Source organism: Budorcas taxicolor, chromosome 10 (genome assembly GCF_023091745.1).
Source record: "Budorcas taxicolor isolate Tak-1 chromosome 10, Takin1.1, whole genome shotgun sequence".
Lineage (NCBI taxonomy): Eukaryota > Metazoa > Chordata > Mammalia > Artiodactyla > Bovidae > Budorcas > Budorcas taxicolor.
Genome location: NC_068919.1, coordinates 10,457,505 through 10,745,862, shown reverse-complemented (window position 1 = coordinate 10,745,862; position 288,358 = coordinate 10,457,505). Strand labels below are relative to the sequence as shown.

The following is a 288,358-nucleotide window of genomic DNA, read 5'->3' as shown; positions in this document are numbered from 1 at the left end:
GGTATCCTATCATTTTGCCTTTTCATACTGTTCATGGGGTTCTCAAGGCAAGAATACTGAAGTGGCTTGCCATTCCCCTCTCCAGTGGACCACATTCTGTCAGACCTCTCCACCATGACCCGCCCACCTTGGGTTACCCTGCAGGCATGGCTTGGTTTCATTGAGTTAGACAAGGCTGTGGTCCTAGTGTGATTAGATTGACTAGTGTTCTGTGAGTATGGTTTCAGTGTGTCTGCCCTCTGATGCCCTCTTGCAACACCTACCATCTTACTTGGGTTTCTCTTACCTTGGGCGTGGGGTATCTCTTCACGGCTGCTCCAGCAAAGCACAGCCACTGCTCCTTACCTTGGACGAGGGGTATCTCCTTACCGCCGCCATTCCTGACCTTCAACGTGGGATAGCTCTTCTAGGCCCTCCTGTGCCTGCGCAGCCACCACTCCTGGATTGCTCCTCCCAGCCACCGGCCCTGGCCTTGGGCTGGGGTGGCTCCTCAGGGTCACCGCCCCTGGCCTTGGGCGAGAGGTGGCTTCTCCCGGCCGCCCCTGAAGCTGGTTTTAGAAAAGGCAGAGGAACCAGAGATCAAATTGCCAACATCTGCTGGATCATGGAAAAAGCAAGAGAGTTCCAGAAAAACATCTATTTCTGCTTTATTGACTATGCCAAAGCCTTTGGCTGTGTGGATCACAATAAACTGTGGAGAATTCTGAAAGAGAGGGGAATACCAGACCACCTAACCTGCCTCTTGAGAAATCTGTATGCAGGTCAGGAAGCAACAGTTAGAACTGGACATGGAACAACAGACTGGTTCCAAATAGGAAAAGGTGTACGTCAAGGCTGTATATTGTCACCCTGCTTATTTAACTTATATGCAGAGTACATCATGAAAAATGCTGGACTGGAAGAAACACAAGCTGGAATCAAGATTGCCGGGAGAAATACCAATAACCTCAGATATGCAGATAACACCACCCTTATGGCAGAAAGTGAAGAGGAACTAAGAAGCCTCTTGATGAAAGTGAAAGAGGAGAGTGAAAAAGTTGGCTTAAAGCTCAACATTCAGAAAACGAAGATCACGGCATCTGGTCCCATCACTTCATGGGAAATAGATGGGGAAACATTGGAAACAGTGTCAGACTTTATTTTTGGGGGCTCCAAAATCACTGCAGATGGTGACTGCAGCCATGAAATTAAAAGACGCTTACTCCTTGGAAGAAAAGTTATGACCAACCTAGATAGCATATTCAAAAGCAGGGACATTACTTTGCCGACTGAGGTCCGCGAGGTTAAGGCTATGGTTTTTCCTGTGGTCATGTATGGATGGGAGAGTTGGACTGTGAAGAAGGCTGAGCGCCGAAGAATTGATGCTTTTGAACTGTGGTGTTGGAGAAGACTCTTGAGAGTCCCTTGGACTGCAAGGAGATCCAACCAGTCCATTCTGAAGGAGATCAGCCCTGGGATTTCTTTGGAGGGAATGATGCTGAATCTGAAACTCCAGTACTTTTGCCACCTCATGGGGAGAGTTGACTCATTGGAAAAGACTCTGATGCTGGGAGGGATTGGGGGCAGTAGGAGAAGGGGACGACAGAGGATGAGATGGCTGGATGGCATCACGGACTTGATGGACATGAGTCTGAGTGAACTCCAGGAGATGGTGATGGACAGGGAGGCCTGGCTTGCTGCGATTCATGGGGTTGCAAAGAGTCGGACACGACTGAGCGACTGAACTGAACTGAACTGAACTATGTACCAGGGTCAAGTTGGAAACATTTACTTGAGATTTCCTCTGAAATTTCTTCCCTCCCTATCCTACATAATGGCCCTTAGTTCTGATCCTTCAGTTTATTATTAATAGTTTACAAGCCAGTATTATCCCAAGAATAAGGCCCCTGCCAGCCCACAATGTGCTTTTATGCTAGTTGGAAAAACATACCCAATCACATGACAGGGCTGTACACAGCCAGCACTGCGCGGTAGTTGGTGAGCAGAGCTCAGCCTGTATTTTAGTCCTCACTGCCTCAGCAGACACTTCTTTGCAGGGACAACCTGTTCAACTGTACAGAGCAGCCCTGCCGCAGAGAGCGAGCTGATAGATGCAAATTTCTCTTGAACTCTCTCTGAACCTGGTTATACTCAAAGATGCTCTTGCTTCACCTCTGTTATTCTCTCCTTTATCTGTTGCACTAAACAGACTGTAGAAGTCCATACTATCTGCCATGAAGAAAAGTGGCACCAATTCTTTTAAGTTCTGTGGCTCAAATTCATGCTTTGTCAGTAAAGCCAACCCAGACACCCAAGCCTTAATGATTTGGCTTGGCTTGAATGGAGAACTGGTGTACGAGCCAGAAATGACCTCTGTCGGGTAGCAATGAAAGATACGAGGTGCCTCTGATGTGGCTTCTTCACCCAACTGCCGTCTACTGGCCCAGTTTCTGTGGATGCTAAGTGACAAAAGAGAAGCCAATCAAATTGTCTCTTTGAGACCTACACATGATAGATGAGTAAAGGACAAATTACTCCACTTTAATGAGCCCAAGTAATAGTGAGAAATTTTTGATTTTTAGTGATACTCAGAGTTGCACTTGGTCCCAAGTAGGGAAATCTGGGGCCTGAGGCAACTTCCCTTGTATACAACGTCCAATGGAGAATGAAATCCGTGTGACTCTTCCTTATCCTAATTGGTCATTTCCTCTACTTTTAAGTATAAACTGTCTCCCGTCATTTTCTAAGTTCTGCTTTATCTCTCTAACCAGATGCTAACTTCCTCAAGATCACTTCCTTGTGAGTTGTTTAACCCCTGGCAGAGTGCTGAACCCACACATAGCAAGGATTCAGTAAAATTTGAGAGGTTGAATAACTTCTTAAAAACTGTTAATAATTCAACCTAAAACATTTAAATATAAAGGAACACATAACCATCATAAAAATGTAAACAATATAAGTTGGAATTCATGTGCTTTTTCCTCCCACACTCTTAACTACCTCTGCTGAAGGATTATAATTGTTAACACTTTTTTTGTGTGTTCTCAGACCTCTTACTTGCACAGACATATTCATCTATAAGGTTTTTTCCTTATATAAAAGTGAATCATATATGGCTAATTCATGCTGCTGTATGGCAGAAACCAACACAATATTGTATAGTAATTATCCTCCAATTAAAAACAAATTTAAAAGTTAAATAATTTTTAAAATGAATCATATATTGTTCTGCAACGTGCTTTTTTCAAACAATTTTTTGGTCTGTTTTTCACATCACTGTGTGTGGCATGTACCTCATTGTTTTAGATGGCTGCTTCCATATTGTCCCTTCCATAGGATGAATATGTTAATTTTTTAAAATAACCATCTATAGTTGAATATTTAGATAGTCTCCTCCAAGTCTTCACTGTTGTAAATAATGCTACAATGAAAACCCTGGTACATATATTCTTGCACACCTTGGTGATATTTTTAAAGGTTATGGACCCAGGTGTAGAATTACTGTGGAACTTACAGTGATGTTTTGAAAAGGACATTCAGTTAGGAAAGTCAAAATACTAGGCTTGACTCTGCCACTTCTTATCTATAATACTCTGAGCAAGTCACTTTGACTCCATGAGATTATTTTATTTCATGTGTAAGAGAAGGAAAAATCTCAGTGTGTTTCATAGGATTATTATGAAAATCAAATGGCAAAACTAAAGCATCACAATTGCTTGATATTAGGTTTCAGTTTAGTTTTAGCAGAATAGGAGTATTTCTTCAGCCTTTTTGTGATTTGCTGAATCTCATTGGATGACTTCCAATTTTCAGTAGTTGACTGAAATGTTCCTCTTTTGAACATAGTATAGGGAACCAAGTAGAAGAGTATTATTGAAATCAAATAGACAAATCATTTCATCCTGTGGAAATAAGACTTATTCTTTGAAAAGATGAATTCAGGTCCCAGTTTTGATTATCTCTAGAAAAGCATGAAAGTGACCCATAATAAACTTCAAAACCAGAAATACAAAGAAAATATCTGCTCTAGAATCCTATAAGGTCATAGGCAAAGAAGTCCATAAGACCTTTGTAATCAAAAGATTCCATTATAAAATATCTTTAACAATTAAAAAAGTACTTGTGCCCCTCATTCTGTTGTCAAAAGATCTGAGCTTCAATTCGGCTTTACCACTTGGTCTGTGAGTAAAAACCTACATTTTCCTCATTTGCAAAAGAAAGGGACTGAATTAGATCATCTTTAAGTTCCCTTTTAATCAAACAATAGTCAAAATTATAATAGCTACATGTGTAACATGTACACTGTGTTAGAACAGGCACTGTTCTAATTGTTTTAGGTATGTTGATTCACATTTCATCTTCACAGCAAACCTATGAGGCTTGCACTACTATTATTTCAAAGCTTTATTGACATAAATTTATTTGGAGGTGCATTTTCCTTTTTTGAGAAAAAATTTTAAAATGGAAACTTTTATTAGTTGTTCTACCGCTACATAACAAATTACCCCCAAATTTTTCAGCTTAAACAATAAACATTTGTTATCTCATGTTATTTCTGCTTAGCTGTGTGGTTCTGGGTCAGGGTCTCTCATGAACTCGGAGTCAGGTCGTGGGCAAGGGCTGCAGGCATGTGAAGGGGCTGACAGTCGGCTTCCATGTTCATGCGTGGCTGTTGGTAAGAGAGTTCAGTTTCTCCCCACGCGGAGAGAAACTGAACATCAGACTGTTCATAAAACTTGGTAGCTGGTTGCTTAGAATGGGAAATCTGAGAAAGAGACAGAGAACCCAAGATGGAAGCTGAAGTTTTCTGTCTCAACCACTCTCCTAATCTTGGAGGTGACTTTCCATCACTTCTACCATAAATGGCCCCCTCCTTTGTCCACCTTTTAATTGCTCCCCCTACCCTCACCTCATTGTTCTTCTCAGTACATGGCAGGCTGAAGCCCTCCCTTCCCAAATATGGCCTTCCTTTGAGTCCTTGCTTCTCTGTCTGACTTAATCTTTTCTATCCTTAGGGCACAAACATCACTTCTTCAGAGAAGCGTTTCCTTTCATCCATAGCACCTATTCATTTCCTTCATAACATTTACCTAAGTACATAGTTCTTAATTATTTGTGGGTCGGCCTCCGCTACTATGTGGTCAGCTCCAAGAGATCAGGGACCTAGGACCTAACATAAAACAGGCACTTGGGACATATTTATTGACTGAATCAATGATTTCTAGCCTACAGCCTCACTCTCCATGCCTACACCTGATGAGTATTTCTAAGTGAAAAGCCTGTCACCCTCTTCTCCAGATTGAAAAATGCCTTTGGCTCCTCTGCCTGTGAAATAAAGTCCACTCTTCTTAGCAGAGCATTAAAAGGTTCTGTGAAAATAACTCTCCCCTACCCTTAAAGCAAAACAAACACCATGTCTAATAGAGGAAGCAGAAGAAGAAAAACACAAATCAGTTGATACTAATTATTCACTGACAGCCTGAGCAGAAGTCATGGAGAAAGAGTTTAGAAGTCATACATAAAAGAGGTTATGTCATTATTTATAGATTTCATCCGTATTTTTGCTTTTTCTTCATGCTGTTTTTCTTTCATAAGAAAACTTTTACCTATTGTTTAAAGGGAAGGGACACTAACATTTCATCAAGCATTTGCAATATGCCAGGCATTCAGCTAAATGCTACCTCTACTTTATCCATTTAATATAATTTTCCTCAAAACCTAGAGTAGGTATCACCTGCTCTTTCAAAAATAAAATGACTGAGGTCAAAATTATCAAATATACCAAGGAAAATAATGGGCTTCCCTGGTGGCTCAGAGGTTAAAGTGTCTGCCTCCAATGCGCGAGACCTGGGTTCGATCCCTGGGTCAGGAAGATCTCCTGGAGAAGGAAATGGCAACCCACTCCAGTATTCTTGCCTGGAGAAACCCATGGACGGAGGAGCCTGGTAGGCTATAGTCCACGGGGTTGCAAAGAGTCGGACATGACTGAGCGACTTCACCACCACCACCACCACCAAGGAAAATAAAATGTTCTGGTGATTTCTATGTTACAAGGAAGTATAAAAGGCTGGTATAACATGCATGCCTCTTCTTACTTAACACGAGGTCATGGGTCATCCCTAGTCACACATCTCACATCTGATACTCTTAACGTGCCAGTCTTCCTCCGAAACTCCTTTCCCATCTCTCTTCATTCCCTCTCTTGCTCTTCTCTTTCTCTGGACTTGCCTCTCTTTTCCTCGCTCTCCCTTAATCTCATTTCTTTCTGTTTTTTCATTTTTCTCTCTGCCTGCCTCTTAAGCCCATCAATAGCTTCATTGTCACCTGCTAGGCCAAAAAAGTTACTGATGGCATGTCTAAACTGAAGTGAAAGTAAGCAGAAAGACTTCCTTTAGTTCCTGAGCTAGAATTATGACCAAGTGTGTGTGTGTGTACTTAGTTGCTCAGTTGTGTCTGACTTTTTGTGACCCCATCATCTGCAGCACTCCAGGCTCCTCTGTCTATGGAATTCTCCAGGCAAGAATACTGGAGTGGGTAGCCATTCCCTTCTCTAGGGCATCTTCCCAACCCAGGGACTGAACCCAGGTCTCCTGCATTGCAGGCAGATTCTTTACTAACTGAGCCACAACAAAGTATAATGTGACTCAAAGAGATAAAGTCATATACTCTTTCCAGGCTTTGAGCTTCCAATATGTTGGACATAGTGGCCACTGAGCACTTGATGAGGTTCTAGTCATTACTGGTAATACTAATGTTCTCACGTTCCCATTTTGAGAAAAAAACCAAAAGGACCCATAACCAAGAGATGTTAGCCTTTTATCAATGTGCAGAAGTGTAGAGGGAAGTTTCCCTGAGACTTGAAAATTCAGAGTAGAAGCAGAAGAAAGATTTTCTTGAAAGAACAGAAATAGGATGTGGAAATCTGAAAGGACCATAATGTGGAAAATTCAAGATGAGACTGGTGGTCCTAAAACTCTGCCCATTCATTAGGTCCTCAGAATGCAGAGGATGCTTTGGAAAACCAGATTACTAATAATGCAGGAGGTTTTATACTCGGAGTATTTAAATCAAGGTCATCCTCCATTCTGATGCTTTCTAATATTCCACTTTTAGGCAAACGAGAAGAAACCAAAAGGTTAAATCATTCCTTTGGCTTAATCTCAGGAAAAAGATAATCATTTATTTGCAAAACTTTTCAAGTGCTTTCTGAATACCAGACTCCATATTTAAACAAACCAAATCTTGGAGATCAAGCAGATGCTATAAATCATCAAAACAGCTCCCTATTCCCCCACCTCCCGGGCAAACAAATAGGCATTAAAAGAAAATTAGTATTGAAGAACAGAGCTGGTGGGTAGGTGGTTTATAGCTTGTGGGTTGATGATCTGACAACATTTAGCAGAGAACTTTGCTGACTGGCAAAAAGCAGTGAGTTGCTAAACACTGAGAAATTGTTATGAACACTTAAGGGGGAAGGTATTATTTCCTGGAAAAGGGGGCAGTGTTTGAAGGCTGTAGCCCTAAAACTTTCAGGATCTGCATCTCATAAGCAGGTATCTTTCCTTGATTAAAACAAAAATTAGATTCCAGCCAGGAACCACCCCTTCCTTTTCAACAGACTCTTACCACCCTGAATTAATCACACACCTTGTTTGCTCATGAAGTCTCAGTGTCATTTTGATGCATATATTATTACAACAATACATACAAAGCTACAATATTCAATCTGCTTAAAGGATGTTAAGGCTATCCTTCGGAGAAGAAAAACTGAATCATCCAATTGATTCAGGAAATGAGTTCACTGGCCTGTTACACAGTCGTTGGAAGAATGAAAGGGAGAGTGAACCCCCTGGGGCTTAAATCTGAAGGGAACTCTTAGCTTCCCACTGTACTTTCAGGAATAAAATAGTGATGGTAGGCATAAGAGAGTCTTATAAATGGCATGCCCAAAATTTCTGTCTTTTTTTGGCGGGGGACGCGTAACTGCATGTTACTGGATAAGTGAATGAGCTGGACTCAGTCAGGGGCAAAGGAAAGTCACTTTGTTCATTTTCTCCACTGCTCTTTCAAACCTCCTCGGTCAAATTATCCTTCTCCAATGTTGGGTGAGATCTGAGGCAGAGATTCGGGTTTTTCTGGTCATTTCGTCTATTTAAAAGCTCAGTACCATTTAATATTAAAACGTTATGGTCTCACTGGATTCAAAGTTTCACTTTATGTCCCTATCCACCCTTGCCGCCTCCATCCTCAGGCCTGAACCAAGCTTACAAGCCCTGAATGGGAAATGGCTTGGTGGGTTTGTGTGAAATGGGGCAGGGTTGGGTGAGGGAGGAGGTTCTTCCTAGATCCACTGAATTTTACACTTTCTATCTGCTCTTTGCGGCTCTTCTATGGTCTGATTAATGGAGGAGGTGGATTCCAGACAAAGGCAGTGTTCTTTGCCTGGTGCAGTTGACTTTGTGAGTTCTTACCAGGGAGGGCCTCCAATCTCCAATTTCCTTTCACAGAAAATTATTTCAGATTGATGACCAGGTTTTTCACCACCTCCCACTCCAACCACCGCATCTCAGCTTGAGGCTTTAGATGGCTCACGACCCCGCCTTTAGAAAGACTGTTTTGGTGGAATCTCTTTTAAGATGACCCAAATCCAGTTCTTTTTGATGTAACCTACACGCTGCTTCCCTGGTGGCTCAGCTGGTTCGATACCTGGGTCGGGAAGATCCCCTGGAGAAGGTAATGGCAACCCACTCGAGTATTCTTGAGTGGGAGATCCCACGGACAGGAACCTGGTGGTCCATGGGGTCACAAGAGTCGGACATGACTGAGCGACTAAACTATAACCGCACTACACGCAACCTCTTTATTACTCCCCTCAAACTCTTCTTTCTTTTTCTTTCAAAGTGAGTTTTTCTTTTAAGCACCTCACCAGACACAAGATCTGCTGGTACATTTTAAAAAGATGATTATTATTATATTTTGGCCACAGTTGCACTGCAAGCAGAATCTTCATTCCCGAACCAGTGGAATCATGGAGTCTTAACAACTAGACTGCCAGGGAAGTCCTCAGACCCTTATTTCTAATCGAATTAATCAGAGTTCTCCAAACAAACAGAAGCAGTATGAGAGAGAGATAAAGATAAATGTAGCTATATACAGAAATTTTTTTTCACATTTTTAAAAACTTTATTATAGACATTTAAAAACATATATGAAAGACAAGGAAATAATTTAAAATGAACTGATGTATACAATTTCCACAATCATCAACACTCATCTATGTCCATAGCCACCAGCATCCCTGTCCTTCTACCCCAGAACTATTTTGAGCAAATCCTAGGTATCATATCACTTTTCTGTAAATCACTTTTTTTGATTATAGATCAAAAAGACAGATTTTTTAAATAAAAAACACAATCAAAATTACTACAGATAAAAATCAACAAAAGAATTCTTAATACCATGCAATGCCCAGTCAGTATTTACCTTTTCCTAATTTTCCTATATTTTTTAAGGTTTATTTGAATGGGGAGCCACAAAAGGTCATACACTGTGATTACTTGATATTTCTTATGTCTTTTCAAATATAATGTTCCCTTTGAAAACATGTTACTCAAACTGGGACTTGAACCCACATGCCAGGACTCAAATCTAGCCAAAACCCAGACTGCAACTTGAACCTGTGGTCTTTTAACTGAGATCACGCCTGGTCTCGGGATTTAAAGAAGTTCTTGATGTCTCATCAGAGAAAGAACGCAGTGAGATACAAGGTGATAGGTAAGAAGTGGACTTCTTTAGAGAGAAACACTCTCTCTAAATATGGGGGGGTCCGGAGCTATGGCTCAGTTGGTGAATCATCTGCCTGCAATGCAGGAGACCTGGGCTTGATTCCTGGGTCGGGAAGATCCCCTGACGGAGGAAATGGCAGCCCCCTTTGGTATTCTTGCCTGGAGAATTCCATGGACAGAGGAGCCTGACGGGCTACAGACCATGGGGTCTCGAGAGTTGGACAGGACCTAGCGACTAAACCACCACACCCCATCAGTTTTCCCAGGTGGTGCTAGTGGTAAAGAACCCGCCTGCCAGTGCAGAGGACCCAAAAGATGCAGGTTTGATCCCCGGGTCAGGAAGATCCCCTGGAGAAGTGAGTGTCTATACACTCTAATATTCTCTGGAGAATTCCGTGGACAGGGGAACCTGGCAGGCTACGGGCCATGGGGTCCTAAAGAGTCGGATATGACTGAGTGACTAACACTTTCACCTGGAACTGTCATAGCACCCACGGGTGTGTTGTTTTGCTTATGTGTTACAATGAGTGTATACCAAAGCTTAAGGCCTACTAGAAGTCGAATCTTTCACCATCTTGGATCTAGTTAATTCTAAAAAGTTTTGTCATTATTTTAAAGATTGTGTCCTACCCCCTTCCCTCCTGTTTCACCTCCACTGTTGGTTTTTTGGACTCCCATGGAGCTATTTAACACAAGACGTTTATTATAAGGAATTGACTTAAATAATTATGAAAGCTGATGAATCCCAGACTTACATTCAACAGGTTGCGATGTGAGAACTTCTGATCATGTCTTCTCTTGGGGAGCACAGGCTTTAGGGCGCTTGGGCTGCAGCAGGTGTGGCCTATGGACTTGGTTGCTCTGCAGGATGTGGGATCTTCCCAGATCAGGAATTGAGTCTAGAAAGAGAAAGAGAGTTCTGTCTCTCTGGCCTATTACCCCAAACCTAGAGCCTGCTCCTTCAGTTCCCATCTCCTGTCTGAGGTCCTATGTCTTCCTCTAGCAACTCACATAGAGAATTGATTCACTCTTCAGCCAAGAGGTCTTGACTTTACTTTTGCAGAGCTTAGGGATATAACTAGATATCAATATAATATAAGAATCTACGACAGTAGACACACACATGGTAATAGAAAACAATTTCCTTTTAAAGTTGCTAAGATACACACATATATAGTTGTTGCTTATTTTAAGGCCATGTTAATTTCAGCAAGAACAAATTTCAGTTATCCAAATGGCTGAAGAAGTATTAAATTGGATAATATATTGTCTCTGCTGCTCTCTTTGACAACTTCAGCTTTTATAATATCACATGTAAAACAAGAGGAAAATATTATTAAGTCGATTTGGTTTTTCAGAGTAACACTCACTAGATATGATGTCGTATTTCCTGAAACATCAATGGAAAGAGAAAGTTTGGTTTTTCAAATGGGTTGACGCAATATAAATACAGCTATTTCCAACATCAGACCTAGCCATTTTTCAGTCTTCCCACCCTTACTAAAAGTGTATTTCTTAAAACATGGTTTTTATTGCAATATTTTATACTATGTTTAATTCTCAATATGTTCTGAGATTTAAGTTAACAGCAAGTTTTCAGTTCAGTTCAGTCTCTCAGTCGTGTCTGACTCATTGTGATCTCATAAACAGCAGCACGCCAGGCCTCCCTTTCCATCACCAACTCCTGGAGTCCACCCAAACCCATGTCCATCAAGTCGATGATGCCATCCAACCATCTCATCCTCTGTCATCCCCTTCTCTTCCTGCCCTCAATCTTTCCCAGCATCAGGGTCTTTTCCAATGAGTCAGCTCTTCGCAAAGTATTGGAGTTTCAGCCTCAACATCAGTCCTTCCAATGAACACCCAGGACTGATCTCCTTCAGGATGGACTGGTTGGATTTCCTTGCAGTCCAAGGGACTCTCAAGAGTCTTCTCCAACACCACAGTTCAAAAGCATCAATTCTTCGGCACTCAGTTTTCTTTATAGTCCAACTTTCACATCCATACATGACTACTGGAAAAATCATAGCCTTGACTAGACGGACCTTTGTTGGCAAAGTAATGTCTCTGCTTTTTAATATGCTGTCTAGGTTGGTTATAACTTTCCTTCCAAGGAGTAAGAGTCTTTTAATTTCATTGCTGCAATTGCCATCTACAGTGATTTTGGAGCCCAGAAAAATAAAGTCAGCCACTGTTTCCCCTGTTTCCCCATGTAGCTGCCATGAAGTGATGGGACCGGATGCCATGATCTTAGTTTTCTGAATGTTAGCTTTAATTCTAAATAAAAAAGAAAACAGTTTTTAAGATATATCTTTGTAACTGCAATATAGAATATCCAAATTATTTTTAAAAATTTAGCTTCTTAGTGTTTAAACTTTCTTAGTGTAAAATATACCATATCTCCACAATAGTGTGTATATGTATATGTGCTATTCAGAGAAGAAGAATAAATGAGTAGCTATGTATCTACCATCCATCTTAAGAAATAGAACATAACCAATGCCTAGAAGTTTCCTTTCTACCTCTCCCTGGTGATGCCCCTTTCCCTGTTCACCACAAGCAACCATATTTTGAAACTTGGTTAATTATTCTATTATTTGCTTTATCATATATGTGTATCCCTAAACAATATACCGTCTAATTTTGCCTTCTTTTCCAATTGATGTAAAAAAAAATCTAACATATATAGTTGTGTATGATTTGCTTTTCTGTTTGAAATTTACCATACACTGATACACAAAGCTGCAATTCACTCAGTTTTGCTACTCTGCAGTATTCCTTTGTATGAGTAGACCACAATCTAGTTATTCATTGTACTGCTGCTGCTGCTGCTAAGTCACTTCAGTCGTGTCTGACTCTGTGCGACCCCATAGATGGAAGCCCACCAGGCTCCGCCATCCCTGGGATTCTCCAGGCAAGAACACTGGAGTGGGCTGCCATTTCCTTCTCCAATGCATGAAAGTGAAAAGTGAAAGTGAAGTGGCTCAGTTGTGTCCAACTCTTAGCGACCCCATGGACTGCAGCCCACCAGGCTCCTCTCTCCATAGGATTTTCCAGGCAAGAGGACTGGGGTGGGGTGCCATTGCCTTCTCCATTCTACTACTGATGGGTATTTGGACTGTTTTCCATTTTTGTGTTTTTGTCTTTTTATGAGCAATGCTGCTCTGGGATTTTAAGATTCACATCTCCTGTGTACATGTGCATAAGATTCTCTAGAGTATAAACTTAGAAGTGAAGAGTTTTAGTATTTATCAAAATAAAAAATAGATGAAGAAATCAAAGCAATGTCAAACCACAGTATTCACAGAACATACGTTCAATGACAATGGTTTACCTGCTGAATAATGACAAACTTTGCTAACTAGTTCTAGCTTCAGTCCTTAATGTCATTGATCTCACAGAAAGAAGTTTCAAGAAACTCAGCACAAGTCCCCAGGTTTTCCCAGATAGGAGACAAGAGCTAAGAGGATGGAAGGCTTAATTAAGGGATTTATCAGTTGATGGTAAATGTTTGCCAAATATTGATAGAAGAACTGATTGCTATGGGGAAGAAGTATGGGCTGGATAGGAATAAGAAAGCTTGACTTCTAAGCTGCTTCTATCTATAGATGTCTATGTGGTTTTGAGAAAATTAGGTTTTATCACCGATTCTCCATTTTAATGTCCATAAAATATGAAGTTTGGATTCAATGACCTTTGGGTCACTTCCTGCTCTTATTCTGGTTCAGTGAGTTTAAGTTCTTTGGGAAACGACAGCTTTGCTCGCCCCCTAGTGGTGTCTTCTGGCCTTGCAACTGGAGAAACCGATTTAAAATGGGTGATCGCCTCTGAAAAACATCCCTGTACAGTATATTTTAGGCATTATAATTAAAAGGCATGAAAATGAAAGGAAGCTTTTTGTGAAGTTATAAAATTTTTTGAAACACAAATAAAAAAGGTTTTTTTCATTGACAAGAATTAATATTTTTTATTAATAATATCCTTGAGTTATAAATTTTAAATTTTTGCATTAATTTTAATAACTTTAAATACAAAATGAGAAAAAAGTTCTGCTTTCATTCCCCCAAGATGTAAAAAGAAATCAATTACTGCATCTCTCTTGTACTAAATTAACGCCATTAATTTTTATTTAAGTAGATAAAAGACCAGAAAGTTACTGAAGATTAAAGAAAATAACTTACATAGTACCCTGCCCATAGCAGGCATTCAGTACAGGTTAAATGGGTGTGAATCTTCAACTGAGAAAAAACAATAACACATTTTTTCTTTCCAGCTAGAACCTGAGTTGTGCACTGGATTGAAAGTAAAAGAGAATGGCATTGATCTATTTTGTAAAACAAGAGAGTTCCAGAAAAACATCTACTTCTGCTTTATTGGCTATGCCAAAGCCTTTGACTGTGTGGATCACAACAAGCTGTGGAAAATTCTTCAAAAGATGGGAATATCAGACCACCTTACCTGCCTCCTGAGAAATCTGTATGCAGGTCAGGAAGCAACAGTTAGAACTGGACATGGAACAATGGACTGGTTCCAAATAGGGAAAGGAGTACGTCAAAGCTGTATATTGTCACCCTGCTTATTTAATTTATATGCAGGGTATATCATTTGAAATGCTGGGCTGGATGAAGCACAAGCTGGAATCAAGGTTGCCAGGAGAAATATCAATAAACCTCAGATGTGCAGGTGACACCAACCTTATGGCAGAAAGCGAAGAAGAACTAAAGAGCCTCTTGATGAGGGTATAAGAGAAGAGTGAAAAAGCCGGCTTAAAACCCTACATTCAAAAAACTAAGATCATGGTATCCGGTCCCATTACTTCATGGCAAATAGGTGGGGAAACAATGGAAATAGTGACAAACTTTATTTTCTTGGGCTCCAAAATCACTGCAGATGGTGACTGCAGCCATGAAATTAAAAGACGCTTGCTCCTTGGAAGAAAAGCTATGACCAACCTGCTGTTGCTGCTGCTAAGTCGCTTCAGTCGTGTCCAACTCTGTGTGACCCCAGAGACGGCCGCCCACCAGGCTCCCCGTCCCTGGGATTCTCCAGGCAAGAACACTGGAGTGGGTTGCCATTTCCTTCTCCAATGCATGAAAGTGAAAAGTGAAAGTGAAGTTGCTCAGTCATGTCCCACTCCTAGCGATCCCATGGACTGCAGACTACCAGGCTCCTCCATCCATGGGATTTGCCAGGCAAGAGTACTGGAGTGGGTTGCCATTGCCTTCTCCATGACCAAGCTAGATAGCATATTAAAAAGCAGAGACGTTATTTTGACAACAAAGATCCCTCTTGTTAAAGCTATGGTTTTTCCAGTAGTCATGTATGGATGTGAGAGTTGGACCATAAAGAAAGCTGAGTGCCAAAGAATTGATGCTTTTGAACTGTAGTGTTGGAGAAGACCCTAGAGAGTCCCTTGGACTGCAAGGAGATCCAACAAGTCCATCCTAAATGAAATCAGTCCCGAATATTCATTGAAAGGACTGATGCTGCAGATTAAGCCACAATACTTTAGCCATCTGATTCGAAGAGCCGACTCATTAGAAAAGACCCTGATGCTGGGAAAGATTGAAGGCGGGAAGAGAAGGGGATGACAAAGGATGAGATTGTTGGATGGCATCACCAACGCAATGGACATGAGTTTGAGCAAGCTTCGGGGGATGGTGAAGGACAGGGGAAGCCTGGTTTGCTGCAGTCCATGGAGTTGCAAAGAGTTGGACATGCGTGAGTGACTGAACTCCACTGAACTGATTTTGTAAAACTCTTGGGAACAGACTTAACCACTTTTAACACTAAATTTATTTGCAAGGAGGGAATAAAATTCCTGATGCTTGTTGAAATGACAGGGACATCATAAAAATTAGTAAATATAATGTTATTAAAGAATATCATATTCCTTATAGAGCAGTGTTATGTAAAGACTCAGGTCAGTAACATCAGAAACTGGCTACAAGGGCACTACAAAATGCATTACCTGTCATTTTTGAAATAGAGTATAAAATCCCAACAAGAAAAATAGCCCTGCTCACAAAACTAGAAAATGTAATTTTTCTTCAGAGAGAGGAGAATTAGAAAAACAAAGACTCTTACCTTTGAATTTAAACATAAAATCAATATATAAAAGAAAAGAATCAGGTTCTGAGCCCTGAATGTTTTTGCCCTTTCAACATTGTAATGAATAAATGGAAAATACGTTTCATTATATAAAGATACTTAGAAGTGTAATTTTTTTTTGTTTTTCTGTTGCTGTCTTTTCAACAGTAGAGCTGCCTGAAGAAATCTTTGTCTGTGCTCTCTCTAATCTGCTCACCTGACTCTCACAGAGATGGCCCCATTGAGGGGGAAAGAATGAGCTTCAAATCAAAGAAGCTACACTGCAGCTCTGGCTCCACCTCTTAAAACAGAAGTGACCTTGGGCGAGCCCCTTGAGCTGTCTGGGACTCACTCTTCTCTATTTTCTATAAAATAGAGCTTTGATAACAGCAGTAGCTCCCCCACAGTGCTGTTCTGATAAGTAATTAAGAGTGCATAAATTCTCTTTAGTGACTGCTAAGTTATTTCCAATGTTAATGATTTTTTCATAGCTTTATTTGTTATTATTTGTCTACACAACTTACCCCTCTTGTCTTTATCAAGTCTTGATGATTTTACCCTCACTCTGCTCTTCCCCTATACTGCCACCACTTCTGCCTTGGATTCCACCAGGAACCTTCTACTCATGGCCCCACGTCTCCCTAAAGCCCACCCCTCTCCCCCAGCTCCAGTGAAACCACTCCACCAACAGGGCAACATTTCTCCGGGGAAAATGTGGTCACACCTTTCCAGTGCTTCTCAGGCAAGAATACTGGAGTGGCTGTCATTTCCTTCTCCGGGGGATCTTCCCTATCCAGAGTTCAAACCATCATCTCCTGCACTGGCAGGCGGATTCTTCACCACTTGAGCCACCTGGGAAGCTCCATCCCTGGGGAATAAAGTCTCCATTCCTCCAAACCCAGCCCTGCCTACCTGCTGCACTGTATCTCCTGCTGGTCCCTTTTGGCACTTCGCAGGCTCATAATTCCATAATTGTCTCTTTTTTTCTGCCTCCATACATTTGCACATGTATTTCTCCTGCCAAACAGGCCCTCCTCCTCCTCCTCCTGGTGACTCTAGTACAATTATTTTCCTGCAGAATCTTCTCCCCAACTGCTGGCAACATTCTACTTATTCTTCTCATCTGATTTCAAACACTCTCCCTTTCACATGCTCCCTTTGCACTGTGTTGAGGTTTTCCGAGTTTTTACTGTACTTCTCCTCTTTCAGAATGTGGATCCCTAAAGAGGGTGGATCACCTCTTTTCATGTTACCCAATGCCTGAACCTGTTAAATAAAATTTAACATTTTATTGTTGTTGCTTGAATGACTACTTTCTAGCATACTTAGCTCCAGACTGACTTCACTTTATACATCTTACTAATTACAACAAGCGTATCTTGGGACAGCATTGTTGTATCAAATACAGCATTGCTCTTTAAGCTAGGGTTTTTATAATTAGAAGGAACAGAGGATTACTCAAGCTAAGGCAAGGGAATGGGTGGGGTTGGGGTTGTTTTTCAGACTCTGCAGGGATAGTGTGGGGATCCCAGAGGAAGCCTCAAGAGAAATAGGGCAGTCTCTCGTCTCGTCTTCACATCATCCCATACGTTTTCTGTAGTCCTTTTTTCCCAGCTCCATCTGTTTTCAGTTTCCTGATAACTTGTCTCTGAATCCTGGCTACAATTCAAATCCCCGACATCCTTTCGCCCTTTGCCCTGACCACTTTCTGTCTTTTCTCAAATTTCGGATCCACATGAGAGGACTCTTAATTGAAATAGCTCATCTCCTTGGGCCAAGCCACATTCATTCAGTTGTTAAATACTTATGGAACACCTAATATATGATAGGCACTCTTCTAGGTGTTGGGGTAAAAGCAGTGGAAGAGACAGATAAAAATTCTCTGCTGCCACAGAGATCACTTGCAGTTGGTGACAGGCAAGTAAGTCCCTGGGCCGGCTGTCCTTAGACCGGATGCCAGGTTTCAGCACCGTCCTCTGTGGCTGGCTGTGGGAGGCAGGGTCATGAGGAAAATGGCCACCTGGTCACCAAAAATTGAGCATCGCAGAGTCCCTAAAAGGAGGGATGTGCAGGCGCCGAGACTTTGGTGCGATTTTAGTTTGACTCTCCTTTTTCCTACTCATATTCCCTTATTTCCTTCACATCTTAAATATCTCATATGTGGTTTTAATCATATTCTTTTGATCTGATCTTCTTTGATCCATTCAAGGCCACCATGATGTCTGAATGCATTCTTAAATCTTCAATTCTTAAGTATGTGTAATCTTGAAAGGGTCTAGGGTCTGTAATGATTTTTCATGCCTGAGTAGTGTAACCCAAGGGAGGATGGATAACTTTCTACTCTTGATTTAATGTGGACCAGCTCACGCTGCAATTACTAGATGCTGTGATTCCCATTGATATCTATAGCTGGGGGTGGGGGAGAAATGACTTCAGAAGCCCCAAATCCATCTTCCTTTGTGAGTCTCCCTTTCTCTCTGAGATCAGTATGTGCATGTGCACAGGTGTGGAAGTGTGTGCACAAAAGTCTCTGTGGCGCGGGGGCTTCTTCAGCGGCCCAGCGGTTAAGACTGGGCTTCCAGTGCAGGGGCCCAGGCGTGATTTCTGGTTGTGGAAGTTCTGCAGGTCTCAGGGTATGGCGAAAAAAAAGAAGTCTGTATGACACAGTGTTCTTGTTTCCCCTCGAGAGCGCTGTCTCCTTCTGTCTGCGGCCCTCCCTCTCTCTCCCCTGCCTCTTTATCTTGTTCTTCCTCCTCTTCCCACAGCCCCTGAGCCTGTTGTCTCTCTCGTTTAGGTGAGACACAGAACTAAAGTCAATGCTTTATGCTGGTGCCGCCGCTTCCTGAGTGGGTGTGCAGACGAACACCTCCAGGCTGGATTCCCACGTGGTAGGGGGCCTACAACTCAGTCATCCGCCAGCGGGTGAGACGCAAAGGCCTGCCAAAGGTCCAGATGGGAAGACGTTTCACAGGAAAGAGTAACTGCCACCAGGTAGTACCTTTCCACCCAAAACTTCGTTACGGAAATGCATTATGTGAAATTCATGATGATGGGCAAGCATTTCTTTTTTAGAAAGAGAGGCCAACGTGTAACAACGTCAAGGAATTCTAACATCTTTCTATAGGTAAGACACTTTCTCATTAACCATTTAACATCGATAGAACTAAGCACCCTGCTCTGCGGGCTTCCCAGGTGGCACGATGGCAAAGGACCCACCTGCCAATGCAGGAGACCTAAGAGATGCAGGTTTGATATCTGGGTCGGGAAGAGAGAGATGACCAGCAGACAGAAGGAGACCACGCTGTCAAGGGGAAACAAGAATACTATGTCATACACTTGGTTTTTTTTCGGCCAACTCACATCTCCCGCATCTCCTGCGTTGCAGGTGGATTCTTCACCACTGAACCACCGGGCTTCCCAGATCTATAAGTTTTGCTTACAACTTATAGAAAGAAAACAATCAGTTAATTTCTCTTACTCTCCGTGTTTCTGACCTCATCTTTTGGGCCTCTCAGTGAGAGAGAGAGAGAGAGAAAGACAACGTTTAGCATAATCTAGGTGGCGCTAGTGGTAAAGAACCCGAAATGCAGGGGACATAACCACAGGGTTGCAAAGAGTCCCCCACAAATGAGGTCTAGCGTACACACACACACACCTGAAAATAAATCCTAGTATGATTCTTTCTCAGTCAACAGGTCATTCTATAACTATTGACTAATATCATCCAATTTCTCCCAGCCTCATAATTCATTTCATACCTTCAACTGCCATGTACATATTATTAACTCGTTTCAAACGGTTTTCGTAGAATTTCAAAATCTCTTTTTAACTTGCTTCTTAAAGAAACTCATTCTTAAAGTAATATCAGACACTTCTCTCTCTTGTTCTAAAAACATTTTCAATATGTTTAGATAACTGACTTTTTAAACAATTCGTGTGATTTAAAATTTTTATTTATTTATGGCTGTGCTGGGTCTCCATTGCTGCAGGCGGGTTTCTCTGTTTGCCTGGAGCGGGAGCTCCTCTCTGCGTTGCGAGAACTTCTCATTGAGTCTTCTCTTGGGGAGCACGGGCTTTAGGGCACTTGTGTTGCAGAAGGTGTGGCCTATGGACTTGGTTGCTTTGCAGCATGTGGGATCTTCCCGGATCAGGAATTAAGCTCCTGTCTCCTGCATTGGCAGCAGACTCTACCACTGAGTTACCTGGGAAGCCAGTCATTTGATTTTTTTAAACAAACATTTATTGAGCCCCTGCTAGGGCCGAAAGTGAAAGTGAATGTCGCTTAGCCATGTCCAACTCTTTGCGACCCCCTGGACTGTGGACTATACAGGCCAGAATACTGGAGTGGGTAGCCTTTCCCTTCTCCAGGGGATCTTCCCAACCCAGGGATCGAACCCAGGTCTCCCGCATTGCAGCCGGATTCTTTACCAGCTGAGCCACAAGGGAAGCCCTGATGGGGCTGGTTACTAGGAATACAGCTGAATAAAACAGACAACAACAACAATCCTTGCCCTCATGGAGAGTAAATCCTCCTGAGGATTGAAGGGACAATATACAAAGTAAGTAACAAGTATGTACTATGTTAAAAGATGAAGTGCTGTGGAAAAAATAAAGGCAGGCTGGTAGAGAGTGGGAATATTAAGTAAAGTGACCAGGTAGGTGGAGTTCTTTGAAACACATGTTTTCTATTCTTAACTTTAAAAGCAAAGAAATGTCCATTTATAATTCTCCCTCTATAAAAAGGTGAAATACTATTTTTAACTTTTGTTGAATTTATGCACCACTGATTAATTATTTTTGTGCAGTTCTATGTTCTGCCAGAAAAAAAAAAATCCTAAACCAGAGTTGATAATTTGCTGATTGCAGCTACATTAATTGATCGCTTTATAGCAACATTCCACTTTCTGAAGTAAATAGCAATCACGGGCATCAGAAGACCTGTCTCTCAGAGTCGATGATCCCACAAAAAGAGAACACGTACTCTAGAATATCTGGGCCCAAAAGCAACCTGGTGAAGCCACCTGATTTTAGCTATTTCAGGAAATGTAGAAAAAACTTACATGCATATATGTCAAACAACGGTACTAATTATCTATAAATATTTGGGTATTAGTATGGCATGTGGATAAAGCATCTGCCTGCAATGCAGGAGACCTGGGTTTGATCCCTGGGTTAGGAAGATCCCCTGGAGAAGGAAATGGCAACCCACTCCAGTACTCTTGCCTGGAAAATCCCATGGACAGAGAAGCCCGGTAGACTACAGTCCATGGGATCACAAAGAGTTGGACAGGACTGAGCGACTTCACTTTTCACCTGTGGCATGTAATGGGCTTTCCTGGTGACTCAGCAGTAAACAATCTGCTTGCAATGCGAGAGACATGAGAGATGCGGTTTCGATCCCTGCGTGGGGAAGATCCCCTGGAGAAGGAAATGGCAAACCACTTCAGTACTCTTGCCTGGAAAGTCCCATGAACAGAGGAACTTGGCAGGCTATAGTCCATAGGGTCACAAAGAGTCAGACATGACTGTGTAGCTGAGCACATACACAGATAGCAAGTAATTGTCATTGTTTTCCCACAAATGAAAATAGGTTTCAGTTCTCAGTCTTGCTTTGCCTAGATTCTCTTGAGCATCATTCTTACCAACCAAATGGTCACAGGGCCTCAGTTCAGCTTCCAGTCAGCCAACCCAGTGGCGTTTAACCCTGGCTGTGACTGGATCATTTTTTAAAATTCCTAATGCATGGGCCCCTGATCCAATTAAATCAGAATCTCTGGGGATGGGGCCCAGGCATCAGTGTATATGTATATATAGATAAATATGTGTATTTACATAGCTATGTGTGTGTGTGTGTGTGTGTGTGTGTGTGTGTGTGTATACAAATTCCAATTACACAAGAGGTTCTAATGCATAGTCTGGGTCAAGAACCTCTGCACTAACCTATCAGCCCCTAGTAACCTCCTCCTCAGCACCTCGGAGGGTCTGCTAAGGTCCTTAGCTATTTATTATCTCCACAGACTCAGCTCTCACCTCACTTGCTCTTCTTTCAACTACTCTCCTTCCTTTCCTTTCCTTCTGGTTCCCTTCATTTCGGCTTCAACCCCAGGCCAGCCAGCAGTACCTGGTGAGGTTGTTTGGCCCTGCTGAGAGCCAGCACTGAGCTAGGTTTTCAGCTCCCTGATGCAAAACACACTGATCTCATTACCTGCAGACTGTCCACTCATCACTTCTGCAGCTGCTTCTGTGGTTCCGTCTCCACCCCCGCCAGCCTGGCTGCCCTCCACGGCTGGTGCTCCAACAGAGCTGGCCCCCAAGGTGGAAAGCTTTGGCCCTCAGAATTCCTGTGGAATATGTACTGTCATAGCGTCTTCGGATGCTCTCAGGAGTGTTCATCATCTGGCCCCTGGTCTCTTCCCCACCTCACTTGCCTTGACCACCACAATACCTCTCGTTACCCCCATACACACACACACACACACACACTCTTCCCCTTACATTTTCACATCTCCCTAGATATGCCTGTTTGTTTCTTTAAATCAGAAAGTTCCTCTCTCATTCTTCAGGCCCCTAACTCAGTTGTTGCTCCTAAGAAGCCTTCTCTAACCGCCTTGATTACAGTGATGTGCTCACTGTATCCGATGGCTTATGTGTTTATGCTCCTGACTCTCCTCTAGGCTAGAGGCAGAGTCTGGATCTTTATCTTCCACACAGAATAGCTTCTCAAGAAATGTTGGGTGGGAGGAAGACGGAATCGACTCAGAGACTGTGGATGGGAAACTAGCAAATTTGTGGACCACATCTGGCCCATTGTTTTTTTAACAGCAATTTTACTGAAACACAGCCACATTTTTTGGTGTACGGATTGTATAAATCACCCATTTGTGTGTATGTGTAAAGTTTTATTGAAACGTAGCCAAGCTTACATGTATTGTCTTGTGGTTGCTTTAGTGCTGCTAAGGTGGACTTGAGCAGTTGCAAAAGAAACCATATAGTCCCAGAGCCTCACGTGTTTACTATTTGGCCTTTCGCAAACAACAACAGAAAAGCCGTCCTGATTCCTGATCTAAAAACCGCCTGAGAGATCTCCTATTGTAGTGTGCCCAGTAGAAAGATAAAGGAAACCACATAGGTAATTTTAAATTTCTTAGTAACCTACATTTTAAACAGGAAAAGAAACAGACAAAAATAATTTTAGTAATACATCTCATTTAATCCCAAATATTAAAAATATTAGTATTCAACATGTAATTAATGTAAAAGTGATATTATGAGATATTTTACATTTTATAGTACTAAGTCTTTGAAATTATACAGATATTTTATACTTACAGATAATTTTAATTTGAACTTGTGCTCAGTAACCACATCTGTAAGTAATGACTATCTTACTGGACCAAATCCATCAGTTTATAGTTGAAGAAATTGGTCCAGAGAAGTTACTAGTTTAAAGTCACGTAGTGGAAGAATCAGCTAACCCCCAGCTCTCCTTGTTCCTAGGCAGGTGGTCCTTCTGCACCATAGTGCTTTCAGTCTTGTGTGTTTACTAGAAGAGCTATGATAAGATGATCTCGTTCCTAATTTGGTACAAGCTTTAATAAGTCGTGTGACTATGGGATAGTTCTTAACTTCCCAGGGTTTTCATTTCCTCATCTTTAAAAGCCTTGGACTGAGTGATCTTTTAAGCTCTAATTTTACGTGATCGTCAAACATGTGGGTTTGAAAATCGGAATACACTGCAGTCATTTTGCCCAAGAATTCTGTTTCTAAGAAGCTGTACGCAGATATGAACTCAAGACCATGTAGGCTGTCACTGTAACTTAAAGTCTTTAGAGGCCAGGATTTTAGATAATTCATCCATACAAATTTACCTGTCAGTAACCAGAAACAAGCCTAAAGCCTGATACACTTGACACAGAGTCCCTCACAACAATGTTATATTCTCAGGAAATTTTGGAGATGAGCCAAGAAGGCTGTTGCTGAGCAGTGAAAAAGCGAAGAAGGGACTGGTGTTAGGGCCCATCTGGGGCAGCAGGAAGATTTCCTTTCTCTGCTAACCAGCACCAGAGTCTGTCACCAGTGACAGGAGGGAAGGGCAGTAAGGAATCTGGTATAAAACATACGGGAAATCAGAGACTTGTGATCATGATTAGAAAATCAAATATTGTTTTGCAATACCAAATTTTATAACAGAATCAACAGTATTAAATTTGCACACCAAATCAGAAAAGAAACAAAACAGTGTAGGAGAAAGCTTTAGAAATGGAAGCAGACAGGAACCAGAGAGAAATAGATCTTTTTTTATACGTTTGCCTAAAACCAGTGGTGTTTGCTTTTAAACTTACTCACATCTTGTCCTTCCCTCACAACAGAAAAATCTTTCTTTCCTTCCAGAGATTGGAGAAGATTGTAGTAGAGGGCAAAAGGTATGTGTGTCCTTTCGGGTTACACAGACCATGGTATGAGCCCCAGATCCTCCATTCAAAAATGATGGGACCTTAAAAATTATATGGCCTTGGCAACAAGTTTGCGCCTTAATTTCCTCCTCTGTAAAATAGGTGTAATAATGGTGCTTACTACGTGGGACTGAAGATTAAATGAGGCAATACGGAGAAAGGTTTTAGCAAAATGTGTATCATATATTAAGCGCTCAGTTAATCTTAGCTACTATTCTCATTCTGACAATAGCATTCAAGAAGCAGAAAGGAGCTACCAGTGTGCTATACTACGCCTGCAAGTGGCTGTTGGTGACTCCTGGCTGCTCTGCCACGTTTCTCTCACACACACACGTATAGGCTGCACCGGGTATTCGTTGCTACGTGTGGCTTCCTCTAGTTGCAGTGAGTAGGGGCTACTCTTCGTCTTGCTGTGGAGTAAGGACTCTAGAGGGTGCAGGGTCAGTAGCTGCAGGACACCGGCTTCTCTAACTGCCTCAAGCGGGCTTAGTTGCCCCATGGCTTGTGGGATCTTAGTTCCCCAACCAGGGATCGAACTTTGTCCCCTGCATCAGAAGGCAGATTCTTAACTATTAGACCACTGAGCAAGTCCCTTAGTGGTCCGTATTAAATTGTGTGCAGAGAAAATGATGTAGTCTGGCAGTCCCACTGAGGTCTGTGTTATTAATGTGTCAAGGTCAGTGACAGGGCAGGACACAGTGCCCGGAAATCTCACTGGGCGTTTTGCTTTCGTTACCTGCTAGGTACTCTTGCCTGGAAACTCCCATGGTTGGGGGGAGTCTGCTGGGCTGCAGTCCATGGGGTTGCACAGAGTCAGACACGACTGAGCGACTTCATTTTCACTTTTCACTTTCATGCATTGGAGAAGGAAATGGCGACCCACTCCAGTGTTCTTGGCTGGAGAATCCCAGGGACGGGGGAGGGCTGCCGTCTATGGGATCGCACAGAGTCGAACACGACTGAAGCGACTTAGCAGCAGCAGCAGCAGCAGCAGGTAAGTTTGTCAGAATTCTAATGCTGAGTTTTGCTTCTTTATGGCAGAGTTTCATTTTGATATGCTTGTGCTTTATTAGCTGACTTTAGAATGGTTTGGTTAATCTTCCTTCTCTCTGGTGGGAGGAAAATATATATATGGTGTGTGTGTGTGAGAGTTTAAGTGGCTTCAGGCTTACTTCCCATGTTGGGAAACTTGCCCTCAGTACCAAGAGAGTCTATAAAGCAGTCCTTCAGCATTTGTGCAGCAAGCAGAAAAGAGGTGGATTCCCTTCCCAGCTGACTCATTGATCATGGTTTCTGCTGAATGGATTCAACTCAACAAATTTGGAATCATTGGTCAGAGACCAAGGTGAAAGCCCTGGGTGTTCTTTCCTGGGACTTTTATCAAGGAAAATTCAGCCCCTTAGATAGAATAGCAGGTTGGTTTTGAACCAGTCATCAGCTACAGTAATTATCATCCCTGTTTTACTAAACTGAGGGGTCATGAGGTTAAGTAACTTCCCACACACACGTTACTCACACAGCAAGTAAAAGGCAGAGCCTGAGATCAACCTTTGGTAGTCTGGCACCTGAGTCTGTGCCTTTATTTCCCTCTTCCACCTGTCTACAAGTTAGGAGGTGCCTTTTTATTTTGACCAACTTTTTCGATAGAACTTTCAAATATGCAGATTTAAAAGTCTCTTTTGTTGAATCAAAATGACTTACGATAATTGATTTTAATGCTAAGGTGATTTGTACTCTTAAAAATTTTTTGATTTATTATTAGTTCCTTCAAAATTATTATAGAATTATAATATATTTTATTTCGTGACTGAACAACAAGACAGATGGTAGGAGGTACCCTTTTCCGCCCCTTATCTTCACGTTGTGCTCCTAGTCATCCCTAAAAACCCAGGCGTTCACTACTTCCTCTGCTGCTTCTGCAACAATACATGCATTTATAACTGAACTCATCACTCTGCGTCGCGATTATTTGAGTATCTCATTTATGACCCCTGCTCAGCAGGACGGGATCTATATTTTTCTTCATGTGTGCACTTGTGTAATAAAGTCAACAAAGAACAAATGTTCATTGAATTGTATTTGAGGAAAACATTTAAATAGATTTCTTTCATGTGGAATGCCTTTTTTTGGCTGCTCAGGAAGAATTTCTAGAGTTACATGAACACAAATTTTCTTATAAAATTTCTTTTGTTTGAAATACCGAGTGTGAAAAAATATAGAGTAACTTACCTGCGTTTATTCTAAAGAACTGTAGTCTTTGCATCATGGCATATTTGTAACCCATTCTTCTAACACTAATAACCTTGTGGCTATTCATGTTTATTTACTGTTCACTCTAAAATCTTTTTGACTCAAAGTTTTTAAGAGTTGCATGAAATCAACTCGAAATCAACAAATGTATCCCTGCTTTTTTATTTTGCTTTCTACACACTGTCATCCCTCATTATAATTCTATGAAGTGAATGTCACTGTACACAGTATGAAACGTTTTGCATATATGTAAACACCAGAACCTAGGAGTGCTGTGTCGTAGCACAATTATACAAGCAGAAGCAAATACATTTATGCAACATAATGTAAACACTTCACTGTTTTTTTGCAAGAATAAAAGCAAAATAATTATGTTGAATAGTTTTTAATTAAAATTAGTTGAAAACAAGTCCAGCTCTATCATATTATGTTGTAACTCACCTAGCAGTCAGTTTCTTCAGCTTTTCAAATCCACCAATGTATGTAATTTTAGCTGTTAAAAGTGTTACTTATTTAGCTTGAATTAAAGCAAAACTTAAGCTTATGCTATCTATTGACTGGTTTCTTAAGTAACTATTTTAAATTAAAGTTTGAAGTTTATTTATGCCATTCTCAGATGATTAGATGTGATTTAAATTATAAACACATTGGTGTTTACAATATTTTCTATTATAAGCAGTATGGATCCTAGATCTCAGATTTCCTGGGAGGCTTCTAGGAACTTGTGGTAAATACTCATTAGAGGATATGAGCTTTCATTTTCTATTTTAATCTTTATTCTTTTAGAAAGAGATATTATTTAATTCCCCTATATTTACATTTTCATATGATAATGCAGAAGAGACAGTGAATTTATGGAACCTAACTTCCAAATTCCAAAAGACATTTTATATTGTGAATCTTTGCCTATAATGAAAGTCTATTGAACCAGCTGAAGCAGTCACAGGATACCGAAAGAACAATTTCCTCTCTTATACTACATTTATAACTAGTTTTGAAGATTTCAAAGAGTCAATCTAGAACCAAACTATTTTTGCAAATAGTCTTGAAGAAATTTTTCTCTCATGTGCATGCTTTCATGTATAAAAGGAAACCATAACTTTTGTGAAATCATCTTGCTTTTCAAAAGTATGTTTGTGTTTAAGGGTGTGGCTTGCCCAGTTTAAAAACCACAATGGGAACATTATTTAATGGCGTGCAACCACACAGACTTCACAGACTGAGATTTTATTGTTTTGTGTGTCTGCATGAGATTTGTTTTGCATACTGCTAAATATCCAGAAAAATTTTAATAGCAATCATGGTTTTCTCTATATTGAGCCATCAACCAGGCATTTTAACAGGTGTGGGAATAGACAAATGAAGGAAATGTAATCTTTCATCTCTGAAGTGACTGAATCTTTCAAACGCCTCCCCTAGAAAGCAGTTCACACTCTTGGTGCTTTGCTCCAGCAAATAGCAAAGCTAACTTTGGTCACTACCAGCGCTTCCTTTTGTGCAAGTCCAAGTTGACCCTGTTCAATTTATGTCCAAGCCATTTGTGCTGGTTTCTCTCTGGGGCTTAGAGTGCATTCAACAGACATGCCGGCCTTTGATTTATTGGTCACAAACAAAACCTAAAACTCTTCCAAGAGGATAAAACTCATCTTTGTTTCAGCTTATGTTAGCAGGAAAAGATGTTTTAGACTGATGGAGACTTTGGAGCTTATTTTGAACTTACTGCCTGGTGCCTTCAAGCAGTGGGATCAATATTTTGAGACTTTTTTTTTCAAAGCCCCATAATTCCGAATTGGTCTCAACAAGCGGAATTAAACTCTGTTTGGCGTTAGCAATTCAAACCTTCAATATTTCTTTCAATATATGATTCAAAGTCAATCATACCTGCTCATCAATGTATTTAGGTTTTGTTTGACGCACAGCTGTTTCATTCATTTGTAAAAGCCTTGACTGCTTATGCTCATGAAAAGAGAGTAAGCTCATTATAAAAAGAAGTCCAAACGTTATGAAATTGTTTGTAGAAAGTCAAGCTCTTGGACTATGGAGAGCCGTTATTAACAGAGGAGTAGCAGGTATTCCACCAGAATGGTTTCCTGTTTACTAGCATGTATTATGGTACAGAGACTTTTTCCCCGGTAATCCCTTGACAATTATATAGCTCTTGAAACATACTAAGCATACAGTACACACTGCTTTGCACATTATGTTTATTATTAATAGCTCCTGGATATCTTTCCATGTTAGTACTTACAAAGTCTACTTCATTCTTTTCTTCGGCATTCCACGATACGAATGTCCGGTAACTCACTCAAACGAATCCATAATGATGGACACAGGGGTTGTTTCCAGCTTGGTTTTGTTTGTTTGGTTATTTTGCCACACCAGTGTCGCAGTGAATATCCTTTTAAACATATCTGTATACATTCAGAACACAGTATTTTAAGGCATTACAAAGAGATAAATAATTTTATTTTCATGCATGTATTTCATTCTGGTGGGCACTTCAGATTACTGTTATCAGTATACCAAACTTGTAATAAATAACATTTCAAAAATGTAATTCAGTATACTTAGTTCCAAAGAATAAGCATATTTTCTAAAATTTGAAAATATTGACCTATGAGTGACCTTCCAATACATTCTTTTATGATTCATTGAATTATCATTCAATAATAATAATAATAATGTTCAATAATAATAATGTTTTCTTGAGCATTTTATAACTTCATTACAAACCACCTTCACATAATTATCTCATCTGATTTCACATCAATGTGATGTGTGCAGCGCAGGTTTATAGGAGGAAATGGTGCAGACCTGGAATTTTTCACTGCCTGAAATAGTCATATAGTGTCAGTCCTTTGTTCTGGTAGCTCAAGGAATCAAGGCCACTGTCATATAAGTGTTATAGCATAGTGTTAGTCACTCAGTCATGTCTGACTCTTTGCAGTCCCACGGACTGCAATCCCCCCAGGCTCCTCTGTCCACGGGACTCTCCAGGCAAGAATACTGGAGTGGGTTGCCAAGATCCAGGGGATCTTCCTGACCCAAGGAAGGAACACAGGTGTCCTGCATTGCGGGCAGATTCTTTACCATCTGAGCCACCAGGAAATACTGTTACCTTAATGTGAAAAAATACTTACGTATCACTTCAATAACTGGTGTTGCTAATTTACCATCCAGTGTTCAGTCATTTTTATTTAATTGTCTGATATTCAGAGATTAGACTCACCAGGCGTTGATTAGCGAAGTGCTCCAATAATTGCTACTCCAAAACCAAGAATTTAAAAGACATTTATGCAGCCGTTGTTAAAGATGGATGGGTCTCAGTGCTGCTGTACCTCATTTGAAATTGGGAGAGCTGAGAGTAAAGGGAGAGAAGGAAAGTCTGCAGAATGCAGCAGCAATCAGACAGTGTTACTGAAACTTGGAAATTCTATTCTCCACTGATTCTCACTTCTGTATGTTTACGACCCTTCCTTTATCCAGTATCTATCAGGATGGGCTGGCAGTAAATGGTGGCACTTTTCTGGTTTCCCACACTCCTCGTGGGAGCAGGCCCCTCTGCAGGGAAAGGAAGTCATTGCTATGTTGCCTCCAGCTTTGGGAAAGGAAGCAATCTTGAATGGCTATTGTTGCAGTAGCTACAAATGTATGTGGCCTCATTAGTGGATCTATCCCCACCCTTAACACAGCTGAGAATGTGCTTCTGAACTTCCTCTCTCCCTACATCTACTGTAACGCGCACAGGACCTCAAAAGCGGCTTCCAGGTCTGCAGTCTCAGGAGATCATGTCCCCTCCAACCCCTCATTGTTGAAAATGATAGCATTTCTAACCAACTATGATTCTATAGACTGGCTGCTGGGATGAGCAGGTACACACTACTATACGGAGAATAGATAATCGTACATCTGGGTGTAGCGCAGGGAACTCTACCCAATACTCTGTAACCTATATGAGAAAAGAATCTGAAAGAGAATAGATATGTGTATAACAATCATTTCACTGTACAGCAGAAACTAACACACTGTTGCAAATCAACTATATTTCAATAAAGATTTTTTTAAAAATCACACTGCTGATAATGCTTTGAAATTCTACTGCTCTGTTCTCATCAGCACGATTTTAGGAAGTTGACCTGCCTCTATTTCATGTCCAGCATTACTTTGTACTTCTCGAAGTATACTTGACTGTCAAGTCAGGACGGTTTTTTGTTCATTGTCCCGTGTGTAATACCTAGTTCATTTCCACTGTTCTGCCCAACCTTATGTTTTTCTCTTCTCTCCTACAAGTCTTTCTCTTCTCTTGCCTAACCGAATTCTAACTGAAGTTGAAAACAAGCCCCTACGTTCTGATAAATCCTTTCCTGCTATGATAAGAGAACCCACTGATGTCTGTACACAGAGAAACTCAACACCTATCTGCACATTCTGTCTTTCCTTTCCCAACCTGTGGTTGAAAAATCAAGTTTGTACTTTGACACTCAAGCTCTTAAAATAGGAACCTGTTTATTGGATTGCAATAATCATATTAGATACCAAAGTACAGTGTATACCTTCCCATTCCCCCACCTCTGGGGCCTTCTCTCTGAACCAACTCAGGAGACATACCAATGAGCAAAGCTGGGTTTTGGTATAGACCTCTGGACCTGCCAGAGGAGTCCCACAGAGAGTCAGAGTCAGCTACAGTTGATCCGTTTCTTACTCAATTAGTGTATGGGAATAGGGGAGAGTTTCAAATTGATCAGTGGCAAATACCCTACCGTTTTCTTACTTGACTAACAAATTCCTCCTGTGTACACAAGAATGACCTCGTGGCCCTCATGGTGTTTATACAGCAGGTACCTCTGAACACATTTCACCTACTCAGGATATTTCATGCATAAATATTCCATGGCTAGTTAAAATTCCACTAATACTTTCTCATTCAGAATAATATCTTTTATCAGTCTAATAAAATGTCCTAATGAGGTGGATGAATCTAGAGCCTATTGTACAAAGTGAAATAAGTCAGAAAGAAGAAGACAAATGTTGTACATTAATGCAGGTATGGAATCTAGAAAGACAGTGCTGATGAACCTGTTTTCAAGGCAGCAGTGGAGACGCAGACGGAGGGCACAGACTTGTGGACACGCCAGGGGAAGGAGAGGGTGGGGCGAATTGAGAGAGCAAGGAAACATGTCCATTACCATGGGTAAAAGAGATAGCCAGTGGGCATCCGCTGTGTGACACGGGAGCTCAACCCATTGCTCTGTGACAACCTAAAGGGGTGGGCTAGGGTGGGCCTTGGGAGGGAGGAGCGAGAGTGAGGGAACACATGTATACCTGTATTCATGGTGACGCGATAGCATGGTGATAGCAGAAACCAGCACAATATTGCAAATCCATTATCCTCTGATAAAAATTTTTTTAATGTTTTCAAAGCAGAAAATTAAAAAGTACAAGAAGTATGGAATATCGGGAGGGTGAGCATATCCTGTGATAATTTTATCTTGTATCTCCAGACTAGATTACGAACTACCTAATTTAAAATTTAAAGTCCTGTGTTACAAGTTAATTGCTTAATATATTGACCACAAATATTCTAACTAGATTAAAAACTTCTCAAGGGCAAGAATCATATCACCAATGACTCTGGTACCCCTCACAGCACTTAATATAATCCTGAGCATATTGAGATGTCCAATACATGTTCACTGAAGTCAATGTCATCTTTAGATTGGAGTGCTTCAATTCCAAATCAATGGGTATTAGGTGAGAGATGGTGAATCAGTTGGGGTCCTAGGGAAAAAATAAAATCACACTAGGTAGTTCAAATGAAGAGACTTTAATGAAAAGACTACTCAAAGATATACAGGCAAGGATGGAATTCTCTGCTGGTTAAGAATCTATACTCCCAATGCAATGGGTACAGGTTTGACCCCTGGTCAGGGAACTAAGATCCCACATGGCATGGCCTAAAAATAAAGACTTGAAAATTAAAAACAAACCAACAACAACAAAAAAACCAATTATATATAGGCAAGGATAAGAAAAGAAATAAAGTATGGTGAGGCACCTGCAGTCAGCTACAGAGAATGAGCCGTTTTCTCCCTGGGATGAAGAAGCAAAGAAAGGAAGCAGAGTTAGCAGGACCTAGTGAGAAGCGGAGCTGGGGAAAAAGAGACCAGTCTGGCAGAAAATGTGATTGAGGAGTGATGAGCAAGAGGTGGGAAAAATACAGCAGGAGGCAGGGAAAAATACCCCACTTTCCTCCTTCAAATCTCCTATGTGTTCCAGTTCCCAAGGAGTCATGGAAATAATAGTCAGCAAATCTCAATTTGCTGGGCAGGGCAGAGAACAGTGGAGAAAGATTTGTGTGGCAAAGACTCTGGCAGGATTGGGAGGGCGTGGTTAGGAGGGCAGTCATGCTAAATAATCCCCATAGAAAGTTCTCATTATACGTGGAAATAGGAAAAAGTTTGAGTTATATGTAAAGAATAAGGGAAGCTGAGAAATCTAAAAATTACTTAGGGAAAAACTAAGTTCTGCTGTTAATTTTCTTCACTGGATCACTCTGAATACAATCTAAATAAGAGAATAAACACTCTGTTACATTCAAACTTTCAATTATAGCGGTTTCAAGTCAAGCAATGAATGCATATATCCATCACTCAGAGCAATGAATAAAATTCATTTGCCTAAATAACTGCCATCACACTCAAAAGTGGGGGATGTACTTAACGAGCGCCTCTGGGATTTTTAGGGAGGTAGCTGTGAAGTAAAATAATAGAACACAAATGATCCTCCTGTGTGGACGGATTATTATGAATAATATTCAACTGTTCTCCTTAAATTTATGAGTCACATTTTATCATTTTTTCCTTTTGTTTGGTGCCTACCCATGACCACATAGGGTTAATGAATATTTGCATAAATAGAATGATAGAACATTAAAGGTCTTGTAATCTGCAAACACTTAAACAGGCTCCCACAAGTCACCTGCCCTTGACCAAATAGTTGGTTGCAACAGAACCAGCCTGGAATGCAGATTGTCAACATTCTAATCTGGCCGTAGTTCTAGAAACGCTTGATTTGTAGGAAAGTGAAAGTGGAAAGTGAAGTCGCTCTGTCGTGTCCGACTCTTTGCTACCCTGTGGACTGTAGCCCGCCAGGCTCCTCTGTCCATGGGATTTTCTAGGCAAGAATACTGGAGTGGGTTGCCATTTCCTTCTCCAGGGGATCTTCCCAATCCAGGGGTCGAGCCCAGGTCTCCCACATTGCAGGCAGATCCTTTAACCTCTGAGCCACTAAGAAATGCTTGATTTAGCTCCAATTAAATGGCAAAAGGAAATAACAGTTAAGAGCAAAGGTTTGGAATTGGGTAGATTTGTGTTTAAATCCAGTCATACTGTAGGCAAATAACAAATAAATTCCTGCTTAACTGCTGTTCCTTCTTCTATAAAGGTGGGGTGAATATCCACCCCATCAGAGTTGTGGGTGGACTAAAAAAATATAAAATGTTCAGTACAATGCCTGGCATTAGTACCTATCCAATAAATAAAAGCTACTATACAGTAGCTTTCTTTGAAAATCCGTTGATAATTATTTATAGATGATGATCAATAAGAATTGGAGTACTGTTCAGGAAACTCTAAACCAAGAAAAGAAACTAAGTCAATCAGGAGAAGTAAAGTGGAAAATAAGGGAAATTTCTTAATTGGAATGGAAATGAATTCAACAGACAGTACTATGAGTAAATGAATTGGTTTTCTTTTTTTTCCTTCATCTTTACTAAGGAAACATGCCCAAGACTCCCACTTAAAATTTTTTTTATTAATAGGCTTTATTTTTTAGAGTCGTTTATTTTGGATTCACAGAGATTACTACTACTGGACTGACTGAAAAGTTGAAAATAATTGAAAAGCATAAAGCCCTGCACAGATACAAGGTGGTATTCTTATGAATAAATATTGAGGTGTCCGAGACCCTAGTTAACACACCAAAAATAAATGAATCCACAGAATTTGATCTACTTAGTTTTTAAAGAACATCAAGGGTTAAATGGTGCAGCTGCTGGCAGAATTGTGTACCCTGCTATGGCAAACTTTTCCAAGGACTGATGGATTTCCTATCTGAATTCTATCTAAATGAAGAATTGCAGGCATAGCTGTGGAAACTTATAGATACTATCACACCGTACTGGATAAACCAGTTGAAATTGTAATTAAATGATAGGACCAATGAAAAATGTGTTAACAATCTTCTGTGGAAAAGCCACCATAACTTGTAAGGGAAATTCACAAAGAAATAGTATGAGGTCTTGAGTGAAGTAAAGACTATTGTGCCAAAGAGAAAACTAGTGGGAATGATTTATAATTATAAGGTTTCCCTCAAATCCTTAAATGCAAAGACATTTCCTACTATCTAAGAAGAAATTTTGATGAGGTCAACATTGCATTGGCACTACTTTAAAAATAAAATAAGGATAGGGACCTGGTCTAAAATGAGTAAACAGTATATGAATCAGTAAACATGTCCTAAGGTGGAAAAGCATAAACTGCAGGGTTTCAGAGATGCCTCTGTGCTGAGGAAAACCTGTTTGAAATTTGTCTAAGCAATCTGGAAGACAGAATATCAGGTTCATAGATGATACTAAGTTCCTTCAAGTAGAAAATATAATAACTATGGGAGAAATGAGAGGAAAAACCTAAGAGTTTGAGTAAGTAGGCAGAAAGGAAGAAACTCATTCTATACACTTCACACCCAGGAGTGTTGACCCCCTTTTTAGAGGGGTAGGTCTCAGGCAGATGCTGATAGTTAAGGAAACGTCATGGACTAGAGGAATGCTCCATACAGCTACAGTCCCAGAGTTCACCCTGAAGTAGATACTGGGTGAAGGGTAGAGGTGGGCCACTTTCTCTCTGGCTCCAAACTGGGATGTTCTGTCCTTCCAGAGAAGTCTTCTTGAATGAGAAGTGCAGAAGAACCATGAAGAGAGACTTTCCCCTAAGGAAAAATGTTTTGTGGAAGTTAAGCTAAAAACTGTAATACATACCCCATGTGCGTGTGCTCACTCAGTCGTGTCCGACTCTTTGCGACCCCATGGACTGTAGCCCTCCAGGCTCCTCTGTCCATGGGATTCTCCAGGGAAGAACACTGGAGTGGGTTGCTGTTCCCTTCATCTTCCTGATCCAGGCATCAAACCCACGTCCCTTGTGTCTCCTGCATAGGCAGACAGATTCTTTACCACTAGCACCCCCTGGGAAGCCCAATGTGCTTTTAAGGCCTCAGTTAACTCATGCAGCAAACTTTGAGGTCAATTTTGAGATCTTCAAAACCCAGCCTTTGTGCAAGAAAAGGCTTTCTTTAAATGCTAGGAGTTTACTCTGGCACCTATGTGATAAATCCACAGGTCAGTGATGAGCTGCAGACCAGTTTAAGGATGGAAAAGACTGCAATGTAGCAGTTCAGAAGGATTTGGAGATCACTGGGCAAAGGAGAAAACATTTTGTATGTGTATATTAGATTCTCTGTTTTTGCTTTCCTTTTACATTTGATAAGATCACAGAGTTGGCCTAGTATGCCTCTGTGTAAAACTCTCAAAGGTCTTGGATGCTTTAAAGGAAAGGAATGCATTATAGAAACAACTTTGAAGTCAGTTTCTCTAATTCTTACATAGTCTAATGTTGCTTTTCCATTTATAAAGTTCCTCTTATGCAGCTGATTATAAAAGGAGTAGGAAGAATGCAATTAATTTTCATGCCAGTAAAAGAAGCAAAAAACTGACAGTTGTCTTTCATACCAAAAAAAAATTGAATTTACTAAGCATTTGCAAGGTACCAGTGTTTTATACTTCATTTAATTATTACAGCAAGCTCTTAAGGGTATTATTATTATTCACATTTTAGAAACTAGAAAATTGAGGCTCAGAGATCTTTAGTAACTTATCTAGGCTATCTGGCAGGGCCAAGAAGACTCAAAGTCTGTTTGATTCTAAAGTCCATATTCTTAGTATCCATATATATAAATGCTGATATTCTTCAAGTCCATATAGGATTGCAATTTGTATTAACACAGTAGAAGGAAGTTTAAAATACTTTCTCATCTCTAATCTTTAATATCTTTAATCTCTATCTTCAAAATCTTTTCATTTTATTCTATATTGCAGCTTACACTGTTGGTAAAGTATCCACCATTAGAGATTATAAAAACTATTTTTCAACAAGGGACATGCCACTGAATGTCATGACTATTCATGTGCTGGTTCTAGTGCTTTCAAACAAATTTGTTTTGTGGTGCCCTCTCTATTGCATTTTTGAGTAGGCTGTAAATCTTTTTAAAACCAATAAAAATATAATTTCAGAATGTTTTAAAAGCAATCTCTCATGTCACTGAATTCTCAAGTGATTTCTGTTTCTGCTTTCTTCTACATATAATGAAAAGAGGATTCTGATGAAAATAATTTAATAGTTAAGTATAATTTTTTTCTAATTACAAAAAGTAATATATGATGACTTAACTGAATTTAGACTATGTATAAAGGTATAAGGGCTTCCCAGATGGTGCTAGTGGTAAAGAATCCATCTGCCAATGCGGTAGAGATATGTTCAATCCCTGGGTCAGGAAGATCCCCTGGAGTAGGAAATGTCAACACGCTCCAGAATTCTTGCCTGGAAAATTCCCTGGACAGGGGAGCCTGGTGGGCTACAGTCCATAGGGTTACAAAGAGCTGGACACAACTGAGTGACTTAGCACACACACAAATAAAGGTATAAAGAAAAAAGTATCCAGAATTCCACAGATAAAACATGATAAGCATCTAATGTTCTTCCTGAAGCGACTTAGCAGCAGCAGCAGCAGCAGCATTTTGTATCCATATATATTCATCTAAGATAGCCATTGAAATTTTCAAATACTTTCTCTAAAGTTAATTCCATTTCTCTATATGGTGACTACGAGATGTTATGACTTTAAACAAAAATTTGGCCAGTTTGTCTAGGTGAGAATTGAAAACACATTAATGTGATTTTTACACAGTAGAAAATTTGAATTTTTGCATGTTTTAATTTTATTTTTTCTATTTACAAAGATAACATATATGTAAATGTACAGTATAATGTGTAATATATAATATATATAGTATGTAATATGTAGTAAATACAAACCAAATGACACATAAAGAGATTAAAAATAGCTAATATTTGTTGAGTGCTTTCTATATGCAGGGCACTATTCTAAGGGTTTTGTTTATATTAACTCATTTAATCCTCACAATCATGCTATAAAGTAGGGACTGTTATTTACTGCCTTTATTTTACAAATGAGAATCTTGGGCATCAAGAGGCTAAATAATTTGCTTGAAGTCTTGGTTTACTAGGAAAACAATCACAGCAAACGGCATGGTTTTAATTTGTTCACTGAGTTTTCTCATGAGAAAACAAAGCTGATGAATTAGAGCCTTGCCATGCATATATTATAACTTTGCTTTAGGAAAGAAAATGATCAAGTTCCACATGACGCTCTTTAGATGAAGAAGGTAAAGGGAGGGTGGATGCACACCTAGGAGAAGGTGGATCTGAACCTTGGGACTTAGGAAAGGTAGTGGGTCCCTAGGACGTGCAGCTGCTAAACAACAGAGCTGCGATTCAAACTCAGGCAGGGTATTCCCAGAGTCCACACTGAACCATTCCCTAAATTGCCTCTACAGAGTATAAAGAAGAAAGCTATTAAGAAGAAAGCCAGGATTAATTAACTCATTGACCGAATAATTGGATCAATCTCAAGTCCCTCTCTCCTCCCCAGAGATTGGGGATGATATCACCTGGCTCAAAGCCCCAGCCCTCTAATTATAAGGTTGGATTTTCCGGCATGACAAGTTCCTGTCCCAAGTCATTACATTAGCAAAAAACTCAGGTATAGTCCAAAATATCCACCATGAATATCAAAGACACTTCTATGCCTTGGGAAATTCCAAGGATTTAGAGTTTACCTCCTAGAAACCAGAAATAAAAATGTCAGCCAAAATCCTTTATTATATAATACCACCCCTCTTAGCATATCACTGCAGGCTGTCAAACTGCTTAGCTGCAGCATGGAATCAGCTCCTCAGCAATAGGGTGTCCCACAGCTCATGGCTCGGCCCTTTTAGTTTCTGTGTTGTCCTGTGGGACGAGGGACATGAGGAGCTGACAGCTTTGCATTGACAATGAGTGACATCAGAGCAGACGAAAAGCTTTCTGAAGGAGGAGTGTAGAGAAGCTAATGGTGGAGGATGACTTCGGCGTGAGCTCAGACTTGAGTAGTCATAAAATCGTTGAATAAAAAATTACTTTGAGTCTTACATCCACACTCCTTCCTGATATTTAATATAAGCATCATCCCCACTTGGTCAAATAGCCAGGCTGCACTGTAACAGACATGGCGAGGAAGGGTAAGCCAATTATTCTTGGGCCAACCAATTCTACTGATATAAATCTGATTGTTTTTAAACTATTTCTCATAGTGAGCCAACATTTACCTTTTAAGAAATCTTTCCATTGATTTTTTTACTACCTCATGTAACAGTTTTGGCTAGGCTGCGTAGCATGTGGGATCCTCCTTCCAAGATCAGGGATGGGACCCATACCCCTTAAGTGGGAGACCATAGTCCCAGCCACTGGACAGCCAAGGAATTCCATCCTATGGAACACACATTCACACAGCCATCACCTATTGTTTGGGACAGACATGCTATGAAGTCAGCCCTCATGTCTCTCCTTGCTTTTGTCTTCTGCAAATTAAACATCTGCCTACACCCACACCTCACAGGGCCATGTCTTTAATATCTTGCTATTCCATCAGCATCCTTCCCAAAATAGAATATCCAGATATTGTTGCCTTAATGAAGAGGATAACAAAATCACTATTGCCAATAAAACAATTCAATTTCTCCTCTTTCTATAAATATGTTTTTGAATATACAGTCTTTTTCAAAAAAGTATATGAAGGAAATAGGAAAATAAAATGTATATTAATATCTTATTCTGTCCTCCTGTTATGTTGTAACATATTTGTGTGTTTTAAATAATACTTTAAAATAACTTTTTTCTGTTTTATATTATGAAAATAATATGTATTAGTGGTAAAAATTCAAACAATACTAAAAGTAACAGGGAAAAATTTTTTTTAATTCCTCTTACTCTCAAACTTTTAATCCCACTTCTTAAAGCACAGGTTAGTTTACTGTATTCATCCAGAATGTTCTTATATTGGGCATCTTTCCTTACCAACATCCTGGATCTATCTTATTCTTTTTAATAGCTGCATAGTATTTTATTACATGGTTATACCATCTTTTATTTACCAGTCCCCTTTGATGGACATAGATGTTGTTTCCTCTCCTTTTTAAACTTTATAGCAATACAATAAATTTTGTGTTTCTTTGAACACATGAGAAAGCACATCTATAGGATAATTTCTTTGAAGTAGACCTGCTATGTCAAAATTTATGTGTCTTCAAGGGTACACCAATTTACACTCCTGCTTATAGTGTGTGGTAGTACAGTGGACTCCTGAACAATGGGGGTTTGAGATGCACAGTCCACTTACACGCGAGCTTTTATAGTACTATGTGATTGGTGGTTGGTTGAGTGGGAGGGGCAGGGGTGGTGACTGTTAAAGTTATTTTCAGATTTTCCACTGGGTGGAGGTCTGGTGCCCATAACCTTCTTATTGCTCAAAGATCAACTGTACTTGTTTTTCCATATGCCAAACTTTAAAATAACTGTTAATCTAAAAGCTGACAAATGGACTACGATTTGGGCTGGATACCTTCTGTTTGCCCCTCCAGATGCACCTTGTACTCTTCTCCCAGGTCTTTGCTGTAAACAGATACTGTACAGACTACATCACTGGATTCCTGCACCCTCTTGCTTCCTCGATGTCAGATTTAGAAAGAGGGGCATCAGTTGAAGATGGGGTACAGATGGGGAAGAGGTATTTATTGATGAAGTTAACATATTTATTTCCTGGGCTCTCTCCTTATGGGGTCTCTGCAGACTGGCTGTGACCCTTAAGTGCCGGGAGCCAGCGTGAGGAACTCTGCCCATGGCCAAGGTCATAAGGAAGGAGGCTTCGGCATATGCAAAGGTGGGATCAAGCCTCAGGAAACCCCCTGTTCCCAAGCATCTACCCCCAAAACCAGAGTCTGTTTTATGCTCTCACCTATACCTCTGACTTTACGGGGGGCTGTTCCCCCACCACCTCTCTCGGAGAAGGAGTTAACTTGCAGCTCCAGTTAATAAAAATTCCTGGGCGTGACAAGAGTGTTTCAACTTACAAACTCCTCTGAAGGTTCTCTAGCCTGCCTGAGCAGGTTCATCCGGCCACATATGATTGTTTACAGCCTCCCAAGCATGAAAGGCACGAGATGCTTTAAACTTTCTATATACAGATTCTTTTGAGAAGTTACAAAATTATTAGTATAGTATTAGTGGGTTGATTAGAAATTATATTGGTGAAGGGTTTTTTATTTGTTGAGCCAATATTTGTTGCTAAATCTCCATATTCCCTGCCTTTATAATGAATATAACTATCATATAGGAGAAATAAGTATTAACCTTTAAGATTAATCATGTTAAGCCTTAGGCGAAGTAAATTCCTTTTCTTGATTGTAACCCACTACACCCTCACCCTATAGGAATGCAACTTTATTTGGAGGGTGGCGCCTGGTTTAAGAAAAAATCACCCCTGGAAAAAATAAGTTTTCTGGTTGACTGACCATTATCAGAAAGGGCCATAAAATGTAAGCAGGCCTCATGGCCAGAAGATGATGTAAAACCCCTAAAACCTTTGTATAATTTTATATGAAGCACCTGATTTTGACAAGGGTCAGGTCTGCTGACCCTGCGTGACTCTGTATTCATCCCTATGTATAACAAAAAGTATATAAGCAAACCTGAAAATAAAGAAAACGGATCAGTTTCTAGAAAGACTGATTCCCTCGTGCCGTTCTTTCTTTCTCCTTCTGGCTGAATTCCCATCTGGAGTGTGGGTACTCACCAAGCCTGCTAATTTTGCCTGGGCTTCTAAGATCTGACCGGGGAGGCCTCAGTGCCTCCTCTCCTTCGGGAGAATGGAAAGACGCCTGTGGCCTACGTAGGTGGTGCAAATTCCTTGTCTTGGAGTTTTATTGGTATTCCACGTAAACCAAGTTATTCAGCCTCTTTTTCTCCACTAATATTTCCTACTACACTATCCTTTGCTAATCTCTCTTTATATCTGTAAATAAGTTTTTTCCTAGGATGCCAATTCCGTCTCCCCTTTGAATTACCCTGGATCCACCGGGGCTGGACCCCGGCACTTAAGGTCAAGGACACAGCTTCTGTCCACACAAATCTGTCTCCATTTTCTTGTCCTTCCAGGCATAGAAGGCTGGTCTGCCCTGGTTTTCCTATATCCTGCCCTACCTTTGTAAGTGGTGGTTTGGTGGTTTAGTCGTTAAGTCGTGTCCGACTCTTCCGACCCCATGGACTATAGCCCGCCAGGCTCCTCTATCCATGGGATTTTCCAGGCAAGAATACTGGAGTGGATTGTCATTTCCTTCTCCAGGGGATCTTCCTAACCCAGGAATCAAACCTGGGTCTCCTGCATTGCAGGCAGATTCTTTACCGACTGAGCTATGAGGGAAGCCCCAAAGCATGCTTTGAAGCACCTCATTTGAATGTTCTGTTTCCTGCCAGCTCTTGTTCCTGAAAGCTTGACCTAGAGAGATTCCCTAGGGTGTTTATGAGGTATCTTGTAAGAGAGGCAATTTGAACATAGACCTGAATGATGAGAAGGAGTATGAAGATCTTAGGCTTACGTGTTCCAGGTGGAAAAGGTCCTGCTTTTGGAACAAGCTTGTCATAGCTGAAGAGCGGCAGGAACACCAGAGTGGCTTTGGGTCATCAGGCAAGTATATGGTTTGTTTGTCTGAGAGTCATTGCCTCTTCTTTCTTTCTGAGAGAGCTCTAATTTTGTTCAGACATCATGGGAAGATTCAAGGGATGAACCACCATTTGTCTAAGTGAATCATGAAAATTCTGTCCCAAAGTGTCTGATTGATTTAGGAATTGGCCTGTAACCCAGTCAGAGAAGGCAATGGCACCCCACTCCAGTACTCTTGCCTGGAAAATCCCATGGACGGAGGAGCCTGGTGGGCTGCAGTCCATGGGGTCTCGAAGAGTCAGACAGGACTGAGGGACATCACTTTCACTTTTCACTTTCATGCATTGGAGAAGGAAATGGCAACCCACTCCAGTGTTCTTGCCTGGAGAATCCCAGGGACGGGGGAGCCTGGTGGGCTGCTGTCTATGGGGTCGCACAGAGTTGGACACGACTGAAATGACTTAGCAGCAAGAGCAGAAGCAGCTGTAACCCAGTTCTGGCCAATGAGACATGGGAGGGAGTTTTCTAGGGCCCTCTTGAGAATCTTTCTCCCCAGTAAAAAAGCAGACATAAAGGAGAAAATTCCTACCTCTTTCTCCCCTTTTCTGCTTTGGATGCTTCTTGTGAGAATATGATGCCTGGAAATGTATAGTCTTTTGACAACCATGAGACAAAGGGCCAGGATCAAAAACAACATATGAAAGTAGAAGAGTGAAACGTTTTAAATGAACCTGGACCCTAATGACATATTGGACCTTCCAAGCCAACTGTAGGATCACCTCCCTTCAGACTCCCTGTGAAGTAAATAAACTAGTGAAAATCAGTCTGAGCTTGAGTCACCATTAGGTGGAGTTTCTGTTCCTTACAGGTGACGCACCAACTCACAGAGTAGCAAGGGAGAGGGTGACGAAAGGTAACCGATGTAAGAGAGGTGGGCAGGGGTCCACCACAGTGTCGCTTAGGCCAAGGCATGGAATTTGGATTTTATTCCAAAGGCAAGAGATTTCTGCCAATGACTCAGTGCATGCTGCTGCTGCTGCTAAGTCGCTTCAGTCGTGTCCGACTCTGTGTGACCCCATAGATGGCAGCCCACCAGGCTCCGCCATCCATGGGATTTTCCAAGCAAGAGTACTGGAGTGGGGTGCCATTGCTTTCTCTGGACTCAGTGCATACAGGCATATAATAAAGATTTATCTAGCTATCTATCCATATCATCATACATATTTATCATGTATATGATAAGAATATTATTTAGTATTAAAATAATAGGTATTGGCTAAAAATATATTTTCCATTTTAATTTTTATAGAAATTACTATTTAGAACCGGATAAAAAGAAATAAAAAGTCTCATGAGTAACTTATGAACTATCTTGACTGAAATTCCCAAATGTTGAGAAATTATTAACGTCTGATCTTTTATGCTTGGGAGAAATTTCAACACAGTTTCTAGGTATTGCTTCGGTCTGCTTTAGCCACATCAGGGTCTTTACCAATTATGTTCTTCTTCAGAGAGTTTGCAACTGCCAGCTCAAACCCTTATCTCTCTTTGAAAGAGCCCCCAGTTTTTTCCTTTGTTTTGTCTCTTTGAAAAGAAGGCAACTTCATTTAAGCACGGCTGTCCTAAGTGCCATGGATGGTGTTTTTCTCCTAGTTGGCACCAAAAACATCACAGAATAAGGTAGATCATTTAAAACATTTTCCCCATGGTCGTCCTGTTCCTCCATTCAGCAGGAAGAGTATTGGTTACCATGGCAATAGCTTCCGCAGCATTCCATTCCAAGGAACTGCACAGGTAAAGCACAAGTTTCACGTTCGTTCTTTGCCCTAGCTCTCTGCAGATCTGCATATTTTTGCAAGCTTGTACTCTGTGACTGCTGTTTAGCACAATCAATCAGCTGACCAAACAAACAACCTAGAGTTAAGCCAGATAATTTTTTCAAAGGCACCATATCCCCTTCTCTTCGGGGTATTTTACAAATTTACATAAACCGTTGTACAATGATTTTTATAACAGCACCAATTAAAAACTTTCTGGCATGTTCTTTCACCTGTCTGGCATTTTAGTTGTACCACTTTAACCATGTTTAGAAAATAATGAATTTACAGTAAAAATTACAGCAGGAGATAGTTCTATGAGATCATTTCCCATGGGCTTAACATCATGTCTTTCCTACAGATAATTCTCTGACTTTCCTTCCTTCAGCACTCCCAAAGCCTCTTATAAATTAGTGCTGATGCTCAGAAGAGTAAAAACTGTCCTCAAGCCACTGCCTTTGAGATACCAAACACTTAGATTTCCCCCCCTAAGACTGTTAAGTTTCTATTCAGAACCTTATTGATAATAGTAAAGAAAGAAAAGAAAGTAAGAAAGTGAAGTCGCTCAGTGGTGTCTGACTCTTTGCGACCCCATGGACTGCAGCCCACCAGGCTCCTCCATCCATGGGATTCTCCAGGCATGAATACTGGAGTGGGTTGCCATTTCCTTCTCCAGGGGATCTTCCTGACCTAGGGATCAAACCCAGGTCTCCCACATTGCAGGCAGACGCTTTAACCTCTGAGCCACCAGGGTTTTAAACAGTTCAAACAAATTACTGGCACACAGCACCTGTGACGTTACAGAGGTGATGGAATAACTTTAGAGCATCAACTGGATAAATTCTATTTCCCTACAACTGTAAAAAATTCTTTTCTTATTATTACTTTTAGTCTTTGCTGATTACTTAGTTTCTTTATAACCATGTGGCATAAATGAGGAATCTAGAGATTTCTCTAGTATGTAGAGATATCTTTTAATCTATTATTTCTACCTATAACTTTGAAACAATAGTGGTATTTTGGTAACAAAAAAGTGGGAACATCGAAGAGGAGTTGCTATTATCTGATGTTAAGCAATTAAAAATAAAATTTGGTTTCAACCCTCTTTCAGGGAAGGATTTTGTATCTCCTAGATGTCTTTTCATTGAGAAAGACATATCTCCTGACCTATCTATGAACACCCCACTGAATATCACCATCTCCTATTAAGGGCATGGAAGTAAACTCTGTAACTAAAACAGATGCCTCCGCCCACAGCTTCTAAAATCAGTGGGTATTCATAAACCTCACCACAAATTTTCAGAGCATAGTGGGGAAAGGGAACTGTTAAAAATTTGAAACTCTATTAAAGTGCTTTCTGACTCTTCCGGTAAAAGAAAATATATTACTTTCTAGGAAGTTCATTACTTTAAAAAACAAAGCAATCAGGATTGGAAATTCATGGCTAGCATTTGGGTTACATCACTCAGTTTTAGGAGAGAAGACATTTACTTTTAGATAGAACGCCATATAGAATGGGTCTCAGATTTCTCTCAAAATTGCATTGGAATTGTTTCAAGGGATAAGAAAGACAGCATTATTTTCTAAGCCATTTTCTGTCTAAACTAAATCACTTTTCTCTTTTGTGCTCTTGCCATCTATGTTAAAGCTTTCACTTCACCATTTTCAAACACTCATTCCACTCTTTTATTATGACTTTATGATACTATGAAGCATACCTTCAAGCATACCATGATAAAATGTTACAAAGTTTTATTTATTCCTTTACATGATGGCTTCCCACCAGGCACAGTGCTAAAGAATCTGCCTGCCAAAGCAGGAGATGTAAGAGATGTGGGTTCGATCCCTGGGTTGGGAAGATCCCCTGGAGTAGGAAATGGCAACCCACTCCAGTATTCTTGCCTGGAAAATTCCATGGACAGAGGAACCTGGTTTCTCTGGTTACCATCCATGAGGTCCCAAAGAGTCAGACATGACTCAGTTACTGAGCACCACTGGGTACATGAACACATATATGACCTTATATGCTAATCCCACATAAACTAGGAAGAAAAATCAACCCACTATTGGTAGAATTTTCCAGATTAAGTACAGAGGTTAAAATAATCACACAAACTTTGGGAGTAATTATATTGCACTGCACGGTGAGATTTATATAGAAAAAGAGTTGCACTCAATTTTCAGTTGACAAAAGAGCAGTTGTGAAGACTATGTAGCTCTGAAAAGCAGAAACGCTAATGAAGGGTCAGCATTGTATAAGCATGAGGCAGCTAACATGCTGTTTTGACAGCTGAGTAAAGATGAGGGGAAAAGACTGTAAATCAGAAGAAGTCATAATACAAGGATGGAATGACGTGCTTGAAAATGGTGAAGGGAGAGCTTTAATTAATATCGGTGGAAAGAGCACAAAAGACAAAAGTGATTTAGTTTAGATGGGAAATGGCTTGTAGAGAAAGTTAAGGAGAGTAATAATTTGTATTTTAATTTGCAAGGGCCAATGGATATTATTTGAAGAATGATAGTTTTAATGTTTTAATATTTTATACACTTAAGTTCCATTTATCTGAAACATAAATTAGTACAAGTTTCTATTACTCTTACTGTGTATATTAGACAAACTGGCAAAGCAGGGGTTTGCTTTTGATCAACCTTTGTTATAACCTTAATTAAAACTACTTTCAATATTTCAATTTAAAAGCAAGATCATGATTTTATAATGTGAAGATAACAAAAAGCCTGATTTAGTTACAACTTGGTGGGAATTCTTTGGGCTAGTATCCTTCAGTTCTGGGTTCCTAACATGATCAAGAAAATGTACATACAGAAAGAAGTAAAACCCACTGTTCCTTAATTAGAAATCATGTGAGTTGTTTAATATTAAAAACATTTTAAAAATACACATGGTACAAATTCTATAGCGTTTTAGCTTCTTTTATTTAAACTGCATCAATATTTACAGCTCTCCTAACAACCACAATCCTCTGTCCTGGATTTTCCAGGTCACTTCAGATTCCAAATATTTTATCTATTGTTAAACTATGTGTTTGGATTTGGGTTTGGAAAATATGGTCACTGAACTTATAGACTAACTCTGAAATAGCAATAGCCTTTGGCATTATGTAGTGATTCTATTCCTGGGCCATGATTATCATGTTAAATCAGATTAAATCAATGTTCATTATTTGAGTCAACCTAATAATAAACTATGAAATAATGGGGACATTTAAAAAACTCTGTAGTCATTTGCCATTTGAAGAGCATTCATAGCATGATTAGAGACACAAACACAGATAATAGCAGTAAACCTACAGACACGTGGCTCCTCATCCTTCCCACCTACTGTGTGCTAAGCCACTCAGTCGTGTCCGACTCTGTGCAACCCCGTGGACTGTAGCCTGCCAGGCTCCTCGGTCCATGTAATTCTCCAGGCAAGAAAACTGGAGTGGGTTGCCATTTCCTCCTCCAGGGGATCTTCCCAACCCAGGGATCGAACTGGGTTACGCCTAACCTGCATTGGCAGGCGGGTTCTTTACCACCTGGGAAACCCATTGTCATATAGGAAATGAAAACAAGAGATAATAAGAGATGTGTTATATGTTACAGGGTCAAAACTAAGGAAGACAAAAATAGTCTAAATGTACCTGTGCGAATACTTAAATAAAAAGCACTTGGTGATATTTTCCATTTCCATAGGGTTAAACTCATATTCTTGATAAATCAGAACTGAAAAGGTACACTGGGATTTGCTATGTCCACGACGATAATTACGAGGGAATGAAGTCAAGACTGACTCACTATCCTATGCCAAAACACTGCTGCTTCTCGATGAAAACGTTTACATCATTTGATGCCCCCTACATTACTAGCGTTCTTATCATTATAATACTGTTCATGACACCGCTCTTTATTCTTTCGTGATTTGGGGTACCCACTAAGAAAGAAAAAAGTTTTAAAGACTACTAAGTCCAGAATAGCAGTTGATAACTCTTTTGAAAATTAAGGTTATTTTCCCCAAGTCTTGCTGGAAACACATCTACCACTGTGCTCAGGCTCTCCTCCCACATTTCCGCGCTGGTGGGGACTTGAGAAGCCCGGGAAGGCTGCTGCACCAGGGGTGGGAGTGGGAGATAGGATATCACCCGCTTGACACTTCGGCACTGTTGCTATGAATGATTCACTCGTGTTTGGCACATTTGTGGCAAGGAAATCTCCTCCTCCCGGCGCTCCTCTCGGCTATCTCCTGCGCTTTGGCCTTTAAGGAGAAGCGAGAGCAGGTGGGCACAGAAGAGCTCGCTGAGTCCTCCTCCCCCTGCTCCGTCCCTAATTTAGCAGTACTTCCGGCCGCGTGACATCATCCCCCGCACCCCGGTGACGTGAGCGGCGGGTGACGTGGGTGCGCAGAGGAGCGCGCTGACGTCGCTATTTAAAGGTCCTCCTGCGGGGAGGATGGAGACACAGCGCGAGCACCTGGCGTGGGGCGCAGAGGAACCGGTGGAGGCCCGGAGCCGGGCCGGGAGCCAGCAGAGAAGCGAAGCGCCCGCCGCCGGCCCCTAGGGGAGGAGGGAAAGAAGGGAAGGACGGACCGCTGGGCCTGCGGACCGGCCTGGCTCCCCACGAGGGCCGGTTCGGCCCCCGACTACCGGGCTCCAGGCGCGCTCGCAGCCGCCGTCTCCTCTCGCTCCCTGCAGGGCCCCACCGGCTCCTCGGGACCGGTCCGCGCCCCAGCTCCCGGCCGTTCCCCGCGGCGGCCGCCGCTTCCCGCCCCCGCCCGCGAGCAGGGGGAGGGGCCGCGCTGCTTCCCGTTCTCCCCGCCCCTCCCCGCCCCCCGCAGCCCGCTCCACTGCCGCGCTCGCCTCTCGCGGGCGGCGCTGACCCGGGAAGCGGCGGCTGGAGGCGGAGGCGGCGGCGGGCTGCGGGCCGCCGGGCTAGCGCTGCTCCGCCGAGCGGGAGCTGGAGTCCGGCGGAGGCGGGTGGTGATGGGAGTGTGAGGAGGCAGCGGCGGGGCCCGGGCACTGTGAGGCGGCGTGTGGCAGCGGCGCGGAGAGGAGCAGGGGTGGGGCGCTGGAGCCGCGGCTCTTCCGCGGCGTCGAGCCCCGGTCCCCCGACCCCGGCGCGGGACCAGCCTCCCGCCTCGGCTCGGGCGGGCGCCGGTCGACCCGTCAGCCCCGTGCTCCGCGGCTGCTCGGCCCGCCCGCGAGCTGGGGGAACAGCGTGCCGGGAGCAGCGTGGGGCTTGGCTTCTCTGATTCACTCATTCGCCGCCGCCAGAGCTTGGACCTGCAGCGCTCCGAGGAACGGAGGGACGAGGGACAGCCGCGAATGAAGGGCCGGGTGGGAGCCAGGCTCCATTGTGCTCGGCGGCGGGGGGCGGGCAGGGGCTGAGGGGGGTGGGATCGGGCCCCCTCCCGCTGCTCCCCGGGTGCGCTGCGCCCCCAGCCTGCTGCCAGCCTGGAAATGGCTCCGTGTGTTCTCCTCGGGAGAGTGAATCGATCCTGCCCAGCCTTTTCTTCCTCCTCCCCGCCTCCTCTCTGCTCCCAGTCTTAGGAAGGGGAAAAAAATTAAAGACAGATTCCAATGTGGAGTGCCGAGCGCGTCCCGAGCTGCCGGGTTTGCACGTCGAAGAGGTTTTTCTACATAGCTTTTTTCTAATGTCTGCGCAGGGAAGCAGTGGCATTGCTGCTTTTAGGATTATTTTCTCGTAGGGATCTCTCAAGTGCACGTCGCATTGGGTTGCACGCTCCACCCCCAGGAACCTGGTGTGGTGGAGAAATTTGAACCCGCAGCCTTAGTAGCACCGAAAAGGCCGAGTTACCTGGGCTCTCCCTGAGTGTGGAGGAGGACATGAGCGAAATGACCACCAAGCTCATGTTTTACAGGACTCCGTGAAGCTGGATTCTGCGTTTTCCGACACGTAGATTCGTTTTGTGGAATAAAGTTCACCGCCGTTTCCTCCGCGCAGCATTTTAACTCTAATAAGCAAATGCCACCTCTGTTCGAACGTTTTGGTATTTCCCAGAGAGAAATAATTTTACCTAAGGGAACTAACTGAATTTTCAGCTACATTGAAATACCTCCAGAAAAGGATCTCGGGGGTGGAAAAGCAACTGCGAAACAACAGACGGAGAAATTCATTTGGAAGTTATTCCGTAGCATAAGAGCAGGAACTTACAAGCAAGTTTTCATTGGGCAAAATGGGGTAAGGATTTTTGTGCTTAACCCCCTTGGAGTCTGTTTATGTTTGTGTGTTATTGAGCGGTGGTGGTGAATTGTCTTTGTTTTAGCTTTTCAAACATACTTGCCACCTTGCTAAGCTAGTTTTAGTTTAAAAATATAGGTATGTTAGCCTTTTAAGAAGTTGTTTTTGTAGAGTGACACCAGAGGCCGTGATTAAGGAACATACGTCTATTACTGTAACCAGAATATAGTTTTATTACTGATATTTAAGAAGACCAGACGTTCTGCGCTTTCCTGGTCGAAGTGCTGCAGCAGTTTGTAATCAAAAGTCGTGTCGTCTTAGATTTTATTGCCGGTATCTTTAAAGAGAAGCCCTGAATGCTCTCAGTACTTTGAGAATGATCAGGTGCACAAAGGACAATTATAAAGTAGTGGGTAGGTTAGAGTCCAGTCCTTGAAAAGGATCCAGGGTAAATTGTTCTCACTGTGCCCTCTGTTTTGCCCTTGAGTAGCCAAAGCAAAAATCTATAGAATTGACTTACTGGGGGCATTAAAAAACGAAAATCTGAAAGTCTTAGAAGGACTCCACAGTGCCCTGCACTTGGACATCAGAGCCTGAATAGGAAACAGCTTTTTGCTGAAAGAACTTGTTCACTTTCTCTGTTTTTTGGCTTTTAGGATCAGCTCTTCAGTTTGTGTTAAGTGCCAGGTCTACACCTTCTTTCAGATCCAGAGTCAAGAAAGAGTGCATTTTTCAACCTTTTATTCACTCTTTACACAATAACTTGATAAAATGCTTGTGATTTTTCCTAATTTAAGCCAGATATCTGTAATATATTAATAGAGTAATGATCTGGTTTGTTTCATTGATAGATTTTTTTTTTTTTGCAATGCTTTTTGTCAAAGAGGAACTTCCAGAATTTTCTTTCTTTTTTATTATGGTTGAATAAAGACATCTGAAGTGTAGTTAAAGGACAGAGATTGAAAAGATAGACATGGAAGTTCACAGTTTAGGGGTGTGCATATCTAAACTTTCGTTCTTAAAATGTTCAGAGGAAAGTTCTTAATAGTACTGCCCTTTTTGTTGGAGTTAAAACTTGAAGTTTATTAACTTGAATAAGTTTGAAAATGTTAAGAATGTGTGGTAGGAATCCTTCATCAGGAATTGATGAGAAAGAGCAATACTTGTTTGTAAAACTTCAATGACAAAGTGATGAGAATACATATAACCTGCATGATTTGGGATACTAAGAGCAATTAAAATGCCTCATTCTATTTCTAGTGTTGCTATTAGTAGCTTGGTGATCTGAGGCAGATTGCTTGACCTTTGTGGACTCTTGTTTTCTAATCTGTAAAATGAAAGCCTTAGGTGAGTTTTACATTTTTTTTTTCCAGTCTGTAAAAATGAATTATTTCTTTCTCCTCTATTTTTGTAATTGCTGGTTTGTTTCTTGAAGCAAATCTCTCAGATGGAGAGATTGCTTTTTCTAAGCAGTTGTTAAGCATGTAAGCTGGAAAATAATGGCATTTGAAAAATGTTTTGGATGAATTGTACCAATTTTAATAAGAGAAAATACTGAAAAATAACTACTGTTCAGAATCTTTGAAATATGGCTTCCCTTGAGAGTCTGCAGCCCTTCTGTTTAAAACGTGTCAGAGAAGAAAAATGAAGTGGCAGTTTTTCATGCTGAAGGCTGAGTTCTCTGTAGGCTGTGGAGTGGTAGCATCGTGAAAAAAAATCAGTTTTCCACAACCTTTAAGCTGCATGAATGTCCATGGTTTTACTAAGGGAAGCTTGAGAGGAACTTAATACAAAGAACACTGGTCTTTAAAGCATGAAAATAAGTCCCACACATTTAACATACTAAAGTGTAATAAAATATATTTATAAACTAGCATATTTGTCCTTAATAAATTCTTAAAAGTTGACTGGAGAGGCAAAGGAACAAATATTTATGGCATAATTTTTCTGCAAGTCTGTATTTGGGGCTATGACTCTTTCTCATTAACAGTGACCTGTTTCATCTGAGTTGTTGAGAGAAGGCATTTGTGGAAGTTTCCACACTTGGTCCGTGTTTGTACCTAATAACTATGGAATAAGCATAGCCTCCTGCACCTACTTAAACCAAAAGGAAACAGAGCTTTAAATGGCCTTCAAAGTTTTTACCTAGACAATCCTAAAGTACTTACTCTGACTGGTATCTAAGACTTTAATACTGTGGATGAAGAGTTTCACGTTTTATGAGTATATTTTTTGACTAATGTTAGGTCATAATAGAAGTTTACCTTTGCTTTAATTTTGGATATAATTGCAAGTCTAGGGGCAAAATTGAAACAAAAGGAACGATTTTTACAAGAAAATGAGTGGTTAGTTCAGGCAGAAAAACAAATCTAAGGCTCTTGTAATAGGAGTTTATGAACTATGGGGGAAATGGAAAAGAACAGCTGGAACTGACAGTTGGCAGAATCTGTCAAAGTGTCTTGGATGCTGCCTGAACTGTCTTAATTACAGTGAAGACAGTTGAAGGATTGGTTTGTGAAAGGTGTATCAGAACCCCTAAAAATGAGAGCATGTATGTTAGGTAAAGTCTTGGAAAAGCTTCCAAGCCCCAGCGAGGAGTCCCTGTTAGGTATGACCGCCAGTCCTCCATGTAGTATCTCCTAAAGAGAGCAGTGAGTCAGGAGCTATTTTGGAATGATTAGAGTAGGCAACAGAGATCATAAAATTTCGATGAGGTATTTCATGCTACCTTTTGTTTTGCTTAGCTCATATTGCCAGCTTTTTGACCTCAACAAGGGAGAATCCCCTCCCCTCTCTTATTAAGAGTGAGTTATTTTTAAAGTGTGATTTTTCCCTGCCAATAAGGTTGATAACACTGTTTCTGACTTAACTCACCTGTGGGTGGACGCCTGGAGAAACCTTCTGCTCTGCCTTCCCCAGATAACTTCCTGAAACATGGAAGTGGGTGCTGCCACATTGCAATCTGAACCTTCTTTTCTGGGAGCCAAGCAGACATCTCTTTCTGTCTTAGGCTACTGGGTGCTGCTCTCCGGGAACTGTAGCTAAGATGCAGAAGTCTCGATCCAGCACTGCAGTCTGAATGGGCATGGTTGCAAGGGCAACCACTCACATTTCTAACATCAGAGAAGTTAGATGGAAGTTTTAATTATTTGTTCATTTTACCTCTTTTGAACCTCTATCATGTGCCATATGGAGCAGCTCAGTGCTGCTGATACATAGACTAGTAAAATGTGCTCCTTCCTTTAGGGAGTTTATTGTTTAGAAGTTGGGTCAACAGTCAAGCCTAAAATTAATAAGTACAGTGGAACGCCTAAGGGACTGAATCGTAGGTATCATAGAGATACAAAGTAAGTGTGCATATGGCATTAACTGCTGAGGGAAGCATAAAACTTTTGTGGAGGAGGTAATCCATATTAAATAATGAGAACTGGGCACAGGTGAGCCTTGTAGACAAGTAGCCTTCAAGGCAGAGGAAACGGTGTGGTTGACAGCATTAACACAGTTCAGTTCACTCACTCAGTCGTGTCCGACTCTGTAAGCCTGTGGACTGCAGCATGCCAGGCTTCCCTGTCCATCACCAACTCCCGGAGCTTACTCAAACTCATGTCCATCAAGTCAGTGATGCCATCCAGCCATCTCATCCTCTGTTGTCCCCTTCTCCTACCACCCTCAATCTTTCCCAGCATCAGCGTCTTTTCCAGTGAGTCAGTTCTTCGCATCAGGTGGCCAAAGGATTGGAATTTCAGCTTTAGCAGTAGTAAATATTCCAATGAATATTCAGGACTGATTTCCTTTAGGATTGACTGGTTGAATCTCCTTGCTGTCCAAGGTGCTCTCAAAAGTCTTCTCCAACACCACAGTTCAAAAGCATCAATTCTTTGGCGATCAGCTTTCTTTAGAGTCCAACTCTCACATCCATACATGACTTTTGGAAAAACCATAGCTTTGACTAGACGGGCCTTTGTTGGCAACCTAATGTCTCTGCTTTTTAATATGCTGTCTAGTTTGGTCATAGCTTTTCTTCCAAGAAGCAAGCATCTTTGAATTTCATGGCTCAAACAGACTTTCAAGAGTCAAACAGACTCTTGCAGGTCACAAATAAAACCTTGTGCACACCAGGACCCAGGAGAAGGGAGCAGTGACCCCACACGGGACTGACCTTAGACTTGCCTCTGGGTGTCCAGGAATTAAGACAAGGAACTGCAAAATAATTTGACTTGGTGAACTTGGCTTTATGGGGTACAGCAAGAGACAGGCCCAGAGTCTTACACAGGGCTCAGGTTAGAAGGCCTTGTGGAACAAATAAAAGTTGGTCTGTTTCAGGCTTTTTTGAACAGTGACCCGTTATAGTAAGATAATACATTTTTACCTTACAACCTAGTGCACACATATGTAAATGATAAAATATGAAAAAACACCCTTTGCGTGATGCACTCTAGTATTTTCTATTCTAAGAAAGAGCAATGGTTGAAATGCAATAAACTGAGTTAACATCCCAGGACTAGCAATGGTATTTTGAAAAACACTGCTCTTAGCTCTGGGAACCACTGGCGTGTTTTAAGAAAAATAGTTACTTGAAAGGTCAGGGAAGTAGGTTGAGAAAACAGTTTTAAATATTTAAATTTTGGCTTTGTACATTGCATTCTGTGAAAACACAAAACTTGGACAATGAAGCATGACTTGATAGGGGAAGTGGATAGCCAGCCAGGCCTGGAAAATTCCAGGGTGTTAGGAGAGGAGGGATGGTGTTGGGTTGTGTGTGGTTGTCCGAGTAGGACTTTTTTTTTTTAAGGACCAGTGAATTTTATGTGCAGAGGTCAAAATGCAGGAAGCAGCATGGTATGTTCCTAGCAGAGCCACACACTCAGAAGGGCCGTGAAATAGTGAATTTGGGAGTTTAAAGAGGACATTCTTGCTGGCATACAAATTGCATGGAGATAGAATGTTTTGGAATTCCCCAAGAAGTTAAGTTAAAGGGTACATGGAGTTGCTGGTAAGATTTGCCTTGTATGCTAAAAAGTTATTTGACTTGTGATTAAACAGAATTGTAATTTTATATATATCAATCTACTGGGAGGCCATCCACTGTAAGAAGCATAGAAGAGTTTGCATGTTTTGAGAATGGGTTCCCCCCCCCCCCCGTTTTATTGCAATATAATTGACAAGTAACATTGTATTATCGTAAGATGTACAGCATAACAGTGAGCATGTGGGAGCCTGTGTCTGTGTTGTGAAATGACCACAGGTCCAGCTAACATCCATCCCCTCATCTTGTTAAAGCCTGTTTTTCTTGTAATGAGAACTTTCATGAGAATAGGTTTTTCTTTTAAGATATTAATGGAGTAATTGAGCCCTCACTCTTAATTGAAATTTGAAAGAACTCCTTTTCTGTTTTCGGGGTTTTTCCAGGTAGCGTGTTACACATGAACGAGATCACTCTTGCTGTTTCTTTTACCCTAATCTCTAACCTCCTGTTCCACATAGTAAGGGCTTTTAACCAGCTCCTTTTTGTTCTTATTTCCTTTTATTCTTGCTGCTCCATCCCCCTTTCCCTTGGCCTAATGATGCAGGCACAGATAATAGCCGTGGACCCTCAGGGCTTTCCTCCAGGGCTTACAGACATTTACTCACTTCCAGGCAGTGGAAAAAATGTCAGTCTGTTACACCTCCAATTCTACCATCTCCTTAACTTTGCTTCTGCAATTTCCTTTCTGCTTCCCAGCTTCTCTTTCCTTCAGTATTGGAGTTGATGATGCTTATCTGAGCACCGCCCTCCCCCCCCCCAACCCGCCCTGCGATTTGAAGGAGGGGAGAAATTTTCTTTTCCAGTTTTGTGGTGATGGGCTTGTTAGGACATCCACTCTCAGCTGACAGGTAACAGGACCTCTGTATGGCATAGCAAATTGTGTTATCATGCCAAAATGTAGATTATTACTTAAACTTAGAAATAAGATATATAAGGTCTTGTCAAAAACTAGATCCTAGAGTTTTAAAATGAAAAAAACTTTTTGAATAGTTACATTTTCAGCAGAGTACAAAACTGAATTAGAGTAGGAGTATCAAGATTAATGTACTTGAGTACTTGCACGAAGCTGTTAGTAAGAGGGTATCAACAAGTGCCAGGCTTGGTTACTTTATATATATATGGAAATTGACTTTTGAGGGGAGCAAATGTTAGAGCTGGGATCATTTAGGAGGCAGAATGGATGTTGAAGATGATGTATTTGGTGGTTCTTTTTTGAGGAATTTCCTGGTGGCTCAGATGGTAAAGAGTCTGCCTGCAATGCGGGAGAGCCTGGAGGGGGAGATGGCAACCCACTCCAATATTCTTGTCTGGAGAATCCCGTGGACAGAGGAGCCTGGCAGGCTACAGCCCATGGGATCATAAAGAGTCAAACACTAGTGAGAGACTATTGACTGGGTGGCATGTTAGGATGTGATTATGTAATTAATAAACAACAGGGACCCTGCCTTCCCTCCTCAAGCCCGTCGAAGGGGCACATTGAATGGAAAGTCTTCCTTTGACTTCCTTGGTCTTTACCCTTTGGACGCTTACAGCCACGTGTCTTGGTAGCACATCCATCCGCTAGGTAGGGTTTGTCTCATGTTTCTCTGTACATCTGAAACCAACAAAACACTGGAAATCAACTGTGCTTCAGTTAAAAAACAAGGAATCACAAACATCACCCCCTCTCCCAAAAAAAGCCCAACAAGGCGTCTCATTTTTGATTAGTTACATTATATAGACATTAATCCTTTTAGAAAATATCCTTATTGAACCTCTGTTTATGTCTTTCACTTGTAATTTTCTTTTATTTTTCTTGGCTCTAGAATAGAATTACTAAACTTTCACAGCCAACTTGCAAACCTATCATGGACAAGTAAGTGTATACACTAAAAAATCCTTTTCAAAATATACATGTATAAAGAGTGTGTTTGGGGGAATCTCTTAATTTTGGTTCGGATGTGTTTAATAATTTTGAAGTGAAGGCACAGTATAAATCTGACCAGTGTGACTTTTCTTTTTAGGGTTTTGGAGAATCATGAAAGCGCATTTAGGATAATTACCTTGTTGTTCATGGCAGTTAAGGGGTTGACAAAAGTGTCTTTATACATAGTTGTAAACTGAGTTTAGTTTTAAGTGGTTAAATGTTTCAGATGAAAAGGTGGTTGAGTCTCAAAAGGTCCAACATTGCTACTGCCGTGTGTCCGTTTTTCCAAACTTATGATGTTTAGTTGAAATATTTTTTTGTAGTTAATCCATGGTTTTGTTTTGTCATTTTTGATTAATCAGATGCACTGGATGGAAGAGTAGGGAAAGTGAGTTTCAAATATTTAAGTGTTTGCTGATATAATTTTTAAATGACTGAATATAAGACATTTTAGATAGCTTTATTTCTCAGGCTCTGTTTAGTTGAGTGAAATGTGCAGTTTCTACTTGTGTTGCATATTTGTAATGACCCATGGCTTACACAGTAAAGTGACCCTGTAGTACACAAGATTCATTATGTTTGTGGGATGATTGAGATTTTCCTAGAAATCAAAAGTACTTCTCTGTTAAGGTTTGAAAAGTTGAGTACTTTTTAAGATGGTATAAGGTTTCATGCTCATTAAGTACCTTCATTTCAAAGGAATCCATGTGGTAAGGCAGTATTTATATTCATTTTAGCCCATCTATGAGAATTGAGATGAAGTTTCTGAATCTTCCTTAATGGGCATTTCAAGTGTAGGTAAAAGTTTTTAAAGGCTAATCATTCGGTGGTCTTTAACGTGTAAATACAATCATATAGAACTGAATCTTTGAGGTTAAAATGTTAATTTTTATAACATCTCTCTATATATACTATAAAATTAGGACATCCATTATCACTCTGTTAAAAGAAACATTTATCAGTGAACTTGTGCTCTTAATTACAGTTTGATTTTCCTTTCTTCATTGTAAGTCTAACACTATTGGTCATTTCTGTGCTCCCTAATGTCTGATAAAAAAGATGAAATTGATGAGAATCGGTGCTGCTTGTTTTAAGCAGTATTCTTTAGGGAAGAGATTGAAATTAATCACATGTATGTGTTCTATTTTATTGTGTGGTTTGTCATTACCCTCCACTTGTATTTTTTATTGATTTCTTTTTTTTTCTTTTTAAAGGTTTTAAAAAATTTCATTTCCCTGGTAGGTATAATTTAGAATTAATTTTACAGGGACAAGTATAATTAAGAATTACTTTTACAGGCACAAAACTGAACTTGCTTTTTCATGACCTTGCAAAGAGAAAAAACCAAAGTATTCTTTCTTGTGAGGTTTCTTCCCCCCACAGTGACGAATTGTGAGCCCAATATGGCTTTGGTGTAGCTAAAAACCTTTCAAATATGTAAAACAAACATTTGACTGAGGATCTGGATTTCATTTACACATAACTCTCTTTTCTCTTTAATGGTAAGCTACTGGCAGATGGCAAAGTCGGTTTTCTTTTTTGTATCAGAAAATAAAATTCTAAAATCCAGAAAATTAGCAGTCTACTCAATACTTTCTCTTCGTAGTGCAGTTCACTTTTGCACTTTCTCTCACTTTTGAAAAATCACTTTAATCCTTTAACACAATATTAGCTTTAAAAAAATTGCTTTGCTTTTTGGACATTTTTTTTTAATGTTCTTTCATAAAACATGAAGCTCTTCCATGTTACCTTTGAAAGAGTTGACACCAGTTCCTCAAGGCAGAGCAGTTTTAAGAACCGAGGACTTTTTATAAAGTTACTGAACAAGAGTTCGACAGAAATTAAACACCTATCAAAGCAGCTTTTGCTCCTTCGTGAGGTTGTTTTAAATCATGTGTGTTATGTCGCGTCTGATGCACATGGTCACGTGCCGCAGGGTTCAGAGGGCTGAGAAGAGAATGCTCTTGACTGCCACCCCGTCTGCAGAAGGACTTGCTCCTCATTTGTCCCTGTCTTTAGTAGGAGGGCAGTTCTCCTGGGTTCCCTTACCCTACTGCTCTCCACCCGGGTGCCCTTTCCCAGTAAAATCTCTTGCTTTGTCAGCACATGTGTCTCCTGGGACGATTCATTTCCGAGTGTTAGACAAGAGCCCAGTTTCGGGCCCTGGAAGGGGTCCCTCTTCCTGCAACAAATGGTGACTCTGCCGGGGACTCCTCTTCGCCGAGACTGACATCCTGACCACTCGGGGTACTCAGGGGCCAGCTTGCCTGCCAATGGACCAGACCCAGCGGCCGCAACTGGGACCCTTTTGTCCCTGGTCTCCTCCTGACGCGGACAACTGGCCAGAGTGCCCCGACTGGTAAGGAACAAGAGTCTTTATTGACCTCTCGGCCCTTCCCTCTCTTTCCTCTCCTTAACCCTTCCTATCCTTCCCTGGTTTTCTAGTCCCCTGGTCCTGGACGCAGGAATCTGGTCGAAGGGCCCTCAGCCTGAGCTAAGGATTGGAGACTGATCACCTCCTCTTGGCAGAGAACTCAAATTCTGGTTCTGGTAGGGCCGAGTTCCAGTCCTCCCTTCTCTGGAAGCCCAGGGAAAAGTCCCATAACGCCTGGGTATCTGTAGGTGGCAGGAGACGTCTGTAAGGCCACCCCTTTCGCCCCCCTCTCCCGCCTCCTCCTCCTCCTCCTTTCAACCTGGCTTCCTTTCCTCCCTTGAAATCTTTGATGTTAGTACTTGGATCTGAAGTTCTGTGGCTCTATAGGAGGTTTTCTGAGAGACTGTATTCTTGTATTTAAGGGCTTCCTTAATGGTGGAGCCGAGGTTAAAGCGTCTGCCTGCAATGTGGGAGACCTGGGTTTGATCCCTGGGTTGAGAAGATCCCCTGGAGAAGGAAATGGCAACCCACTCCAGTATTCTTGCCTGGAGAATCCCATGGACGGAGTAGGTTGGTGGGCTACAGTCCATGGATCACAAAGAGTCGGACACGACTTCACTTTCACTTTCACTTTAGTAGGAGGGTGGTGATAGCCATAGCCCAAGTTCATGTCTCTCTGGGTACTGCGTGTTGCATTTCCTAACCACCTGTTGCTGCTAAGTTGCTTCAGTCGTGTCCGACTCTCTGCGACCCCACAGGTGACAGCCCACCAGGCTCTGCTGTCCCTGGGATTCTCCAGGCAAGAACATTGGAGTGGGTTGCCATTTCCTTCTCCAGTGTATGAAAGTGAAAAGTGAAAGTGAAGTCGCTCAGTCGTTTCTGACTCTTAGCGACCCCATGGACTGCAGCCCACCAGGCTCCTCTGTCCATGGGATTTTCCAGGCAAGAGTACTGGAGTGGGGTGCCACTGCCTTCTCCATCCTAACCACCTAGATCATAGCGAAGCACACATGTACAGTGTAAGTTGAGAGGTTTTGGGGAATTAGACCCCACTTTTAGTGTACAGAAAATCCTGATTCCTAGCAGGTGGGTAAAAGCTGGATGTACCAGTTATTTTTCTAATAAACTTCCGTGGTAAATTGTTGGATCCTTTCATCTTTACATTTAAGCATGCCTCAGTCTTAAGTTGTGTTTCCTCCTTTCTGTTTCATTTAAGAAATCTAAAACGGTTATTCTGAATAAGGCTTTTTTGTGAGTTGGAATTTTTTGCTCTAGTTGCTTTCAGTTTCCCTCATTAGGCTCTTAATAACAGTCTCTAGGAAGTTATCGTAAGTGGATTTGACTATCAAAGAGCTTAAAGTACTCACATTAGAAAATTTCTGTCCGTGTTCCTTCGTGGAAGGTAAGTCTATACATGACTAAGCTTAGGGCTATTAATTTGAAGCAACTGTATAATAATATGCAAGTGGGCGTAGCCTACCCTCTTGGGCTTCCCTAGTGGCTCAGACAGTAAAGAATCTGCCTGCAAAGCAGGAGACCCAAGTTTGATCCCTGGGTTGGGAAGATCCCCTGGAGTAGGACATGGCAACCCACTCCAGTATTCTTGCCTGGAGAATTCCATGGACAGAGGAGCCTGGCGGGCTACAGTCCACGGGGTCATAAAGAGTCGGACACGACTGAGCGACTAACACTTAGCCTATCCCTTTACCTTTCTGTGCTTCCGTTTTGCTTATCTTTTAAAACTGCCATTTTCTGTCTTACTCTGTAGGTATGAAACTCTGTCGTGTGGGTTTCAACATTAAAATTCATGTGTTTTGCTTTGCTTAATCACCCTGCCAGCTCCTTTGATGTTTACAGAACGAGAATTCCACCTACTTTTGTTTACTAAGTATTGCCAGGGATCTGTATACATTCAGCTGAATGGGAAGACTCCCAAATCACTCCCAATCAGGTTCTGTTGATTAAAAAAAAATGGTTCTAGATTTCATGGGCTGTCTTTTTCCTTACTCAACTGATAACATGTGGGACTTCAGTTGTCTGGTTTCACTGTTGCTTTCATTTAGTATTTTATTAATGCTGAATTGATATGTATTGCTACGCCTGTGTTACTGTGAGGGAAGTAAGACATTAATGGTAATATTGCTACTTAGGTTTACTTGGTGGCATATTAGGTGTTTATATTGGGGTGTTTAGTGTATGATCTGTGGGGTAAACTATACGCTAATCATGTGGTAGGAAGCTAGCCTGAGAAGTGTTTTCAAAGATGGTGCAGTGGTTACTTAGAAACCAAGATGCAAAATTATATATTCACAACTACACAAAATACATACTGTATGTATAACAAGATTTGAAAGAAAGTCATTAAAATGTTACCATGTTTATTTCCTGGATACAACAATTCTGAAATTTTGTTTTTGAGTCTTTCCAAATCTTTTTTAAGTTTCTTTGTGATTAAGTTCTAGAACTTATCTTGGGTTTTAAGAGTGAGAGTATTAAAAATTACTAATGTCTACCATACAAAGTTATCAGGGGGTCTGTCACTGTTCCTACATATGCATAAATACTTAGGTGTTTGTATCAACTTTAACTTACCTCAAATTTTGTTTTTCTTTTCAAAACTGGCTAAAGTAATTACTCCAGTGGTAGCAAATATTGTTTCTTGTTTAAGTAAGGAGTAGTTCTGGTGTTGGTTATCAGAATGTTAGTACTAATCTTCACTTTTATGGTTAAGGAGCCAGAATTCAAAGGGAAGATGTGCCTGGGGGCAGTTATACCTGGCAGAGCGTGTGCTCCGTCCTCTGATTCCTAGGGACTCTTATCATTAGCTCTGCTGCTGCTGCTAAGTCGCTTCAGTCATGTCCAACTCTGTGCAACGCCATAGATGGTATCCCACCAGGCTCCCCCGTCCCCGGGATTCTCCAGGCAAGAACACTGGAGTGGGTTGCCATTTCCTTCTCCAATGCAGGAAAGTAAAAAGTGAAAGTGAAGTCCCTCAGTCATATCCGACTCTTAGTGACCCCATGGACTGCAGCCCACCAGGCTCCTCCACGCATGGGATTTTCCAGGCAAGAGTACTGGAGTGGGGTGCCATTGCCTTCTCCGTATCATTAGCTCAGGGGACCCTGAGACTCATTTTTTGTTGATTAGTCACTAAGTTGTGTTCAACTCTTTGTGACCCCAAGGGCTGTAGCCACTAGGCTCCTCTGTCCATTGGATTTCCCAGGCAAGAATACTGGAGTGGGTTGCCATTTCCTTCTCCAAGGGATCTTCCCAACCCAGGGATCAAACCCATGTGTCTTGCACTGGCAGAAGGATTCTTTACCATTGAGCCACCAGGAAAGCCCAAGACTCGTTTAGACTGGGGTTTCTAACCCCTCATAGTTTAAAAAAAAAAAAAGGAAAAGAGTCTAATGTAAGCTTAGTGTCTTAATTGACAGTGAGTTTTAATTAAACACATCTTGTTTTCCTTTTAGATGGTACTGAAAGAAACTGCATTCTGATTTTAGTGTACTCAAATCTCTGCTCAATGCATTTTGTTTTGAATACACTGACGTCTTTCTCATGAATGAACTGAAATGTTATTACATATGTTTTGTATGATTTCCGAAGTTGATTCTAAAGTGTAAATTCCATCAGTCAGAGCCCTGTTAACTGCCTTTGTAGTTACTGGACACGTGAGCCTCAAGAACACGTGAGTCGGCAGGGTCTACTTCTCTGAGAAGCTCAGTCTGGAATAAGAGTGCTTGGGATGTTATCTTAAAGCGTGTTTCCTAGAACTTCATGTTGGACCATGAGACTTGGAAGTGGAGGGGTCACTTACAGGCTGTAGTACAATTTCTGAATCGTGAGACAGCTGTAAGTTGTTTACCTCCCTAGAATTCATAAGAGTCCGTTGGGCCATATCATATCCAGTTTTAAAATTGTTATTTTTAAATTCCCCCCCCCCCCCCCCATCCCGAGGTCCCAAACTCTAATGTTATCATTGGCTGAGCAGAAAATGTATAAGGTAGAAGTCAGTAAGGACTGGTGGAGACCGTGGCAAAGTGAAGAGAGCACGTCCTGCCTGAAGGCATTCATACCCAGAGTTCTCACAACCCTGTGCTGAAAACTCTTGACTCAAGCAGGAAGACCAGAGAGCATGGCAGGGCATGGGCAGAAATGAACACTAGAATAGTGGTTCTCAATCTGAACTTGCATTCGAATCACCTAGAGGGCTTGTTAAAGACAGACTGCTAGACTTCAGCCTGAGTTTTTGATTCAGTAGGTCTGTAAGTGGGGCCCACGAATTTGCTGCTCTACTAAATTCTTAGGTGATGCTGATACTGCTGGTCCAAGGACCTTACTTAGCGTCATTTGAAAAATGAAGCATACACATTTTTGAATGAAGCCCATTCAAAAGCTTCAATGATTCTTGAAACCTTTTTGTTCTTCGCTTGCAAGCTGTAAAAAATTTCGAACTAAAGGGAGAAACTCTGGTTGGACTTTTTAATCTTTTTTTTTTTTTAAATAAGCTAAAAGGTCCACTTGAAACTAATCTCTGTCTCTTTAAACCTGATTACTTCTGGCAGTGCTTACCAGCTACCCCCGTGCAGAGTGACTTCTGCTTTCTGGCATTTCTGAATGTATTATTTTTCAAACCACCTGGCAGTGCTTTGACTCCTGAACTGTTTATGCTTTTGGAGGAAGTGTAATTTCTGTCTTAAGTTGTTTATCCTGCTTAGATAGCCTTAAGTTTGTCCACGTGCTATAGTGTTAGTTTTCTATTGCTGTGTGACAATCACCACAATTTTGGTGGCTGTAAAACAACACCCATTTACCTTAGTTTTTGTGAGTCAGGAGTCCAGGGACCTTCATGGGAGCTTCTGCTCAGGGTCTCACGAGGCAGCAGTCAAGGTGGTAGCTGGGGCTAGAGTCTTACCTGTGGACCAGCATCTCCCTGAACGCTCATATGGTTGTTGGCTGCTTGCCTTACCTTGCAGCTAAGGAGCATGGCAGGCTACAGTACATGGGGTCGCAAGAGAGTTGGGCCAACTTATCGATTAAACAGCAACAGCAACAAATAGAACTCATGACAATGTCTTCAAGGCCAGCAGGATCCCCTCTCAGTTCTTTATCATCTTCTAAAGGACTCACCTAAATAAGTTAGGACCACTCGGGGTAACCTTCCTTTTGATTAGTTGAAAGTCAACTAATTAGTGACCTAATTACCCATGTGACATCCCATCCTACGCAACCCTTCTCCACAGGTGGAGAGTTTTATGCAGAAAGTGTCCACCAGGAGGCAGTATTCCTGGAGCCATCTTAGAATTCTGCCTGCTATACCCCATCAAATACCTATGGATGTTTTCCCGATGCCCAAATATCAGTATGCCCACTCCAGTTTTTTTTTTTTTTTTTGAGTTTTAAAAATCTGTAGCCTTCTGCATTCCTGCTCCAATATGGACTGATTACTCTTAAGGCATATTATATAGGCCTCATATTAGACTTTCCCTAAATTTTGGGGGGTGGGAAATCTGGGCAGGCATCATATCTTGTGTCCTGGCCCCTATGCTTGCTTGCTCCATTTATTCTTTTATTTTACTGAAGCTCCTTTTCTTGTAGTTACCTGAAAATGACTAGGTAGGAGATAACTTGAGACATACGTGAAAGTGCCCTCCCCCTCAATTGAGTCTAGACCTCTAGACAGGAAGTAGTTTTCTGTCATTCCTGTGACGGCACAGACCTGTTCTGGTTTCCGGGTGTTCCCGTTCAAGCCTGCTTGTTCCTGATTCCTTTCTTTGCCTTCATGTGTTACTCTTCCCCCACTTTGTAGCATTTTAGGATTTTTTCCTGTGTGGTTGGAAAATTTCACAATGATGTGGGGTGGGGCTTTTTGTTTGCCTTTTTTTTTTTTTTTTAATTGTTCTTTTGGTCATTGGTGGACCATTTTGGTCTGTAAATTTCCATAAGTTTGGGAAATTTCCTTCTATTAAAAAAAAATCATCTTCTGTTTTTCTCTTTATGAACTGTTAGTTGGATAGTAACCTTTTTGTCTAACCTACCAGTTTTTTTTTTCTTTTGCCTTCAAAGGAAATTACCTTGACTTCATCTTCTAACAGTCATTGAATTTTAAATTTTCACTGAATTTTAAATTTCCAAGTCTTCTATCTCAATGTGTCATCAGTTTGAGATTCTTTTGTTTTCTATTCCCTAAGCTTTCTTTGGGGTTCCTTTTTTGTTTGTTTGGCTTCTTCTTTCATGATTCTAGGCCTGCCCAGAGTATCTGGTGATCCCCATCTGTGTGTTTATGAGTAAGATGCTAGAAAGCTGGTTAGAAGTTTTCTGTGACCCAGTGAGTCCTGTCACCAATGGGCTTCATGTTAGGCATTTAGCTGGTGGACAGGCCAGCTTCTTAGGTGGTTTCCAGGTGTCAGTAAGTAGAAATCTATTCTCTGAGACTGTAGGGCTTTTCTTTAAGACCGTTCAATTTCTCTAAAAGACAGTCTTCCAATACATATACCTTTTGGCATTCTGAGAGCAAAGTACACCATTATATATCTTGGAGGCATATGCTGCTGCTGCTAAGTCACTTCAGTCGTGTCTGACTCTCTGCAACCCCATAGCCAGCAGCCCAACAGGCTCCCCCATCCCTGGGATTCTCCAGGCAAGAACACTGGAGTGGGTTGCCATTTGCTTCTCCAATGCAGAAAAGTGAAAGTGAAGTCCCTCAGTCATGTCCAACTCGTAGTGACCCCATGGACTGCAGCCCACCAGGCTCCTCCATCCATGGGATTTTCCAGGCAAGCGTACTGAAGTGGGGTGCCATTGCCTTCTCTGAGGAGGCATATACCCGCTGTAAACTGAAAACCATGAAGGGGGCGTTTGCAGCATCTTTCTTAATGCTCCAGCCTTGTTTTCTGCTACTGGGGAAAGTAATTGATTCTGGTGGTGGGAAGGGGGAAGGGAACTCTCATTGCTCTGTTGCTTAAACTTTTCAATCAGTTCCCTAATTTCAGATCCGTACTTCACACTCTCTCCTGCAGCTCCTTTGTCTCTCCTTTGTCTTGCCAGCCAGCAAGTTGTTCACCCATTATTTTCCTTTTTGCAGGCACTGTGCACTTAGTTTCCTTGGCTTTGCCACGTCACATACTCTTCTTTCTTCCAAATTACTTCTTTGAAAATGGTATTAAAATTACTTACCCACTGGTGTCACTTCTATGTGGTTATGGGTTTATACCTTCTTTTTCCCCTTTTCATTTTAGTGTAGTTTCAGAAAAGGAAGATAAATACGTGCAATTAATTTGCCATGTTTGACCAGAATCACTGAGCCTTAGCTTTTGAATTTATATAAGGCATTTTTCAGAATGTGTTGACACTGTTGACAATTGATTAGAATTTGGTGGGTGATGAAGTATTGGCTTTCTAAAAATCTCTCCCTGTTAACCAACACTGGAAAACTCAGTGCTTAATGTAAGTAAGCACATCTTAAAATTTAACAGTTAAAGTTGATCCTCAGCCTAAATAAACCTCAGCAGAGCGGAGCACTTAACTCTTTCAACTGTGTCAGGTAGGGTAGGTGTTGCTACAGTTTATCCCCCATCACAGTGCCTCTTGAGCACTTGTAACAAATATTAAATAATTTCATTTGTTTCGTGAGTCACACCAGGCACTGGCAATACACAGATAGGTGGACAGCCACACAAACAAGTGCCATTACTGTGACTTAAGTGCTGTGATAGAGATGTATGTTGTGTTTGTGAGCACAGAGAAGGGGGTGCCACACTTGAATGCTGACTTTCAAACCAGCTTCTTCATTGTCCTCGTTCATCTGCATCAAGAGCGCTTTAGTTCCTCTTCACTTTCTGCTTTAGAGTGTTATCATCTGCATATCTGGTGTTTGATATTTCTCCTGGCAATCTTGATTCCAGTTTGTGATTCATCCAGCCTGGCACTTGGCATGATGTACTCTATATATAAATTAAGCAGGGTGACAATATAGAGCCTTGATGCTCTCCTTTCCCAATTTGGAACCAGTCAGTCGTTCCACGTCCTCCAGTTCTAACTTGTTTTTTTGACCCACATACAGGTTTCTTGGAAGACAGATTGCTAAGTCACTTCAGTCGTGTCCGACTCTGTGCGACCCCAGAGACGGCAGCCCCACCAGGCTCCTCTGTCTGTGGGGTTTTCCAAGCAAGAGTACTTGAGTGGGGTGCCATTGCCTTCTCCGGGAAGACAGATTAAGTGGTCTGGTATTCCTGTCTCTAAGAATTTTCCACAGTTTGTTGTGATCCACACGGTCAAAGGCTTTAGCGTAGTCCATGAAGCAGAAGTAGATGTTTTTCTGGAACTCAACATAGACATATAAAGCACAAAAACAAATGAAAGAGGAGCAAATAATTAATTCCTGTCGCCCCCCCCCCCTTTAGAAGTCACTGCTTTACATAATGGTTAGCAGAGGAACAACGTTAAGTTTGTAGAGTTAATACCACGCTTGTGTTTTACATGAACGAATCAGGTCTCAATATGGAGGAAGTTTTAGACTTGGGGAGATATGCGTGAGAGAGAAATGGGTGCGGGTCTTGGAGATCCTCAGATTTCATTGTGTCGTAAGTTAATTGCAGCAGCTTGGTCAAGAATAATGGCTTGAATTAAGGTAGAGTAGGACATGGGGGGCAGGATTCTAAAGAGATTTAAGTAGTGCTATCTGTAGGAGTTGACAGTGAACTCTGTCGATATAGAGGGGTAGGAAGATTGGCTTGGTCAGCCGTTAGTTGAGGTAGAGAACCAGGAGAAAAGCAAGTTTGCAGTGAGGTGAGATGATCAACTGCATAAAAACTGCTGTATTTATTGCCATCTACGTAGGAATGTTTTGTAGTCAAATATCCAGGTCTGGTAGTCAGGAAAAGAGAACTAGGCTTTGGGGAATCATTAGGATATATAAGCATTGGTTGAAACTTTGAATGTGGATGAGCTCATTCAGGGTATTTATAGAAAAGAGCAGATTAGGCCTCTCTGGGGGAACAGTCATTTAAGGGGCAGCAAAGCAGCTGAGAGAGCAATCAAGCTACAACAGTGAGGGAACAGTGTCAAAAACAAGAAAGGGAGTTTCCAGAAATGAGTAGCCAGGATCAAATGTAGTGGAAACTTCAAATGAGGCAAACAATATCTATCAGATTGGCTAAGTGGTGGTCCTTTAAAAAGGACCTTACCTTGAGAAGTTTGAGCAGCCTGGGATGGATTGCCAGCGGGTGGTGATGCTAATGAAGGGTAAGGAAGCAGAGGCTAGGAGGGTAGGCTTCTCCTTTAAGACTAAGCTTCTCTGAAATAGAGTAGAGCTTCAGCAAGCTGTAGGGTTCAGGAAATTGTGGTGGTTTTGTTTTCAAAATGGGACTAAACATTCTTTTTAGACCCTGAGAAAGGAGTCCATAGCTAAGGGTATTTGAAAATTAGAGTACGGAGGGACAACGACTGAGGAGAGTCATGGCAGAGGATGCCATCTGAAGCACAGGAGGAGTCAGCCCTAAATAGGAGGCCTGCCTTCCTCGTAGGCTGGAGGGACGGACATGTGGCAGGTTAGGATTGGGTTAAGTCTGTAGGTTAAAGGGCAGGAGACTGGAAGGGAGCTCCTTAGCTGGGGGACTCCATCTCATCAACTCATTCCCTGGTTCATGAATAAACAAACACTTATTCTAAGTAGCTTCAATGAATCAGGCACAGTTGTAAGTGTAAGAGATACATCTGTGAACAAAGAGCCTGCCTTTATGGGCGTGCATTCTAGAAAATAACGAAAGGCCATCTGTAGAGGCTGAAGGTTGCTCAGAGCCTTGGAAAGAGAGGTGAGCAATGGGAGAGATGACCGACCGTGAAGAGTGAGGAGGTGGGAGGGCCCGTATCGGGGTATAGCCACAGGTTTTGGTGTTCCTGTTTAAACAGTCTAAATCCAGGGTGCTGCTGTTCCTCAGGAGCAGAGAGCCGTGTGTTAGAAGGGCTCTCCTGGCCTCCATGCGGTTAAAACGGAAGCACAAAAGAGGTGTGTCCAATTTTAATAGTGTTCTGTTCAGAGGGTTTTCATATGCTGCCTTTCCCCATCCTAAATGGCCCTTTTCCTTCTGTAGAGAACATGCTTATCTTAGGAAACCAACCTAGTAAGTATTAAGTTGCCAGAATGCCACCAGTTTATTGATATTTGAAGTCTTTCCTCTGGGAAGCATCCTAGTCCTGTGAAAAGTCCTGGAGCGCTCCTGAGTTCTGGGACTCCATGTAATATTTATCTTCTCAGCCCCCACTTGTGCTGTGTACGCGTGCCATACACAACACGCAATACGCAGCCCAATGCCTTCATGGTAAGCTAGAGTGTAGAAGGGTCCTTGAGTGGATAATCTTTTCTTCTGTCATACCAGGAAGGTCACAGAGGTTAACGTGCTGTCATGACCACTTGAAGGTTACTCTGAGTCCTACTGAGAACTCAGTCCATAACATTACCGTTTCAGAAGCGGCTTTGCAACGCCCACTTACCTTATTTTTCTTACCCTTGATAAGTGTAAATATTCCTTTCGTCCTTTTGAATAGGTGGGCTTTGTTTTCTTTCTAGTCACTCAAAGTACCTGCACTCCTTGACTAATTGTAATTTTACTATCATCACAGCTTGGATCGCAGTTTATTTTTTATGGAAACTTTCATGCTGGAGGAATATGTCTCCAGAAGCAGACAATTGAGCAGCAAATTTAAGTAGCAAATTGAATAGCATTTTTCTTTTTGTGGAGTAGTAAGAATCGGTTATGAAACAGAGACTTTGAAATGAAATTTTACTTCATCTTTTGTTCTGTAAAATGTAATTTCATCATCAAGCTCTAAATTGATGGGACTTACACCATTTTTCAAGTTTTTTTTTTTTTTTTTGACCTTGAGAGATGGATTTAGGCTGCAGAAGCTCGAGCTATGATACAGAGTAGCATGGCACAATCCAGGCGGAGCAGTTTAGAAATCAAGCAGGGTCTCTTGAACCAGCGAGTGGCTGCATTTAAATTATCGATCCTCTTAGCTCTGTGATCTTGGGCAAGTTGCTTAAGTTTCTCAGTTTCCTCATCTGTAACATAGGAATAAAAGTGTGGATGTTAAAGGATCAAATACAAGCAAGTTGTTAACACATTCAGGCACATAGGAACTACTTAAACCACAGCTTATTACTGTAGTTTTATACAGTTAACTTTCTGGTAGTAAACTCAATTTGGGGATTTTTTTTTGGCTTATAAATAAAGAACATGAGAAAAAATTTTAACCTTTGGTACTACTGAAAGGCTTCCCTGGTGGCTCAGCCAGTAAAGAATCTGCCTGCAATGCAGGAGACCCGGATTCAAGCTCTGGGTCAGGAAGGTCCCCTGGAGAAGGAAATGGACAACCCACTTCAGTATTCTGGCCTGGAAAATCCCACGGACAAATGAGCCTGGCAGTCTACAGCCCAAGGGGTCGAAAGAGCTGGACATGACTTAGCAACCACAAGCCACTGCCACCACTACTGAAAGTCAGAGATAAGTTTGTGTGCTTTATTCTGTCCTGATAAAATATCCATTGAATCCCTCTTCCTCTTGTATTTTATATCCAAAAAACTTAATTTGTTTAATGTTCTGATTTCATTGACTATCTTGAAATATCTTGATTTGAGGAGCCCTTGATGGAACCATGAAGATACTAATTCTCAGTAAAGAGGCTGATGTTTAAATATTATATATGACAGGAAAATCACCTATTCTTCTATAACTAACTCTAAAAGATATAAAACTCTTAATGAAAATTCTTCCGTATAGTTAAGCCATCTTATTGGTCATCTTTATTAGGTCTACAGAAGAATATTTAAATATCTGATTGGGTCTTTTTTATTAGATATGCTCACGAATTATGAGAAGCTTTAAAGCCAGATATTACTAAATTACTCAGAGTTTAATATTGGAAAAGTTAAGTAAAAAAAAAAACACAAAAAAGTACTCATTACCTAAAAATATGTTTCTAAATTCTTACAATAGCATTGGTTTAGACCATAAGTGTCAGGAAGGCAGGGGCTGCCTTGTCTATTAATTCATCTAAGAAATGTTTCTTGAGCATCTACCATGCGCCAGCATCCTTCCAAGTGCTGCCAATATTGCAATGAACATAATAGACAAAAATTCCAGTCCTCATGAGATTATATTTTAATGTAAACTGTGTTCAAGAAGTTTCCACTACACCGTTTAGCTGTCCCAGAGACTCAGTGTAAAGGTGCAAATAGTCCCCTTCCGTCGCCAGTTACTGTTAGGGGCTACAAGTCAAGTTATGCTAAGGGGCTTCATATGTCCCCTCCATGGATGAGGCTGCAGAGATTATGGGTCCCTGAAGGATTTTAAGCAATAGAGTGAAATTTCAGTTCACAGAAAAGTGTCACATTTATGCACTAGAAATGAGGGCCCATTTTTCATCTTTTAGTAACTTAGAATGTTGGGTTTAACTTGAATGTAAGTTAAAGTATTAACTTCTTCCAAGTAGAGTTCTCATGTACATAGAGTAAAGAGCCTTAGAATTTTTTGCCTTTTTTTTTTAAAATTAATGTTTTATTTCCATTTGTTTTCAGATGCAGAAGTAACCTTGTCAGTCAGTCCATGTGTTCTTTTTAAGTGAAGCAGCCGAGGCCTGCTAGGTGGTGGTAAAGCTAGCCTGCTATTGGTTGGCTTGTGTTCTTTTCTCTAGAAAGACATATAAAAAAAAAAAAAGAAAGAAAGACATATAAACCACTCAGTACACCATCCCGTAGGATAAGCCAACCTAAAACTTGTCTGTTTGGCGAGTCTGTATACATTTGTCATATTTTGAAATCTCTCTTCTGAATCCTCTTAGCACTTTTTATACGGCATTCGTCACTATCCACTCTTACATAATTGTCTATTATTAGAAACAAAAATTTTTTTCTAGTTGAAACCCCTCTGAGAATAGGATGTATATGTAGTTCCTCTTTGTATATTCCCCATAGCTCTTAACAGAATGCCTGGCATTCACTCGGTACTCAAATTATTAAATATGTGCTCAGTTCATTCAGATGTTCATTTGTGTCCTACTCCTTGCAACCCCATGGACTGCAGCACACCAGGCTTCTCTGTCCATCACCAACTCCTGGATGCCATCCAACCATCTTACCCTTTGTCGTCCCCTTCTCCTCCCGCCTTTAATCTTTCCCAGCATCAGGGTCTTTCCCAGTGAGTCAGTTCTTCACATCAGGTGGCCAAAGTATAAGAGCTTCAGCATCAGTCTTTCCAGTGAATATTCAGGACTGATTTCCTTTAGAAGTGACTGGTTGGATCTCCTTGCAGTGCAAGAGACTCTCAAGAGTCTTCTCAAACACCACGGTTCAAAGGCATCAGTTCTTCGGCAATCAGCTTTCTTTAGAGTCCAACTCACATCCATACATGACTATTGGAAAAACCATAGCCTTGACTAGACGGACCTTTGTTGGCAAAGTAATGTCTCTGCTTTTCAATATGCTGTCTAGTTTGGTCATAACTTTTCTTCCAAGGAGCAAGTGTCTTTTAATTTCATGGCTGCAATCACCATCTGCAGTGATTTTGGAGCCCCCCAAAATAAAGTCTGACACTGTTTCCACTCTTTCCCCATCTATTTGCCATGAAGTGATGGGACTGGATACCATGATCTTAGTTTTCTGAATGTTGAGTTTTAAGCCAACTTTTTCACTCTCCTTTTTCACTTTCATCAAGCGGCTCTTTAGTTCTTCACTTTCTACCTTAAGGTTGGTGTCATCTGCATATCTGAGGTGATTGATATTTCTCCCAGCAATCTTGATTCCCGCTTGTGCTTCATCCAGCCTGGCATTTCACATGATGTACTCTGCATATAAGTTAAATAAGCAGGGTGACAATACACAGCCTTGATGTACTCCTTTCCTGATTTGCAACCAGTCTGTTGTTCCATGTCCAGTTCTAACTGTTGCTTCCTGACCTGCATACAGATTTCTGAGGAGGCAGGTCAGGTGGTCTGGTATTCCCATCTCTTGAAGAATTTTCCACAGTTTCTTGTGATCCACACAGTCAAAGGCTTTGGCATAGTCAATAAAGCAGAAATAGATGCTTTTCTGGAACTCTCTTGCTTTTTCGATGATCCAGCAGATGTTGGCAATTTAATCTCTGGTTCCTCTGCCTTTTCTAAAACCAGCTTGAACATCTGGAAGTTCACGGTTCACATACTGTTGAAGCCTCACTTGGAGAATTTTGAGCACTACTTTGCTAGCGGGTGAGATGAGTGCAATTGTGTGGTAGTTTGAGCATTCTTTGGCATTGCCTTTCTTTGGGATTGGAATGAAAACTGACCTTTTCCAGTCCTGTGGCCACTGCTGAATTTTCCAAATTTGCTGGCATGTTGAGTGCAGCACTTTACAGCAGCATCTTTTAGGATTTAAAATAGCTCAACTGGAATTCCATCACCTCCACTAGCCTTTTTTGTAGTGATGCTTCCTAAGGCCCACTTGACTTCGTATTCCAGGATGTCTGGCTCTAGGTGAGTCATCACACCATCGTGGTTATCTGGGTCATGAAGATCTTTTTTGTATAGGTCTTCTGTGTATTCGGGGGCTTCCCTAGTGGCTCAGACGGTAAAGTGTCTGTCTGCAATGCAGGAGACCCGGGTTCGATCCCTGGGTTGGGAAGATTCCCTGGAGAAGCAAATGGCAGTCCACTCCAGTATTCTTGCCTGGAAAATCCCATGGACCGCGGAGCCTGGTAGGTTACCGTCCATGGGGTCGCAAAGAGTCGGACACGACTGAGTGAGTTCACTTCACTTCTGTGTATTCTTGCCACTCTTCTTCTTATCTTCTGCTTCTGTTAGGTCCATACCATTTCTGTCCTTTATTGAGCCCGTCTTTGCATGAAATGTTCCCTTGGCATCTCTAATTTTCTTGAAGAGATCTCTAGTCTTTCCCATTCTGTTGTTTTCCTCTGTTTCTGTGCACTGATCACTGAGGAACACTTTCTAAAATCTCTTTGCTATCTTTGGAACTCGCATTCAAATGAGGATATCTTTCCTTTTCTTCTTTGCCTTTAGCTTCTCTTCTTTTCCCAGCTATGTGTACGGCCTCCTCAGACAACCATTTGCCTTTTTGCATTTCTTTTTCTTGGGGATGGTCTTGATTACTGCCTCCTGTACACTGTCACGAACCTCCATCCATAGTTCTTCAGACACTCTATCGGATCTAATTCCTTGTGTTTATCACTTCCACTGTATAATCGTAAAGGATTTTGATTTAGGTCACACCTGAATGATCTAGTGGTTTTCCCTACTTTCTTTAAGTCTGAATTTGGCAATACGGAGTTCATGATCTGAGCCCCAGTCAGTTCCTCTCTTGTTTTTGCTGACTGTATAGAGCTTCTCCAATCTTTGGCTGCAAAGAATATAATCAGTCTGATTTTGCTGTTGACCATCTGGTGATGTCCACGTGTAGAGTCTTCTGTTGTGTTGTTGGAAGCGGGTGTTTGCTATGACTAGTGTGATCTCTTGGCAAAACTCTGTTAGCCTTTTGACCTTCTTCATTTTCTACTCCAAGGCCAATTTTCCTGTTACTCCAGGTATCTCTTGACTTCCTACTTTTGCATTCTAGTCCGCTATCATGAAAAGGACATCATTTTGGGGTGTTAGTTCTAGAAGGTCTTGTAGGTCTTCATAGAACTGTTCAGCTTCTTCAGCATTACTGGTTGGGGTGTATGTTTGGATTACTGTAATGTTGAATGGTTTGCCTTGGAGATGAGCAGAGATCATTCTGTTGTTTTTGAGTTTGCATCCAAGTACTGCATTTAGGACTCTTGTTGACCATGAGGGCTACTCCATTTCTTCTAAGGGATCTTGCCCACAGTAGTAGATATAATGGTCATCTGAGTTAAATTTGCCCATTCCAGTCCATTCTAGTTCACTGATTCCTAAAATGTCCATGTTCACTCTTGCCATCTCCTGTTTGACCACTTCCAATTTGCCTTGATTCATGGACCTAACATTCCTAGTTCCTATTCAGTATTGCTCTTTACAGCTTCGGACTTGACTTCCATCACCAGTCACATCCACAGCTGGATACTGTTTTTGCTTTGGCTCTGACTCCTCATTCTTTCTGGAGTTATTTCTCCACTGATCCCCAGTAGCATATTGGGCACCTACCGACCTGGGGAGTTCCTCTTTCAGTGTTCGTTTTGCCTTTTCGTGCTGTTCATGGGGTTATGGGGTTCTCAAGGCAAGAATACTGACGTGGTTTGCCATTCCCTTCTCCAGTGGACCATGTTTTGTCGAACTGTCTACCATGACTTGTCCATCTTGGGTGGCCCTACACGGCATGGCTCATAGTTGCATTGAGTTAGACAAGGCTGTTGTCCCTGTGATCAGTTTGGTTAGTCTTCTGTGATTGTACTTACAGAGATTATATTTTGGAGTTGATAACCATGGAAAACCCACAAGAATCTGTTTCGTCTACAACAATCTTAGAGGCTCTTTGGCTTAGCCTCATATCTAGGTTTGAATTCTGGCTCCATCCTCATCTTGGCTGTGGGATTTTAAATACATCACTTCTGTCCTTTTTCTCATCTCAGAATGGAAAGTAGGATGTGCCCCATCCAGAGTTAAAGTATATACAGAAGATCTGGTGAAAGTATACAAAGGATCTCAGGCCTGATGTACTAATAGCCACTCAATAAGTGGTAACTCTTATGTTTAAAATTTACTTTCTATCATTGTAAATGTGTATGTTTTAGTAACAGTTCTATTACTATATGAAGGATTTATAATAACCTAGAGAAAGTTCTGTGATGAAAAATTGACAATATTTTGTTGTGATTATCAGATTGTAATGGCTTACTAGTTGTTCAGCATGTTTGATTTGGGGCTCCACGGACTGATTTACCCTATGAAAACAAAAGCGACTGATATATGAACTGGAATGGCAATTTATTAATAAGTCATTAGAAGTACAACCTCTCCTCATAGAAAAAGATGTCATAGTCGAAGCCTTGCACTCAGGAGGTTGCTTGATGAGTAAGGGTAATTGATTGGGTATTTAGTGCTACAGTAGCCTTGTACATCATTCTTCACCTGCAGCTGGGGTTGTCAGGATCCCCCTCTCCCCCAGAGAGTGTTAGAGAGCACTGCCTAATCACCTCTCATGAATTACAGGTTACATAGTTATCTGCTTTTATGTTTCATATTCCTAAAGGAAAAAGCAGAACACTTGGAGGTTTCATTCTTAGTGATTAGCCTGTCATTTCTGCCTGAGTTTACAACCTCACTTTGGTTGGACTTGGGGAGCTTATATAGACGCCTACATTTTTTAAAATTTAAACTTTGTATTTAGAAGAGTTTTAAGCATACAAACACCTAAAGAGGTGTGTGTAATTAACCCCAGTGCATCCGTCACCCAGCTTCCACAGTGATTGACATGTGGCACACACTGTTTCATCTGTACTGCTGGTCCCTCTTCACATCACTTTAAAGCAACTTCCATACGTGATATACTTTTCCCTATTTATGATTTTCCTTAGTATATGAGTACTAAGATATGTATCATTAAGAAATAGGACCATTAGAAATATGTACAATGCCATTATCATACCAAAAACCCCACTAATGTGGCTCAGAGGTTAAAGCATCTGCCTGCAATGTGGGAGACCTGGGTTTGATCCCTGGGTCGGGAAGATCCCCTGGAGAAGGAAATGGCAGTCCACTCCAGAATTCTTACCTGGAGAATCCCATGGACGGAGGAGTCTGGTGGGCTACAGCCCACGGGGTCGCAAAGAGCCGGACACGACTGAGCGACTTCACTCACTCACTTGATCAGTGATCAGTTCTCCACAGTTGCCTCCTCAGTCTTTGTTAACCACTGGATTGTTCGTATCCGCCTCCAAGCGCGGTTTACACGTTGCATTTGGTTGGTATGTTTCTTGAGTTTCTTTTACTCCTATTACAGCACCTGCCCTATTCTTGCTGTTTATTTGTTTGCCATCTAGAATTTTCTGCATTCAGGATCTGGCAGGCTATATCCTCCTAGTCCGTGGGGTCTCAAGAGTCGGATACGACTTAGTGATTGAACAGCAGCAGCAGTATTAGCCCTTGTAGTGTTCTTTACCTTGTTCCTCTGTTCCCCTCTCGCTGGTAAACTAGTAGCTAGACCTAGGCCTGACTGGGTTCAGGTTTGAATTTTTCCCCAAAGCGTATGTTGTAGGGGCTGTGATTCACTTCCTTTTTGTCTGTCGCATTACACCAGAGGCACATGGCAGTGTCTCGGCTTTAGTCTTTTTGTGTATCGACCTTGATCATGAGGCTTAGTATTACTGGCTTGCTCCATCCAGCATACTCTTTCAATGAAACCATTTTATTGTAGTTATTTCTAATTTTATTCTCAAGGAGTACCTTGGTGTCAAACATTGTGGCCTTCTAATTTGTTCTTCACATGCCGCCAGAATGATCTTTTAAATATTAATTAGATCACTTACTACCGTGCTGAGAGGCCTTCAGTAGTGCTTGATTACTCATGAACAGGTAAATTTCTAACCATGATCTATAAAGAGCTACATACCCTGGGCTTGATCTGTCTTTCTACACCTAATTTCATGCCATTCTGTCCTTTGAGAGGAAGTATGACGTTGTTCGTAATGTAGGCTCTTGTGTAGACTGTGTGAGTGTGTGATCTTGGGCTGCTCATTCAACTGTTCTGTGCCTTGGTTTCCCCGTATTTTAAAGTTGGCATTTTAAGGGTATATACCAATAGGATTCTAATGGTAAAATAATACATATAAATTACTTAGAACAATGCACATAAAATAATAAATGCCACTGTTAGCTGTTGTTTGTTGCTGGCATTGGTGGTGGTATTTTTTATCACTGTGTTGCAGCCCCTCTGTATTTTTCAGTTTCTAGAACTGCCAAGCTCTTGTCAGCCTCAAGATCTTTGCACGTTGCTTTGAGTATCTCTTCCTGTATAACAAGACCACTCAAAATTTAGTGGCCTACAACAATGGTATCATTTACCTCGCTCATGAACTTGCAAGTTGGGCAGGGCTTGGTGAGGATGGCTCATGCCTGCCCTGTGTGGTACTGCTTGGGATGGCTTCACTGGGGGCGGCAAGATCTTCTTTTAAATGGGTCATGCTTATGGTTGGCAAGATGGTGTTGGCTCTTGACTGAGAACTCAGCCTTGGTTCTGCAAAAGCTGTTTAGCTTTCCTAGCTTCATGGTGTCCCTTGGTATGGTTTTTTTATGTTTCTTTGTGCTTCACATTTGTCAAACTTTTTGGGTTTGTGGCTTTAGGGTATCATCCAGTACGTAAATTTTCCAACTGTAATTTCTTCAAAAATTTTTTTTCCATTTTTCCCATCGTTGAGGATTTCAATTGCTTGTGTGTTAGGCTACTTGAAGTTGTTCCATAATAATTACATTGGTGCTGTATTTTTGTGCTTTTTTCTCTGTGCTTCATTTTAAGTAGTTTCTATTTCTGTGCCTTCAAATTAGCTAGTTTTCTTTCCTTCTGCAATGTTTAATTTGCTGTTAATTTCATCCAGTTTATTTTTCATCTCCAGAAAACTGATCTGGGGCTTTTATATATCTTCAAGTCTCTCCTTAACATGCTATGCTTCCCTCTGCCTTCCTGCACATGTGGAATGTCATTATAATAACTATCTTAACGTCCTTGTCCACAAGTCCTGTCATCTGTCATTTCTGGGTCTGTTTCTGTTGATTGATTTTTCTGCTCTTTCACAGAGTTCATTTTCTGAGTGTTAGATATTTAGAATATTTGTCTGTTGAGTGCTGAATATTTTTGTATTCTAAATATTCTTGTAGAAGGGCCTAAGGAAAGCAGGATATTTTCTAATATTTATGTGGAGGTACAGCTTGTATAGTTGAATAATGCTCATCTCAGAGGGAACGAGGAAGTAGAATATATTGTTAGCATGACAGTAGCAAAGAGTTACAACTTAGGAGATTTTGAATTGGTCAGTGAGCAATTCGAGAATAAAGAAAAATGAAACGTAAGTTTAGTTTCCATTGTCAGACTCCATTATCTTAGGGAGTGGTGAAGGCTCTTGGGTTTTGGAGGTAGTCTTGGATGCGAATCATAGAGATACCAATGCTAGCTGTGACGTTTGGCCAGTTATTTAAAGTACCCCCTCCTCCAAGTCTTTTTTTAACCGAACGTCTTTTCTCTCTTAGAGTTGTTTTGAGATAGAAATGAGAATTTATACAGGGTACTTACATGCAATCGGAATTCAACAAAATGTTACTGATACTTTCTTCCTCTACCTTTTTGTTATTTCATTTTGCAACCGTGCTACTTTGAATCACATGCTGGTTTTAAATGGGGATACTTATTTTGTTACCCTTGAACAATGAGTGTAACTCTTGCTATGAAAAGAGTTATTCTTGAGCTTTACTTTTCATCCAGTTACAAGCAGTTGAAGATGTTCAGTTGGCAAACAGCTTGCCTAAAATTGCTTTAATAAATTCAAAGTTGCTTCTATTAAGATTTTTATGCTAGTTTTTCAGTAATTCTGTTCTTATTAAGTAAATATATTATTTGACATGTATGAGGAGAAACTTTTAACTGAATTTAGAATAAATAAATTCTATAAATGGCAGAGGGTTAATAGGTTTTAACTGGATGAAGATTTGTATTAGGGTATAAATTACCACAAAGTTGGTATGAAGATAACACACATTCATTCTCCTGCAGTTGTAGATGTCAGAAGTCTGAAGGCAGTCGCACAGGGGTGAAGCCGGGCGTCAGCAGGGCTGCGGCCCCTCGGGAAGCTCTACGGGAGAACAGTGTCCTTGCCTCTTCCGCCTCCTAGGGCTGCCTTTCTTGCATTCACGGTTTATGGTCTCGCCTTCATTCCAGAGCCAGCAGGGTAGCGTCTTCCTGTCTCCCTGACTCTTCTTCCTTTGTCACATAACCTTCTTCTTCACTTAAACCTCCCTCTGCCACCTTCTTAAGGACACTTAGGATTACATTTAGGGTCCATGAGCATAATGCATGGACAGAGGAGCCTGGAGGGCTACAGTCCATGGGGCTGCAAAGAGCTGGACGTGACTGAGCGACCAGCGCCAACGCTAGCGTAATCCAGAAGAATCTCTCCGTCTCAGGAGTCGTCACTCGGTCACAGCTGCAAAATCCCTTTTGCCAACAAGGTAACATTCAGAGGTTCTAGGTATTAGGACCTGGACGTCATTATTCAACCTTCCACAGTCATTTCAAGAGGATACCGAATCCTGTTTTTCAAATGGTTTAATTTTTTTTGCAGCCCTAAAGTTAAAAGATATGTCAGTTTACTGAAGTCTTCTATTCATCTCCCATTTTACATTGACTGTTTATAATTTCACCTAGTGAACTGTGGTGCTTGTCCTAACTATGTCCACATCACAAATATTTAGTGGTGATGATTGACAAGAAAAAGATTGATGTCACATCATTTTCAAAAAATTAATATTTCCTAAAGCAGTTCATACAACCCACTTTATAAACTTACTTTTATGGAGTCGTGTGTGTGTGTGTGTGTGTGTGTGTGTAGGAATCCTGTAATGGTTCAGACCACTTTCACAGAAAGTATATAGAACTTTCGTCCAAGTACAACTAGTTAGGGAATTACCTTTTTAAAGTGAAGGGAAACATTTTCCTGGAAAAAGTCCATTATCAGAGGTGAAGTGTTCAGTAAAATGCTGATAGAATTAAATTCTTAAATATTTTTGCCAGAAAGAAACCAAATCAAGATAGGAAAAACAATAAGGAGAAAGTAGAAAGTTTTTTATAAGTGTATAGCTCTTTTATCAAAATATGCATATTATTCCTGTTATGACAGAAATAATCCTTTTCAGAACTGCCCTGTGTAATGAAGCCTAGTCGGTGTCTGAAGAAGATATAAGATACACTGGAATTAATAACTTCTAGTTTCAAAGATCAATGTTTTCACCTCAGACAGGCTAACACTGTTATTACTATTGGTATTATTATTGTATTTTGTTAAAGAGGTGAAATCCTTGTATCAAAATACAGATCAGAGCGTTAACTTGCAGAAGGGAAGATCAGGAACTAGGGTAATTGGCATGACTAAAAATAAGTTTTTAGATTCTTCCAAACCACACTGTCATTCCAAAGAGTGTTATAATACAACTTGTTTTCAAAGGACAAATAAAAGGTAAGTGGAACCAGTCCCCATATATATTGATACATCCCATGAAAACACTTAAGCACTCTTTGATAGTGTTAGCGTGCATAGTAAGCACAGTTGTGTAACTATGCTCCCCCACTTCTGTCACCAAAATTCCAGCCCAGGGGCCAGGCAAGAGTTTCCTTACAGCCGTGAACTTGGGTTTACCTGACGAAAGGGTTCTTTTCCCATCCAAGGGGTTAGTATAGGATACAGTGTGGGCTCTAGAGCCAGGCTGAATTCGTATGCTGGCTCTGCCGGGTATCATCTTGAGAAAATGATACACTCCAACTTGCTCATGTTCAAAAGAAGGTTAGTAGTAACTACCTCACAAAGGTTGAGAGTATTAAATAACCAAAAATTTTACCACACATCTGTTTTGTAAGTTTAAGCTTTTGTTTGAGAGTTTAAGAGTAGCATATTTGAATTTCTTAGTTGGAATCATCCAGTATATGGGTTTCTTCTTTTGGCACAAATGGTGGAAATTGTTGTTAATTTGTATGCTCATTGATTTATAAAAGGGAAACAGCTGAGTTATTGCATCATTCTGACTGCAAAAGGCTAAAATCTCAACTTTCGAGGTCACTATCACGTTTTAAAATTCAATAACTAGTGTTTAAGCTATTCAGTGTTTATTATATCCTGTAATGTTTCAGTTACTACAGGGAATTTCCAGTAATTTGCAATATCAGGAACAAGGTAAAGCAGGATGGTTGAAGATCGTGTTGAAAAGAAACAGGAGTGAATACAGCAGACTCCTGACGTAAGATCAGTATTAGTGGAAGAGAGAACGTGGCTGGGCTTCAGCAGGCGAGTTGTAGTCTTGCTTGGGCGTCACAACAAGCAGGCAGGTTTTTCCCTAGCAGTGTCATACGAAATAATATTATAGGGATCCAATTATTGTTAATCTGCTGAGAGAGTCAGGGCACAACCTTAAATCTTAATCCAGTGAAGGCATTCTTCTAAGCAATTGTTATAAGCAGAAATTTGCTTTCCGACTGATTAATAATACAGAGGGGAGGGAAGGTTTAGTCTTAAATAATTTATGATAGTTAGCAGAATTCTTAAATACTTTTGATGCTTCTGCCAAAGTAGAAAATAGTAGAAGAGAATGAATGCATTTAGGATGCTGGGGATAGGAAGCTGTGATTTTTTTTTTAAGTGTTATGTCTTAGCTTATAAATTCATAGAAAATTTGCATTTTCCTCCATGGTCTAGTCATATTTATTTCTGAAGCAATTTCTTTTTATTATCATGATGTAAAATTGTCATACGATGCTGTGCTGTGCTCATATGCTGTTTGCAATACCCTTGCTGTTAATGGCACTGTTCTCTTTTTGAGAAGTAAGACTAACTTGTTTTTCTCAAATGTCTCAAGAGAGCATTTGATTGAGACTCTAGAGCTCTTTTTCACATGATGAGAGGCTGTTTTTGAGTAGGAAAGATTTAGGAGTAGATTTTACCACTTTGTCGAGAACCAAGGTATGACATTTATAGACGAATTGAAGATAACTGCTTCCTAAGTGGTCACTGACTAGTTGGCTGAGGCAACCTTAATTGGAATTCTGGTATTATCCACTTAGCGTAGAATGTCTGCCAAACACAAAGGCTTTAGTAGGATTGATACTTTTCTTTTACTGATTGGTTCAGCTAATATTTGTACTTTTAGTCACTAGTCGTGGCGGACTCTTTTGTGACCCTGTGGACTGTAGCCCACCAGGCTCGTCTGTCCATGGGATTTCCCAGGCAAGAATACTGGGGTGAGTTGCTGGTTCCTTCTCCAGGGGATTCTCCTGACCCAGGGATCGAACGCGTGTCTCATGCATTGGCAGGCAGATTCTTTACCACTGAGCCACCAGAGAAGCCCAGTAGTTGACTTAGTGTTTAGTTAATCCATCATCTTCTATGCTGTGTTAGCTGGAGAACCAGTTAGGGAACTGTCCCTAGCCTTAGACGACTGGCTTTCTTAGAGTTGATATTCTACAGGATTTCTTAGGACAAGCTTGCTGGTTCACAATTAAAGATGCACAAATAGTTTTAGGTTATCGTTGTACAGGATAACTCTAGGTATTTTTACACACCATAAAGAGAATTCTGAGCAGAACTATTTGATGGAAAAACATTTACATCAGTGGAAATCTGTGGATGATTTGTAAGAAGTATTCTGTAGGCAAGAGTGTCCTCAAATCTGTTTGCTACATGACTCCATTATCACTTTGGCTATAATACTTTTTTATTTATTTATTTATTTTAATTTTAATTTTTACTTTATTTTACTTTACAATACTGTATTGGTTTTGCCATACATTGACATGAATGTAATACTTTTAACTGTAAACTGTCATTCACTTTTTTTAAAAAAAAAGTTTAAGGCTTCTGTTCAGTAAAGTGCACAACTCTAGAACTCAGTGAATGTTTACATGCGTATTTGTTTATGTAATCACTAAGACAACATTCCACTAGCTGCGCTTTTTTACAGCAAGAAAGTACATTGCATTAAAAGTATTTGCTTAAATTTTTCCTAATTATAAACATAGTACGTGTTCACATATTGAAAAGTTGTGATAAAAAAATGTCATTTGTAATCCCACCACCAAGTCTAAATGTCTTGATATATAATCATTTATTCATTTATTAAGTATTTTCTGAGTGCCTAATATGTGCCAGGTATTTGAGTTGCTGGGAACACAGCCCTGATAAAAAACGGTAAACTCCTTGCCCTTAAGGAAATAACACTTTAGCTGGGGGAGAGGGATAATAAATAAGAAAATACGTTGCACGTTAGATGGTGATAAATGCTGTGGGGTACAGTGAAGAAGGGGGATGGGGAGTCCTGCGAGAGGAGAGGAAGGGCCACAGTGTTTACACAGAGCAACCAGGAAGGTCTCACTGAGAAAGGAACACTTGAGTAAGCACCAGAAGGAGGCCAAGGAAGCTGCTAGATCTGAGGGGAAAGACTACTTCAGGCAAAGACCCCGACGGAAGAGGTGCTTGGCCTCGTGTAAGAAGCAAGGAGGCCCACTGTGGCTGGAACAAAAACCAGTAAGCTACTGACAGGTTGGAGAGGGAGCAGGCACCGTACTGAGTGTGCTTCCTCCTGACCTGAGATGTGATTCCACGGGAGGGTCAGCTTGGAAGTGGGGCTGCCCACCAGACCGCTGAGTCTAGGGCTTGGGGTCAGGGGGTCGTAATGCAGCCGGGGCGGGGACACACCGATGGAAGGGCGTTAGACCTTGTCAGGACTTTGGCTTTTCCTCTGAGATGGGAAGCCACTGGAGGGTTTTGAGCAATGACTCATCTGACTTAGGTTTTATTACTTTAAAATTCTACATTATGAAATGTTGTAGAGATACCAAAAAAAAGTAGAAAATGGTACAGTCTCCCGTACCACCATTTTCATACCCAATTCAGCTGCCATCTCATTTTGTCTTCACTTGGTTTGTCCTGACCTCTCAACCTTTTCCTTTTTTTCCCCTGAAATATTTTAATACTAGCTTAGATTTTTGGAAGGATCACTCTGGTTTATGTATCCGGAGAAGGGAAGGCAGGACAAGGCTAAATATAAGTATATCCTCTATGGATATTTTTTCTGTGCATATGTAGTTGACCCTTGAACAACACAGGTTTGAATTGTGAGGATTAAGTTGCGTGGATTTTTTTTTCACTAAATACATGCTACAGTACTGCACAATGAAAGGTTGGTTGACTCCACAGATACGGAGGGTCAACTGTAAAGTTGTAGTTGAATTTTTGGCTGTCCAGAGAATTGGTGTCCCTAAACCCCATGTTGTACAAGGTTCAAATGTAGATAAATTTTTAAAAATTGAATCATACTGTGTCAATGTTATATATAAACTTTTTATTTACTATACTGGACACCGTATGTCATTGAATATTCAACAACTTTGTTTTTTAATAGCTACATAGGATTCCATTATATGGATCCATTATATGGTCCATTGTATGGACCATGTCCATAGGGTCACAGAGAGTCAACACAACTGAGCAACTGAACACTTCACACACCATGATTTATTTGATCTTACATCATTGGACGTAATCTTTGCTTGTAAACAGTGTGGTGATACATCCCTATAGCTAAATCTCTGCATATATATATATATATACATTAATGATTATTTCCTTAAGGTAAATTCCTAGAATGGAATTGCTCTGTCAAAGGATATGCACAAAAATTTAAAGCTTCTGACATGCACTGTCAAAGTGTTTTTGGGAAGACTTTACTAATTTATACTCCCACCAGCTGCTTCTGAAAGTATCAAATTTCCCTAAACTCTATTGCTGAACTTTTTCATTAAAAAAAAAAGGGTTTCCTGTTTTGACAGGTGAAAAAATGATAACTCGTGGTTTGAATTTGCAGTTCTTCAGTTTCTAATGAGGTTGACCTTCATTTCCGCTTGCAGTTTAAAAAATATGCTTCTTCATATCATTTCCTAGCTGTGTGACTTTGGAGAAGTCACTTAGGACCTCTGCTTTTGTACTGTGAAATGGGTGTTGTATACCTGCTTCACAGGGTTTTCATGAACATTGAATAAAAACATTTTTTGATCTAAGTTCTAAAAAACTTTTTGACCATGATCCACAATTTTTAAAAAAGTCCTACTTTGTGACAAATTAATATAAATATGTAGCCAGAATTTCATGAAACAATGTGCATACCCTTACCGAGTGTGATATACTCTGATATTTTACGTTTTTAGTCATTTTTAAAATACCCATTAAATTGATCATAACCCTCTGAGTTGTAACCCAGTGTTTTCTCATAAGCTCTGCGTACATAATGTATGTCAGCTTCTCTTCTGTCTCTAGTGATTATCTCTTGTAGGTAGTCCAAAAGTCAGCTGCCTCTAGTAATTTACCTCCGCTGCTAAGTCGCTTCAGTCGTGTCCGACTCTGTGCGACCCCATAGACAGCAGCCCACCAGGCTCCCCCATCCCTGGGATTCCCCAGGCAAGAATCCTGGAGTGGGTTGCCATTTCCTTCTCCAATGCATGAAAGTGAGAAGTGAAAGTGAAGTCGCTCCGTTGGGTCCGACTCTTAGCGACCCCATGGACTGCATCCTACCAGGCTCCTCCGTCCATGGGATTTTCCAGGCAAGAGTACTGAAGTGGGGTGCCTTTGCCTTCTCCGAATTTACCTCTAGTAAATTCATTTTCAGAAAAGCTAAGTAGTAAACAACCAACCAGCCAAATATAGCTTATTGTATTGCTGAATCAAATTTTTGGTCAGTGAAAAGCGAACGTATTTGTTTGGGCTTTTGTGATACCATTACGGCTGAACTGTTACACCATTGTTGTGAAATAGATCTAATGCATTTGAGCAAAACATCACATCGTTACAGGGACTGTTATTTGCAAAACCCCAAACTGGGACATAGCATCTGAAAGAATTTTGCCTATAATTTTTGTTACCTGACAAGCTGACAAAAATTGGAAACATAAATCACTTTTAGTTATATTTAATACAGCCTTTTTCAATTGAAAAATAAAATAATACAAAGCTAGAGTGTCCTGAGAGCCTGGGAATGGGCGGCCCCCGTGCATACAACGCTGGATGCTGCTCACTGGTAGATTTGTAGCCGAACCCCTTGAGGACCACTCAGAAAGGAGATAAATCTAATTATTAGCTGTGACTAGAGGAAACGATCAGCTGAAAGTGAGAGGCACTCTCCAGCCTGAGGGCTGTTGGAATGAGAGATGCAGAGAGAAATAGAGTGGGAATGGACTGGGGGCATTTACTGTCTGGAAAGCACGTATTTGAGGAGTGTAACGTATTTGAGAAGACAACTCTGTTGTTTCTTTGGACCTCTAGTTCAACATTAAACATGTTTTATATGTTAAAATCATTTTTTGATGATAAGCCAGGAAAAATTTTTAATGACTCCCCAGTTAAAAGTTTGACTAATAAACATGGCTACTCTGCTCCTCACTCCTCCATTTTGAAGTATGTCAGAAACAATTTGGTACAAAAATATAAACATTCAATTTGAATGTCTACTAGAAAATTACTTGTTTTGAGTTTTTAGGAATGGGCCACATGTATTAACAAGAATTAAATTCTCATTAACAAGAGGCTATTTCCTCAGATTTCCCTGGTGTATACTGTGGGTTCTCAGAATATACCATTATTTAGTGGAAAGCATCTGGGGAAAGAAGAATATTTAAAGTCTTGTGTAATTGAAAGTACAGTGCCACTCTTAAATGTAATTGAGTTACCATATATTTTAAAATGCCAAGTATTTTATCTGACATGAATAGGATTTTAAATGGGCAAGTAGGACAGAGATGATGTCACTTGGAAGTTATTTAATAAATAGCAAGGTTCTTTGAGTACTGAAACTGTTGCTTAAATATATAGATTGAGTGGGTTTATTCGCTCTTTCCTATGAATTTGAGCATATACTTTTGATCTTTTAAATGTAGCTACTGGTTGAAGTGCCTAAGGAAAATAAGTACTATAATCTTTTAATAACTAGTGCTGTGGCTTAAGGGCTGAGATTAATTAAAAACAAAACCTCTTAAAATGATAGTGGTGTGTGAGTATAAAACAGTGTTGTTACTATTGAAGTATAATTTTATAATTTAGTAATCTTAAACTCTTAATTGAAAATGTTACTTTGATTATAGTTTCTTTAGATATGCTAATTAAATCAAATACTTTATGTCATGAAAATATTTCTGATGCACAATTTTTATGATAACAATGATTTTCTTAAAAAATCTTTTATTTGAATGTGTACTTAACCAGTTCAAAGACCAAGGAATTCAGATCATACACTTAAAAAAAAAATTCTTCCCGAAAAGCCATTTTGTAGTCATTGGTGTCACATTTTAAGTCAGTATACTTATGTTATAGCAATGTCCTTTACAATTTTGTATTTGCTGTGTAGTAAACTTAGAAGTTTAAAAAAACACGTGAAAGTGAAATCACTTGGTCGTGTCCGACTCTTTGCGACCCCGTGGACTGTAGCCCAGCAGACTCCTCTGTCCATGGGATTCTCCAGGCGCGAATACTGGAGTGGGTTGCCATCTCCTTCTCCAGGGGATCTTCCCGACCCAGGGATCGAACCCAGGTCTTCCTCATTGCAGGCAGACGCTTTAGCTTTACCATCTGAGCCGCCAGGGAAGCCCTGAAAAAAAAAAACCACAGCGGCCTTGTTTCGGGTGCATCACTAGATGGCGCTGTTGTGGTGCAACTGTGTGCAGGCAGCCATTGGAATAAACTGCTTTACTTCAGAGTAAGTCTGCGGTGCTTGTTTTTTAAAGAAAATTAAAAATGGATAAGTAATCACCTGCTACATAACATGATAATAGAAACACATAGTTGGTACTATGCAGTCATAATCTTTGAGCAGCGTCAACATAGCTCTTTTAGCAGTAAGATTTCTCTTAGAGGCATTGTGTTGTGGGGAGTAGAACTGGGTGGAGGGGTTGGAGAGGGTTTAAACCAATTACCTGACAATCCAGTGGAATTACAGTTTATATTATTAACTAGTATAGGACAGTGCTTCTGAGGAAGTTCCAGTGCTTGAGCTCCAGCTTGTCTGAAGACATACTGTGCTGAAACTGAATTCTTTAGGCATTACATTTGAAGTTAAATAGTCATTAGCGTCCAACGACTCCTTGCCCATATCCTTTTGGCCTTAGCAAGTATTGTACAGCTTTTCCTTCCATTTCAAATTCCAAAAATCAATCTAAAGATGGAATGTTCTTTGTCTTACTTCTGGTGTATTTACTTCCAATGAATGAGGGAAGTGGACATTCCTTCAACACTCCCAGACCCACAGTCAGGCCCCTTTGGATTTCTGCTCCTCCCCTACTCTTCCTTTATTCTCTTTATGAATAATAAGAATGCTTTCGTACATGTACTGTTGGTTGAGTTCCAAGCTAAAAACTGTCACTTATTCTGTGATCCTTTGGTGGTCTTCAGTAGTGGTCCCTTAGTGTTAACTGAGATGTAAGTGTAGCTTCCTCCACTTAAGAAGGTCTGTTAGCCCAGTACGTTACAAGTTTTAAACGTTAAATAGCACTTAAAAGTTTGTAGAGATGAGTACTAGTTTCCTTTCTCATCTCTTCCTTCATCCCCATGGGCAGCTGCTTTTACAAATTCTGATTTTTATTTCTCTTGGTAGTGGCCTGTGTAGCTCTACTCTGCTGTTATACTGCTATTTCTTGATTAAAAGATTTCGACACTAAATCCTTATAGCAGAAAGTCAATTAATAATGAACTTTTATGATTTCCATATTTCTCCCACCCATCTCAGTCCGTCCTATAAATGCTTCCATTGATTACCTCTACAGTATTAAATGGGGCCCTAAAAATGTAATTGTGTGTACTGTGGGTCTGTGTTGCAAAGTTAATGAATGACCAGTGTGTAGCTAGACAGCCAGGAGAACTGGAAGACCACCAGTCACATTCTATGGGGGAGCATATTGCTTCAGAGTTTACTATATGTAAACCTCTTTCTTCAATTACCATTTGTGTAATTTTTTAAATGACAATTGCCTGGAATAACTAGGAAGCTTCTTTTATCACATAAAAAGCCTAGAGGCTGATTCATTGAGTCAATAACATAATCAAGGAGCCAGATTCTTGGTTTTTCCATCTACTCTACTTCACGATGTTGGCTTTCTTCTCAGGTTAGCTGCCCTCAGGCTTCCGGGTGGCACTCATGGTAAAGAACCCACCTGCCAATGCAGGAAACACAAGAGGTGTGAGTTCGAGCCCTGGGTCTGGAAGATCCCCTGGAGAAGGAAATGGCAACCCACTCTAGTACTCTTGCCCGGAGAATCCCATGGACAGAGGAGCCTGCCGGGCTACATCCCTCGGGGTCACAAAGAGTCAGACACGACTGAGCTACTTAGCACAGCACTAGCTGCCCTCAAGGTCCTAAAATGACTCTTCAAGGCTGGGTGTCACCGCAAATGCAATGTTATTCAAGAGAACATCCCTTCTGAGGTGTGTATCTTTTTGTGGGTGTACCCAGAAGCTTCCAGCAAGTTTTCCCTGGTTATCTCATTATCCAGAACTACTTCAGAGGTATGTTCCTAAGCAGCCTTCTGGCAAGGAGGATGGAGTTGCATTGATGCTCTTAGTGAAGCTCACAGATGTGTGGAGGAGCATAGGGAGCACCATCTGAGGTGCGCTGGGAAGAAGCCAGGAGGAACAGTTGGTGGATGGTTAGCCAGCAGCGTCTGTGATGTCAAAGTCTTCATGGAGGGTATCATCTACCTTGTTTCTTACATCTCTGCCAGGCTACCTTCTTCTGGAAAATTAAGTAGAAAGTCTGGGAACTGTTTGAAATCATAACTTTCTTTATGTCCACTTTGCTACAATATGTAATTGTACTTACATTTCTGGAAAGGATATTTGTAAGCTAGGTATTAAAAGAAGACTAGGAAATGTATAATTACTCTCTATTCCCTTGAGCTTGGTTGTATTTATTGGACCCATACTTTTACACTTCCTTAGAACAAAAGTCCATTGGGCAATCACTTAATATTTGCAATAGTATAAACTTCAGTAGTAATTAAAAAAAAAAAAATCATGGTTGATTTTTCAACTAAAGCTATCCAAATGACAAATGTTAGCTTTTTGTTGTATTCCTGGATCTAGAACTTTTATTTCTCTTGGCAAATAGTTTTTTTGTTTTGCTTCAGTTTTTCCATGATCTTCCTTTCTTATCATACAGATAGATGCCTAAGAGTTAAATGCAATAATTGTTTATGTTAATTTTTATGAGTTTAAATAAACTTTATTTCTGAAACAAAATTCCGATTTTACTACATTGTCCTCAGGGCCATCTAGTCTTTACATTCCTCTAGTTTTCGACATCCATATCAAATTGTAGAGTTCATTCCTGTATGTAGTACTTTACAGAATTTTAGCCCATGATGACGACATTCAGAATTCTTTTTTAAAGCTTTTTATTTACCTATTCTTGGCTGTGCCGGGTCGTCTTTGCTCTGCGAGCGTTTCTCCAGTTGTGGCTGCAGCGGGAGGGCTTCTCACTGCCATGGGTTCTCTTGCGGATCACAGGCTCTAGGCCCGCGGGCTTCAGGAACGGCAGCGCAGGAGCTCAGCAGCTGTGGCTCCTGGACTCGAGAGCGCAGGCTCAAGAGCTGTGGCGCGTGGGTTGGCTGCTCCATGGCCTGTGCGATCCTCCCCAACCAGATAGCAAACTCATGTCTCCTGCATTGGCAGGCGGATTCTTTACCCCCGGGCCATCAGGGAAGCCCAGGATCTCCAGAATTCTATAATATATATTATATTATACCAACTTTTAGAATTATTTTATGACCTTCCGGAAAATACTCACGTAACCTCTTTTAACGGGTCGTGAACTATTGATGGAAGAAATTACGCAGCAGACGATTCTCTAAGATTCAAATGTGTGTGTGTCTCTCTCTCTGTGTCTGTGTTTAGTTTTGTTTCTCTAAGCTCATTTAAAGCATTCCCTGCCAAAACTTATTTGCTTTTAAAGATTTTTAGATTAATATTTAATTTCTTAGGAGAGTTACTCTGTGGTGTTTGTATCTGTTTAACAAATCATACTGTAGTAAAGACTAAAGGCCTCGATTTTGTGTTATGCTGTATATGTGTATTCTGGTAACAGTAATGTCAATAAAGATGGTAGAATATATTAATTGGCTTTCGGTGAGATGTATTTACCCCAAAGTTTATCTTTCCATTCTCATATTGTAGTTATAATCTAAGTCCTATGAGATGTTACTGTGCTCCATGAAGAATTCTGGGGTTAGATCACTTTGCTGCATGCTGGGTTGATTATTCAGGGTTAAATGGATTTCTTTACTGCAGGACTTCTCAGAACTTTATATTAACATGCTTTATAAATGTTTCCGAGTGGGACACACACAGTGTTTGCAGTACTTATTTAAACATGGAACACTCAGTGCTAGGACTTTTGTTCCATAGACCATACTTTGGAAAATGCTGGTATTTGATGCAGTTGGTTTTGTGTGAATTGTTATTAAGGAAATAGTGTGTCTAACCTTTATTTACAAGTGCCATCCAGTTTATTTGAAAAAGTATTACCACTTGAGCACTTGGGATAATCTGTGTCAAGTGCTTTTCAGATGCTTTAAGAGATAAGAGCTTTGAAATTTCAGGTATAGCTTCTCTACTGCTGTCTGCAGCTTTTCTCTAAAATGAAATTTATCCACGTGCTTAATATTGATATATGTCTTAAATAGACTAGTGATAATCTCTCTTAATGATTCTCAAAACTTTTCACTCCAGCCTGGTTTTCTCTGTTGAGCCCGAAAGTAACATTTTAAGTTCCCTTCCTGATAGTTTTACATGCAAACCCTGTACGCATTTGAACTTGGTCCAAACTGAGAGCTCATCTTTCCCTCATCAACCAACCCCCAGTTCCTGACTGTATTTTCTGTTTACCATCTTGCCTAGTGGCACTGTCTTCTTTTCAGTTACCCAGACCAGGAACCCAGGGGACAATTTCTTAACCTTGGCACTGTTGACATTTTTGGCTGGATAGTTTTTTGTTGTAGGGGGCTGTCCTCTGCATTATCAATATTTAGCAACATCCCTGGCTTCTTCCCATTAGAAGCCAGTAGCAGTCTTCCTCAGCTGTAACTGTACAGAATGTCTCCAGACTTTGAGAAATGTCCCCTGAGAGACAGCTCACCCCAGTTTGATGAACCACTGCCCTACTTACAAACTGTTACTTAATCAAACTGTTTCTACTTTCTTAACTTACCTTTAATCCCTTTTCATGTCTTCATTCCAGTCCCTAACCTCCTATCCTTTTTATTATTATTTTTTTAATACTTGGGATCCTTTGTAAGGTTCTGACTAGCATCCCTATGTCCAATGTTCAGTTCAGTTCAGTAGTTCAGTCCTGTCTGACTCTTTGTGAACCCATGGACTGCAGCATTCCAGGCCTCCCTGTCCATCACCAACTCCCGGAGATTACTCAGACTCATGTCCATTGAGTCGGTGATGCCATCCAACCATCTCATCCTCTGTCGTCCCATTCTCTTCCTGCCCTCAAACTTTCCCAACATCAGGGTCTTTTCAAATGAGTCAGTTCTTCACATCAGGTGGCCAAAGTATTGAAGTTTCATCTTCAGCAGTAGTCCTTCCAATATTCAGGACTGGTTTCCTTTAGGATGGACTGGTTGGATTTCCTTGCATTCCAAGGAACTCTCAAGAGTCTTCTTCTCCAACACCACAGTTCAAAAGCATCAATTCTTTGGCGATCAGCTTTCTTTATAGTCCAACTCTCACATCCATACATGACCACTGGAAAAACCATAGCCTTGACTAGACGGACCTTTGTTGGCAAAGTAATGTCTCTGCTTTTTAATAAGCTGTCTAGGTTGGTCATAGCTTTTTATCCAAGGAGCAGGTGTCTTTTAATTTCATGGCTACAATCACCATCTGCAGTGATTTTGGAGGCCCCCCCCAAAGAAAGTCTGTCACTATTTCCATTGCTTCCCCATCTATTTGCCATGAAGTGATTGGACCAGATGCCATGATCTTAGTTTTCTGAATGTTGAGTTTTAAGCCAACTTTTTCACTCTCTTCTTTCATCAAGAGGCTCTTTAGTTCTTCACTTTCTGCCATAAGGGTGGTGTCATCTGCATATCTGAGGTATTTCTCCCAGCAATCTTGATTCCATCTTGTGCTTCATCTAGCCTGGCATTTCGCATGATGTACTCTGCATATAAGTTAAATAAGCAGGGTGTCAGTATACAAGTTTGATGTACTCCTTTCCTGATTTGCAACCAGTCTGTTGTTCCATGTCCAGTTCTAACTGTTGCTTCCTGACCTGCATACAGATTTCTGAGGAGGCAGGTCAGGTGATCTGGTATTCCCATCTCTTGAAGAATTTTCCACAGTTTGTGGTGATCCACACAATCAAAGGCTTTGGCATAGTCAATAAAGCAGAAATAGATGTTTTTCTGGAACTCTCTTGCTTTTTGGATGATCCAACAGATGTTGGCAATTTAATCTCTGGTTCCTCTGCCTTTTCTAAAACCAGCTTGAACATCTGGAAGTTCACGGTTCACGTACTGTTGAAGACTGGCTTGGGGAATTTTGAGCATTACTTTACTAGTGTGTGAGATGAGTGCAATTGTGCAGTAGTTTGAGCATTCTTTGGCATTGCCTTTCTTAGGGATTGGAATGAAAACTGACCTTTTCCAGTCCTGTGGCCACTGCTGAGTTTTCCGAATTTGCTGGCATCTTGAGTACAGCACTTTCACAGCATCATCTTTCAGGATTTGAAATAGCTCAACTGGAATTCCATCACCTCCACTAGCTTTGTTCGTAGTGATGCTTCCTAAGGCCCACTTGACTTCGCATTCCAGGATGTCTGGCTCTAGGTTAAGTGATCACACCATTGTGATTATCTGGGTTGTGATGATCTTTTTTGTATAGTTCTTCCGTGTGTTCTTGCCACTCTTCTTAATATCTTCTGCTTCTGCCAACCCACTGTCTTCGGTGCTACTGAATTTACTGTTCTAAAATGCAAAGCTGTTCCCTATTTACATGTCTCAGTAGTTCCCAGCAGGTACCCTCATGAACTGATTTCTCTATCTCTAGCCTCATTCTTCAAAGTTACTCACACTCACTGAGGGTCATGCTACACAAGCTGAGATACTGTGCCGTGGTTTCAGGCTCTTCTTAGGCATCAGCTTCTCCATAGTAGCCCTTACCCACTTATTTTCAGAGTCTCTGTCATGCTGAAGAGTATTTATTTGTTTAACATATCTGTCTTCCCACACCAGGTTGAACATGTCAAAGGCAAAGACCATCTCTCTCTCTCTCTGTTTTATGCATGTGTTAGATATTCACTAAAAGTGTGTATCACCTATTTGTATGCCCTGATACATGTGGTATCACCCTCATTACTTCTTGAAATTCTCTTCACTGTTTATCAGCTATAAACTTATTTTCCTAGTCTTTATCATCCAGATAATGATGGCTAGGCTTCTGACCACAGAAATCTTGAACTATAACTTTCTTTAAGAAATCAGAGAAGAATTGAAGAAAGCAGTGTGTTTAGTTGATGTCAGATGTCATTTGCTTGTAAAAATATCTAGTTTACCCTAAAGGCTTTTATTCGGAATGGGATTAAATTGAGTGGAATAATTGTGCAGATTAATTGCACTGTGTGAATTAATATAGTGTGAAAGTATTTATTGGACTCAAACTGCATTTCTGTTGAATAAGGATTTGATGATTAGTCATATAAGGCTTGCAAAAGCAATATCATCATCTTAACAGTTTTACATTTTTGGAAAATACATGTATTAGAAAACAGGCTTATATCAGTCTACACTATCTAGAAATTTACCCCTAAAAGAATTATCAAGTCAGTAAGAACAAGTGGCCTATTTCCCTTCTTTATGTGACTTAATAAATAGAATTCTGTGTGAATGAATTTCTCTATGAATCAAAACTAGTAGCATTCTCTAAACTTTAATTACAAGATGAGAAAAGAAAATCAGAGGTTGCAGGACTGCTGGATGGCAACCCAAATGTAGCATAAGCCTTGCTGTGAAAGTCACAGATTTTGAGGATGGGAAAGGGAGTGAGGAAGACCTACTCCTAGTTTGGAAGACTGCAGTGGGAGTAGCGCGTTGCCAGATCATTCATAATTATTTCTCAAATGAACCTGTGTATAATGGCAGTTAAGCCAGAAGTGATGACTTCCTGCTTCATTTTTTTAGGGAGAGGCATAAAATGTATCACTCACTTCCTTTCAGAAGTGATTCTTTCATGAGAACAGTTGTTGTAGAGGTTTCCAGAAATAAAACTGGGAAGAGCCTGGCTACGTACAGGAAAGGTACCTCCCTTTCATAACAGCTCTCTAAGGGCTAAAGTAAATCACAGGAGGCATATGTAACACCCAGCCCATTATTACTAATCCGAAGAGTCATTTTGCCAAAGACCAAAATTTGCCTTGCCTGTTTTCTAATTTCACTGTTTTCCATCCTCTCTTTTCACGTCTTTAAATTTAAAATTGGAATTAAAAAAAAAATTCTTTAAAATGAAAAAATTTAAACATACTTAATTTTAACTTTACATAGTACCAGTTAAAATTCTCCTTAGGACGTTAAGCTGTTTCAGGAAAGAAAAGTGTTATGTAAATGAAAGAAACAATTGGACTCCCCCAGAATTTTGGTCAGTGCTTGTTACAAGAGAATTTTTACTGAGAACTTGGAAAATTTTGCTTTATAATGGTTCTATTACATGCAGTTTTTTTTTATGCTTGTTTTTTCAGACTGTAAAAGAAATATGTAATGATCATATTTTGAATATATATTTTTGAATAGTTTTGGTTCTTGAAATTATAATTATAGAAACCTCTATTTAAGGCCTGACTTGATCTAGCTAAAAGATACTGTGATGATGGATTACTTTGTTTTCCTTGTATTTTTCAGTGTAGTAGAGATTATATTGAGTGTAAACTTTCCCAGTAAATTCCTCCCCAGAATTAGGTAATTTTAAATGGGTAAAAACTTTTAGCTTAGTGATAGCCACGTATAAGATACTTGTATTTTATTTTATTTATTTTATTTATTTTTTTTCTCTCTTTTTTTTTTAAATTTTAAAATCTTTAATTCTTACATGTGTTCCCAAACACAAGATACTTGTATTTTAATAGCACATCATCAGTTCTATTTGTAGTGGTTTTGTTCTACAAAGGCACCACAAACACTGAATTAGTGATATTGAGCCATCGTCCTGAGGGAGACACAGGGTTAGATTCCTGTGAGCCTCAGGTCACGTTTTCATCAGCCAATCAATAACCTTGTTTGATTATGTTCCTTTTTTTTAAATTTTACTTTAATGATTATGTTTCTATTTAAAGACACCCTATTTAATATATATTATTGATTCATTACCATTAACCCGTGGCTGAAAGCACTCATGCCTGAACAAAGCTTATATAACATTTTTTCTCCGTGAGGCACATCACAGTCTGCCTGTACCTAAGAACAGACAGCACTCAGCACTGTGCTTGGGGGCCATTTGAAACAGTGCAAGTACCAACAGAAAGCACAAAGATGCAAACTCCATGGTGCTGAATAGGTTGCAGAAAGGATACTTGTTTATAGTATGAGAGCTGAGACAAGAAGGCTGAGTATTGCCTTGATCAGCCTCAGGAGGAGCATGTGAGGTTACTGGAAAAGATCAAGAAACTACCACAAGTAAGGATTTTGTGGTTACAGAGGCACTGTATGGAGTAGGCAAAATCTTGGGTACAGAATCTTCAAATAATAAGGATTGACTGTAATTGTTTTAAAGAAGCGTATGGTTGCACACTTCCAGAGTATTCAGACCTAAAGGAAAGTTTCTTATATTTTCAAGGATGTGAAAGTTTTTGGTTAAGAGGAATCACCCTCACAGCTTTCATGTTCTCTTGTCCAGTGGAATCAAATTGGCTGCTTTCAGCCTGTCATTTTGTTTTCTCCCCTGCAGGGAACAACCCATCTTCAGCACTCGAGCTCATGTCTTCCAGATCGACCCAAACACAAAGAAGAACTGGGTGCCCACCAGCAAGCATGCGGTTACTGTGTCTTATTTCTATGACAGCACAAGAAACGTGTATAGGATAATCAGTTTAGACGGCTCAAAGGTAAGTTCCATTTACTTTAAATAACCTTGCTGTTTTGCTTTATACAGTATTCACTTTAGTTTTATTCAGAAGATTTTTATCTACAGTAAAATAAAACATTTTCCTTTCAGTTTTTAAAACCTACCTTTTAAAAAACAAAATCGATCAATTTTAGGGTAGCAACTTTTCCACCCACTAAATTACTTTGATTAACTGCTTTATATATATATTGAGTTGAGGGCTCCCCCCACGGCTCAGTGGTAAGGAATCCACCCGCAGTGCAAGAGACGCAGGCAACATGGGTTTGATCCCTCCCTGGTCAGGAAAATCCCCTGGAGGAGGAAATGGCAATCCTCTCCAGTATTCTTGCTGGGAAATCCCATAGACAGAGGAGCCTGGTGGGCTACAGTCCCTGGGGTCGCAAAGAGTCAGACACAACTGGGCTCTCACGCATGCATGCAGGCATATATTGAGTTACAGGCTAAAATATTCTACAAATGTGATTTCAGTACATTTGATAAGTACTCCTTGCATGTCTGTTCTGTTGGGCACTGTGCTAAGTGCTTGGAATAGATATAGTTTCTACTCTTGAGCATGTAATCTAATGAGGAACTAGACGTCTTTTTAGATATACTTATATAATCTAATGGCAGTTCAAAATTCCTCAGTCGTAGGAAGTCTTTCTATATTAAATTCAGTATTCAACAATAAAGTCAACATCTATTATTCAGAAGAAGAGAAACGTATGGACAAGACCTCTTTTTATTTTTCAGGAGAGGCAGAGAGTAAAATGTTTAAGAGCATGGACTGCCTGGGTTTGTATCTCAAATCCACCATCTACTAAGTTTTTGATTTGGGACAAATTGTGTGTTAACTTCTCTCCGTTTCATTGTCTTCACTGCAATAGTGGTTGTAAGGATTGAGTTAGTATCTGCAAAGCACCTGGTTAGCTCAGTGCCTGATGGATAGTGTACCCTTCAAAAAGGGAGAAATTCCAGTTTTTCCTCAGTGAATTTTGAGTAATAGATGTAAATAAATACCAGACACTAATTCCTGGATATAGGCCGTAAAAAGATGAGGCCTCCATCCTTCTCCTTCAAGCTTTCCTGATGTCGTAAGACCTTTCCATTCCTAGGAAGTTTTTGCAGTGCAGAGTTAAGACCACAGAATCTGGAGCAGGAACATCTGGTTTGAATATTTGCTTTAATACTTCCTAACCATGTGACCTAGAACAAGGTATTTAGTGTCTTCAGGTCTCAGTTTTCTCATCTGTAAGCAAAGAATTAATATAAAAAACTACATCATTACACCATAGGATTATTGTGAAGATTAAATAAATTAATTTAGGCAAAGACCCTTAATGTATATATAGTAATCACTATACAAACACTGCTATTGTTACTATGAGTTTTATTAGGCTTTTAATTACATGTTGTGTAGTGGTGTGAGGGAATACAAGATAGTTTAATTTAATGCTCAGCTTTTCAGTCTGTTTTGTCTGTGTGCTCATCCCTTATCTCCTTAACTGGGTTATAGAACCGCAGGGGCTGTTTGCACTTTGTCTTGTATGTAAGTAACTACCATGTATTTATTTGAATAATTTGGTCCTCTTTTCATTTTTACTCAGGATTTATAGGACTTGGGAAATAGCAGCAATTAATTTCTGTGACCTTTTCTTTAATGAATAATTTTGCAACATTTTGTAACTGTTTAGTGAGATTAACAGATATTATAATCTCAGACCCTAGAATGTTAAAGCATTTCTTTTCCCTGACTTGAACCTTCAGTTCTGTGTAACTCGTATTTTGTCTCTTGGCCCAAACAACAGATGAGATGTGGTTATTAGAGAGGGCAGTTAAATGGTATATAAAAGTATAGTAGGCCCAAGTCCATTGTGATTAAATAATCCTCATGTGTTTTTCTTTCCGCAGCAGCATGAACTATTGCTTCTGTCATTTCCATTTTTGAATGTACTTTGCAGCTTGTAATTATGAGGCTCTTATATAACTCAGTGAAACAGGATTTTTTTTTTTTTTGGTTTGTTTCATTTAACAAAATCTACCTGCTAGACCAGAGTTATGTTTTCTATCACATTTTCCATTATCAGTTATTTTTTAAACTGATGCTATTAACAAAACAATAGAATGAGAAAGGCTAGAGATCTCTTCAAGACATTTAGAGATACCAAGGGAACATTTCATGCAAAGATGGGCACAATAAAGGACAGAAATGGTATGGACCTAACAGAAGCAGAAGATATTAAGAAGAGGTGGCAAGAATACACAGAAGAACTATACAAAAAAGATCATCACAACCTAGATAATCATGATGGTGTGATCACTTACCTAGAGCCAGACATCCTGGAATGTGAAGTCAAGTGGGCCTTAGGAAGCATCACTATGAACAAAGCTAGTGGAGGTGATGGACTTCCAATTGAGCTATTTCAAATCCTGAAAGATGATGCTGTGAAAATGCTGTACTCAAGATGCCAGCAAATTTGGAAAACTCAGCAGTGGCCACAGGACTGGAAAAGGTCAGTTTTCATTCCAATCCCTAAGAAAGGCAATGCCAAAGAATGCTCAAACTACTGCACAATTGCACTCATCTCACACACTAGCAAAGTAATGCTCAAAATTCTCCAAGCCAGACTTCAACAGTACATGAACTGTGAACTTCCAGATGTTCAAGCTGGTTTTAGAAAAGGCAGAGGAACCAGAGATCAAATTCCCAACATCCGTTGGATCATCCAAAAAGCAAGAGAGTTCCAGAAAAACATCTACTTCTGCTTTATTGACTATGCCAAAGTCTTTGATTGTGTGGATCACCACAAACTGTGGAAAATTCTTCAAGAGATGGGAATACCAGATCACCTGACCTGCCTCCTCAGAAATCTGTATGCAGGTCAGGAAGCAACAGTTAGAACTGGACATGGAACAACAGACTGGTTGCAAATCTGGAAAGGAGTACATCAAGGCTGTGTATTGTCACCCTGCTTATTTAACTTATATGCAGAGTACATCATGCGAAATGCCAGGCTGGATGAAGCACAAGCGGGAATCAAGATTGCTGGGAGAAATATCAATCACCTCAGATATGCAGATGACACCACCCTTATGGTAGAAAGCAAAGAAGAACTAAAGAGCCTGTTGATGAAAGAGGAGAGTGAAAAAGTTGGCTTAAAGCTCAACATTCAGAAAACTAAGATCATGGCATCTGGTCCCATCACTTCATGGCAAATAGATGGGGAAGCAATGGAAATAGTGACAGACTTTCTTTTTTTGGGCTCCAAAATATCTGCAGATGGTGATTGTAGCCATCAAATTAAAAGACACCTGCTCCTTGGATAAAAAAGCTATGACCAACCTAGACAGCTTATTAAAAAGCAGAGACATTACATTGCCTACCAAGGTCTGTCCAGTCAAAGCTATGGTTTTTCCAGTAGTCATGTATGGATGTGAAAGTTGGACTCTAATGAAAGCTGATTGCCAAAGAATTGATGGTTTTGAACTCTCTCTTGAGAGTCCCTTGGACTGCAAGGAGATCCAACCAGTCCGTCCTAAAGGAAATCAGTCCTGAATATTCATTGGAAGGACTACTGCTGAAGCTGCAACTCCAATACTTTGGCCACCTGATGTGAAGAACTGACTCATTTGAAAAGATCCTGATGTTGGGAAAGATTGAGGGCAGGAGGAGAAGGGGATGACAGAGGATGAGATGGTTGGATGGCATCACCGACTCAATGGACATGAGTCTGAGTGATCTCCGGGAGTTGGTGATGGACAGGGAGGCCTGGAGTGCTGCAGTCCATGGGTTCCCAAAGAGTCAGACACGACTGAGTGACTGAACTGATTTGAACTCAATTGAACTACTACAGTTCCCCATAGAAGTAGTTTTTTGGTTAAGCACTGGTAGTTTATTTGATGTAGCTAAACAAATGAGTTTCTTCTTTCTACCCTCGCTTCTGTTTCTGCACAACACAATGAGCTGGGAAAACTTTTAGGTGCTCCTGTTTAGAAAACGTCCATTGGTTTCTCACTTAGGGCTTTTACTGTGCATGTGAAGTTTGCGCAAAGGTTTTCTAATCCTGCTGCAGACATCGGCATGGCCAGGGGCCAGGATCAGGGCACTATGTGTCAGTAACGACCCAGCATTTCTACTACTCTTCCTTGAAAAAAAGAACTATGGGATTGAGAGACATAGGTATTAATTTTAAAAAAACTAAATTTTTAAAAAGTGGATTTATAATAGCATTCTATTCTAAGAATTCTAATAAATTATTTTAAATGCAGAATCATCTATTATTTTAGAATTTTCTTCACTGATTAAAGAATCCCCAAACAAGTCATATGCAGGCAAGGAAAGATTCAGATAGCAGATTAAAATGGAGCTCTTAAACATAAAAGCAGAAAGAAGTTAATTTGAAATAGCAAAAAATAGGTCAGTAACCAGCAGCAGCAGTGTAAAGAACCCTCCTGCCAGTGCAGAAGGTGCAGGTTCGATCCCTGGGTTGGGAAGATCCCCTGGAAAAGGAACTGGCAACCCACTCCAGTATTCTTCCCTGGATAATCCCATGGACAGAGGAACCTGAAGGGTTACAGTCCATGGGGTCAAAGAAGAGTTTAGGCTTAGTGACTAAACAGCACAGGGGTCACATCCCTTACACGCTTCATGAATCCTGTGGTTGCCTCACCGTGTGAGAGTTATAAGGATCAGCTGTTAGAAACCCGCATGTATCCTTGGAAACACTCAGATCTCAGTTGACAAGTACCTCCCTCGGCGAACCCTCAGGGACCACCAAATCTAGCCTTGGTCTTTCTGTCTCTCAGTCTTTGTCCCATCCTGGTCTGTGGCCTTCTCCGCACTTACTCCTCTCTGGAATCTCATTGCTCAGCTACTGGTTTGCTTGCTCATCAGCCAACTCTTCTTGCTCCAGAATGTAATGCATAATTATGTTGCTTCTCACTGTTGTATCTCCAGTTCCTAGAATTGTGCTAGGCATTTAGTAGAACACACACAAAAAGCTGCATATTCAAATGATTCCTGACTATTAGTATATTCTTTCCCACTTTGATGACAACCCTGCACGTTATGCGCTTTGTGACCAAGTGGCTCAGACAATAAAGAATCCGCTTACAATGCAGGAGACCTGGGTTCGATCCCTGGGTTGGGAAGATCCCCTGCAAAAGGGAACGGCAACCCACTCCAGTGTTCTGGCCTGGAGAATCACATGGACGGAGGAGCCTGGGGGGCTACAGTCCACGGGGTTGCAAAGAGTCAGACATGACTGAGTGACTAACGCCACATGTTAGAGCAATTGTTAGCTACATTTTATAGGATCTAGAATGGCATGCTAAGAAAAACAGCTTTGAACCAAAGGCTAAGGCAATATATTAGTATATAAATTTTGTCAGAGGTAAAAATGCTTACTGAGAAGAAGGGCTTTCATGTAGCAACAGATAACATGACTACTGTGTGAGAGAAAGCAAGGCACTATGCTTTTACTGTCTACTTTAGTAGGACAAGTATCAGGCACTCATTATAACTTCATCAATACCTCATAGTGAATAATATTTACATTTTTACTGTTCATGTGGTATACAGATTTAGCTATGTTCTGAAAATGCTTCATTTTTATTCAGAATTGAATAGTTCACCAAGTAACTGCTTATGGATTTGATAACGTATCTGTTTTATTATTACTGAGATCACTTTGTAATCTCAATCTCAATTACAAAGTCATTAGACTTCTTAACTAAAACTGATTCTACACTTTAGAAGTACTGGCAGGAGGACTGAATGAACTTTGATGTGGTAAAGGACAGTTGAAATTCACTAAAGTGATCAGCAAGGTTAATATTTAATAAAATTATGCTAATTTTCTAGCCTGCCAGACTCCTCTGTCCATGAAATTCAGGCAAGAACACTGGAGTGGGTTGCTATTCCCTTCTCTAGGGGATCTTCCAACCCAGGGATCAAACCTGGGTCTCCTGCATTGCAGGCAGATTCTTTACCATCTGAACCAACAGGGAAGCCCAATACTAGTTTTCTAAGGAACTATATTATAATAAAAAATGATAGTGATTCTCATTAACATGATTTTATACCACTTTATACATCAACAAAGTAAAGTATATATTTAAGGGTTTGTTTTTCTCTTGAGTAGAGGAAAACTTAGTAACTGATTGAAAATCTTTTCTGTATTTCAGGTAAGTTAGCTTTAAGAAAATTCTTGATGATGGATTTTTAGGAAATAGTTTTCAAAGAGAAAATTTGGTGTCTTCATTTTTGTAAGACACTTTGGGGAGGGAGACTTTACTTTTAAATAAGCAACTGCTAAAACCTACTTGCCTCCAGTGAACATCACCCAGAATTCATAGGTAGTAATCCTAAATGTTCAAAGAGAAGACACTGACCACATTATAAACTCTTTAAAAAAGTCTGCATTACAGGAACATTTATTTCGCTTGTGTGTTGAAATTTGTGAAAGAGTGCCATTGTATTTATAGTTCCATTATTACCATATTTCTACATTATCACTTATAATGTTAAAACCTGTTTCTCTAGTTCTCTTCATATACTTAACATTGTGGCTCAGTAGGAATCCTGAGTTTTTATATAACTGAATAGTCCTGTGCTTGATTGTCTATTTGTGAATTTTTGGCTGGTTCCTCATACTTATTTTATTTTTCAGGCAATAATTAACAGCACCATCACTCCAAACATGACATTTACTAAAACATCTCAGAAGTTTGGCCAGTGGGCCGATAGCAGGGCAAACACTGTTTATGGACTGGGGTTCTCCTCTGAGCATCATCTTTCGAAAGTAAGTTAAGTCATAAGATCCGAGTGGAAATCTGCATCTTCTGGTCAGACATCTTATATATGTAATGGAAAGTGGAGAGTATAAAATGTAGGAGAGATTTCTTTGATATTCTCAGAACAACTGTCCTGACTTTAGAGCAAGAAGTGAGAGATCAGTAGATTCCAGTGTCAACTGGAAACATTGTATACATTAAATGCAGTCACCATTGATTGCCTGTGTTGTATTGACATTTGTGTGGTTAACTAGGCATGATAGGAAATAAAAGATGGGAATTATCACCTTAATATGGACTTTGCTTGGTGGATAGCACCTTTGATTGATGTTCTGCAATATAGGGAAACACCAAACTCTTCTGAATTGTGGAAACTCAAGCTGATGGTGGTATTTCAGCTTTTTGACATATAAATCCTGTTTTATGCTTTGTTTGGGTGAGAATAACTCTGAGCTCTCTGATACAACACAGAGTAAGATCTAAGAGACACCCTGAGGGGTTCTTGGAACCATCCAAGTAAATTGCTGTGGCTAGAATGGCTGATAAAATACAGAGCGTCACCTGGGCAAAATACTGGGAAAAAAACAGTTGTCCTGCACAGAAGCAAGAAGCCACGAAGTGTTCATACCAGCCGCGTCTTGAGTTCTTGTGGCTGTCGCAAAGAAAGAGCTTATAAGGAGAAGGAAACAATGGCAGGATAACAGGGTGATCAAGGGGATGATTGCTCACCTTTATACTTCACATTTAGTGCTCACCAGACCCCAAGGATTATGTTCACAACCTCTCTGTTTGAAGTATTCAGTGGAAAGAATAAGCCTACGTTTGAAGCATATTTTATGTATGCCGTGGTATACATCAGATCCGATGACCTGGGAGCTGAAATTGCTCAAGTGCAGGGTAACCAGGCTCTTGTTAGATAGATGCGCACTGTTAATACTTAAGCTAAACCCCCACTGGTCATTGTAGAAATCATTCAGATTCTTAAAAATCAGTTCTTTTTAAAAAATCTTACACTTTTGTGAATATTTATTGATTTGGTTATAATTAGATAGTTCAGTAGTTAAAATCATCTTTCTTTCCTTTGGTTTAGTTGTAAAACTTCCTTAACGCTGTTTTCAAGTGCTTTTGTTATCTTTTCTGTAATATAAACTAGAGTTGAAACCTCAGTTTTACGACTGTTTTAACTTTCATCTTGGTGACTATAAGCCATTCTCTGTAAGATGATTAAGACAAACAAGTGTTGCCTAATTTTGCTTCCCTTACACCCACCATATTCTCCAAATACATTTCTTGAACTGTGGTAAAAGTATGAGTTTTAGCCTCAAAGTATTTCAACAAAGCAGGGACATAGGCATCCAGTTAAGCATTGCCCCTCCATAAACAATCCCCTCAGGAAACTACACATTTATTCTATTTTGCCATTACTCAGAACCTTTTTGGAACTTTTCTTTTGAAATTGTCTATTAAACCCTATAGCAAAAACATTGAAACTATGATTATGTTACATTTGCTGAATTTCCTGACAACAAAGGAACTAGGTTGTGGATTAATTTTCTCAAACTTGCATGAAATGATTTTTGAACCTGAGTAATTTTTTACTGTATTAAGTTGATTCTTTTTTGTAACTACATCTTTCAAGTTACGGGCAAAACCTAATGTGATAAGGAAATAGTTTATTAAAATCTGTCAATCATATTGTTTCCTCTTACCTGATATTTTTTCTGAGAATGGCGTTTATAGTTAAAGAATTTGTGTTTCCTCTTTCAAGTTAGTGTATATTTTTGACCAAACTGACTGGTAGTGAGCCCTAGTATTGTATTGTGAAGGTGGATGGACTATTAGGAAACGACTCATTAGCTCCTGGAGTCAACCCTAGTTTATTTATTCACTAGACTTGGCTCCAGGAGCTTGTGATCAATCTCTTCGGAATGTTTTGGCCCCAAAATAACAAAACCATGACTTATTTTCCAAGCTGCCTTGAAGATTAAGGTTGGTGCTTTGTAGGGGGCCCAAAGGAGTATATAATCTTTTATATAAATGAAGCAAGCATGGAAATATTCTGGCTTGTTTTTGTCACTAAAAACCATACATGAAACAAAACATTATAAGAGATTAGAGAAGTCTCTGAAGGCAGTTGTAGACAAGGTGCTCTCAAAATGCAGAGAGCCCAGTGCTGAAAAGAAATGTGTGATCTCCTAAGGTTGACGGGTGAGGAAAATTTCAACTATGCTTGGATTGTTAAAGTGCTTTCCAAGTGGTATTTTGTTATCATGGAAACCTAAGTCTATAAAAATTAACAGCAGCTTGGGTCTTTATGAAGTTGAGAAGAGTTTTAAACATTAACTACCTTGGAATGCCAAATTAGTATAAGAAAAACTTTATGTACTAGTTTAAATTACATAAAGACTAATTACGGTTTTTCTTTTATTTCATTTCCAACAATGTGAATGTGACCTTCTTAGCTCTATATTTTTTAACAGTAATATGATATTCTCTTCAATTAGATAAGTATAATAATGCAGATTCAGTTTCCTGATCTACAAGTTATAGGTGGGGGGTAACAGGTTTAAGGTAAGAAGGAAAGGTGTTGTAACAGCTTTAATTTTGACCTTCTTCTGTTTCTCTGCAGTAGGTCAGAATATCATGAGCCTTTCCTTCCAAAGCTTTCCTTCCCAAGATGCAAGTGAAACTGGGGTTGGTTTATCAGGTTTGAGAGGGACCTGTAATTTCATGTTTTTATTGCCAATTTTAATAGATGTTTAAACTTGCACACAGATTTTCAATTTTTTGAAAAATCTGGTTATTTTGTAGCCTTAGCTTATTCTCTCTGAGAACAGTGGGAGAGTGATTTCTACTTCCAGTGCATAAAGAGGTACTGTTTGTAGCCATGACCTTTATTTATTAGATTACCTTGAGTTCCTAAGAGTTAGCATTTCACAAAAGTAATTTTTAAAATTGTTACCAATCTTAAAGACCTTCATGGGGACCTGCTTTTCCTTTCTGCTGCTGTTTAGGAATCTTTGGTAATGAAAATTTACTAATGTCAGTCAGTGACAGTAATAAATGTTGCTGTTTGTATTGCTGAAAATAAAATGCCTCATGTAATACAAGAGTTAATATCCTAGTAAAAGTTAAAGGCCTGCTCCAGATACAGAGATGTTTAGGAGTGGACACTTAGGTGATTTAAATTTTTCTGTGATAAACACAGTGTGCCCATCTTTACTGATTTCACTCCCAACCTCCACCCCCGTCCCCTACCTTGGTCTTAGTAAAGTATATCTGAACGACCAAGAAGGGACATAGCAAAGCTAGCTGACACCAAATTCTAACTTAGTTGTATCATGACGTTTTTGAATGAGATTTGTCAGAGTACTTTATGGTGTACAAATGTTTGATATTAGGTTTATTTTCTTGTCATTTTCATATTATGCCTGTAGTTGATTTGAGAGCTGAGTTTCTTGTGCAAGAGTCAATTATTCAGTAAAATGGAAGAAAATTAGGGTAAAAGTGGGCATTAAGACCTATTTTTATTTGGTTAATGTATGCAGTTTTTCTGCATTCAGTTTGCAGAAAAGTTTCAGGAATTTAAAGAAGCTGCTCGGCTAGCAAAGGAGAAATCACAAGAAAAGATGGAACTTACCAGTACCCCTTCACAGGTGGGTATCTAATTTCTATTCCTTGTTCATTTTAGATGATATGCTTTGTGCCAGAGATAAATTTAGAAAAATAATGGCAAAGTTAAGGTGACTTTCAAAGTGGACATAGAAATGCACTGTTCAGTTAATCTGTACTAGTGGAGAAAGGATTTTTTGCCTTATATACCACTGTGTATAAGAATCTCGTGGCGGGGAAATCTGTTCAGTAATTAAAGGTCAGCTTTCTAATATGCATACAACTTGGAAACAGTTGTATACAAAGAGCATAGATTGCCCTGTTGTCTGTCTTCTGTCTTACACGATGATCAGTAGAGTGTGGCTGCAAGAGGAGAAGTGGGAGAGGCTTGGGGAAACAGAAGTTTACTGTACTCACAGGTCCTCAAAACGTTGCAGGAAGGGTAACCCCTTCTAAGGCCCCAAAGTGGACTCTGACACTCAGCAGTGAATTGTCCGAGACACGTGTGCTGACAAAGCAAGAGACTCTACTGGGAAGGGGCGCAGCAGGCAGAGGGAACCCAGGAGGACTGCTCTGTCACGTGACTCACGGTCTCGGGTTTCCTGGTGATGAGATTAGTTTCTGGCTGTCTCTGGCCGATCATTCTGACTCAGGGTCCTTCCTGGTGGTCCATGCATTGCTCAAGCAAGATGGATGCAGCGAGAAGGATTCTGGGAGGTGGTAAGACACGTGACATCTCCTTTTGACCTTCCCTAAATTCTTGCTATTGGTGGTGGCTTGTTAGTTCCAGGTTCCTTACCAGGACCTCTGTCATAAAACAATTCATGCAAATGTGACTATGGTGCCTGGCCAGGCTGGGCAGTTTCATTGTGTTTCCCCTAACGGGGGGCATGGCACACCTCTAGAAGGCAGCGGGAACGCCTCAGGTCGGGCAGCGGGCAGAAAGCAGGAGTACAGGAGAACACCAACCAAGGCTAGAGCCTGCATTGGGGCTTCTCTTGGGAATGGCAGGCAGGGTGAACGGTTTAGGACTGACTAGCCTACATGATTTCAGCTGGCTCTAAACCATAGGGGTGGTTCCCAGCTGCCTAACACCCGGCCCTTGGAATGTTGTCTCCCTAAATTCAGGGGCCCGATTAAAAGAGTATTTCCTGGAGTGGTTAATTTACATATCAAAGGCATGCTCCCATCGTAGCCCCCTGCTATCTCTAAGAACTGGCTAACTAGAAAGGTTTTTAAGATGTCATCACAGTATACAGAAAATTAAAATATATAAATAATATAGTTTGTTCTACCTGATTTTAAGATGTGTTTAAATCTGAAAGTTGGAACATTTACATCTCAGCACTGAGACCCAAAGGTTGTAGGTTTTTAAAAAGTAAACCTAACTTTTAGTAGGTTTGGAAGCAACCTAGATGTCCATCAGCAGACGAATGGATAAGAAAGCTGTGGTACATATACACAATGGAGTATTACTCAGCCATTAAAAAGAATACATTTGAATCAGTTCTAATGAGGTGGATGAAACAGGAGCCAATTATACAGAGTGAAGTAAGCCAGAAAGAAAAACACCAATACAGTATACTAACACATATATACGGAATTTAGAAAGATGGTAATGATAACCCTGTATGCGAGACAGCAAAAGAGACACAGATGTAGAGAACAGACTTTTGGACTCTGGGAGAGGGCGAGGGTGGGATGATTTGGGAGAATGGCATTGAAACAGGCATACTATCATATAAGAAACGAATCGGTAGTCTAGGTTCAATACAGAATACAGGATGCTTGGGGCTGGTGCACTGGGATGACCCAGAGAGATGATATGGGGAGGGAGGTGGGAGGGGGGTTCAGGGTTGGGAACTCATGTACACCTGTGGTGGATTCATGTCAATGTATGGCAAAACCAATACAGTATTGTAAAGTAAAAAAATTAAAAAAAAAAAAGTACCACTTTTTCCTTTAACAGGTTAGTTAATACCTGCTACTTGTCCATTGTATAGTTGTATTGTTAGTTAATACCTGCTACTTGTCTTTCTTCAGCAGGAAATTAATTACATCTCCAAATAAAACTCATTAAATAGCTACATTTCAGTATTTTTACAAAGGTTTTAATGTAACAATATGACTCAGAGAAGGCCAGTAACTTTTAGCTTTTTAATAATAGACTTTTCTAAAATTTTTATTTCAGTTGAGATCTTATGGGTAAGGTTCAGCTTTATACTGGGTTCTTCTCCAGGGTAATTGTTTTTGAAGTGTACTTAGGAGATTTTATAAAAGGAGGGATTGGATGTTACAAACATTTCTGTGGAATATGTCAGTAAATAGCTGTTTTACATAAAACTTTCTTAAGGAAGTAGATAGTGATTGCCTTGGAATTTTGTGATTAGCCAAATGATTGGAACATTATAGAAAATATTTCGCTCTTCCTTCCTCCCCGCCCTGCCCACCGACACCCAACTCTATTTGGTAAACCCTACTGGTATAAAGAGTTTTGAGTATTTTCAGAGGAAAGGAGAGCTCTGTTAAGTATGCTTAAAGTACACATTTCCTCACAGGCTAAAGGTAAACTCTGGATTGAAGCCAAAGCTCCATTATTCCTCCTCTGTATTTGCAGAGACCTGGAATAACATGAATGATCATTTTGAAACTTCCCTTGAATCTCCCTAAGTGCTATGATAGTGTAGTGATGCTTTTAAATATAAAAGCCTGTTTAAAATTTAGCGTGCTGCGATTCAAGGGGTCGCAAAGAGTCGGACACGACTGAGCGACTGAACTGAACTGAACTGACACATTGAGAGCTCTAGCTCCTCAAGTGAATGATTCTAGTGTCACCGCAGGATGCTCCAGCACATTCAGTAAAAGAATACTCCAGAGACTCTAATAAAATTGTAAGAGCTTATACTTGGCCGCTGTACTTAGTCCCTGTGCTCTAATCATAACTTGTTTTTGTTTAATTGTCATGCAGTGTTACAAGTTGCTGCTAAGGTCCCTGCTTGTCTTTGGTGGAAGGAATGTCTTTCAGCTTTTACTTTCATCAGAGGAATCGAAGATGTTTATATTTGGAAAGTGCTGTGAAATACAATGAGTAAAGAAATGTCTTAAGTACACTAGCATTTGAGAACCAAAATATTCTGACCTTCATTTATCTTTTAAAAATACTTGAAGTCTGATTGTTCATTTACAGAAGCCAGAGACACAGGGGGTGAAAGTATCTTCATGTCTCTTTCTTCTTTCTTTTTTTGTATGACAGTCCCTTACAGAGGTCATTAATACTTCTGTTTTACTTTGAATCATGTAATCTCTGGCCACCCTGATTCTATTCATTTTGAGTTTGACTTTCACTGATTTAATACAATCTATTAAAATAACACTCTGCCTGGACAATAGAATATTACTCAGGAAGTCAGCAAAGGGAATCAAGAGATTAAATGTGATAATTGATAATAGTAAATAGTCACAGCTTGTGCTTTTATTCATGGCTGTATTGCAGACAAGATAGGCATATGTATTTTCAGGTCAAATTTAGACATACATTCTTTTCCTGCCACTATGTGATCTTCAAAAATTTGCGTAATCCAAGTGTGTAACATTTATCTGCAACATGAATGTTACATCACTTGCCTTACAGGGTTGTTGGGTGGAGTAAATGTGATAAGGATAGTATCATGTTGACAGTGTCATGCAATAAAGACTATAATGTAGACTCTAGAGCTCGGCTTTGATCTGGACCCTAACCCTTATTAGTTTTCTGAGCTTAGGCACGTTAGTATTTTCTTTAATTCATAAAATGGGAAGAAGTTATTTCCTTACAAAGTTGTCGTGAGAATTAAGTAAGGATTACAAAGTGCTTAGGGTGGAGTAAAGGCTTAATGTTAACAATGGAGTTGTAAGGTGACTATAATGGTGAAGATGATGATATAAAGCCTTGGCAGTGTTATTTAGAAAAATACAGATGCCTTAATTAAAGAAAGCCTACATCAGAAGCCCCTGGAAGAAGTGTTAAAATGCAAATTGCTGAGTCCCAACCATTTCTAAATTTAGAAGGGCTGAGATAGGGCCTTCGAATGTGCACTTCTAACAGGTTTCCAAGAGATGCTGAAGACTGTTGATCTGGAGAATCACACTTTGAGCAACACTGCTGTAGATAAATCCTTCCATCTCCCTAAAGGCTTGTGATGAAAGGAGTCTGGCATTTAGAGCAGAGTTAGCCAATTCCCTCTTAGACTGTTGAGCTAAGGTTGTACACGCGGTATAAATGTGTGGTTGTGCCATAATCTTCATGTTGTCTTCATCAAGGTAACGTCTCTAGGAGTACATGGACTCACATGTTAGTTGTCAGGTTCTTTCACATCTCTCTTTAAATAACAGACATTAATTTCAAACTTTTTATCTGTTGAAGATCTTATGTTCTTATGTTTCCATGGGAATCATTTAAATAGTCAATGATATATAATCAAGAGTGATGATTGACTTTAAGCCTGAAATTTCTTACAAAGTTCACAGTTGCAAAATACTGTATTTCAGTTAACTTAATAGAGAAAGGGGCTCTATGATCAAGTAAATCCAAATGTTTCTTCATTGGAATTGAAAAAAAATTAATTTTTAGCTGCCAGTTGACTAAGACTTTTAAATTGAGTAAAATGTATTTAATTCCATCACTTGTTTGCAGCCAAACAAAAGTCATGGGCTTTTTTTTTTTTTTTTCCATTTAATATGTCAGGTTGTGTAGCACTGAACATATTGTAGTAGCTATCTTGATTTATATTTAGTATGTCTTAACTTTTTCCTCAAGATTTTTTAGAATTCACTTTATAGAAAAAATAGATTCTGCATGTGTGTATATGTATTCAGAGAAACTCGAAGTTTCTTTATTTGTAAATGTCATAATTTTTAAAATGGTCATTTTAGCAATAAATTGTATTTGCCCAAATGGCACTGGTTTCTTGTAAGTGATTATTAGAACCTCTGTGACTAGCTATCCTATCCTATAAAAGTCAGTTGATCTCTTTTGGCAGCGGTTCTTAAATCTATAAGGTCAGAGATTTGAACTATATCATGTATTAAGGACATTTCAAATGCAATAAATCTTGAGTGTTTTAGATTTTCTTGGTATAAATGGATGTTTTGAAAGTGGTCTGCATTTAGACCTGTTACTGTCCTAAACTATATTATTTACATATCTAGCCCAAAAATATACCTGTAGAATTAGTGAATGCCTATACATTAAATATGATACCTTTTTAGTCATAGTATCATCTGACAAGTTTCATATTTACTGAACCAGATACCACAAGAACATTGTTCACAACCTTAGGAAAGATTTGCTAGAGCTCTCTTCATATAATTATTTGCTCTCCAAAGTAAGAACAGTGAAGACATATGTCTTTAATCCTGATTATGAATCTTTCTTAGAGTTGTGTTCGACTCTTGGTGACCCCATGGACTGTAGCCCACCAGGCTCCTCTGTCCATGGGAAGAATACTGGAGTGGGTTGCCATTTCCTCCTCCAGGGGATCTTCCCAACCCAGGGATTGATCCCAGGTCTCCTGCATCTTCAGCATCGGCAGATGGATTCTTAATTGCTGAGCCAGGGAAGCCCAAAATTAAGAACAGTGCAGATATGTGTCTTTAACCCTGATTATGAATCTTTATTTACATAAATCATAACAAATTTGATTGTCTACAATTTCCCGAGATTTGTTTTTCTTCAAGTAGAGCTAACCCTTGACACCCCACCCTCCTGCTAGGGCACATACACCTGAACAGACTCCTGAGAGAAGGCTGGTGACAGCACCCTGAAGGCCTGGCCTGCAGTGAGAGCCAACATCATTTCTTTCCCATGTGATTCAAGATATTTCTGGGGCTTTTTGTGTGTTTCAGGGGAGGGCTTTCTTGCCACTTCATAAATGAGGAAAGAGAATTCTTAAGCACTTTCTGAATCTTTTACATCCTTGCTCAGGTTTCTTTTTTTTAATATGGTCATATCTTCTAGTTTTGGCTTCCTCGGTACTATCATATTTAAAATGCAAAGTTATTATTTTTTATCACTGTGATCAAAGAATATATCATTTGACATATTTTTCCTTAAACATTCACTATAGATGTGCTAGCCATATTAGCTTAGGAATCCCTTCCTAAAGAGAAATTATCCTACTTTTTCAAAGTTTGTAGTCTAGCAGATATACTTCATGCTTTTTAAAATTTTGTTTAGTTTTTAATTGAAGGATAATTTCCTTACAGAACTTTATTGGTTTCTGCCAAATAGACTTCATGCTTTTTATTTTGATATTTGATTTAAAGATATAAAATGTAGGTTTTATGAAAAGTTAACTTTTTAATGAATAACTACAGTTGAAGAGGAAACTGCACAGAATTTAATCTAAAAACAACTAGATATTTGGAATATGTTAAATAAAACAAGTTTCGCAGTGCTATTTTTAGCATATGTAAAATTTCTAGGTTTCACACAGTTCTTTTGGCTGCCCCTGTGGTAGCTGGCGTAGCTGGAGGGCAAAGGAGTTTCGTTGCCCTCGTGTACTGTTGGAACTCTTTCTTGTTCTCCTGAGCAAATGTTGATTATTTTTTTTTTTTTACAAACATCCTTAAAAATAAAGTATGCTCAGGGCTCTTGTTTTCATTTTAGATATAGCGTCTAGGGTAACTTAAATATGCCTTTTGCTAAATATAGCGAATATTTGAGCCTCTGGAAGAAAAGCAACCTGAGTCCCTTTCTTCCTTTTCTCCTTCTTAGCTTGTCTCTGAGAACAGTCTGCTTCAGTGGCATCAACAGTACTATCCTCCCCAACACTCATGCCTCATCAGCTTTCTTACTTCATTCCAGAAGGTCGTAAGAACCTGAAATCAGACTCCTCCTCCTCTCTCTCTCTTAATCCTAATCTTCTTTTCACTCTTACACTCTTATCCACCAGTTCTAGCAGGTCCTTGTTGCTAATATTAGTTGTGCTCTTCCATGTTAACAGGACAGTTTGTTTCTGTTGTCATTTTTACTGAAATCAGTTCTTGGCCAACTTAGCATTTAGTTGACTGGACAGTCAACCTGGATTATTTTAGTTTGGCCTTTCTTGGAGAAAAACTTTTCCTGATTTATTGAAACCAAATATGAATACCTCATGGTTTCTTACTGGCTGCTTAAAGCTTTTCCAGGCTAATTGATGTGGCCCAGGATTGATCAAGAGATAGTCATTTTGGTTACTGTTCTCTCAGTAGGATTTGCCTTTGTTGTAAAACAATTTCATGTTGTCACAATATACTGCAAACTATTTGTGCATTGATTTATCAGTTAATAGAAACAATAGATTCAGAAGAAAGGTTTTAAAGGAATAAAATTAAATGTCAAACTGGAGGTTCCATTAATTATTGAAAAATAGTTAGGTGAAGATGTGGAATCAAGAAGGGAGTCTTTTAATCTTTTGATAGTTTGTATAATTTATAGCATTATGGTACTATTAGTTAAGATATTTAAATGTGAAGTAAAACACATAAAGCAGTATGAAACCAGAAGCCCCAGAAAAGAAAGTTGATCTCACCACATTAATATTTTCCATATTTCTTTCTGGTGCTTCTCCGTGAGTAATAATTGTTACATGAAGTATATAAATTATCATAATCTAGATATCTGCTTATATCATCCTCTTTTTCTAGTTATAAGCAATTTCCTATATTACACATATTCATCTTGTTTCTATTGAGGAGATCTTACATTCTTTCAGGTTGCAAATTATGACCATCCCTGTTGATCACTAAAGTTTTCATTTTCTTGCCTAACTTAGCCTAATATTTCAGTTTTGAAGTTTTATTGGTCAGAGATTGTAAGGGGTTCACCAAGCTGCTCTTTAACCATCTTGTGCTGGGGCCTTCCCTGCTTAATGGGTTTGTCACATGACACCTCATTGTGCTTTCTGATATCAAATTTAGATAGTCTGGTGATGACAGTGATAAGAGTAAGTGTCAGAGTGAGCTTTGGTTTAAATTCCATCTCTTTGCCAGTGGGATAACTTAAATTCACTTTGATAGAAATAAAACAGGAAATTTTGCAAAGAGAAATAATTTCATTATGAGTAGCAGGCAAGAAAAGCTGAAATACACTAACATCATTGTATATAATGTTACAGGAATATTTCCAATTACTTTTCTAAATGACTCTAAGAACTGAAAACTATGGTAGATAAAAAAATTGAGACTTAAGATTTCATTCTTTCTCTTCCTATCCTAACATAAATAATAAATAATAATCTTGCAGTTTTGTCTTATTTTCTTTTTCTTTTCAAATAATTATTTGAACATCTAGCCAATTAATTGCTTATATAACCTGAAAGTTTTTTAGTTCTTGGAAGCTACATTTCTAAATTGTATGTTTACATTTTTAAATTGTATCATTTCAGATAGCTTTCTTGTGCATTGCTTTGCTTTAAAATTTTTTCTGTTTAATTCATTTTTTAAGTCTTTGATTCAAATTTCAGTTGAAATATGACCGTATTTCATAAGTAAGCATATATCAGAGTCAGTTTTAACTTTTAGATTATCTTGTATATTTTAACAAAACTGTAACACTTTTTAAATCCCCATGCCCCCCCCCCCTTTTTTTTTTAAAGGAATCAGCAGGCGGGGATCTTCAGTCTCCTTTAACACCAGAAAGCATCAACGGGACAGATGATGAGAGAGCACCTGATATGACGCAGAACTCCGAGCCACGGCCTGAACCCACTCAGAACGCACTGCCGTTCTCACATAGGTACAGATTCAGCTCGACCGTCATGATTAAGTAACGTGTACAATCTCACTTGGTTTCAGATAAGTCTTGCAAAGTTGCAACCCTGAGTTAAAATTCCAGCTCAGACTTTTTATTTTTTTAGCTCTTAACTTCAGAAAAGTTTTACTGATTTATGGTTTATAGTTGCCTAGGTGGACTGGAGTAGGCAATTTCCACTACCTTAGTAGAAAACGGGCTACTGAGCTAATTACAGTACAAATCATTTTTCAGTGAGACAACGTGTTATTGCAAATCTCCTCTATTTATTTCTTAACCCAGCCTGTAAAAGACCCTCTTTGTTAACCTGTTTTCCATTTTCATGTATGTTCTTGAGAGTCATAAAAACTAAAAAAAAAATTAGGTTTTCTACTCTGAAATTAAGCGTTGCCATCGCTTAGAGGTGATCTCACTGTATGATTTCAAACAAGGAGACGGTTTATTGGTGTAAGTTCCAGCATGAACCTGTTAATGTCAGACTTACTTTTGTACATCAGCTAACAGAAGATAAATCTTCATGTGCTTCTGAATGTTAAAGAATTTGATACTTTAAAAAGATGCAGTTTATTCTAAATATGTTCCAAGCCAGTTACAATAATTATTGGCCATGTTGGAGTACTTTTAGGATGTAAGGAGATCTGAGAATCGGCAAATGTAAACAAATACCTATCAGTCATTGCCTTTATTTTTATCCTTCTTTGGAATCTTTTGACCTAGGTAGTTTTACTTATAATTAAGAAAAAAGTTTTCCTTTGTCATGCATCTCTTTTTGGACCAGTTCAAAAAAAATAAAATTCTTTAGCATATTCAGAAGAATGGTGAAGTGAGATACTCCAAACTCTTCTTCATGAGAATTTTAATTTTGATTGAATTGGTTGAATATTAGGGGTACAGGATTAAACTTATTAGAGACACTGAGACCTTGTGCTCAGCCCAAGGAAGAAGAAATTTTAGATTTTTCTTAGGAATGAATGGGGGGAAAACTGTTTGGCTATGAGGCTATTCCAGTTCGTTTCTAAAAATGCAAATAATTTTGCATAAAAGAGGCACATTTTGGAGTTTTCATAGAGGCGATGCTCCAAGTATTTCAGGATAAGTGCATTCTCGTTTCTATAGCTGTAAGAAAGACAGAACGTGTGAACATTTTTGGTTCATCCAGTCTGAAGACTGTATGTTTACACTGATAGTAAACCATACTAGTTTTTAAGATACACAGTTACTACTAAAGAGCAATGTGATTCATATGCAGTTTTAAAAATATTTGTATTGAGGAAAGCAAAAATTTCTTTCCTGTTTAGCACATCCAATTAGTAAATAGATGTAACTACAGTGAATGTAATTATAAACTTGATTTCTTTGGCTAAAACTTAAACAACACATGTGCATTGAATACTGTCAAGTTAAGAAATACGAATTTTTGTATTTATCATTGGTAAAGCTGTTTCTAATCTATGTTTTGCACCTAGAATTTTCCGAGTGTGTATTACTTTGCTAATCTTCAGTGCTTGGAATTACTAACTGTGACTGGTCATCTATTGATTTTCTCTGTTCTTGAGAGTCAAGTAGGAGTTACTTTCTTTGATGTGAAGATACAGCTTCTTTGACTACTGGAATATATAGGTTAGCCAAGGAGATATTTGAGTTCTGAAAATGAAATTTAACAGGTCAATTTTAGCTTTTGGTTATATTAAAGGCATTATGCAATCTTAGAGTTTTCTTATTATTAAAAAAATACTTTAGGGTTTTAGAAGATTTATATCTGAACTTGTTTTTATTTTCTATCAATCAGTATTAATGAATACTCACTAAGTTACTTGATTAAAATTAAGATTTCTACCTGAGACAGAAAACCAAATCATTTTACAACTAATGTTAGAATATCAAAATAGCATTAAAGATTTCAGAGATGGTGTAATCTAGGATTTTTCAGACTGTAGTGGTTTGAAATCAACTTAGATTATTCATTTCGTTCTGAAGAAAATGAAATATAAAATTAAATAGGAAAAAACAAAATAAAACTCAACATTAGGAGAAGAAACTGTTTCAGTAACATATATATTTTAGCGTGGGCTGGATTATAGGGTAAAACATCAAAGTTTGAAAGCTTGTGCTTTTGACACATTCAGTCCTAATTCTAGGACATTAGATGATTTGTCCTAGGTTGTATGGGTTATTAGTAACAACTTTAGGTTTACAGCTCAGCACTTTTGATCCTAGTATGTACTACCAAGTTAGTTAACAGTGCATTTTAGTCTAATCCCCAAAACAAGCACATCATTGTGTCAGAAATTTAATAACTGTTTCTATGTCAGGAAAACTATACAGAAATAAGATCAATGTTTTATAAATTACACAAAGAATATTAAAATAATTTCTCTTTAAATCTGAAACTCACAAATATTTAAACTTGTTACAATATCCTTTTTTACCATGGCAAAAAAACATTTAAAATCTGTGTTTTTAAGGCTTGCATATACTATTTTTTTTGCCTTTCTTCCTTGGAACTTATTTCAGCAGGAAAGAATGAATAGCAAAAAAGATATTCTGCCAACATTCCTCTGCTCTGGTTGATACCATTTTATTGCTAAATTAGGAGCAAAATCACTAGAACATCTATGTATGTGTGTTTTTTTTTTTTAAAGATGGAAGGGTACAGGAAACAGTGATCTAGTCAGTCAAGTGGATTGAGTTGATTATAGTAATAGCTATTTAGCAAGCCAGCTTGTGCTCTTCTTAAAATTCAAGTTTTATGCCTAAATCTTACTGATTCATTAATTAACATGCCAAAAGAAGGCCCTGAGTTTTCGTTCGGCCCTGAAAATGTAGTAATGTATTTATAGTTTATTTACTTTATAAGCTTTATTTATTTTTTAAGAAGTACTACTTAGTTTTAAAGAGAAAAGCATGATTTTTTTTTGTTAGTCTTTAAACTTACACTAAGTTTCCAATGTATTTGAAAGAGATAGTACTTTAGTGAACTCCCACGCACCTATCTCTGAGCTTTAAAATTTAGGAAAAAATGGCCAGTCTTGTTTCATTTCTAATCCTACCCAGTCTTCCACATTTGTATTTTTAGAGCAAGTCCCAGGCGTCTAATTTCATTCACAAATACTCTTTAAAAATTACTTTTGTATTTTATTATTTACTAAGCTCGTACAACTTTTTATATCTAAATTCTATTTACTGGCATTATAGAGTTACCTTTATTTACTCTTTTCTTTGATTTTTTAAAAATTATGCTGCTGAACTAAATTTTAAAATGGATGAGCTGCTCGATATTCCTTAGTCAAGTGCTACAGGACTGTTTTGTGTCCTTGTTATAAACTATGCAAAAATATTTTCATTAAAGAAGTTCTGATAAATTAACACTTTTAAAAGTATATTTATTTGAATGCTGTAGAAGTCTGGAGATATGTAAAATAGGAAGATTATGAGGATGAAAACGTTTACTAATTTCTTTGGGGATGTAGTATTAAGTTTTACCTGAATTGCTATTTTTTCTTGGAAAATATTTTTTTTAACCTGACTGATAATATCCTTTTGGAACTGAACAGGTATACACTGACCCACTGAAGTGTTCAGGGCTTCCTTTGAGGCTGTAGTCTTCGATTAGCTGTAGCTAATCTAACACAGGTTTGACCTTACAGAGTCCACTGATAGTGGATTTCTTTCAATAGTAAAAATTACAGTAGCACACAAGCCTCAGTTGGTTGAATCCATGGATGTGGAACCAAGGATACAGAGGACCACCTGGAAAGCTAGGCATGGCTTTTTGACTGCATTGAGGGTTGACGCCCCTAACTCCCTGCATTGTTCAAGAGTCATCTGTACACTAAATAAAATACTGTATGCTTGATAATATATATATCTATATATATATATAATATGGAGGACGGTTTTGTGTTCTCATTCCAGGAGGGATTTGTTTTCTTCATAGTATCAGCTGTATGGAATTTTGGAATTGACTTGTTATTTCTCAGTGAACTTGAGGATATTTTTAAAGATATAAAGCTATCTAAAATTCTCATAGAAATAGTTAATTTTATAGTTTCCTAGGGCTGTTAGAAGGTAATACTGAAATATAATGTTGAAACTGAAATTTTTTATTTTGTTGATTGTGAATTTATGATTCTCAGATGTATAGTAATATAGTGATAAATAGCTGCTGTTATATTTTTGAGAGCAGATATGTGTATACAGCAATAGCTCATGAAGCTACTTTTATACTGATAAATTTTTAAAAGTTTGATTATCTTAATGGCAAATTTTCTATTTTGAACACCTATTACATTTAAATTCTTCTAAAGTTTAGATAATGGATTCTCATGGTGCTGCTAGAGTTTATGCATTTGGGGGTATTGCATGTATCTTCTATTCTGTTAAAGAGATTTTTCTGCCACTTTGTGTTTTCCAGCAGATATTCATTAAAGGATATATGCAGAATCATTCCTCCTTAGTATGTTGATTTGCTTTAAATCAGTATAATGACAATTTTGCCATAATCTGAGTGGGTTTATTCCACTTGTATTTAATAGATTAATTACTTCATTTATTGTCAGTTTCCAAAAGCTACTATTTTAAAACTGTGATTAGAGAGTTTTGTACATTTTCAGAAACTAAATTTCACTGGAAAATATACACGCAGTTTTAGTTACGTGTTAAAAAGACAAGCAGTCTTTATCGTGACTGGAATACATTTTGTACATATTTGAACCTGATACAAACAGAAAAAACTGTTAAGAGCTCTGGAGTACTGTATTCTCCACAGCTGTGCCATTTGTCTCTCTTTTCATGAATAACTTCTAGGCTTATAGTGATGAAGTAAAATAGAAATAATTTCTGTGGACAACTCTTGTTTGAACAAAGCTGTTTACAGCTGGGGCTTGATTTCACAAGAAGTGCTTTATCATTGATAAAATTGTAGATAAAAAACGTAACTTGTAGGATTCCCCTTATAGTTACAGTTACAAATATTGTTATTCTACCTCAGACCAAACCTCAAAATTAAAATTAGTTTTTCAAAATTAATTTGAAGGCCAAGACGGTTAGTGAGAGAGGTACAACCCAACATTTTGGAGATGGCAGAATTTCCTTTACCGTAATTGTAAACAGGTAGCATTTTGTAAGAAGTGCTGTGGCAATTTGGCAGTATATATAGGTCTGCATTTTTCTGGGAACTTAGAAGTAATCCATGTATTTTTTAATAAGATGCAATAAAAGTACAGTGACCAAGAGTGTTTACTTTATTAGGTTTTTACATATATATATACTTAAATTTCCTATCTTAAATTTTTAAGAACTAATCTTCATTCTATTTTAATGTCTTCTAAAAGATTTTGAGGAAAATATAAATATTTTCTAAAGCATTTTGGTTGGGAATTATCACTTAATATGGATTATTTGCAAGAAGAAACGTACTATGCATATGAGATAATGACATTACTAACATACCTCCAATTAGAGATTGTTCCTTCCCCTTTTTCTCTGCCTTAGCACTGAAATTAATGGGAAGAATTTTCACCAGTCCATCCCTTGTGATTGTTAGTTTGTATTTTCAGGGTTACTAGCTTGGAGTTAGGGGTGCTGTCACTCACGAAGGAACAGATGTATCTTAGATTAATTATGACCTTTTCCCTAGGACTTTTAAAATTCTCCTAGGAGGACTTTTAAAAATTCTTTTTTTTCCCTCCATTTGTGTTCTTTGATGACCATGGTGGGGATTCCGTTGGAGGGGAGGTGTGTGATGACGACAGTTATGCTCCAGGACTTGGGGAAAAATGCTCTTCCTTTGGACTTGGCTTTCTGGCTTCCCTCCTACTAGAATAGCAGTGTGTGAACAGAGGCAGAGGCCAAGCAAGTCGCATGAATGTGTGACGTTTGTGATGTGTGGTATATGACAGTATGGAATTGGCCAGGTCTGTGGGAAGGTGAAGTATACATGGTTCATCCAAAGACACTACAGTTTTTAAAACACAAGGCCAAACAGAGAAATGAAGATTATGTGACCCATCTGGTTTCTAGTTTAGACCTTCAAAAGGAATCTTTATGAGTTAATATATATGGTTTAGCCCAAGGTAATGATTTTAAGCAAATTCTCACCTAGTAATATCTGTTGTCATAATGCCCTTATTAAGCTCTTGGTTGGTGGTATTTGGAAGGATATGATTTGAAGATTTGGAATCCTGGATATTTACTCTTTGGTGACATACTACTCTGATAGGCATTATTACTACTCTCAAATACAAAAAATCTGACCGTGTCCCTTTTCTCCTTAAAATATTTCAGTGGCCTGATGTATGTAGACCAGTCCGTGGTCATCGGATGAGACTCACCCAGTCTCATCACCTGGTGATTTTGTGGCAGCTCCTTGCATTTGCTTTTGGTCCTCCACTTCCAGGAGGCACAGTGGTTAACGAATCCACCTGCCAGTGCAGGAGACACAAGAGATGTGGGTACTATCCCTAGGTCAGGAAGATCCCCTGAGGTAGAAAATGGCAACCCACTCAGTATTCTTGCCTGGAAAATGCCGTGGACAGAGGAACCCTGTGGGCTGCAATCCGTGGGGTCGCAGAGTCAGACACAGCTGAGCACCCGTGCACTCCCCTTCAGTTCAGTTCAGTCGCTCAGTCGTGTCCGACTCTCTGCGACCCCGTGAACCGCAGCACGCCAGGCGTCCCTGTCCCTTACACCCAAGCAGGCATGATACTGCGCATCTGCAGGGCTTTGCTCCCTTGTTTTTTTTGATGTTCTCCCTTTTCTTTGGAGTGACTACACACACACACACACACACACACACACACACACTCCATGCTTCCTTGCACCCCACCTCTGCTTTTGTTGTTAGTCGCTTAGTCTTGTCAGACTCTTTGTGACCCAATGAACTGTAGCCTGCCAGGCTCCTCTGTTCATGAGATTTCCCAGGCAAGAATACTGGAGTCGGTTGCCATTTCCTTCTCCAGGGGATCTTCTTGACCCAAGAATCAAACCCGTGTCTCCGGCAAGTCTCCTGCACTGCAGGTGGATTCTTTACCACTGAGCCTCCCACCTCTGTCTCTAGCTTGATCACCAACTGATGAACCCCAGTATATCCTTATAAGTTCCAGCATTAATCCTCTAAAAAGCTCTGTTTCATGTCTCCAGACTGAGTTATGTGTCTCCTTTATTAAATCCCTGTTGCCTCCAAAATGACATATGCAGGTTGACATGAGCCTCTCAGTCTTTCCAGGGGCAGTGATTGTGCTTTATTCATTGATATCACCAATGATTAGTATACAGTAGGCATTCTTTAAACATATGAAGGGAATGATGTTCCTCGCAAAAACAGAGTATATGCTCTGAAAGCCCTTGGTACAGTGCTTCAAGTGTGGGGTTACACCTCCAGAGTCATAAGACCTTAAGGCTAAAATATATTAATAAACTAGTTATGGTCTTTGAACAGCAATCACTCTAATCAACTTAAGACTTGAGTTTAACTGAGTTAGTCTGTCTTCAAAATCACATAACCCTCCAAGAGGGTTTGTTTTCTCTATTGCGTTTCAGACTCTCCTTGTCTCATTTTTTTTTCCTATCGTTGGTCGACGCATATTTGTCATCACTTGCTGAACTCCCCTCTAGAGTCTTAGCTTCCAGCTAAGCTTTGTTGAGTTGTATTTCTTGGTAGCACGTACTGTTTCTAGTCATTAGACATGTAAGAGATAAGGAATAAATGTGTTGTGTGGAAAAATATGCATGTACTTTTACTGTCACTCAGATGACAGAAAGGGGTGAATAAGTTGGTGCAGCTTGATCATTAGCATAAAAATATCCCATATATATGTATTCACCTGAGCAGAGCTAACAAAGATACCCATATGAAGAAGAATTACTTTACCTTTTAATTCTAGCAGGGTCTACTTAGCTCTTGATATTCTCATTAATATTGTTAATAGCAGTTTTATTGAGCTACAGTGCACATACTAGACAATTCACCTATTTAAAGTATATAATTCCGTGATTCGGGGTACAACCAAAACTGTACACCAGAGTTTCTGCAATCATGACCACAGTCAATTTTAGAACACTTCATTAGCCTGTACCCTTAGCAGTCACTTCCCTCCTGCCCTTCACACACGACCTACCTCCCCCAGTCCTAGGCAATCATTCATCTACTTTCTCTCTCTGTAGATTTGTCTGTTCTGGACATTGTGTATAAATGGAATCATATGATACATCGTCTCTTATGAGTGGGTTCTTTTACTTAGCATGTTTTCAGTGTTTATCCATGTTGTAGCATATGTCAACACTTCATTTCCTTTTGCTGCCAAATAATATTCTATTAACCCACTCATCAGATGATAGACATTTGGATTGTTTCCACTTTCTGGAAGTTCCACCATTGTTATGAGTAATGCTGCTATGAACATTTATGTATGAGTATTTGTGTGAACATAGGTTGTCAGCTCCCCAAGTATATATCTAGTAGTGGAATTGATGGGTCATATGGTGATTCAATGTTTAAGCTTTGGAAGGAACTGCCAGACTGTTTTGCAAAGCAGCTGCACCATTTTGAATCCCCCCCAGCAGTATGTAAGGGTTCCAGTTTCTCCACAGCATCATCAACACTTGTTAATTTCTCTTTTTTGTCATAGCCCTCCTTGTAGGTGTGCTGTGGTATCTCCTTGTGGTTTTAATTTTTATTTCCTTAATGGCTGATGTTGACCATTTTTTCATGTGCTTATTGGCCACTTTATATCACCTCTGAAGAAGTAGCTACTCAGATTCTTTGCCCATTTTTAATTGGGGTTTTATCTCTTTGTTGTTGAGTTGTAATTCTTTATATATTCTAGATGTTAACTCCTTATAAGTTAAATAATTTGTGGATATCAATGTTTTCTCCAGTTCTGTAGGTTGCCTTTTCACTTTCTTCATGGTATCCTTTGCAACACAAAATCTGTTAATTAAGTTCATTTATCTTTTTTTTTTCTTTTGTTGTTTGTGCTTATGATGTCATCTCTAAGAAACCATTGCCCATAGGCACAAAGATTTACACCTGTGTTTTCCTTGAGAATTCTGTGATTTTTAACTCTTATATCTAGATCTGGCCAATTTTGAGTATTTCCATATATGGTGCAGGATTGAGTATTTCCATATATGATGAAGGATATGATTGCCCAACTTTATTCTTTTACATGTGGATATCCACTTGTCCCAGGATCATTTGTTGAAAAGACTGTTCTTTTCCTGCTGAGTTTTCTTGGCGTCCTTGTGAAAAGTCAGTTGACCATAAATGTTTATATCTGAACTCTCAGTGCCGTCTCACTGATCTGTCCTTAAGCCGTTCTTCATCATGATAGCTTTGTAGTAAGTTTTGAAATTTGGGATGTGTTTTCTCCTATTTTATCCTTCCTTTTCAGGATTGTTCTGACTATAATGAGTCCCTAGAATTTCCATGTGAATGTTTGGATCAGCTTGTGAATTTCTATAAAGAAGTAAGTTGGGGTTCTGATAGGAACTCGGCTGAATCTGTAGTGAAATTTGGGTGGCCGTCTTAATGGGGGGTGTGTGTGTGTTAGTCTGTCAGTCATGTCTGACTCTTTGAGACCCCATGGACTGTAGCTGTCCAGGCACCTCTGTCCATGGGATTCTACAGGCAAGAATACTGGAGTGGGTTGCCAGTTCCTTCTCCAGGGGATCTGATCTTCCTGACCCAGGGATCAAACTTGGCTCTCCCACATTGCAGGCAGTTTCTCTACCATCTGAGCCACCAGGGAAGCCTGTCTTAATGTTAAGTCTATCAATTCATGAACATAATGATGTTTTCCCACTTATCTCTTCTTTAGTTTCTTTCAACAGTGTTTAGTTTTCAGAGTATAAGCTTTGTGCTTCTTTTGTTGAATTTACTCCTAAGTATTCTTTTTGATGCTATTATTAATGGAATTGTTTCTTGTTTCTTGTTCATGCTTTATATAGAAATAAAGTTGATTTTTTTAATAGTGACATTGTAGAACATAAACTTGCCAAACTCTAATTAGTTTTATTAGATTTTTAAGTAACATCCTTAGGATTTTCTATATACAAAATCATGTCATCTGCAAATAGAAATAATTTTACTTCTTCCTTTCCATTCTTGATGCCTTTTATTGCGTTTTCTTGACTATACCCTGTCTGGAACCTTAGTACAACGCTGAGAGAAGTGACAAGAGCGGACATCTCTGTCTTGTTTCTGATCTTAGAGGGAAAGCTCATCGTTCAGTACACTATTAGCTGTGGCTTTTCATATATATTCCTAGTTTCTTAGTTTTTTTTCATTACTATTTAGTCTGATTGATTATAATGATTTCTTTCTCATAATTGGTAGCTTTAAGAATCTATGCTTTGACAAATATAACAATATGCTTTTCTTATATTTACTTCTTAAAAGGTAATAAATAGTTTATTTTAAATGGGAAAAAAAAAACCCTCAATTTGAGAGGAGGAATTTTTGTTGTAAAATTGTTATTTTTTTAAAAGCCCATCACTGGACCTCAGTTTTCATACATAAAAATAGGAAACCTTCCAGTTTTCTAGCTTTTTATCTCTAGAATATGTGAAGAACTTTTATAGACAAGGGGATGGGAGTATATTTGCTTAACTGATTTTGTTAGTGATATAGTTGACTCTTTTCTTCATATTTTTTAATTAAGAGAAAATAACTGATAAAAATGTCCTTTTTAAAAAAGAGAAAGATGTAAATAATCTTTTAAAAATGATACCAGATAAAAATGATACAGACAGTAAAGAATACGCCTGCAATGTGGGAGACTCAGATTCAATCCCTGGGTCAGGAAGATCCCCTGGAGAAGGAAAAGGCTACCCACTTTAGTATTCTTGCTTGGAGAATCTCATGGACAGAAGGGCCTGGTGGGCTACAGTCCATGGGGTCGCAAAGAGTCGGAGGCGACTGAAAACTAAGCAGGAACACACGCACTGGATGAATCATAGCATTATTTCAATGAGTATAAAGTGTGTTCGTATTAAATATGAATAGAAATACACATAGTAAGTTATTCATTGCAAATAGCTCTGATTTCTAGTGTGAATATTCAGTTCAGTTCAGTTCAGTTCAGTCGCTCGGTCATGTCTGACTCTTTGCAACCCCATGAATCGCAGCACGCCAGGCCTCCCTGTCCATCACCATCTCCCAGAGTTCACTCAAACTCACGTCCATCGAGTCGATGATGCCATCCAGCCATCTCATCCTCTGTCGTCCCCTTCTCCTCCTGCCCCCAATCCCTCCCAGCATCAGAGTCTTTTCCAATGAGTCAACTCTTCGCATGAGGTGACCAAAGTACTGGAGTTTCAGCTTTAGCATCATTCCTTCCAAAGAACAACCAGGGCTGATCTCCTTTAGAATGGACTGGTTGGATCTCCTTGCAGTCCAAGGGACTCTCAAGAGTCTTCTCCAACACCACAGTTCAAAAGCATCAATTCTTCGGCGCTCAGCCTTCTTCACAGTCCAACTCTCACATCCATACATGACTACTGGAAAACCCATAGCCTTGACTAGACGGACCTTAGTCGGCAAAGTAATGTCTCTGCTTTTGAATATGCTATCTAGGTTGGTCATATCTTTCCTTCCAAGGAGTAAGCGTCTTTTAATTTCATGGCTGCAGTCACCATCTGCAGTGATTTTTGGAGCCCCCAAAAATAAAGTCTGACACTGTTTCCACTGTTTCCCCATCTATTTGCCATGAAGTGATGGGACTGGATGCCATGATCTTCGTTTTCTGAATGTTGAGCTTTAAGACAAGTTTTTCATTCTCCTCTTTCACTTTCATCAAGAGGCTTTTTAGTGCCTCTTCACTTTCTTCCATAAGGGTGGTGTCATCTGCATATCTGAGGTTATTGGTATTTCTCCCAGCAAACTTGATTCCAGCTTGTGTTTCTTCCAGTCCAGCGTTTCTCATGATGTACTCTGCATAGAAGTTAAATAAGCAGGATGACAATATACAGCCTTGACGTACTCCTTTTCCTATTTGGAACCAGTCTGTTTTTCCATGTCCAGTTCTAACTGTTGCTTCCTGACCTGCATACAGATTTCTCAAGAGGCAGGTCAGGTGGTCTGGTATTCCCATCTCTCTCAGAATTTTCCATAGTTTATTGTGATCCACACAGTCAAAGGCTTTGGCATAGTCAATAAAGCAAAAATAGATGTTTTTCTGGAACTCTCTTGCTTTTTCCATGATCCAGCGGATGTTGGCAATTTGATCTCTGGTTCCTCTGCCTTTTCTAAAACCAGCTTGACCATCAGGAAGTTCACGGTTCACATATTGTTGAAGCCTGGCTTGGAGAATTTTGAGCATGACTTTACTAGTGTGTGAGATGTGTGCAATTGTGTGGTAGGTTGAGCATTCTTTGGCATTGCCTTTCTTAGGGATTGGAATGAAAACTGACCTTTTCCAGTCCTGTGGCCACTGCTGAGTTTTCCAAATTTGCTGGCATATTGAGTACAGCACTTTCACAGCATCATCTTCCAGGATTTGAAATAGCTCCACTGGAATTCCATCACCTCATTTCCGGGTGCATATAGTTTTCAGCTCACTTGTATGCTAACCTTTAAGCAACATAAAGATGTTATAGTCAAGCTGCAGGACAGTTTAAAACCTGCCTGTGCATAGAAAGTAGGAAATTAAATCACTAGGTAGATTTAGTCAAGTCTTTTTTTTACTCCCATTTACTTGGTAACCAAAATTTTTTTTAATTTGAAATTTTTGGCAGTAAAAGTTCTCCATGATACTTAATATGAAACCTTAGACACAATTATATATAAATATTTCCTTCATAGCTGCTTTGGCATCTATAACATGAAGTTTATGGAAAAGCATGTTAGTAAAAGTGATTTTAGGAGGTATATTTGAGCCTTTGACTGAATAGTTTTTTGTAATTGGATCATTTTAGGTTATACTTTACTCACCAGTTAAATTACTATTAAGGAGGTGACCTAAAGCATCTCTGGCTCTGTGAAATAATAGATTTTTTTTTCGTGAGATAGAGAGGATGCATATTAGTAATTTGTCCAGTTACATGAAGAATGCTATCATTGGGTATTTCTGACGCCACAAACAGTGCTGTTGTATAGTACCTCTTCATGCCTCTTCAACTTCTTTCAAAAGGTATAGCTAGGCCATCCTGCTACTATTACACATTGTCAGAAAGTCTGTTTCCATACCGAAGGAGATGTACTTTATCTTAGAGGTCTCATAACCCACAGGACATATTAGGTGTCAGGCCCTAGACAAATATCACATTTTAGTGTTTTGAAGAGAAATAGGTATCTTGGGCAGAAACAATGAAGAACAGTTACATATCTAAGTGAACTCAGTTGCCTTTCCCCCACTTCCCACTTTAAGAAGAGTTTCTGCTTGAACATTTTTTCTTTTTATGGGAAAGCTGGACTCTTTACATCCTGATATCTACTGGAAAGGTTTTGGGTTTTTTTTTTTTTTTCTTCTTCAATTAAGATTTTTTGCTACTGCAGAGACAACCTGTTTTCCTCGATAGATGACTTCTGTGACCACCTCTAGTTTTGAAACATAGTGGAGTCACCATTTCCACGGAAGAAGAGGATCTGCAGTTTATCCTAATTGAAAAGATCAAATAGGCCCTGACTGAGAGAGAGTAACTGATATGGATGAAACATGACACTTTAAACAGTTCTAATCGTCACAGATTTAACTGTGAAGAGTCAAAAGAACTAGTACCTATAGTGAAGATACTTAAATGTATGGGTTCCTCAGTATGCCTAGATAGCATTTAAGATATCTCTGAGTAGCAGAAGAGAGAAATGATTTGGCATGGCATCTTGTATTTATTCCTTTGGTAAAATGCTATTATATTTGCTTGATCTAATTTTCAGAAGCCTGAAAGCCCTTGATGGAGAAAATTTTCTGCTTCTTAAAAATCAAAATAGCTATTATTCCTGATAAAGATAGTGAAAAAAAGCAACCTAATTTTCCTAGACCTCAAGATAGAACTGATTTGTAGATGCTGTTTCTTTTAAGACTTTGATGCAGCCATTTTTCTGGATGTAATCTGATACTCTTTTCTTGGCCCATTTCTTTTGTCATCACATGAGAACGCTTAACTCCCCACCTCACAGGGATGTTGTGAGGCAAATTTTAAATGTTCCTAAGAAGAGTGTAGAATTGATCATTTTTCATTCTCTCTTTGTTGGTAGTGTCCACAAGCATAAGATTTTATTTTAAAATTTACTAGTGCTTTCCAACAGTTATAAATGGGTATTTATAGGTGTATCAAAATGAAAGTAGGAAAATGAAGTTGTATTTGATTTTATCAGTGAGCATCCTTGTAAATAATTTAACTGCATGAAACGTTGCATTAATTTTTTTTTCAACAAAGAGCCTTTATACAATTATAATTAAAGAAAAGCTGAAGTAAAAGTGTCTGGTTTCCCCTTTTATTTAGTTGAGTTTTAATTATTCATACCTATTAGAGAAATAAAATGTAACCCAAGCCATCAATTTCTAATGAGTAGAAAATGAAAAATACAATGAAATAGATATAATTTAAAGGAAAAACTCATAAGAGGTGCCCAGAATTTAAGCTTTGAGTAAAATTCTTGTGTTATTAGGTAGAAGTGAAATTTTAGTAATATTTTCATTAAAAATAAGATTACTGTAGGAATTGAGATTTGATAAGCAGTTGCTTCACATCACAGCAAATAGAGAAAGAGAATTTGCATTATTAAATAAAGGAAGAATGTTTTAAATATTAGCTAAAACTCATGCATAGAGAATTCTTGTTAGCCTGCAACATATTTTGGACATTTGTACAACATAGTTGTACAACATTTTCTCTTCCACATAAACCAACCAGCCCAGTTTTACAAATCAAAGTTAGATGTAGCATGTGGGTTATCGGATAATGACTCCTAGAGTGAGATTCTTAAATGCTATCAAATAATTGCTAGCAAATGTTTCTGCTGCTTTGTTTTCACTGTGTGCAGTTTCAAAAGACAAATCAAGTGAAAGGGAGTTTCTGAATTCAGGCTTATAATCTGGCATTTGTAAACAAATAATTTAGAAGATCTTTTCTAAATTACTGTATTACTTAAATGTGTGTTTTATAACTTATTCTATAAAAATGGGACATTGTCCTAGGTTAAGTGTGTTTCTATCCAGAAAGTATTTGAAATCAGAATATTGCATCTGTTTAACTCCTCACTTAAAAAAAATTAATAGCTTCAGATGAACGTTGTAAAAGCTTCATTTTAGCAGAGATTCTGCTGCTCCCTACTGTCATGCACGCCCCCAAATTCACTCACTCATGTTGTTGAAACTGGTAACCTTTTTACCTTATATAGCGGAGGTGATTATTCACCCCTATTCATCGTATAGCTCTCAGGTAACTATTCATCATACAGCTCTCAGGTAACTGTTCATCATACAGCTCTCAGGTAACTATTCATCATATAGCTCTCAGAAACGAAAAGATGAGCTTGGGTTCTTCTGGCTGTGCCACTGGTAGTATTCTTTTAAGAACATTGCTTCATCACTCTAAGCTGGTTAAGTAAGAGAGGGAGGCAGGGGCCTTTCTTCAGCTAACTTGGTTTTATCCCTCTTCTCAACATTTTCGTAATAAACCCTCATTAAGCATTTTATGTGTACATTCAGATCAACTACTGATATGAACCATATAACTTGGTTCATGGTGTATTACTCTTTATCACCTTTAATGCTGATACGTTTAAACACTGCAGGGAGAATAGTATTTTGGAAATTCTAACCTCATAATAATGAGAAGAACACAAACTAAACAGTTAGTTTGAGAATAACTATGAAATTATTGATAAACTTTATGTGTAACCATTAATATTAAAAAAGCTTCTTTAAGAATAATTTTGAACTTGGTTTCTCTTGCCCATACTGATTTTTTTTTAGTATCAAAAATGATATATAATACTGAGAAGTTATTTTCTGATTTACAAAAGTAGAACACTTTCTTTTCCTCTCAGATATGCTAGCATCTAATATAGTATGTGCTCTTCTAACAAATCTGTCATAGAAAGTAAATGTTAAAGTTGGTGAATATGTGCTTCAGAAATAATGAAGAAATATAACCACACTAGTCATCACCTTAACAATATTCCTTTTCTGATCTTTCAAACTTAGAAGGGCTATCTTGCATCAGTGCCTATCTTATTATGGGAACAGTTTATAAAATATATCCTGAGCCTGATATAATTCTAGAGAGAATAGTTTCCTGGGAGGAAGTGTGAATAATATAATGGTTTGTGATCATTTGTCGGTCTCTAAAAATAAAACATGTTCTTACCATCATATAGCTCTCATAAACAAAAAGATGAGCTTGGGTTCTTCTGACTATGCCACTGGTAGTATTCTTTTAAGAAAATTGCTTCATCACTCTAAGCTGGTTAAGCAAGAGAGGGAGGCAGGGGTGAGTAATGATTTAAAAGGCCCTTCTCTTGATTGTCTTGAAATGATCCTGCCTCAGTCCAGGAAATGAGTAAGATATCCTCTTGTGGTGGTCTGTGGCTGGGTGTGAGATTTATTACTGAGTTTATAATCATTAAGAACATTGATATGTTACTGTGCTACATAAAAAGATTAGACTGTGTAAGTCATTAGCCATCTTCGTCTTTAAATAGAACATTAAGAAAAAGAAGTGTCCTATGCTTTTGCATTACGTGCACGCATAATTAAAATTATTGAAATTCCTTCCAGATGGCATTATGGATTCAAAATGTGTGATTCATTAGTTATTACTTTTCAGCGATAAACTCATTTAAAATTAGAACACTAGCAGAGGAAATCACATAGTATTGTAATGTCCTTGGGTGGATTATTATAATGAGATGAATTTCTGAACTGTAATACTATCTAATAACTAGACTTATAGTTTGAAACCGTTAATGACAATTAAATCTTCTATATTTGGAAATGGATTTGAGTAGTATTAAATCATAAGCAGCAAACCGAAAGAAGCTTGCTTTATATAGTGGCTCACTTTGAAACATAGTATTAGCCAATGGAAAGTGGTGAAGTCTGATATGCTGTCCTTTGAGAAAGTAAAAATTTAATAGGTAATATATTGTTGAGGAGGGCATGGCAACCCACTCCAGTATGGACAGAGGAGCCTGATGGGCTGCAGTCCATGGGGTCACAAAGAATCAGACACAATTAAGCATACACACAATATATTGCTACAGCTGGAAATAGTGGTGTAGGGATTTAACACTTCATATAGTGTTTGATGTCTCATCTGTGAGTCATAATTCACAGTTTAATACAAATTCTAGGCTAATTTGTGGAAAGCATTATGCCTCAAAAGGCCAGGGAATAATACTCCTTCCTTTGAATTCACTTAAGTTCAGTGATACCAGTTAAGAGAAAGATCATCTTTGTTCTTCGTTTTCTTTCTCAAGAGATCCTTTGTATTTTTTAAATAATTTTTATTAGAATATAATTGATCTATGGTGGTGTGTTAGTTTCTGCTATACAGAAAAATGACTCAGTTAGACCTGATTCTTTTCCCATATAGGTCATTACAGAGTATTGAGAAGAGTTCCCTGTAGGTTCTTATTATCTATTTTCATCTCATAATAGTCAGTTTATTTCAGTTCAGAACTCTGAATATTAGGCTATGTGCACTATCCTTTGGGCTTCTAACTCTTAGGTGGTATCAGTTCAGTTCAGTCGCTCAGTCATGTCCGACTCTTTGCGACCTCATGGACAGAGAATGCCAGGCCTCCCTGTCCATCACCAACTCCCGGAGCCTACTCAAACTCATCTCCATTGAGTCGGTGAGGCCATCCTACCATCTCATCCTCTGTCATCCCCTTCTCCTCCCTTCAAGCTTTCCCAGCATCAGGGTTTTTTCCAGTGAGTCAGCTCTTTGTATCAGGTGGCCAAAGTATTGGAGTTTCCGCTTCAACATCAGTCCTTCCAATGCATATTCAGGACTGATTTCCTTTAGGATGCACTGGTTGGATCTCCTTGCCATCCAAGGGACTCTCAAGAGTCTTCTCCAACACCACAGTTCAAAAGCATCAAATCTTCAGCATTCAGCTTTCTTTATAGCCTAACTCTCCCATCTGTACATGACTACTGGAAAAACCATAGCCTTGACTAGACGGACCTTTATTGGCAAAGTAATGTCTCTGCTTTTTAATATACTGTCTAGGTTGGTCATAACTTTTCTTCCAAGGAACAAGCATCTTTTAATTTCATGGCTGCAATCACCATCTGCAGTGATTTTGGAGCCCCCCAAAATAAAGTCTGACACTGTTTCCACGGTTTCCTCATCTATTTGCCATGAAGTGATGGGACCAGATGCCATGATCTTCGTTTTCTGAATGTTGAGTTTTAAGTCAACTTTTTCACTCTCCTCTTTCACTTTCATCAAAAGGCTCTTTAGTTCTTTACTTTCTGCCATAAGGATGGTGTCATCTGCATATCTGAGGGTATTGATATTTCTCCCAGCAGTCTTGATTCCAGCTTGTGCTCCCTCCAGCCCAGCGTTTCTCATGCTATACTCTGAATATAAGTTAAATAACCAGGGTGACAATATACAACCTTGGTGTTCCTATTTGGAACCAGTCTGTTGTTCCATGTCCAGTTCTAACTGTTGCTTCTTGACCTGCATACAGATTTCTAAGGAGGCAGGTGGTCTGGTATTCCCACTTCTTTCAGAATTTTCCACAGTCTGTTGTGATCTACACAGTCAAAGGCTTTGGCATAGTCAATAAAGCAGAAATAGATTTTTTTTTTTTTTGGAACTCTCTTGCTTTTTCGATGATCCAGCAGATATTGGCAATTTGATCTCTGGTTCCTCTGCCTTTTCTAAAACCAGCTTGAACATCTGGAAGTTCACAGTTCACGTATTGCTGAAGCCTGCCTTGGAGAATTTTGAACATTACTAGCATGTGAGATGCGGAGAAGGCAATGGCACCCCACTCCAGCACTCTTGCCTGGAAAATCCCATGGACGGGGGAGCCTGGGGGGCCGCAGTCCATGGGGTCACTGAGAGTCGGACACGACTGAGCGACTTCACTTTCACTTTTCACTTTCATGCATTGGAGAAGGAAATGGTAACCTGCTCCAATGTTCTTGCCTGGAGAATCCCAGGGACGGGGGAGCCAGGTGGGCTGCCGTCTATGGGGTCGCACAGAGTCAGACACGACTGAAGTGACTTAGCAATAGCAGTAGCAGTAGCATGTGAGATGAGTGCAGTTGTGCGGTAGTTTGAGCATTCTTTGGCATTGCCTTTCTTTGGGATTGGAATGAAAACTGACCTTTTCCAGTCCTGTGGCCACTGCTGAGTTTTCCAGATTTGCTGGCATATTGAGTACAGCACTTTCACAGCATCATCTTTCAAGATATGAAACAGCTCAACTGGAATTCTATCACCTCCATGAACTTTGTTTGTAGTGATTCTTCCTAAGGCCCACTTGACTTTTCATTTCAGGATGTCTGGCTCTAGGTGAGTTACCACACCATCATGATTATCTGGGTGGTGAAGCTCTTTTTTGTATCGTTCTTCTGTGTATTCTTGCCACTTCTTCTTAATAACTTCTGTTTCTGTTAATATCTTCTATTTTAATATCATGCCATTTCTGTCCTTTATTGAACCCATCTTTGCATGAAATGTTCCCTTGGTATCTCTAATTTTCATGAAGAGATTTCTAGTCTTTACCATGCTATTGTTTTCCTCTATTTCTTTGCACTGATCACTGAGGAAGGCATTCTTACCCCTCCTTGTTATTCTTTGGAACTCTGCATTCAAATGGGTGCATCTTTTCTTTTCTCCTTTGCTTTTTGCTTCTCTTCTTTTCAGAGCTATTTGTAAGGCCTCCTCAGACAGCCATTTTGCTTTTTTATGTTTCTTTTTCTTGGGGATGTTCTTGATGTGGATGTGACTGGAGATAGAAGCAAGGTCTGATGCTGTAAAGAGCAGTATTGCATAGGAACCTGGAATGTTAGGTCCATGAATCAAGGCAAATTGGAAGTGGTCAAACAGGAGATGGCAAGAGTGAACATCGACATTTTAGGAATCAGTGAACTAAAATGGCCTGGAATGGGTGGATTTAACTCAGATGACCATTATATCTACTACTGTGGGCAAGAATCCCTTAGAAGAAATGGAGTAGCCATCATGGTCAACAAAAGAGTCCAAAATGCAGTACTTGGATGCAAACTCTAAAATGATTGAATGATCTCGGTTCATTTCCAAAGCAAACCATTCAGTATCATAGTAATCCAAGCCTATGCCCCAACCAGTAATGCTGAAGAAACTGAAGTTGAATGGTTCTATGAAGACCTACAAGACATTCTAGAACTAACACCCAAAAAAGATGTCCTTCTCATTATAGAGGACTGGAATGCAAAAGTAGGAAGTCAAGAGATACCTGGAGTAACAGGCAAATTTGACCTTGGAGTAGAAGATGAAGCAGGGCAAAGGATAATAGAGTTTTGCCAAGAGAACACACTGACTGGTCATAGCAAACACCCTCTTCCAACAACACAAGAGAAGACTCTACACATAGACATCACCAGATAGTCAACACCAAAATGAGGTTGATTATATTCTTTGTAGCCAAAGATGGAGAAGCTCTATACAGTCAACAAAAACAAGACCAGGAGCTGACTGTGGCTCAGATCATGAACTTTTTATTGCCAAATTCAGACTTAAATTGAAGAAAGTAGGGAAAACCACTAGAGCATTCAGGTATGACCTAAATCAAATCCCTTAAGTGGTATAGTGTATATAAAAGTCTGTTCATTAAAGGGCCTTCAGTTCAGTTCAGTTCAGTTGCTCAGTCGTGTCCGACTCTTTGTGACCCCATGAATCGCAGCACACCAGGCCTCCCTGTTCATCACCAACTCCCGGAGTTCACTCAGACTCACGTCCATCGAGTCAGTGATGCCATCCAGCCATCTCATCCTCTGCCGTCCCCTTCTCCTCCTGCCCCCAATCCCTCCCAGCATCAGAGTCTTTTCCAATGAGTCAGCTCTTCGCGTGAGGTGGCCAAAGTACTGGAGTTTCAGCTTTAGCATCATTCCTTCCAAAGAAGTCCCAGGGTTGATCTCCTTCAGAATGGACTGGTTGGATCTCCTTGCAGTCCAAAGGACTCTCAAGAGTCTTCTTCAACACCACAGTTCAAAAGCATCAGTTCTTCAGTGCTCAGCTTTCTTCACAGTCCAACTCTCCCATCCATACATGACCACTGGAAAAACCATAGCCTTGACTAGACAGACCTTAGTTGGCAAAGTAATGTCTCTGCTTTTGAATATGCTATCTAGGTTGGTCATAACTTTTCTTCCAAGGAATAAGCGTCTTTTAATTTCATGGCTGCAGTCACCATCTGCAGTGATTTTGGAGCCCCCCAGAATAAAGTCTGACACTGTTTCCACTGTTTCCCTATTTCCCATGAAGTGATGGGACCAGATGCCATGATCTTCATTTTCTGAATGTTGAGCTTTAGGCCAACTTTTTCACTCTCCACTTTTAAGTGAGTTTAAATAGTTAAACTTATATTTTTATACTTTTTAATTTTTTATAGTTTTATCTCTACTCATTTTATTTCACAATTGTCTCATGAGAAGTAAAACAGATATAATTTCTCCATTTCCAGGAAAAAAAAATCCTGAGGTGTAAGGAAGATAGGGAGTTTTTCTAGTAAAATCTATAGATATCAGAATTAGAATTTGATTCTAATCCTCTGTTTCTCTGCCCCAGTTTTCCCCTAATTCATCCTGAAGAAATTTTAAGCCATGTGGAGACCAAACTTGAAAAAGATGACAATTAACAAAATTCATTTGTTGTCTGGCACAATAGTCTTTGAATATGTAGTTGAATTTCACCAGTGAGTGGTGGGTCTGTAGGCATTTAATTTATTTGAGAATGTATTATGTATTCAGGTTAAATCAACATGGTCTTGTTGATTTTGTAGTTATTTACATTGACAGATATCTTAATAGAGTTTTGTGTGTATGCTTGTATATGAGTACAGTCATGATATTCTTAATGATATATAGTTGCAAGCAAAGGGAAATCATTGAGGAATCTTAGACTTGGGTTATTTATGTGAGTATGGGACACATTAAATTTACTTAGATGTGATATCTTTGCTCTTTAGTTTATTGATCTAATAATATCATCAAAGAATATAATCTGGGTGTTTACCAGGTAGCTGACGAATGGTTTTAATGCTGCTTAGAGCTAACCTTTATGTTTCCAAAGACTTCATGACATGATCAAACATTTGAAACACTTTTCCTAAGAGTTGTTGGATTTTCCTGTAAGAGTATTGCAACTTAGTAGCATCTAGAGAGGGTCTCATAACAAACATTTCTTGAGAACAGAGAGTTTAAACTTGTAAATAGCTTCAAAGTACTCTGCAAAATATGGTCACAGCCCTTGAATAGTTGAAAAGTACATTCTAAATTTTATCTAAAGGTAAAGAGATTTAAAAGTAGCTGTACTATAAACCAGTGATTCTAAAGACGTGTAGAGATTAGGGAAACCTGGAAAGCACAGTGGTCTTTTCAGAGTGTTTTTATATGTATGTATATATATGCACATATAATGACATGGATTAGGAATTATTTAGCTAAAACATTATATATGTAAAAACTACCATTAGCCACATGCAAAAGTGTGGTCAGACTAAGCTTGGCCAGCTATTTCTGGAAGATACCCATCTTTAGATCATTTTTTTTAATAGGTCATTTAAAATGTGCGTTTGAAACCATTTATTGACCTTGTCTGTGTGTTGGGACAAAGGGACTAAGATTGCCCTCAGGACCTTTGTGAGGCAGTAGAACATGCATTTGGTGGCGATGGTGATGATGCAGAGAGAGTGATTCATGGAGTGCTCTGGGAGCCCAAAAGAGCCCCGACTGTCTTCATAGCTACTTCAGCACTCCCTGATCTCATGATTCCTTTTATATTCTTTTGAGATATCTGAGTGCTGGATACTATGACTACATCAGTGTATAAGACAGATGTCTGTGTTCCCCTGGTGTTTAAACTTAAGTTGGGAGACCAAGAAAAATAATTAAATAACTGTATAATTGCTGTTATGAAAAGTATCATACAAGAAGAGATCAAAGGTAGAGGACAGGTAGGGATATGTCTGCTTCGGAAGAAGAGGCCTCCTTGAAGAGTCGGCCATCAGGCAGCCTTCAGAAGCGGCCTTGAAGAGCGGGGAAGGAACATCCAGGCAGAGGGAGGGGCGCCTGACTTCGCCTGGAGCCCCTTGGGTGTGTAGTGCCCTCACCTGAGGTCTTGGTAGTGACAGTGGAAAGAATCTGCAGAGAAAAACTGGGATGGAGAATGTAAGAGAGTTTTTCACTCGGCAGTTTTGAGAGCGAGGAAACAGAAAAAAATAGTGATGTTTCCACTCCAGAGCTCATAAGCCAAGGTTATTTATCCTTGAGTGCAATTGGTAGAATGCTTGACATACAGTACGTGTGCAATATTGTGCATATAAACACATAGGTGTTTTATACATTTATTGACTCAGGTGACTGGTTAATTGTCCCTTATGTATTAGAGCTTTTTTTTTCTTTCTTTAATTAGGGTAAAAATTCTTTTGAGGATGAGAAAAATATCATATACATTTATATGCCCCAATATTAGATAAACCAATAAATGCTGTTGATTTATCACTGATTGCTTAAGTTCAGAAATTACACAAACCAATAGCCTTTTTTGTTATCCAATAACCATGAAAATGACTAAAATCACATGACTAAATTAGAAGGTGGTAAAGAACCCGCCTGGCAATGCAGGAGACATAAGAGATGCAGTTTCAGTCCTTGGGTCGGGAAGATCCCCTGGAGGAGGGCACGACAACCCACTCCAGTATTCCACCGGGAGAATCCCATGGACAGAGGAGCCTGGCAGACTATGGTCCGTAGAGTCTCACAGAGTCGGACACGACTAAAGTGACATAGCACGCACTCAATGCATTGATAGAAAACAAACTAATACTTCCTTGATTGTTTGGTTTTCTCCAAATAGAAATCAAAAGCCAAAATATATAAATTCCTAAATTTAATAGAATTTGTCACGTGGTTGTCAATGGCTAAAATTTTAAGAAAGAAGTACTTTTGGCTGTGTTATATATCCATAACATAATTTAGCACTATTTATTAATATCATCTGTGATATAGTCTTAAGTGGTATCAGTAAATGGAATCTAAACTAAATTTGTCTTCCTTCTTGAATTTCTCTGTTCACTTTTACAAAAATGCATCTGAAAGTGTGTTTATACTCTCAAAAGATTAACATTTTTAAGTTGCCTATTAAGTCAGTTGCCACAAGTCATATCATTTTAATATAATCCTTAAAAAAACTTAGCATGGAACCTAGCTTTTCAGATCTATATTTCCATAGAGCTTCTCCTAAGTCTTAATTTTTTCCAGTTTGAGATATAATTGACGTGTAACATTGTGTAAGTTGAAGGTGTGCAGTGTGTTGATTTGATACATTTATACATACTGCAAATGATTGTGTTAGCTAACACCTCTGCGAGGTCAAATTATTACCAATTCTTTTTTTGTGGTGAGAACATTCAAAATCTACTCTTAGTAACTTTCAAGTATATAATACAGTATTGACTATAATCACTTTGCTGTTTATTAGATTCCCAGAACTTATTCGTCTAAGAGCCAGAAGTCTGTACTCTTTGACCAACAGCTTGATTCCTTTCCCCCAGCCCAAAGCCCTGGTAACTGCCACTGAGGTCTTTGTTTCTCTGCATTCAGCGTTTTAGCTTCTACATGAAAGTGATAGCATATAGTGTTTGTCCTTCTCTAATGTACTTCACTTAGCTTAAATGTTCTTAAGATCCGTCCATGTTGTGGCAAATGACAACATGTACTTCTTTTTCAGTTCAGTCGCTCAATCGTGTCTGATTCTTTGTGACCCCATGGACTGCAGAACTCCAAGCTTCCCTGTCCATCACCAACTCCCAGAGCTGGCTCAAACTCATGTCCATCGAGTCGGTGATGCCATCCAACCATCTCATCCTCTGTTGTCCCCTTCTCCTCCTGCCTTCAGTCTTTCCCAGCATCAGGGTCTTTTCCAGTGAGTCAGCTCTTCGCATCAGGTGGCCAAAGTATTGGAGTTTCAGCTTCAGCATCAGTCCTTCCAATGAATACTCAGGACTGATTTCCTTTAGGATTGCCTGGTTGGATCTCCTTGCAGTCCAAGGGACTCTCAAGAGTTTTCTCCAACACCACAGTTCAAAAGCATCAATTCTTCGGTGCTCAGCTTTCTTTATAGTCCAACTCTCACATCCATACATGACCACTGGAAAAAACCATAGCTTTGACTAGACAGACTTTTGTTGGCAAAGTAATGTCTCTGCTTTTTAATATGCTGTCCAGGTTGGTCATAGCTTTTCTTCCAAGGAGGAAGTATCTTTTAATTTCATGGCTGCAGTCACCATCTGCAGTGATTTTGGAGCCCAGAAAATAAAGTCTGTCACCGTTTCCCCAGCTATTTGCCATGAAGTGATGGGATCAGATGCCGTGATCTTCGTTTTCTGAATGTTGAGCTTTAAGCCAACTTTTTCACTCTCTTCTTTTACTTTCATCAAGAGGCTCTTCAATTCCTCTTCACTGTCTGCCATAAGGATGGTGTCATCTGCATATCTGAGGTTATTAATATTTCTCCCAGCAATCTTGATTCTAGTTTATTTTCAGTGGCTGAATAATAAATATTTCATTGTGTATATACCACAGCTTTACCATTTATTAATGGACACTTAGGTTGTTTCCATATTTTGGCTATTGTGAGTAACGCTACAGTGACCATGGGATTATAAGTCTTTAATTTGTTTTTTATAAGTCAGTAACAATCACAGTGGTATAACTTAACTATTTGAAAAGCAAAAAAAAAAAAAAAAAATCAGTCATTATCAGCCCATAAATTATCTACGTAAGAACTTTACTAATTTGGGAAACATATATAATAGACACTCTTCTAAAGCTGAACTGTGTAGGTATTTGGGGTGATTTTCTGAAAGCCGTTTATAAACCAAGTAAACCTCGAGGCATATTCTAGTGCCAAGAGCCCAGATGTAGCAGAATCTGCATTCATTTGTGGAAAAGAGCATAGCAAATAGTAACAGAATGCCCTTGAAGTCATTACACAGATATTCATATGTTTTATAAAATTATTTACTTTTACATGTAAATGTAAGTAAAATATCTCTATAATATAAAGTCTTTTGATTTTGAGTTATGTAGTGACTGGGATATCTACTGTTTTCATATCCTCAAAAAGAAGTTATAGAGATCCTACTATATTAGTCAATCCATATTTATAACCATTATCCATTTCAAAATATGTTTTGCAAATTCTGCTGTGGTGTTGAAGGCCTTTGGAATAGTAACTTAAATCTGTTTAATTCATACTTTATCAGACTCTCCAAGAATGTGATCCCACTTTCTCATTTTCATTTCATTTCTGATAAGTATTGATATAATCTGATAATTGGACTTCCCCAGTGGCTCTGCAGTAAAGAATCCGCCTGTAACACAGGAGACATGGATTCAGTCAGGAAGATCCCCTGAGGAAGAAAGTGGCAGCCCACTGCAGTACTCTTGCCTGGGAAATCCAATGGACAGAGGAACCTGGTGGGCTACAGTCCACGGGGTCGCAGAGTTGGAGTCGGACACAACTTAGTGGCTGAACAACAACAGATCTGATGATTGTTGAATTTTATTAATCCACATTCTAAGCTAGTTGAAAGGTACTCACCTGAATGGCATTCTCAACACCCTTATATATAGCTGCATATGGCCTATTATAAATGACAGAGCAGAGGAATGGCACATGTGAAAAATGGCATTATGGTTTAGTTGGAAAAACATTAAGGCAGGAGTCTTAATTCAAGTTTTAGCTTTGTTGTTATATAGGAAAGTCCCTATCCGTAACAACATTTGGATTTAATAGACAGGTACTTCAGTTACTTAAGCTTGGTATATATCTGAAGCCCACATCACTGATCTTGGTATCATATGTGATAGCTTCACACAAAACAAAAAATCTTTCAAAGTCACAGATTACCGAAGAAGTGTTAGGGCAAGGGACATTCAAGTTTATGGAATGGATATGTTCAAATCTGTCACTGTTGCTAGAAAAACAATACAAAGCAAATATCCTGCTGACAATGATTTTAATTGTATCATCTTTCTATTGCTAAATTGGTGACCCTTGCTGAACTAATCTGAAATTGGAGGACAGCCAGTCTTCATCAGCTTGGCCGGTAAAGTTGGTTCTTGGAGTTTGGCTTCCATCCAGGCTGAGTAGGCAGACTTTAGAGGGAAATAGAAAAAAAAGTCTGTCTTGATAATAGTCACTCAGAGCAGACTAAGCTGTTAGGAATTCTGAGCTATATTGCCTTAGTACCATCTCCCTTTTTAAAAGTTCATTTGCATAATTCTTTTGATCAGGGCCCTTACTTTTCCATATGATATACATAGGTCATGTATACTTTAAATAAATGAAGTTAATAATGATGATCTGTCTCAAAAAAGCAGTAATAGTTACAAGTAGAACTTTGTTCATACTACAATTCAAACCTAAGTGATTTGAAGTTATGTCTTTTGACTCTGGCCTCATTTTTTAAAACAAATTTAAACTGAAATGCGGGGCTTCCCTGGTGGCTCAGTGATTTAAAAAACCCTCCTGCCAATGCAGGAGACGTAGGTTTGATCCCTAGGTCGGGTCATGGAGGAAGGCATGGCAAACCACTCCATTATCTTGCCTGGGAAATGCCATGGGCAGAAGAGATTGAAGGTGGCAGGAGAAGGGGATGACAGAGGATGAGATGGTCGGATGGCATCACTGACTCAATGGACATGAGTTTGAGTGAACTCCGGGAGTTGGTGATGGACAGGGAGTCCTGGCCTGCACAGTCCTTGGGATTGCAAAGAGTCGGACATGACTGAGCGACTGAACTGACTGAGGACCGTGATGGGCTACAGTCCATGGGGTCACAAAGAGTCGGACACAACTTAGTGACTAAACAACAACAGCAAACTGAAATGCAGAAGTTCTCTGATTGTGAGTATCAAATAATGGTCAGCTAAATTACTGATTACAGTTGGTTTCTAAAAGAATGAAATTTTTTATACCAAGAAATTGGAAATCAGATTTTATTGAAAATTATATTTTCAGTAAATATATTTACTGAATAATTTCTACTCAATTTTAGTTTTGACAAAATCTCTGTTAATAGCATCTTTTCCATTCTGCCAGTACTGTGATTTTTATTCATAATGTTTTTCCTCAACAGTACTAAATATTGTGCTGAACGATTTTTAGGATGGACTTTAAGTCACCTACTTTGCAAGAAAACAGGCATCTTATTAGCCTCTAAAACTTACAGATGGACAGATAAAAATACTCATTTCTTTCTTAAATAAAGTATGATTATATGCTCTTACCCTATAAATAAAAGGATAGGCTTAATATTAATTGATCTCATTTTTTTGTAGAAGATAGTTGTGTATTCATAACAGATAAGAGAAACATAATTCTTTATTTAGTATGTAAGTCTGTTTCCCTGAAGATACCTCCCCAATAGAATACTCTAACATCAAGGTCTGCCTAAGTTTTTAGTCACTAATCAGTTTTTATAAGAGGGAAACCAATGCAAGTATTGACTTGCATGAAGGTAATAGATGCGTAATTCACCATATCACCTGGAGTAAATTTTTTTCTTTTCTCATTTATGAACTAGCAGTAGGCCCACTAGATAGCTTTTTCTCCTTTCCCTTACACCCTTTCTTCTCACCCTTCACAGTCAGAAATCAACCATACCACTTTATGACAATCATTTTTGTTCACTTACTCTCTCACTCCTCATTAGCTTGATAAATTTATTCTTAGGTCTACACCAAAGGTTTAAACTTATAAATAGTATATCCTATAGTACCTAAAGGTGACAGCAAAAATCATGGAGTGTATACCTGGTGTGGTTTCACTTACATCATATCTAAGTTATTTACATCATTAATCAAAAATATCTCCTGTGAAATATTTAATGTGAAATTTTTTTAGCTTTATAGCTCACTGAAGATTCTTTCAGGATTCTTTATTGCCTGTACATATAAAAGGCACTAACATTTAACTGTTAGGTGCTTTCTTCAAGGGTACTTTTATTTGGGCTGTTTACTCCTCAAAATCAATGAGAAGAGTTAGTATTAATCCTAATTTTACAGATGAGGAAACAGACGCAGTGAGATTAGATTACCTGCCTGAGGTCCTACAGCTAGCAAATGACTAGAACCATGATTTAAACCACGTCAATAACAGAGTTCTGAGCTTGTGCCTTTTGAAAATTGAGACGTAACTATAATATTGTATTAATTTTCGATGTTTCTGAACCTATACTTTTAATCACTGGTTTACAGTTTGTTCTTGCTTAATGTGTACTTTTAACAGAATTCTTCACAACTTAGAAATTTCAGTCTACAAACTGATACAGCTATGCATCAGACATTTTGAAGTAATTTGCTTCAGATTAATAACTTCCTTGGAAAAGTCAATGGTGTTTCAGTTTCTTTACCAGAACTAAGCCAAATTCTGTAGTTTAGCTGATTCTAGATGGTCCTCTGATAAGACAACACTGTTATTTACATACTACCAGTAAAAAAAAACATTGTCAGTTTAAACTGACTATAACAGCTCTTTCAGATATATTTATACATAGATGTTAATATATCTGTGTTAAGACTTTGGTACGTATGTAATGGATGTAAAATAAATGGTTTAAAAGTTCCTATAATTTCATCAAATTTAGAGTCCAACTGTTTGATTCACTTTGATTCTGTAATTTATGTCCAGTTTTTCAACCCAGTATTGCCTTTTGGGGCTGTCAATGGCATTAGTGATACAGTGTTTCTTTAAAGACTTTACTCTTGTCTCTGAGATTTTCTTCCAAGCCATTGTCTATTAGAAGCTTTAATACTTAAATTCCAATTCCGTTCTGAACACTGTGTTTCCTGAGTGTGACCGTGCGATTTCCAGTTCATGACAGGTCTGTCTTTAAGACTTCATGGCGACCAAGTCTCATCTGTTTGCCAGTAGCCATCACATTCTGTATTGTGTGTTAATGCAGACATGCCAGGCTCTGTGCGAAGATAATGGATTGTGAGACAGGGAAGGAATCTGAGCTGGAAAGTAAAACTTGGGAGATTATTGTGGCAAACACCAAAAGCAAGGGTCAGGGGAGGCAGCAGTCTAGAGGCAGATGCCTAAAGGAGAGTAGGAACGGAACAATGGGACCGTCTGGTGCGAAGGTCCCAAGGATAAGCATAAGGATCAAGAAGCGGCTAGAATTACAGCCAGCTTTGAGAGGCAACTTGTTAGGCATTTAGGCAAATTTAGGCTTTCGGCTATATCTAGTAGAAAAATCCTTTGGTATACTAGGCTCTTTAAATATGTTTATAAACAATACAAAGTTACTCTCCTTTCCTTTAAGAGGTATTTCTTTCCTTTTTTTAAAAGGATAACTCATATTGTATCAATAAAGCGTTTGTTTCTCAGCGGAACTAGCTTGGGTCCAGTGGGCCGGCACGAGAGCTCCTAGGGACACAGATAGGCTGACGTCCATGCTTCTGCGTTCTCGGGCGTGGAGGGGCAGTGAGGAGAGAAACCGACAGCAGGTCCTGAGGGCGAGCAGCGTCTGGGGTGCTGGCATCAGCCCTCCTACTTTCACAGTGAGGGAGCGACCTCCCTACCAAGATTAATGTCCAGAAGTAAGCCTGTTGCAACCTGTTCTTAAATTCGCTTTTGAAAGCTTCTCTGGATATTTTTCATGGTTTTACATAATTAACATGATTATTAGGAAGTATATACAAAGAACTACCTTTTCAGAGATTGATAGTGGATGCCGGACCAGGAGGTATGGAAGAAAGGCCGCTTTCTTCAGCCCTATAACTAACCATTCATGTATAGGATTCACTCCACAGGTTAAGTAAGTGTATTGTTTGTGCCTAAGACTCTAATTTTGTTACATCTGTTAGGTAGTACTTTTGAACAACTTTTTCTTTTAGATTTTACGTAACTAATTTAATGACGTTTACTACTTTCTTTCTGATGTTAGATAAACAGTAAAATTCCAGTTTAAGGAACATTTCGAATGATGTTTTTGGAGTGTTTTGAACTCCCTCATCTGACTTCTAGAGCTGAAGCCAACAGGAAACCAACTGGTCCTTTTTGAAGGGAAACTTTACCAAACAGTCACAAGAATAAAGAATTATTTTGCCCTTAGTCCAGCTACAGACATGAGATCATAGTGGTATTTCAGTATCTCTTCTGACTCTGATGTTTGCAGCTAAACAGTTTCTTCATGAACAGTTAATGTGAAACTATCAAAACTGTACCTGTAAAAAAAGGACCAAATTAGTAGCTAGAGAACCCCAACATTTATTAAACAAGTATTCTGAAATGTAACATGTCAATTAAAAATTTTGGTATCAGGATTAATCCCAAGGTATTCATTACTGCTAAAAATCAGTCTGTGGCGGGGAGGAATGTGATATCTTAGAGTTGTAGATTAAAGCAAGGAACAATGTTTTTGCAAAATTGCAAGAATGTGCCAAGCATTTAATATTATATGTAAGGGCCGATCACATCTGAGATAGCTCACATGTGGACCTTCCTTCAGTTTACTCTAGAATTCATTATAAGCTGAAATTGTGGAGGATATTCTAATACACTGAATGGTGAAAGGAATATATGAAGAAGCTGTAAAGAGAAAACAGAGCAGATTGACAAAAAACCTAAAACATCTTATTTCCCGAGTTGTGCTCTAGAAAGACAGATTATTAAAGGAGTAGCTTATAAAGTACGGGAAGCAAGAATGTTCCCAAAGATTCAGATTTACCAATAAAGATGAAATTTTGGTTGATACTGCAAAACTGCCTTAATGACACATACTTATTTACCTTGGAAATGAGTATAAAAAAATGTAGAAACACAAAAACTTAGCATTGAACTGCTTTGCTATAGTATTCATTTTGGGTCTATTAGGTCTCAAATTGTGACAGTTAACTGTACTCATATGCAATATGCATAAAAATGATGTGACAATTTCTTCAGCATTTGATTTTTAGTGCACTCAGCAGTACTTTGAGGCTCTGCAGAGGAAATAAAAAGGTTAATGGGAACCCATTGATAAGCTTCTCTGTGGCCAGACATCACTACTTAAAATATATTAGAGGTTCAGAACATGTTCAGGGATATGAAGTTACAACAGGTTATAGTATTTCAAAGCCTTGTACATTCGTCTTTGTGTTTCCTGTTCCAGGGGCGTTGTTTTGGTTTTTTCCTGCGCAAATCCATTTTGAGCGCACCTTGTCCATGCCCCACCCCTCTCCTTTGTGTGTCTCTGCCTCTCTGATCCTGTCTCTCCTGTCTGCTCCTTATCACCGTCTCCAGTTGCCCTCACCTCCTTCCTTTTTGTTTGCAACTCTTTTATTTGTCTCACAGCTGTTCTTTCCTGCCCACCCAGTCTCTTCCCATGCCAACAAATACAGAGTGGAGAAGCCTAGAGACCATTCTACCCATTTTAAGAAGACCTGACTTTCCAGCTCTTGTTATTTGTCGTCCCACAGAAAGAATATCTAGGAGGGCTTAGAAAGGCTTTTTTTTTTCCTTTTAGTTGTGTGATGTTTTTTATTTGAAGTATAATATATAGTAAAGTTCATCTCTTCTAGTATCTAGTTGTATGAGTCCTGACAAATGTGTGCAGCTCTGTACTCATCAACTCTATCAAGGTGGAGAAAGGTCCAGACGCCCCCCAAAATTCTCTGCTGCTCATTGGAAGTCAACCTGTCCCTGGTACCTCAGTTTCTAGCACCCAGTTAATCTGTTGTTTTTTTGTTTTTTTGTTTTTTTTTGTCCCTCTAGTTTTGCCTAGGGCTTCCCTGGTGGAGCTTCCTGTGTAGCTGGGTCAGTAAAACATCAGCCTGCAATGCAGGAGACCTGGGTTCAATTCCTGGGTTGGGAAGATCCCCTGGAGAAGGAAATGGCAACCCACTCCAGTATTCTTGCCTAGAGAATCACATGGACGGAGGAGCCTGTGGGGTGGCAAGAGTCAGACACAACTGAGCAACTAAACCACCACCATGGGAAACTTATATAGGTGAAATCATACAGTGTTTGTCTTTTTGTGACTGACTGAGTTCATTTAGCATGAGGTCCTCAAGGTTCTTCCATATTGTAGTATGTATAAAAGTTGCCTTACATTTGCAGCCTCAGTATTATTCCCCTGTATGTATGAAGTATATACCACATCTTGTTTATCCATGAGTCAGTGGACTGTTGGGTTGCTTCTGTCTTTTGACTATCGTGAATGATACAGTTATGAACACTGTCGTACAAATACATTTTAGATATTTACCATAATTGGAGTTGCTAGATTATATGGTTATTGTATTCTGAATTTTTTGAGGGGCTGCCATAGTGTTTTCTATAGCAACTTCACCATTCCCACCCATAGTGCAGAAGGGTTCCAATTGCTTCACATTCTCACCAACATTTGTTATTTTCTGCTTTTCTGATAGTAGCCATCCTGATGGGTGTGAGGTGGTATTTCATTGTGAATCTGATTTGCATTTCCCTAATACTAGCAAGGTTGAACATCTTCTTAGTTGTTTACTGGCCATTTGTGTATCTTCTTTGGAGAAATGTTTATTCTAGTCCTTTGTCTGTGTTGTGATCAGCCTACTTGTTTTTTGGTCTTGAATTGTAGGAGTTCTGCATAGATTCTGGATATATGTTTTGCAAATTTATTTTCCAGTTTGTAGGTTGCCTTTTCACTCTCTTGATTGTATCCTTCGATGCACAAAAGTTTTAAATTTTGCCATAGTCCAGCTGTATCTGTCTTTTCTTTTATTGCCCATGATATATCCAAGAAATCATGTACAGTGTTATGAAACTTTTCATATATATTTTTTCTTATGAAGAGTTTTATAGTTTTAGCTCTTACGCTTAGGTCTTTGATCTGTTTTTAGTTATTTTTTGCCTATTATGTGAAGCCCAGAACTAACTTCAGTCTTTTCCATGTGGATATCCAGTTTTCCCAGCACCGTTTGTTGAAGATTGTCGTCTTCCCATTGAATGTCCGTGGCAACCATAGATGTGAAAATCGTTTGATCCCATACGTGAGGGTTTATTTCTGGGCTTTGTTCCTTTGGTCTGTGGGTCTTCCTTTATGTCAGTACTATGTTGTTTTGATTACAGTAGCTTTGTAATAAGTTTGAAATCTGGAAATGGGAGACCTCTAACTTTGTTCTTGATTGTTCAAGATTGTTTTGTCTATTCAGAATTCCTTGAGATGCCCATATGAATTTTAGGATAGATTTTTCTATTTCTCTGAAAAGCACTGTTGGGATTTTGATAGGGATTACATTGAATTTGTAGATCACTTTGTGTTGTATTGACATCTTCACAAGATTAAATCTTCCATCCATCTCCACGGTTATGTCTTTCTGTTTATTTGTGTCTTCAATATCGTTCAGCAACTTATTTTCATTGTACAGGTCTTTCACTTTCTTGGTTAAGTTTATTCCTAGGTAGTTTATTCTATTTAATGCTGTTGTGAATGGAATTGTTTTCTTAATTTCCTTTGCATATTGTTCAATATCTGTAGAATCACAACTAATTTTCGTGTGCCGATCTTTATACCCTGCAGCTTTGCTGAACTCATTTGTTAGTTCTAACAGCTTTTTTTTGTGAAATCTTTGGAATTATCTACATGTAAGATCATGTCATCCACGACAGAGGTAATTTCACTTCTTCCTTTCCAATTTAGACGCCTTTTATCTATTAATTGCCTAATTCCTCTGGCTGGGACTTTCTGTACCGTATTGAATTTTAAGTGGTGAAATAGTAATGCTTCTCTTATTTTCTGATCTTAAAGGAAAAGGCTTCAGTCTTTCACCTCTGAGTCTGATATTAGTTATGTGCTTTACTTATATGGCCTTTTTATGTTAGCAAATTTATTTCTACTCCAAGTTTATTGAGTGCTTTGAATCACAAAAGGGTGTTGAAACTTTTCAGTGCTTTTTGTTTACATCAGCTGAGAGGATCACATGGTTTTCTCCTTCGTTCTTGCTAATGTGGTATCTTATATTGATTTTTGTTGGTTGATCCACTCTTGTATTCCAGAATCTCTTTTCATTTTTTAATCATGTCTTTCAGAGAGAATGTCTCAATTCTTATTCAATTCTCTTTTCTTAGTTTTTTAAAATGGATCATCTTTTTGGTGTTGTATTTAAGCAACCCTTTGCCTACCTGAAGGACACATAGATTTTTCTCCTATGATTTCTTCTAGAAGTTTATATTTTGATTAATTTTTGTATAGAATATGAGATATGAGCCAAGATTCTTTGTTTTTCCTTTTGTGTGTAGTTATCCGGTTGTTTCAGTACTGTTTGTTTAAAAGACTGGTTTTTCTCCTCTGAGTTGCCTTAAACCTTCAATTATAACTATCTTCATTTTAATCATTATCAGATATTTTCCTGTCTTTGTGGAGATCCAAGTTTCGATTTTGTATCATAGTCTTCCATCTGAAGAACTCTCTTTAATATTATAGTATATGTCTGCTGGTAATGAATTCTCTCAGCAGTTGTTTGTCTGAAAAGCTGTTTATTTATTTCACTTTCATGTAGAGAGTTATGTGTGTAAAGTTCTGAGTTGAGAATTATTTTCTTTCAGGAATGTCACCCCTTTGTCTTCTGAATTACTTAGTTTGTGATATAATTGTTACTTTTGTTCCTCTGTGTGTAACATGTTTTTGAGCTTTTTGAATTTGTGATTTACTGTATTTTATTATTTTTTGAAAATTCTTAGCCATTAGCTCTTCAAATATTTCTTCAGCCTTTTATTCTCTTCTCCTGGGATCCTAGTTAGACATTTGTTGAACAGTTTGGTATTGCCCACGTCTTAGATGCCCTGTTTATTTTCATTCATTTTTCTATTTGTGTTTCAGTTTGGCTAATTTCTGTTTGTCTGGATTCAAGTTCAGTGACTTTTATGCATCTGTGTCAGGTTTACTGATGAGCTTGTCAAAAGAATTCTCATCTCTATTATATTCTTTACTTCTAGCATTTCCATTTGACTCTTATAGTTTTGAGGTCTGTTGAAATTCAACATCTGACAATATAGGGTGTCTTCCTTTTCCATTAAAACCTTTAACGTAGCTATTTCATATTCTTTGTTTTTGAAATTTTATTCTTAATTGGAGGATAATAGCTTTACAGTGTTGTCTTGGTTGTTGCCATACATCAACAGGAATCAGCCACAGGTAAACATATGTCCTCTGCTTCCTGAACCTTCCTCCCATCTCGCACCCCATCCCGCCCCCCTGGCCTGTCACAGAGCTCCAGACTGAGCTCCCTGTGTCACACGGCATATTCTCGCTGGCCATCTGGTTTACTTACGGTACTGTGTATGTCTCAGTGCTACTCTCTCAGTTCATCCCACCCTGTCCTTTCCCACTGTGTCCACAAGCCTCTTCTCTATGCCTGCATCTCTACTGCTGCCCTGCAGATAGGTTCACCAGGACCATTTCCCTAGATTCCATATATATGTGTTAATATGTGATATTTACTTTTCTCTTACTGACACGTACTTCACTGTGTATAACAGGCTCTAGATTTATCCACCTGACTAGAACTGAATCAAATTTGTTCCTTTTTATGGCTACGTAATATTCCACTGTGTATATGTACCATAATTTCTTTGTTCATTCATCTGTCAATGGACATTTAGGTTGCTTCCTCTAGCTATTGTAAATAGTGCTGCAATGAACATTGGGGTACATGTGTCTTTTAGAATGTGATTTTCCCAGGACATATGCCCAGTAGTGAGATTGATGGGTCTTATGGTAATTTTATTCCTAGTTTTTTAAGAAATCTCCACACTGTTCTCCATAGTGACTGTATCAGTTGACATTCTCACCACCAGTATTCCTTGTTTTGACAAATTCTACATTGGCGTTGTCTATGGGTATGACCCTGTTGATTGCTTTCTCTCTTGGCAATAGGTTTTCCCCCTTGCTTTTTTGGTGTGTCTTAATAATTTTTTTTTTTTAATTGATTGCCAGAAGCAAGGCATTCAATGAAGATAAATAGTATTTCCTCCTGGAGATGGGCCTGATTCTTCTACTAGCCTGTTTGTATGAAGGTTAAGCTGGTTTACTCAGGGGTTGACCTGGATTTGGAATTTGTTGTTGCTATGGTTATCTCCATGTATCACAGGCTTTAGACATGTCTAGCATTTCTTCGTGCATAGAGTTGGGATCTGATTGCTAGAAGGTTTTCTTACTGTTTCTGCTCCTCCCTCAGCTTTTGGTCCTTTCTGTGTACCTTTGCCTCAGAGGGGGTCTGTCTCTTGACCTCCCCCCAGCAGATGGCTGCTGTCAGCTTGGTGGTAGTGGATAGGTTAAGATTCTCAATTTTCCTCATCCACTCAATCTTGGGCAGGCACTGAATCCCAGGGTATCAGGGTAGGGTTTTCTCAGTGATCCTGTCCCTACAAGTAGCAGATGAATTCAGCCTTGTATTAGTCTTATGCAGGAGTTTCCTGCCCCTTCCCCCAAGATTGGAGAACTCTAATGGTCTCAGACTATTTTTGTCCTTTGCACGGGCTGTCTTGGGGTTTTATTGTCCTACTTTTCTCCTAGCCACCACAGGTCTTCATCTGTGACTGGGAGGGTAACGGTAACAAGATTTTCTCCCCTTCTCCCATGGCTTAAGGCTTTGTTTCCATAGAGGAAAAGGGTCCTGACCATGCTTTGTGGCTTTTCCACAGAGATAGCCTCTTCCTCCACCCAAGGATCCCTGGGACTTCTGTCACTGTGGGGTTCGGGGCCCAGCAGAGTGGCCCAGGGATGCATTCTGGCTCACTAGCCTGGAAGCTCTGCAGACCTCATCCTTCTGCGTTTTTATGAAGGCTCCATTACACAGGCATAATGGATTAAGCCATTGGCCATTGGTGTCGCTGGTCCCTCTTCCCTCCCTAGTAATCTAGGATTGAGACTGAAAGTTCCAGCTCTTTTCATGTGGTTGGTTCCCTTAGCATTCAGTCCCCTCATCTTTAGGGCATCCCCCCAAGTCACCTCATTAACATAAACTCAGCTGTGGCTGAACAGGGCTTATTTATGAATAAATAACAAGATGCATTTCACCTTTATGGCTCCGGATCAGTTTCAGAAACTAAGGACAGAAGACCACATATCATTAAAAAGATACTCCCATTGCTCTTCCTGCTTAGGAAATTCAAAGGGTTTGGGGGAACTATTGAGCTAGGAACCAGAGACAAAACTAAAATATATGTTTATTATGAATCACAATACTTTAGATACATAATGTGTTTAAGCTATACATAGTGTTAGTTTGTTTGCTAGGGGTGCCCTAACAAATACCACAGGCTAACCCCGGGAGTTGGTGATGGACAGGGAGGCCTGGCGTGCTGCAATTCATGGGGTCGCAAAGAGTCGGGCACGACTGAGTGACTGAACTGAACTGAACTGAGGGCGGCTTAAACAGGAGACATTTATTTTCTATAGGCTGGAAGTCTGAGAACAAGTTGTTGACGGCATTGTTTCTTGAGACCTGTCCTTGACTTGCAGGGGGCTGCTTGCAGGTGGCTTCTTCCAGTGTCTTCACATGACCTTCCTCTCTGCGTGTTTGTGTTCTAATCTCCTTTTATAAGGACACCAGTCATATTGGATTAAGGATCACCCTAATTGCCCCATTTAATTTAACTACCTCTTTTCAGACCCTGTCTCCATACTCATATTTTGAGATACTGGGAGTTAGTACTTCAACATATTCATTCACGAGTGGACACAGTTCAGCCCAGAATGCAAAAAATTGAAAAAAAAAAAAAAACAAACCAAAACCAGTGGGAAATGTAGAACTTTCTGTGATGATAAACAGTTCTGTATTTTTGCTTTCCTGTATGGTGGCCACTAGTCTCCTGTGGCTATTGAGTATACGAAATGTACCCAAGGGGACTGAGAAGCTGAATTTTTTACTCTATTTGGTTTTGAGCACTTTACATTTAAGTGGCCACATGCAGCTAGTGACTAACATTTGGACAGTACAAATCTTAACTAATGTCTTCATTTGACATACACAGAACTGAAGATCAAAACAGTTGAGAGCTGATCTGATATCACACAAGTAATGATCGAAATAATTGCAAAGTCGGCTGAGTTTTCACATTCTTAATGGATTTTTCTACCTACAGATTGTAAAATAAAACCTAGAGAAATAAAATGTAAAACACTCCCATTTTTATTCTTTTTCCCTTTATGAAGATAGGATAATCTTAGGTTACAACTGAGAAGTTTTCAACATATGTGTTTTAGAAATATTCAAGATCATTTTCTCTGCTCTTTAATTTTTAAGAGGTTTGATACTTGCATATATCAAGTGTTTAAATTAGTTTAATAAGACTTTTGTTGTCAGATTGTAAAGTCTATTTAAATAAAACTAATGTCTGTAGTGGAAAAATTGGTAGATGGTTTAAAAATCCATATTCAGTTAGGGAAGATGAATCAGTGGATACTTTATCAGAAAATCTGAATCTGAAAAATCATTCCACAAAAGAAGAAATGGGAAGTGCTTTCTCTTTAAAGATAGAAATGGGTTGTTGAATTAATGTGTGTTAGTCGCTCAGTTGTGTCTGGCTGTTTGTGACCCCATGGACTGTAGCCTGCCAGGCTCCTCTGCCCATGGAATTCTCCAGGCAGGAATACTGGAGCAGGTTGCCATTTCCTTCTCCAGGGGATCTTCCCAACCCAGGGTTGAACCCAGGTCTTCTGTATTGCAGACAGATTCTTTACTCTTTGAGCCACCAGGGGAGCCCTGTTCAATCAATAACTTGTTTGATTTTGTCCTTTCATGTTTGATGAAATTTTTTCTGTAAACTTCGGAAAAAATGTTAAGTTTTCATTTAAAACTAATTTTAGTTAGGAGGGGGTTCCAAAGGGAGGGGATATATGTATACCGATCACTGATTCATGCTGAGGTTTGACAGAAAACAACAAAATTCTGTAAGGCAATTATCCTTCAATTAAAAATAAATGAAATTTTAAAAGATGAAAAATAAAACTAATTTTAGAATTACAGAAAAATTGTAAAAACTGCACAAAGAATTTCCATATACCCTCACCCAGCTTACCTTCATGTTAGCATTTTACATAACCATAATATAATTTTCAAAACCAAGAAATTAACATTGATACCATATTTCTAACTAAACTACAGATCTTGATTTTCACCAATGTCCCTTTTATGTTCTAGGAACCCGTCTGGACCCCACATTGTATTTGATTATTTCTTCTAAGTCTCCTCCATTCTGGTTTTCAGACTTACCTTTTCTTGACACTTTCTTTTTTTTAATTTTTATTTTTATATATTTTTTTATTTTATTATAGTTTTTTATTTTTTTAATTTTAAAATCTTTAATTCTTACATGTGTTCCCAAACATGGACCCCCCCCCCACCTCCCTCCCCATAAGTGCGCCAATCAGTTTTTTTGTAGAATGTTCCTCAGTTTGGGTTGATATGTTTTTTCAAAATTGGAATGATGGTTATGCATTTTTGGAAAGAATGACACAGAAATGATCTACTGATATGTATTCTTACTGGTGATGAACTTTAGAAATATTGATGATTGAAACGATGCTTTCTTTTATACTACATGTATTAAGATTACTATAAAATATCAATCCACCAAAACATTTGCTCTGTGATGCAAATAACTTCTCAAAAGCTAAAATTCTGATTAAAGAAAGCTATTATCATTACTAGTTAGTTAATGGGATGAGGTTAGTAGAATTTCACTAATAGGAGTAAGTTGTTCAGTAAGGAGAAAGAGAAACCACCTTTTTTTCTTTGAAATTAGGTAATTCTTTCTTCATTGGAAAGTTAAGAAAGGAATTATTGAGAGGGACCTTCTCACTTAACAGAATTGTGTTTGTAATAGAAAATTGTCTTTGTTGAGATACTTAACTCTGGGTAACTTAACAAGTAGAACATAAAATGAGGAAAAAGTGATTGGTTTAGTTTTGTTCTATAAGTGACACCGGAATTCTATCAGAGTTGTTAGTACCAAGTTCAGTTTATTGCAGCAGATTTTTATATTGGGGGCATTTAAAAACTCTGAATAAGATAAAATAAATCCACTTGATTGATTTACTAAATAAATCAAATCAATTTCAAAATAAATACTTATCTTTATTTATTTGATAGGTTTTATTCACTAGGAGCATTTAAATGAAATATCTGTGTTTTTATTCTTTGTGGGTAGTCTTTGAAACATTTTTTAAGTATAAACCAAATCTTAGGACTGAGTACTGCTGTCTCTTTAAAGTAACAACAATCAGTGTAATGGGTGGAATTTTCTTTTACTTCAGTTCAGCAATCAGCAAACACTGGGAGGCTGAACTGGCCACCCTCAAAGGAAACAACGCCAAACTCACTGCAGCCCTGCTGGAGTCTACTGCCAATGTGAAACAATGGAAGCAGCAACTTGCTGCGTATCAGGAGGAAGCAGAGCGGCTGCACAAGCGGGTAAGTGCAGGGCCGCTGTCCATAAGGACTGACGGCCAGCAGGGTTTCTTACTTCACATGCGGATTCAGCACAGGGGCCTCTTCTGGAGATTTTTGTTGGTTATCAAAACATATGTATGGGTTGTATTATATGTGGGTTTATTGGTTAAGAAAGCAGTTTTCTGCAGTTTCCTGAGAATGAAGGAATTGGGACAGCTTTGGCGTCCAAACACCGAATTTCACATTCCTGTTGTGCCACTTGTTAGCTGTCTGACCTTTGGTGGCTTATTCCTCTCTTTCTGCTCAGTATTCTTATCTGTGAAATAGGAACAATAATATAGACTCTGTACAATTCCTGAGAAAATTGAGATACAGAACTGACATGTAATTACACTGAAGCAATTATAATGCTTTTATTATTTTACTTTATTTCTTAAAGAACGATTTGAAAAATACAGGTAGAAAAGTCTTTATAAAAGTTAAAGATAATAACTTCAATTAGAAATATGGGGCAATAATACAAATATGGGGCAGTAAAAGAAAAATTAGTATCAAGAGACCAAAAATTTCTTATAAAGAATTTTTTAATCCAAAGTATATGCATTCACCCAACAGGAAGCCAATGGCACTAGTTTCTGTTTTTAAAAATGATTTTAAAGAAGTGAACTCCTTGCTAGACATTAGGAAATGGGCTTAGTATCAGAGCAGAATTTGAGGAATATAATAAGACCAGAATGACAGGGGAGGTAATATTGAAGTTAAATAGAGACAGGAGGGAGAGCAAGAACCTGAGTAAATACCTTTCTATCCTAAGTTTAAACTTAATTCATGAGGGGAAGAGGGAAGTTGTTGTTTAATGAGGATAGTATCCCGTCTTGCAAGATGAAAAGCTCTGGAGATCTATTTCACAGCAGTGTGAATATACTTAATGCCACCAAAGTGAAGGTGGAGTCGCTCAGTCCTGTCCAACTCTTTGCGACCCCATGGACTGTAGTCTACCAGGCTCCTCCATCCATGGGATTTTCCAGGAAGAGTACTGGAGTGGGGTGCCATTTCTTTCTCCAGCGGATCTTCCCGACCCAGGGACTGAACCTCTGTCTCCAAATACCACCGACCTGTATGTTTAAAAATGGTTAAGAGGATAAATTTTTACTGTGTTTTTCATTGTGGTTTTTTTTTTTTTTTTTAACCACAATTAAAAAAAAAAACAACTTAGGATAATTGACTTATAATCAAAAGAAACATTCATTGGGGAGCTATCCTTTTTATGTATTCCCTGACCCTGAGAGTTTTTTGCTTTAAGTACTCAATTGAATTTTAAAGAATTTACGAAACAAAGTGTGTTTATTTACTCACATAATGTCCAGTGCTCTTCTTTCCTTCCTATAGATCTGAATTTCCATCAGGTATCATTACTCTTCATTCTGAGTAACCTTCTTTTGGATTTTTTGGTACTTCAAGTGCACTGGCAACCAATTCTCTCAGCTTTTGTATATATGTATGTGTATAGATAAAGAGATTTTTATCTTTACTACAGGTTGTGTTTTCCTATTTCTTCATATGTCTAGTCATTTTTTTAAAATATAAATTTATTTATTTTAATTGGAGATTAATTACTTTACAGTATTGTATTGGTTTTGCCATACATCAACATGAACCCACCGCAGGTATACACGTGTTCCCCATTCTGAACCGCCCCTCACCTCCCTCCCCGTACCATCCCTCTGGGTCGCCTCAGTGCACCAGCCCCGAGCATCATGGTAAATGAGATGATGTCATAGAGCCCGTAGATTCTGTTATCTGCCTCTGAGTATTCAGTGTTCATTTTTGTTTAAGCAAGCAGTGAAATTACTGGTAGCATGTCGCCATCCCTTAGTATCTGATGGGAACTGGTTCTAGTGCCCCACCCCCTGCCCCACCTCACAGGAAGTAAAATCCAGGAATGCTCAAGTTCCTTATGTCGAGTGGCATAACACAGTCATCCCTTTGTATCCATAGGTTCCCCATCCACCATGAGTATAGAGGGCTGGCTGTACTTTGAAGTTTTGAAGGTGTAAACTTCTGCTTTAGCATTTGGTTTATTTCCATTTTGTTCTTAATTCAAGGGGATTTTTTGAGTCCTTGGAAATCTTTATTTCTAAGCCGTAATCCTCCTGGGGTTTCAGTGGGAAGCTTGAAGTGCTTACTAAGAAACTTAATTTGGTGTTGACGCTAACCTCAAAGTGTCTTCTCAGTGGTGAGCACTACCACACCTTAACGCTTTTTCATTCTTCCAGCATTTCTCCCACACACCCGAACCCCTGTGATTCCTACTTTTACACGTTTACTTCAGAAATCAGCCGAAGATTTGAGGGATGTCTGTATGCTTTTTAAGAGGTCTTTTTTTTCATACAGTTCCCTGAATTTCGATTTGCTTCAGTTGTTCTGAGGCATCCCCAACTCCTCAGACTTCTTTGGAAAAGTAAGAGCTCAGATTTTTGCTTGCATTCTAGTCAGGCAGTGTGGCCAAATTGCACAGCGCCTTCAGGCAAAAAGACGTGTAAATATGTGTCTCAGTATGGTGCTTCCTTTCGGTCTTTTGCCCAATTTGGTCACTCACCAGGGCCTTCTAATAGTTGATGTTTACATTTTGCCCATGGTTTTGTTACTGGGTGAAAGTTAATCCAGTAGAAAATACTCCAGCCTTATCAAGACTAGAACTGCTCATGAGGAATGTATTGCCTAATACTCAAAGAAAACTAACATATATTAGACAATAGGGGAAAATTCCCAAGATTTTTGAACAGATGTTCAGTGTTGTGGACCAGAAGACAGGAAATCCTGAGCACTGAGGAGATAGAAATGGCTTTCTACAGAAGGGCATTCTAAGCTCAGTATTGGGGGGTTGGTTAGTTCTGAATGGTTTTCAAAGGTAAGAGAAGACATTCTAGTTAAATCAACAAGATGGGTATTAGCATGGTTTGTTGAACGTTCATACATACTAAGTGTCTTGAGCATTGAGATATTTACATGGTTTGCAGCTAGCTTTTGGGGGACTGAGAGGTTAGATTTGATGCTGTGAGAAAGAGGAGCCGTTGAGAGGCTTTTAGTGGGGCAGTCACACAGTGAAAGATGGGTGTTAGCAGTTTTCAGAAGACATGAAAATAGACAAAGGATATAATTAGGTGCAGTGGCAGGCCATTGGTTTTGCTTCCACCTGTATAACAAGGGTCTGTGCAAGGCTATTAGAGCATGAATAGAAACCAAGAAAATGCTATGAGAGAGTGACAGAATGTGGTGTTGATCCACCATTTGGAAAATGCGAGGGAGAGATTTGCTGTTTCCTTAATAGTCTACAATTTATTGTATGCTAACCAATCAAAATGTATGAGCTCCTGACATGTAGAGGATTTTGATAAGGTGTGTGTTTTTATGTTGACTTCTGTCTGTTTTGACTAATTTTGGATGGCATAGCTTTAGAGACAGTGCCCTTCTCTGTTCTTTAAAAAAATAGCAAGTGCCCATTAAAAGAAGTTAAGTTGCTGTCTGGGCCCTCAGTAAATTTGTACTGGATAGAGAACTTTTCTCCTTTGCTGTAAGAGACCCTACTGATGTGAAGATATTCTAGTATCAAGTGATTTAAGTTGTATTTTAAGCATATCTTTTCTTCCAGATTCCTTTACATTTTAGAAGTGTATTTGAATATTTTCTCACTTCTGCAAGGCCAGTTTTCAGAACCCATATTTAATTTAAAGGCTACAGATGGAGGGCAGATGGCTGGTTTTGAATTTGTTTTCAGAAAACGTTTTTAAATAAGACTTTTATTATAGGGGTTTTCTACTGTCATTAATCACTTAATTTAAGTTTTCCTAACTTTTTCATGACCAAGTCTAGCTATCTTGTTTGGTCTTTTTCCTTAGTCCTAAATTGATATTTTTAAAGGATCAATTCTGCTCATTCTACCCTGTCTTAATATTTCTCCAAGTTGATTTTCATATATTGATTCAAAATTCGTTATACACCTATGAAGGACTTACTGTATGTCTTCAGCAAGAAATCCTGTGAAATTGTCACGATTTGGTTTATGTTCTCATTTGGTTTTAGGTGACTGAGCTTGAATGTGTTAGTAGCCAAGCCAATGCCGTGCATACCCATAAGACAGAATTAAATCAGACAATACAAGAACTGGAGGAGACCCTGAAGGTGAAGGAAGAGGTAACTGGCTACTTCTCACTCATCTGCAATCTCATGAAAATATGTGTACAGTATTGGGGTCTGTCTCTGATTTAAGGGTATTTCATGCAGTGAGGTTGTGGGGTGTTTTTAGGATGAAATTCTTCTGAGTGATGCTAAGCTTGTTCTCATTTTCCCCATCGCTGTGTCTGTTGTTATGAACTATGGTGAGGCAGTCAGACTGAGATACTGCCTTTTCTTCTGTAAGAGAGTTGCATTCATACAATCAACAGAAAACCATTAGAAGTGAAATGAATTTTACAAGCTGTTGCTTTTTCTAGTTTCCAGTCAAAAGATTTAATACCTCAGGAAAGAGTTATATCCACGAAGCTTGAAGCAATCTTAAAATGTTCAGATTGCTGTTTCTAAGCAGTGCTGTACCAAAGCCACCGCGTTGACTTGCTTCAGATTATTCTGTGCTAGACAGCATATCCATTAAGATGAATTGATCCCTTGCATTCGGTATAATGGAAATTTTTTAAACACCCTTTTTCTAAGGACTGGGACAGTAATTTCAGGGAAAAATAAGGCCTTCTCTTTCCTTGATATAGTTACAATAATGTTGTTAAAAATATTTCACTACTTTTTCCAGGAAATAGAAAGATTAAAACAAGAAATTGATAATGCCAGAGAACTACAAGAACAGAGGGACTCTTTGACTCAGAAACTACAGGTGAGCTGTATTAAAATTTGTATTCATTTCTGCATAGAAAGTCATCAGTCTTTCTTTCATATAGTAATGACTTTTTTCCTTCAACTCAGTTTTGAAGGCTTTTAGTCATTTTTCTTTTCTGGAACTTCTGATTCATGCCTGATGGTTGGCTTTTCAAAAAGTACTTGATTCATCTAAGTAGCTTACCATAATAGATGGTCATTTATAAATTCTTTGTCTTTAGTAAAATTATTTTAGAAATGTCTACTTTTAACATAAAAAGTGCTCTGAACTTAAAGAAAATGTCTCAAATGGAGTATATTCAAGTAGTTTAGGAATTCCGTTCATCTTTTTTCACACTGAACTAATATATGGATTACAGCAGTAGTTGTGCCCTAAGGGAAATCAAGGCAGTGTTCCTTTCTTTGCTTTGATTAATTTTACTCACTTTTCTCTGGATAAATAGCATGCTTCCTGACTCTTAATTCACATACATGTATCCTGTGTCACTGGTAGTTGGCCACAGTCAGGGAAGATTTTTTTCAGAATTACAGCCAGACTCTCCTCCTGTCAGCCCAGACGCTTTTCTTATACCTCCTAGCCTCAAGAAGAGTTAGGACCACTTCAAGGTTTGGAGTAGAAACAAATGTAAATATGTATAGAGTGAGGAATTGGGGACGAAAATTGGTAAGTGGGACCTGGAAACCTAGGATTGGAAGGAGTACCTAGATTGTAATAAGAACAACCAATATTTATTGAGTGCTTACTGTGTACCAGACACCACTTCACTTATGCATTTAATCCATGTAACAGTCATATGAGGAAACTAAGGCTTAGATGAGTTAACTTGTTCTACCTGTTTAAATGAGCACAAACTATGACAGTAGAGACATTTCATGAAACAAATAAGTTCTTCATATGAAATATTCCCCTTTTTCTCTCATCACTGACTTTCAGCAGTCTAGGAAAATGAAGTTGCTTGTTTTGACCTACAATATTAAATATTGTTTCTATATTTTAACTGTCTGTGTAGATGAGTGGTTCTTAACTAGGAGTAGTTTTGTGCCCCAGGGACCATACATCTATGTCGGGAGACAGTTTTGATTTTTAGAGCTTAGATGGTGGAATTGATCTCTAGTAGGTTGGGGCTTCCCAGGTGGTAAAGAATCTGCTTATTCAGGAGACACAAAAAAGGTAGGTTCTGTCCCTGGGTCAGGAAGATCCTCTGGAGAAGAAAATAGCAACCCACTCCAGTATTCTTGCCTGGAGAATTCCATGGACAGAGGAGTCTGGCAGGCTGCAGTCCATGGGGTCACAAAGAATTGGACACAACTGAGTATACACACAGGTTGTAGCCAGTGTTGTTACTGCACATTGAATTATCCAGCCCCAAGTTTCAAGAGTGCCAAACTTGAAAAACACTTGGTGTAGAATTAAAATAAGAAACATATGCTCAGGGCTGGAACAAATGGTGGAAATGCAGGCTAGTTTTGTCTTTGGGTTTGGTTTGGCACCCATTGTTTAATTACTTGCTTTGATATAGGTGGTTGCTAAGCATTTACATGGTGGGGCTTCCCTGGTGGCTCATTGGTAAAGAATTCCCCTGCAGTGCAGAAGACTGCCTGCCCCTGCAGGAGACAGAGGTTCGATCTTTGGGTAGGGAAGATCCCTGGAGAACGAAATGGCAATCCACTCCAGTATTCTTGCCTGGGAAACTCCATGGACAGAGGAGCCCGGTGGGCTACAGTCCGTGGGGTCACAAGAGTCGGACACCACTTAGGAACTTCACCACCACCACCACCAAGCACTTGCATACATTAGCTCTAACTCTTACAGTAACAGGTGTGGTATCTCCGTTTTTCAAAGAAAAAGCAGCAGTTCAGAGGTGTTGACAAGTTTAATTAAGGCATTTAGCTAGAAAATAGTGAAGACTGGATTTGTTTCAATTCCAAAATCTCTATTCTGTCTATATTACTACACCATTTCAGCAGGCAGGCATCCAAGCCCTCCCTGACTATTCTTAGGGAAATTGTTTTCCGTTATGTACACATTTATATTGTCTCAGAGAAAGCAAGAAATGATTTATTCATATCTAACTTCTAAATGTGTTTCATCATCAATCGAGCAGTAATTGAATTTTACAGCTGGCACCTAGAATTGTGACTATCAATTCTTACCTGTTTTTTCATTGAATATCAGAAATACTTATCAAGACAGTCTACCTGGAATAGGACAGAGAAGCTTTCAGAAAACCTAAGGGTGAATTCTAAAAGGCCAACCCACCGAAATAACCTGTATGTTTTTTCTAGTTGGAAGAAAGTTTCTCCTTTATGGCCTAGTCCCTTCTACCTAAACATCTACATGTCAAAAGTTCCATCACTCTTGAACCTCCATTCTTAAATTCAGTCCAAAAAATTGGGATCATTAGTTTATGAAATGGTAGAGGAACTTTGAAATTGCAATGCATGGGTTTGAATTGTAGCTATGAATTTGGATAAAAAACATAGTTTGGAAAAATTTTAAGTAGTTTTGATATGATTTTTTTTTAGTTTGCAAGTTGTTTTCTTCTTTAAATATCAATGTAACATATGCTCATTGTAAAAAATTTAGAAAAATGTAACTTAACAGAAAAAAAAAAACATACTCCCATCATCCTAAGGCAAAATGTTGAGAATTTCCTTCCTTCAGTGTTTTTGTGGATAACTTTTCTTTATGTATCTATATGTGAGACATATAGATATCAACTTTTTGTGTTGCTTTCCTAACAATGTAATGTCATAAGCTCCATGTCATATGGCTATATAGTATTCTCCTGCATAGGTGTACCATAATTTTCTTCCAACATTTTTACAGGGATGGTCATTTGTTTTCAACATTAGTTGTAATACTGTTATAATGTATCTTTTTATATAAACCTTGCCTTTCTCATTATTTCTTTGAGATGAACTTTTAAAGAATTGCTTGGTGTCAATGTTTTGAAATTACTTATGCTGAGAAACTAATGTCTGGAACAACAGGATACCCGCTGAATATTAGTCTCCTCTCATTTGTGCTTCTGATAGGGAACAAGGGGAACTTATTATTTTTTTAGTATTGCCTTTTTTTTATTACAAGTTTTAAATATGTTTATTGTCATCTTTTTGTATCTTGAAGGCACGAAGTGCATTTTTACCTTAATAGTATATGGCATATGCTTGCCTGGAGTTCTAAGTCCCCAGATCTTCAAATGGGCTGGTTTCTAATGTAATTAAGACTTGGCTTACATGTTCATTTCACTGATTTCCCTATTTAAGCACTATTCTGCAGGCCTCCCCACCACCCACTGCTCTGTGTGATATTACCCGGTCTTATTTTCCTTGTAGCAATTATCACTGAATGAAGTGATCTCGTTTTTTTTTTAATTTATTTAAAAATTTTTTATTTTGAAGTAATTTCACATGGGAAAGTTGCAAGCATAATGTACCTTTCACCTATATCACCAGATGTTAACATTTTTGCCATATTCGTTTTCATCTTATCATGATGGAATTCTCTCTGTATTCTTTTTTTTTTTCTAAATGGCTGACAATAAGTTCCAAATATGATATCCCTTTACCTCTAAACACTTTAATGTATATTTTCTTTCTCTTACATATAATTTTTAAAGACAATTTAAAATCAAGTATAGTTGATTATTCTGCTTAATGGCAAAGTGAGTCAGGTATACATACACATATACCCACTATTTTTTAGATTCTTTTCCCATATAGGTCATTATAGAGTATTGAGTAGAGTTCCCTATGCTTTACAGTTGTTCAATTGCTCTGCTGCTGCTAAGTCACTTCAGTCGTGTCCAACTCTGTGCGACCCCATAGACGGCAGCCCACCAGGCTCCATTGTCCCTGGGATTCTCCAGGCAAGAACACTGGAGTGGGTTGCCATTTCCTTCTCCAATGCATGAAAGTGAAAAGTGAAAGTGAAGTCGCTCAGTTGTGTCCAACCCTCAGCGACCCCATGGACTGCAGCCTTCCAGGCTCCTCTGTCCATGGGATTTTCCAGGCACGAGTACTGGAGTGGGGTGCCGTTGCCTTCTCCGTTCAGTTGCTCAGTCATGTCCAACTCTCTGTGACCCCATGGACTACAGCACGCCAGGCCTCCCCGTCCGTCACCAGCTCCCAGAGTTTGCTCAAATTCATGTCCATTGAGTCGGTGATGCCATCCAACCATCTCATCCTCCGTCATCCCCTCCTCCTCCTTCCTTCAGTCTTTCCCACCATCAGCGTCTTTTCCCACTAGTGAGTCGACTCTTTGCATCAGCTGGCCAGAATTTTGGAGTTTCAGCTCCAACATCAGTCCTTCCAATGAACATTCAGGGTTGATTTCCTTTAGGATTGACTTGTTTGATCTCCTTGCAGTCCACGGGACCCTCAAGAGTCTTCTTATTAGCTCTCTCTTTTGTATAGGGTAGTGTGTGTCAGTCAGTCCCAATCTCCCAATTTATCTTTTCCCCTTTGGTAACCGTAAGTTTGTTTTCTACATCTGTGACTCTATTTCTGTTTTGAAAATAAGTTCATTTGTACCCTTTTTTTAGAACTCTGGGTATAAGCGATATCATACGACATGTGACTTCACTTAGTATGACAACCTCTTCAATGTGTATTTTCTAAGAATAGAACAGTCTCTTACACAACCATCAAAATCAAGACATTGTCTAAAGACTTTATTCTAATCCTCATAATTGTGCTCTTTATAACAGAACATTAAAAATTGCTTTTCTGGTCCAGGATTCATTCCAGGATCACAAGTTGCATTTAGTTGTCATATCTATTTATTTTGATGTTAAATTGTCCCAGATTTGGCAAGGGGGAACCTTTTTAATCCTGCTTCTGTGTCCTTTGGATGTGACCCTGTCATTTTTTAAAGAACTTCATGTTTTAACTCAACTAGGTATTCTAGGTTCATCTTATATTTCTCAGTTCCAGCCTTGAAATTAGCTATTTCTTCAGAAAAAATTTCCTTTTAGTAAAGTTTGGTGTTTATAAACCAGGTTCTGGGCGTTAAATATACTTTTTGCTACTGAGATGTCATTGTGTCTAGGCCCTCTTAATTATCAGAGCTAGAAATATGCACATATCACATTATGTCCATTATAATAACTATACTGAAAAAAAAAAACCGCCCTGAAACCATATCAATACCTCCCATTGCAGTCCAGTACTATGGAGCTCATTTTAGCCTTCCCCAGTTTCCTGTTTTTAACTCTGTTCCCCAATATTAAGAAACCATAATACATTTACTTGCTTGCTTAAGAAGTGAAGTGAAAGTTGCTCAGTCATGTCTGACTCTTTGTGACCCCATGGACTATACAGTCCATGGAATTCTCCAGGCCAGAATACTGGAGTGGTAGCTGTTCCCTTCTCCAGGGGAATCTTCCCAACTCAGGGATCAAATCCAGGTCTCCACATTGCAGGTGGATTCTTACCAACTGAGCCACCAGGGAAGCCCAAGAATACTGGAGTGGGTAGCCTATCCATTCTCCAGGGCATCTTCCCAACCCAGGAATTGAACCGGGGTCTCCTGCATTGCAGGCAGATTCTCTACCAGCTGAGCTACCAGGGAAGCTCTTTTGCTTAAGAAAGTAGTTTCTAATTCATGCTTCTGTCAAAACAACAAAAGCACAACCCTACTGACTGGATGAGTATTGTTTTTGTTTTTAACTTGTGTTCAAAAGTTAATTAGATTCTTTCACTCTCCCTCTTCAGTTGGTTAGTTATTCATTTAAAGTACATTTATGTTCATCTGTATCTTATTATATTCCATTTTAGTTCTTCCCCATTCTTCTTTGTGTTGTATTTGTATGCATTTACTGAGCATTTGGGGCTTCCCAGGTGGCGCTATGGTAAAGAACCCATCTGCCAAGACAGGAGTTGTAAGGGACGCAGGTTCAATCCCTCGGTTAGGAAGATCCCCTCAAGAAGGAAATACTGGAAACCCACTCCAGTATTCTTGCCTGGAGAATCCCAGGGACAGAGAAGTCTGGCGGGTTACAGTCCATACAGTCACAAAGAGTCAGACACAACTGAAGTGCTTTAGTGTGCAGACACTGAGCATATGAAGCATGGTTCTAAAAGTCAGAACTATTCACAAAGATATCTTTCTAGAAGTGTCATCTTGTCCAATCCAGTCTAGCCCCATTCCCATCTGCCCCTGTGGGTAACCAGTCTCATTATCTGATTTATTCTTTCTGTGTTTCTTTTTACAGAAATGAACAGATAAGTCTGTTCTTTTTATTCCCTCCCCTTTTTTCTTACACAAATGGTAACATACTCTAGTCACTCTTAACTCTTACACACTGTTTTTTTAATAATCTAAGGTATGTCCTGGAAATCACTCTGTCAGTTCATAGAGATCTTGTTCATTCTTTGTTTGGCTGTGTAGTACTTCATTGGTATGTGTGATAGTTTTTCCAAACACACTCCTTTATGTGGATATGTAGGTTGTCTCCAGTGTCCTGAGAGTACTATAGTGCGTAATCTTGTCCATAGGTATTTTGTTATTGTTGGAGGTGTATCTATAGGGTAGATGCTTAGAAGCAAGGTTTCCAAGTGAGAAGGTCATACTGTCACGTTCTTCTCCATAATGGGTGTTGCTAGTTTTCCCTCATATCATCAGCATGTGTGTGGCTGTTTCTCATAGCCTCATCGACAAAATGTGTTCTCAGACTTCTTATCTTTTGGCAATATATGTTAGGTGAGAAACGATAGTTTTAATTGGTGTATCTCATATTCTGAGTGAGATTAAACATCTTTCATAAGCTTAGAGGCCATTTCAGTATCTTTTTGTACCTGTATAGATTGTGTATTCATGTCTTTAGCCCTTTTTGCTATAGAATTTTTATCCTTCGTTGAAAAATTTTCTAGAGTTATTTATATATCTGCAATGATATCTTACAGATATTTTCTCCCAGTTTGCCAGTGTTTTTTGACTTTGCTTAAGATAGTGGTATTGTTTTACGCAGTGTCAAATATATCATTCTTTTCTTGCATTGCCCTGTTGTGGTTGTGTAGTTGCTAAGTCGTGTCCAACATTTTGCAACCCCATGTACCGCAGTACACCAGGCGTCCCTGTCCTTCACCATCTCCTGGAATTTACTCTAATTCAAGGTGGATTTAGAAAAGGCAGAGGAACCAGAGATCAAATTGCCAACATCTTTTGGATCATAGAAAAAGAAAGAATTCCAGAAAAACACTACTGCTTCATTGCCTATGCTAAAGCCTTTGACTGTGTAGATCACAATAGACTGTGGAACGTTCTTAAAGAGATGAGAATACCAGGCCACCTTAAATGCCTCCTGAGAAACCTGTATGCAGGTCAAGAAGCAGCAGTTAGAACCAGACATGGAACAATGGACTGGTTCAAAATGAGGCAAAGAGTACATCAAGACTGTATATTGTCACCCTGCTTATTTAACTTATATGCAAAGTACATCATGGGAAATGCCTGGCTGGATGAAGCACAAGCTGGAATCAAGATTATCAGGAGAAATATCAATAACCTCAGATATGCATATGACACCACCCTTATGGCAGAAAGTGAAGAAGAACTAAACAGTCGCTTAATGAAGGTGAAAAAGGAGAGTGAAAAAGCTAGCTTAAAATTCAACATTCAAAAAATGAAGATCATGGCATCTGGTCCCATCACTTCATAGCAAATAGATGGGGAAACAATGGAAACAGTGACAGACTTTATTTTCTTGAGCTCCAAAATCACTGCAGATGGTGACTGCAGCCATGAAATTAAAAGATATTTGCTCCTTGGAAGAAAAACTGTGACAGACCTAGATAGCACATTAAAAAGCAGAGACATTACTTTGCTGTCAAAGGTCCAACTAGTCAAAGCTATGGTTTTTCCAGTAGTCATGTATGAATGTGAGAATTGGATCATAAAGAAGACTGAGCATCAAAGAATTGATGCTTTTGAACTGTGGTGTTGGAGAAGATTCTTGAGAGTCCCTTGGACTGCAAGGAGATCTAACCAGTCCATCCTAAAGGAAATCAGTCCTGAAAATTCATTAGAAGGACTGATACTGTGAAGCTCCAATACCTGATGCAAAGAGCTGAGTCATTAGAAAAGACCTTGGCTCAATGGACAGAAGTTTGAACAATCTCCGGGAGTTGGTGAAGGACAGGGAAGCCTGGCATGCTGCAGTCCACGGGGTTGCAAAGAGTTGGATCCGCCTGAGCAACTGAACAACAACAACATATCCGTTGAGTGAGTGATGCTGTCCAACCATCTCATCCTCTGTGGAGCAAGTGAACAACAACAACATGTACACTGAGTCAGTGATGCCATCCAACCATCTCATCCTTTGTCGCCCCCTTCTCCTCCTGCCCTCAATATTTCCCAGCATCAGGGTTTTTTCCAGTGAGTCGGCTCTTCACATCAGGTGGCCAAAGTATTGGAGCTTCAGCTTCAGCATCAGTCCTTCCAATGAATATTCAAGGTTGATTTCCTTTAGGATTGACTGGTTTGATCTCCTTGAGTCCAAGAGTCATTTCCAGAACCACAGTTCAAAAGCATCAGTTCTTCGGCACTCAGCCTTCTTTATGGTCCAACCTTCACATCCATACATGACTACTGGAAAAACCATGGCTTTGACTATATGGACCTTTGTGGTCAAAATGATCTCTCTTCTTTTTAATATGCTGTCTAGGTTTGTCATAGGTTTTCTTCCAAGGAGAAAGCGTCTTTTAATTTCATGATTGCAGTTACTGTCTGCAGTGATTTTGGAGTCTAAGAAAATAAAATCTGTCACTTGTTTCCATTGTTTGCCCCTCTATTTCCCATGAAGTGATGGGACCGGATGCCATGATCTTAGTTTTTTGAATTGAGTTTTAAGCCAACTTTTTCAGTCTCCTCTTTCACTTTCATCAAAAGGCTCATTAGTTCCTTTTCACTTTCTGCCATAAAGGTGATGTCATCTACGTATTTGAGGTTTTTGATATTTCTCCCAACAATCTTGATTCCATCTTGTGATTTATCCAGCCTGGCATTTTACATGATGTACTCTGCATATGAGTTAAATAAGCAGAGTGACAATATACAGCCTTGACGTACTCCCTTCCAAATTTTGAACCAGTCCTTTGTTCCATATCCGGTTCTAACTGCTGCTTCTTGACCTGCATACAGGTTTCTCTGGAGGCATGTAAAGTGGTCTGGTATTCTCATCTGTTTAAGAATTTTCCATAGTTTGTTGTGATCCACACAGTCAAAGGCTTTAGCATAGCTAATAAAGCAGATTTTTTTTGTTTGCATTCTCTTGCTTTTCCTATGATCCAACAGATGTTGGCAATTTAATATTTGGTTCCTCTGCCTTTTCTGAATCTAGCCTCTACATCTGGAAGTTCTCATTCATGTACTGTTGAAGTCTAACTTCAAGGATTTTGAGCATTACCTTGCTAGCCTGCAAAATGAGCCAATTGTGCAATAGTTGGCACATTCTTTGGCATTGCCCTTCTTTGGGATTGGAATGAAAATTGACCGCTTCCATTCCTGGAGTGTGAAATCCTGGTTATTGCTCTGACTCTGTTCCACACTCAGCTCATATAGGAATCCATCCATATTTCCCTAAAGGGAACTTATGTGGTTTCAGTTTTTACACTTAGAGCTCTGATTCACTTGGGGTTTGTCCTTTGTGTGTGGTGTGAGATATGAATCTAAGTTTATCCTTTTTCAAATGTCTGTCTTGTTATCTCATTCAGTCAGTTCAGTTCAGTTGCTCAGTCGTGTCCGACTCCTTGCCATTTATTTAAAACTTTATCCTTTTTTCCCAGAGATTTGAGAGATTCAACTTCCATGCGTATCTTGGTCTATATCTGGGCTTTCTGTTCTGTCCTACTAAGTCACTCATATCTATTCATGCATCCTAGTACCACACTGCTTTGCTCGTAGAGGCTTTACAGTATATTTTAATATTGAATAAGGTCAATCAGCCCTCATAGCTTTTCTTTTCCATCATTTTTCTAAATGTATTCTTAACATGTTTTATCCATATGTATTTTAGTATTAACATTAGTACCAATTTTAGTGTCAACAAAAAGCTTAGCTCTGTAAAAAAAAATATCTTTGGTATTTCTTAAAATTTAGAATGCTAGTTTAGCAGAAGTCATATCTTCATGAGGTTTCCATCCTATCCAAGAACAGAGGATGTCTTCTTACTTGTTCATGCCTACTTTTGTGTTTTTTTAGGAACATTTTAAGACTTTCATCCTGTGAATTTGGAGCGTTTCTTGTTTATTTGTAAATATCTTATCTTATACTATTGAAAATCAGGTTTGCTCTACCATTGTATCTTTTGGTTATTGTTTATAACAATGTATATGAAAGTTTTTGAATTCTGTTTGCTAATTTTATTTCCTGCTACCATACTAAATTATTTTATTGTTTGGACTAGTTTTGTCATTTATTTCATTTATTCACTAATGAATAATCTACAAATAGAGATAATTTTACTTCTTTTTTCCTAGTTCTTAGGTCTGTGTTGATTTTTCTTGTTGAGTTACATCTGTTAAAAATACCAGTACAGTGTTAATAGTAGAGATGACAGACTTATCTTATCCTGATTTTAGTGGAAATGTCTCTAATACTTTTCCATCAGTTGAAATGCTGGCTTTACCAGTATCATACTATGAGAGTGGCTTATTCCTATTTTCTTGAGTGTTTCTACCAAGAAAGAGTTAACTTTTGTTAATAGCTTTTTTAGTACCAATGGAGATAATCATACTTTTCCCCCCAGATCTATTAGTATGGTTTATTTTATTAATGAATTTTCTAAAACTGAACCACATTTGCATTCCTAAAATAAATACCACTTAACTGTGGTGTATCATTTTCTTAATGTGTCAGATTTTTGTTCTCTGTTATTTATAGCTTTTATATGGTATTCATTTGTAATATTGGTCTGCAACTTTCCTTTTTCAGGTGTGGGCTGAATTTATACAATTGAGGTGTTAAGGTCATACTAGCTTCATAAGATAATTTGGAAGATTTTCTTTATTTTCTTATGCTCTGGAATAATTTATGTCATATTGGAACTATCTGGTCTTTGAAAGTTTAATAGAACCCCCGTTTGAAACTGTCTGGGCCTGGAGCTTTTTTAATTCCTGGATTACTCTCTGTTTCTCCTGCAGATATTGGCCTGTGTAAGTTTTCCGTCTGGGTTTTCAGATAGTCAACGGAAACTCTTATAGTTTCTTATTTTGTGTAGTTCTTTATCCTTGTCTTTCTGAAGTTTAGTAATAGTACGTCTACTGTAGACTTCCCTGGTGGCTCAGTTGGTAAAGAGTCTGCCTGCAATGAGCGAGACCTGGGTTCGATCCCTGGGTCAAAAAGATGTCCTGGAGAAGGAAATAGCAACCCGCTCCAGTATTCCTGCCTGAAGAATCAGATGGACAGAGGAGCCTGGTGGGGTCTGCAGGGTCAGAAAGAGCCGGACACGACTGAGTGACTAACGCTTTCACTTTCGTGTCTAAGTTTTTTGAAAAATGAAATTCTGACTTACTAATCAGTGTTACTATTTTTCTGTCTTTTACCTAATGAATTTTTATTCTTCTGTTTATTATTCCTGCTTTATGGTTTGTTTTGATTTACTTAAACATTTTTTTTCTAGCATTTTGAAAGGGGAATTTAATTCCTTTGTTTTCATTTTTATTTATTTGTGTTTAAAACTATAGATTTCCTCTGATCGTTGCTTTAATTTGTCCCATAAATTATGACAGTATTTTCCTTGTCATTATGTCTTGAAATTCTGTGATTTGGCCTTCCCTTTCATGCTGGAAATGTTTAAAGGAATATGTTTGAATATCCTGGTGGAAGGGTCTTTTAATTTTATGATTTTGTTTTACTGCATTGTGAATACAAGGGTTTGTTTATATAATTTCTGCTTTACATAATTTACCATTTTTTTAATGTAATCTAGCATATGATCCATTTGTGAATGCTGTTTATTGATTTTGTAATTTAAGCCTTCTATACCCTTACCATTTTTTTGTTCCTCTTGATCTGTCCTGTATGGAGAGGAGCATATTAAAAACTCTTATCAGTGTATTTTTTTTCTATGTATCCTTACAGCTCCTGTAGTTTGTGCTTTATAAAGATGGCTACTGTTTCTCGGCACCTAGACGTAACTGTTGTATCTTCATTGTGTGTGGCCTTTAGAGCTGAAGCTGTCTTTCTTTCCTGCTTTTTCTATGGCAGTCACAATGCCTGATCTACCTTTGCTCATGTTATTATTTTTGGACTTTCTCAATGAATTTCCCAGTGGAAGGACCCTTTATGTTATGATGAGCTATCCCCCAGGGTCTCTTTCTCTTCTTATTTTTTTTAAGGGTCTCTTATTTTTTTATTTACTTTAGGTGATCTGAGTCTTCCCTGCTGTGCACAGGCTTTCTCTAGCCGCGGCGAGCAAGGGTGTTCAGCATGTGGGGGCAGTAGCTGTGGCACATGGGCTCATGAGGTATAGCTCGCTGGCTGCGGAGCGCAGGCTCAGCAGCTGTGCTGCAGGGCCTTCCTTACTTGGTGGGATCTTCCCAGACCAGGAATTGAGGCAGATGCCTGTCCACCATACTGCCAGAAAGGTCCCCTTTTTCTTGCTTTTGCTCTGTCTCCTGAGAAGCCCTGCCTTTCCAGGTCACCTCCTCAGGTCCTGTGTACGCTCTGAGGCTGCCTCGTGCAGGTTGCCCTGGTCCACCAGCACTTTTTGTTTTCTCCCAGCATCTTGGCACTTTGAGTGGCCTTTCTCTCTCTCCAGGTTATTCGAGTTCAGTCTTGGGTCTTCATTCTCCTCTTCCCTCTTCCGTGTTTCTCCCTCAACCCTGCCTTGCCGTCTGCAAAGAGTTAGAGTAAGATCTTGAGAAGTATCTCCGTGAGAAGCTGGTGCTTATCTCTCCTGATTGTAGGTAGCCTCACATTTGCATGGCTCCCTTTCTTCTGGTTGAACTTGTGGTATTTGTGCTGTTTTATTTGCTCTTGTTACGGTTTCTGCAGCTTGGAAAGCTGCTGGAGAGAGTTCAGTGCACATAGTACTTTCCTCCGCTTCTCTGTCCGTCTGTTCTGTTGGCCAGCATCCCCCTTGGAGAAGGCACACTCCATTAAAACAGGGACCACCTTTGTTTATTTACTACCTTATTCTCAAAGCCTCGGCTTCCCTGGTGGCTCAGTTGGTAAAGAGTCTGCCTGCAATGCTGGGTTTGATCCCTGGGTCGGGAAGATCCCCTGGAGCAGGAAATGGCAACCCACTCCAGTATTCTTGCCTGGAGAATCCCATGGACAGGGGAGCCTGGCAGGCTACAGTCCACGGGGTCACAAAGAGTCGGACACGACTGAGAGACTTTCATTCTCAGAGCCTAGTTACTTAGAAGACATCTCAGTAAATAATTGTTGAGTAACTCTTCTTCAAAATATGTGTGTCTTTTAGTCATTTTTCTGTTAAATTATTAATACTTGTTTTGATGATCTGAATATGATCATGTATGATCTATGTGAAGGTTAATAATCAATAATCTAATAGGACAGTAATATATCTAGTAAGAGTTTAAGATATGAATCAGATATCAACAAAGACAAATTTTTGTAGCTTTTACTTAGATTAAATGATGCACGATTCAAATTTACAGAAAATGAACCTGACCTGATCCCATTGATGGTGGTAATAATTGTTTAATTTTTTTTAATCACTCGAGTGTTGTAGGCTCCATATCTAACAAATACTGACGTCTGCCCACTAGCATTTTATACTTTCAGTTATTGCCTTCAAAAGCACTCAAAGGGGTTTAGCAAGTTCTGGCCTCAGTGTTTTATCAGTGCCTTATCTTGGTGCCCTGACATATACTCACGTATCAGTTAAAGAAGAAAGGGAAATAGAAGCACAAAAATCATTATTATGAGTTAATAATGAGTTGCAAGGGGGAATGAAAGTTAAGAAGAAGGGCTGGAAAGTATAGACAGAAGATAGAACTGGGACATGCCACCAACCAGGTTGCTTCATCCTGATCTTACATTGTCTGTTCTTCCTCTGGGCTCTTATCCTCTGCCTCAGAATAGACCACAGCACCAACAGCATCATATTGGATCCCTTTTGTTATAGGCCTGGTGAAATTCCTTCAATCGGAGAAATGGCTTAGAGCACAAGCCTCCTGGAGAACAGTGCAGTTTTCATAGCTGGGGGAGTTCGGTGTTTTGCTTGTTTCCACTGAAAATGTTTGGCTGTTTCATTGATTGGCAAGGAGAACAAAGAAGCCTTTCACTTTTTAAGGATGGCTTTAGAGGGCAAACTGGGCGGTGCCTGGTAAAGTGGGTGTTTTCTCATGAATGACATTTGGTCTATTTTTACAGTTGGAAACATTCTAATCTTAAGCTTCTTGTTTGAGCAGGTCAGAGAGCGCTGTGGAATTCTTACATTTGATCCCAGGGTCTGTTTACTCCCCTATGGTTGAGACTTCATGAACTTGGCTTCTGAATTTATAAATATCTTATTGGTTTCAGAATCTGCTGTCAGTTTACTTATCTTCACATTGTAGGTGATTTGAAGGGAAAAGATTAGAAACATACCTGGTTAACATCTAATAATAGATACTTTAGATTAGAAATCTCTAAGTTCTTTCTTTAAAAGTCATTATAGCTGCACTATTCCTTTTTTATATTTTCCCAGGCTCTTGCGACTTATCTGTGGTGTCTTTGCTTGAGACTTGCTCTTAGTTAAACATGTGAATATTTCTTTGTGCTGGGAATGCTAAATCAAGGGTTACTTTCTTATATGTATTCAAATCAGTTTTTCAATTATTTTTCTTAGACGTTTAATTTTGCAGGCATTGTAGGATAAGTGGATTTTGGAAAGAAGTGTACATAGTCCCGACAACCGGAAGGGTTTCCTATTTTCTATGTGTACTTTCATTCCCATCGTTCATCTTCACACACACAGCTTTGCCTACTTGTAGTTGGTGCACTGCTTCAAATTCTGTTATTTTCATTTAACACCTACCAGATTCTTTAAACAATTGTTTAAAAATCTACTATCCTTTAGATATAGTATATAGTAACTTATATATAATTTGTAAGTACGCCAGGAATTCTGGCATTTATTTTTAAAGTTTAAAAAATTTTTGTTGTCATGAACTTTTGGCTTTCCTTTTGGCATTTTTTTCTTCCCTTAATCTGCAGTATATTGGAATTGTTTTTGTCTAATTCTCTTACATGTACAGGTATTCACTACAGTTTTTAACAGGTGAGCTATGTTCTCTACCATACACATTCATTTGATACTGAGGTGAAACGAAGGATAATTAATATATTCTGAGGATCCTAAAACTTATTTGAGAGAGTCATTTCCTTCTCCAGATCTTTCTCCAGCATTGCCAAGAAAGAGAAAAAGTTAATTTGTCTTTTTTTTCTGCCTGCTTTCACTTGAGATTGCTAACAGTTGTGCGTGAGGAAAAGGAGGTGGGCACAAATAGAAATGAAATGTACCTAATCCACAAAATGGGTCACCAGTCCTCTCTTGGTGTTTGAAGTACCTAGATGAATGTTGCCTTCATGAAGCAGGCAGGGAGGAAATTTGTGCTTGGGGATAGATGGATTCATGAGCAGCCAGTCAGTAAAACTACATGGATTTCTTAGATGGCACAGTCTGAAAACCTCCTTACGTTGTGTTGAGATTCAGAAGCTCATCCTGATTATCAAACTGCATGGACTATCACAGTATTCTAATAATAAAAGTTATATTGTTTCTTAAATCTTCGACTGACACACATATATATATATCACACTTTTGTTTCTAAAGGAAGTAGAAATTCGGAACAAAGACCTGGAGGGACAACTGTCTGACTTAGAGCAACGTCTGGAGAAAAGTCAGAATGAACAAGAAGCTTTTCGCAATAACCTGAAGACCCTGTTAGAAATCCTTGATGGAAAAATCTTTGAACTAACAGAATTACGAGATAACTTGGCCAAGCTACTAGAACGCAGCTAAGGAAAGTTAAATTTCAGTGCCAATTGATTTAAAAAGATACTGTCTCTCTTCATAGAATTGTTTGGGCTCCGCATCAAGATTGCACAAAAAAAATTTGAATATCTCTTCTCCACGAGGAGGATCTTTTGAAAATTGGAATTGTATATTTCAGTGTAAATTTTAGAATTCAGCTTGTAGCTAGTTGGGGAAAAAAAAAAAGAGATGAAAAACTTGAACTACAAATTACCTCCATGTATATTATTGGCCATAGTTAACTAGAAAGTTATAAATAGACACTTAATGCAATCTTTTTTTCTGATATTAGCCAATGGGAGAATTAACAAATGTCTGGGTCACATCCCCCTTTTTGTGTTCAACACAGTGAAGGTTATCTGCTTTTTAAATTAATTTATTTATGATATCTAAAGCTGTGTTTTGTGCAAAAACTTAGTGATGAAAGCCCTGTCTTTTGTTGTAATCTGAATAATTTCTCAGGATATTTTTGCACTGCCAAAGGCAGTGCCGTTACCAATTAATTCTTGCCAGGAGTGAGAGAGAGCTGCATCTTTAATTGAAACACACTATAACTGGGTGTATAGAGTTCTTCCGTCTTTTTCTACTGGAAGATATTTCACTCTGGTGGCCACTCTGATACACTCTGGTGTTCTCTAATCTTGTCTGCTGTATAGCTTACTTTTCCGTATTGATTCCATGTATTTATGAAAAGATACTGTCTCCCATTTTATTACACATTTTAAAGCCAACTAATGAAGGCAGCTGAGTCCCTCCAAAATTTTTCTTTTTAAATTTCTAATGAATTTGACACACAGTACTGAAACATAGCAGCCCGTCACTGACGGTCTGGTCTAGCAATGTTAAGTATATTTACAGAATATGCAGTTACATTTATTTATATATTTTGCAAGAAATCTTTTCTGAATGATTAATGCATTTCAATTTACAAATACTAATGGTTGTTGGGGAACTGTTTATTATAGATCATTTTAAGGTGTATAGCTATTTTAAAGGTGATCCATTTCCATCAAGCAGCCAATCAGAGGACTGTTGGGATAGGAGCTGTTTACTCTGTCTGGGTCTTCACATCAACCACATCTCTAGTCAATCCTCACAAGGCAATATTCTAAACTGTTAACTAAGCATTTCAAAAGAGGAATTCAATTCAGTGGGCTCTCCTCAGTGAACAGGTTTTAATGTTGTTTTGATGTAATTTTAAAGGACTTTTAGCAAACATGCATTTCTTTATATATTTCTTTCAAGGAGCTGTTTTAAAAAGTAAGTCAAGTGATGGCTAGTTTGCTTATGGAATAAGAATTGCATCAGAGTCCATATATTCTTGCTGTACAATGCTTGTGATGTTGAGGAGGGTTCTTTTTTAACGTGTATGCTTGAGTATCGACTCCATGGAGTCTATACACGCACTGACTTTTTGTTTGTACCCCCACATAATTGAATTGTTAAGTACAAAATTAAGCTGATTCATCAATTTGTAGCCATTTTTTTCACTCACACAGCTACTCAACACCAGACAATTTTGTTTTATATTTGTGTATGTATGTATGTAGATACATACATATTAATTTATATTAGAGTGAAAAATAAATGGTTTGTTTCTAAAGTTAGTTTCTAAAGTGAGTTTTCAGGTGTCTCTGAAAAGTTTATATCAGACACTTAATCATCATGTATTATATGTGCTATAATATCATGTACCTCCATCTATTTTAGGGTATTTTCCTCACCTATTTCTTGTAGGGAGGATAATTTAGGTACACAAGCTCAGAGCTATTTCTCTGATAAATCAGGTAATAAAATTTATTTGATTGATGGAATTTTGAAGTAGATGTGACTTTATCCATCAGTTTCTGAGTACAGAGCACCATATTTTAATTTAACTAGGGGATTTAACACTAGGGATCAGGGAATTTAGTTTTGAAGAGTTAAAAAAAATTAAAGAAAAAAAACAGTATTAGCTATTGAAATGGTAAGTGGATTATTTTAATGATGTAATAAGATATTTTTAAATTTTGACATAGTTGTCATTTAATGGGGAAATAAGTCACCAAAATGTCTCCACTTGAATTGTATTGATATATGAGACATGCGTGTAATTCAATATATACATATACTCATATGTATATACAGAAAATTATTTTTAATATTTTCCTACTGATATGAAATTTAAAATTGGAAATTTTGTGAGTTTTTTCCTTTCCAATAGAGTCTACTTTTTTTTTCTTTTATTAAGTGATTTCAACAATTTCTTGAGGGCTGCACCTTTAAATTCCCAGATTGTCTTTAGACATTTATAGTATATGGGATAAGGTGAACACAAGTGCACATATAAATCAAATCTTCTCATTAAGACTATTTTAGACACTCATTTACAGTAGGAGAGTACCTAGAAACCGTTGTCTACAAGTCATAATTAGGCTGTGTGCCTACCGTCATTTTCTCCATTTCTGTATTATATAAATAAAAGTTTGCATATTAAAATTTGATTTTTTTCCCAGAGACAAATATTATATGATGTATCTATATTTAGATCAAACTGTGGTAATATATTTATCAGAAAATAATGTTGGGGGACTATAGCCTGAAGATGTGTACTGGAAGTGATACAGGGAAGGAGAGCAGAGATTGAGCCCATTGTGTATAAGTTATTATATGATGACCGAATTCTTGTACAAAAAAACAACTGAAAAAAAGAAAAACAAAAATACAGTTTTTATTTTGAAATACCTTTGTTGTTCTCTGAAGAATGTACTTTATCTTTTTCTCCTTCAGTCTTTTACAGATATTTTTAAAGAAGCATTTAAGTAATGGCAGCATTTACTTAAATCTTACAGGTGCTACTGGATTTTGCATTAGTGTGTTATGTTGTGAAATCCTAACTTTGACATAAAAGGTTTTATAAGTATTTCCCTGCCTGGAAAATTAGTCTTTGTTTCTCCTCTCTCTTGCTCCTCTCTTTTTTCCTCCCTCTTTCTTCCTGCAGATTAAAAAAGGCCATGAAGTTACACCCCTTCTGTCCCTGTGGGAGAACTCCAGCATCACCATAGATTTAACGTTTTGCTGTCATTGAACTCTTGAGAAGCAGTTAGAGGAAAAACTTATACCATTTTTTCAAGTGGAACTAAAAGAGACACTCACAGTTGAACCACAGCCACCTTTTAAAACTCATTTCTCTGCCTTGTTAAAATTAAATGTGTTCCTTCACATGTGTGCTCCAGTCTTCCATGTTCTTACTTAACTCTGGAGTGTGTTCAGCCGCTCTCTCCTTTCTGACTTTCTGACAGCTCTGGAATGGGAGGCGAGACAGAGGAAGTATTTGTTTGGTGGCAGTGGTTTATTGTCTTTTTAATTTATTGAAATCCTTTTGTTTGCTATCAAATGACTTTAACATCCTGATAATTGTGATTGAAGCCATGAAATAGTCTTCATTGAATTTTTCTCTTCTGGATACTTAGCATTGTTCCTTTACCCTTTGTGAAGTCAGTTAATTTATATAAATCTTAAAGAGGGAAACTTTCAGGTAAGAAGTAGTTGAGAATGACACATGTAAGAAAAAAAACCATTTCTCCAGTAAGATACTATGTTATAATCAATATTTGCTGTAAAGATAATTTTCATGTGAGAAAACATTTTAAAAATTGCTAGAAAGGGATCATTTTGGAATGGAAACAGATTTATCATTCACCTTACTCTAAATTGTGCGAATGTATTTTTTAATAATATTCGTGTTAAATTGGACCTTAACTTTTTGTTAGCCTTTTATTTTGTACTGGAGTATAGTCAATTGGATCTTTAATTTTTATGGCAGTTTTTCTCTGTGGGAAACTGATGTATCGTTGTCACAGAAATAAGCATAGTTAATGAATTGAAGAAATGAATGTTTTTCTCTTTTTGTTTATATATTGTAAAATAGCTTCAAATAACTAACAATTTTACTCAAGAAAAGACTTGATCAGCACTACACTGCCAAGTGATTTCTGCTTAGTGTACTAGATGAAAAAGAACGGAGTTATTTTTACCAAAAACAGGTGATCCAGGGAGAGAAATTGCAGCCAGAATAGGAGAAAGGGCGTAAGCTCCCAGTAGATTTCTAGTCAATTCATTGATCTCTGTAAGTACCCTTCTTATCTTTTAGATGAAAGCACACATTCCAGAGGCTACCAGGAGTGTATGGGGCGAGGAGAGGAGATTTTTCGTGAAACCAGGACCAGCAAAAGAGTAGGAGCAAAATGCCCTCCGTTTTAATCTGAGACACGTCAGGATAGCCAGAGTAACGTAAAGTGCTGTTTCCTACCTTGCTGCTGCTTTTAACTAAACAATTTGGGATTGCCCTAATGAATTTCAGAGGCTTTCAAAAGATCCTCTCATTTTTGCCTGTCAGGATTTATAACCTAAATTGACACATAACGTTCAGAACTCAGCATTCTGTGGTATTCTGACCTACTTTGTCAGTTATTTTCACATCAGATTTACCCAGGGACAGAAAGATTACTCTGTTTTCTCCTAATAAAACCAAATTAAGTGACAATGGGTGCCTAGTAAATGCAAAATTAAGCCCATTCTGTAATATAGAAAAATTTTCCTGTTTCTAGAAAAATTTCTTCTGTGGATATTTTTTCTAACTACATTCATTATTTTATCTTCTTGTCTGTGGTTTATAACTATGTTACTATATATGCATAAATATATAGTAAGTCATATCTGTATGACTTGTATATATGACTTTTTGGGTTATTATACCCAAAGTGAAATGACTGTTTCAGAAAACAGGGCTAGAAGTAAATGTTTTCTCAACAACTTTAATATGAAAGCAAATAGAAATAGGTGTTTGTTGAATATCTGCTATGTGACAGGCACTGTTCTAACTGTTTGATATTTCATTTCTACATATAAGGTCCCTGCCAGGGGTGTTCCTTTGGAGGGGGAATGCAGGGAAAAGGCCCACATGATTGCACCTGCTGTATTCCCCAGCAGTCAGTCTGGCTATCCTGTCCACTGTCGAAGGTGGAGATCTTGCTCATGTTGCTGGTACAGGTTTCCCCTCGAGCTTGCCTGCCTTACCTCTCTGTAATATCTCTGTTAGGACACTTCTTAACTCTAAATCTTGTATTTGCTTTTCTTGAACCTCTTCCTGCAGCCTCCTTTGGTGTTCACAATGCTTATTAGTCAGTTGCAGGTCATACTTTGTTTGTGAGTGTCATATTTATGCAGTATGTTTTACTCTCCAGTTTTTTTAATTTATAGACTTCAGATAATCCAAGAAAAGTAACTTTCATATGCAGAATTTCAGTCTGTAAAATTTAAGGAGCAAACTACTTATGAAGGCCTTGGGGAGCAAATTACCTGATAAAGTTCCTAGTGAAATAAGTTGTAAACTTGTAAAACTCCTCCCCCAGCACTAAATTAGTAGCTAAGCAGGATGTGGGTTTTGCAGTCAGCACTGGGTAACTTTGTGGTCAGTTCTGGTTCCACAGAAGTTAAAGCTTCTTCAGGTTGATCAAGACATTCGATCAGCCACAAAAGTGACTCATGGCCCTAGGTACTTTAGATGGGTGATAGCCCTCATATAAAGGAATCCTATATTGTGTCTTTTTTGCATCTGACTTAATGTTTTCAAAGTTTCCATGTTGTGGCTTATATCAGAATTTCATTCCCTTTCAATGCTGAATAATATTTCACTGTATGGCTATACCACATTTTGTTTATCCATTTATCTTTTGCTGGACACTTGGACCATTTCCACCTTTTGGCATTTGTGAGTAATTCTGCAGTGAATATTCGTAGACGAGTATTTGAGTCGTGCTTTCATTTCTTTGAATATATACCTGGGAGTGGAGTTGCTGGATCATACAGTAACTCTATCTTTAATCTTTTAAGAAAGGGTTGGGTTTGAACTAGAATAATTTAAAAGTCTTATGGAGCGAGGTGCCATCTCATTGGGAAATCACAGTTGTGGGGTTAGTATTTGTTAATAGACCTGTAAGTGATCCATTGGCCTCTTAAGTTGTGCCTTCAACTCTCCTAAACCTAAAACATAAACAATCTAAAACATCTGTTAAGCACCTGCTCTATCCCAGGAATAGAAACGTGAAGAGAGACGCTTATCCTTTGGTGCAGAACACAGTTCACAGTGCATAAATGCTGTGCTAGAGAGACGCCCTAGTATGAGGGGGACCAGAGGGAAGAAGAGTCAAGAAATCTTTCCCAGAAGAGGTGATCCCCAACTGAGTTTTGGTGGAGAAATAGGGGCTAGCTAGTGGAAGAAGGGGTGTGAGACAATTGTGGAGAGTGTCATATGCAAAGACTTGGATGGATGAAAGCACTGAGGCATTCGGAAAATTAGAATGCGTTAGTATACTGACACATAGGGTGTTAGGGCAGGATGTATGGCAGAAGATAGTGATTGAAGAGTAGGCAAAGGGTAGATGAGGAAAGCCTTTTTAAACACATGAAAGATTTGGGTTTTATTCTCTAATATTTTGGAGATATTGAAGGATTATTTTTGTAGAGAAGTAATGTAGTGTTAAAGTAAATGGTTTACAAATCTAGGTATTGAGACTCCCCTCGGTGGTCCAGTGGTTAACTCTGTGCTTCCGTTACAGGGAGCGTGGGTTCAATCCCTGGTCAGGGAACTAAGATCCCACGTGCTACATGGCATGACCAAAAAAAGAAAATAGAGTCTAGATAGCTCTGGAGATCACAGTAGTCTCTGTTAAGAGGCTGCATTATGTGGCTCTGCTGGAATAGAGAAGTTGAAATGGATTCAGAGAGGATTTGGGAGATAGAATGAGTACGGCTTCTAGGTAGAATCAGTAGATGGCAAAAAAAAAAGAGAGGAGAATGCAGGCTGATTCCTAGCTCTCTTGAGTTGGACAACCAGGTGAACAATCCTATTTACTGAGACAGTGAATTCAAGATGGGGAATGGCTTAGTTTTGGTGAAGGCAAGACAAAACAAGATGAATGATGGGTTAGATCTGTTTTAAGTTTAAGATACCTGTGGAATATCTGAGTGGAAATATGATTCGAGTTGGGGCTTAGGAGAAAAATTGATGAGCTGGAGATAAGCTATTTGGGGATTGTCAGCATATGTAATTATAATTGCGGGCATGGAAAATGGGGTGATTACAAGATGAAAATGTCACTTTGGGCCAGGTGTAAGACAAGAGCTTGAGAAAGAAACAGAAGGAATGACCAAGAGTGCTGAGTAGATGGCCAGAGTGGGGGACTCATGGAAGCCCAGGGTGGAGTTTCAGAAAGCCAGGTTTCACATGAGGCTCAAAACACTGACATATCAACTCATGTCTTGAGGTAATGATATTCCAAGTATGTTCTGCTGAGACCTTTCATTAATATTTCCTTGATATATTTAACATAAAATTAAAAGTGAACAAACTCAGATATGCAGTTTATAACATTTTAAAACATTGAAATCTGGCAAACATTAGCATCAGGTTAACTGGTTTTGTGCAGATGCCAACATAAAGCCATCTCTGGTCAACTGAAGAGCATCTTGGTATTTCAAGGTGAACTATTAAAGAACCACTACCATTTCTTAATGTGAATCAGAGATTTCTCAAAACTGTGCAACTGAAACAAAATATAGACATAGGATCAACATATGATAATATCTGTCTTCTGTAAACCTCAAATGCTGTTTATGAAAATAGCTTACCTTTTCTTATTGACGTATTATTAAATGTTACATACCATTCTGTTAATGGTTTTCTATGAAGCTGTCATTTCTAAAAAGCTAAAAGGATGGGGAGGGGGTCACTCTTTCCTAGTAGAACTTGGCTTATTACCTTTTCTGTGGCTGAGCTGCCTCTCCTCAAAATCAAGTTCTAGAAGCTTGAGTGTATTACATGTATCTTTTTAAAATGTGTTATTTGGATACTGAATTCACCACTAGGACCAGATGGCATTTGTGTTTTCATTGCTATAGAAAGTTTAGAGAGTTAATATTTCTGTTAATCTTAAATGATCCTTATTCTTTTTCATATCGATTCATAAACAGGTCACTGTATACAAATTATCTCTGGTATAAATGATCTCAAACAAGGACAACAACAACAAAATATTCTCTGTACTTGGTTTTAGAATGCTGTATGGTATATTTGATTTTTATTTCTAGTTTGAGTTAAAATTAGCTTGAATTCCTTGAGTAGACACGACTTGCACTACTTAGGCAACAAATTAGAGCATGTTAGATATTCCAGGAAGAAAAGAGGAGCTTCTGGTTTTCAAATTTGGCTCCAACTAATCCATAAAATTTGCAAATCACTTGTGAATTGTCAAATAAACTCTCACTTTTAAACCACTTTTGTTCATATTGTTCTTATGTAGTGGTTAATCCTGGTCTCCTTTGGCAGAGCCTTTATGTTAGATTCTGTCCTGTGCATTAAAATCCTGTGTTATATATAACAGTGCAGAACATCAGTGTCTATGGCACATGTCCTTCTCACAGCAGCTCACAACCAGTTTTCACAGCAGTGTTGTGACTTCAGTGTTATTGTTATCCTCATTTTATGGATTTTGTAGAGTCTGAGATTCAGCACCGTTAAGAGATGAACCGAGTAAGAGCAGAGCGTGGAGTAGAACACAGGTCCTTTGCCTGTTCAGCCTGTTCCCTTCCCACTGCGTCGTGTCTGAACTGTGAACTGCAGACCTTTTGTAAGAAGGCAGGTACAAAATTTACCAGCTCACAATATTTAACAAGTATTACTTACTGAGAAAAATCATTTTTCCGTTCAAAAACATGTTTTTGAATACTTACCTCTCTGCTTCTCTCCTTTTTAAGGAAAAAATCCTTTATTTTTCACTTAAATTATGGAAGTGGTTCACATATGCTTTCCTTTTGCAAACATCTTAAATAGTACAGACAAAGCAAAAATCACCCTTGATCTTTCAGTTCCAGTCCGAGAAATTACTATAATCTGTTTCATGTATATCCCTTTAGCATTTTTATATGTATTTATATATGGTATATATGTGCTTATAGAAATAACTAGTTGTGTCTGAGGGGAGGCAGTACATAAATTTTATCAAATGGTATGTCTTGTTATGCAATTGCTATTCTTAATCTCTTGGGAAGATCTGTCCAGGTTAGTACACAGAGACTTGCCTGATGCTTTTCAACTTCTTCAGGGTATTGAATTTTATGGATGGGTGATGGTTTATGTAAGCATTTCCGTATTTACTTGCTTTTTTGTTCTACCCCTTCTTTCAGACCCTGATGCTATTTTGTTAAGTGCTAGAGGTATTCAAGATTGATTACTACCCAGTTACCAAATGTTCCACAGTCCCTCTCATGTCCGTAGTAAGAATGAACTCTGGATATTAGCTTTTCCTGAAAACTAAAATTCACCAAAAAAACATGAACTGGTCTTGATGAAAATCCTTCTGAATTATACTACATGCAACACCTAGCAACATGCTTTGGACGTAGTCATTGCTCTTGGAAATGTGCTGAGTGACTGAACATGCCTACTGCCTTGGAAAAGAGAGGACTCTCGGTGTAAATGTTCACCTTTGCATAGAGACTGGGTGTAGCAACTGTCCAAGGCCACCGTCTGGGGCTGCCTGAAGGACCCCAGGTGTGTGTAGGACAGTTTAAAACTCAAAGTGCTCTGCTTGGAGCCCTCAAAGCAGGAAAGAGGACGTAAGTTTAAAAAGGAAAGGAGAAATGAGAAGATGCTTAAACTGTGGTGTGTCCCAGGAGTTTAAAGACTCACTTTAACCTCACTTTATAAGACTCACTTTTCCAGGAGTCTTTTGTCACCTAAATGGTGGCTTTGCTTCTGATCCATCCCCTACCAGGTGGCTGCTCATTCAGTCAAACATTTTATGAGCACCTGCAGTGTTGCAAGGAACTGTGCTGGGCCCTAGGAGTGCAAAGATGGTAAGACACATTCCCTGCCTCGAGAAGACTATACTCTAAAGTGAGGAAACGTGTGTTAGCCAGTAAGTGCAATACAGCATGAACCTTGCCGTGACAGGAATGATAACTTCTGGGGAATATACAGGGAGGAGGGAGATAGAGGCACTGAGGAGGGGGCCTTCGAGCCGAGATATAAAAGGGGACTAGCCATCTACTTCGAAGATCAGGTGGATGGGTGGAGAACCAAGCAGAAGGGCTTATCACAAGAACAGAGCCACAGACTCAAATTCCGTCTCCTGCTCAGCAGCTTAGCTTGAAGCACCAGAGCAGGGGGGTGGACAGACTCCACATGGGACCTTAGCGTGTGTCCTCAGCAGCTCTGACTTTCCCTAAGGGGAATGAAAAGCCACCTCGGCCTCAGAGAAGGAGAGTAATGGGGCTGGATTTACATTTTAGAGAAAGGAAGTCACTCTGGCCACAGTATCAAGAACAAATTCAAGACTATGTGAGGTGATGGGGGTGTTAACTAACCCTACTGTGGTGATCATTTCACAATATATACATGTATCAAATCATCAGTTGTACACCTTAAACTCACACAATGTTACATGCCAACTGTAGCAATACAGGTAAGAGACAAAACAGGAAAATGGAAATGATGTGAAAATAGCTGAACCAAATGTGAAAGATAGTCAAGAGATGTGTTTTGAGATGATATGTTGAAAGTTTTAATTGCTGCTTTTCTGGCAGTTATTGCTCCTTTCCCCTACTTTGTTGCTGTTTAGTTGCTAAGTTGTGTTTGACTCTTTTCAACCTCATGAACTGTAGCCCACCAGGCTCCTCTGTCCATGAGATTCTCCAGGCAAGAATACTGGAGCAGGTTGCCATTTCTTTCGCCAGGAGATCTTCCCAGCCCAGGGATCAAACTGCATTGGCAGGTGGATTCTTTACCACTGAGCCACCAGGGAAGCCCTTCTCCCTGCCCTCGCCCCCCAGTTCAGGCAACAGCACAAACATCCTCTTCTCTGGCCCTTGGGATTGGATCGTTACTGTAGTAAACAGAGAGTCAACTCTCTACTTTTGGATTTCTCCCCTTGAATGATACCTTTTTGAAAAGACACCCCTCTCCCCATGAAACAAGGAAGAGAAATTGAAGGGAGAGAGGTGAGGAGAGGGTGGCAAGAGTCACCGAGAAAAGGCCTGAGCAGTGCCTCTTCTACCAACACAGCAGCCTGAGATCAGAGTTTGGCGAACAAATACGTGCGTCTGCAGAGAGGACAGAGAACCAAAGTGCAGAAGCCATCCAACTGCCTCAGTTTCCATGCTTTGCCTGGAGGTTTCTTGGGGGTCGAAGGTGGCCGAGGGCGGAGCTGAGGATTTTCCCTGCCTTGCCCTCTAGCAGGCACATGCCACCAGCAAAGGAGCCAGTGAGTCCGGACAGGAGGTCACCTGCGTGGATGTGGCACCAGTGAGCAGATGGACATCGGTGGATGCCGATTCAGAAGTGTGCGCGTGACCAGGGCCAAAGGGGACCCAGCCATGTCAGCAAATGCAGCATCAACAGAAATGGCTCAGTAAGCAGGACCCACATTTCCCTAGCCCCCCAAGTGCTGATAACGAGGTGAACTTAATTATAATTGCAGGGAGGAGGTGGTTTCAGCTGGGGAATTCTGATTGGCTGGGTCTATCTTAAGTTGACAAAAGCAATGTTTCTGCTGCTATGCAGAAGGTATTTTAGAATAACATTATATTGTTTGCACAGTCTAGCTGTGGCCTGGGATCATGTATCCGCTAGCAGTACACATTGTGGGGCTTGGCAACCGTCTGGAAGAGCGCTGGGTTCCTAGCCCGGGTCTAGAGAGAGGCAACTGCCATGCCTGGTGACCCTGAGGTGCTCCTCCAGAGGCTTTACGGACCTGAAGCTTGGGAGGTAAGTGCAGGCTAGCGAGATGAGTTTGAAAGTTACCAGAAGACAGGCGATTGGTGAAGCGGCGAGTGGATGAAGGTGGGTAAGGAGGACAGGACCAGATTCCTGGAAGCACTGACACGTAACTGAGTGTGCAGAGAAAACAAGGAAAGGTCCAGAATAGAGAACCAACAGTTGATACCAGATAATCAAATTGATAACTCATTTCTTTAAAATACTAAATCAATAGAATCCAGCCCAGGAGAGTTCATGGGTACAAACTAGAATTCATTGTGATATCTCTTCTCATTATCCAGGAAGTTATCTTCCTCATGTCCAAACTTGAGGCCATGTTCTAGTTGCCTGAAGATGTCAAGATTCCCACTGCCAGGGCCTAATTTGTGTTAAAATGACAAACAAAGCCTTACTTATTTCCATAGTGCTCCTGCAAGGTAGATCGTGGTTCATGTATGCAGAGAACATTTCTGCATGTTATGCCAAGGAGCTGTCAGGATTTTTGTTTTCCCACTATCTTACCCAGTTCCCCTTTTAAGAAAAGATCTTTCACAATTTATTTTCAGAGATTAAGACTAAAATATTTTTTTTTGTTCTTTAGGCCTACGCTTCTTATTTCTAAGCATTGACAGCTACATAAATCCATTATTCCCTTAGCTGCCAGGAAGCTCAAGACCAGATGTTGGGCTTAATTGCTGTAGGGCTCCTCAGATAGGGATTCTTAGAATTCTAGATTTTTTTCTTCCTTTTGGCCCTTATTTATTTGTTCCTATTTTCTGTTTTTTTTTTTGTTTTTTATCAGTAGTTTGGTTTTGTTGTACTGGTCTGATGTTACTTATATTTTTATAATAAATTTCTCCAAATCTTTTTTTTTTTAGTTTGGCAGAAAGGATAGGTCATCATAATTTTGCAGGGTTTTTTTTAACCTGTATATCTAAGGCTGACCATTGGTCTGTCAGTAACTGCTATCTTCATTTATTATTTGCAAAGTTCATTCTGTTGAATAATCAAAGCATCTTTTTTTCTCCATGAAGTGAAAGTTGCTCAGTTGTGTCCAACCCTTTGCAACCCCATGGACTATCCAGTCTATGGAATTCTCCAGGCCAGAATACTGGAGTGGGTAGCCTTTCCCTTCTCCAGGGGATCTTCCCAACCCAGGGATCAAACCCAAGTCTCCCACACTACAGGTGGATTCTTTACCAGCTGAGCCACCAGGGAAACTTTTTCTCCATAGTCAACTCATATATTAACAATAGCAAAACTTAAACACGTGATTGCTTGATGATACAGAGCATTTAAGAAAACAAAGTAACCGCAGTGAAGTGATAAAAACTTTCCTTTTTGTCTGTCCGATATCTTTCATGGCCAATGATGTCCGCTAATCTTGCAAGTCATTGATATAATTTTTTTCCTCCATATTTCATGTCAGAACTGATGACAAGCTTCTCACTCTGACTGTTGACTATCACAAGCAAGAACTCAACAGAAATAAATAATAGCATCAATTCCCCTGTACTGCTAAGTCCGTAACTGCGGGCGTGCATTCATTTGCCACGTCGTGACTGTGGGCATGCATTCATTTGCCACGTCTGTTGGACTCTCATCTCTTCTTTAGGTGTCAGGATCCACTGTTCCCATCACCAGTGAGGACGATTAGTACTAGTTTCCCCTCCAAAGAGCTATTGAAAGAGATTTTGTCAAGCCCGAAGTTTTCCCCAAGAGTCCTGCTGAAGATTGGCCCCTGGGGAGAATGCAGCCTTCTTCAGAGAGTGAAGAGTACGCCGTGCAATTCTCCTTTTCCTCTCCTTGCTACTCACTTAATGTTTAAGCCACATGTGCCGGGTTAGAAGGCAGTCACCCATCACCATTGCTTTAATTCTCCGAACTCAGTTGGCGCTGAGCCACCTGAACAGAGAGTTGGATGAGATTCTCTGTTGAATAAGGCTCAATGTAAGGGCTCAATAAGGACTTAATATAGCTTGGGGGCCTCAGCCAATGCCTGCTAACCACTAGCTTGGGTTCCTGCAAAGAGGAAAAGGGTCTAAACTTTCCTTTTAGCTAATGATTTGATCATCAAATCAAGATGTCTCAAACCTATAATTCTAGTTTTAACTGATAGCATTCTGTTTGAAAGAGCAGTAGCTTCAAGGGAGGAGAGTAAGAACTTTTATTAACCACAGAGCTTGTATTGACCTGAACATCAGGTCATTTGGTCCTTGCAACAGTCCTGGGAAGGGCTGTAGTTCTGCTTCACGGGGAAGCACCCAGGGACCCCAGGAAACCAGTGGTCACCCAATGTCATATAACTAACAAAGGAGGGAGTCTAATTTGAATTCAGATGAGTGTGACTCCTTTTTTTCCTCTAAGAGGCATACTTTTCTTTGCTGACCTCAACAACGAGAGAAAAAGAAATAGATAATCCAAAAAATGGAGTGACTGCTCACTTGAGAGGCTGTAACAACACTGGAGCTTGGAGGCTATTGCTGGAATCTCCAGGTCAGGGTCCTTAGGAAGATTCCTAAATTGCTGACCAAGACTCATTCAGTCCTTTCTGTTGCATGATTTACCATCTGACCCCAAGGCTGTGCCGTCAGTTTGGGATTAAAAAAAGCAAAGCTAAGAATCCATGCAGTGCTCACACCTCCCATCTAATGCCTTGATTCCTGAGATCTTTATACACAATGGGGGAAATACATGTGAGGAAATTTGCATTCAATGATTGAATAGCTCTCCAAATACAGCTTCCCACTCGAGCCAGGATAGATTAATTCCTGTCGACTCAGAGGAGTCTCAGGGACAGGTTTTTGGAAAATCAGACCTTGGGGCTTCTGGAAACTTGGCACTCATGCTACAGAGCATTCCTGTTCCTGCCTCCTTTTTCCTCTGGAAAGAGTCCCAGGGTTGCTGGTGTTGGGGTCAAATGAGGAGGTCAGTGGTAACACAGGTGATGACATAACCCTTCCACCACCTAGAGAGCCTCCTTAGCCTTTCCCCAGATGTAGTCACTAGTAAAGAACTCCTTCCACTTGAGCCTGACTGAAATCCACAGATTTTAAATGAAGATTTTCATTCAACCATGTCTAAACCCTAGATTAGGGTTTGTTGCAGACTTGGAGCTGGCAGCAGCTCTTCAGAGCAAGAAGAGGTAGGATTCCTTGAAAATCTGTAGCATGGGAAGCTCAAAAATGCTTTTGAGATTCAACTTTATCTTCGGGTGGTGGGGGCTTCTGCTCTCTTTGCAGAACCTAGGCTCCCTTTGAGAATTTGTAAATGTGAATTGAGACAGCTTTTCAATAAGCTGTTACTTCTCCCTCTCTATTATTTGGGCCAAAGAATTTTCTAATTTCATTCCAGTTCTTTTCACTTTGTATGTTGTGATAAATAGTCATACCAAGAAAGACTTGACAAATGTACTCTTTTCATATCACATATTCTCAAAGTTTTTTTTTTTTTTTTTTTTGTTCTGAGAGGAATGAAAGTAATTTTATTTGTTGGGTTTTGGTCAAGTACTTACATATGACATGTTTTCTCTATTAAATACATATTTTCTGACCTACCTGATTACAGTACTTAAAATGTCATGCATCAGTGGTGTCCTGTCTAAAGTAAGATTCATCGTTACTGCTAAAGATGACTTTATAAATATCCCTTCGAGAATTATGCATAGTATTGACAACAGAAAGCACATAAAAATTGATTTTTGTTCATTAGAATTTTGTTAGCCTTGTGTTTTGAATTAAGAAAGAGATGTGGTCAGTTAATGGTTTAATTCCATTTTTATTGCAAACAAGAATGAAAAAAGGAACAAATATTTCAACACTGGATTCCTCTTGAATGAATTCATTACGAGTGGTTTTGCATCTGGTGAAGGTGTGAAATTGTGCCCAGAGTGTCATTGATCTGCTCCACTCAAGGGCCCAGTCCTTTAGTGGGCAGTGCTGGCCTGAGAGAAGTGATCTTTGCACGTCTGTTAAGTCTCAGGGGCTTCTGGGGTTTGGTGAGAAGCTAATGCTAAAAATGATTTTTTTCCGCCAGATTCTAGGTGGAGAAGGTATGTCATCCAGTGTAAGTGATGGCTGGATCGTTTCTAACTCCGACAGTATGATCCAGGTCTTAGGACTATGCAGTTTTTCATGCCATTTCCATCCATGAACAGTTTCACACACTTGTGTTTGCCCTTCAGTGTTATTCACACACACAGGACCTGCCAACAGTTTTAGCAGTCCTTGGACTCTGCTATTGACAGACCCCTCACCTCCCCAGACTCCTGTTTCCTGCCTTGCAAAAGAGGAAAACGGTCTATAACTTCTTCCAACCTCTTTTTCCATCTTTAGAATATTCAATACATTCAGGGAAGGAAAAGGTTAAGAATCATTGCCTTGAAAAAAACTCTCAAGTTTCTATCATCTAAGGGCAAAGATGGCCCGCAAATCATTTTTATTGTCTCAAAAACTTAAGACCTTTTGAAACACACACCTACCATATGACCCAGCCATTCTACTCCTAGCTGCTTACTGGAGAGAAATAAAAACATGTCCACAGAGAGTTTTGTATCAGCAGCTTTATTCCCAATAACCCCAAGCTGGAAACAACCCGATGCCCATTAACAGGTAAATGAATAAATGAAAAGTTGTACATCCATACAATGAATTATTATTGAGCAATGAAAAGGAACAAACCGGTACATGTGATAACATGTATTAAGCTGAATCAGAGAAGCCAGACACAAGATTACATACTCTTTATTCTGAAGAATGCAAATGAATCCATTACTATTACAGAGGGGGGTCAGTGGTCGCTTGTGGCCTGTGGAAGGAAGTGTTGTTCTGTAGTTTCACAGGCGGATCCAGCCCAGGTTCAATACAGGATGCTTGGGGCTGGTGCACCAGGATGACCCCGAGGGATGGTACAGGGAGGGAGGTGGGAGGGGGGTTCAGGGTGGGCAACACGTGTACACCTGTGGCGGATTCATGTTGATGTGTGGCAGAACCAATACAATATTGTAAAGTAAAAAATAAAACATTCATCAAAACGTACACTTTAAATGACTACTGCTTCTGCTGCTGCTGCTAAGTTGCTTCAGTCGTGTCCAACTCTGTGCGACCCCATAGACAGCAGCCCACCAGGCTCCTTTGTCCACAGGATTCTCTAGGCAAGAATACTGGAGTGGGCTGCCATTTCCTTCTCCATTAAATGACTACAACTTAGGTAAATTGTTTCTCAAAGTTATCAAGAAAAATTGTTTTGTAAGCTCTTGACTGTTCAACTTGAGACTTAAAACACATAATGGGCAGCAGATTGTTTTACATGGCCATATCGTCAAAAAAGGGTCGATGAACCCAAAATGTTCTTAAACATTCTGGAAAGCCCTTTAGTTTCTGAGCAGCATATGTGGATTTGTAGGAAAAGAATTTATCTTCTGTTTTCAGGAAAAGCCCGAAACAAAGAACTGCCTTGGGAGCGATGCTAGGTGTGCAGGGGGGTTGAGCGCTGCTTTTTCCCTGCCCTTCTGCAGCCCTCCGGAGTCCTGAGAACCAGCTGGTTCCGCAAAGGCAAGTACATGGTGGGGGGCCACTTTCTGTCTTTTTAGCAAGTCACGCTTCTTAACACCGATTTCTTCCTTTACTCTGTCCAAGGTGGTATGTGTCTGCTCAGGGGTGGATTCCATTCTACATTTTGAATGTCCATTCAGAAACTAAGAGGGCTTTCCCAGGTAGTGCTAGAATGGTAAGGAACACCACCTGCCAGTGCAGGAGATGTAAGAGCTGTGGGTTCAATCCCTGGGTCAGGAAAAACCCCTGGAGCATGGCATGGCAACCCACTCCAGTATTCTTGCTTGGAGACTCCCATGAAGAGGGGAGCCTGGTGGGCTACAGTCCAGGGGGTCACAAAGAATTGGACACTGCTGAAGTGACTTAGCACTCGGAAAACAGAAAGCTGTAGGGTAACTTCTTTATAGGCTACATGGAGTGACCACTTTTAGTTGGCACCACTTATAGCATCACAAGATGAGAGATTTGGAAGGAACTTCAGAGATTCTCCTGTCCAAATTCCCAGAGGAGGAAGCTGAGGCCCAGAGAGGGTAAGGGACTGGTCCAAGCACACACAGCGCAAGCAGGACTAAAAATCACTGCTCTCTCCAGGAGTCTCTCCACTTTAATGCACTGGCTTATCACTTACTGAAAAAAATGAAGCCCCAAGTCTCTAGCCAGATCCTAAGTCTAAGCTTAATTAGCCTGCAGCAATTTTTTTTTTTTAATGAAAGCTGTAAAATTGTTGGATTCTAGCTGAGAGAAAGACCACAGATTCTCGGCTGTGGCCTACTGTGAGGAAATGTAAGGATCAAACCTCAGCATGGGAGTGAATGCGAGGCATTTATGATTATTGCGGAACTTGGCCGCAATAACAAAAGCCTGTTCCGTGGTGGAAAGGACCATGTTACATTTCCATTCTTACTGGCATTTGAAAAAATAGAACAAAAATTATTTCTTGGGTAGAAGCAGTTTCTGTGACTGGGAAAGACTTCTTGCTCATTACTCCTCTCTTTACTGTTCATATATTTCCCCTTGATGGCTACTGAAACAGCAGCTACTTCATACAGAGAACATTTATCACAGCAGATTCTTGATTAAAGTTGAATCAGGTTCTTCCAGGGAAGCAGTCACGGCCAAGGGAGTAAATTAGGCTTTTCCCAGAAGCTGCACGAACACTCAGTCTAACATGGCTTTAATTTCCAAACTAGAGTTTGACAGGCCCAGGTCTCAGCAACGTCCCCAGCCTCCTCCTGTCACATCTGACCTCTTGGTACCTGGACAGGAGCGGGGTTCCACGGGGCTGAGACCCCTCAGGGGTTGTCACGCTGCTTCCCAGTGGCCCCTGGACGGCACCTGGGATGCCGCTGCTGGTTCGGGGAGATGAGGGTTATAGCTGTGTGATTTGACTGGTGTGCTGGTAACATGCTCTTCACGTAGATTCCGCAGGTCAGTTGTAGAGTTTGGTAAAATGAGTAGGACAGTAACTTCCACAGGAAGACTTTGGATTGTTAGAAGCTGAAGAAGCAACATCAGCGGCCCCCACTTCTGGGGTGGGGGGGCTCCTGGATCACCAAGCAACAGCGCTTTCTGGAACTGTTGGCAGTGGTGAGCCCCACCCTTCCTCATGGTATCATTTTCTGGGTCCCTTTGTCTCGTCCTGAGGGCCATGTGTACCCTGGCCGCAGCGAACAAATTTGTGTGTGGGCTTGGTACTCGGGGTTGGGGGGCTTAGGGAGGTGGCAGGGGGGCAGGGGGAGGCGGGCACAGCGCTGTGCCCAGCCAGCCCCTCCTCTGAGCACTGTGACACGTCGCAGACACCTGTGCATCCACAGGGCATGTTGTCAGCACACTGAAGGGTTAAATTACTTGTTGGGCGAGTGGACAACACAAGGACTGACCTTAAATGTGGACTAATCAAACCCGTGTAATGGTGACACAGGACGTCACTGAAAAACTGTGGGAGAAGAGTTGGAACTTTCTCTAGAAAAGTTTATTAATGCCCATTGACAGGGAAGCCCGGCAGGCTGCAGACCAGGGAGTCGCAAAGAGTCCGACACGGCTGAGCAACTGAACATCATCAATCACGAGAACAGATCATATACAAGAGATTATAGATGATACATATCTATATACAATCATGGAGAACTGAGATGGGTACTTGAGAAAAAAAGCAAAAAGGCTTGTTCTTCCCTCCTCTAATCCTCTGAATTTAAATCACTCCCATCATTGAAGTCAAAGGTGAAGTAGAGAATTTTCTTCTCCATTTCCCATTGATTTATCAATTGTAAATGCAGGCTTGTGCTTACCTGAACGGACAAGAATACAATTAGTATTTCAAGTCACTTTTACTTTTTTCATGCCCTAGTCGCTCTCACCTTAAAGTGTACCTTCCCTCACCCAGTGTTTAGGACTCGACAGTTTCGCTGCCATGGCCCGGGGTTCAAAACCTGACGGGGGAACTACCCACAAGCCACTTGGCGCAGCCAAAAAATAAAAATAAACATTTGCCCTTAATCCTTAGAACTGTCAGTTGATTTCTCCCCTTCCCAGTGAAAAGCCTGTGAAAGAATTGTGGGCTCATGAATCATCTCCACTTCCTAGTTTTTTGTTTGTCCTTCAGACTTCTCTGCGGCTTCTATTCCCACGGCTCTGCGAAAAGCGCCCCCCCCCCACGACAGCCAGTAATCTCCACAGCGCCCACTCCGCGGAGTATTTCTGGGTCCTTGTCTTCCTGGAATGTTCCTTGGAGGACCATCTGAGAATCATTCTATTGCACAGGAAAGAAAAACCCACTCAAATTGTGGCAGACAAAACCGTAAGTTTCTTGTACGGTTTCTTTAGTAATTTCCCCCCTTCACTTCTCTCTTCTAGCATTAATCAGATATTGTTGTTGTTCAGGTGCTAAGTCATGTCTGACTCTTTGCAACCCCATGGAATTAATCCTTGAACTTTTCTATCTCCCTATTTATTCAGCGCTGAGCTCCTTGCCTCTCTTTTAAACCTTGTATTGCGTTTGTAATGTCTCCTATCACAGTTTTTCTATCATGTCTTGTTCTCAGATGATTCCTTTCTATTGCAACACATTCTTGTTTCATGGATGTGGTATTTTGCCTTATTTTTTCTGGCAAAATTAATTAAAATTTTTCCTCCTACTTCCTGAATTCTGAATTCTGAGTAACGTTGTTTGTTGTGGTCTCTGTCCATTGTGTGGAGACATTCTGAAAATGTCCGTGACTCAAAGCCGAATGTTCTCATTCTATAGGCAGATCCTGGCAGCTCTGAAGGGACAGGGAGGCTGGAGCTGGTGGACTGGTGGCTTTGAGGCTAGGTTGACTGGATGGGAGGCCAGCTTTGGTCATTTGATAAATCTCCATCTTTCCTCACACCCAAATATCACCACATGCTGGTCTTTTCCCTGGGGCGATTCTGTTTCTCCAGAAAGGGATCTTCCAGACTGCTCTGGGGAGGGTGGGTGTAGATGCCTAGCTGAGGGCTGTCTCAGGACCAGGTTGAAGAAGGCAGCCAGGGGCCTTGTAGTTCTGAAGGTAGGTTATAACTGCATCCTTCCATGCTCAGCATTACCTCTGCCCTCCTCTTGGACCTGCTATTTGAGACCACATCTTCTCTGGTTCAGTTTATCCAGGGGATGAGCCTCTAGACTCCTGCTGTGGGGGAGGAGGGCCTCAGAGGTAGGAGGGCTATTTGAGACTCCCACCATGCTCCCCCTCGTCACCTCACACTTCATCCATACCTTCCCAGGTGTACAGTGCCTCCCAGTGGCGCTGGCCCGTCAGGCGCTGCCGGGCCCCCAGCGTCTCCCCGCACTCGTTCAGGTCAGCTTCCTCCACCCACTGAAGTCGCTGACCCTCCATACATCTCTCAAGCCCTTTCTTTCCTTGTCTGTAACTTTCTCTTTCGTTTACTCCTTTACTGTCGTTAGGGCTTTAGGAGTATCAATAAACACATTTCAAGCCACCATATTTAACTAGAAGTATGTTGGCCTTCTTTATAATTTTGGATTTTCTTTAGGTCTGCCTTTCCACAGAAAGTCGGGAAATAGAAATTCTGACTTTTTCAGCTGCATCCAATTCTTTCTACAGAGAGTAAACATGAAGGTAAGGATTTTGTTAATTTAAAATGTTGCCTGTTATATAACATTTTGTGTGATGTAAGTGAAATTATGTTCTCTGGAAGAAGGAAATGTGTATGTTATGTTATGGCTGCTTTCTCAGATTACCCAGGAGCGTCTGTTCTACTCTCAGATGTCCTTGCTTCTGAACTCCTCCAATCTTTGTAGTTCTTTGTGAAGGATTTATCAGACCTTCCAAATAATAATAGCTAACATTCATATATGTCAGGCATCCTTCTTTGCACTCATTTAACTCGTACAGCAAGCATGTGACGTTCGTATCGTTATTGTCTCGGTTTTGGAGATGAACAGACTGAAGCACAGAATGTAATTTGTCCAGATCCACACATCTAGCAAGTATCTCACGAATCCTTGCTCTTAAGCACTATGCTCTGCTCTGTTGCAAAATCGTTTTCTTCTTTTTGATGAAGTTTCAAAAGATTTTTCCCACCTACTTCCCCAGAGGAACCTTACTATTCTAAAATACCTAGAGACAGTTTAAAATACCACACACACACCACTTAAAGGAAAAGCCAATTAAAAGAAGCTGTGTAGATAAGAAGTCTGAGATCAACTGGTTTTTCCATTGGAATACTAAATTTGGCTCTGACTTCCTGTCAACTAATGGAAAAAAGTGAAATGTTAGATTATATGGTTCTCATTGTTTTGTAGAGCAAGCATGCAAATTATTTTGCAGAGAGAAGTTTTTGGCAACCGAATTCTAAAAGCAATTTCTAGAATTCTAATAAAAGAACTCTACGCTAGGGTTTTTTAAAAAACCTTTTTTATTGGAAATGTAATACATAATCAGAAAAATACAAAACATAAATGCACAGCTTATTGAATTATTATAAAGCAAACCCCACCTCACCACTGCCCTGGTCAAAAATAAAAGCTTAGCCCCCCAAAAGTGGTGTGCGCCTTTCTAATCGTGAAGCTCTCCTCCCCCCTACATGTGCAGCCATCATGACCTTTGTGCCAGTAGCCTGTTTTTTTGGTTATTGTTTTACCACCTAAATAATATCCTAGACACTATGGTTTTGCTTATTTTTGAAAAACTTTTGATTGGAATCATGTACTAGATAGTATTGCTTTTTGCTCAACTTTTTGTCAGTGAGATTCGTCCAAACTGTTTTGTGAAGCTATCTTCATTTTTACTCTACAGTACTCCATCGTATGACCATACTACATTTTAGGGGTCTATCAGTTGTCCATTCATCAGCTGATGAACATTTGGGTTATTGGGTTCTTGGCTATTAGGAATGATGCATTCTATAAACATCCTTGCATGTGTCCTGATTCAAGGATACACACATTTCAACTGGGTCAAAGAGGGACCATCTTTTCCTTACATCCCTTCACATCAAGTTCCCTCTATGTGTGTCTATGTCTAAATTTCCCCACTTCATAAAGATACCTGTCTCAGTGGAATAAGGCCCACCTTAAAGACCTTATTTTTAAGGTCTCCAAAAATGGACACATACTGTAAACCAGGACATATGAATTTTGAGGGACATAAAGAAGTTGGCCTTACTAAAACAAGGAACATTCTAGGATAGAGGACAGTTTGGGCAAAGGTCCCAAAGTAATGAACAGTTATACACAGTGCTGGAGCTGAGTAAGTCATGAGGCTGATAGGAACGACCGAATCACATTTGGCCTTGTGTCCATAGGAAGGAGAGTTGAGGCTTCTAGGTCCGATGGAGGGAACTGGAGGGTTTTATATAGTGGAGACACATGTTCTCAGCACTTCTGCGTGGAGAACAAGTAGGAAGGACTAGCCTGGTTGAGAGGCGGGTGTGGACCAGTGGGGGTGAGGGACAGAGAACGCAGTGGGTGGATGCCAGAGTCGGGGTGGCCAGGACTTGTTGGACAAGGAGGCTGCAGGTGAGAAAGGCAGCAAGAGTACCAACAGGCTCTGGATCGCAGAACTGGATGAAGTGTGGGAAAAAAAAGGTAAACCTGGGAAGAGTTGTTTGGCCGATCCTGTTCGTGACGCCAGTTGTCCTGCTGTATCTCGTGCACAGTGTTCTCTGAACCCAGGGGAGGCAAGGCGCGAGCTAAGAGGCTGCAGGAGAACTCCAGGAGCCTCAGGAGCTGCAGAGGCGTTTCTCTCTCCTGGCTGGCACAGCAGCCACAGCAGCAGACTCGCTCTCCTCTCCTCTTGTGGCTGAGCCAGCGGACACAGCCGTGAGGCAGCAGGACTGCCACCGCTTTTTAGGTGAGCTCGCACAGGCCTACGGCCAGGATGAAGTGAGCCCGTGACACACACGCGCAGTGCTGTGTGTGAGCTCAGCTGCTACATAATCATTCCTTACAAAACGTGGGGCAGGAAAGCCTGACCACGCCATCTTGGCTAATTTGCTCTTTCCCTACAGGTTTTAACAGAGTAGGGGGGGGGGGGGGGTCACAGGAACCATTTTGGACATGTTATCTTTGAAATGCATGAAGCGTCCAAATCAAGAGATCGCTGGGCAGTTGAATACACGCAGATCTAGTACTCTGAGAAGAGATGCAGCGGTGGTTGTGGTTTAGTCACTGGTCGTGTCCGACTCTCACAAGCCTCTGCACTGTAGCCCACCAGGCTCCTGTCCGTGGGATTCCCCAAGCAAGAATACAGGAGTGGGCTGCCATTCCCTTCTACAGGGCATCTTCCCAACCCAAGGATCAGACCCGTGTCTCCTGCACTGCAGCTGGAGTCTTCACAGCTGAGCAGCCAGGAAGCCGGAGAAGAGGCATATAGGACAGATAAAATTGGGAATCATTGACACAGAGGTCATTTAGAACCATAAGGAAAGGTGAGAGTAAGAAGACAAAGTATTAAGACAGCGAGTAAAGTCTAGCAATACTTACTGCTTCAGCTCAACCATCTGTGAAAACCAAAGCATAAAATCGTCATGCTTCTATATAGTGCAGTGAAAGCACCGCTGGAGTTGGGGAGAGAATACTCTAGGTGTTGCCTTCTGATGATTCACCTTAATGTAATACCAAAGCTTAGATAATATTTGAAATTTATAATTAAAATGGAAAAACCTTTTAGCAAGTGCTGGGTCATAGTGAAATTACTGTTGCATCTTCTTATGGCTATTGGAAGAGTTAATCTTCCGCTTCAAAAACTTGGCACTGACCCACACACTTGTAGGGGCAGGCCATCCTATTTTTGAAAAGAAATGGGTCACAAAGTGGCCTGTAAGTGAGACCAAAGAATTTTTAAATTGAGATTTGAGCCACTGGAACTCTTCAACATTCACTTAAAGAAGATTCCAGAGCTTTGGGTCTTTAAAGCATGAAAAAGATAAATTTGGCCTAAAACATTTATGGGCTGTTGTTGCCAACTGGACTGCTTCCAGTAGAACTATAGTGTGGCTTTTGCATAATCTAATTTTGAATATGATTGTATAGCAAAACGCCCATGTTGGCTACTTTCCCTCATCTTACTCCTCCCCCAAGTCAATAATGTTATTATTCTAGCTTAAATATATACTACACACTATAGAATATCTGCAAAAAAAATTCAGAGTAGGGCTTCTTATTCTAAATCTTTCATAAGAAGTTTTAGGAATAACTGTATGATTGATTCCTGCTACATTTCATTTTCTCTCCATTGGAAAATGGTTACAAACAATATTTCTTTGTAGTTTGCAAACTTACCATCTTCGATTACACAAAACATCCGTTGGTGGAGGAAGTTCAGTGCCCTTGGGGATAACTTTCTTTTTAATTGTTCTTGATAATAAACTATTCTGACAGAAATTGGGCAGTAGGTTTAATTGCTTAAGGCTTTTCCTCAAAAACCAGTATTATAGACTTGCAATGACTTGATAAAAGAACTTTAAAATATTATTTCAATATAAAAGGGTTCCAGATGACCATATAAATAGACTAAGACATTTACTCAGGATTGAAACAAACTGGCTGCAGTCACCGGGAATTTTCTAGCTGTAGCAGCACATGAAGGCAGGTAAGTTGCTGAGGCTGAGTCAGCACCAAAGCGTCTACAGCTTGGGGACCGCATGGGAAGTGAGACATACAGTGGTCTAGGAGTTTTATATATGACCATGTATGTGTCCCCAGGATACTCCTCGTGGGAACTACATTCCAGGTAACAAAGTTCCTAAATCCATACAGCATATTAGCCCTGTGTTGTGCTCAAAGCACTTCAAAGGAATGTGCTCTATAACTCATTTATGTCTTAAAATAAGTTGCCTCTCAAGAGGTTTGAACTTAATGGTTTTTTTCTGGACTGACTTTATTTGAAGTCACCTCTTAATGTCGTTGACACTCTGTTTTTATCCTTGAAAATTTTTAGTGATCAAGAGTTTCTCTAGCGCGTCTTGACACAGGGAAACTCAGACCTGGTTTTAACCTAAAATGAAGTACTCTTCTCAGTCTGAACTGAATCCTGAGCACACTGGCACCTTAACAGGGTTAGGGTGGAGAGGAAGTTGAAGATGCTGTAGGGAATAACTGAGGGGTAGGGTTAAAGGAAAGCTCCCTGACACTTGGTAGCTGTCACCCCAGACAATACCTAAATCCCTTTCTTATGCCTCAAATGACTTGTGAAGATTTGATTCTATAATTCTTCCTTTTGCTTCTTTGCTTTCCAAAAGAACATTTCAGACATGTGTGCAGGTGGAAAGGCATGAGCTGAGCATAAAAACGTAGATACTAGGGGTAGGCTTAGGAGACCTACAGAAAACCTTGCAGCACTGGTACAGGATTTCCTTAACCAGCATGGAGGCAGTAAGCAAGGCCTGGCCACTGGAATGACAGGGTGGAGGACACTTACTGGCCTGAGTGTACATAACGATGATGAAGTTACCCATAGCAACAGGAAGAGCAGGTGGAAGAGGCAGGAATGAGGGAAAGGAGGAGGGGACCATGCCTAGAGATGGACCCGTCTGAACTGTAGAAGAATGAGAGGGGTCAGCCGTCTGTCAGAGGTTAAGAAGCTGACAAATAGCGGAGTTTGGAGAATTATGAGAGTGTAAAACTGGTGAGCTCTTGTGAACAACCAAGATTATTAGTAAGATCAGGAGAAGATGTTAGCAGTGAGGAAGAACTAAGTTCCTGGTGAGCAGCCACGCTGTGGGTGTCTGTGGAAAGAGTATCCACTTGGCAGAAGGACAGAGTGTTTGGGAAACATGATTAAACTTCAGTAACTGTCAGAATGTGATGGAATGTTGGTGGTTTTGCATCAAAGAATTTTAAACCTCTTCCACACAGCTTCCTGCAGCAAAGAATTAATGAAGTTTCAACCAGTTTATAGAACTCAGCAAGGTCAGGATGAATGACGGCATCACAGAGGACTAAGGAATTCTACAGGGCCTAGATTTCCAGGTGAGGTTTCCAGCTGTCCAGGTAGGTCACCGGTAAGCCCATTCCAAACCAGCCACAGCATGATTTTCACAAAGATGGACTGCCATCTATTGTGTTGAGACTTGAATTAAGTCCATTCATTTTGAGGCTGAATGTGATATTCTGTCATTTTGGCTAAAGCACTTCTATTAGCTACATTCTCTAAACACTCACAGAAAAACCATCTAGTAATCAAAGCCCTCTATTTCGTATACATTTATGGAGGGGATACAAAGGAGTGAGGTCCTTCCTTGAGAGAAATGGCTCCCTTAGCCCTAGAGACCGGAAAAAGTGCCATTTCCTACTTGGCCCATTTATAAATGAGGGCTTGGGGAAGGGAGAAGGGAAGGAACACAGGATGTAATACAAGAATGTGGATCTTCTCAAGCAGAGACGAGCCCTGATTTAAAAAAAAAAACACAAAAACAGCCATCTACAAAAAGTCAGTTATCCAAGGAGATGAAACTGACTTGAGCTGTGTGGGGCACAGAGAGGGACTGGAGCCCTTACTCAGGCCCTGGGTGGAATCCGAGACCCAAGTCCATCAGTGAAGGTCCATTTAGACTCGGCCTCTTGTGCCAGGGCTGCAGCAAGGCAGCATCGGCTCAGGGAACCTACTAGGCTCTAGTTCAGAGTCCTGTTACTGAATGTGAAGACAACAATCTTCCCCAACTTAGATGATCACAAACTGACTGCTAAAAACATTCCTAAACTGTATTTTGTTACAAACAGTGGTCAGGAAGAGGCAGAGATACAGAGGTGGAGAGTCTGAACCCTGCTCATCGTGTAAAAACAAATGTATAGCTTGCTCCTTCTTACTAGAAAGGAAGTGACATAATATACCACCATTATGATTTTAAACAAACAAAATGAGCTTAACTCAATAAATATCTTTTATTAAAGAAAAAAAGAATATTGTTAAGCACCAAAACTGTATGTTGTTACGTTGCATGTACAAGAAGAGCAAGGTGATTGCAATACTTGGTGTACAAGTACTTAACTCTGAAGTCATGAGTGTAAAAAACATGAAATACGCAGCGATACAGTCATTACGATGCAGAAAGTTGCACTAAAGAGCAAAAGGCAACAGTCAGAACATTACCAGAGATCTCGTAGTATTGCTCTAAATGCTTAAGTTTCTTTTCTCTGTACTTTTAATACTTTAGAATGTTAACTGAGCATATTTAAGTACTGTAAATCTGCAAGAGCTGCCATTTACAATACATTTTGTGCAGTGTCCATTGTAGTGTAACGGTGTTAAAGCCATCCTGAAAAGCCAAGCACAGCGGCTAGTGTTCTGCCTCTACCACTATAATATTGCATGAAGCTAGTAAGTGGTGAGCTGGTTTGCCATTAAAATTTTCATTTAACCGGAATGGCTAAAAGACATGTCAGTTTCATTAGCCCAAATGGGCTTTTTATTCATGCAAAAGGATCGGTAGCCTTCAGTTCTTCATAAATTATATTATGGTTTCACACTTGGCAAGACATACAGTACAGTAAGAAATTCAATGGCGCAATGGGGATCCTGTCCAAGCTGAGGAAGTAGGAAGTCACCTGCATGGGTTGTTCTGTTTCCCCTTCTTTGGTCACAAATGAAGGGATAATGTCATCTTGTGATTATGGAGAATTCTTAAAATCAATATAATTAGTATTGGGAAAAGCTACAATAATAACTTGTTGATAGTTAACCATAGAACATGCAAGTTTAAAAAACAAAACTTCCCTTCTTAAAATTGAACTCTTGAACCAACACCCATACCTTTTCTATACATCTCAAATCACTTTCCAGAGACTTTCCTGAACTTACCAGTCGGAGCCTCTCTTAGTCACAGCTGACCAAAAAACCCCAAACTTTCTCCTTACTCTCAAAACAAGACTGCTTTAAGATTCAGTCTAACATTGATAATATATTTAATATATCAGCCTCAGAGGTACTTTATGTACATACACCTTACAGTGGTGTAATCCATGTGTTTGGAGAGGGGGAGAGACACTTATGAATTTGGAATTCAATCAATTAAATCCCTCCACTATCAAGCTGTACATTTACTGTGGGTAAAACAAATTTTTAGAATGAACATATCTCTGAAATAATTCAATGAACAAACATGAAAAACACACACACACACACACACACACACTCTCACAATCCAGACTCCCTCTCTCGCCTTTTTAAAAATCCTTTGTTTACACAGATGACAGTTTAGGCAGCAATATAAACTCATTTTGTAGGAAAAACTTTTAAATTAGACTATATTTATAGGATAAAAAATACCATTGCTTCACTTTACAAAGCAATTATGCAGAGACTCTTTTATGTGCTTTAAATAAAGACCACTCTGCAGCAAAGTTCAGAAATCACTACTGAATTGTTCAGTAGCGCTAAATGAATGCAACATGCTCCATAGTAAGGTGCTTCTGCTCTCTTACCGTCTTCCATCTAAAACCCATCTTGTGATCAACTCTCTAACACTAAGCATTGTTCTATGCTAACCAATAAATGAGAAATAAAATCTGTTTAAAACGCACATTTAACTTTATATTATTTAAATTCAGTGCAAGAATTAGGTAAAACTTGTTTGGGTTTCTGCTTTCACTATCAAATGGATGTGTGATAACTGCATCTGCCACAGTTTTTAAATGTTTTATAGCTGTTCAAAAAGACTTTTTACAAATAATTTGGTGTTATGTATATAAATTTCAATTCCCTGATAAGGCCTGCAACCCATGAGCACTTTACAGGTTGATGTCATAGAGGTTTAAAAAAAAAATTATAAAGGTTTAAAAAGAAAACCTTGTATTTAGTGAAAGAAAAGGCTTTTCTTATATACACAATGAATGAAACTTAAAAACAGTCTTAGGGAATGTATAAATTTAAATGTATTAATTCTAATACTGGTCCCATTTCAAACAGAGAAAGTGCTGCCTATTCATTTTTGTTCCACTGATCCAAGAGTTTTAATTCTTAGTGTCTGCTATGGCCAAAGTATGCTTTTCAATCTAACACATTTTATGACAGAGAGAGGTCATGCCTTGAGTTAACGAATACTGCTACATATTTCAGCTTTGTAGAAACAAGGCTTCTTTTCCCTCCCTCATTAAACAGAGTAATAAATTTTCTGTGTCCCCATATAATAAGAAAAGCCCCCATATTTTTCACTGTGGAAATACTACTCCTGATCAACTGTGCATTGTATAGAAATGTATCAGTTCTACAACGAAGAACTAAAGAATGATTGTTTTTATGCTGCTCACAGACTCAGTAAGCCTGTAAAATATACATTAAGTGAGCAATTCTCATCTTTTAAAATTCTTCTTTAGCCAGGTATTTCTTCCACGTACTGCTGCTATACTACAGTACCATTAGGATTTTAAATCATTAGGAATACCTTTTCTATACAGGCCTCATTGATTATATGTACATAATTTTAGTTGTATTAGTAAAAGAAATATGTAAAATTGACAGTCAAGTGAGCAGTAACATTAACCTCCAAACAACTAAGTCACCACCTACTTGTTTCCCTATTTTAAGTATACTGAGTTGAGACTAGATTGGTAAGTTAACTTATAAATTGATTCAGTATAAGCAAGCAGCTGTCTGGGGATTTTTTATATGGAAATGATATATTAACAGCAATATAACTGTCAAATAAACCACATAAGTAGTATGGGCAAATTTGGAACTGGAAACATGATCATATATAAGCACCTAAATATATTCAAATTTAATACTAAGGGCAGAGATGTTCATTTTTTTAGGGGCAAAGATAAAAAGGAAACCATATTTACATTGATATAGATTTTGGGGGACTCTGAAACCGATTTTTAATTAACATGAGGATTCCATTGGACAAACGGACTGCAGTTATCTGAAACTCTATTATTTGTGAGAACTCGGAAGGTTGATGACCTCCAGTAACATGTAATTTTGTGGAAGGAGGAACCTGCATCTGGAGGAGGGGTGTTGGAGAAAGTTGTTACCAGAGAATGGCCATTGGGGGCTGCTAGTGAGATTCTGCTTTCACCTCCTATCTTCAGGTATGAGGACAACCTTCACAGAGTGCCAGGGTGGCTTGTGCTTACAGCCATGGATTCACTCCTCAAGGATTCACATGGTTCTGAACACCCTGCATCATCTGCTAGAGATTTACTACAACATGGCTCAGGAAAACAGGTTACAAGACCCTTTTAAAAGGGAGCACTGCCTCTTGATGGAACCCCAGCTGTAACACTAAGTGGGTAGCAATTCCCTCTAGACATATTAAAGTTCCAGTGCTTCTGCTGTTAATATGACGCCAGATCCTTCTGTATTTTTCTAAATGTCAATAAATGAAACAAACCCCAGAACATGATATGAACAAGCATTCAAAGGCATAAAATTGATACATGATTTAAGATTTGCAAATGTGCTAAAATATTTTTTTTCAAATATATCAATCAAATTAATCATTATGTTAAAAGGCATGTTTCAATACATTGCTGAAGGTGTGTTACAAAAATCTATAACCCACCTCCACTGTAATCATGAGATTGAGTTAACTATATTAAATCTGTATTTCTAATATTCTCAGACAAGGTATGAGAATGATGCTAGAATAAAGCCAATATATTGTGACAGTGCTCATAGTCTCATCAATAAATATATTTTCAACATTTAAACAGATTTTTTTTATATAACCTGTAGACAGAAAATTATCTCCATAATTATTTTAAAAGAAATAACATTTTCAAGTGACAAAGGTGTGAGCATAATTTTTCTTCAGGATCACCAACGCAGATACGTTGGAGGACTTTCACTCTAGGACTGCTTTCTGGGTATAGGCCAGAGAATTGCCTCAAAGTTCCTTTTGGTACATCAGCTATTCATGTACAGGTGAAGACCTGTCTTATACAGAATCACACTTACAGAGTACTGTAAACTGAGATCCAGCATATCTACCTTCATTCAAGCCCACAGCAGTCCTGCTGAGAATTCATGTCGGCTCCATGCATTCTTCAGGATTCCATTACAGCAAAATCAGCACCTAGAGCTACATATGTATGTTTAAAAATGTATTGACAATAACGAAAGCTGTCTCCTGAAATTCAACTCAAAGCATGTGAAGTGTGAAATGCCAGACAAAGAGGCTTTTCTGCCTGTCTACTTTCTGCACATTTGTAGAGCATGTTTTTCTCCCACTGTGGAACATAAAAATAAAAACTTTAATGATCTGTGTTAGAAGGACTTAAGATCTGCATCCCTACTATTGAATCCTAATTTTTGATTCTCAATAGGAAAGTCATGTTGAGTTACAGTAATCAAGCAATAGTTCAAACGAAAAGGCTAAAAATAATTTGAAATATTATCAAATTACAAAGTATTGCTTCTCATAAACAAAGCTGCACATAAAATTCAAACTATTATAAATTCACAATTATGAAGAGCTATTTAAAAGCATGGAAATTGTTACTTTGAAACTTTACAAACTGTTACGTGTGTGGGCTTCTAAAAATATGCCATGTTAAATGTATCACGTTGTGGTAAACACAGTTATAGGTGTATCTCCATGGTCGTGTATCTTTTCAGATGTTGCTGAGCATCTTTATGAAAATCTCTTGGAGATGAATAATGTGGGAATTGTCAGTGCATTTCCATCTGATCCTTCCAATTCCTACCCTATAGCTATCACAATTAACTTCTTTTTCAGAGGGTCACACTATTTAAGCTGATACAGAACAAGCTCTGTATCTTGGGCAGGTGACTATTCAGTGCACTGAACGACAGATTTTAAAGCAGTCTCAACACAGCTCACAGTAGATCCGTCAACCCAGTGTTTCTTCCAACTCATAGCGACCCCGAGCTTTACTGGCCACTATAAGGATGTAAACGGGTGGACAGGTGGGGAAGGTGCTTAAAAACAGGAATCTTCAGAGGCCGTTTCTTCACTGCAGTCAGGAATATTGCACATCTAAAACTCAGGTAAACCACCATCTACTGGAATGACTGGAAAAGTGGTAACTTGCCCGTTGTGCTTCCTTTTTCACACCACTGAGCCAATACATTTTGGATCTAATAGAATCCAATCGTGGAACCAAATGTTTACAATTTTTCAAGAGCCAATGTTCAACTGTAGGTGTTTTTTTCATTCTGTTGAGTTACCTGTGTACAGAGTAATACAGTATATATTAAAAAGAATGGCCTATGAAAGTCATTGTGTATTATGTTCCCCCATATCTTTGCAAAATCCAGCATGAATAATGGATTTTTTCTTTTAAATGGCCTTTTTATGCCATTTGGTCATTATAAATGACCATTTATACCAGATGATGTAAAGGAAACATCAAATAAAATTGAGACACAAAATAATAGATGTTAATCACTGTTAAAAGGTTGCATGTCAAGATTACTATAGTTAACACTGGCAAGTTGTTAAAAGGGTTCTTATCACAAGGAGAATATTTTTCTTTTAAGATGGAGGTTAGCTAAACTTGCTGTGGCAATCATTTCACAATATATGTAAATCAAACCATTATGCTGTGCACCTTTAACTTATGCAGTGATGTACGCCAGTTACTCTCAATAAAGCTGGGGGAAGAGTTGTTTTTAAAGATTGTATGTTAGGTTCACTTTCATGTCAAAACTTATACACAAGAAAGAAAAGTAAAATTTAACATCTTTACCTCATAAACTGACAGTATAATAAGAACTATCAAAAGGCATCTTTAAGTACATCAGAGAGAGTTTTCATAATGAGATTCAGATGACAGCGTTAGTATTGGTCTTCAAATGGATGCTTTTAGCAGGGCTTTTTGGAGAAGGAAATGGCAACCCACTCCAGTGTTCTTGCCTGGAGAATCCCAGGGACGGGGGGAGCCTGGTGGGCTGCCGTCTCTGGGGTCGCACAGAGTCGGACATGACTGAAGCGACTTAGCAGTAGCAGCAGCACTTTTTAAAATTCAAAATAGTTGTGTTTGAGACTCATGCACTGATCCACGACACATGAGAAATATATATATGACCTGTTTGTCAGATAAAAGCTGACACTTGCTTTTGAGCACTTGAAATGTGTCTAGTATGACTGAGAAATTGATTTTAATTTGGTTTAAATGAAAATCTTGTAGAAAATATTTTTCCATTAATCAAAATGTGGTTGTTATGGTATGGCAATTTAATTTAACCAATGAATACTTGGCAACCAAACTGAGATGGTGCTATTATTAAAGATGCATACCAAAAAAAAAAAAAAAAAATCTAAACTACACTGTGGAATTTTATACTGAATATATCATGTAAAATATTACTAAAATCAATCTCCCCCATCATCTTTAACTTTTTAAATCTGACTCACATATTTCTATTGGACAACATTGCTAAAGTTATTTCCTAAGTTTAAGAAGGGCTCTACAGGAAACAAAACAAATAATAAAAAAATCGATTCAAATACATGTATTTCCTTATGTTTAGAAATTCCTTTCAAGGATTCTGTTACCTATGGCTAGATAGATCTAAGATGAGCTTTTAGAGGAGGATGAAGCTAACATGTCCAGGACCTTAAGTTTTAACTTAATAAAGTTTTAAGAAATTAGTTCTTCAAAAACAAGTACACAATTATATTATTTTAAATCTATAGGAAAGAAACCAATTAATAGGAAATGCAAATTATAGCTTTTTAGCCACCTGTAGAAAAAGTACCTAAAAATTCAGACCCTTTAAAAATGACTAAGACCACCCACAGGCAGTAACACATAGCCCTTTATCAATGGCTGCTCAACTGGAAGGGATTACAACTAGTCTATAGTTTGCTTCTGGCGTAGGATACATTTAGTCTTCAGCTGTTCCAGCTCATGCATTTTCTGGCAGTATTTCACTGTTCCTCTTAACATTATACTATGTATCAGTCATGAACAATCAACCAAAACAGGAAGATTCTAGGCAACTTTCAAAGGATTATTCACTATTGACAGAAACATAAGGTAAGGACCTAGTAGAAGCAGAAGAGATTAAGATTAAGAAGTGCAAGAATACACAGAAGAACTACAAAAAAATGGCTTCACGACCTGGATAACCATGATGGCATGGTCACTCACCTAGAGCCAGACATCCTGGAGGTGAAGCCAAGTGGGCCTTAGGAAGCATCACTACACACAAAGCTAATGGAGATGGGATTCCAGCTGAGCTATTTAACACCCTAAAGAATGAAGTGCTGCATTCTCAATACGTCAGCAAATACAGAAAGCTCAGCAGTGGCCACAGGACTGGAAAAGGTCAGTTTTCATTCCAATCCCAAAAGAGCAGTGCCAAAGAATGTTCCAACTATCGTACAACTGTACTCATTAAGCGTCTGCCTCCAATGCGGGAGACCTGGGTTCGATCCCTGGGTCGGGAAGATCCCCTGGAGAAGGAAATGGCAATCCACTCCAGTATTCTTGCCTGGAGAATCCCAAGGACGGAGAAGCCTAGTAGGTTACAGTCCACAGGGTCGCAAAGAGTCGGACACGACTGAGCGACTTCACCTCACCTCACTCATTTCACATGCTCGCAAGGTAATGCTCAAAATCCTTCAAGCCAGGCTTCAACAGTACATGAACCAAGAACTTTCAGATGTACAAGTTAGATTTACAAAGGCAGAGAAACCAGAGATCAAATTGCCAACAACCTAGACAGCCTATTAAAAAAAAACATCACTCTGATGACAAAGGTCTGTATAGCCAAAGCTATGTTTTTCCAGTACTCGTACAGATGTGAGAGTTGGCCCATAAAGAAGCCTGAGTACTGTAGAACTGATGCTTTTGAATTGTGGTACTGGAGAAGACTGTTGAGAGTCCCTTGGACTGCAAGATCAAACCAGTCAATCCTAAAGGAAATCAGTCCTGAATATTCATTGGAAGGACTGATGCTGAAGCACCAATACTTTGGCCACCTGATGCAAAGAGCCAACTCACTGGGAAAGACTCTGATGCTGGGAGAGGACGGAAGGCAGAAGGACAAAGGGGACAAGGATGAGGATGGTTATTAGGTTGGTGTAAAAGTAATTGCAATTTTGCACTGCTGAAGTTTACCATTTGGTATTGGAATACATTCTTAAATGTGGTTATGTTATATATCATTTTAATGCACATTTCTCGCTTTATGTTTTTTGCTAATGACATTACTTGTTTTAAACTAGGGAAATGATGTTAGACAAAAAGCAAATTCGAGTGATTTTCTTATTCAGGTTCAAAATGGGTCATAAAGAAGTAGAGAAAACTCACAACATCAACAACACCTTTGGCCCAGGAACTGCTAACGAACATACAGTGCAGTGGTGGGTCAAGAAGTTTTACAGAGAAGATCGAAGCTGATCCTCTTACAACTGCATGAGAAGTTGCTAAAGTACTCAACATTAACCATTTTATAGTCATTCGACATTTGAAGCAAATTGAAGAGGTAAAATAGCTCAAGAAGTGGGTGCCTCATCAGCTGACAAAAAAAAGAAAAAATTTTTTGAAGTATTATCTTCTCTTATTCTACACAATAAAATGAACCACTTCTCAACTGGATTGAGAGTGTAAAGAAACTTTTGTGACAACTGGTAACAACCAGCTCAGTGGTTAGACTGACAGGACGCTCCAAAGCACTTTGCGAAGTCAAACTTGCACCAAAAAATGTATCTGGTGGTCTGCTGCCTGTCTGATCCACTACAGCTTTCTGAATCCCACTGAAACCATCTGAGAAGTATGCTCAGCAAATCGAAGAGGTACACCAAAAACTGCAATACCTGCAGCCAGCAACGGCCAACAGAAAGGGCCCAATTCTTCTGCACGACAACACCTGACTGCACATCGCACAGCCGACACTCCAGAAGTTAAATGGATTGGGCTACGAAGCTGTGCCTCATCCGCCACATTCACCTAACCTCTCGTGGACCTACTACCACTTCTTCAAGCATCTCAACAACTTTTTGCAGGGAAAAGGCTTCCCAAGAGCATCAAATCCCAAAGCAAGGATTTTTACACTTTAGGAATAAACAAATTTATTTCTCATTGCCAAAAACGTATTGATTGTAATGGTTCCTATTTTGATTAATAATGTGTCTAAGCTGAGCACCGAAGAATTGATGCTTTTGAACTGTGGTGCTGGAGAACACTCTTGAGAGTCCCTTGGACTGCAAGGAGATCCAACCAATCCATTCTAAAGGAGATCAGTCCTGGGTGTTCTTTGGAAGGAATGATGCTAAAGCTGAAACTCCAGTACTTTGTCTACCTCATGCGAAGAGTTGACTCATTGGAAAAGACTCTGATGCTGGGAGGGATTGGGGGCAGGAGAAGGGGACAACAGAGGATGAGATGGCTGGATGGCATCACCGAGTCAATGGACGTGAGTTTGAGTGAACTCTGGGAGCTGGTGATGGACAGGGAGGCCTGGCGTGCTGCGATTCACAGGGTCGCAAAGAGTTGGACATGACTGAACGACTGAACTGAACTGAAGCCTAGTTATGATTTAAAATTTACAGTCTGAAACCACCATCACGTTTGTACCGGCCTAATAGATAGCGTCACTGACTCAATGGACCTGAATCTGAGCAAACTCTGGGAGACAGTGGAGGACAGAGGAGCCTGGTGTGCTGCAGTCTATGGAGTCATAAAGAGTTGGACATGACTTAGCAGCTGAACAACAAATCAATTATGGGCATATTCTTAACACCTGATATAAGGTAATTAGCAGCAAAGCCACTTGAATATGTGAAATGCGTGCTTATGTGAGGTTCTAGCTGTGGGATTATGTAATCAGTGTGCCAACACAGTAGTTTCTGGATAAGTTTAGCAGCTTATTGAGAGGCTACATGCTAAAGGGAACAAGGGAATGGGTAGCAAGCATTGTGAAGTGGGACACAATTTGTATCACCCAGTGTGGGGATGGTTCCCAATCAGGCACATCTGAGTCTCTAGACACACTCACACAATGAGTGGACACGCTCACATTCCTTTACAAAGCACAGCATACATATGTACAAGCACAAAGAACTTGAAATTATTTTGGGATCCAAAAACAGCATGTGACTACTAATTAAGGCCTCCACACCTAACAGGGGAAAAGGATGCCGCCAGTCCCAAGACACATGGCCATAGCAGGACGGTGTTACTGTCAAATGCTGGTTAGAACACACTGAGATTACACACGGCCACTTGTCAAGAGTCTTCATGCTTTTGTCAAGCTGCTGATTGGGGCAGGTGCTGGTGGGGAGGGCCAGGGTTGGGAGTGAAGAAGCAGAACATTTTTCTGACAGTGCAAAAGGATAAAACTGCTTTTAGTAATATTCTGACATATCCAAAATAGTATCTTCCAACATCTAATCAATATTTTTTTTAAAGAACTAATGACAATTTCTGTTTTGGGGTTTGTTTTTTTTTTTTGGAGTAAGTCTTTAAAATCCACATGTATGACTACGTATATATCAGTTCTACTCTGACAGGATCTTTGGGAATGAAGGCCATGAATCTGCATTTTTAATAAGCTCTCTTGGTAATTCTTAGGATTTGGCACCGGGATTCTTAAAGTAACTGTGCTAAGGGTAAGTTTCTCATTCCTCTACCTCACCTACTTCCCCCTTTTTAGTGAAGACTATAGAAGCATTCCATCAAGAGAACATAATGATTAATAGAACATACGTGCATATTTCATATCTGTACAAGCATGTCAGCTATGGTCATACCAGTTCAATATACTATTTGATTTATAGCATGTGTTATCTTTGTGTGTGTGTACTCAGTCACTCAGTCGTGTCCAACTCTGCGATCCTCTGTCCATGGATTTTTCCAGGCAAGAAATACTGGAGCGGGTTGCCATTTCCTACTCCAGGGGATCTTTCTGACCCGGGGATTGAACCTGTGTCTCTTGCATTTCCTGCATGGCAGGCAGATTCTTTGCCACTGTGCCAGCTGGGAAACCCCTGTGTTATCTTTACCAATTCTATATATTTAGCATAATTTGTGCCAAATAACTATACAAATTACCTTATTAAAATGTACTTGAGAAAACTCTATTACCTTGGGAGAATACCAACACCCACAGGGTTAACTCAATAAGATATTCATACAATTTTATATAGATAATGCAGTAATCATGATAAGTCATAAATGATAAACTTTAAAGGCTTAGAAAGCTAAATAATTAGACAATGCAATTAGAGTCCTTTGTGGGAAACCAACAAAATATCAAGATTCAATATGCATAACAGTTTGCAACTGAAACATCTAAGTCAGAAAAAGCTTTTCCTATTTTTTTTTTGAAGCTAGAGTAAGCCTATCACTTTACTAGAGTAAGGCTATCCTTTTTACTTGCATTATAGCTTATACTGAAAAAATGTTTAATGAGCAGGATATTAAAAAAACAGCATTTACAAAGCAACATCTTTGTAAAGCATTTTTTCTTGTTATGTTTCCAGAAACTACAGAAGTAAAGCTTAAAGTTTACAAATTTATGATCCAGGCTCTAACTGACCTATATAGTAAACAATAACCCTCAGATGCAATGAAATATGACAGACCTCATCATCCAACATAAAAGCTGTATACTGAATGCTACTGAAGAAAAGTAAGGCCATTTACTTGTTAGTTTTCCCAGTCTGTGCAAGGCAAAGCCTCCTCTTCGTCCTCTGATTCAGGGGATGCTTCTTTGATTCTTCTAAGAGCTTCATGGATGCTCCGTGTTAGAGGGTCTGTGTCAGGCAGAAGCGTGAAGGATTCTCTCAAGACTTCCTTCTGTACCTTCTTCAATTTTACCCCCTTTCTTATTTGTGCCAAGATGTTATTACTATCATCTTCATCAGGAAAAGGAGGCAGAGTTCGCTGTTCAACCTTTTTCAGATGGAAACTACCACGCTTCAAGGAAGCTAGCACCTCATCCATGGGTGAGCTCACTTTAGAAAACGGAAGAAAACAAACAGCTAGTTAGGACTGCGCTTAAGAGTGGGGAACTGTATAACTTTTAAGACTTTAGTACTGTGACAGCCCAGGAAGCTGAAAGCACATCAATAGAAGGGACTATTAAGCATGGACAGAACTTTGTCAGAACACAGGGGATACTAATTATGTTTGTTTAAAAAAAAAGTTCCAAGACTCAAATTCCATGTCAAGCATTACTAGTACTTCTATTGTTTCCTGTGTGAGAGAAGAGAGCAGACTGGGAGCTGCTGAGCGGGGATGATCTTTAGTAATATTATGGTTGAGACTCCGAAAGGGTTTCCATAATACAAAAATCCAATCTAAATTCAGACAGTGACTGGATTGCACATTTAATTAAAGAAACTTAAATTCTGGCTCATTATGGTGATGATTTTCTTCTTTTAAAATAACCTTCACATATGATATTCTACTTGGGTTATAGTAACAAGTACCCTACTGGATGGTCTCTTAGATTAAAATCTAATACACAGAAAAAATAGTCTCTCCATGAAAGTTAAAGCTCCTTAAGGGCCAAAATTATTCACTGTTTCAAAAACAGCTTTATGAAGGCATCTGTAAATGCCCTTTTCTTCTTTGCTTCTTTATACAACAACATGCCAGGGTCCTCAATAAATATGTAGCCAAATGTTACATGAATCTGCCAATGTTATTCTGACCAGACAGCTTCCCTGTTCTTATATTTCTGAGATTTAAAATCAGATTCTAACATTAAAGGAGCCACCTAAAATATGTTACCAAAGAGATCAAGTCAAAAGATAAAATTTTTAAAACATGCCTAAGAGCTCAAGCAGGCCCACATTTATTCATGTCTGCACCCATCTGCAAACATGGGTTGGTAAGAATTCTGCCAAGGTGAGACATTGAGAACCTGTTTGCTATCAAATAATGTTCAAAAATATAATGTTTAAAAAAGCTTTGTAACTGTGAGGACAAAAATGGTCTTTAACTATATGCCTCAGTCAACAGATGAACTCGGCGTTTTTAACTTACCTCTCCTCCTCTGCAAGCCTTCAGCCGTCTTTCTGAGCTTCTTCCTGGCGCTGACGAGCTGGCTGCTGTCGAAGAGCTGTGCTGAAGGGGCACTGGCTGACTTTGGGATCCTCTTCTCGCTCCCTTCCATCTGGGGCAGGCCTTTCTCCAGGGTCTCGGGGGCGCCGTCCTGACCCACGGGCAAAGGTGGCGGTGGGGGGGGCGGGGGGGGCGGGGGGGGCGGGGGAGGCAGAGGGGGTGGGAGTGGCCCCACTGGGACAGAGCCTGCTTTGCAGTCAACAGTGTTCAACAGTGGACGAGACACAGGGGCAGGCAGCTCAGCAGTAAAGCCGCTGGGAAGTGATGAGGTGGCTTCAAGTTGTGCTGACGGATGACCTTCAGGTGGGGTGGGGCTCTGGGCGTCTGCTGCCTGTGATGACCTGAGCTTGGCCCTTCCTTCGTCCACTGCCTCCCTTTTCTCTTCGACCTGGAGCACTCCTGGCAGGCTGTCACACTGGTCTTCACAGGACACGGGACTGGCTGTACTTCTTCTTCTTGCATGAGCCAGTCGCAATCGGGTTGATTTAAGTATGACCTGGCCTGGGTATCTCTAAGAAATCAGAAGTTGTAACTCGTTAGATTAGAATTTATGACCAAATGACTTTATTTTCTCCATCTAATGCAAGGTGTTATTTTAGAGCTTTTGTGATTTTTCAGGGAAAGATATACAGAAAAACAAACATTAAAATGTAATACTTTACAAAAAATTATCACTAAACTCTCTTATTCGCTTATCAAATCCCTACAGAAAAACCATTAGTAATAAAAGTACTACTTTAAGTGGAAAAATATTAGCAGGTAAAATTCAAAACAAATGATGTCAAACATATATATGCTATTTTATTGCTAAAAAAACTATTCTTAGTTTCTTACATGTATTTTCCAAATGCTCAGACAAAAATTAAAACATTAACATTCTTAAATGGTTAAGTGGTACTTTTTTTAAAGCTCGGAAAACAATATATGCATTTTATGATAAAATTCTGTAAAGCAATTATTCTTCAATAAAAAAACAAATTAAAAAAATGACAAGAGAATCAACCTACTGAAAAAAAAAGAAAACGATAAAATTTGTTAGGAGTACTGATAGCGCTCCAATCTTTTTATTATGGTAAAACATAGCCATAATGCATTTGGTAAACAACATTTTTTTAATACAAGGCTTATCCCTTTGTTAAGGATCCCATTCCCACCTCACTCTTTCACTTGATCAAAAGCCTCCTTCTCCTGCAAGGAGATACTTCAGAATAAAGAGGAGAAGTAAGGCCTTAAGTAGCTGCTAAGAACTAAAACTACTGAGTTTAAGCGCATTCCTAGGAAATGCTCAGCTGCTGCAGTGTCAGTTTCTGGAGTCACGGATGAGCTTGGCAAGAGACCTGCTAAAGCCTTTCTCATGTATGCTGATCCAGCTTCTAATTCTCCCAGTGGTCAGATTATTACCACAGGCTGATGTGCACAGAATTAATAACAAGCTGATGCTTGAAGTGGATGGTTAGTTACTAGCTAACTTTTATTAAACTCAAGAGGAATCCAGACTTCCCAAAGGTCCTGACTACTCCTCTTATACTGCTGAAAGGGTGAGCCAAGACTGCCATGACTGTAACTGTTTCCTAAATAACAAAAGGAAAATCAAGTTTTTCTCATAAAAGAGATGTTACAATAGGAATATATATGTAACTCTGTTTAAAAAGCAATGAACAATAATAAATTGACCACACTTTCACTACCTGTTTAAAATTTCGAAGTCTATCCAGTGTTTTCTGTCTTTCTTGGCTAACCCAGGCACTTTTTCTTTCTTCTTCATCATGTAATTTATCTCTTTTCTGGTTAAAAAAAAAAATTAATAGTAATTCCATTATGATGTGTCCCACTGTATTTTATCATTAATAGAAAAAAAGGAGAGTTCTCTCAATATATATGCTGTATTACTCCAAAGAATGATATGTTAAGCAATGTGTGGTGGCATGAAACACTGTTAGCTTTAATAGAAATGAAATTTGTTTCACTTTCTACATGTAATACCAATTAAAAGATGTTTACTCTGCAAAGTAAAATAATATTTTCTCTGAACTGAAAAATATTTCACATTTGTGGTTCTAGCTAACTCAAATATTAATAGTTAACCTTAAAAATAAAAAATAACCACTTAGTAATTTAGATATTATATATAGGTTAAGCCTGGTGTTCTGCAAATGTCTACTATTATTGAACCTGTTCCTCCTGCTACAAATCTATGTCTTAGTATCTCATTCATTTTTCCTCCCCATTCCCTAATCCCAAACTGGGAATACACTATCATCCACCCAATGTTGGTCAAGTTAAACATGAATTCCTCTTCCTAGAGGAAGGAAAGTGAATTCTTGGCAGGAGGTTAAAGACTAGAAGGAGTGTTTCTGACAGCCTCACTGCTGAAGGTCAAGTGACAGATATGTGGCTGTCACTGATGGAATGCACTGAAGAGTGCTACTACGGCCAACCACTTCCCCAGAGGGAGGCACTATCACATACAACAGAGACCGGCTTTCGGCTTTATCTCCTGGTTAGGTGGCTTGGATCCTCTGTATAGAAATCAGTCTCTGGACTCATGATAGGGTGGGGCAAGGGTGAGTAAAGATGAACATTCTTCCATCTCTTCTTGTGGCAAGTCAAGAAGACCCTTTCCCTTTAGAGGGCTCTCACTGGGAGAGTCTGCAAAAGCCATTTATTGGTAGGTTAAGTCAGGCAGTCCAGATTGCCCTATATAATGCTTAAGGTTTCCAGATGGGAAAATTTGAAAAGATATGACTTGAGTTTATTAAAAGAAATAAAGATCCCAGGCAGATTCTCTCCTTTAGAGAGGAAAGCCCAGAGTGGCTCAAGGACACAGTGAGGCAAGAACTTATTCCAGCTCCTCACCCCTACTCTGTATTCAGTTCCATTTACAAAGCTGAGCCAGCAGAAGGAAGGAATGAAAAACTGTCATATGCACATGTGGTAACCACCTGGAATGGGAGTGGGCATGTACCTTTCCACGCTGGGATACAGGCCACAGAACTCTTGGGGACAAAGGATCTTCTAAGGCCTTGTCTCAAAGATGAACAGTTTTCTGTACTTAGAGGGTACGATCTAACGCATACAGGGGTTAGTACTTGAGAAAAAATTAAGTTATCTAAAAGATACTCAGCGTTTCAAACTGTGAATCTGCATCTCTAAACATAATAAACAAATAGTTGGAGTTTCAGAAATATTTGAAATTCAGAAATACAACTGGTCAATCATACTGCTGGTCTGTTAGCAGATATATCCAGAGTCAGACATTATTATTATCTAAAAGACCCCAAATGCAAAGTTTCAGACATGTTCAGGTATGAACTAATGGGCTTATATGGACTTTTCATAGAGCACAGTATTACTGCAACTGAAATCAACAGGCCTGAGTTGAATATCGCCCCCTATTTCCACTCCTTGCTAGCTACCGGCAAGTCATTTAATGAAGATAATCTACCCTTTGGGCAGGGAGTGGTGTGTATTAATCACTCAATCGACCCTTTGGTGGGTGGGTAGAGAAGGCAATGGCACCCCACTCCAGCACTCTTGCCTGGAAAATCCCATGGACGGAGGAGCCTGGTAGGCTGCAGTCCATGGGGTCGCGAAGAGTCGGACACGACTGAGCGACTTCACTTTGACTTTTCACTTTCATGCATTGGAGAAGGAAATGGCAACCCACTCCAGTATTCTTGCCTAGAGAATCCCAGGGATGGAGGAGCCTGGTGGGCTGCCGTCTATGGGGTCGCACAGAGTCGGACATGACTGAAGCGACTTAGCAGCAGCAGCAACAGAGGATACTTATTAGATGGTGACACAAGGTGCTTTGAGTTTCTGTTAACACTGTGTCAACCTGGGTGCTGGTTGCATGCAAATGTTCATCTCATGAAAGTTAAAACTTATGAGCTATACACTTGTGTGTCTGTGTATGCATCTGTAGATTGATAAAGGTGATTTTAAATTAGATTTGATCTAAGCCAACTTTCATTTTCCTCTAGCTTTGCATGTTAAAGAAAGGTGGATTCGTTCTCCTACAATGAGGTATTCCACCCAAAGTCAGTAGTAGGCAAAACTACTAACATGAGGTAGATGACATTTATCTTTGAGATTTCCCCAAATACCAATTTCCTCGTTTTTACTCATCTTTGCCACATAAAATTCTTTGAGAAAGGATTTGACACTCATTCATTCTAAGAAGCTAATTAGCTATTCCATTCACAAAAGTATTGGCATTTTATTAGAATCCACAATCTTCATGTAATAAGAAACACATTCTAAGTGTGGAATCTAATAACAAGCAGACAGTGTAGGTGCCGATAGTGATAATAGGAGGCATTCTTATTCATTGAATTCTTTACTGGCCCATAGTCTGACTTTTCTTACAAAGCAGCTCTTGACCCATGAAAACAGTAATGAAAAATAAAAATACAATAAACTTTCTGTTAATTTGAGATTATTTTACAGCTTATGGGTAGTCTGGTTACTTTTTATGTTATAAATTCAAGAGTTTTAGCTGTGTGCCATAATGAGCTTGAGGGATAACATCAAAACCCCTACAGCAGCAGCTAACATCACTCAATCACAACAAATTAGAAGCTTTCTTGTTAACAGATCAGGAAAAGACAAATCTCTCACCACTCCTTTCAATACCACACTGGAAATCCTACTGAATGCAATAAGAAAGACAAATAAAAGGTATACGGATTGCATTCAAAAGAACTAAATTGCCTTTATTTGCATATGACATGACTGTATATATAGAAAATCCGAAAGAAGAACCAAAAAAATATGACTAGAACTTATAGGAAAATTGCAGGATATAGGGCTGACATATAGCATTGACCACAAATTAGGCTGCTGCTGCTGCTGCTGCTAGTCACTTCAGTTGTGTCCGACTCTGTGCGACCCCATAGACGGCAGCCTACCAGGCTCCTCTGTCCTGGGATTCTCCAGGCAAGAACACTGGAGTGGGTTGCCATTTCCTTCTCCAATGCATGAAAGTGAAAAGTGAAAGCGAAGTTGCTCAGTCATGTCCAACTCTTCGCAACCCCATAGACCAAGTTCCTCCGTCCACGGGATTTTCCAGGCAAGAGTACTGGAGCGGGTTCCCATTGCCTTCTCCACAAATTAGGCTAACCTAGTATAAAAGCCAATTAGCCAACTGCTTTCTAATAAAACAGTAATGAAATGCTGGAATAAAAAACCTTTTATATCATACCTACAGCACTGTTTACATTCAGTTCAGTTGCTCAGTTGTGTCCGACTCTTTCCGACCCCATGGACTGCAGCATGCCAGGATTCCCTGTCCATCACCAACTCCCAGAGCCTACTCAAACTCATGTCCATCGCATCAGTGATGCCATCCAACCATCTCATCCTCTGTCATCCCCCTCTCCTTCCCCCTTCAATCTTCGCACATCAGGGTCTTTTCCAATGAGTCAGTTCTTCCCATCAGGTAGCCAAAGTACTGGAGTCTCAGCTTCAGCATCAGTCCTTCCAATGAATATTCAGGACTGATTTCCTTTAGCATGAACTGGTTGGATCTCCTTGCAGTCTCAGTTCAGTTCAGTCACTCAGTCATGTCCGACTCTTTGCAACCCCATGAATTGCAGCACACCAGGCCTCCCTGTCCATCACCAACTCCTAGAGTTCACTCAGACTCACGTCCATCGAGTCAGTGATGCCATCCAGCCATCTCATCCTCTGTCGTCCCCTTCTCCTCCTGCCCCCAATCCCTCCCAGCATCAGAGTCTTTTCCAATGAGGCAACTCTTCGCATGAGGTGGCCGAAGTACTGGAGTTTCAGCTTTAGCATCATTCCTTCCAAAGAACACCCAGGACTGATCTCCCTTAGAATGGACTGGTGAGTCTGGTCCCTTGCAGTCCACAGGACTCTCAAGAGTCTTCTCCAACACTACAGTTCAAAAGCATCAATTCTTCGGCACTCAGCTTCCTTGGAGGTCCAGTGGTTAAGATTCTGCCTTGCAGTCTGAGAGACTCTAAAGAGACTTTTCTCCAACACCACAGTTCAAAAGCATCAGTTCTTGGCACACCCCAAAAAAGAAGACAAATTTAGGTATAAATCTAATAAAATGTGTACAAGATCTATATGGAAAGAAAACTTTCAGACATGTTTAGGTATGAACTGATGGATATTTATACATAACTATCAGTTCAGTTCAGTTCAGTCACTCAGTGGTGTCCAACTCCTTGTGACCCTATGGACTGCAACATGCCAGGCTTCCCTGTCCATCACCAACTCCTGGAGCTTGCTCAAACTCATGTACATCAATCAGTGATGCCAACCAACCATCTTATCCCTCTGTTGTCCCCTCCTCCTGCCTTCAATCTTTCCCAGCATCAGGGTCTTTTCCAACGAGTCAGTTCTTTGCATCAGGTGGCCAAAATATTGGAGCTTCAGCATGAATCCTTCCAATCAATGTTCAGGACTGATTTCCTTTAAAATTGAATGGTTTGATCTCCTTACAGTCCAAGGGACTCTCAAGAGTCTTCTTCAACACCTGAAGGGACTCTCAAGTGTTTTCTCCAACACCTCAGTTTGAAAGCATCAATTCTTCGGCATTCAGCCTTCTTTATGGTCCAGCTCTCACATTCATACATGACTCCTGGGAAAACCATAGCTTTGGCTATATGGACCTTTGTCAGCAAAGTAATGTCTCTGCTTTTTAGTATGCTGTCTAGGTTGGTCATAGCTTTTTGTCCAAGAAGCAAGCGTCTTTTAATTTCATGGCTGCAGTCACTATCTGCAGTGATTTGAAGCCCAAGAAAATAAAATCTGTCACTGTTTCCATTGTTTCCACATCTATTTGCCATGAAGTGATGGGACTGGATGCCATGATATTAGTTTTCTGAATGCTAAGTTTTAAGCCAGCTTTTTCACTCTCCTCCTTCACTTTCATCAAGAGGCTCTTCAGTTCCTCTTTGCTTTCTGCCATAAGGGTGGTGTCATCTGCATATCTGAGGTTATTGATATTTCTCCTGGCAATCTTGAGTCCAGCTTATGCTTCATCCAGACTGGCATTTCACATGATGTACTCTGCATACAAGTTAAATAAACAGAGTGACAATATACAGCCTTGACGTACTCTTTGTCTAATTTTGAACCAGTCCATTGTTCCATGTCTGGTTCTAACTGGTGCTTCTTGACCTGCCTACAGGTTTCCCTGGAGGCAGGTAAGGTGGTCTGGTGTTCCCATCCCTTTAAGAATTTTCCAGTTTGTTGTGATCCACACAGTCAAAGGCTTTGGTGCCATCAATAAAACAGAAGTAGATGTTTTTCCTGGAACTCTCTTACTTTTTTGATGATCCAGTGGATGTTGGCAATTTGATCTCTGGTTCCTCTGCCTCTTCTAAATCCAGTTTGAACATCTGGAAGTTCACGGTTCACATACTGTTGAAGACTGGCTTGCAGAATTTTGAGCATTACTTTGCTAGCGTGTGAGATGAGTGCAACTGTGCAGTAGTTTGAACATTCTTTGGCATTGCCCTTCTTTGGAATTGGAATGAAAACTGACCTATCTTTTCCAGTCCTGTGGCCACTGCTGAGTTTTCCAAATTTGCTGGCATATTGAGTGCAGCACTTTCACAGCATCATTTTTGAGGATTTGAGATGGCTCAACTGGAACTCCATCACCTCCACTAGCTTTGTTTGTAGTGATGCTTCCTAAGGCCCTCTTGACTTCAGACTCTAGGATGTCTGGGTCTAGGTGAGTGATCACACCATCGTGGTTATTTGGGTTGTGAAGATCTTTTTTATATAGTTCTTCTGTGTATTCTTGCTACTTCTTCTTAATATCTTCTGTTTCTGTTAGGTCCATACCATTTCTGTTCTTTATTGTGCCCATCTTTGCATGAAATGTTTCCTTGTATCTCTAATTTTCTTGAAGAGATCTTCTAGTCTTTCCCATTCTATTGTTTTCCTCTATTTCTTTGCAGTGATCACTGAGGAAGGCTTTCTTATCTCTCCTTGCTATTCTTCGGAACTCTGCATTCAAATGGGTATACCTTTCCTTTTCTTCTTTGCCTTTTGCTTCTCTTCTTTTCTCAGCTATTTGTAAGGCTTTGTCAGACAACCATTTTGCCTTTTTGCATTTCTTTTTCTTGGGGACAATCTTGATCACTGACTCCTGTACTATGTCACCAACATCCATCCATAGTTCTTCAGGCACTATGTCTGTCTATCAGATCTAATCCCTTGAATCTATTTGTCACTCATACTGAGAATTCTAAGGGATTTTTTTATTTACATCATACCTGAATAGTCTAGTGGTTTTCCCTACTAGTGGTTTTCCTTTCTTTAATTTAAGCCCATATATAACTATATGTAGTTATATAACTATAACTCTTCTAAAAGAAATCAAAGAAAAACTAAAGAGATTCTCTGTTCATGTATAGGAAGACTCCCTACTGCTAAGATTTCAACTACTCCCATCTTGAGCTATACATTCAGTGCTATCTTAATCAAAATCTCAGCTCTTATTTTAAAGTTCGTTTGGAGAGGCAAAAAAAACCTAGATCAATGGAACAGAATAGAGAGCTCAAACAAATATAACCAACATATCCTTAAAGGAGCAAAGAAAATTCCATGGAAAAATTGCAGTCTTTTCAGCAAATGGTGCTAGAGCAACTAACCACCACATTTAAAAAAGAAGAAAATGGCGGGGGGTGGGGGGGAGACAATTTAGCCCTACACTCTTCACAAATTTTAACTAAAAATGGATCACAGAATTAAATGTAAAATGGGAAATTATAAAGCTTGTAGAATATAACACAGGAGAAAATTTATTATCTTGGGTTTGGTGGTGACTTTTTAGATACACCACCAATGGTACATCAAACAAAGATTTGGTAAGCTGGATTTCACTGAAATTAAAAACTCTGTTTTGGGAGATACTGTTAAAGAATGAAAACACAAGTCACAGATTGGGAGAAAGTATTTTCAATAGATATATCTGACAGGGGCTATTATCCTGAAGAAAACAAATAACCTAATTAAAAATGAAAAAGTAACACTTACTAAAGGCACTTTGGAAGACCGTTTGGCAGTTTACTACAAGGTAAGCGTATTCTTCCTGTAAGATCCCATCATACTCTTTGCGATTTACCCAAAAAAGCTGAAAATTTAATGTACACACATAACCATTCCCACGTTTATCAGCTTTACTCCTAATTGTCAAAACTTGGAAGGAAGATGTCCTCACTAAGTGAATGGACAAATACACTGTGGTACATACAGGCAATGGAATATTATTCAGGGCTAAGAAATAAGCTACCATGCCATGCAAATAACACAGAGGAACCTTAAGTGCAAACTGCAAGTTAAATAAGCAAATATGAAAAAGCTACCTAAGTGTGTGGTTCCAGTGTTCTGGGGAAAGGCAAAACAAAAACATCAGTGGTTGCCAGGAGTTTGTGGACAGAGGGATATGAAGAGGTGGAGCACTGGGAATTTTTAGGGCAGTGAACACGTTCAGTGAATACATTATTCAATACTGTAATGGTGGATTCATGTCATATATTTGGCAAAACCAACAGAATGGACAAGCACTAAGGATAAACTATGGACTCTGGGTGGTAATGATGTCAAAGTTGATTCAGACTATAACAAATGTAACATTCTTGTGTGGAATTTTACTGGTAGGGGAAACTGTGCTATAATGAAGTATATGCATAATTGGCCCTCTGAATCCACATCCTTGGATTCAAACATCCTTGGATTGAAAATATGCAGGGAGGTGGGAAACACACACACAGACACACACACACAGACACACACACACAGACACACACACACAGACACACACACACACAGAGACACACACAGAGACACACACAGACACACAGAGACACACACACACAGAGACACACACACAGAGACACACACAGACACACAGACACACACACACACAGACACACACACACAGACACACACAGACACACGGTTCCAAAAAGCAGAATTCAAAGAAATTGCCCACTGGCAACTAGTTACATCACATTTACACTGTATAAGTAGGTAATCTAGAAATGAAGAATACAGGAGGACATGTGCAGGTTATATGTAAGTACTATGCTATCTTATATAAAGGACTGGGGCATCCAGAGATTTGGGGGATTGAGGGATGCGGGCAGGGCAGGTATCCTGGAACCAATTTTCCCACTAATGCTCACATTTAGCTATAACATTTTCTTAATCTCTGTAGATTTTATTCACTTTGTGATATATAAAATTCAAAGTTTTATTCTAAGTTTTCCAGAATGCAAACTTACTAGTTGTACTGTGTGGTGGGTTCTATACTCATCTTCACTCCGAAGGCGCTGTTGGAATTTTTCATTGTGTTTTGCAATACAAATTTCCTAAAAATACATGAAATGTGTTTTTTAATACAACTGAATAAATTAAATTTTAATCAACATATACATACACAATAAAATATCAAGTAAGCCACCTCTGGTTTCTCACCTGGAATATTGAAGCAGCATAAACCAGCATAATTTAGTATCTTAAAAGACTCGTTTATTAAACTACAGAATTCCTGATTTCTCCCTTTTTTTGGAAGGGGAGGAATGGCCATGGCCATCGTAGAGTGGAATGGTATGTGGGAATCTTAAAAGCCTCTTTCAAATCCGAAGATTTAGGCCATAAGATTCTAAGTATTATTATACTCTTTAAAATAGTCTGAACAAAAATGGATATACAACTCTTAACTTCTGTTTCTTAAGTGCTCTCTGAGGAATTAAAGAACATGATTTTGCTTGGATTGGTTTTAACACTATCATGAAATCTGAATCTTCTGGTCATTGGTAGATTTCAAAGCTAAAAAGAGACCTTAAAGACAAGAAAGTATAATACAGATATGCTAATTCTAATCACATGAAAATATATTAAATAAGAGATATGTGCTCTTTACAAAATAATGCACTATCTTATCATCTGGCAACTTTCGAGTAGTACCAGGCTGTCTTCATTTTCTCTGGGTGCTATAGAGATACAAAGGTTAACACTAATTTCCAACACTTTCAAAGTTATACCGAAAGATCACTCTTCTAACCTCATTAAGTCGTATATGAATAACCTTTCAAGCCAGGAAGCTATATTTTAAAGCAACTGTTTTATCACTTTCCTATCTTCACCCACACTGGGTTGACTATATTTCTAAAAAGTATTGATCATGAAATGAACCTCTCCAAGATAATCTCCACAGGGGAAAGTGGTATGATGTAGTGATACAATGGCTCAGGCTTCCAAGTCACACAGACCTTGGATAGAATCCTATCTCTGAGCCATACTCGCCACATTCCCTTGGGCAGACTTAGTTCCCTTGGTTATAAAAATGATGATACAAGTCTATAATTCCTTATCTAGAACAGAGCTCAGGTGTGTTTCAAAATTATTTATTTTTATTTTAGAAAGGTGATATGTTGCATATGCCATTGTTTGCCCAGTAACTCCAGCAGGATCCAAAGCAATACCTGACAGTATCACTAACATTTTTGCAGTGAAATAAATAGTCACAGCAAATAGGATAAAGGAATGTTCAAGTATAAGAATACTTTTTGGCTACTGGGAGAATTAAGATATAAAAGAACAATGTTGTTTCTATTTATTCTTCCTGAAAAGTTTAATCACAAAGGACAGACCTCAAGTCATCATGGGACAGGCAGAGATCATCTTTTTTCTTTTAAGAGGACAGGCAGGGTGTGATTTACTTGTAGCCAAAGAACTACCCCTGGGTGTGGAATTCTATCATGGATGCCAGATTAACCAGGGAGGCTGTGACCCTGGGAATGCTGATATGCAGACAAGGAATGTAGGGTGTTGCTACATAGAGAGTCATCTTGATCTGTCGTACAGTATGTATGGTTCATCTTTCTTTTCAGAACAGTGTTTCTAATTTCCTCTCTTGCCAGCCTTCTGTCGCTCCTCCTTTCCCCTGCAGTCCCGTCACCTCAGCTGTGGAACTTGGGGGTCTGGGGGCAGGGAAAGGAGAGGGCAGGGACAAGACCGTTTGGAGACCCATGACTATATGGTATGATCGCTCACAGCAGATCAGAGACTAAGTTTAAATGTGCAGAATCTATACGGCTAAGTTTCCCTACTTCTGATTTAGTTTAATATAAGAAGAAGAGTGAAAACTAAACATTAAATTGGTACACACTTTTATCAGTTCAGTTCAGTCACTCAGTTGTGTCCGACTCTTTGAGACCCCATGGACTGCAGTATGCTATGCTTCCCTGTCTATCACCAACTTCTGGAGCTTACTCAAAACTCAGGTCCATCGAGTCGGTGATGCTATCCAATCATCTCACCCTCTGTCGTCCCCTTCTCCTCCTGCCTTCAATCCTTCCCAGCATCAGGGTCTTTCCAGATGAGTCAGTTCTTCGCATCAGGTGGCCAAAGTATTGGAGTTTCAGCTTCAGCAACAGTCCTTCCAGTGAATATTCAGGACTGATTTCCTTTAGGATGGACTGGTTGGATCTCCTTGCAATCCAAGGGACTCTCAAAGAGTCTTCTCCAACACCACAGTTCAAAAGCATCAATTCTTTGGTGCTCAGCTTTCTTTATAGTCCAACTCTCACATCCATACATGACTACTGGAAAAACCATAGCTCTGACTAGACGGACTTCTGTTGGCTTTTTAATATGCTGTTTGGGTTGGTCATATCTTTTCTTCCAAGGAGCAGGCGTCTTTTAATTTCATGGCTGCAATCACCTCTGCAGTGATTTTGGAGCCCCCCAAAATAAAGTCTGACACTGTTTCCACTTTTCCCCCATCTATTTCCCATGAAGTGATGGGACCAGAAGCCATGATCTTCGTTTTCTGAATGTTGAGTTTTAAGCCAACTTCTTCACTCTCCTCTTTCACTTTCATCAAGAGGCTCTTTAGTTCTTCTTCGCTTTCTGCCATAAGGGTGGGGTCATCTGCATATCTGAGGTTATTGATATTTTTCCCGGCAATCTTGATTCCAGCTTGAGCTTCATCCAGCCTGGCATTTCACATGACATACTCTGCAAATAAGTTAAATAAGCAGGATGACAATATACAGCCTTGATGTACTCCTTTCTCAATTTGGAACCAGTCTGCTGTTCCATGTCCAGTTCTAACTGGTGCTTCCTGACCTGCATACAGATTTCTCAGGAGGCAGGTGAGGTGGTCTGGTATTCCCATCTCTTGAAGAATTTTCCACGGTTTATTGTGATCCACACAGTCAAAGACTTTGGCATAGTCAATAAAGCAGATGTTCTTCTGGAACTCTCTTGCTTTTATGATGATCCAACAGATGTTGGCAATTTGATCTCTGGTTCCTCTGCATTTTCTAAATCTAGCTTAAACATCTGTAAGTTCATGGTTCACGTATTGCTGAAGCCTGGCTTGGAGAATTTTGAGCATTACTTTACTAGCATGTGAGATGAGTGCAATTGTGCAGTAGTTTGAGCATTCTTTGGCATTGCCTTGCTCTGGAATTGGAATGAAAACTGACCTTTTCCAGTCCTGTGGCCACTGCTGAGCTTTCCAAGTTTGCTGGCATATTGAGTGCAGCACTTTCACAGCATCATCTTTTAGGATTTGAAATAGCTCAACTGGCATTCCATCACCTCCACTAGCTTTGTTTGTAGTGCTGCTTCCTAAGGCCCACTTTACTTCACATCCCAGGATGTCTGGCTCTAGGTGAGTGATCACACCATCATGATTATCTGGGTCGTGAAGATCTTTTTTGTATAGTTCTTCTGTGTACTCCTGCCACCTCTTCTTAATATCTTCTGCTTCTGTCAGGTCCATACCACTTCTGTTCATTACTGTGCCCATCTTTGCATGAAATGGTCTCTTGGTATCTCTAATTTTCTTGAGGAGATCTCTAGTCTTTCCCATTCTGTTGTTTTTCTCTATTTCTTTGCACTGATCACGGAGGAAAGGCTTTCTTATCTCTCCTTGCTATTCTTTTCTCAGCTATTTGTAAGGCCTTCTCAGACAACCATCTTGCCTTTTTGAATTTCTTTTATACATAAATAAAAATTTCCTTGAAGAGTGAGGTTAGAACCAGTCGACTTAATTATAGAACACCCCCTGACCTCCTTAAATAAAAAGGAGCCAGGATTTGCATTACATAGAGTCCTGCAGTCATGCCCAAGCAGAATCACCTTTGAGTGACTGAGGCAAATAGCACATCACCACTGGCTATTCTAACGTGTTTACGAGGGTAATTCTCTGACAACCATATATCAACATAATGGCTTGAGTATTGAGAAGACATTATTCTTACTTAGTTTTAAAAGATATGCAAGTATTAGTGACAAATCAGGTTAGAATTATTAGATATGGGTCAAGGATTAAGTATGAATAAAAGAAAGATGTAAATTAAGGTTACAGTCAAGCAATTATACCTTTTTATTTCTGAGGTATGCTTTCTTGGCCGAAACCCGTCCACGTCTTGCCTCCAGCTGGCGTGCTTTCTGCTGAAGTTTCTGAAGTTCTTCTCTCTGAAAATGCACAGACGCTGCCATCTCTTCCTTCTCCAGCATGGCCTCCATGCTTTCGTAAGTGTCATAGTATACCACTTCATCTCTCTTTTCTGTTACAAAACAGAAACAAGGGACAATGGTTAACAGCATGGGTTACGGAGCTGGACAGAGCGACTCTTATCCACTCACTAATTCTGTAACCTCAAGCAAAGCCATTACCTCTTGACTTTCTCTGTAAAATTGTGATTATTAGGAAATACATCTCAGAGGCGGGATGTGTGTGCCAGTATCTGGCACATAGTTAAGTGTTCAATGTAAGAAGCTATGAATCTTGTCTGCCAAATTAAAAATTTGAGAGTACAGATTCTGGCTGAAGCAACAAAGCAAGTTAGAAAGTACTTTACAAAGGTAAGATCATAGCTGAACTGCTGCCTCTACTAAATCACTTGCTTGACTTTGCATTAAGTTTTTTTAGCCTCAACAGAAGAAATAAAGCTAGTATCCATGTACATTTTTCCTATGCAAGCAAACAACTACATGGGGAAGTTCCATCATTCATTCAAAAGTATTTTTGTGGACTTGTGTTGTTAAGACACACATCATACCTGATATAAGTCTTTTGATGCTTTCCAGCTGTGCTGTCAACAGCAACTCTTCACACTTCAAGATTTCAAATTGCACTTCATACAACTGAAGTTGCAGATCATAATAATCGGCTTCTAACTGATCCAATCGAGCTATGGCTTCTGTACCGCCCTGTAGACTCTGCATCTGCATTGAAAATAAAAATAAGGATGTATCTAGTTGGAGAGAACAAGAAATCAAGTTATGTTTGGAAATGTATTCTAACTGATCAGACAGGGTAAATCCATGAGGCAACTGAATACCAGCAGACAATCTGGGGTCAAAGGCTCAGGTACAGATGACTTAAGAACCTACTAAATTTGTGTACAAAGCTGTGTGTACATGTATTTTTTTCCTCTGAGTACAGTGTTTCTAGCTTTCAAATTTATAAACAGAAGAGTCTGTGACCTAAAAAGAGGTGAGAATGATTATAATCAAGACTCAGTTAAAAAGGAGATAAATTAAAAAGGATAGTACTTATTCTAAAGTGTAGTCAAAATTTTAATCAAATAGGATTTTGCTTCCCTGGGTGATATTTAATATTTCAATGTTAATTTAAAAGTTATTCGAAGTTCAGCTTTGTATAATGGAATATACCACTGTCACATTTGGAAGAAGTCTTTGTTTTTAAAATAACCTAAGGAGATGTAACATATCAACATTTTTAAAAACACCTCCTCATAATTTATCAGGGCTTCCCTGATAGCTCAGTTGGTAAAGAATCTGTCTGCAATGTAGGAGACCCCAGTTTGATTCCTGGGTTGGGAAGATCTACTGGAGAAGGGATAGGCTACCCATTCAGTATTCTTGGGCTGGTAAAGAATCCGCCTGCAATACAGGAAACCTGGGTTCGATCCTTGGGTTTGGAAGATCCCCTGGAGAGGTTAAAGTCTACCCACTCCACTATTCTGGCCTGAATTCCATGGACTGTATTAAGTCCATGGGGTCGCAAAGAGTAGGACATGACTGAGTGACTTTCACTTTCATCATTTAAACCACAGGGTAGGACTGTATCATAAAGCAAGGGATTTGTTTGGGATGGACTTAATAAATCACATTTGGTCTGTGTCTCATGAGTCATGTGGTTGTGTTAAATTAACTTAATAAAACTAGTGCAGTCATCATCACAGATGTATACAAAAATCACAATGCATGTATTGTATCACTCAACAAGCATAAACCTGGCAAGAATGACTGACAGTTTTACCAAATCCTTTGAAGAACTCAAACATAATCTAGAACATTCAAAACAGACTATTATGGTTCTGGGATGACCCCAGGGAAAATTACCCCACCGATAAATGCCAAACCCCATGGCCCATTTCAGCCTCGCCTTTCCTCTACCACAAGAGATCAATTCCAGTAAGAAATGTTCTTGCAATAGCAAAGTTATAAACCTAACTCTCTGCAGCTCTTTTAGGCACCCTCTGTTGTTAGTACTATTCATCCTGGTTAGAATAAAGCTAGTCACTGTGATAAAGAGTAGCACTCTATTTCAGAGTCAATAAAATGCTAGCATTTCAAGTTTTAAAGTTCTAGAACTTAAGAAACATCTAAAAACATAAAGGAGAAAGCTAACTAGAAGAGAAGGTTCAAGTAGAAATGCCTCAGATGAAGAGATGGAGCTAAAATCTGTAAGAGATTCTGAATAGTGTGAAAAAGTTCAGAACAAGTTCTAACTTTTCCTTTAACAATATTAGCAAATAAGAAGAGGGAAAAATAAATCCATTAACAAAAGTTCTTTCTAGATCAGAGCCATAATATATTATAGATTACCTCATACAGTCTTTTTTAAACAAGAGTGAGACATGCATATTGGAGAAGGTGATGGCTTCCCACTCCAGTACTCTTGTCTGGAAAATCCCATGGACGGAGGAGCCTGGTGGGCTGCAGTCCATGGGGTTGCTGAGAGTCGGATACAGCTAAGCGACTTCACTTTCACTTTTCACTTTCAAGCATTGGAGAAGGAAATGGCAACCCACTCCAGTGGCCTGATGGGCTGCCGTCTATGGGTCGCACAGAGTCGGACATGACTGAAGTGACTTAGCAGCAGCAGACATGCATGTGCACGTTCATAAAGCAGTGTGTTTTACATAAAGCTATATTAATAAAAGCAGTGATGACGTTCTGTCCTTCTCTAGAGTAGAATGTACATCTTTGACAGATACATATTAGAAGCCAATCCAGTCAAGCCACGGAATGGGAGCAAATACTTACAAATCATATATCTGATAAAAGACTTGTATCTGGAATATGTAAAGAACTTAAGACACTTCCTCGCTTTCCAGTAGATCCACAGGCCATGAAAAAAAAGTTAAATGGGCAAATGACCTGAATCAAAATTTCTCCAAAGATGACATATAAGTGGCCAGTTTGGCACACAAAAGGATACTAGACATAAATGCCATCAGAGAAATGCAAATCAAAACCCCAAGACACCACTTCACACCCACCAGGATGGCTAAAACAAAAAAGACAGTATTAGTGATAATGTAAAGAAAGATGTGGAGAAATTCTATCATTCTGTACACTGCTGGTGAGGATGGAAATGGTACAGCTGTTTGGAAAACAGTCTGGCAGTTCCTCAATAGGTTAAATTGCATTTCACACCAAGATAAAGGAAAACCTTGCCTAAAATGTTCAAAACCTAAAATGTTCAAACTTATTCATAAGCCTCTAAAAATAGAAAGAACCCAAAAGTTCATCAACTGATGAATGCATGAAGTGTGGGGTAACTATAGAGTGGTGTCTCATTTGAAAAAGAAGTAGACTGAGCAATGAAACATGCTGCAATATGGATGAACTGTGAAAACATTATATTACGTGGGGTGAAAAGCACTAAAAAAAAAAAAATCACATGCCTTATGATTTCATTTACATAAAATGTCCAGAACAGCAAATCTAGAGAGAAAATAGTTGCCAAGGTGTGGTAAGAGTTGAAGTGGAGATAGGAAATGAGTGCCCCTTTTTCTTTTAACAACTGTTAACAACTGCTGCCTACAGTCACGCTGGGATGCTGTGAAAATGCTATGACTTGAATTCTATCATAGTCCCCATTGTGAAAGTTATCATCACCTCATGAAGATAGTGCTGCCTGCCAGGAGGGTCAGAAAAATTTAAGTCTTGTACCAAATATAGCACATCTTAATTTAAAATAATTTTTAATATATTTTTCTCATGGTTTTTGTTACCTCTTCTTTTAGAGCATGTTTCTTCTGTTCCAAACAGATCTCTTTAGCTCTCATCATCTGCAAAGTCTCCTTAGAAACTGCATACTGAAGTTTTTCCATACGCTCAGCGGCTGCTGCCCATGACGCTTTACCAAATTTCTTCTGATCTGCTCGCATTCGATCATACACAGCTATTGATAATTTTAAAAAGGACATTGAGACATTAAGACATGAAACAACTTGATACTAAAGACTTTGGAAGTCTTAAGATCGCACTGATCACCCACTCAAAGATAAGCACATAAATCCTACCCTCATGATAAATTACCTATACTGGTTCATGACAGATTACCTATAACATGATAAAATACCTATCACCTATATAAATCAATACTATCTTAGATTTTCTCTAATGTCTCCAATAAGAATTTTAAATAATCATCCTGAGAAATAACTTTCTGAAGATGAAACTTAGTTTTCAGGTTAATTTTAAAACTTACTTAAAAATATTCTTTTCACATTTTTCAGTATTATTAAATTTCAAAGTTTCTATAAAACTTCATTCTGTGAAGGTTCATACCTTTTCTGAGGTATGTTACTTGAAATCAGAACCATAACTATTAAAGGTTATTTAAAAATTATTTAAATTCATGTACTTTTTGAGTTCTCCAAATGTGTTTTAATGATATGATATAGGGTGAAATAAGTGTCTAGAGATTATCGTGAAGCTTATGCCACTAAGGTTACTGATGGAGTACAGTTAAGCCCCAAGGAAGACACGCAACTTCTGGCCACCACACAAAAAAGGAAAAACTTCCAGTTTGCCACATCAGAGGCCTCAGCCAGGAAACATTTCTTGACACTCAAACAGATAATATCTTCCAGTTAAATAAGTTTTAACTGATATCAGTTAACTGTTTAACTGGTAACAGTGTGGTGCTGGCTCATCTTGGGTCCTTATACAATGAATCCAACCATTCTATGTCCCTTCTGCTTAACAGGTCAGAAACATGTTTTAACTAACATAAAAGAGGCAGGCAATCTGATTATGAAGTATCTTTAGGTCAATATACATTCTCTAGTAGTTTCTTATGCTCAGAGGTTAAGCGATTAACACTTTTGTATTGCAACTACATCATAACTTTCTTTGCAAAAAGTATCTCAATAACATCTGCCTCAGAATTTCATGAAATTAAAAAATTTTTTTTACAATAATACTGCTGCTGCTGCTAAGTCACTTCAGTCATGTCCGACTCTGTGCGACTCCACAGACAGCAGCCCACCAGGCTCCCCCCATCCCTGGGATTCTCCAGGCAAGAACACTGGAGTGGGTTGCCATTTCCTTCTCCAATGCTTGAAAGTGAAAAGTGAAAGTGAAGTTGTTCAGTCGTGTCCGACCCTCAGCGACCCCATGGACTGCAGCCTACCAAGCTCCTCCGTCTATGGGATTTTCCAGGCAAGATACTAAAACATACTTAAAAATTAAAATTGTACAGAGAAGCTGATAGTGGAAAGAACAATTTCTCGGGCTCAACCCCCTCCCTCTACCCTTAGTCCCAATGACCAAACGCAACCAACTTGGAACCTGCTCCTGGTAATTAGCTGCATTCAAGAACATTACTATTTCTTGACTTAAGTCTTAAAAATCTATTGAGTTTTTATGACAAATGAGCAATCTACTTACTCAGAATCATCTCAATATAGTTCTTTTGGTTTCTCTGTTTTTCTGTGGCCTTTAACTGCTAACATATTTGAACATTAATCTGATCCTTAATTTTAGGGTTTAACAAATAACATCTACTTATGTTGCCTACATATCAAACGATTCTGCCATTTTAAATCTCTGCCTATCTCTTTAAAAAAAATGTATGACAATATTTATGCAACCACAGTATCAATATAGCAGTGCACTGTAGGGGCAAAAACAACAGCAGGGGGTTAGGAGACAGCTTGGAGTTAAATTTTCACTTGTACCCATCAACATGTAACTTAAGGCAGAAACTTAACTGTTGTTAGGCTAAATTCCCTTGAATGAAAAACATAAGGAAATACCGTACCTCCTTGGAAGACTTGTGGAAATTAAATGAGAGGATAATATGTATTCAAGTGTTTCTCTCACTTTACATAGCAATAGTAACCAAATACGTGGTCTGTTTTGTTTCCTCTCCCTCATGCACACAACCACAATCACTCATATTAACACAATGCTATGTTAATTTCAAAGCACTTTTTCCATGTATTCTATTTATCTGCCTATCAATCCTATAGAATAGGCATGGTGGCATTATCAACACCTTCAACACAGATATATGAAACTGAAGAGTTTTGGTGACTTAAAATCAAGGAGAGTTAAACTAGTTGCTTAAATACCTAGTCTGCCACTCCCCTGATTTTTACCGGAATCTGTAATCACAACTTAATAAAGCCAAACAAATAAAAGCAAAAATAGTCTGGAGCCTTTTCTCTCACTTTCCACTTACGGACGATGTATACAGAGCACTTTCTGTCCTAATTCAGTCTCATGCTGTTACCTACTAAAAGAGCTAGTCAATACTTTTGTCTACCAACATCTCTTGACAGAATGTGTTCTTTCACCTAACTGCGGCTCACTTCACTGGAAATTATTTTCCAATAGCTCAGGAATATGAAGCTAATGCAGAAAATTATGAATATAGAGTGCTCTATGTGAATATGAATAGTTCAAGCTGCTTCTCAGAGAGTGGTGCAAAGAGTTCTGCGGCCTCCTATGGAAAGGAGTTGGAAGCAATGGACCTAGACAGACACACCTTGTCACATGTATCTCTTCATTTGGCTTGATTTCTATCTTTTTAAGTTTCCTCGTTTATTTTTGGCTGTGCTGGATTTTGGCTGCTGCGCAGGCTTTTCTCCAGCTGCACGAGCAGGCGCTGCTCTCTCGCTGCGGCGCGCTGGAGGTGCACTCACTGAGGTGGCTTCTCTTACTGTGGAGCACAGGCTCTGGGGCGTGCGAGCCTTCAGTGGTTGCAGAGCTCAGGCTGGACAGTCGTGGCACACAGGGCTAGCTGCTCTGCAGTGTGCAGGATCTTCAAAGATCAGGGATAGAACCCGTGTCCCCTGCATTGGCAGGTGGATTCTTTGCCACTGAGTCATAGGGAAACCCTTGATTTCTATCTTTTATAAATTGTAATGGGAACTATGTTTTCCTGAGTTCTGTGAGTCACTGTAGTGAATTTTTCAAACTTAAAAGGGCTATAGCAGAACCACTAAGTTTGTAGCCTACTGTTTAGAAGTACAGATGGCCTGTGGACACCCCAAATTTGCAAGTAGTGTCTGAAGGGAAGGCAGTCTTCTTGGGAATTTTGCCTTTAAGCTGTGAACTCTGTAACTGCAAACATTTATTGTCACAATTGAAATCTGCTATACGAATACCCATTATTTTTAATTATTTTAAAGGTGAGTGTATGTTAACACATAATGCTTAGAAAAAGACTGAAAGGATATACCTTAAATTGTTAATAGTGGTCTTCTTTAACTGCTAGAATTGAATGGTCTTTATATTCTTTTCTATAACTATTGTGAACAAAAAATATTTAAACCACTCATTAAGGAAAAAAACCTCCACTCACTTTTAAAAATACCTAACAAGGATAACTTTACTGGGAAACTCACCTTTTTGAGCTTTAGCTGTTATTTCAAAGTATTTGACGGTAAGATCTTGAATGGACAGCACGGCCATGTGGGCTTTCCGCTGCCAGTCAGCATCCTCTTTCTGTAGACTTTCAATTCTTCGGGGGCCCAGGTAGTCATTTTCCATAGAAATCTTTAGAGAGAAAAAAGAAAAACTGAAAAAATCATTTCTTTCTCTTATTCATTCCTTAAACATCTACTGAACGTTTGTGTGTCAGGCACTCTTGGTACTAACAGAATATTTACTTTTCTCTGCTCTTGAGGAAATGCTATCAATTTACAAAACAATTAAATTAACAATAATGTTGAAGACAGTTAACACAGAAACCTGTTTCCCTTTTCTCCTCTACTGGATTCTTCATCCTTCTCTCTTCTATATATATATATAAATGAAGAACATAGAACAAAATGTTAGACTAATTATTTTGGGGTGCTGAAAAATATTTATTTCCTCCTTTATGATAATTATATTTTTAGGTTAAGAATTATTTGTGCCAATAAAGTGCTTATTTAATCATCAACATAAATAAATAAGGTTGACAGTATACAAACAATAAGCCTATCTGCCTACTGAAGGCCTCTGGAATAAATAAGTAACAGAGACAAACTGGCTACATATTATTTATAAGAGCCACAGCTAAAATGAAAGCACAAAGGAAAAGTTGAAAATCAGATAATGGGCAGAGATATGCCAGGTGAATGTCACAGAAGTAACAATATTAATATCAAAGTACAGAAAAGCACTACACAGGTATGATAACATGGATTAAAGGTTCAGTTCAGGAAGCACAGCCACAGACCCTCTGTATACTCTGTACTGTTTTACCACATACCGAGAAAGAGATTGAAAATTGAGCAGTTAAGTTAGTGACACCAATATTAGGATGATCGGGAAAACCTTTTATAGGGAAAAATGTTAGCCCATCCCTGGCACACTTAAAAAAAAAAACAACTGATCAAGCAAATTTCTAAAGTAGAAATAATGAGGGTCATACTCTTTAAACAGTACAACTAAAGGAACAGAAATCAAAAGAACAGTCTATAAGATTTGGTTTAGTCTCAAAGCAACAATATACTGCTCCGTAAAGAAACAGTCTTCCAAATAGAGGGAAAAAATGATTCCAGGGCTACTGAGAAAAAATACGTACATGAAATTGCCAAGAATTTCATTTTACCTATGTTAAGTTTAACTTTGCAGGTCATGTTCAGATATAAGCTTGGGTACCCTTGACACCTGGGTGTGCTAGGTGGCGCCAGTGGTAAAATACCCACCTGCCAACACAGAGGGCATAAGAACTGTGGGTTTGATCCTTGGGTTGGGAAGATCCCCTGGAGGAGGGCATGGCAACCCAGTCCAGTATTCTCACCTGGAGAATCCCATGGACAGAGGAGCCTGAAGGGCTACAGTCCATGGGGTCACAAAGAGTCGGACACAACTGAAGCAACTTAGCATACACACACCCTTGACACAGTAGAAGACACTTAAAGCAGTAAGAGTGAATCAGTTCATGTAAGGAATCACAATCACATAAGTAGGAAGAGTCAATGGAGGAGAAATCAACTCTATCAAGCACTGCTTAGGGGTCAAGTAGATACACCACCAGTATTCATGGACCTAACAGCATGAACTTGGCAACAACAGCTCTGGAGTACAGGCAAACTCCTTCTGCCTATTAATTCCCACCATATCTTCAGATCTCAGTTCAATTACTGCTTCACGGATGTCTTCCCTGACTCAATGTTATAGCTGGTATAAGCTCTTCGGTGTAACAAATTTTCCTTTTTACCTCTTCAGTTCAGTTCAGTTGCTCAGTCGTGTCCGACTCTTTGGCACCCCATGAATCACAGCACACCAGGCCTCCCTGTCCATCACCAACTCCTGGAGTTCACTCAAACTCACGTCCATCGAGTCAGTGATGCCATCCAGCCCTCATCCTCTGTCGTCCCTTCTCCTCCTGCCCCCAATCCCTCTCAGCATCAGGGTCTTTTCCAATAAGTCAACTCTTCGCATGAGCTGGCCCAACTATTGGAGTTTTGCTTCAACATCAGTCCTTCCAATGAACACCCAGGACTGATCTTTAGAATGGACTGGTTGGATCTCCTTGCAGTCCAAGGGACTCTCAAGAGTCTTCTCCAACACCACAGTTCAAAAGAGTCAATTCTTCAGTGCTCAGCTTTCTTCACAGTCCAACTCTCATATCCATACATGACCACTGGAAAAACCATAGCTTCAACTAGACGGACCTTTGTTGGCAAAGTAATATCTCTGCTTTTCAATATGCTTTCTAGGTTGGTCATAACTTTCCTTCCAAGGAGTAAGCGTCTTTTAATTTCATGGCTGCAATCACCTCTGCAGTGATTTCGGAGCCCCCAAAAATAAAGTCTGACACTGTTTTACTGTTTCCCCATTTATTTCCCATGAAGTGATGGGACCAGATGCCATGATCTTCGTTTTCTGAATGTTGAGCTTTAAGCCAACTTTTTCACTCTCCTCTTTCACTTTCATCAAGAGGCTTTTTAGTTCCTTTTCACTTTCTGCCATAAGGGTGGGGTCATCTACATATCTGAGGTTACTGATATTTCTCCCAGCAATCTTGATTCTAGCTTGTGCTTCATCCAGCCCAGCGTTTCTCATGATGTACTCTGAATATAAGTTAAATAAGCAGGGTGACAATATACAGCCTTGACGTACTCTTTTCCAATTTGGAACCAGTCCGTTGTTCCATGTCCAGTTCTAACTGGTGCTTCCTGACCTGCATATAGGTTTCGCAAGAGGCAAGTCAGGTGGTCTGGTATTCCCATCTCTTTTAGAATTTTCCACAGTTTATTGTGATCCACACAGTCAAAGGCTTTGGCATAGTCAATGAAGCAGAAATAGATCTTTTTCTGGAACTCTCTTGCTTTTTTGATGATCCAGCAGATGTTGGCAAATTTATCTCTGGTTCCTCTGCCTTTTCTAAAACCAGCTTGAACATCTGGAAGTTCAAGGTTCACATACTGCTGAAGCCTGGCTTGGAGAATTTTGAGCATTACTTTACTAGCGTGAGAGATGAGTGCAATTGTGCGGTAGTTTGAGCATTCTTTGGCATTGCCTTTCTTTGGGATTGGAATGAAAACTGACCTTTTCTGGTCCTGTGGTCACTGCTGAGTTTTCCAAATTGGCTGGCATATTGAATGCAGCACTTTCACAGCATCATCCTTCATGATTTGAAATAACTCCACTGGAATTCCATCACCTCCACTAGCTTTGTTCGTAGTGATGCTTTCTAAGGCCCACTTGACTTCACATTCCAGGATGTCTGGCTCTAGGTGAGTGGTCACACCATCGTGATTATCTGGGTCGTGAAGCTCTTTTTTGTACAGTTCTTCTGTGTATTCTTGCCACCTCTTAATATCTTCTGCTTCTGTTAGGTCCACAGCATTTCTGTCCTTTATCAAGCTCATCTCTGCATGAAATGTTCCCTTGGTATCTCTAATTTTCTTGAAGAGACCTCTAGTCTTTCCCATTCTGTTGTTTTCCTTTATTTCTTTGCACTGATCGCTGAGGAAGGCTTTCTTATCTCTCCTTGCTCTTCTTTGGAACTCTGCATTCAGATGCTTATACCTTTCCTTTTCTCCTTTGCTTTCACTTCTCTTCTTTTCACAGCTATTTGTAAGGCCTCTCAGACAGCTGTTTTGCTTTTTTGCATTTCTTTTCCATGGGGATCGTTTTGATCCCTGTTTCCTGTACAATGTCACAAACCTCCATCCACAGTTCATCGCACTCTATCAGATCTAGTCCCTTAAATCTATTTCTCACGTCCACTGTATAATCATAAGGTCATATAAGTCTGAATTTGGCAATAAGGAGTTCATGATCTGAGCCACAGTCAGCTCCCAGTCTTGTTTTTGCTGACTGTATAGAGCTTCTCCATCTTTGGCTGCAAGAATATAATCAATCTGATTTCGGTGTTGACCATCTGGTGACGTCCATGTGTAGTCTTCTCTTGTGTTGTTGGAAGAGGGTGTTTGCTATGACCAGTGCGTTGTCTCAGCAAAACTCTATTAGCCTTTGCCCTGCTTCATTCCATACTCCAAGGCCAAATTTTCCTGTTACTCCAGGTATCTCTTGACTTCCTACTTTTGCATTCCAGTCCCCTATAATGAAAAGCACATCTTTTTGGGTGTTAGTTCTAAACAGTTTTGTAGATCTTCATAGAACCATTCAACTTCAGCTTCTTCAGCATTACTGGTTGGGGCATAGGCTTGGATTACCGTGATACTGAATGGTTTGCCTTGGAAACGAACAGAGATCATTCTGTCGTTTTTGAGATTGCATCCAAGTGCTGCATTTCGGACTCTTTTGTTGACCATGATGGCTACTCCATTTCTAAGGGATTCTTGCCCACAGTAGTAGATATAATGGTCATCTGAGTTAAATTCACCCATTCCAGTCCATTTTAGTTCGCTGATTCCTAGAATGTCGACGTTCACTCTTGCCATCTCCTGTTTGACCACTTCCAATTTGCCTTGATTCATGGACCTGACATTCCAGGTTCCTATACAATATTGCTCTTCACAGCATCAGACCTTGCTTCTATCACCAGTCACATCCACAGCTGGGTATTGTTTTTGCTTTGGCTCCATCCCTTCATTCTTTCTGGAGTTATTTCTCCACTGATCTCCAGCAGCATATTGGGCTCCTACCGACCTGGGGAGTTCCTCTTTCAGTATCCTACTGTTTTGCCTTTTCATACTGTTCATGGGATTCTCAAGGCAAGAATACTGAAGTGGTTTGCCATTCCCTTCTCCAGTGGACCACATTCTGTCAGACCTCTCCACCATGACCCTCCCATCTTAGGTGGTCCCACATGGCATGGCTTAGTTTCATTGAGTTAGACAAGGCTGTGGTCCCTGTGATCAGATTGGCTCTTACCTCTTATCACACTCATATGTTAGTTTATATCACCTGCTTCCCACTCTGAATGTTCCGTGAGGGCAAAGAAGGCACAGTATCTCTGCTTGCTTGCTCTTCACTAGTACGCTGCCTGGCATGAACTAGGTAATCTAAAATATTTCCTGAAAGAGTGAATAAAAATCCACTTCCATACATGTTTTTAAGGAGGACGGAAATATAGAAACATGTGTAAATACTCTCTTTTCAGAAATCTGTGTAAGTGAATAGGAAAAGGGAATAAGGCTTATTAAGGGTAGGCACTATGCTTTAATGGGAGGCCATGGAGCAGGTTAGAGGGAGAACCTATGTTTTCTCCTGTGAATAAAGAATCCAGTTATGAAAAGAAACTGAGAAAGAACAGATATATGTATCGTGCACAACTGAATCACTTTGCTGTACACCTGAGAGTAACACAACTCTGTAAAGCAACTATACTCCAATATAAATAAAAAGTAGAAGAGAAAGAACCCAGTTAAACATAAACTGGTAGAGAAGAGAGGAGGAAGAGGACACAAAACAGCTGTTTCTAGATGAAAAGAAAGTGGAGTCGCTCAGTTGTGTCCAACTCTTTGCAACCCCACAAACTGTGGCCCACCAGGCTCCTTTCTCCATGGGATTTTCCAGGGAAGAACACTGGAGTGGGCTGCCATTTCCTTCTCCAGGGGATCTTCCCAAGCCAGGGATCGAACCTGGGTCTCCTGCATTGCAGACAGGTGCTTTACCATCTGAGCCACCAGGGAACCCCCTAAAAAAAGCCACTCTTGACCCCAACGTGACATGAACACACAACCTTCTGATTGTTTTTAGATGGTAGGATGACAAACCATTTAGAAAAATTACTAAGCAAAAATTTAAATTTCTTAAGCAAAAATTAAAAACAAGAATAACTAGGGTTAGTGAGGTTACAGTGAGACAAGACACACATAATATACTGCTGGTGGAACTATAAATTGACTAAAACCTTTTCTGAAAAGTAATTTATGATACCATAATCTTTGAACACATTTAGCTGTTTAGATCAGGACAAACAAACTTTACTGAAGTCCATAAATTGCACAGGGATTTAAAGGAGGGGTATGATTTTGACAGCTACCTGGGGAGGATATGGGAAAAGAGAATCACCCAAAATGTGTGCTGTAGATAAGAATTAACCTCAGCAAAGCCTTGAGGCAAGTTAAGTTCAGTGTATGGTAAAGGACAGAGAGCAGTCCAGCCTACCTGGAGTTCAGGTAAAACAGATGAAGGTAGAGGAAGATAAGACTAGACAAGTAGGCTATGATCACCATGAGGAGGCTGTGGAGCTTGTACTGCACATGACAAGCAACTGGAAACCACTGTGGCATTCTCGGCAGTATGTGGCATATTTACTTACTTGCATTTAAGATTCTAGAAAACTTGTTTTCTGTAATAAAACCATTACCGTTTTGTGCTTTCATTTGTTGCGATTTAAAACAAGTTAAAAAGCAAAAGATTCACAAAATATGAAGAAAAGATTTAATAAATTGATCACTGCAGCAAAACTTAAATTCCTATTCAGCACGTTATGACAGAAGTCCCTTTCAATGACGTGACTAAACTCCATCTGTTTATTATACCTAAGACTGTAATTTAGGTTAGCTACAGTTTTTCCCTGACTTTGAAAGTCAAAATGTATTTAGATTCTATCACCTCCAAGTTCAACCTTCTGCCTTGTGATGCTAGGATTCGAGCTCTGAAAACCACATTTAGCCTTTGCCAGGAGGAAGGGCTGGAGGAGATTTCAGAGTTGAAGCAAAGAGACACCTTGCATCTTCCTATCTGTGTCACTTGACTTTCCTGTTTGCTGTTTCTGTGATCATCATTCCAGTCTCGCTTTTTAATCTCAGCATCTAGTACCTTCTTCAAGAAGTTAAAAGAAACGAGTCTGCAGTTATTTTAAGCTCTGCAGAACTGGCCTCATTGTGTGTGCCCAAGACAAAGCAGCACGTTAGTGCTTTATCCCCAGGGATCTGGTTCTCTCAAACAGCAGTGTCTTCTTCCTCAAATGTCAGCTTCATAGGGCCTATCCTTCACCTTTTCCCTTTGTAACCCCCAATCCTAGGAGTGGGGCCGTTTCTGCAATTAACTCTGGTACCTGAGAGCTGCCTTATGGTTCTCTGTAGAACCATACATATGGTTCTCTGTTGAAATAACTGGTTTGATCTTCCAGTTAGATCCCAACAAACCCAAATACAGAACAGAAAATGTAATAAACAGACTGAGCAGTGCTCATAATTCAAAAATCTTAACTCAGATCATGAAGATAGAAACTTTCACTTGCATAAACACTGTACAGAAATGAGAATTAAAAAAATATAAAAAATCTGGTATTTGGAGATAACTTGTACTTTGTTGTTGGATTATCTTTACCTTCATCGCACATATATACCCAAATACACAGAAGAACATGCTATGCTTTTTAAATGCTGTGTTTTCAACTGACTCCTAAAACTCAGTAGCTAATGCTACAGCCTACTGTTTAAAAATGTGATTATAGTTTATTGTACCAAAGACGTTAAGCTAGGATACTGAGTTCTTTTCCTAACTTGGAGAATCTGAAGATGTACAGCACTGGTCAGCTGGGTCATGTGCTAAACACAGTGACTCCTCTGTTGTCAATTTCAGTGCCAGAAAGAAAACAGTGTCTGTTTTTAACATGGAAAAAAGTATGTGTCCGTTTAGGTAGCTAGGATAGTGAGACTAGTTTATAAACACAGATTTCTTAGCAAGGAATTACTTATTATAAAGTACATCACTAGCTTGGATACTGGGTTTTATATGAGATGCTTAAGTGTTACTTCTATTGTTGAGATAGTAATTTTTAAAAAAGCACTCTGATTCTTGGGTAAAACAAATGCAAAGATAAATTTGTGAATATACTGATGTAGCAGTGATCTTAATGCAAATTTTCCAGGTCCAGGAGTTATATGACTCTTGACTAACAGGATGACATAATTAGATTCGGCATCATGTATTTCATGCATTTTTACATTCAAAGTAAATGTTAAATATAATATCCTCAGGAAAGAGTATGAAATGATGCATTTTTGAAGGTAAAAGGCATCTAAAGATAAGGAAATCAATAAAGAGTTCGGGTGAGAGATAAGTATCTTATTGTACAGTGTTAAGCACTATATGTAGAGTGCATACATATAATGCAGAGCGGGGATTCCCAGGTGGCTCAGTGGTAAGGAACCTTCCTGACAAGCAGGAGATGTGGGTTCGATCCCTGGGTTGGGAAGATACCCTGGAGAAGAAATAGCAACCTACTCCAGTATTCTTGCCTGAGAATCCCATGGACAGATTCTGGTGGGCTCCAAAGGGGCTCCATGGGGTCACAGAGTTGGACACAACTTACCAACTGAACAAAAACAACAAGCACTATATATTTCACAATGTACACAGTAGAGTATACAGTCGTCCAATGATGTAAAAATTGCACACTGCACAAAACCAGGAGGTTGGCCAAGCCATCTGTACTGCTGCACATGCCCACTTGTCTGCTGGAATAGTGCAGAGATGGGTGTCTTTTTCTATTTCACACAAAGACACCTACAGATTTCCCTGGGGGAGGAGAAGGGTGGAGGAAGAAGAGTATATTCAAATTACAACCAGAAAACAGTCAAATTGCAAAATGATATGACTGGATGCAAAGGGGAGGGAAAAGCTGAGGGTGCCTTCTAGTACTTACGTACTTTTAGCAAGTTATTAAAAATAAGTGGACAATGTGTTTGAAATGCTTATGGTTAATCCAGGAAGACTATCAGTAGGTGAACTCACTGTGACTCATCAAGACACTGGGTTTAAAAATCTAGAGAGGATCATCTAATTTATTTACTTTTACTTGGTTATTTAAGCTTCTCTCTTTTTTTTTGGAGGGGGGCGTGCTGTATGGCTGTGTGATCTTAGCTCCCCAACCACGAATCAAACCCTGGCCCCCAGCAGTGAAAAGCGCTAGTCACTGGACCACCAGGGAACTCCTCAAGAATCATCTAGTCTAATTTTCGTTTTATGGATGAGAAAACTGAGGCCCGAAGTGAATGCATCTTAGAATTTAGTGTGCTCCATACCTTAGCCGTTGCAGATTTTATTGGACATGTGGTTCTCAACTTTACAGTGTGTCATACTTACCAGGAAGACCTGCTAAAACAAAGATGGCTGGGCTCTTCCCTAGAGCTTCAGTTAAGGGTATCTGAGGTAAGGCCCATGAATCTGTATTTCTAACAAGGTTCGAGGTGATACTGATTCTCACTGTCTGGGGGTCACATTTTTCACATGTTAAAGAACCAGTACATTAAAGTCTGGGAGCTTCTGAAAGGGATGAGGCTAAAGAATAAAGGTCAAACTCCATAGGATGATACAGCTTTCTAGGTCCTGACCATACCTTCTCTCCTACAAATCCTTAGACCTGAGGCATACCAAACAATTCATACCCTGTGGAAAAACTAATAGAACAGGCTTTGCAGTCAAATGTGTTTCAGTCCCAGCCATGCCACTTATTGGCCTCCACACATGGTGCTGGGTTGGTGATTCAATAAGGTTTGAATAATTTACTGTGTCTAAAAACCCAAGTACTATGCCTGTTTATTATACCATTCCTATTCTTATATATATGGAATATTCTCAATTCCAATCTCTAATACAAACATATGTACTCACTTCCTACTGAATTCTTATTCTTCAATAGTGAAGCTCACTAATCCCTCTTTTATCATATGTCTTCAGGCTATGTTGATCACCTCATTTTGTGTCTCTATATAAACTTGTACATTTTGCTCATTTCTCTTTAAAAAAATCACCTGTTATAATTTATATACAACAAAATGTAACCATGTTTTAAACATAAATTTTGACAAAGTTTTATACCCATGTTAACAGCCACCATAATCAAGATTTAAAACACATCAATCTCTCCAAAGGATTCTGTTACATCTGCTTCCTCTCAGAGAATCTCCCCGGCCCCACCACAGGCAACAACTCTTCAGAACAATTTTCTACAATTCCATGTAAATGGAGGCATAGTTTATACTCTATGTCTGGCATCTTTCGCTCAGCACAACTTTTTGTAAGCTGTTTAATTGGGATTTAATTAATTTACATATAATCAAGTGTATCAATCTAAAGTAGTGACTTGATGAGTTTTGATTGCCATAAACCCAAGAAACAACCACTACAATCACGATATAAAACATTTCTGTCACCTCCAAAATATTCCGATACCACTTTGCCATCCACCCCTTCACACAGTGTCTATTCTCTTGTATCTGGCTTCTTCAACTTAGCATGACTCTGAGGTGTGTCTATGTTGCAGTGTCTTGTGTTGTTGCTTAGTTGTTACGTCATGTCTGACTCTGCAAACCCATGAACTGTAACCCGCCAGGCTCCTCTGTCCATGGAATTTTCCAGGTAAGAATACTGGAGTGGGTTGCTATTTCCTTCTCCAGGTGACCTTCCAGACCCAGGGATTTAACCTGCATTGACAGGTGGGATTCTTTACCACTGAGCCACCAGGGAAGACCACCTTTTGCACTGTCGAATATTATTCTATTACATGGAAATACCGCATTTTATTTACTCATCCACCTATTGATGGTTATTTGAGCTGTTCCAGTTTGAGGCTACCAGGAATCCAGTCGGGACAAACACTGGCAAGTTTTTCCTTTTGTGAACAGATGTTTTCATTTCTCTTGTATAGGTAACTAGGAGACAAACAGCTGAGTTGTAAGATATGTACAGTTGACTCTTGAACAACATAGGTTTGAACTGCATGAGTCCATTTCTATGCAGATTTCTTCCCCAACAAATATTACAGTGCTCTAAGATCTGCTGTTGTTGAATCCACAGATGGGGAACCATGAATCTGGAAAGCTTTTTTGCCATTAAACATCTGAGAATTCTGGTATAAATGGCAGGTACTGGAACCACATCCAAGGGTTGTTCAAAGATCAACTGTATACATTTAATTTTTGAAGAAACTGTCAAGCTGTTTTCCCAAGTGGCTGTACCACTTTAAAATCCTATTAGCAATGTATGAATATTCTAATTACTCTACATCCTCACTACCATTTGGGAGGGCCAAAATATTTCCATTTCACTCACTTGAGTAATCAGTGTGTAACAGTGTCACACTCTGGTATCGATCTGTATCTCTTAGGTGAGTGCATACAGTGTCACACTCTGGCATCAGTCTGTTATTTCCTAGGTGAGTGTGTACAGTGCTGCACTCTGGTATCGATCTCTATTTCCTAGCTGAGTGTGTACAGTGTTGCACTCTGGTATTGATCTGTATTTCCTAGGTGAGTATGTTGAACATCTCTGCATGTGATTATTGGCCATATCTTTGTGTCCTTTTAAATATTTAGCTCATACTGAAAATTTGGGGGTTTTATCTTACTGAGTTGCACAGTTCCTTTCTCAGATATATTGATATTACAAGTTATTTTGTCTCAAGTGTATGGCCTGCCTTCTCATTTCCTTAATCTTTCAAATAGCAAAATATTTAATTTTAGTGAAGTCCAATTTATCATTCTTTTTATTAGTTTTTGGCCCAAGTTTTCTGCACTGTATCTAAAAAAAACATTTGCCTTTCCTTCCCAAAGACTGTAAAACCTTTTGCAGTTTGCTTATAAAAGTTTTATACTGTAAGTTTTATGTTCTGGTCTAAGATGTACTCAAATTAATTTTTGTGTATGGTGTAACATAAGGAGGACTAGGGTTCATTTTTTCTATATAGATATCCACTTCTGGCAGCACTTGTTGATAAGACTATTCTTTTTCCCCTTACTGAACTGCCTTGGTACCTTTGTGAAAAACTAATTGAATATGTAGCCACAGGTCTATTTTAAATTCCATCCTACTGGAATTTTAATTTGCATCTACAGATCCACTGAGAGCTGACATGTGAACATTATTGACTATTTTAATAGATTTTCTTCCAATCTATTACCATGGTCTATCTCCCATTTATTTACGTATGCTTTAATTTCTCTCAGCAAAATTTTATAATTTTTCAGTATACAGTCCTTTAATAGATTTTATAAAATTTATCTTTAAACATTTCAAGCATTTTTTAAAATTTCTATTTCAGTTTCATTTCTGGAAGACAGAAAATACAACTGAATTTCTAAGTACTGACCTTGTAACTAAACTTACAGATTATTTCCAGTAGCTTTTTTAGATTATTTTTCACATGTGTGATCACATAATCTATGAATTACAAAAAGCTTTACTTTTTCCCCTAATGCCAGAGAAATAGTGAATAAAAGTTGTGAGAGCAGACAGTTTTGTTTAGTTACCAATCTTAGTGGAGGAAGAATTCAATCATTCATCATCACATATGATGTTAAATGATCTCTACATAATACCCTTTATCAGGTCAAGGATGGGCTTCCCTGGTGGCTCAGACAGTAAACAATCTGCCTGCAATGCAAGAGATCCAAACTTGATGCCCTGGTCAGGAAGATCCATCCCCTGGAGGAGGGAATGGCTACCCACTGCAGTACTCTTGCCTGGGGAATCCCATGGACAGAGGAGCCTGGCGGGCTGCAGTCCCTGGGGCTGCAGAGTCTGACACGCCTGGGCGACTAACACTTTCACTCTTCTCAGATCAAGGAAGTTCCCTTCTCTGCCTGCTTTGCTGACATTTTACCATGGATGGGCGATGAACTTTATCAAATGCATTTATGCACCCAGAGACACTGATTTTTTTTCCTTTATTGATAATATTGTGAGTTACATTGACTACTTTTTGTAATGTTAAACCAATCTTGTCTTTCTGAGATAAACCCTGGTCATGGTATATTATTGAATCCTATTTTTCAATATTACATTAAGGATTATTACATCTACATTCATAAGGGATATTCATTTGTAGTTTTCTTTTTCTCTGTAATGTCATTTGATCTGGATAATGCTTACCTCAGGGCTTTAAATTATGAATTCAACTTTGTTAATATCGAGCTACCAAATTTTTTCTATTTTCCTTTGAACCTATTTTGACAATTTGTATTTCTATAAGAAATGTGTCCATTATTATGTCTAAGTAGTTGAATTTTTGGCACAAATTTGTTCCTGTTCTCTTTCTAGCTCATCATTATACATCATTAGAGGACCAATGAAGTAAAATAACCATTTTTACCTCTGAAAATACTATCAGTTTAAAAAATATTGTCTGTTAAAAAAATTGTCTGTTCCTCCTCACATATATTCTGCTTCCCAGGAGAAAAAATGTAGTAGTAAGTGATGCTAGTGGACAACAGAGTCTGACATGGCGGTTCAATCAATTTGCTAATGTTAATACTCAATATAAATTATGCTGCTGCTGCTGCTGCTAAGTCACTTCAGTTGTGTCCGACTCTGTCCGACCCTGTCCGACCCCATAGATGGCAGCCCACCAGGCTCCTCTGCCCCTGGGATTCTCCAGGCAAGAACACTGGAGTGGGTTGCCAGTTCCTTCTCCAATGCATGAAAGTAAAAAGTGAAAGTGAAGTTGCTCAGTCGTGTCTGACTCTTAGTGACCCCCCCATGTACTGCAGCCCACCAGGCCCCTCTGTCCACAGGATTTCCCCGGCAAGAGTACTGGGGTAGGTTGCCATTTCCTTCTCCTATACAAATCATGATATATTAATAATTAATATGAAAGCAAAAATTCACTAGACGCTGACAGTCAATGTTCAGCTGTATGGAGTATGTCTGCTCTGCACTGCAACCAGTTTAGAAGATGGGGCCTCCATGTCTTCTAGTTCATTCCTGCCTTCCAGTCAAGTTTTCAATTGGCAAAAATTCTACAGTTCATTTTTAAAAATTGAAGGAAACTGTAGTGCCTAAAAATTGTTAGTTACTATTTATCACTTTAACCAAAATGCCAAGTTTATGATAAAACTGCCATTTTTTCCCAAAATGCCCATATTTTTCAAAATTATTAATAAAGGAGAACACATCAATTATGTGATGGTCTGTATGGCTCCATGTTGATTCATTAAAGGGAAAAAGACACACAGACATGCTTTACTTTGTTATATTTTTTCAAATATACACTCATTCTTGCCCCCAAGCATAAGGTTCTCAGAATAATTAGTAATTTCTCACATATATATTTATTAAATAATGCTCCAAATTAACTCATTATGAAAAAAAAATTTAATATCCTAGTTCAGCAATATTTTCATATGAATTAAACAGCAACATTGATTTGAGGTCAGCTATAAAACCAAACCCTTAACACTCACCTCAAAAAATGTAGTATTACTTTACACACAAAAATCAAATGTCATGAAGTTTAAAGCTCTACCATTAAGGCCTTGTAACTTTTAAAAAGGTCCTCCCAAAACATATGTTCCCAAAACTCCTGCTAAAGAAGTCTAGGACTAGACTAGACAATGTCCTCTCAACCCTGCCTACTCAGCACAGTCACCTTTTCAGATGGTTTTAAAATGAGGTATTCAGGCTCTGTGTAACCCAAAACTACCTAACTAGCATCTTTGGGAACAACAGACCAGATATCTACATTTATAAAAGCTCCTCTAATAATTAAAATGCATAGCCAGCCAGACTGAGAACTACAAAATAGGTAGGTAACATTTTAGGTTTTAAGAAAAATACCTTGATCTGCTGTCTTCGTAGCATAGCAAGTTCTCGCATGTCTCGGAATGGCTGCAGTAAATACTGATAGAGTTCAGTTGTGGCTTCTGCAAGGCTGCTGTAGGCTTCGTCCTCCATCTGATACAAGTCCAGAAGCTCTACCATGCTCTCTGTATTCTTGTGCTTATCCAAGAGCTGTGGAACAAGAAAGTTTCACTGCAAAGAAATCCAATTGGAATAGCCTGTAAACATTTGCAAACTCTCTATCATCTCAGGACTTTGGGACTCTGAAATGCGGAATTAAGAGAGAATGAGAAGCACTGATTGCTTGCATCACTCATCTCCATGACTCACGTGTTTTACTACAAGACCACTGCCTGACACATCCTTTTCTAACTGTGTCTCTAGTTTATTCCGGTTCTCTGCATATTCTGGTATTCTGGAATTCCATACTATCTGCCTACTCTAAAAAAGATTTTTCCAGCATCTAGTAGCTTTCTCCATATTTATATAAATTTTTTTTCCCATCATTTATCTAAGGCCTCCTCAGACAACCATTTTGCCTTGTTGCATTTCTTTTTCTTGGGGATGGCTTTGGTCACCATGCAAAGAAATACAGGAAAACAATAGAAAGGGAAAGACTAGAGGTCTCTTCAAGAAAATACCTACAAAACAATACCAATAAAGTTTGGAGACTGGCACTCTCCATTCAACTTCACTAGTCACTAAATCTAGAGCCTATTATACAGAGTGAAGTCAGAATGAGAAATATAAATATGGTATACTGACACATATATATGGAATCTAGAAAAACAGTACTGATGAATTTATTTTCAGGGCAGCAATGGAGAAACAAAGGTGGAGAACAGACCTATGGACATGGAGGCAGGGAAGGAGGGTGAGGGTGAGATGTATGGAGAGTAACATGGAAATTTACATTACCATGTGTAGAACAGACAGACAATGGGAATTTGTTGTATGACGGAACTCAAACTGGGGCTCTGTGACAATCTAGAAGGGTGGGATGGGGAGGGAAGTTCAGGAGGGAGGGGACATGGGTGTACCTATGGCTGATTCTTGTTGATGTCTGACAGAAAACCACAAAAATCTGTAAAGCAATTATCCTTCAATTAAAAAAAAGTGCCCCCCCCCCCAAAAAGATACAGTAATCAAGACAGTGTAATACTGGTAAAAGAACAGATCAATGGAAGAATCTAAAAGCAAACCCACACACAAATAGTCAAGCAGTCTTTTGACAAAAGAGCAAAGACAATTAAATGAAGAGATCAGTCTTTTCAACAAATGGTATTGAAACAAATGGATATCCATGTCTGAAAGAAAGAAAAAGAAATCTACAGACCTTAAACTTTTCACAAAAATTCATTTTAAATGGACCACAGATCTAAATGTAAGATTCAAAGTTATAAAACTCTTAGAAAATAACACAGGACAACATCTAGGTAACCTTAGGTTTGATGACTTATTAGATATAACATAAAAACACAACACTTTTCTATAAACCTGAACGTGGTAAAACAAAGTCTATTAACTTTTAAATGATGATAACAAACCTATTTAAAGACATAGTTTTATATTTCACCGTATGCATGATTTTATTTAAATAAACAAAAAATCATTAAAAATAAATCCGTTATATCCAATTAACACTGATTTTCACCCCTCTTAAGTCCTAGTGTTTTTAAGTGATTGGACCAATCTATGTCTTTCTGCTTTGTTAACAAGTAGTTTTGGTAGGCTGGTTTTGTTTGCTGTTTGTTTTTAATAGAGGCCTACTAGAACAAAAAGAATTCAAACATCAGTGATTTTAACAACCGATAACACACAAACGATTAACAGACATAGACAGAAGGCCAGACCAAGCGCTTTATGCTGAAAGCAAAGAGATGCCATCAAAGGTTTGTTGATTTGCTTTGTTTTTCCTTCAAAAATCTCTCCGGTTCCAGGGAAGCATCAAGGAATATTTTCCCAAGTAAAGGAATCTTGTTATTCTGAAGGGTAAAAAGGGACTAACTAGGCAAAGTGGGGCTTCCCTAGTGGCTCAGCTGGTACAGAATCCGCCTGTAATGCAGGAGACCTGGGCTCGATTCCTGGGTTGGGAAGATCCCCTGGAGAAGGGAACGGCTACCCACTCCAGTATTCTGGCCTGGAGAATTCCATGGACTGTACAGTCCACGGGGTCACAGAGTCTCACTTTCACTTTCTTTCAGGCAAAGTATAAAGGGAAGACTCGGTCAGAAAAACACAGTGACTTGTCCCTGGATAAAGTAAGACTTATAAATTGGAGCAGACAGAGAAAGGCAACATATGAAAGACAATTCTGGAGACACCAGCATACATGATGGACTGGAGTTACACTACAGTGGTGAGAACAGACTGGAAGGGGCAACAGAGTGGACGCAAACAGGTTAGTTCACAGCCTCCTAGGTTGGTCCATGAAAGCTGCTGGTAAGGTTAGACTGGAGGAAGAGAAAAGCACGGATTCATGAAATGCTTTGGAGGTAAAAGCAACTGGACTTGTTAAAAGACTGGATTTCCCCTTGACTCTAAGATCTTTGGTCTTCACTGATACAAAGAACACAGGAATAGAAACAGTTTGTAGAGCAAAGTTTACAGATTCAGAGACAGCGTCCAAACTGTTTTTTAGCTATCCATGAAAAGAGGTCATAAAGGGAAGGCACAATGTCCCCAAGCTAGACCTTTACCTTTAGTTGGTCTACAATCTACCTAGGGAAACAAACCAAGAGACAGAAGTAAAACACTGATTGTAAAAGACAGTAAAAGCTTAGAGAAAAGATGGTTCCGAGTGGGCTAAAGCAGCTGAAACAGATGTCCGAAAACTAGGATCTGAAGTGGATCTTGAAAGATGGGAAGTGAAGACAGGTGAAGAACAACAACCCAGTCTTAAGAAATTACATGAATAGAAGTGTCGCAGATTTGAAATTTGGATGGGAGGAAGAGGGTGGCAGAGTGTCACTGTGCTCCTTGAGGTAGAGTGTATGCACTAGTAGGCAGGACACCACACTGAGTCAGTAAATGCAGCATTTCTAATAAGCGGGGGAACCATCTATGGAACAGAAAAAAAAGAATGATACATTTGATCAATGGGATCTGTTTAATGTTTAGTTTACATAGTTCAACGTATCTAGAAAACCATATCAAAGTGATGGTCATTTAGCATCTGGTTACTTGAAGCATGGTCTGGGACCAGCATTGTCTGAGAACTGGTTAGAAATAAAGAACCTCAGGGCCCACTCCAGACCCACAGAATGAGAATCAGCGATGGGCATGCACAGTGAAGTCTGAGACACACTGCTTCAGTAAACGCCTTCTATGCCCACACTGCCTGTGCGTGCTTGGTTGCTTGGTCTCTGAGACCCCATGGATTGCAGCCCACCAGGCTCCTCTGTCCGCGGGGACTTTCCAGGCAAGAATACTGGAGTGGGTTGCCATACCCTCCTCCAGGGGATCTTCCCAAGCCAACAATCAACACCAGGTCTCTGGCACTGCAGGCAGATTCTTTACTGTCTGAGCCACCAGGGAAGCCCCCACATTAACTATAATGCGAGACAAAAGTCTCAATAAATTACACAAATTATGTAGCACATCTTCAAATTGAAACTTGTTAGAATTATGATATGTAACATTTTTTCTTGTATCTAAAATCATTTTTCCCTCACTCTTTCTCTCACTATTTAACTATTATTTTATTTTAGCTCAACTAGCACTATTCAGACCAAAATTAAGGCAAAATTCCCATTTCTCACGATTCAGTTCCATATTAAAGCATTTTTAGCTATTCTTAAAAAAAAAGTTACTACTGAAGCCAACCACAGAATGATCTTCACCTTTAGAAGACAGGTCCAAAGAGACAAAGTCTGTCTGGCATTATCTCCAGCACTGGCCAGATCTTATCTCCAATACATGGGCCAGTCAATGAAACTGAATGTTTAAAAGCAATCCCCCCACTCCCCACAAATACATTAAATCAGTAAAAATAAACAAAAAATATTGAACAAATAAAAAATAAAAGCGATGCCCATTAAAATAATCAAATTGACTGTTTTCATTCTGATATGTTTGCTTGTTTTTTAAAAATTATAATTTGGCCTTTTACTACTGCAAAGAAATGATGAAATTATAATGAAGATATTCCAGTTCTTCTGACAGAATTCTATTAATTTACAAACTGGCAATTTACAATCCAATTTAGAATAACCTGAAAAATCACAATAGAAATAGAATTCAATAAGCTGTTATAATTTATATGCAGAAACCAACAGCCCTTTCATATTAAATACAAAACAATCAGCAAGGATTCCATCTGTAATAAAACAGAAAAATACCTAGGAATAAACTTAAATCTATTAAGAGCCATGTAAATAAAATGTTATGGTACCAAAAGACTATAAATAAATGGAAGACTGAATCTATAAATTTTATATGGTAACAAAACACCTTGATACTTCTATGGCACAGGAAAAAGCCAATTTTAAAGTTCAAGTGGAAAAATAAGAGGACAAAATAGCGCAAAAAAAAAAAAAACTTTGTTTTTCTTATAAAGAGTAAATGTGGAGAAAGGTAATGGGCTACCCAGGTATTATAAATATTTGATATAAGCATTGAGTACAATGAAGTAATAAAGAGTTCAGATATATGAAAGTTTACTGCATGATAAGCAAGAATCATTCAAGAAATATTTGTGATAACTGTCATTTCCCCAGAAAAAAAAAGAGTTGGACCCCATCTTATTCCTGAATGAAGTAGCTCAGTCGTGTCTGACTCTTTGCCACCCCGTGGCCTGTAGTCTGCCAGGCTCCTCCATCCATGGGATTCTCCAGGCAAGAGTACTGGAGTGGGTTGCCATGTCCTTCTCCAGGGGATCTTCCCGACCCAGGGACTGAACCCACGTCTCCTGCATTGCAGGCAGATGCTTTACCGTCTGAGCCACCAGGGAAGCCAAAATCAATTCTTGCAGGGTCAACAATTTAAATGCAAACAGCAAAATCAACTGGCTACAGACATAAATAACTAAATCAAGAAATAAATGACAAAGGGAAAAATATTTGCAACACAATTTCCAAGATCAAAACAAACAACAAACAGGTAAAGAAATTACTCTTGAACAAATGAAGATTCATTCATACTGCAAAATAAATCACAAATTAAAACTTTTCATGGGAGACAGGGTGCTCAGGGCTGGTACACTGGGATGACCCTGAGGTATGGGTTGGGGAGGGAGGTGTTCGGGGGGTTCAGGATGGGGAACACATGTACACCCATGGCTGATTCATGTCAACGTATGGCAAAAACCACCACAATACTGTAAAGTAATTAGCCTCCAATTAAATTAATTTTAAAAAATAAATAAAACCTTTCATGGATAAGATAAAGTTTTGAAAGTAAGTCTTGGATTTAAAAGGATATATTAGGTTGGTACAAAATTATGGTTTTGCATTGTTGAACTTTGCCATTTGATACTGGAATACATTCTTAAATAAATGTTGTTATGTTATACACCATTTTAATATGCATTTCTCACTTTATGCTTTTTGCTAATGAATTATTACTAGCTGTTTATACGCATTTTAGTCAATGGAAATGATGTTAGACAAAAAACATATTTGAGCAATTTTCTTGTTTGAGTTCAAAATGGGTCATAAAGCAGGAGAGACAACTCGCAACATCAACACCACCACTTGGTCAAGGAACTGCTAATGAATGTACAGTCCAGTGGTGTCTCAAGAAGTTTTGCAAAGGAGACAAGAGCCCTGAAGATGAGGAGTGAAATGGCCGGCCACTAGAAATTGACAACAACCCACTGAGAGCATCATTGAAGCTGATCCTCTTACAACTACACAGGAAGCTGCCCAAGAACTCAATGTCAACCTCAGTACAGTCATTTGGCATTTAAAGCAAATTGGAAAGGTGAAAAAGCTCAGTGAGTGAGTGCCTCATGAGCTGACTACAAATTAAAAAAAAAAAAGCATTTTTGAAGTGTCATCTTCTCTTATCCTTTTCTTAAATTTTTAATTGGAGAATAATCACAATATTATGATGGCTTCTGCCTTACATCTATACGAACTGGCCATAAGCATACATTTGTCCCTTCCATCCTGTACCCCTCTCTCACCTCCCTCCCCACCCCATCCCTCCACACTGTCACAGAGCACCAGCTCTGGGTGCCCTGCATCACACATCAGGAAAAAAAGACACATGTATCCCAAAGTTCACCGCAGCACTATTTATGACAGCTTGGACATGGAAGCAACCTAGATCTTCACTGGCAGATGAATGGATAAACAAGCTGTGGTACATATACACAGTGGAATACTACTCAGCCATAAAAAGGAACACATCTGAGCCAGTTCTGGTGAGGTGGATGAACCTAGAGCCTATTACACAGAGTGAAGTAGGCCAGAAAGAGAAAGACAAATATCACATATTAAGGCACACATATGGAAACTGGAAAGATGGTACTGACAATCCTCCATGCAGGGCAGCAAAAGAGACACAGATGTAATGAACAGACTTTTGGACTCAGTGGGAGAAGGCGACGGTGGGATGATCTGAGAGAACAGCACTGAAACCTACACATTACTGTATGTAAAACAGACAGTCTTCTGTTATTCTATCAACAACAACGAGTCATTTCTCAATCGGATTGTGACAGGAGACGAAAAGTGGACTGTATACGACAAGTGTGATGACCAGCTCAGTGGTGGGACTGAAAAGAAGCGCCAAAGCACTTTCCAAAGCCAAACGTACCCAAAAAAGGGTCACGGTCACTGGTGGTCTGCTGCCTGACTGATCCACTACAGCTTTCTGAATCCTGGCGAAACCATTACAACTGAGCAGTATCCTAAGCAAATCGATGAGGTGCACCCCAAAATGCCTTGCCTAAACCCAGCATTGGTCAACAGATAGGGCCCAATTCTTCTCTGCAACAATGCCCAACCACACGTCACACAACCAACACTTCAGAAGTTGAACAAATTGGGCTACAACATTTTGCCTCATCTGCCATATTCACCTGACCTCTCACCAACCGACTAACACTTCTTCAAGCATCTCGACAACTTTTTGCAGGAAAAATGCTTCCACAACCAGCAGGATGCAGAAACGCTTTCCAAGAGTTCATGGAATTCCGAACCATGGATTTTTAGGCTACAGGAAGAAACAGACTTCTTTCTCATTGGCAAAAGTGTGCTCACCGTAATGGCTCCTATTCTGATGAATACAGATGTGCTTGAGCTGAGTTACAATGATCTACGATTCAGGGTCGCAAACCACAATCGCTTTTGCACCAACCTAACAGAAACAACAAAGGTCCATCTAGTCAAGGCTATGGTTTTTCCAGTGGTCATGTATGGATGTGAGAGTTGGACTGTGAAGAAGGCTGAGTGCCAAAGAATTCATGCTTTTGAACTGTGGTGTTGGAAAAGACTCTTGAGGGTCCCTTGGACTGCAAGGAGATCCAACCAGTCCATTCTGAAGGAGATGAGCCTTGGGATTTCTTTGGAGGGAATGATGCTGAAGCTGAAACTCCAGTACTTTGGCCACCTCATGCAAAGAGTTGACTCATCGGAAAAGACTCTGATGCTGGGAGGGATTGGGAGCAGGAGGAGAAGGGGACGACAGAGGATGAGATGGCATCACTGACTCAATGGACATGAGTCTGAGTGAACTCCAGGAGCTGGTGATGGACAGGGAGGCCTGGCGTGCTGCGATTCATGGGGTCGCGAAGAGTCAGACACGACTCAGCAACTGAACTGAACTGAACAGAAACAAATAGTAACCACCTTCTTTTGTTTCAAACAGTGTGAATTGATACATCCTCTACAGAAAGCAATTTAAGCAAAATACATATTTCTCTTTGACCCAGCCATTTCTCTTACAGAATTTTATCCTATAGATACATATACACATGTGGGAAAAGATACGCTATTTCAGCAGCAAAAGACCAGGAAAAAACCTATATATCAAACCAAATTCATTCAATGGAGCATCATTTAGCCATTAGAAGAAATTGTTTGTTACAGGAAAAAGAAAACTAAGACGCTAATAACATGCCACCATTCTGAGTTGCTCAAAAGTGGAAAACAGGGCGCGTCGCTATGTACTGCCTATGTCTTTATGCACGCAACTGAACCTGTAAGACACACAAGCAGCTCTTATGGGCGGCTCCTCTGAGGAGATGAGAAGACGGGGGAAGGAGCTGGGTTTATACTCCAGCTTTCAATCATGACCTATGGAGTGAATATACTTTTTTAAAAAAGGAAAGTCTTATAGCCTATTTCTTTTCCACCCCGAAAGTATCTTGGCTTACACATGAAAAGAAGAAAATTAAATTATACCCTTTGCCACAACATCTAAAACTGCACATACAACTTTTGCTAAAGTATGAGAAATATGAAAATGATACATGCTTCTCTTCATTTGCTCACCTACAACTGTACCTAAGCCATGTGTTCAACCATCTATTTTAAGCTACAGCTGAAAGAAGATTATGAAAGTAATAGCAGCAGTGTGAAAAATCAATTTCTAATCACAACACTCTTCTGAAGTCCCAGAAATCAGTTCTAATTATTGGCAAAGATGCTCCTAGGCTTAACACCAAGGCTGCAACATATCTGAAATAAAATAACCAGATTAAGGAAGGACAGGACAATAAAATGGGAGGGGGGTATTGTCACATGAGTGTGTAATAGCAACAAAGCAGTGGCTAACTTTACAATGAGTTATAAACTATCCCTTTTTTTTGGCCCCACCTCACAAGCTTGTGGTATCTTAGTTCCCTGACCAGGGATTGAACCCCGGCCCTCAGCAAAGAAAGCACTGAGTCCTGACTACTGGACTACCAGAGAATTCCCTAAACAATCTTTTGATTGTTTTAATTAAGGCAATAATTCTCTCCTTGTAAGAAAATGTACATTGAAAGAAGCCCCTTATCTATTATTCCACTTGAAAATGGAACTTACGTTGATTTTCTACCAAGTACTAGGAATAGTAGAACTGTTAAAAAAGATGTTTCAATAATAAAAGTTCTCCAAGCCATTTACAAGCAATCAAGTGAGAGGCTTCAACACTAAGACAATCCTCAGATACTGGGCTTCTTTGAGCTCTTCTTACAGAGACACTAAAGTAAATGTAAGGCACCGGTTTAGACACTACTTAGTACCGACAGAAAAACATTGTCACCATATGCTTGCTAATTATATCACAATCGGATTCTACACAGGTGTGCAACCACAAGAAAATCAGTTATTCTACTCAAATATTAACAGTTATATATTTCCCAAATGCCTCTGATCAACAAAGCAGTACTTTACAAAGCTATTATGCACCAACTAAACTTAATACTCCTGCAGAGAAGCCCAAGGCGTCTCACCTAACACTGCTAATTTATTAATTTGTCTTCTTAGCTATAAAGTTTCACGTTTTTCCAACATTAGATTACCTAAAAACCAATTATAGCTTCAATCAGCAGTTTATTTTAATCTAAGTATCTGAAAATAATCTTAAAGGAAATGAATTTTTAAATGTCAAAAGTGACAACGTACTAAGCATTAGACTGTTTAGTCTAAACCATTTCCTATAATCCAAAAGATAAAAGACTTCAACTGTAAAAGATAATCACAACCTGTTACAATAATGCATTTAATTTTCTATTTTGCTAACCAAAACTGACTAAATCCAGGGACTAAATAAACTGAACTGTGGATATTCGCAGGTTATTAACTGTGAAATGTAAAAGGTGCTATAAATAATATACACAAAAAAAGAGAAGAAAGAAATTGGAAAGAGAGTTAGCTTACTTAGGATTAAGAATATCTGAGACAGATGTATAGAGAAGGCCTGAATTTAAAATGGAGAGAATAGTGTTTGCTAAACTTCAGAAGATTCACTGACGGATACAAACTGAGTCAGAATACAGATGGACCTATGAGACTACAACATGCCTACAAAGGGTGATTTTGGACGGGCTCAAGTGCACCCAATACAAAACAGAGATACTCATTACAGGATGCAATGGAAAGGAGGGCAGACAGGAACAGGGCTTAGAAAGTAAAAAACTGAATTACCTGTTTCAAAACCTGAAACATCGCTCATGCAATTTATTTAGAAAGTCATTTTGCTCTACTGAGTCACTTAAAAGAAATGAAGCAGAACTGTATACAGCATTAATTAAACACATTAACCTCATAAGTAGAACACTTCTTTTCCCTTCCTTCCAGCTTCCCTAACAGATACCTTTTTTGTTTCCCCCAGTCTAATTCTGATAACAACTAAGCTCCTAACCTACTCTGATATTTGAAACAAAGCTCAGCTTATTGCAAAGTTTCTCTAGGGCAAGGACCCCACAACTTTCATCAGGTTCTTAAAGGAGTCAGTGACAACAGCTTTTAAAAAATTTCTTTCAAGACTCCCTATAACCATTGTAACAGAGAAAGTACAAAATAAACTTGTGCCATTTACTCCCTTCTTTAGCCCTATTCAACTTTGGCTTTTTAACCCTGTGAAAAGTTACAAATACAGGGGAAAGGAAGAAAGCACCTCCTGTGCTTAACTGAGTCCCCATCCCGCAGGATGCCAATCAGTTATAGAGCCTGCTCGCAGACTTCAGGATTACAGTGAAAGTTGCTCAGTCATGTCTGACTCTGTGCAACCCCACGGACTGTAGCCTGCCAGGCTCCTCTGTCCATGGAATTCTCCAGACCAGAATACTGGAGTGAGTAGCTGTTCCCTCCTTCAACGGATAGGACTGCCACTATCCTTGAAGACCCTCAGATAATTTGTGAAGTCCTGGGTATAATTAGAAGCTAAACTCTCTCCTGCCCAGAGTCTCAGAACTTTCTTCCTACTTTAATGTGTCAAACCCAATACAGTGCCTCATTTTTAAATTAAAATGTTTAAGCAGCAACATAAAATCTACAAACAATACCATCCTTTAAATTATTATTAAGACATGAAATTAATTATCTGCTTGTGGAAAACGGTAACGCAAAACTAGCAATGTGGTGCTAAGATGGAGAGGGAGGCCTGCCCCAGCAATCCACCTGGATCTGTGGTCCTGAGAATTTCCCTTAGGCCTAGGGGACTGGTTTTCTCAATGACAAGGAAGGGCCAACACCACATACATTTTCACACAAAGCACACTGCTCAACTCTGTTCTTGTTTTGTACAAGTGTTGAATCATTTTTATTACTATGTCAATCGCTGATTATTTATTAGGAACTGTTAATGCTGAAATCCAATTTTGGAAAGTATAAGGGCTACTATTTTGAAAATTGGTTATCAGATTATTTCATAGGTGAGTGGCAAATTTAATTTCATTTTACTTCTGGTGAGGAAGTACCTTTAATTAAAATGTTAGGTACATGTACACATGTCATATACAGAAACCAACTTTATAACATATCAAAAAACGTCCACTGAGTACCCACTGAGTACAGAAACACTGGGGAATTGAGGCATTAGAAAAGAAAAACAGCAAACCCACCTTTGTCTCCTGGGCCTTACAATGCATTTTAAAGGGTAGGAGGGAATCCATAAAGGGAAAAACCAGAAAAGCAGTCATGAATGATGTGACCCATATGTAATATACTGCGTCTCTGATCTCTGAATTTCTGACAGAAAGTCCTGGTTTCTGAAAGTGGTCATGAATGGCTTTCTTCAGGAGGGGTACCTGACCTGGCCCGGGAAGAAGGAACTTAAACCACGGAAGAACAACACGCACAGGCGAGGAATGTGTCCTTCCTCTCATACAATACACGGTGTACGGGAAGTTCAGTGAGCAATGTGTAAAGGAGCTTCACTAGAATAATGAAAGGTTCATGCAGAGAAAAGAAAGAGATTAACTGGCAGGTTAACCAGAAAATGGATGATACTGAAGACCAGGATTTAGGCCCTGTTACAGGACAATGGTAAGCAATAGAAGAGGTCGGCTTGATGTGTGTATATTACAGCTAAGAGTTGGGTATGAAGATGTGCAAAGTAATGCTTGGGAGCAAGTATTACAAAGGCTACTTTGCAAGGAAGACATTGAAGGAGAGCTAAAATAAGTCCAGGGATGAAATTGTGAGATTAGGCGTAGGAGCAACATGAGAAAGCAGAAACTAATGCATAAATGATTCCATAGTTCTAAAGTTCTAAAATTCATATTTAACATTTCTGAATCAGTACGCATTTACAAATCAGTGATGCAGATATAACTATTATGGCCACTTACAGAAATAAGAACCAGAGGCAGAGGCTCGGTAACCTGCCTAAAGTTAGGGAGCTGGTGAAAGGTTGAGGTAAAGTGTGAATCCTTGCAGCCTAACTCAAGCCCTTAAGCACTGCCCTACTTGTCCCTACGCATAACCAGCCTATTACCTTTCCCTTACCTGAGTGATTCCAATCTTTTGGGTCCAGGAAGACTGAAAACATGATGAAATACATATACAATGGAATACTACTCAGTTACTTTAAAAAAAATGAAACTTTGCTATTTGCAAAAACATGGATGGACTTGGAGGATAATATGGTTAACTCAGAGAAGAAGACAAATACTATATGATTTCACTTATATACAGAGTCTAAAAAATAAATGAATGAACATAACAACAAAAACGAAACAGACTCAACATATACAGAGAACAAACTAGTGGTTGCCAATGAGTAAAGGGAAAGGGGGATGGGCAAGATAGAATTAAGGGGATTAAAAAGTACAAATTTATTGTCTATAAAATAAATAAGCTACAAGGATATACTATAAAGCAAGGAGGGAATATAGGCAATATTTTATAGTAACTTTAAATGGAATATACTACATAAAAATTTTGAATCCCTATGCTATATACCTGAAACTAATATTGAAAATCAATTATACCTCAATAAAAATAAAAAAATAAATACCTTTCCCCCCAAGTCTTAGGTCTCATAAGACTCAACATATAAAGTAAAACCTGCTCAAGCCCTAACTCCAAGGCCCTCCAGGGAGCCAGAGATCTTTTATTAACACTTTACAAAATCAAGCACTCTAACAGGCTTCACTGTGAGCCAGCGTATAATTTCCTTTTATTAAAATAATGCATGTTCTTCAAGTTTAGACATTGCTAAAGTAATTTTTGTTCCCTTCTCTCTTAACCCTCCATTTCTTTTAAAAATTTTTTCTTTCATATCGGAGTATAATTAACTATGCTGTGTCAGCTTCAGGTGCACAGCAAAGGGATTCAGTGGTATGATACATGTATCTGCTCTTTTTCAAACTCCCTCCCCATTTAGGTTATTACACAGTACTGAGGAGAGATCTCTGTGCTGTAACAGTAGAGTTCTGTTCGTTATCTGTTTTAAATATAGCAGTGTGTACGTGTCAATCCCAAACCCCCTCGAGCCCTCTTGTCACCACCTTTCATTTTCAGTTAGCAACTCCAATACCCAAATTCACAACACTTAATAAAAAAGAGGCAGGGGGAGGAAGAATTTCCAACTAAAAATAAATCGAGAGAGTTAACATACTTAATTGCCCTCCTCCCCTGCATAGCCAGAAAAATTAGTATAGTTATGACAGAAAAGGGAGCTCAATATTAACTATTCAAAGTTACGCACTGCTTGTTTGAGACGGTAATAAACAGCAAGAGAAAGGAGGCAGATTTCAGGTCTTACCTTATAATACACCAAATTCCCTATTACTACTGTGGAAGGAGAAAGTATTAGGAAATGCTTAGAGGAGAATATTATCATACCATCTAAACCAAATCACCCTTAGCTAGCTTAATACAGAACAGAATTTGTAATAGATTAAATATCAGTATAACGTTTATTCTTCTTGCGGTTACAGGAAATTTTTATGAGTCTGTATGAGACATATGCATTCTGTCTCACATTAAAGTTTTATGTATAATACATGTACAAATTTAAATTCACTTCCTTTGGGATTCCGATGTTCTCCAATGATAGACAAAACAGTATATGTACATAGCCAAGGTTTTGCAGAAACAGTCATCAGCCAGACACTGTTGCAATACTTTTGTCCAGTGATGAAGACTCTGACCATGTATTTCAATTTAACAAAGGCTAAGTTTATCAGTTAGCCTCACTCCCTTTCTACAGGGATGAAGAGAGTCCAGTGGTTAAGAAAACTGGCTAGAATTAGGCATGCAATTGAAGCTGGTTTTCATATATGCATATGTTATCTTAGGCAAGTTTATCTAATTTCTTTGAACCTGTTTGGTCCATTGTAAAATCCCTGCCTCTTACGTTGATATGAAGATTAATACTAACAAGAGTTAACATTAAGTGTTTATTGAGTAAATGACACTAAGTAATTTACATAAAAGTTACTTTTCAGTCACTCTATGAGGCAGTAGTATTATTCTCCTCACTTTACAGATGAGGAGGCTAAGGCATTTAAGAGAATTAAGTGGGCCCAAATTCATGAAGCTATTAAGTGGAGGAGCCAGGACTCAAACTCACTTGAACCCTACCTCTTAACTCCTATCAATATGCTAAGTTAATGTATTTAAAGACCTCTGCACAGTGCCCAACCCATAGAAAGCATTTAGTAAAGGTTAGCTACTGTGATCACTAGGAGAAGGGAATGGCAACCCACTCCAGTATTCTTGCCTGGAGAATCCCATGGACAGAGGAACCTGGTGAGCTACAGTCTACGGGGTCACAAAGAGTCGGACACAACTGAGTGACTTTCACCTCACTCACTGTGATCATCAAAAACTAGGGCCTCACACAAGTCTCTATACCTCAGTCATTCCAGTTATGACCTTGTTAACAGGTCACAAAACAACAACAAAAAGTCAGCAAAGAGGTGACAGACTCACCATATACGATGGTGAAGGGGAAGAAAGACTTTCAGTTAGTAATCTAAAGTCTGTAGGGAAAAGCACTCACATCAAAATCCACCTCAAGGACAGGTAACAAAGTGAGGAAAAGAAAATAAACAGAAAAAACAGCAACACCACTCCTGCCTGCTTTAATGCCCCCATGTACTAAAAAATGAATTAGACCTTTTTCAAAGCCTAAAGCCTAAAGAAAGAAAACATGAAGAGATGGAGCCAAAGCAAAACAACACCGAGTTGTGGATGTGACTGGTGATGGAAGTAATGTCTGATGCTGTAAAGAGCAATACTGCATAGGAACCTGGAATGTCAGGTCCATGAATCAAGGCAAATTGGAAGTGGTCAAACAGGAGATGGCAAGAGTGAACATCGACATTTTAGGAATCAGCGACCTAAAATGGACTGGAATGGGTGAATTTAACTCAGATGACCATTATATCTACTACTGTGGGCAAGATCCCTTTGAAGAAATGGAGTGGCTATCATAGTCAACAAAAGTCCGAAATGCAGTACATGGATGCAGTCTCAAAAACAACAGAATGATCTCTGTTTCCAAGGCAAACCATTCAATATCACAGTAATCCAAGTCTATGCTCCAACCAGTAATGCTGAAGAAGCTGAAGCTGAATGGTTCTATGAAAAACTACAAGACCTTCTAGAACTTACACCCAAAAAAGATACCCTTTTCATCACAGGGGACTGGAATGCAAAAGTAGGAAGTCAAGAAATACCTGGAGTAACAGGAAAATTTGGCCTTGGAGTATGGAATGAAGGAAACAGAATGGAGTACAGAAATAGAGAAAAACAACAGAATTGGAAAGACTAGAGATCTCTTCAAGAAAATTAGAGATACCAAGGAAATATTTCATGCAAAGATGGCTAATAGAGTTTTGCCAAAAGAACACACTGGTCATAGCAAACACCCTCTACCAACAACAAAACAGAAGACTCAACACATGAACTTCACTAGACAGTCAATACCGAAATCAGATTGATTATATTCTTTGCAGCCAAAGATGGAGAAGCTCTATACAAAGACAAAGACCGGGAGCTGACTGTGGCTCAGATCATGAACTCCTTATTGCCAAATTCCAGACTTTAACTGAAGAAAGTAGGGAAAACCACTAGACCATTCAGGTATGACCTAAATCAAATCCCTTACAATTATACAGTGGAAGTGACAAATAGATCAAGGGATCAGATCTGATAGAGTGCCTGATGAACTAAGGACGGGGGTTTCTGACATTGTACAGGAGGCAGTGATCAAGACCATCCTCAAGAAAAAGAAATGAAAAAAGGCAAAATGGTTGTCTGACGAGGCCTCACAGACAGCTGTGAAGGGAAGTGAAAGACAAAGGAGAAAAGGAAAGATATAACCATTTGAATGCAGTTCCAAAGAATAGCAAAGAGAGATAAGAAAGCCTTCTTCCGTGACCAATGCAAAGAAATAGAGAAAAACAATACAATGGAAAAGACTAGAGGTCTTTTCAAGAAAATTAGAGATATCAAGGAAACATTTCATGCAAAGAAGCGCTTAATAAAGGACAGAAATAGTATGGACCTAACAGAAGCAGAAGATATTAAGAGGTGGCAAGAATACCCAGAAGAACTATACAAGAAATATCTTCACAGACCAGATAATCACGATGGTGTGATCACTCACTGAGAGCCAGATATCCTGAAGTGCGGAGTCAAGTTGGCCTTAGAAAGCATCACTACGAACAAAGCTAGTGGAGGTGATGGAATTCCAGGTGAGCTATTTCAAATCCTAAAAGATGATGCTGTGAAAGTGTTGCACTCAAGATGCCAGCAAATTTGGAAAACTCAGTAGTGGCCACAGGACTGGAAAAGGTCAGTTTTCATTCCAATTCCAAAGAAAGGCAATGCCAAAGAATGTTCAAACTACCACACAATTGCACTCATCTCACACGCTAGTAAAGTAATACTCAAAATTCTCCAATCCAGGCTTCAACAGTACGTGAACAGTGAACTTCCTGATGTTCAAGCTGAATTTAGAAAAGTCAGAGGAACCAGAGATCAAATAGCCAACATCCGCTGGATCATCGAAAAAGCAAGAGAGTTCCAGAAAAACATCTACTTCTGCTTTATTGACTATGCCAAAGCCTTTGATTGTGTGATCACAACAAACTGCGGAAAATTATTCAAGAGATGGGAATACCAGACCACTTGACCTGCCTCCTGAGAGATCTGTACGCAGGTCAAGAAGCAACACTTAGAACTGGACATGGAACAACAGACTGGTTCCAAATTAGGAAAGGAGTACATCAAGGCTGTATATTTTCACCCTGTTTATTTAACTTAAATGCAGAGTATATCATCAGAAATGCCAGGCTGGATGAAGCACAAGCTGGAATCAAGATTGCTGGGAGAAGTATCAATAACCTCAGATATGCAGATGACACCACCCTTATGGCAGAGAGTGAAGAAGAATTAAAGAGCCTCTTGATGAAAAAGTGAAAGAGGAGAGTGAAAAGTTGGCTTAAAACTCAACATTCAGAAGACTAAGATCATGGCATCCGGTTCCATTCAGTTCAGTTCAGTCGCTAGTCGAGTCCGACTCTTTGCAACCCCATGAATCACAGCACACCAGGCCTCCCTGTCCATCACCAACTCCCAGAGATTACTTGTTCACAAATAGATGGGGAAACAATGGAAACAGTGACAGACTATTTTGGGGGGCTCCAAAATCACTGCAGATGGTGACTGCAGCCTTGAAATTAAAAGACGCTTGCTCCTTGGAAGAAAAGTTATGACCAAACTAGACAGCATATTGAAAAGCAGAGACATTATTGCCAACAAAGGTCCATCTAGTCAAAGCTATGGTTTTTCCAGTGGTCATGTATGGATGTGAGAGTTGGACTATAAAGAAAGCTGAGCACCAAAGAGTTGCTTTTTGAACTGTGGTGTTGAAGAAGACTCTTTGAGAGTCCCTTGGACTGCAAGGAGATCCAACCAGTCCATCCTAGAGGAAATCAGTCCTGAACATTCATTGGATGCTGAATATTCATTCAGCTTCACTAATGCTGAAGCTGAAACTCCAATACTTTGGCCACCTGATGCAAAGAACTGACTCATGTGAAAAGACCCTGATGCTGGGAAAGATTGAAGGCAGGAGGAGAAGGGGATGACAGAGGATGAGATGGTTGGATTGTATCACTGACTCAACTAGACACGTGTTAGAGTAAACTCCGGGAGTTGATGATGGACAAGGAGGCCTGGCATGCTGCAGTCCATGGAGTCGCAAAGAGTCGGACATGAATGAGCAACTGAACCAAACTGCACTGAAAGAAACTATTAGCATCATTTTTTAAAATATAAATTTATTTATTTTAATTGGAGGTTAATTACTTCACAATATTGTATTGGTTTTGCCATACATCAACATGAATCCGCCACAGCATCATTAAAAGTGCTATGTCTTAGTCACCTTGCTGCAGAGAAACCCAAACCTGGAGACAAGTACATAAAACAAGTGGACCAGGTCCCAGCTCTTGCCATACTGTGCTTGTAAACTACTCTGGATCCTAAGGAAAAGAACAACGTATTTCCATTTTCCAAACATGAAATTAAGGCCCAAATAGAGTAAGTGACAGCATAAGGTCAAGCCACTAGTATCAGAACTAGGACAAAAACACAGATTCTCCTGAGCCATGTTCAGTAAATTTTCTTTCCACTAAGCACTAATTAAGATAGTGCAATGAGACATTCCTTTAAAAGTATTGCCTGCCTCAACTAATTCTCAGCAGCAGCAAGTTGGTGACCAATTTTAATTAAAACATTTTTCCTGAGGAAAATGACCATTCCTGTTTATCACTGTATTCTTCCTGTGCCTATATTATACGAATGCACTAATTCTGGTTGAATAAACTAAGCCCCAAGCCATCACCTTCACTATAACCTTAAAAGCTATAATAAAACCCCAAGTCATTAAATGAACTTCATTTTTCCTTAAGACCATTCTCTAAAAATGTCTAGCCCACAAGGTTTATATTTCTTTCACCGTTGATTACACAAAAGCTTCAGTTTAAAGTTATATGTTATACCAATTTATAACTAAAATTTAGAATTCAAGGATAGGGATAAAGGCAGTTCCCCATATTTAGGAAAAACATCTCACAAAATTTTCTAGCCTTTTGCTAAATGAATGCTTCTCTGCCCCACACAGTTTTAATGACTTAGACACTCTGTGCTAAGCCTAGTTGGCATTAACAGTCCCCTATAAGAAGCTTGAAAAGCCGAATGAACTTCACCACCTATACCAAAAAGCAATTAGCACCAAGAACTACTGTTTAGTCTTCACTGCCTGTCTTTTGCCCTTAAAACTTATTTTTTCTCCTATGACAGCTAAGGAAACTGGGCAGCTTCAAAGGGAGCAAATGCTGGCCTATTAATGAGTAATAAAAAGAGCCATAGGGAAATTTCCCATTACAAAAAAAATAAGCACACATAAATCTAACCATCAATGGGAATTCACCCTGTGCTTTCAAGTACCACTTCCAACAATATCCTACAGTCAATTAGAGGCCAAATAAAGCAGCAATGGAGAACACTGAGACTAAAGCTAAATGTGAAGATCTGGGGAATGAAGATTGCTAATTCAACCATAACAACTGTTATGTTTGACAAACCAAACCTCCCACTCACCTTCTCCCTTCAGCGCGCACGCACACACACATGCACACACACACCCTTGTACTCACATTACAGAAGTAGTATATTTGTCCAAACTGGCCTTGCTTTTGCAAGGAGGAAACATGTCTGTGAAATATCTGGTGGGCCAGGCATCATGTGATGTCAAACAGCAAGCAGAGAAACCACCACATAAATTATTTATTGGGAAGGCTGCCGTCCTGCCACCAGCCTCCATTTTTCTGTTTTACAGAAAGACTAACCACAGAAGCACATATTCAACTTTTTTCCCACACCTATCTTTTTTTTTTTTTCCCAGTTATATGAAAAATGGCCAGAAGTTTATTAGGGCACAGGACTGAAGAAAACGACAAATATCTAAGTGATTATTTTAACAGCTTCCAGCCTTTAAGTCTTTCATCATAATTTTCAGGAATCCCACAAAATTCATTTAGCTTCATTATCCCATAACTGTGTTTTATAGTAAAAGAGCAGTTTGCACTGTTTATGTAACTATCCAGGCAGAACGGCTCTCTCTCCACTGCAACTGAGTACACTATGTCCCTCCCCAGCCTGCTTCTACTACTTACGCCTAATCATGGGTCGTGGCTCACTGGGCCCAAAGACTAGCATCCTAGGGCTCCTAAAAGACTGTCATTTCTCTAGTGACATATTAGATATATATATAGATATATATATAAAACAGATACATAACAAGTATACAGCAAGTATAACAGATCTTCCTTGACTTGCATTGGGGTCACTGCCCAATAAACGTGTCTTAAGTTGAAAATACTCTAAGTCAGAACTGCATTCAGTATACCTCACCCACTGAACATTACAGCATACCCTAGCCTAAGTATGCTCAGAACACTCACCTTACCCTATACTTGGGCAAAACTCATCTAAAACAAAGTCTACTTTATAATAAAGTGCTGAATATCTCAAGTACTTGATTTTAATACTGTACTGATGTGACAACAGAAGGGTTGTATGAGCACAGAACGGTTGTTTACCCTTGTGATCACATGGCTGACTGGGAGTGACGGCTCGCTGCCCAGTGTTACAAAAGAGTATGGTACCCAGGAGAGGAAGTCCAGTTCCTACTGAATAGGTATCTCACTCATATCATCTTAAAGCTGAATGACCTTAAGTCAAGGACTGTCTGTAGCTGGGATTTTAGCAGTATTCCAGTTTTATAGCTAATCTTAGTTTTCCTGGGAAAATCAGTAAAGTCATAAATGGGAGGAGGGAAATGATAAGTAAACAATCTCCATAGAGCTCCTTGGCCTTCTGCTGAACAACTCAAGTCAGAGTTGTTTATAGACAAGTCATTTTAAAACACAAAGGGAAACAATGATTGGGCACTCCTGTCTAACATAAGCCCACCCTGGCACCCTAGGCAGCCTGCTTCTAAAACCTAACATGAGAACTATGCCCTACACTATGCCTGTCACAATTAATTTGAAATAAAACAAATGCATTACCTTAAAAGTGCATCACCAAACCAACTAGATTTTAAAATACTGATGCCACCCTCCCATTCTCAGGAGTGGAGACTGACATCTCTTCTAATGTCATCACGGAAAAAAGGCAGAAAAGGCACATGCAGAAACATATGCAGAAAAGGCATACGTTTGAATGAGGACAAATCAAAGTTGAATCTGAGTTTAGTCACTCCTTAGCTGGTTCAGTTCATTCACTCAGTCGTGGACGACTCTTTGCGACCCCATGAATCGCAGCACGCCAGGCCTCCCTGTCCATCATCAACCCCCGGAGTCTACTCAAACTCATGTCCATCAAGTCAGTGATGCCATCCAGCCATCTCATCCTCTGTCGTCCCCTTCTCCTCCTGCCCCCAATCCCTCCCAGCATCAGAGTCTTTTCCAATGAGTCAACTCTTCGCATCAGGTGGCCAAAGTACTGGAGTTTCAGCTTTAGCATCTCCTTCCAATGAACACCCAGGACTGATCTCCTTTAGAATGGACTGGATGGATCTCCTTGCAGTCCAAGAGACTCTCAAGAGTCTTCTCCAACACCACAGTTCAAAAGCATCAATTCTTCGGCCCTCAGCTTTCTTCACAGTCCAACTCTCACATCCATACATGACCACTGGAAAAACCATAGCCTTGACTAGACGGTCCTTTGTTGGCAAAGTAATGTCTCTGCTTTTTAATATGCTGTCTAGGTTGGTCATAACTTTCCTTCCAAGGAGTAAGAGTCTTTTAATTTCATGGCTGCAGTCACCATCTGCAGTAATTTTGGAGCCCCAAGAAAGCTGGTTCAAGTTGGCCAAAGCAACTTCTCCTTCCTATAAAATAGGTATAAAACATCACCTGCCTCAAAAAATAGTATGGAGGATGAAGATAGGTAATGTGAAGTACTCAACACCTAAAATAGCACCACTAAATATTTACATTCCTTTGAAACAACACTTTCTGAACGCCACTTTGTTAGGTACTTTTTCATAATGTCTTAAATCTTCAGAAATCCTTTACGTATTTCCCCCATTTCTGTTTTAAAGAGGTTAAATAACTAAGCAGGTCACAGAAATGATGAGCACTCATTTAACCCCACATCTTTCTTACCCCAAACACAAGGTAGTCTCTGTCTACTGTGTGCCTTACATGGCTACTTTTGAAAACACATGCTTCTCTCAGTGGTTTCAACTGGAAAAGTTAGAATTGAGCAATTCTATAAACATAATAAATTCCAAAGTGAACACTGATTTTCAGATTTTAATCAACTCTATCATCATAGTTGAGGTTTACTATCTAAAGGACCACAATGATTTCAATAGTTGTCCTTATACTGAAATTTTATTTCATATCATCAAAGGGTAAACCATACTATGGCTTATAATACAATACTCAACTTTTAACCAACAACCAAAGCTACTGTTGAAACCATTCCAAGAGGTCCTGATGGCACTTGATTCATTCAGGGATTGAGTGCTTGCTATATAAATAGCACTACTTACAGTAAATCCTTGTTAAAGTTCAAGACAAGCCTACCATGTAATAAATTTCACATTTCATTTGTATTCAAGATTAAAGGCCTAAGTAGTATACAATCTACAATTCTTAATTCATCTAAAAATAATTTCATTAGTATTGTATAAAGTACCTCCTTACAAACTAGTCAGTTGACCAAATTTGTGAACTATTAACAAAAACTTCTGGCAGAAAATGTAAGGTTTAGTAAATACTTCAATACTCCACAAGACAGATATAGGAGTACTTCTTATAACCCCATACAAATCATAAATATATTCCCACAACTAAATTCCAAAAGAGGTTATGTCCTAAGTTTACAAAATAGGTATTTTATAATTGTGATTTTAAGGCTCTTTTTGAAGAATACCTTTCAGTCTTTCTCTCCAAAACTGCAAATACGCCTCTGCATATAAAACTCTGCAAACTACTTTAGGTATTCCATTAAAGTCTATCAATAGCTCCTCTCAATTCACAGGAAATTCACCACCCCTAGATAACCACTCCTTATTTAGGAGGTTATGTTTTTATAGTTTTAAACAGATTTTTCTCCTAGTTTATAAATAGCAGGGTTCCTTGAGGAATTTACATTTATCAGCTTGAAAATTTACTTACAACTTTATATTAAAATAACACTTGCTCCAAATCTTTTTTAGAAACTGGTGTCTTTTGTCCACTATTATTAAGAGTGCTCACAAAATTTGTGGCCCTGAACTAGGGGTGGCAAAGAAGAGAATTCCAAGATACTGTCAAGGCCAGTGACCTTGAGAAGTTTACAATCTCACTGTACAGTCTGTCCTATTAAAAAAATAAATAAAACAAACCTCTCCTTCAACAATTTACTGACATTTCAAACACAAATTGGTGTGGTCTTTAAATTAAAACCTTTAAATATATTGGAAAAGGAAGACTGCAGAATAAAGAACTGGAAAACAGATTCAGATAAATTAAAAAAGGAAAAAACACGACCAAAGGATCGCGCAACGCATACCTGATTCACCACGTATTACCTATGTCTGATTCACCACGTATTACCTAGCTTTAAAAAACCTATAGTTAATTCCACACAATTGTGAGACTAAGAATTAAAACCAAAAACCAAGACTGATTTAGACATAATTACTAACTCAATAGAACTGATAACAAAAAATGACACAACTTCGACAAAGATTTTACCTAAAAGAATGTTCCTGCAAGCTAGTAAATCGGCAGAAAGTTTAAGCAGATGGGGTAGAAAAAGTATATGGCAGTTATACTATACACTCGCACTATCACACTCATGGTAGATATCACCGATTAATCGTGCAACCCTTTCCTCCTACTGAGCCTAATTTCTTCCAAAATAGCCTTCCAGTAGAAATCAGGGTGGGCATTATAATTGAACCTATCTGTTGTTCTTCCCTGATAGCTATTCTTCAAATACTGTTCAGTCAACTATGTGAAGAACCCAGAATTTATGTATTTAATGTTCAAGAACTTAAACTCCATTTATTGAGTTGCTCCCCTTTCTCCAAAATACTCTACAAAAAAATTAAATATCCTGTTAGAGAATGAAACATATGGTCAATATAACCTTAATTAGGAAAAATAATCTTTCTAACAAAATGGACATGAGTTCTAGAAAACTATTTCTCAGCAGTCCTCATTTTTGACCCAATTCGAATGAAAAAAAAAAAAATTACTTTTTCTGAGTATCAAAAAAAATTAAAACCAAACATATCTTCAACATTTAGGGATTAAAAAATAGAAAAGGAAAAGGAAAAAGATAATAATATATACCTGTAAAACAAATAACCGAAAGAAGCATTAACTTTGTCCTTACATCTAAAAGAAACACAGGTCACTATGAAAACTCTGAAGAGAACATGACCATTTAAGATTTGTCACTTCCTTCCAAAAATGATTGAAGGTATTAATAGAACAAAGACTCCAGAAGTGAGATGATAAAAAGGGAAATAAAAAGAGATCCCTAGAACTATGGGAACACATCATGATGGGTGATGTTTAGCATCAAGTAATCTAACAGGACGAAGTGAAAACCTGGAGTCACCAGGTTTTAAGAAAGCACTGTGGAGTAAGTGAGGAAGAATTACTTCCTAAATCCCGAATAGAGAATATCCTACGAGGAAATCAGGAGGTTCCTGCTTCCCGGCACATACTCCCAAGATTCCAGTAGTATGTAAACACAGGCAAAGAATATAAGCACGTCAAAAGGAGGCATTTCCCCAACCCAACTCCAACCTCAATTGGTACTAATACTAAAAATAATAATTTTGAGAACGAGAATACTTTTTTTTAGTAGTTTTCCGGCAGAGGCTCTTAAGTACGCATGACCTCTAATTATACATCCTACACATCGTAGAGCTCTCTATGTATAACCATTCAGACCTTTTCCCATTATTTCCTGGAATTTTAAGGATTCGTTTGAAAAAACGCGCCTGGACTACTTTTAGTCAAGTCCAAAAGTATAATAAACATTTCTACCCAAGACCTTTTTCCTCCCTAAAACAAGGGTAACATGAGCCCTCCTTAAAGGCTTGAGATATTCCTAAGGTATGTATCCAACTGTCAATAGGGGCTTTTTATTTGGACAGGCCTCTCATCCGGAGAAAAATTATTTAAAATTCGCCAAAGTTGCCAAATTACATTTGGAGAAAAAAAACCGGACCAGTTTTACTTCATAAGACAAATCATTTTCAATAAACGAACATGACACCAGGAAAGTAAGTTTAATGATCCGGGCAATTATTGCTGGAAAAAACTTTAGGAACAAAGAGAATCACTCACTTAGCTTATATTTACGGGACATCTTTCTTCTGAGTGGCTTTAGTCTTTCTACCATTACTTAGTAGTAAAGAGAGTATTTTCTAGAACTTATATGATAAGTAGGAGGCGGAAATCTAAAGGTTTATCCAAGTTCCTTCAGAGGCCAAATTAAAGTAAGCCATGATTTTTCCCACTTCTGAGAGGAATGAAGGGGGAGAAAGGTCAGGGCCCCCTCCTGCAGCGTTGTTTAGCTAGGAAAACTAGAGTCCCAAATGCGCACAACCGAGACCGAGGCTCCAGTCTGCGGCAGCGTGGAGCCAAAAGCGATGCGTGGAGCCTAGACCGGGTCCTTACCTCCTGGATGCGCTTCCTGGCCCGCTGGAGCACTTCTTCGTAGCCCTTCTGCCGCAGCTCGCTCAGGCTTTCGTAATACTCCTCCGGGTCGTCGGTCTCGGTGAACAGCACCTGGGACAGGATCTTCCAGCCGCAGGTGTCCAGGCCGTGGCCCAGGTAAACCTGGAGCTGGTAACACAGCGTGTCGATCTCCTGCTCGGACATCTCCGGGGCGCCCCCGAACAGCACCGTCCACATGCCCGACGGCTCCTCCGGAAACACCGGCAGGCACGGCTCCAGCTGCGAGTTCACGGAGCACAGCTGCTGGTGCACGGCGCGCAGATCCTGGAAGGAGAAGAGCCCGGCCCAGCTGCACTCCTCGGCCGGAGACTCCAGTTCGGCGGCCGGCGGTGGCTGCTCCGCGGCCGAGAGCGCCGGCGCCGCCGGGTCCGCCTCATCTTCCCTCACCACTTCCAGCACCTCGATCTCCTCGGCGACCGTCCCGCAGGCGCTCACTACCCGCACCGACGACATCGGGGCCTCCTTGGCCGCCGGAGGGGCTGCCGCAGCGGCGGACCCCGCCACATCTCTGCCTCCGGATGCCCTCCGGACCGGGCTGTGGTTGGCCCTCACCGGGCTCCGGAGAGGACTCTCCGCCCCTTTGCCGGCCGGACTCCGCAGCGATGGGTCCCCTCGAAGGCTGCACGCGCTCCGCGGAGAGCTGCCCTCTGGCCAGGCTGGGCGCCTCCGGGACCCGGGGCTCCTGCCCAGAGTCGCGGAGGCAGTGGCCTCGGACCGACCCTTGCCCGCCGGGCTGCCCGGCCCGCGAGTCCCGTCGGATGCGAGCGCGCCTGACTCGGCACCGCCTCGCGCCCCCGCCTGATCCCGGGTGCCGCTCCTCTGCCTCTGGGCCGTCCGGTTGTGGCAGGTTATGGCAAACTTGCCCTCAATCTCGTTCCAGGCTACGATGAAGACGAACTTGTGCTTCTCGCGCTCGTCGAATACGTGGGGCCGCACGGCCACCCAGTCCGACTCGACCGTCTCCTCCAGCGCGAACGACATGGTGGCTCCGGCGCCAGGCCGCGGGGAAGGCGCCGCTGGCCCTGCCCGCGCGAGGACTCGCCGGCTGGCTGCGCCGCGCCCCCCACTCACCCTCGCCGGGCGCCTTCAGCCATCTTAGCGCGCCGGCCGGCTCTCCCCGCTCGCTCGCCTGTCTCTCCGTCCTCGGACTCGTCGCGCTCCTTTGTGGCGCGGCTCGCGGGAAAGACAATGCGCGTCCCCGGAGCAGGTAGTTCACATGGTCACGTGCGGCTGGGTCTGTTTACAAGCCCCGCGCCCGCCCGGGCCGCCCCCCGAGCGAGGCCGCGGGGCTGAGTCTGCGGCGCTCTGGAGGTGAGGCGCGGGTAGCGCGGGGCCGGCCGGGCGGGTGGGTGGTCGGGGCCCTGAGCTTGCGAGCCTCCGCCGCTCGCTCTGGCGGATCTCCGCGCCCCTCCTCCTCTTCTTCCCGACAGCCTGGAGCCGGCCTGACGAAGGGACGCGTCTCCTGAGCGCGGAGCCTCAGTATCGCCACAATGTTGCCATTCGGCTGCTGACGTAGCGGCTCCACGAGGGACGTAAACACGGGCACGTGCCGCACGCTGGTGACGCGGCGGCGGCGGCGCGCACACCTCGCTCGCGCGCGTCGGCCCCGCCCCTCCGCGTCTCCCGCCCCCGCCCCCGCCCGCTCGCGGCCGCGCGCGCGAGTCTTCTCTTCCTCAGGCTCGGGTCCGGAGCCGGTGAGCCGCGCAGTGAGAATGGCAGGTGTGACCTGCGGGACAGGTGGCCTCCAAACCCAGGGAGAGGAGGACAAAGGCGAAGGAACTGAGCATTTTTGAACTCCAGTCATTCAGAGGGACTCTTAAGTGTACATTTCCTTCCATTTCGGAGGGATAACTCCCATATTCAGAAGGAAGTACGCCGTGACGTTACGTGAGCTGTGTGCTAAACTTTGTCGGGATCCCCTAGACTGTTGGGTTCTCCCCTTAACCTCTTGGCGATACACTGTCAGATACAATGGGAAGGTGTCTGAAGACAACCCAGTAGAACTCCAAAGCAAAATAAGTGAAAATTCAGTCATGTCCTACCAGTATGCTTACGTCTCCGTTCTTCAGTGTTTTATTGCTTCTGGCTTCATCATTGTGTATTGTTCTGTGAACCTCGTTTTGAGGTCACCGACTTGAGCCCTTTTGAAATTGTACTCAATTATCAAAGTTCTCATAATCCACATACCAAAAAAAAAAAATCACGTAATTCTGAAGAATTACGCTATTTATACTGAACTATGATGAAACACATTCTTAAAATTGCCTCATTGGTCTTATAATCTAAATTATTCACATACTCTTTCCTGCTACTATCCAATCCATATTACAGGTATTCTGCATTGACAGTAAAGCACAATGGGAATTATTTGTTGCTTTTATCCGTATTTCTAAAATATATGCGAGACCATTTGGATTAACCTTACATTGTTAGCCATACAGTTTTGTCCCGACATCTGAATAAACAGCGAGAGCTTTAGCCCTGTCAGTCAATTGGACATTTTAGACCTATATTTCTGCTCTGACCATAGAAAAGGGGAAGGATGAGCTAAAAGGGAAAAGGGCTGGTTTTTGAACCTTTTTACAGTTCTATATATAAACCATATGTTTTCAAAGCTTGTAACAATTTATGGTAATTCTCAAATGCAAGTCAGAAATACACCTTTTGAAAGGCAGTAAGAAACAGAGAAAATCCATTTCAAATCTGCTCACCAGCTAAGCAAACAATAGCACATTATAGAAAAATTTCCTCTTTTCTGCAGAAAAGTTACTGCTAACAGTTTTTCTGATAAAAAATGATAGATCATAGCTCTTCTTATAATACATTATAGATAAGTATGAATACTAAGAATGAACCTCAAAAGTATGTTTATGAGAAGTATTTTTATTTACATGTATATTAACATTGCAATATTTATCCACAACATTATGTCTTATCACAATAGTGCTAGAGAAAATTGGTTTGTGGTCACACAGGTGTTATTGTTTCTCCACAATACTCTTTTTTCTTAAGGTTTTTCAAAAGACTTGTTTCAATGTTTCTCATTTTGTTTTAGCAATTGTTATCCTACGAATAAACAGAAACAAACAAATTCCCATGGCACGTTCCTGTGGTACTTTACAATTCTTTATTTAGGTCTGTATATGATTTTAAGATCTCTGAGTGTATAAATACTCTCTGGATATAAGTAAAGTTACAGAAGGCCACATTTTCACTTCCGTGGGTAACCCCAGGAGCCTGGGTTGTGATTCTTCCTCTGAGACTTGCTGAAAGTGTTACACTGTATCTTCTACTACTAACATCTTCAGTCCCACAGTGTGTGCTGGGATTTTTATTCTAAGCAGCAGTGCTGCTTGTTCCGCAGTGAGGACTGCTGGACAGCCAGTCTCTACTCCCAGCCCGATTTAAATTTGGCATCTTCCATATCATCTGATATATGAGCTGTAGCAGTTTTCCTAGGAATGGAATGTGTTGTATCCAAAGCCCAAGGAAGCTTAACAGTCATTGTGTTTATTGTAGAGTGGCTGCATGGTGCACAAATATGTCCTTTGCTTTAAATGGAATGTCCTGACATACCTAACCACGGGATGTGCAGAGACTTCACTGACTTGGCCAGGGCCTGAATTTTTGTAGAGTTTGTCTCCATCCCTCTGAAATGCATATGTCTTACCAAGGTTGCCAGCATGCCAGCACCCTATCCTGCCAGATCAGCATGGTGTCATCAATGTAATGTATCTATATGATATTGTACACTATGTCCAGGTGGTTGAGATGTCTATAGATTGTGACAGATGGTGGGAGAGTTAATGTGGCCCTGGAGCCAAGTGTTTCTGATCTTTTCTCCCTGGCTGGAATAGAAAAGGACATATTCACCAAGTCAATGGTTGCATATTGAGATGTTGTTGTTCTGTCTTGTGTCTGACCCTGTGACCCCATGGACTGCAGCACGCCAGGCTTCCCTGTCCTTCACTATTTCCCAGAGTTTGCTCAAATTCATATCCATTGAGTCCATGATGCCATCCAACCATCTCATCCTATGCTGTCCCCTTGTCCTCCTGCGTTTGGTCTTTCCCAGCATCAGGGTCTTTTCCAGTGAGTTGGCTCTTCGCACCAGGTAGCCAAAGTATTGGAGCTTCAGCTTCAGCATCAGTCCTTCCAATGAATATTTAGGGTTGATTTCCTTTTGGATTGACTAGTTTGATCTCCTTGCTGTCCAAGGGGCTCTCAAGAGTCTTCTCCAGCACCACAGTTTGAAGGCATATTGAGTACCAGAGACCATATTATCTGCTGTAGCAAAGAGACTACACCTAGCTGGGGAACTGTGATCAGGACTATATTTTGGTTGAGTTAGCAGTAGTCTTCAGAATCCATCTGGTTTCTGTAAGGACCAGACCAGCAAATTAACAGAGATATTCTAGGGACTGCCGTGACTACATCTTTAAGGGTGGCACTAATCTCTGCTATCCCTCTCCAGCGTTATACTGCTTTTGCTTCACTATCTTGATGGGAGATGAACCATTTCAGAAGCTTCCACTTGACCTTCCCTACTATGATAGCTCTCATCAACAAGCTCAGTGTATGGGACTGCCACATATGGCAATCCCAAGATATATTTGGGGACCAGGGAAATGAGTACCAGGTGAATTCACAGACCTGGTAGACCTAGACTTTGGTCAAGACTCCATTAATTACCTGACCCTTGTAGGCCCTCACTGTGCCCCAGAGCCCATGATGAAGTTTCTGGTTGTTGGGTATCGGCATCAGCTGGGACCCGGTCTTCAACCGTCCTTGAAAACTTGGTGAGAGACTAAGTACTTCCCTCAACCTCCCCCTTGTCCATTCTGGCTCTGTTTTAACAATGTAGTGAATATATTAAGCAGTGTCTATTGGCTGCTCAGCTGTTTTGGCTCAGCTGGTAAAGAAACTGCCTGCAATGCAGGAGATCTGGGTTCAATCCCTGGGGTGGGAAGATCCCCTGGAAAAGGGAAAGGCTACCCACTCCAGTATCCTAGCCTGGAGACTGTATAGTTCATGGGGTTGCAAAGAGTTGGACGCGACTGAGTGACTTTCAGTCAATCAACTGGCTGCTCAGCTATTTTTCCCCTTGGGATGCTTTGCTTTATTAACCATCCCGTAACTGTGGACCCTGTCACCCTCTGACTTCTGA

The 288,358-nt window shown here is 39.6% G+C and overlaps 2 protein-coding genes and 1 non-coding gene across 6 annotated transcripts; 1 reads left to right on the top strand and 2 right to left on the bottom strand.

The window, feature by feature from the left end:
* The first annotated feature begins 49,810 nt into the window (after positions 1 to 49,810).
* HOMER1 (homer scaffold protein 1) lies at positions 49,811 to 188,848 on the top strand. Of its 4 annotated transcripts, none has more exons than XM_052646365.1 (9): positions 49,811 to 50,454; positions 98,436 to 98,592; positions 105,263 to 105,394; positions 108,935 to 109,042; positions 117,614 to 117,753; positions 159,227 to 159,383; positions 163,446 to 163,556; positions 164,167 to 164,247; positions 188,779 to 188,848. In XM_052646365.1, exons 1-9 carry the CDS (start codon positions 50,450 to 50,452, stop codon positions 188,806 to 188,808), a joined length of 921 nt encoding a protein of 306 aa, XP_052502325.1. In that variant the 5' UTR covers positions 49,811 to 50,449; the 3' UTR covers positions 188,809 to 188,848. The 4 variants fall into 4 exon arrangements, with proteins under 4 accessions (XP_052502325.1, XP_052502324.1, XP_052502323.1 ...); XM_052646364.1 differs by lacking the exon at positions 188,779 to 188,848 and adding an exon at positions 183,222 to 183,833; XM_052646363.1 differs by lacking the exon at positions 188,779 to 188,848 and adding an exon at positions 180,041 to 181,750 and having other exon boundaries at positions 108,950 to 109,042.
* Positions 188,849 to 212,427: 23,579 nt separating this feature from the next.
* On the bottom strand, positions 212,428 to 284,284 carry JMY (junction mediating and regulatory protein, p53 cofactor). The gene is made up of 11 exons (XM_052646725.1): positions 283,132 to 284,284; positions 257,532 to 257,705; positions 242,960 to 243,110; positions 239,333 to 239,502; positions 236,123 to 236,288; positions 235,440 to 235,627; positions 231,326 to 231,412; positions 222,743 to 222,838; positions 220,977 to 221,565; positions 219,630 to 219,940; positions 212,428 to 213,201 (listed from the first exon to the last, which is right to left on the bottom strand). Exons 1-10 carry the CDS (start codon positions 284,170 to 284,172, stop codon positions 219,633 to 219,635), a joined length of 2,970 nt encoding a protein of 989 aa, XP_052502685.1. The 5' UTR covers positions 284,173 to 284,284; the 3' UTR covers positions 212,428 to 213,201; positions 219,630 to 219,632.
* On the bottom strand, positions 248,582 to 248,653 carry TRNAC-GCA (transfer RNA cysteine (anticodon GCA)). The gene has a single exon. It is a non-coding gene; the product is annotated as a tRNA-Cys (tRNA).
* Positions 284,285 to 288,358: the final 4,074 nt, after the last annotated feature.

What these genes read in the sequence shown, in the direction of transcription:
- HOMER1 (XM_052646362.1), top strand. An exon ending in TTACCAGTACCCCTTCACAG is followed by an intron (nt 109,043 to 117,613) that starts GTGGGTATCTAA and finishes TTTTTTTTAAAG; the next exon opens with GAATCAGCAGGCGGGGATCT. An exon ending in GCACTGCCGTTCTCACATAG is followed by an intron (nt 117,754 to 159,226) that starts GTACAGATTCAG and finishes CTTTTACTTCAG; the next exon opens with TTCAGCAATCAGCAAACACT.
- JMY (XM_052646725.1), bottom strand. Translation starts at nt 284,172, where the DNA reads ATGTCGTTCGCGCTGGAGGAGACGGTCGAGTCGGACTGGGTGGCCGTG. An exon ending in AACAGCTAAAGCTCAAAAAG is followed by an intron (nt 239,503 to 242,959) that starts GTGAGTTTCCCA and finishes AATTATCAATAG; the next exon opens with CTGTGTATGATCGAATGCGA. An exon ending in AGGCTTGCAGAGGAGGAGAG is followed by an intron (nt 219,941 to 220,976) that starts GTAAGTTAAAAA and finishes CGTTTTCTAAAG; the next exon opens with TGAGCTCACCCATGGATGAG.